This window comes from Ochotona curzoniae, unplaced genomic scaffold (genome assembly GCF_017591425.1).
Source record: "Ochotona curzoniae isolate NIBS_2020 unplaced genomic scaffold, NIBS_Ocur_1.0 scaffold_1037, whole genome shotgun sequence".
Lineage (NCBI taxonomy): Eukaryota > Metazoa > Chordata > Mammalia > Lagomorpha > Ochotonidae > Ochotona > Ochotona curzoniae.
Window position 1 is genome coordinate 22,167,567 of NW_024467083.1, and position 288,358 is coordinate 22,455,924.

Here is a 288,358-nt window from a genome sequence, read left to right on the forward strand (position 1 = left end):
CCCCCCAACAAGTCCACCAACAGGCACCTTCACAGACAAAACAGTTCTGTGCGGAGGAATTCTCCACAGAGCATACACTTACTCCATTGAGAATGAAGTTTTCAAAGCTCTGCTAGAAATGTTAAAGAGTCGTTTTTTGCTTTTATACACAGCTTTAATCCACCAAAATAGAACTTATGATATCTGAAAATGCAAGCTGTAAAGCTGTGGTCTTTCTCTCACCATGGCAGAACTTTGAAAGTGGTCTGTGGTCTTTTAAGCAGATTTTTTGAATAGTCAGTTCAAAGAGTCACTTCTGATTTAGTAAATGGACTGACTAAATTAGATACTTGTCAAAACTCTTTCTTCCACAGAAACTTGACTCCTCTCCCTTTGCTTGGTGAGATGCTGTCCGTTGCGGGCAGCTGTCTCTCTCATAGCCCATATGGAAGGAAATGAATAATACTAGGTAAGAGTGAGCGATGACAACATCTTATTCTCTCCAGACCCCATCAGCCAAACCCCAGGAGCTCACTGTGGGTTAAACCTTCTACACACACACACAACACACACACGGTGTCTGCCCCTTTCCTTCCACACTGCAGCCGAGCCCACACTATCACTGGCAGGTGTCAAAGTCCACATAGAAACTCTACGCCCAGCTTCACCTCTGGGTTCACCGTCATTGCACTGTGGCAGTTTTCCTCAGTAAACCAGAGGTACAATCCTTTTTGGTTTTAAATCTCCTCTGGGGAGGATTCAACTCTAACTTCTTCACAACCCCTACTGCTTTCAACCTATTATATAAGTAATGATGATGGAAACTCTGAGAGCCACCGTGATCAGGCCCGGACACCATGCAAAGCACCTGGGGGTGGGTTATCTTGATTGCACGAGACAGGAGCTTTCTGCATTCTTGCATGTTGTGGCCACAGCTAGAAACAGTAACTCTAGATTCTGCCTGGTTCCATTTCTTGCCCCAAAATCTTTGTTTCATTATGAGGCCTCACTAAGCCTTTCTCTCCTCAGCTGTGAATGGGGGTGGGCATAGCCTCTGTCCTTGAATATTAAATGAGATGGTGCTTAGGATGCAGGTGGCAGGGTCCCCGCCCCATAGTGGGTGGTCATCCAAGGTGGAAACTCACTCTGGGGACCCCCACACATTCTCCAGGCTCATCACTGTGTTCTTCAGTTTTTCCCTCCTCCATACTAGTCCACGTCCACATTCCAGGATTGTGTTAGGTTCCTTTCATTTGGGATAACTTTCCTTCCTACATTGGAGATGCAAGGGCAAACCCTGGGCCTCTGCTGAGCTTGATTTGTGATTCCCTGACTCATGATGATCCTAGCAAAACTGAAGCTTTGGGCCAAGCTCACAAAAATAGGACCCTTAGGACTGGCATAGCAAATCAAGCTGCCACCTGTGATACCAGCAATCCTATACAAGTTTCAGTCGTGTCCTGGCTACTCCACTTCCGCTAATGTTCTGAGAAAAGAAGTGGGAGATGACCCAAGTGTTTGGGCCCCTGCCAACCACATGGAAAACTCTTAGAAGCTCCTGGCTTTGTTGTGGCCATTTGGAGAGTGAACTGGTAGATGAAGTCCTTCTCTCTCTCCCTCTCTCTCTCTCTCTCTCTCTCTCTCTCTCTCTCTCTCTCTCTCTCTCCCTTTCCCCTGTAACTCTGACTTTCAAATAAATAAATAGATCTTTAAAAACAAATAGGAATCTTTTCTGTAGTCTACTACTCCAAAACTCTATGGAAGTCTTCCCAAACTAAGGCACAGCTTTCATTTGATACCTTCTTTGTCATTTTCATTCTTTTTTATTTTTTAGATTTATTTATTTTTATTGGAAAGGCAAACATACAGAGTGAAGGAGATACAGAAAGAAAGATCTTCCATCCACTGGTTCACTCCCCAAGTGGCCGTCACAGAAGCCAGCAACCAGGAGCTTCCTCTGGGTCCCCAATGCAGGTGCGGGGTCCCAAAGTTTTGGGCCATTCTCCTCTACTTTCCTAGATCATAAACAGGGAGCTGGATGGGAAGTGGAGCAGCTGGGACATGAACTGGCTCCCATGTGGAAGGTGAGGCTTTAACCTCCAGGCTACCATGCCAGGCCCTGTCCTTTTCATTCTTCCAGGAGCCAGTTCCCCCTGGTGTTCCCCACCCAGAAGGTGCTAGCTAATGGGCTGTCAGAGTACTAGGCTGTGGTCTCCTGTCACTCCTGGATGCACTGTGCATTTACACAGGTGCCATTGTGACACAAGGTTAGACATAGGGCCTGACAAGTGTTTCTGAATTCCATGATAGCTTCTGATCATTACCCAGCACCATCTCTGTAATTGATGGGCCCTAAAGGCATAGCTTTCATCATGCAAGGAGGCTCAATGTATTTGACTTTGAAACTGGACTCTCCTTTTAAAAAGCTGGAAACTCCTGATGCCATCGAAAGAGAAGCCAGGCACCCTGCACAGCTTGCATACCTCCCTGGACCTCAGTGTCCTTGTCTGTAAATGATGGTGGTTGGGAGAGCTGACCTGTAAACCCAGCACTAAAATTTTATGAAGCTAAAAATCACCCTCTCCCAGCCACGTGACAATGAATATTTATAAGAATGGTTGACATTTTTTAAAGGATTAAAACTACAAGATGTTCTCTAACTCACATAAAACAAACGATAGATCAGTGTCTTAGTCAAATGTGATTTTTGTTGTTCCCATCTTCGCTCTCACAACTTCGAATTCCACATCTCAGTTACTGGCTGGCCTGGGCGTGTTCCCTTCATCTCCAGTATCCTCTATGTGTCTTTTCATGATTGACTAAGGTTGGTATTTTCTCAGCAAGGAGAAAGTGGCTGGTATGGCCTTTCTCCATTATTCATCCATTTCACCTGCTTCGTTTTCTTTTGCTTTTGCTTCTGTACCCTCCAAGACCTCACCTTGAGCAAATCTGCTTCTATTCCCACAGTCTTCGTACTCTGAGCTGGCTTGGACTGTGCCATGCTTTTACCATCTTCAATATATCAGTGGATGTGGTAATTACAAACATTCCAGCTGTTGACTCAAAGTGTTTGCCCCGCACCTGTAACAGCTTATTTAAAGAAAATGAACATCTCCCAGTTGAGTAACAAGTTTGTGTGCTCACCATGGGTTGTGCCTTTATGCTCTTGAACAGACTGGGTGTCCAGGTCTTGTCATCCTTACCCCCAACCATCTGGCCACTCTGCCTGACCAATCAGAATGCCTCCCTCTGTGTCCACAGCCAATCAGAAAGACTCCTCATTAAGCACTTAGGAGAGAGAGAAGCTTCTGCACACAGAACTTTCAACTTCTCATTGGTGAAGGTCTCGGAAGGAAATCTTAAGCCTTCTAAAGCCCTTGACCTCCTTCTCTGGGAAAGATTCTCACTGTCATCACTCTTGAATCCTATTTTCCATGGATAATTCTAAGACAGCTAAGGCAGGCCCAGATTTTCCATTAGAATTTCTTAAATACTGAAGGATAATAAAAAGACACACACAAAAAAGTGCCTCTTGGCCCAGCGCGATAGCATAGTGGTTAAAGTCTTCGCCTTGCACACCCGGGGTTCCCATATGGACATTGGTTCTAATCCCAGCAACCCTGCTTCCCATCCAGCTCCCTGCTTGTGGCCTGGGAAAGCAGTTGAGGATGGCCCAAAGCCTTGGGACACTGCACCCGCATGGGAGACTCATAGGAGCTCCTGGCTCATGGCTTCAGATTGGCTCAGCTCTGGCCATTGCAGCCGCCTAGAGGGTGAATCATCGGATGGAAGATCTTTCCTCTCTGTCTTTCCTCCTCTCTGTGTATCTGACTTTCCAATAAAAATAAAATAAAAAAGAGTGTCTCAGAAACATTGTTCAATCCAAAAAAAGGGCAGTATGCTTCTTCCCCGCACTGGGATATATATATTGATTTAAAGGCAGAGTTACAGAGAGAGAGAGAGATCTGCCATCCCTTGGTTCATGCTCCAGAAGACCACACTGGACAGGGTTAGGTCAAGTTGAATCCAGAAGCTTGTTCAGGCCTTCCACAGGAGCGCAGGGGCCCAAGCACATGGACCATTTTCACTGTTTTTCCAGGTGCATTGTCAGGGAGCTGGATTAGAAAAGCAGAGCAAGTGGGACACAAACCAGGACACATACGAGATGCTGGCATCTTAGGCAGTGGTTTCACCCTCTGTGCTGCAATGCCAGCCTGTCTCCCCACTGCTTTATTGAGCCTATTCCTTTCCCTACACTAACTGCACAAGAAGTCCAACTCAAAATGTCGCTGGTGTGAGTGTCTCACTTTCCAGTTTCCAGCTTGCCTTCCTTCTTTTATACAAGGAAGCTACAGGACCCTAGAGGAGTTTGAACCATATAGTTCTCACTAATTCAGCAAATGCTTCTGGCCATTGCAGGCTAGACTTGGAGGCCCAAAGTGCCGTGTGGCATCACCCCTACCCTCCTTGTTGGTTCTCATTTGTAGGGGAAGCCAACCAGGGGACAATGGCACCGCAGGGCAGGGACGGGGACAGGAATGGGGACAGACCCAGGAGCATGCTCTCTGAATCAGCCTGAGAGGACAAGGAAAAAGCTCTGAAGTCTGTCGCACTTGAGAGAAATGTGATAGATGATGATGATCTGCAGGATTTTAAAAGTGGGGAGAGGAGCAAAAATGTCACTGCAGGCTGCCGACCTGCGTGTGGGAACTTCTGCTGGCTTGGATTGGTCAGAGCAAAGGCGTCGGGGAGAATTTTGGGAGAAGAGGCCAGAAAGGGGCCAGAGGACAAGCCCAGGACAGATCTGTGTATCGAGAGAAAGGCCGTCAATCTTTTTCCGACAGATCTGAGGAGCCAAAGGAGAATTCCATGCACCAGAGTGGATTAGATTTGTGACTTCTAAACTCTGACAACAATAAGCTGAAAAAAAAAAAAAAACAGACAGAAGGCAGTTTGGAATCTGTTACAAACTGTATATAATAGGCCAAGCACAGCGGTGTATCAAGCTAATCCTCCTGGAGTGTCAGCATCCCATATGAGCACTGATTCAAACCCTGGGTGCTCTACTTCTGATCTCTGTTGATGCACCCTGGAAATCAGTGGAGAATTCTGAAGTGCTTGGGACCCCTCACCCACCTGGGAGACCTAGAAGAAGCTCTGGCTACTAGTGTCAGACCCGCTCAGTTCTGACCATTGCAACCATGAGGGGAGTGAACCAGCAGGTAGAGTATTTCTCTGTGTGTGTCTCTTTCAGTCTCTCTCTCAGTCTCTTGGCAATTCTAGTTTTCAAGTAAAATAAATAAATCTTTTTAAAAGAGCACATATGGAAAGTGGCAAGGGGGATCAACTAAGAATGATGCGACCCAGTTGTGCAATGAGAATGGAAAAAAGTAAAATAGACTTGAATCTGCTTCCACCTTCACAGCCTGGTCATCTGACAGAATTGTGTTCTTGCTGCAAAACTAAGCTTAATTCAATGACACAGTACAAGCCATCACAACACCCAGGGACTAAGTCCTGAGCATCCTTACATCTGGCAATCTGGAAACTGAGGAGGCAAAAGCAAAATGACTGTAAAAGCAGGATGCCAGAAACACAAGAGGGAAATTTTGGTTGCAGAAAAGCATCTAACAAAAGGGAGAACCATCTGGAGTGTCAAATGCTGCTGATAGGTCAAGAACAATAAGAAGTGATTGTTTAACACAGAAACATGAAAATAATCGCTGGCCTTTGAGAAAGCAATCATAACGGGATGAGGGGGCAAAGTCCACAGTGGCTTTGAGAGAAAATAGGAGAGAGCTGGAAGAAAGCACTTATAGCCAATGAATTTAACTGAGGAACAGAGAGAGAAAAGGATGGTGGCTATAAGAGAAAACAGAATGCTGTGAGGCTTTGCTTTGAACACAAAGAGCATACATAATTTTGCATGCTGGGGAGGGTCCAGGAGATTTATATATCCAAAGACAGCACAGCTTGGTGGTAGCTACAAAGCAGTGTGCTCAACAGTGCTGGGCGTGGGGTGAAGGCTTGTCAAGCACCCTGGGCAGGGATTCTGATTCCAGGACATAGAATCCACCACTGAGGAGGGGAGACAGAAGAAATGAACAAAACTGCAGGATGTTGGGGAAGACGTGGTAGGACGAGCTTGTGGAAGTTTTCTTCTGAATTGTACTATATTCTCTTTCTAGATTCTTAGTTGTTATTTTTATTGGATAGATATACAGAGAGAAAGAGAGACAGATAGAAAAATCTTCCATCCACTGGTTCACTCCTCAAATGACCGCAAGAGAGCCAATCCAAAGCTAGGAGCCAAGAGCTTCTTCTGGGTCTCCCACATGGGTACAGAGGCCCAAGGACTTGGCCCGTCCTCCTCTGCTTTTCCATTATAACTCAGGATTTAAAGCAGAGTTGGATAGGAAGTAGATCAGCCAGGACACAAACCAGCACTCATATGGGATGTCAGCACTTGCAAGTGGATGATTAGCCAATTGAGCCATCACATCAGCCCAATTGATGCTATTTTCTTAATGAGATTTTAAAAAACAGGGTGGGGCCCGGCGCGGTGGCGCAAGTGGTTAAAGGTCCTCGCCTTGCACGCCCGGGATCCCATATGGGTGCTGGTTCTAATCCCGGCAGCCCCACTTCCCTTCTAGCTTCCTGCCTGTGGCCTGGGAAAGCAGTCGAGGATGGCCCAAAGCTTTGGGAACCTGCACCCGCGTGGGAGACCCTGAAGAGGCTCCTGGCTTCGGATCGGCATAGTATCGGCCCGTTGCGCTCACTTGGGGAGTGAATCATCGGACGGAAGATCTTCCTCTCTGTCTCTCCTCTCTGTATATCCGCCTTTCCAATGAAAAAATAATAAAAATAAATCTTTAAAAAAAAAAAACAGGGTAATGACTCAAGAGCAAAATGCAAAGTTGGGATTATTTGAAGATTGAAGGAAAAGAAGAGTTTGAAACAGTCATGGAGATGATATTTTTCAGATGTCCAAACTATATATCCCATCCCACTAACTTTTCTGAAAATCTGATGAAGATAATATCTCTATATCAACAGGTCTCTGTTCCTATTCGTTGAACTTGCATGGTGCTTTGTAATAGCTGCCAACAACAGGATGCAGCAGAAATAAGGTGCGTGATTTCCAAGGCTCAGACATGAGAGGTAATAGAGCTTCCACTCAGCTAGCCGTGGCTGTCTCTCAGAACACATAGCTCCGAGGCGCTGAGAATCCATGTGAAAAGCCTGCTTTCACTGAAGCTGCTATGCTGGGAAGACCACCTGACTCACACACAGCCACAGAGAGACGCATAAGGAACCCCAGGGTTCCAGTGTCCAGCTTTCGACGTCTTCCAGCCAAACATGAGAAGGAGTGGCCCTCCAATGGTTCCAAGCTGCCTAGTTGATGCAAAGTAGACCAAAAAGAAGATATTCCCTCTGAGTTATCCTCAAGACTCATAAGCAAAATAAATCTTGATGTTATCTTAAGTCCCTGAATCTTGGGACAGTTTGCTATGTGCCTAACATAATTGGATCAATAGCTACCTGGGATGCCTTCCATTGAACCTATGAGTTTGGATTAACTGAACCAAGGAGTGATGTTTATATCAGAGTGACCTGTGTAACTTAAAAAAAAAAAAAAAACATGCATGTTAACTGTGTGCCTATCCCAGGGCCTTTCACTATTGGGGTAGGGGAAGCTACAGGAAAGGAGAAGCAGTCTTCAGAAATTACATTTTGAAATGGTTCCAGAGGCAACCGATGTACACCCCAAGTTGAGATTCATTGTTGAGAATCATTGCCCAAAGTTAGAGCCACACAAGGCTAGCGATCAGGTCCCATGGAGCCTGGCATTTACGAAGTGAGCAGAGAGTGTGTTTTGGAAACAATGCGTAGAACATCTTTAAAATAGCTTTAGTGAAGTATAACTTGCATGTCCCGAAACCTACATGCTGTAAGTATACAAGCCAATGAATTTTAGTAAATGTGTAGAGTTGTTCAACTATCACCCAACTCAAGTTTGAAACATTTTGTTCCTTGTGCCTCATGGCAGTGAATCTCTGCTCCTTTCCGCAGACTCTAGGCAACAGTGAATCCACCTTCCGCCTCTGAGAAAGACATACATAGGCATGGTCAGTGTGTGGGCGTCTTACATCTGACTTTTTTCACATAGCATAATGTTTCTGAGGCTTTACCATGTTTGTAGCAATCCATTCTACAATCCCACCAGTACCCACGGTTTGTATTGGGTGCAGTTTTGATTGTAGCTATTCTAGAGGGTATATAGTAGTATCTCATTGTGTTTGGTTTGCATTTCTCCAATGACTAGTTACATTGAGCATATTTTCATTTGCTTTAGTCATTCAGGCATCTTAAATGAAATGTATATTCAAATATTTGCCCATGTTTATATTGCATAGCTTGTCATTCTATCATTGAGTTTACAGATTTGAGAGTTTATGTTCCAGATACACGCCCTTCATCTGATTTATTTACAAATGTTATCTCCCAACTCCTGCATTATCTCTTGAGTCTTGATGTACAAGTTTTTAATATTGATGAAGTCCAATCTTGTCCATGTTTTTTGCCTTGCTTTGCTTTTGTCATATCTTCTTAGAAGAGTTTCCTCCTTTATTTTCACCTAGAGTTTGATAGCCTTAGGTTTTCACATTTATGTCTACAATCTATTTCTAGTTAACTTTAGTGTGCTTCTCTAACTTGAAAGTACAAATTACCTAGGGATCTTGTTAAATCCATATCCTTAAAAAATGTGTATTCTGTTTCAGTAAATCTACAGTGAGATGTAAGATTCACATTTCTAAAATGCTCTGGGGTGATGTTGATACTGCTGGTCCACTGATCACACTGAGTGGCAGGCTTTTAGAGAATGCTAGGTTAAAAAGGCCAGCAATGTAAAAGTGAAACAACAGAGGAAATGAGGGGCAGGTGCTTGGTGAATGATTACAGCACCATCGGGATGTCTGCATTCCATATTAGGGTTCTGGGACTGGACTTGGCTCCACTTCCAATCTGGCTTCTTGCTAATGCGCACTCCAGGAAGCATCAGACAATGGCTCGAGTCTCTGGGTCCATGCCATCCACGTGGAAGACCCAGATTGAGTTTTGGACTCCTGGTTTCAGGCTGGCTATTGCAGGCATTTGCTGAATTAACCAGTGCATCAGAGGTCTTCCTCTGTTTGCCTTTGTCTCTTTCTCTCTGTCTCTTTGCCTTTCAAACAAAATGAAAATAAATAATAAGGAACATCTAGGAATTGGTCAACTGATCAAATATTAAGGACAGATTAGGTTGAAAATGGAGGCTAGAAAGGAGCACAGAACATAGTGAAAGTTCTTTCCAGAAAGTGATGTGAGAGTGATATTACAGAGGGACAAAAGCTCAGCTGTGTTGAATTGGGGAATAAATTAAATTCAGGCTAAATGAAAGATTCCCGGTATAGATTTCAAGTAACTTCTTCTTTTGAAAAAAAAGAGAGAGAGAGATAAGTACAACCCAAAGTCACCTGTTATTCAGCCCCATATAAAGTTGGATTCAAACACAGATTACATAAAGACTTTTTGAAAACACAGTTCTTTATCTGTCTCATTGAAATAACCTTTCAAAGTGACCAATGCTCCCAAAACTGCGTTCTTCTTCCAACTACTCTAACGTACTGGTAAGAACCCAGGCCAGCCATCTCAATGAGCTGCCCTCTCATTTTTGGTGCAGTTACTCATCATGCGGCTCCACGCAGTCACCTGACCTCTTGCTGTTTTCCCCTTTACCTGTGAGCAGCACAAGCTAAGGAGAAGAGCAAAAACCCTCCTCCTGCAAAAGGAGTGGGGAGGAAAGGCTGAGGCACATTGACAGAAGTCTCATCACTCGGTGGATATTCACTTGCTCATATTTTTTTCCTGTCTCATAAAACAGCAACTAGAGATAACTATAGGTCACACGGTGCCAGGAATTTTTTGAGGAGAGAAATCTGAACATATTTACACCTTGTAAGAAAATAGCCAACAGAAAAAGACAATTAAGTAAAGAAGTTGGGGTGGGAGATATAGCAATGTTTTTGTCCTGGCTGCTCCACTTCTGATCCAGCTCCCTTCTAATGTGCCTGGCATGGCATTGGGGAACTGCCCCAGTGCTGGGGCCCTTACGCCTATGTGGGAGACCTGGATGGGATTCCTGGCACCTGGCTCTGACCTGGCCCAGCTGTGGCTGTTGCAATCATTTAGTGAGTAAACCAGCAAATGAAAGATATCTCTTTCTGCTTCTCCCTCTCTGTAACTCTGACTTTCAAATAAATAAATAAATCTCTGGGAAAAAAAAGGAGAGAGAGAAGTCTGGGATGTCTTATGGAGTGAGGTCACTGAAGTAATTCTGGGGTGAGGTACCTTATGCAGGTGAGGATGAAGTCTATGAAAGACTTCGGTGCAGAGGGATACCCATTACACAGAAAAGAAGAAATTTTAGAAGCAATGATAAATGGTGTGTTCCACAGAAGGAGTCAGAGAGGGGAAAGGGATGACGCAGAGTGAAGCTTCCAAGTAGTGCAGGGAGACACGAGCAAGATGCTCTGCTTCATCCCAGAGAACCCAGAGAAAGATAGAAGGGTATGTTCGAGGAAAGGAGTAAATGCATGGGACAGCTGGCAAGCATGTGGGGAAAGAGGAGGACTTCTGGGCAGCACACCTGCCTGTGAGGCTGAAGAGAATGATCGCAGGATGATGCAGCAACACTCACCCACCTAAACACAGTGGTCATCTGGCTGAACTGGCCAAGAGCTGGAATGCTTTAGGGTAGATGGAGAGAGAGGCCACAGGGTAAGAAGACAGAAAGAACCAGAAGAAACAGCCAAAGTGGTAAGCCACGCTAAGAAAGGATGCTGAGACACAAAGTAAGAAGTCAGGAGCCAAATGACTAATCGAATCAGAGTTTAACCTGAAGCCACAACTGCACATCTCGGGAGTGCATGAGGTACAAGAATGGGACACTGTGATCAGAAGAAATCTGAATGGTAAAGTTCTCAGTTGGATCAGTTCTGGGCATTAGATCCAGGCCATGGGACTGAAGAAAAGCAAAGGTAAGTACATAAAACAATGTGGGGAGGGCAAAAAAATAAGAGTGTCCAAATGGTTGCAATAGCCAACACTAGACAGGCCCAAACCAGGAGCCTAGAATTCCACCTTTGCCTCCTACGTGGGTAGCAGGTTCCCAAGCACTTGGGCTATCTTTGGTTATTTTCCTGAATATATTAGCAAGCAGCTGGATCAAAGGCAGAGCTGCCAGGCCTTGAACCAGCACTCTGATATGGCAATGCCAGAGTTAATGACAGTGGCTTAACCCACTGCATAGGATGCTGCCCCCCCCCAAGAGGGGCTTCTATGCTAAAACACCTCTCTGACTTCAGTGCAAGAGACTACCCATGAAGTGAGAAAGCTGTGGCCACTTCCTAAAGGTGCAATCACAAACTCAAGCAAAAGACAAAGGGAGGATAGGTCTCTGGATGGAGTCCAGTAGGGAAAATCATGAGACTTTCCCTCGGCACAGGGTTGATCCAGCAGGAATGAGTTGTCTGCCCACGGACCCCTGCCACCATGACAAACAAAACAAGGCAGGAAACCAGCATTTCCTGAGGGCCTCTGGGTGCCCAGCACCATGTTCAGGTCTCATCACACAGTCCATTTCCTGGGTGAGGACTTGAGAACTTGGAGAATAAGAACAAAGACAACTAGAAAGTCACCCAGGTGCTGAAGCCAGTTCATCTTTCCTTTTCACCTGATGAGCAAAAGCAAAGCTCCGAGTTAGTGGAAGAGAGCTTGACTCCAGATATAAACACGATCCTTGCGAGGTGCTTTCTCTCCTGTGTCTACTCATTGGCCCAAAGAAACACAGACCAGCAACCTAAAAGTTAATTTCCAAAAATACCCAAACTCTTGGTCTGTGGTTCTCAAACTCTACAAAGCAGGGGTGCAACTCTGAAAAACACTGCCCAAAATCCTTCCTTCTCTCATCTCCTTTCTTTAACTCCTCCATCCATCCTATCTTTCCAACTCTGAAGAAAACATTTTCCCAAACTCCTACCCTGGGAGATGTTGGCCAAACCCAGCCTGTTCATAGACAGGGCACAGGCAGAGCTTAGAGGCAGGCCATGTCAATAGGTGATGTCATCTCTTAAGACGTGTTTTCCTTGTTTCTTAGGTTAACAAGAAACTGAGGCCCAGAGTGGTATAACCTGCCTACCGTTGTGCAGCTGGTCCCAGGAAAATTGTTACCAACCTCCACCTTGAACTTGTAGAGCACTACCTTAAACTGTGTGGCTGACACCGTGTAATTTACTGGTTCATTTTGGTCTGTGCTGTGTTATTCTTGTTTTGTTCTCTAGCTGCTTTGTGTTCAATTGGAGTAGCTTTCCTTAGCCTTGGGTGTCTAGTATAATTATTCTACTGCTGTTTCCCTTAATTACATGGCCAGTGTCCTTCAACACTTATTTTCATATGTCGATATCATTTATTCTAAGCACCCGCTAATCCTTTTTTGAGAGGAACTGGAGCATAAAAGTATAGGTGAAGAAAATAGCACTTTTGTATGCGAAATGGATATATTTCTGTCTGGATTGGGAGCACCTTGAAGATAGGAATTTTGTCTTATATTTCATTAATTTACAGTTCTTGACACCTAGAAGGTTCCAGAAACCCTTGCTCCAAACATACTTTTGTTTGTTCTGTTTTTATTTTTTTTTAATTATTTATTTTCATTGGAAAGGCAGATCTGCAAAGACAAGGAGAGACAAAAGATCTTCCACTTGCTGTTTCACTCCCCATATGGTAGTAACAACCAGAGCTAAGCCAGGAGCTAGGAGCCTCTTCCAGGCTTCCCACATGGGTACAGGATCCCAAGGCTTTGGGCCACCCTCCACTGTTTTCCCAGGCCATAAGCAGGGAGCTGGATGGGAAGTTTCAAACATACTTTGAATTAAGTAAGGAAGGTGGCAGGTGACTCCTACTGACTGATTCCTTCTCTTGAAATTTTCTGTCAACAACATTTCAGTTCATTCCCATAAGAAGTAGGGTGTTGGCACTCTTGTATCAACAGGGTGACCAATTCACTCCAGTTTGCACAGGACTCTGCTCATTTTTGCACTAACAGTCCTGTGCCCTGAGGCAAACATGATCATTCTATATATGATCATTGTATGTATTTCAGAGATGTTACTGCTTAATCTCAGAGATTAGTAACCTACAGCACACTGGAGAATGGGAGTAAAAGATAAAGAGGGTTGTCCATGGCACCCTGATACAAGGCTCCAGCCAGCAGCTTTTGGGTACAGTTGTAGTGTGATGGGAAATAGCTGTGAATTCCTACCCAAGAGTACGGAGTGGTTTCAGGAGCTGCAGGTGGCATGCCAATAGAGCTGTTTGGAGGAAACTGCAATGCTACCGGGTAAGAGGTCAAGCTCAGGTGGAGGATTTCTCTAACCCCAGAGGGACTACCAGGAGCCTGTTGTGACAGCCACGGATGGATGGATGGATGGATGGATGGATGGATGGATGGATGGATGGCTTTCCTGCCTACTAATTGTATCTCAGATGTGACTCAAGCTGTGTCAGTTGACGCTAAATTTTCTACTTACTGAGTAACAAATAAGTAATTTAGACCTGATCATTATTCCAAGCTTACTAGTCACACGCCAAATATTTATAGAAACTAATGGTGCAGCATTAGGTGTAGAGCTGATAATGGGGTGCCCATTAGCTCCCCTAGTTGTCCTTGCCTCCAGCAGGGATGCACTCAACCTTGAAGGAGACCAGCTGAATTCCCTGAACCACAAAGGATAAGGGCCACTTTTAAGGCTCTTTAGAACGTTTTCTTGTGCCCTGTCTTCTTGCCTAGTCAGTTTTTCTGCCTCTGATCTGCATCTCAAGTCACAGACAGTGAAGCTTAGTGGTGCCAAAGACACAAAACAAGCAAGTCCCAAAGGCAACCCCAACATTTGTGTTTCCGACACTTCCCTGACAATGGGATGACTCGATCGATTGCTACCCTCAAGCTCAGGGTCAACCAGGGGCTGAAGGTGTCAGGTCTGATGATTCAGCTGAGGTCACACGCAGGCAGACCCCTCCACCTTGTACTGAGCCTGGGGCTTGGTACCCTCAGCTCAACAGCCATGGTCCCAATGCTCAAAGTGTAGTCAGGACTCAGTCTGGAGGCACTTGTGAAGAAAAAAATGTATCATTATGCTTTATGTTGCCAATGTAATTAAAGAACAATTTTATGTTCTTCCAAAGGACCCAGAAGGAGAATAAACTGGAGTGACAAAAGGCCACGCTAACCAGCTAGCAGCTCAGAAACATGTTCTCAGAATAATAAAATGATAGGGACAAAATTTTATTATGTCGTGAGGATAAGAATGATGACCCAGTGTTTTTCCAGATTTCTTCTGAAAAATGTTATCTAAGTACAATGGATTTTTAACTTAGGTCATATACCCTCCAAGATTTAACTAGACATCCCATCATTGTCCATCTCAAGCTATACAAGCACCTGCCACTGATTCTAGGGTCTATAGCTTCCTTGACAGACTGTCATAAATCAAATTTATACAGTTAAATGATGCAGATTAATCTATATGCTTATTGTACATAACATCAATACCAAATGGAATTTTTCAATTTTAAAAGTGTTGGCAAGTATTGGCTGGGCTCACCTGAGTGCAGAAAAATGAACTCTCCCCTCAAATTGTTCCCATTTACACCTCTTTCAGCCATCAGAACTATAAAAACCAATTTATTGGTCTGCATTTGAAAGCCAGCTACTTTTAACTAGGTGTATAAATCCCCTTACCTCATTTTCCATTACAGCTGTGTGTGGGCTCCACCTTGTTCTGTTGAAGTGCAGAGTATGTCACATATTTAACAAGTAGTAAATCCATCCTTGGGCAGGTATCAGAGGTGCTCAGAAGATCAATGTTCAAATTCACCCTAATATGGATGAAACTTAGCAAACCATTGTTTTTAAGTTAGCATAGAATTTCTTTAAGAAAGCATGGTAGTACAGTGAACTTCCCAAAAAATGTTTTTGAATTTTTTTAAACGTCCAGGGGAAGAAAATAAGTTTAAGAAAAGATATCAAGGATAATGTAAAAGGTGAGAAGAGGTGATAGAAGTTTATCAGCTTTTTTCCCATCAGCTTTAACTTCTATCACTGACTTTCAACCAACATAATGCTTTCATGTTGTTTCATTAAGGCTAGAAGATGATTTTTTTTAATGTTTCTGTGTTTGAGGACAACATCTCCAGCAAGTTGTGTGTCACTGGAGCCACCTAGAACTTCCATGAAGTAAACATCTGACCTGCCACCCGGATTAACAACAGACCCGCACTGAAAGGCAATGTGCATTAGAGGCAAAAGTGCTTCTTAGAAAGTGGGTAGTTTCTATGATTACAGCAAAGAAACAATGGGACGTGTGAACTGGATTCCTAGGGATTTGGGGTAGGGAGGAGAGATGACCAATCACCTGAGGCTCACCCTCCACTGTCCCATCTCATTAGCCACCTTTCTGTCCTTTCATGATTGGTTCAAGCACTCTCCAGCTGTGAGAGGTTCCCAGAGCAACACGTGGTTCTCTAAGACAGGACACAAGTGACTCTGAAGTTCAGCATGACAAAAAATGACATAAAGGCCAGGGATACACTGAATAATTCCAAAAGGCTTATTAAAGTTTAAAAGAGAACGTTTTACATTTCACAAAGCACCCATGTTTACATGCCAACAATAAACTCTAGTAGTCGACTCTTCAAATCCAGCCATTATGGATATTTTGAGTCTGGAGTTAACCAAGGCCAAGATTATAGGTTCACAGAGAATCCTGGCCAACAGCTGTTCAGTGCGTGTTGATCTCAGGGAGGCGAGGTGAGGGAGGAATTGTGAGTCAACACAGCCATCAAATAAACGAAAATTCTATTCATGGGTGGGCATTTGGTTCAGTGGCCAAGATACTGCCTTGGGATACCCACATCCCATATCAAACAGGTGCCTGGATTCAGGACCCATCTCCACTTTGATTCTGGTTTTCTGTTAAAGGGATGTGTCCTGGGAAACAGCAGGTGTCAGCCCAGGTCTTGTATCCCTTCTACCCTTGTGGGTGACCTGGATTGAGTTCCTGGCTTCCACCTGGGCCAATCTTATCCTTTGAGAACATTTAAAGAGTAAATCAGTGGATGGAAGATCTCTCTTTGCCTCTTTGCCTTTCAAAAAACTTGAAAAATAAATAATAAATTAAAATGACAGGGGAAATTCTCCACTGTTTCAAAAAGACTGGAAGGTAGGGGGTAATTGCTGTTAATGAAGTGCCTGCTGTGCCAGGCGCTTTCCACATGTAATTCCTTTGAAATGTCAACACTCATGGAGTTTGTGCCAAACAAAATGGACCAAAAAAATGGTCTGCACAGGCTATTAGAAATTTTTACAAATGATATAGGAAAGTCTTAGTGTAGCTGGCCACCACAAGGGTCATATTTCAAAATACCTGGTGAATGCAAGAAACCAGAGAAAGTACTAAGCCCTATGCAGTATATTCTCCTTGTTCTAGAAGCCCTGTAGTGCCTTCCTGCAGAGTAAATTTGCCCCTCCATGTTTTATGGCCTTGTGCCTCTTTGGCATCATGACTCTTGTGCTTTGGGGTCATTATTAAGTCGGGATTACTTGAACATAAGCACTGTGATAGTCCATAGTGGATCTGATACCCCATACTGCTACTAAAGAACTAATGGGCAGGTAGCATACACATCACAGACACACTGGACAATGGGGTGATTTCAGGTGCTGGGCAGAATCAAGTTGCATATAATGAGATTTTGTTATGCTATTCAGAATGATATATACTTTAAAGTTTAAGAAAATTTCTGGAAATTTCCAGTTAATATTTTAGACCATGGCTGACCTTGAATAACTGAAACCATGGGAAATGATTTCAAATTGCTACTGTAGGTCAGGGTTAACCTGTCTTCCTAATAGCTGAAAATCCAGGGTTTTTCACAGGGCCTCACTTGTATTAGGTACTCAATATGTTTGTTGAAAGAATGCTTATTTTTTGCCAACCCTCCTTCAGAAAAACAAAACCCTATATTTTATTGTCTAATTTTGAAGAGTTAATCATCACAATGGAAATTGAACTTTTTAAAATGGAGATTTTTGAATAAAGTTGCCCAAACTGCACGTTCCACACCTTTTACCATGTCTTTGGAATGGCCTTCTCATTTCCTTTGAATGGTTATATCTCACTATTTATCAATAATGACCTTCAGTGGGTCCAAGTCTGGGGTCTAAAAGTGGTAGGAAGAGTTCAATAGCCACAGATGTACACAAGAACTGTGTGCAGAGTACAGTTACTCACACGGTCAAAAAGCAGAGATCACAATAAATTATGTGATGCAATCATACAATAGAATATCCTACATTCACTAAACAAGAGACATTTAAGACTACGTAAAGATATGGTAAAAATGCGATATAGTATGAAGTGAAAAAAGTGACGCAAAACTGTGTGTGTTTTCCTACTGCTGAAATTTGCACACATTAGTATACAGGCCTGAGGAGGTGCAATGAGAAATAGACCAAAGTGTCGGTCATGATTGCTTCTGGGTGGTGTAATCGGTTGTGGTGTTTAGCTTTGCTTCATATTTGTCAGCCATGTTCTATATTATTTTTGTAATATATATGCATTATTTATAGCATCCAAAAATTTGGTGGGGATAGTCCGCAGCATTCATGAGTAAAGCTGCGCCTGCCATGCCAGTATCCCATGTGCCTGCTCGTGGCCCAGCTGCTCCACTGCCAATCCAGCTCCTGCTATTGGCTGGGAGAAGCAGAAGCTGCCCCAAGTGCTTGGGCCCTACATCCACATGGGAGACCCAGAGAAATCTCCTGGCTTCAGCCTGGCTCAGTTCCAACAATACAGATATCTGGGGAATAAACCAGTGCATGAAAGACCTCTCTCTCTCTGTGTCTCTCTGTCTCTCTCTGTCTCAACATTGACTCCCCCTGCCCCCCAAAAAAGAATAGTTTAATGACAAAACAGCAGACACAAAGTACAGAGTTTACTTCCTGCCAGTTGTAGGGAAACATTGAGAGGTATTTTTACGCCAGAGATCATTCTTCTTGTTAAATATTTTGTCAAAGAGTTTCCCATGGTTAGGTTTATAGCCAACACACTTGGCCACTTTTCTCATCTGACTCAATATTTTGCCCTCATCATTTTCCATAATAGTCCAGGCTGTGGTTGTCCCAGAACTTCTCCCCACATTCTCCGGGAAAGGTTTCAAAATTAAAACGCTCCTGTGAATAATGCCATTTATTCACTCAAAAAAGTCTCTGCGCTGACGGGGTCCAGGAACTGTGACGGCCGCTGGAAAAAGGCTCGCTTCGCTCTGACATTTTGTATGTGTCTGCAGGTGGGGGCCTGAAATGCAGACTCTTCACTTCTCCGCAGAGGCTCCCACTTGCAAATGTGCCAGCGGAACTTCAGTCAAAAAGAAAGGCTCAGCTCAAATGACAGTTAATTGAGTCAAAAAACAGCCCTGTCCTGTGGGCAGCTGGTGGCAACCCTCCCTGTGCCAAGTCCTGCTGGGAAGACTGTCGGCCAGAGAAACTACTGGAGAGAGTCCACAGACCCTTATTACAAACTTGCAAGTCTGGAAGGGCAGACTGCTAGCCAGCTAAGGGGTGCAGGGGGAGAGGGGAAGGGCTGAGTTTTAAACTGGAAGGAAATAAGATTTTACACTACACTACAGGGCCTGAAATGCCAGAGTGAGCACCAGTTCAAATCCAGTGGCTTTCAGTGGTGAAATCCTTACCTTGCACAGGCTGCAATCCCATATGGGCTGGTTCGTGTCCTGGCTGCTCCACTTCTCATCAAACTCCCTGCTTATGGACTGGGAAAGCAGTGGAGGATGATCCAAGTCCTTGGGCCGTTACATAGCAAATACACAGAGGAGGCTCCTGGCTCCTGGCTTCAGATCGGCTCAGCTCTGGCTGTGGCTGCTATTTGGCGAGTGAACCAGTAGACAGATTATCTTTTTCTATCTCTCCTTCTCTCCGTAACTCTGTCATTCAAATAAAAATAAAATAAATCTTTAATAAAAATAAATTGTTGCTCTACTCAAATAAGTAAAAACTTTCAATTAATAAATTCAGTTTAAAAAAAATTGATGCCCAATAGAGTTTATGGGAAAAAATGTTGTCCCTCCTCCCACACAGAGATAGACAGGTAGGTTCAGGGAATGAGACTGAAACAGAGCAGAAACACACAAGTGCAGGCCCGGTGCAATAGCCTAGTGGCTAAATCCTAGCCTTGCATGCACCGGGATCCCATATGGGCACTTGTTCGTGTCCCAGTTGCTTCACTTCCCTCCAGCTCCCTGCTTGTGGCCTGGGAAAGCAGCTGAAGATGGTCCAAAGCCTTGGGACCCTGCACCCATGTGAGAGACCTGAAGGAAGTTCCTGACTCCTGGCTTTAGATCGGCTCAGCTCTGGCCATTCCATCAGCAGATAGAAGCTCTTTCTGACTCTCCTTCTCTCTGCATATCTGCTTTTCTAATAAAAAATAAATAAAATAAAATAAATCAAGGAAGGAAGGAAGGAAGACACATGAGCACAAACCTTCACAGAAGCCACTGCTGCAGGAGGAAGGCCTCAGCCAGAGCTGACGAGCTGCCACAGCCAACCCGGGTCAGGCTGAGCGCTCAGAGCCCGGGGGAACCAAGTCACAGGGAAGTCCTAGTGCTTAGCCTGCTTTCCCTGCAGAAGCCCAATCAGGACCTCCTGCAACATCTCAGAAAAATCTCCATGTGCTTCTGGTAGGCAGAGAAGGCACAGAACTTGCTCGACACGTGCCTGAGCATTCTCTTCTTCACAAACTTTGCCTTCCAGAGACAATAGTAAGCCAGAACCCATCCTCACTGCCAAGGAACGTAGAAGCAGGGACATACTCCACTCCAGCCCTCTCTGCTCAGCCCGGTGCCCTGAGGGATGGCAAAGGCCAGCCTCCGAAACACGGGAGAAGAGGAGCTCACGGCCCAGAGGGACAGACTCACTACAAGACCAAGACTTAACCCTGCCTTGCACCATGCTTCCCCCAGCGACAAAGAGTCTACCTAGAGCAATACCTTTTACTCACTCCGTCTACTGTGTCCAAACCAGCCTCAAAAGGTTGGTGGGGGGCGGGGGCGGGAGGAGAAGAGTTACAAGCAAAACAAAACAAAGCCACACAGAAGCAATACTGAATGTAAAATGATCCGAGAATTTTTAAAAATTCTAAAGATATTGAGGACTCTAATGGATAAAATAAACAGTAGGTAGGAACAGATGGGTAATATTAGCAGTGAAACAAAGATCCCAAGAAAGAACCAAGAAAAAATGCTTGCGCTCCAGATCATGGTACCAGAAATGAAGACTGCCTGTGATTGGCTTCATGGTCCTGGACCTGGCCGGGGCAAGGATCTCTGAGCTTGGGTGATCTCAATAGAAAACTCCAAAACTTAAACATACCAAGAGCAAGACTGAAGGAAAAAAAAGGGTATCAAGACCCATGAGCCAAATGCAAAAGATGCATTGCATGGAGAAAGGAATAGAATATTTAAAACAGTAATGGCTGAGAGCGCTCCAACACAATGTTCTATCAATCACATATCCAGGGAACTTGGCCAACACCAAGAGAAAGAGCCCTAACCTTGGGCATGCTATTTTCAAACTATAGAAATTAAAATATAAGGGAAAACATCTAGAAGAACATAGGTATGAGAAATACTTCATCTGTAGGGAGTCTCAAAGCAGGAAGAAAGTATAAAGAGCAAAAAACAAAGCAAGGGCTGGTGCTGTGGTACAGCAGGGTTAAGCCACTGCCTGGGAAGCCACCAATCCTACAAGGGTGCAAGTTCAAGTCCCAGCTCCTGATTCAGCTCATGAGCCTTGGAAAGCAGTGTGAGATGGCCCAAACACTGGGGCTGAGCCAATAACATGGGAGACCCGGATGAAGCTAATGGCTCCTGGCTTCAACCAAACCCACCCTGAACTGATGCAGACGTTTGTGGAGTAAACCAACTGTTGAAATTTCTCTTCCTTTCTCCAACTTCTTTTTTCTCTCCCTCCCTCTGTAACTCTGTCTGTCAAATAAAATAAATAAATCTTTAAAAAGAAAAAAAAAGTAAAATAAACCTAGAATTCCATAGCCTGCAAAATTATCTTTCAATAGTGAAGAAGAAACACTTTCTTATACAGAAATTAAAACAATATGTTGCCAGCAAATCTGCATTGTAACAAATTTTAAAAGGAAATTTCTGGGAAAAAGGAATATAAGAGGAGTCAGAAATTCAGATTTACATAAGAAAGGGAAAGCATAGGAGAAGGAATAAATGAAGGCAAAATTAAAACTTTGATTATTCTTAGTCTTAATTGGCCTAATACATAACAGATTATTAAAAATGTTAATAGCAATAATGTTTCCAGTTGCAGATGATTATGCATAAATTTTACATATGCATATATGCTAATTTATGAAAATTTTATATGTGCTTATGTATGCTAATTTATGAAAACAATGCAAGAAGGGGTAGTATGAAAGTTATGATTATGTTGTGATTATGAATTATTCACACTTACCTGTGAAGCAGTGTAGAGTATCTGTAAGCAGGTTCAGATTATTTGTAAGTACAGATCACAGACTCCATGACAACCACTCAAAAGATTTAAAAAGAAAGAAAGAAAAAAAAGCTGCAACTGCCGTACTAGGAAAGGAGCATCATATAAAAATCTCAGTTAAAATCCTAAGTGTCTGCAAGGGCCAGGGCTGGGCCAAGCCGAAGCTGGGAGCCAGGAACTCCATGCACGTCTTCCCCATTAGTGGCAGGGACCCACGTCCTCACCCTGTCTTCCCCTGCCTTCTCAGGCATGGTAACACAGAGGCTGGGCTGGAAGCAGAACAGCCAGGACTTGAAGTGGTACTTCAACATAGCATACTGGTGTCACAAGTGGCAACTCTAATCACTGCAGTACAAGGCTGGCTCCTACTCCATCTTCTTAAAAATACTTCCTCTGTTATACAAGGTTTGTATTTAGCTCCGATAACTTCCCTTGCTCTGTAGCTTGCTCTGTCTGAACTTAAGGTAGATATTCCTGCTTTCTTTGGATTTGTGTTAGCACAGCGTAAGATATAGTGGCCGTTTCCTTTTATTCTATCCTTGTCTTCTTATTTAAAGTGGGTTTCTTGGAGAAACGTATGGAGTAGCCTTGCTTTTCATTTACTTTTACAATCTCTGTTTTTGTAGTTAGTACATTCAGATATTAATGTTCAGAATTATTAATACAATTGGGATGAATATCTGTGATGTTTATTACTATTTTCTATTGGTCTCGCTTGTTCTTTATTTCTGTTTTTGTCTTATACTCTTTCTAACATATAAAATTTTTTTTAAATTATTTTTTAAATTTTTGTTGGAAAGACAGATTTACAGCGAGGAGAGACAGAGATCAAAATCTTCTGCCCACTGATTCACTCCCCAAGTAGCCACAATAGCGAGAACTGAGCTGATCCAAAGTCAGGAGCTTCTTCTGGGTCTCCCACATGGATGTAGGGTCCCAAGCTTTGGGCCATCCTCTTCTGCTTTCCCAGGCCACAAGCAGGGAGTTGGATGGGATGTGGAGCAGCAGGACACGAACCCATGCCCATACGGGATCCTGGCGGATGCAAAGCAAGGATTTAGCCACTAGACTCTCACACCAGGCCTTCGAGTTGGGTATTTTAACACCTCTCCATCAGCAGTACACAGGTCTGGGAGGCTCAAAATCTAGTAGGCAGGACAGACTTGAACTCAGCAATGCAAGCCAACATTCTTCTCAAACTCACATGGAACATTACCAAACTAGAATATTTTTAGATTATAAAGTACATCAGATCAAATTCAAAATGATAGAAACATTACATTGTGGTCAATAAATATATAAATTATTTTAAACCCAGGTTCTTGTCTCCTACAGAGAAGGAAACACTAAGAGGAGACTGGCACTGTGTGAAATAGGAACAGACTCCTCTGTTAAGTTTGAGTGTGGGCTACCCCACACTGAGAAAAACCCAACACGAATGGCCAAAGAATTGTCCATAAACTAGAAGAAAAGAAAACTAAAAAAAATGGTGCCAAGATTGGGAAGGTTCCATCACATATGTGGAAGCTGGTAGTTAATCCACATGTAGAATAGTGATTTACAGAAGTTGGAATAATGAGTACCAAAATAGTTACATAAGAGGAATATGTTCTGATGTCCCACAGCATCATGGGGGTGACTACAACTCAGGGGAACCTATTTTATGTTTTATAAAGAACTAGGAAAGAGTTTGAAGGGTCCTCACATGAAGAAATGATAAGGAGATAAAAATGCCAATTACTATAACTTGATTAATACATACTATATGAATGTCTTAAAATCTCACACAGTACCCCAAAATGTATGGGACATTCATTACACATTAAAAAACCTATAGGGATAGGTGTCTAGCCTGATGGTTAAAACGTCAGTTGTATTGCCAGAGTCCCAAGGGAGTCTCTGGATTGACACCCATCTCTGGCTCCTGACTCCTGATTCTTGCCAATGTGGACCCTGGGAGGGCAACACTGGTAGCTCAGGTAATTGGGCTTCTGCCTTCTACATGGGAGCTCTGCATTAAGTTCCCAACTCTCAGCTGGTCCAGCTGTCTCTTTTTATTTTTTACTTCTTTTTATTATTATTACTATTATAATTTCATGATAGAGTTCCCATAGGCCCTGGGATTTCCCATATCTCCTCCCCAACCTCCTCCCCCTCACTGAGGTTCCCTATATCATTACTATAGTATAATTCTTCATACGTAGGTTTTTTGTCCATCATTGTGGACATGGACAATGGCAGAGAGTCCAGCATTCTATTGTCAAGATATAGTTAACAGTTTCATTGGGAGTCTTCATCTTTGTCTGGAAGCAGAGATGCATACTGCATTGTATCCTCACATCTTGTTATGATAGTCTCCATTACACAGACACTATACATCCCCTTAAATGAAAAGCCACAAAACAAAATCAACATCAGGGAGAAAAATAGAAATTTACAATGGCATGGAGTTAAATAACATGCTGCTAGATATGATATGTCAGTTGATTTTTTTCATGTGCACATTTAAGGATTTTTTCCTTATGTTCGATTGAAAAGAACTTGATTATCATGTATCTTGGTGAAGATCGCTTTTGGTCAAGCCTGTTGGGAATTCTGTGCCCCTTCTGCATGTTGTTTCCCAATTCTTTCTCTAGATTAGGGAAAGGTTCCCTTATTATTTCATTGAATACACCTTTAAACCCAGCTTCTCTTTCTGTACCTTCTGGGACTCCTGTAGCTCTTATATTTGGCCTTTTAATAGTGTCTTTCAATTCTTGAATAACTTTTTTTTTTTCACCTGATCCAGCTCTGCTTCCAGGTTTTTGTTTGTCTCCCCCTGGTGACAGGAAATACCTTCTAATTTTGAGATTCTTTCTTCTGCCTCCTTCATTCTCTTTTGGTGATTCTCCACTGTACTTTTCATTTGCTCCACTGTATTCTTCAATTCTGATACATCAGTTTCATATGATTCATTTCCAGTATGACAAATTCCTTTAATTCCTTGAATACCTGCTTTATGTGCTTTTCGCTGTTGATAAGAAGCTGTTGATAACAAGTGTTTTGAATTCTGTATCCTCCATTTTCTTGATGTCTTCCTCAGTGAACTCTGAGGTTGGCAAAGGGTTTTGCTCTTTTGCAGGGAAGTCTTCCATAATATTCATTGTGCCTTTGTCTCTTCTTTTGCTCTTGGTCATTGTACTTCTCATTACCAGAATTTTCTCCCTGGGGCTGATTTCTAAGCTTTGTCACCCACAGGTCTACAGTTTGATTTTACTTATTGAAGTTGGTACAAAGCTCTTTGTTTGCAGTCAGCCACTTGTGCTACTTTCTCCAGTGAGTTCCAGGTCTGGGTTCTTATGTTAGATTTCTACCATGGTCTCTGTAGCCCAGCTCCTGGCTTACAAGTCTCTACATGTGATCCTGTGATCCCATGCTGAGGCTGCACCATTGTCTGTACAACCTTTCTCCCACTTCCAGTTGGAATAGGTCCCAGGGTTAGGGAGAAATCAGGTGTCCTCTATAGCTAGGTTGTGGTTGGTGCTGATCTTGCAGGTACCTGTTGGCCGTTAGGTCTGTGGGCCACATGGAACTATTTTGACCCATACAATCCCATAATTGGCATTATTTTCCTGTTGGACCAACACAATGCAATGAGCTCAATGAGTTCTTGCCAAGTTCAGCACATGTGCAGCTCAGCACTGTCCCCACAGTCTCAAAGCCCTTGCCAAACTGTACAAAATGGCACCTGATGTTCCACTACTAGAGTTCTTGATCCGCTGGCCATCAGGTCTGAGGGCTACCCAGACCTATCTTGGATGGAACCTGTAGGTTTCCACGTTGTTGCAGTTCACTGAGCTAGAAATGAGTTCACTCTCAGCTCAGTGCATGCACAGTATTGTCCACAGCCTTCGCCTCCTTAAACAAAATGGTGCCCAATTTGACTTTAGGGGGCTGACTGGTCTGGGTTGTGAAATCCACCCTGTTCCCGCACTGCCAGTCTGGAGTCTGCCACTCTGTCTCTGCTCCTGGTCAAATCAAACAGACCACCAGGACGAGCAATTCTCTGTCAGGGTTCACCTCCTGAACTCCCTTCCCACTTTGTTGCTGGTGGAGTTCCAGCTGCCAGCGTAGTTCAGATAACCATTTGCTGAATTCTGCTCGGGTATCAGTTACTGTAACACCACACCATTGTGTCTGCTGCTTTCCTGTGTCAGTTTTCAGGTACCCCTCTGCTGTTGTTCTGTCTTCTCCTGTTTCCTGGAATGTGCATACCCTAGTCTGCCATCTGGATTCTCCTCCCAGCTGGTCCAGCTGTTACTGGCACCTAGATGGCGAGTCAACAGATGGATGAGCAGTTCTCTGTCAGTGTTCATCTCCTGAACTCCCAGCGAAAGCCCCTTTCCACCTTGTTGCTGGTGGAGTTTTCTCTCTATTCTCTGCCTCTCAAATAAATAAAAATAAATTTTGAAACTAATAATGTAGTTCCAGGATATAAAACATAAATTAAAACTATGTATGAATAATTGAGTCAATCAGTAATAATATGATAAAGCAGCAAGCATCAGATCAAATGGATTCACTGATAAGTCCTACCTAATTGATTTTAAAAGATTTATTTATTTACATTATAAAGTCAGATATATAGAGAGGAGGAGAGACAGAGAGAAAGATATTCCGACTGTTGATTTACTTCCCAAGTAGCCACAACAGCTGGAGTTGTGCCAATGCAAAGCCAGGAGCCAGGAGCTTCTTCCTGATCTCCCACATGGGTGCAGGGTCCCAAGGGTTTGGCATATACTAGACTGCTTTCTCAGGCCACAAGCAGGGAGCTGGATGGGAAAGAGGGCCACTGAGACACAAACCGGTAACTATATGAAACCCTAACACAAGCAAGGCAGGGGCTTTAGCTGCTAGCCTACCGTGTCAAGCCCTCTACCAAATATTTTAAGGAAAAATTATGATAACTCTTTATAATCTTCAGGAAAGAGAGGTAGAGATATTATGTCCTAACTCATGCCAGAGGCCAATATCACCCTAAGACCAAAATCAGACAAACATGCTATAAAAACCAAACTACCGACCAGTGTCTCTCAAGAACATAGATGCAAAAGTCCACAACAAAATATTAGAAATTCAATTCCAATGATGCATAAAAATTATGTACCACAAGCAAATGATATTTCTCTCAGGTGTGTAAGACTGATTCAATGTGGGGCTGATACAATGGTGTAACAGGCTAATCTTCTGCCTGCTGGGGCCAGGATCCCATATGGGTGCCAGTTTGTGTCCCGGCTGCTCTACTTCCAATCCGGTTCCCTACCTATGACCTGGAGTGTGGCTTAAGTCCTGCGGCCCTGGCTCCCACATGGGAGACCTGGAAGAAGTTCCTGGCTCCCATCTTAGGATTTAGTTCCAGCATTGTATCCATTTGGGGGAAGTGAATCAGTGTCTCTCCCTTATTTGTAACTCTGACTTTCCAAGTAAAACAGATAAATCTTAAAAAAAAAAAAAAGACTGATTTAATGTTCAAATATTGGCTAATGTAATTCATCACATTGATAGATAAGAGAATGAAAACCATGTCTTATCAATAGATATTTTAAAAATGCACTTTTCTAAATCCAATACACTTTTATAAGAAAAAAAATCTCTGTACACTAAGATTTGAGTAAACTTCCTTAAATTTGATTTTTGAAAATTATAACAACCCTGATGAAAAAAGAATTTAAGCAAATGAAGAAATATTTCTTATTCATGAATAGGAAAATTCGATGGTCTCAAAATGTCAGTTGTTTGTAATGTAGTCTATAGATTTAATGTAATCCCAATCAAAACCTCAACAAATTGTTTGGCAGATATTAACAAACTGACTCTAAAATTCATGGAAGCGAGAGATTCAGAATAACCAACACACTAGTGGAGGCAAAGAACTAAGTCAGAAAAATCAGTACCACTAACTTTACGACCTTTTATCAAGCTGTAGTGATCAAGACAACGTGGCATTGCCAAAAGTCTGGACAAACATCCTCAGAGTCCAGAAATGACCAAACACAATACAATCACCTGATCTTTGACCAAAGAGGACGCAAAGGTAACACAATCATGAAAACTCATCTTTTCAGCAAATGGCACTGGAACAACTGGACAGGCAAAAAAAAATCTAGACACAGAAGATTTTACAGAGTTGGCAAAATATTAATTCAAATGGAGACCAGCTCTCGGTGTCAAATGTAGAACTGTAAGACTCCTGGGAGGCAGCCGGAGGAGATGTAGATATCTTCAGGTCTGCTGGCAGCATTTCATTTGCAGCACCAAAGGCACACTCCCCAGAAGAAAGAAGTTATGTACTGAACTACATTAACGTTGAAAATACCTGCAATGTGAAATAAAGCACCGAGAGAAGGAAAAGATAAGCCACAGACTGGGAACTGTGAAAGATCTGACAAAATCCCACAAGGAACTCTTAACATTCAAAACTACCTGAACCAAAAATAGGCCAGCAAACTAGCCAATACTTCCCCCAAAGAAGGTACAGGTGGCAAATAAGCATAAGAAAAGATTCCTTATTGTGTGTCATCAGGCAAATGCAAACTAAAACAACCCTGAGATACCACCGTGTGGTTTGTAGAATGGTCCGACTGCAGAACACCAACAGTACCAAGTCCTGGTGAGGATGTGGAGCCGAAGGAACCTTCATTCATTTCTGGGAGGAATGCAAAATGGGGCGGTCCCTTCGGAAAACAATTTCTCACCAGATAAATCTGAACATAAGCCTATCATAAATCCTTGAACTTACCCAATGGACTTGAAAACTTAGCTTTTCTCTAGAGCCTTCACACAGAAATTTACAGCAACTTTATTCATAATCCTGAAAACCTGGATGCATCCAAGGTGTCCTTAAGGAGATGAATGGGTAAATAAACTGCAATACATCCCGACAATGGGAAATGCTTCAGGGTCAAGAAGAAAGAAGCTATTAGTCCGGGAAAACACATGAAAGAACTTTAAATGCGTAGTATTAGATGAAAGAGCTCTTCCAAAAAGGCCACACATTTGATGGCTCCAGTATATACATTCCAACATTTTGGAAAAGGCAAAACAATGGCAAATTAGTGGTTGCCAGGGAGCAACCACTAATGAAGAGGAGACCAGAGAATGCTTAGGGCAGTGAAACTAGCCTGTATAACACCATAATAAACATCCTTATGTGTGTGACACGTGCATATGATAGCTAATACAAGGACCGTTAGACATCTCTCCAAACCCATAGAAGGGACAGCAACAAGAGGGAAACCTAATACAGACTGTGGAATCTGGACCCAGGATGGTGGCACAGCACATTCTGATGCTGGCATCCCATGCAGGCACCAGTTTGAGTCCTGACTTCTCTGTTTCTGATTCAGCTCGCTGCTAATACACCTGGGAATAAACACCAGAAGACGGGCCCTGCCACCCACCTGGCCCACCCTGCTGCAGCTCCTGGTTCCTGGGTTTAGTCCGGCCCAGCCCTGGCCCTGGTCATTGCACCCATCAGGGAAGTGAATCAGCAGATGAAAGACCGCTGTTTCGGTCTTCCCTCCATCCCACACTCTTTAACTCTGCCTCTTCAATAAATGGATGAATTGACTTAAATTTTAAAAAGGAAAGAAGGAAACCACTGACTCCAGGTGATAATGTTGGGGCAACATAGGTTCCTGGACTGCAACAACCGTGCCACTCAGGTACTGGATGTCAATAATGAGGGAGGCTGTGGGCGTAGCAGCAGGAACTTATGGTCTACCCATGCACTTCACTTTGAGTTTTTCTGTGAACCTAAAACGTCTCTTTATGGAGGTAGGTAGTGTTTAAAAAAAAAAAAAAACTGAACTGCTTCTGCCTGAATAACATCAACTATGGCAGCAGTGTGATGAAAGCAATAATAGTAGGTAAATACACAAATAGTAATCAGACAGGTAAATAAAAACAGCTGCGAGAACAGTGTGCAAGGTGGACAGCTAAGGGCTGTGGTTTATCAGCCTTACCCCCGCTGCTTGCCCTGGGACCGTGCGCGAAGTATTCAACCTCTCTTGAGTCCACTTTGTTCCACTGCAAAGTGAAGAGAAGAGGAACTATCACGCAAGTTGGTTTTCAGAATTCAGAAAAGTATATCTAACACGGAGGATATAGCCCTTGACCAATATTAGGTGTTTAATCATGCTAGCTATCTATAGTCTTACCTTGCCCAACTTAATATTCTTAGAAATACCCATATCTGTATATCAACGATATTTTAATGACCAATGAAAGAGTCGTGAGCTAAGATGGAAAGGAGTGAAATGCACATGAGTGCTAGAGCTCCCTCTTCTGGCGACGTTTGGTATGTGTGAGCATTTAATACAAACGGAGCCGGAGGAAAACGCTGTGGTTTTCTCTGCTTGGTTTGTCTTTCTGTAAGAAATAGGATCGCTTACCCAACCAGTCTGTAGACTATTCGCTAAGATTCCTATATTTAATATTACCATATTTATGTTACTATATTTAATTAGATGGCACATGATAGAATACATTTTTTTCAATATCAATACCTGATCTACATATATAGCTTTTTAAAAATTAATCTTGGATATGAATCATTGATTTTCTTTTCACCCAAAGCTTAAATAGAACTGACTCATCCTATATATTTCCTGGCTTGTCAGAATTCAGTTTTCCATCTGTCAAAATCACCTGCAATGCTTCTTTTCTTGCAAGAATGGAACAAGCATTTATGAAACAGGAACTGTGTACAAAACACTATGCTGAAAGCTCAGGGGAAAACACGGAAGTGGCGAGGCTGGATCCTGTCAACTAGAAGTTTCCAATCTAGTTGTGAAATCCAGTGAGCCTGGTGCTATAGCCTAGCAGCTAAAGTCTTCTAGAACGCACCAGGATCCCATATGGGTGCCAGTTCGTATCTCTGCTGCTCTGCTTCCCATCCAGCTCCCTGCTTGTGGCCTGGGTAGGCAATCGAGGTTGGCCCAAGGCCTTGGGACCCTGCACCCGTGTGCAGAGCCAGGGGCAGCACATTCCGCTCAGAAGCAAGACCTGCCTTCGGGAATCCAGAGTTCTACTAATGGTACCACTGGAACCAGCGTTCCTATTTGTGCCTGTGACAAAAGTTTGTAGTCTCCTAGAGGTAAATTGCTCAGAAAATTATTGCCCAATAATTGCATTGGCTCGATAAAGGACCAAATTATACACACACGAAATGGCTAAGTCACAAACAAGAAAATGATTCTGTACGAGCTTGCGTTCACACTCCGCTCTCCACGTCCCTCATTCCCAACCTCTGGTGAGGTTTACAACACGTGTTTGGAGATCTCAGCTGAGTAGCACAAGGACTGCAGAAAACAGGGAACGAATACTTAAGGGCTAGAAGGACGAATGCTCAGATTTTTATGTTCATTTTACTAATCTCAAAGGTCTCCCCAAAGACCGACAGTGGCCGGGGCTGAGGCCAGCTGAGCCAGGAACGCCTCCAGGTCTCCCGTGGCGGGGGAGGGGAGGCGGGGAGCCAGCGACTCGCGGCTTCCCAGGCTGCACAGCAGCAGGAAGCTGGACTAGGCACGGAGCCGGCACTCGCAGGTTCCACAGAGCATGCCAGCATCCCGCCCACCTGGCACTTTAACCACTGTGGTCACCGATCAGGAACAGCTTTGGAAAACTCCTTTCCTGCCTTGTTTTTCTAGTTGCTTGCCACCTTCTAACACTCCATCTTCTGTTCATCGCTTAACTCTCCCCTTTAAAAGCAAGCATTGAAAGTAACCAAGAATTTGCACATTCTATTCACTGCATAGCCATAGAGCAAAGACTTGTGTCTGGACCAACATGGAGACCAAATCAAGCAGATTTTTTTAAAGATTTCTTTCTTATGTATTTATTTGAAAAGCAGAGTTGCAGAGAGAGAGATCTTCCATGCACTGATTCACTCCCCAAATAGTTTCAATGGCCAGGGCTTCGCAAGGCTGAAGCCAGGGTCCCTCACATGGGAGGGACCCAAGCACTTGAACCATCTTCCTTTGCTTTCCCAGGCACATTGGCAGGGAAGTAGAGCACCTGGGACACAACCTGCTACACACAGCAACTTGCCTCGCGATGCCACAGTACTGGCTTCCAAATAAATATTTTTGAGTAACTAAGTGAATGAACAAATGAATGTTTCCACAGTAGTCCATTAGGCAGGTGTACCTTGGGGGAGATGGAGATTCCTGGATTCCTGCAGAATCGCAGAGTGAGACAAAATACCAAAAATTTACCAGCATAGGAAGTGTGATTTTTGGTTATACTTGTGGCAAATTGGGAACAATTTAAAGGAAATAACTGCCTACTTTATATTCCATCTCTATAATGGAGCCTCCATGGGGGTTGCTATATCTTTGCAATGGAATACCATAAATCCATCAAAAATAGCAACATCAGTCTCTGTTTTGTGACAGATTTATGGTGAAGTAGAAGTGATTAAACAAAGCCACAAAATGCAGTCCTGCTTCCAAGACAGCTGAGGCGGGGTGAGAGGTCTGTAATCACAGCCAAGTCTGGAAGGCTCTCCCCTGAGTGCTAGCACCAAGTGACAGCATGAAGGTGGAACTTGCACTTTTTCCTTTAAACCATCTCATGGAGTCTGATTTTGTAAATAATAATAATAATATGCGCCCATTACTTCAAACCAAAAGGAGAAGGCATTTTGCTTATTGAAAAGTCAGGGCCAGTGCTGTGACATAGTACGTTAAGCCTCTGCTTGTAGTGCTGGCATCCCATATAGGTTCCAGTTACTGTTCTGATCCAACTCCCTGCTAATGCACGTGAGAAAGCAATGGGGGATAGCCCAAGTGCTTGGGCCCCTGCACACATATGGGAAACCTGGAGAAAGAGCTTGGCTCCTGGCTTTGGGCCAGCCCAGGTCACCAAGACCATCTGGGCAATGAACGAATAGATGGAAGATTCTCTCTCTCTAACTCTGCTATTCAAATAAAAACAAATAAATCTTTTTTAAATCCTTTTTAAAAAATGATTATCTAGGGATTTAGCCTAAGGAATGAGCTGCCTTGGTCCTAAGGTGCCCCGCGCTCTCCCCTCCCCACACCTGCCTCATGGCACCCTCCATGGCACTCCATGTAACATAAAGTTCAGTGGACCATAAGTGATCCAATGAGGATGGCCTTATCGATTTCAGGTAAAAGTCAAATTTCACAGCCAGTGATCATGACAGAGCTGCCTCTCCATCGCTCTCCTGATACAACCGCCCCCGCTCCCAGACTGCCAAGTAAGCCTGCTTTAGTGACACCCCACACTTGTGCCTGCAGTCCCGGCAGCAGATCCTGTGCTCCCACGTGGTTCCCCTGGAAGGAGCCACTGGACAAGGCCATCACGGGGTGGGTAAGAGCATGCCAAGGAAGCCACAGCAATTGGGGGTGAAAAGGAATTAAAGCCCCTTGCTTGGGCCTGTGTTGGCAGCACTCAGCGTCCTCCAGGCTTCAACTGAGAGTCCAAAGTCTGAACAGCCACCTCCTCCTCACTCTGGTCCTGCCTTAATTATGAACTCTAGAATGAGTTCATAATTTTCTCCTTAAGTGACACAACTTTTACCAATCCAGAGATTCTGCAGTATAAAGTCAGGATAGCACTGATTCTTGTGATCAGGTTCCTACCTTGGTCTAGAAGTCATAAATACTCCTGGCAAGTCGTGTTATTGATTCAAACTTTACATCGTAAAGAACATAGGAGATTGTAGGACCCTGGGAAATGCCTGGTCAATACAGAGCATACATCAAAGAGATTGATGTTGTTCTTCTCTCAGTGTCTACTGTGGCTGCTAGAGGAGAGGTGAGGATCCCCACAGAGACCCTGCTACATGCCAGGCCCCTCCCAGATGCAATGTTTACATTCTCCTAACTCAAAACACCACTACGCCAACGTCGATCACACAATGACGTTTGCAGAGGTGGCACAGCTGGCTCAAGGTCACAGCCACATGTGAGCACTGGGTGTGTGAACCCATGCATGAGTGCCTGCCTGATTCCTGAGCCTGGGATTTGCTCAGAGAAAGATGTCAACCTTCTACAAAACTACATCCAAAGCCTGATTGCGTATTCCAGGCATGAGGTTCCCTGCAATTAGCCCTCCGAGGACTCTGGGATGTGCCATACATGAGAATAATAGCATTCTGCATGCAGTAGGCTTAATGCACTATATGCATTAAGTTGATTCTCAATTTCCTTGCAAAAATGTAAGCGTGGGAATTACTGGTAATCCCTATTTTTGTGAATGAGAAGTCTGAAGCCCAAAGAGGCTAGGTGACATCCTCCAAAGCCGAGCTTGGGCTTTGGTGTCACGAAGCAAGGAGACTGGCCAAGTGGTGTGTGTGGCTCCCATGAAAGTTGCCAAAACTAAGCAGCACCTGTCCACAAGGCTCGGGGGTGCCAGGCCTCAGCGCTGGTTCTCAGTTCTCACCCTGCGGAGCTGGAGCAGGGAAGAAAGGCCCTGACCAGTGAGGAGGAGCCCAGCCTTGGTCTTGGTTTTAAAGAGAGACAAAAGGGGTCTGGAAAGTGGGTGGTCGGAGCTTAGCATCCGAGCAGGCTGCAGCTCAGACAGAGGCAAAGGGACCTGCCAGGGAAAGGATGTTTGAGACAGCAGCAGCAAAAAATAATCGAATGGAGACAGAGACTTATTCACACACATTAAAGAACATTCCTGAAACTCTTCGTGACCATGACTCACCAAGCAACACGGAGTTACATATGGAGCAGTTATGCAAATGTCCTGCCACAAAAAGAAAAGGCGTTGTTAGACTACAAAAATAGTAAGGGAAGTTTTCAAAAAGTTCGTGGAAAAAGTAGATATGCAGTAAGGACGCGTGGGTTTCAAAATTCTTTTGCACCAAAATAAACCTGTCTTTTTAATTCCATTTCCCTGTAAACATTTGGAAATTTTGTATACCTGTGGAAGAAACTTTAAGAATATAAAGTTCACCAGGTGAGAGGAAAAATTATAAAACTACGTTTCAGTATCTGTTGTTATTATGTAGCATAAAGTGTTAATTTGTTATAAAATATGGAGTTGTTTTTAGAAAGGCTTCAGGTGCACAGAGAGTTTTTTACAAGCACTAGCACCTGGGCAGTGTAGCTTTAAAAATTAGCTTCTAAGACTGGACTGTTGGGGTGCAGTGGGTCAGGCCATTACTTGCACTGCTGGTATCCCATACAAGTGCTAGTTCTGGCTACTCTGCTTATGATCAGCTCCCTGTCAATGTACCTGGGAAAGCTGCATAAGATCCACGTGCTTGGGCCCCTGCTGCCCACATAGGAAACTTGGAAGGAGCGCCAGTCTCCTGGCTGCAGTGTCGCCCAGCCCTGGCCATGGCAGTCATTTGGAGAATGAGTAAGCAAATGGAAGATCTCTTCCTCTCTCTCTCTCTCTCTCTCTCTCTCTCTCTCTCTCTCTCTCTCCCTCCTTCTCTCTCTCTCTCTCTCTCTCTCTCTCTCTCTCTCTCTCTCTCTCTCGGATGCTCTGCCTTTCAAATAAATAAACAAGATGTGAAGATGATTTGGCTATGACATCTGTCACCTCCTTTGATCGCCAGGGTTGATTTGGCTGATCTGGCTGGCTAGCCGGGTGGCCCCTTCTTCCCTCGCCGCTCCAGGTGCCTCCGGAAGCTGCACACTTGGCAAAGAGGACAACCACCCCCACTACAGGAGGACTGGTCTTTGGGCAGGGGTATACAAGCAGTTGTATTTCCAAAGAAGAAACAGTTTGTTGATGAATCAGAAACAAATATAACCAGGAAATAAAATCAACCTGAGTGTGCAACTAATTAATGAATGCATCAAGAAAATGAGGTTTAAATTCATAATAAAATCTTATTTAGTCATTTAAAAGGACAAATTGTTTACATTTCTAGTAAAACAGATATAAACTAGACACAGAAAGATAAACACAACATATGCTGTTATATGTGCAGGTTAAAAGTCTGTCAATATGCAATCGAGCTGACTAGAAGTTGGGAAGCACTGGGAGGATGGAGGTGGAATGGATAACAGGCACCAAACACAGACGGAAGTAACAAGTTCTGATTCTCGCAGCACGTTGTGACAGCTTCCATTCATTGTAGTGCATCTTGTGCTCCCTACAGAATCGGAAGAGAGGAGCTGTTAAGTTCCAAACAGAAAGGCAAGATGGGAAAAATGGAAAAGCTAGTTGCCTGGTGGGGTGAATCCATGCTGTATGTATGTGTCGAACTAATAAGCTGTGCCTGACAACAGTTCCCAACTATTACATGTTAAGAAAAAAAAGCAACCACAATAATCAAAGAGAAAGAACCACGTCCTTACTCTCTATGCACATCAGCCATTTGATTCTCTGCCCAAATGACAATGTTCTCTCTTTTTTTAAGATTTTTCTTTTATTTTTTTATTGGAAAGGCAGATATACAGAGAGGAGAGACAGAGAGGAAGATCTTCCGTCCGATGATTCACTCCCCAAGTGAGCGCCCAAGTGAGTGCCAACAGCCGATGCTATGCCGATCCGAAGCCAGGAGCCTCTTCCTGGTCTCCCACGCGGGTGCAGGGTCCCAAAGCTTTGGGCCGTCCTCGACTGCTTTCCCAGGCCACAGGCAGGAAGCTGGAAGGGAAGCGGGGCTGCTGGGATAGAACCGGCGCCCATATGGGATCCCAGGCGTGCAAGGCGAGGACCTTAACCACTGCGCCATCGCACCGGGCCCTGACAATGTTCTCTTAAAGGACCAGGACATGGTAAAGGTAACTCAGCTCTCTAAATTGGGTGGTCTTCTGCTGTTGTCCGTCATACAGTTCTAGCAGTAAAACTTTGGGGACCTGAGCCTTACTATGCCATATTGATTTGCCTATAAATCACAGGCATGTACTTCTATCATTAGCTAATAGTTCAAGGCTTCAACTATCCCTAAGGTAAGATGTGTCGCCAGTGCCAGCGCAGGCTAAAAACACTGTCTGCAAGACAGCCCCACATGTGTGACAATGAGCTGGCGCTGAATTCTCATTGGTGCCACTCTCCTGTTGCTGACTTGCACATGCGCCGCTGTTAGCACTACATCCCTCCTCTCTTCCTTTGCAAGGGTCACAAGCCTTTCTTCTTCTTAGTGGGGGTTTATTCATATAAAACTCAACTCTGTGATCTGTATCTGCTTTGAAATAATACAGATAGGCCCCAAAACTGTGAAAGTGTGTGTGTGTGTGTGTGTGTGTGTGTGTGTGTGTGTGTGTGTGTGTGTGTGATTTTTTTAAAGCCTTGAGTTCTGGGTGTTGGCATTGTGGCATATGAGGTAAAGCCAGCACCTGTGACACCTGCATCCCACTTGGGCACTTCTGCATCCCAGCTGTCCCACTTCCAAATCCAGCTGTCTGCTCATGTGCTGTATGCCTGGGAAAGCAGCTGAAGATGACCTCACAGCTCGGGCCCCTGTACGAGGAAACAAGGAAGAAGCTCCAGGCTCCTGACTTCAGCCTGGTGCTTCCTCCACCATTGCAGCCACAAGGGGGAGAGAACTGGCAGATGGAAGATCTCCCGTTCTGTCTCCTCCATACTCTATTGTAACTCTGCCTTCAAATAAATAAATAGATAAAAGATTTTTTAAAAGATTTATTTATTTTTATTGGAAGAACAGATTTACAGAGAGAAGGAAAGACAGAGAGAGAAAGATTTTCTGTCTGCTGGTTCACTCCCCAAATGGCTACAATGGCCAGAGCTGTGCTGATCTGAAGCCAGGAGCCAGGATCCTCCTCCAGGTCTCCCAAGTGGGTACAGGGTCCCAAAGCTTTGGACCATCCTCTACTGCTTTCCCAGGCCATAGGGAATTAGATGGGAAGTGGAGCAGCTAGGATACAAACCAAGCACCAACATGGGATCCTGGGGGATTGCAAGGCAAGGATTTAGCCAGTAGGCTACTGCACTGGACCCAATAATAAAGTCTTTTTTTAAAAGAAGCCATGAGTTCATTTTCTTGTGAATTCCTTGATACAGTTGTGCCTCCACCTGCTCCTACTCCATACCACCTGTTGCCCTGGTCTAGTCTGGTACAACAACTGTGTTTGTTTGTTTGTTTTGCTTTTGTTTTTTGCATTTTTCCCCTTCACTGGATTATAGGTACCTTGAGGCAGTTTTGTAGCCTTGGCACCTAGCACAGCGCATGACAAATGGAAGGCATTCAGTAACTGTTACTGAGTGAATACACTCTTGGGAATGATATTAACAACCAGTGAACATCAGCAGAGATGCTGTAAGTAAAGCACTTAGCACAGGGTAATAGCTCAATAAACGCACACATACACATTTAGTATCGCATAAGGAAACAACAGCTCGGCAAGCAACTGCAGTCTTACACTGTACAACAGTACTGTGCAAACGACAAGAACACACCTTAATCTACAGTACTGAACACCCCATTTCCACTGCCTATACTAAACCTCCGAAACACGCCCAGAACCTGGAGCCTGCACAGGTCCCCTCTTCTCGGCATCAGGAGAAGGCCACGGGGTCAGCGGCTCAGAGCTGAATTTAGGAAGCTGTTTCCCACCAGAGTGCGTGTTACCCAGCTGAGACGTAAGACAAACAGTTTTAGCCTCTCTCCCCTTTCACTCTGATTCTGGGGTCAAGCTCACAACACTTGGTGTCATTTGTTTGACGCTGCCACTTGCTGCTATCCTGTAGAAATGTTTTAACCAGTGGCTCACTGAGACTCCAGAGACCTCTGCAGCCTCCCTGGAATCCCTTTTAAAAGCCTGGCTTCTCTTGGAAGCCCCACCCCTCATACACCAATGATGAAAACTCCTTTGGATCCATGCATCCTCCCAGCCATTCATTCAATAAATACCTACATTCTCTGCTGTGCACCTGGCATAATTGTAGGTGTGGGGGAGACAGCCATAGGCTAAACAGATAAATCTCTCGTGGAGCCTCCATTCCAAATAAAACAAATCAGTAAAATATACAGTGTTGGGTGTATTCAAAAACAAAAGCAAAGTCAAGGGATTTGGCCTGGATAGGAAGCCAGATGTTCAAAGGATGGCCAGCCAAAGTTGGGCTGAGAAAGTGCTGTGCACACAAAGGCTGAAGGAGGAGGACTTGGGGCCAGGAAGGTTCTGGAGAAATAATATACCAGGGAGAGGGACTTACAATGCATGGGAAGGCCCTGGGCAAGGGGTTCCTGTCGCGTGAGGAATGCCCTGGCTTGCAGGTTGAGGAGAGTGAGAAACAGTGGGCACAGAGGAAAGAAGTGGTGTCACTTAGGTTCTAGCAGGGCCATGCTGGACTCCACAGGAAAGGGGAGGTGATGGGCAGCAGAGAGGCCAGCTGGGGGATAGCTGAGAAACCTAGAGGCCACCTAGGTGGTGAGGACGAGCCTTGCGTGACTTGTGACACAGGAGGTGGGGGTAAGGAGCTGTGGTCTGGAAATACTTTTTAAGCTAGAGAAGGCAGGATTTGCTGACCCATCAACTGTGGGGTGAGAGAAAGACGCGTGCAGAAGGCCTGGGCTGGGTTACTAGCCCTTTCGCCTCTTGCAGAGAGCAGTGAAACAGCTGCTTTTGCTCTGAACCAAGACCATCTTTCTAAATTTAGCCGTTCTTTTTCACTCCATTGCTTAAAGCAAGCATTTCTCAATGACTAAGGGCACATGAAATTCCCACGTAGTTTCACAGTACATAAAATACCTGATGGGTGCTGATTCTCTGCAATGAATAGCAACCTCCAACACACCTTGCTATCCAGAGAAATTCTATCAGTAAAATTAGGGCTGCAATTTTATTCCTCCTCGGTTGCCTGATGAAGGTTTCATTTAAGCCTTAAGCTTCTTCCTGAAAGCCCTATAAACATTTTACACATCTACTCATATCTTACCAAAGCCAGTCTCTGAATGCAGCCTACAGTAAAATTAATTACCATGTCACGGGCCTGCCACATTTCAAGAGGAATCATAAATATTTGCTCAGACCTGATTCAATGTCACTTTGAAATGAGACAATATTGGCAGCACATTGCTCTGGATTACAGTGACTTCTTTACTTGGAAGATTTCCATGTAAATATATCCATAAAGTTTGGAGATCATTTTCAATGCGGAGAAGATAAATAAATCAACACTCTTATCACTTCCAAAATCCAGAGCCCCATAAAAACCATCTGCCGTCCCGGTTCCTTTGAGGGACATCCACAGGGCTGGCAGCCTCAGACGCAGCCCAGGAGAGAGCAAAAAGCTGAACACTCCGAGAGGAGTGGGAGGGCAGCTGCGACAACAGCAGGATGCCTGACGGCCTCACGGGCCAAAGTAGCACATGTGTCCAAGGCTCGAGGGACAGCGGGATCACAGGGTGGTCTGTATCAGGTGGGCTCGGCAGCAGGCATGCCTGTGTCAGCACAGCACACTAGGTGATGCGGGTTCAAATCCCAGCTCTACCACTTGGACACCATGTGACATTAGGCAAGGAGCTCTCTCCATGCCTCAGTTTCTTCATCTATGAAAGACATTCGTCTTGAGTCTGGTGAGCACACATTGTAAGGACCCCAATACACCACAGACACAAAACACACATAAATATGAATATATACACATACACATCTGTGCACTCACAAGTATACACATGTATACACATGCACACCTGTGTATGTGTGTGCACATACATGTGCTCGGATATATATGCACATGTGTACGTTAGCACATACGTGTGCAGTGCATATTGCAGCATTTATTTATTCTATGTACTGGTTGGCATACATGTACTATTAATGCCACATATGTTCTCAGTGTATATGCACCCATTCTTTTTTATTTTATTTTTGATGATTTTTACATATTTGATTAGGGTGTGAAGGGTCAAGGGCTAAAGAAAAGTAGATGAAACCATTATTTTCACATTCTTTTTTCCTTGCTGTGTCTGGGGAGTGATAAGGAAAAAAGCCACACCAGCCTGCTAACAATCCTAGGGTCCCCAATGTGGGATACACTCTGAGGGTCCTGTTCAAGTGGTTTTGATAGTTCAACAGTTCCATATTGCTGCCAATCTCACCACTCCAATTACGATGAAATTTCTCCAGACCCCACTAACTGACATAGTCCACCTTAGAGTCTCCAGTTGCCCAGGTATTCACTGCCAACTCTTGGCTGGGTGGGTTGATCAATTTGTTCTGTCCTCCATCCTCTGTTATAGTACCAGGTGTCCTCCACAGGCCCCATTGTATTGCCATATCCTTCATGTGGTTCTGGATATGCTGTCCACTGCTCCGTCTAAGCCACTGAGGAGGTTCACCTCTGACACAAGCACTCCTCGGTCAGACCATGGAACCTGCAATTCTCTCCATGGTTGGAGTTCTGAATCCAGTGGTTCAGTTGGGGGAATTCCCAAAGAAATTTCATCTGAGTTGATCCTTGCCAATACAGGGTTCAGCACAGCCCGTTGCCCAAATCAATCTATAAACATACTGTTAGTTGCAATTGGTGGGTCAGTTTTTTCTAGCCCTGTCTTCTACACAAAATAACAGGCATTGCAGTCCATACCAATCCTGCCCACTGCACACTTGGCCCTCACATACATTAGCAGGAACTGCAGCCTAGTCGGAATGACCCCCACTAATCCCCACTAGGCCTGCCTCCTGCCCTGGTTTCTGTGCTCGCCAGCATGAACAGGAGACTGGTCCAGTCTGTCCTTCATCTCATTTTGCTCTCATACATGTCAATGGGCATTGAAGCCTAGTTCCACCCTACCAGCCTCACTTTCCAGTCCACACTGGTGCCAGCAGGTGCCACTTTATGACCGGCCATGCTTGACCCTTGTCCTGGTTTCCAGGCTCACCAATGAGAGTTGCAGTCCATCAGAGAGGTGCCCAACGTTTCCCCCATGGGTTCACTCCCATTCCTGGATCTTGCACTCTCCAGGTGGTTCTGCAGCTTAGCTTGACAGAGTTTGCCCCCTGAGCCACCGTCTGCTAGCTGATGCTGCAGCAAAGCCCAGTCAATTCACACCCACTCTGACTTATGCATGTACCAGTAGGTACAGTCAGTCCAGCCTGGCTTGCCCCCAGTCCAGCTGACATGCAGGTTGTAGCCTGCCCGGCTTTGTCTGCCCCCAATCCCAGCTCTCACATTCACTAGTAGGAACAGTTACCCAGCAAGGGAGCCCCCTATAGCTCCCATACTAGAAACACTGGCTCTCTCCCCGGGTCTCACATGTGCTCGCTGGGGACTATGGCCCAGTCTGGCATGGCCCACCTCACCTCGGCATTTGCCAGTGGGTGTTGTAGCCTGGCCAGGCCCGGCTCACCCCAGTTCCAGTTTACACTGGTGGGAACTACAGCCTAGCCAGCCCAGTCAGTCCCCAGTCCTGGCCCTTATGTGAACTGGTTGATATTGCAACCTGACCTGGCATGAACCACACACCACTCTGGCTCTCAGGTTTACTAACGGGTGATACTGACTGGCCCAGCATGGTTTCCCCAAGACCTGAACCAAAGGTAAGCCTGTGTGTACTATAACCTGGCCTGTTCTGGAATGTTCCCTGTCTTGGTTATTGCGCTACCTGCAGCAACTATGTCCCAACAGATGAGTTGCCAAGCTCCTCCATCAGAACCTCTCCTAAGGCCAAATCTCATGCTCACCAGTGGGCCCATGGGCCAACACTACTTAGTCCATCTTCAGCCCTAGCAGGAGCAGTGGCCTATCCTGACTGGCCCTCACCCATTCCGATTCTTACTGTTGGGTGCTACAGTATGAACCTGGTCTATGCCCAGAAACAGCTCACACATGGCTCAGCAGAGGCAGAGACCTAGCTTAGCCCATCTACACCCACCCTGATTCTCACAAGCACCAGTGGGTGTTGAAGTCTAACCCAGTCTGGCACACCCCAGACCCTGTCCCACACCCATGCAAAGGGACACTGCAGCCATGTCAAGACCAGACAGCAGCCCCCATCTGGGACTCAAACTCACCAGTGGGAATCACAACCCAGCCAGGGTGACCTCTTAGCTCCCCAACCAGGCCTGTTCACAGCCACAGATCTCGTACGTGCCTGTGGTTGCTCTGACCAGCTTGGCATAGCCCCTCACCTGTCTTGGTCTTTGCCTTGGGATACTGTAGCTTGGCATGGTCTGGCTAGTCCCCAGTCCCAGCTCTTGCTGGCAGGTGCTGCAACCTGGCCCTGCTCAGTCTGCTTCCATCCCTGGCTCATGTAAACTGGTAGGTGTGACAGCCTAGCCCAGCATTATCCATCCTAATTTCTGCACTTGCCAGTGGGCTATGGTTAGCTCAGCCCTGCCCAGTCCATGCCCTTCCAAAACCAATTCACACACTTGCCAATAAATGAAGTTACCGTGTCCAGCCTGCCCAACATCCAGGCCTAGACTACGTGCTCACCAGAGGGAGCTATAACCCACATGGAGAGTTTCCCAAGTTCCCCTACCCAGCCCACTCCCAGTCCCAGCTCTCACAGATACCAGTGGGTACTAGGCCCTTACCTGGCATCATGGCCTGCTCCATCCATCCAGGCCTTTTTATGAGCTGGTGGATATTGTGGCCCGGCCTGCCCCACACTCTGTTTTGGGGTGCTCATACAGGTGGTACAGCCTGGGCTTGCCCCGCTTGCTCCCAGCCCCAGTATTCATGAGTGTCGGTGAGTTCCACAATCATGCCTAGCTCAGCTCATTACCATCCCAACTCTTAACTTAACCAGTGGGACTTGTAGTTCCATAGGGTTGGGCCCACATATCCCCCACAGATTCCACCCTGGACCTGTTTCTCTTGCCTGCTGCTTGGTGTCATGGTCCAGTCTAATGTGACCAGTCCCCTAATCTGACATTCACTGTCAGGTACTGGAATCAGGTACTGGAACCATAGCTTGCATGTGGGCTGTCGTGTGGTGGTCAGCAATGTTCCAGGCTAACAAGCCCAGCTCAGGTCTCAAATGTGGGCTGGGGCATCAGTCTGACCCACAAAGTTCTTCTGGTCTCTCCCCTCCAAACCACTAGGTCTCAGTCCTCTCACTTACCTGCAAGTACAGAGGTCTTGTTATTGGATGTCCCTCAGAAGTCTTTCCTCACCTGCAAGAAACTCCCAGGACAGCCCTCCCTACTCTGTATCCCCTTGTTCCTTTTCCTAATCAATCCACAATCCTTGTGCTTAACCTAGCCTTCGGAAGCCCAGTGGGTAGTATACTGGTCTCGTTCTCTGCTGCCTACCAAGGTCCCAAGCTCCTGGCATATGTGCTGGCCTGGTGCCTTTCCCCTGTAAACACCAAAGATCCAGGCCCATTGAAGTCTCCAGGCCTGGTCCACCAACACACCAGGGCAGTGTGCTGACCAGGGGCTCTCCCCTCTGCTTTCCTCACCTTACCCAGGACCAGGCACATAAGGAAATCCCCAGGTTCACACCACCTGTCTAGAAGTGAGCTCCCAGGTCCCCACATGCCCACTGGTGTTATGCCCCTAGCATTCCCCGCACCCAAGCTTGCATTCTCAGCCCCCTCCCCGCCTTCCCCCAGCATAAAAGGAGTGTGGTGGTGGGTCACCACCCTGCCCTGGTGTGCCAGGTTTCTATGCACCCTTTTTTATTTACATCATAGCCTGCATGGTTCATTTGAGTCAAGAGGACTGGCTGAGGCTCCATCTCTGTCACTGCTCTGATTTCATCTCTCTTGTCTCCACTTTCTCTAAATCGTTTTTTAAAATTTTTAACTAGAACCTGCATTCATGAATGTTTGCATGTCCCAATCCGTAAGTGCTGACCTCAAGAAGGACCAGAACAAAAATAGTCAAGCAACCTGGAGCCATGACGTCATCCCAGCTTCAGGGGAGCCACACACTCCAAAGGTGGGAGGATCCAAAGGTAAGAACCAAGAATAAAGACTCTGGGCTCCTGTCCTTCCTCTAGGGAAGCAACCCAATGCAGAGGTTGACTGATGGTGCCTTGTCGTTCTAGTATGTTCTTCTCTTGACAGGAACTTGAGGGGAGACAGCATTGTGGTATAAGCCTTGGGCTGTCACTAGAGCTTAAAGGATGGAGCCAACAATGTAGCTTGTTAAAAACCTGTCACCATTCCTGGTGCAGGTGCTCTGATGACAAAGGGTCCTCTACGCATTTAGTCAATTGACAGATGTACATTGGCTGTCACCATGCACATGTCAGACCCCCTATAAGGCACCAGGGTGGAGGGAGGATGGATCTACTGGCCTCGCAGAGCTCACTGTGCAGTGAGATAGGTAGAGCACCTGACATATGATGGCAACCCTATACAAAACATTCTCCCACAGCCAGGCTGGGTTAACTGATTGTATCCACTGATGCATGCATGAGCCAGAGTAAGGGCAGGCTGGTTGGACTTTGCCACAGCATCAGTTGGCAAGTGCTGGGACTGGGACCAAGTTCTGTCAAGCTAGTCTACAGAATCACCTGGAAAGTACAAGATCTGGAACTGGGAATGAGCCCAGTAGGGAAACTGTGGGCACTTTTTTGATGGGCTGCTACTTCCACTGAAGAACATGAGAAACAAGGCTGGAGAAGGCAGGGCCTGGCTAGATAGGTGGTGGTACCTGCTGGCATGAGTGTTTTGGATATTAGAATCAGTTGGATTGGATTAGGCTGCAGTGCCCATTGATGTGTATGAGAGCTGAATGAGATGTGAAACAAATTGGACCAGTCTGCTACACACACTGGCAGCACAAGAACCAGGGTTGTGGGCAGGCCTAATGAGGGCTAGTGGGGGGTGGTTCCAACTAGGCTACACTTCCTGCTGGTATATGTGAGTGCCAAGTGTGTAGTGGACTGATTTGGTCTGGGCCACAGAACACATTAGTTTGCAAAAGAGGTGGGGCTGGAGACAGAACTGACCCAGCAACTATAATTAATATGTGCTTAGGCTGATGTGGGTGATAGACTGAGCAAGACCCGGTATTGGCAAGCACACACAAGATTCAAGTCTGGGATCACCTCAGACAAGTCCCTGTGGGAAACGTCTCCACAGCCCTCTCAGTTGAACTGCTAGAATCAGAACTCCAACCATGGGGAGAACTGCAGGATTGGTGGAATGAACTCAAGGTGTCAGAACTTGCCTCCCACCTCAGTGGAAAAGACAGAGCAGTGGTTGGCATGTCCATAGCAGAGGAAGGAGAACAGAGCAGATTGGACAACTACACCAGCCAAGCAATGACAGCAAATATCTGGGAGAATGGAAACTCTAGGGTGGGTTATGTTAGCCAATAGATCTTGGAAGAATGTCCTTATCACTAAATCAGTGAGATGGACAGCATTTTAGAACCATCAAAACCACTTAAGCAGACCCTCACAGCACGCTGCACACCGGGGCCCTGGATTGACATCAGGTGGCCTTTCCACATCCCTGGGTACTGGGATGGTTTGGAGGTTGAATGAGGATTCTCCACTTGACTCCCCTCTTCCCCCAGATACAGAAGGAAGAAAAAGAAACTTTGGAAACAATGGTCTCACTCTCCCTTGACCCTCAATCCTTCCCACCCTGATCTACTATGTAAATACCATCAATAATAATAATAATAATAATAAACTCTTCCAGAACCCCCACAACAAACCCCCTGAAAACATGGGGTGAAGACTAGGGGAGAATTTCAAGAGAGCTGGCAACTCCAAAGATGAGAGGGGAATGGAGAGGGAAGTACTTAGCTGGGCTTTTCAAGTTGATGAGACACTCCGGGATAAAGTCGCATTCACTAAGTAACCCCAGAGCTCCCTGCTACCGACAACCCTGGTAGTTCTAATACTTCCACAAAACTCTAGAAAGCTTACTGTGGGCTGCTCACGGTGTGCTGGTCTGTCACGGTGTATGAGCCAGGTGCACCACACAGTTGGCAGCAGTACAACCAAGAGAGGGATTTACTTTACAGCCAACTTAGCTAAGTGGTTCCTCTTTGGCTGAGGTTACCCTACTTGGGTTATTGGAGCTTTCCCAGAAGATAGCCATAAAAAGCAGCCCAAGAGGTTCATCACTGCAGCACACCTCATGTGCACCCTCGCCCGTGAGGTCCAGTTCCCCTCCTGAGGCTCTGACAAACGCAGGCGGTCCAGGAAGCTGCTCTGAGAAGCTCCAGGTTCACCCTGGTGACTGAAATCCACACACTCATCTGCTTCCCCACTGTAAGTCCACCAAGAAGATAGTGCAGGATTCTAAAATTGGAACCTCATGGACCAGGAGAACAGGGGAGAAATTCAGCAGCAGATAACCAAGTGTATAAAATGACGGAATATGAGAAGCAGATGTATCCAAGGTAACCGGGAATGCAGCGAGAGAGGAAGCCAAGAAGGAGCAAGCATGTCTGCCCTAAAGATCTCTAGGAAGATTCAGGAATCAGAGACTCCAATCAGTTGTCCGGGAGAGACAGCTAACATCTATATTTTCTTCTTTTCTGCTTCTTTAACAATACAGATATTTATTTTTAATTGGAAAAGCAGATCAGATTTACAGAGAGAAGGAGAAACAGAAAGATCTTCACCTGCTGGTTCACTTCCCAATGGCTGCAATGGTTGAAGCTGATCTGAAGCCAGGAGCCTCTTCTGGATCTCCCACACGGGTGCAGGGCCCCAAGGCTTTGGGCCGTCCTCGACTGCTTTCCCAGGCCACAAGCAGGGAGCTGGATGGGAAGTGGAGCAGTCAGGACATGAACTGGTACCCATATGGGATCCCAGTGATTGCAAAGCTAAGATTTAGCCACTAAGCCATTGCACCAGGCCTAGGATGATTTTTAAACTCCAGAAAAGTTCAAAAAGATGAATAAGAAGAAAATTTGATTGGAGTACACTACTGAGTTCAGTTGTTACAGAGAGTCAAAATTATGTGCACTCTGAATGTCAATTTTATTTATCTTTTAAAAGATTCAGTTATGTATTTATTTATTTAAAACACAGAGTGACAGAGAGAGAGAGATCTTCTGTCTGCTGGTTGATTCTCCGAGTGGCCATAATAGCCAGAGCTAGATGAGACCAAAGCCAGAACTCAGGAAATCTCTGCGGTTTTCCTTCTGGGTAGCAGGGGACAAGCATTTAAGCCATCCTCCACTGCCTTCCTGGAACAGCTGGGACTTGAACTGGCACTGTGATGTGGCATGCCAGCACTGCAAGTCGCTGCGTAGCATGCGGTACCACCGTACAGGTCCTGTATGCTGATTTTAGAGGATGATTAAGTGATGTTGAGAGAATGACACACTTACAGGAAGCGATGTGAGACCGTTAAATCCACAGACACCATGATACAACGCAAAAGGAAAAAGTGTAGAGCAGAAGGGACAGAAGGAATGATGAAGCTATGTTTTTAAAGGGATGGGCAAGTACTAAATGAAAAATCTAATAGGGTTGCAGGTAGATGTGATGCTGAGTTTCACGCAGCGTTGTGAGGAGTCCTGGCCTGGTGATCAAACACCGCGCTGGCTGCTCCCGGGAGCGTATTTTCAGATGAGTTTAGGATTCAGACTTGCAGACTTTGAAAGCAGATCTCTCTCCATGGTGGTAGCCTCCTCCAATCTGCTAGAAGCCTGGGCAACAGGAACCAACCTTCCCAGGCATCAGGGAATTCTGCTTGCAGACCTCGCTGGGGCATGGGCTGCAGCCTCAGCTCTTCCTGAGCCTCCAGGCCACTGACTGAGGCCTCCCCAGGCTCCGGAATCATCCTCACGAACTTCTTAGAGCACACACACTCCCACACACTCCTCTGGTGCCTCGCTAATACAGTGGATGCCGTGCAGAGCAGCCCTGGGTTTGGCCCACTGGTTAAAAGATGGCCAGGCTTGTTAGGAACCTGGTTGTAGTTTGATTTTTCAGGCTATGAGCATCTGTTACTCTATGGGGAAAGAACAGCTATATCACCAGGTGGCCCTGGTGTGATTGCCACCTCTGCCACTTAGTGACTTTGGGTGGATCTCTCTGAGTCTGGGTCTCTCACAGGTGAGCTGGGACCCAGGAGCAGAGCGTGCGGAAGGAGGCTGGTGTAACCCAGGCAGTCGCTTTTTGGAAGTGTGCTCTCACTGTCTTCCATTCTCTCTGGCATGGCTCTGGGTGCCTATGATTATGTCAGGATTATTCATTCTGGTAAAGCACACTGGCAGGCAAACTCATTCTCTTGGAGAAGAGTATGTGGCCCTGGCATGTGTTGTCTCTGACGTGCTTTATTAGACAAGCGCACTTCAATGTTATGATGATAACGCATTTCAGTGCAGCCTCCTGCGGACTAGCAAGGCTATTTAAAAAAAAAAAGTTTATTTATGTGAGAGGCTGAGTAACAGAGAGAGGGATAGGAGAAAGAAGAGATCTTCCACCTACTGCTTCACTCTTCTGAAGCCAAGAGCCAGGAGCTCCATCTGGGTCTCCCACTAGATGGCGGTAGCCTATGCTTGGCCCATCTTCCGCTGCCTTCCCAGGCACATTAGCAGGAAGCAGAATCAGAAGCAGAGCAGCCAGGATTCAAATCAGTGCACTGATACAGGATGTCGGCATCATAGTTGCAGTTACACCAGTCGCATCCTTTGGGATAACTTGAGTATGTAAGTGTTGCAAGCTGAAATGTTAGGGCTTGGAGCAGCCACATATTCTGGTCAACCCATAAACTCAGAGGGCCTTAAGTAGAAAGTGCCATACAGTGTCCTTGCTGATCCTGGGACTTGCCTTACCTGTCCTCACCATGTGTGCTGGCTGTGTCGACCACCACATTGTTTCCTTACCGCAGCAGGTGTCCTTGGGCCTTGAAGTGTTTGTGCCTCCTGTTCCCACTGCTAATGTTCCCTCCTGTCTATTGATGATTGAATCAGTTCAGGCTTCCCCACATGAGGACCCTCCCTGACCCCCACCCCCTGCCCCGCCTCATTTAGCTCTGGGTGCTTCTGCCTAATTTAACTCTTCTTTTCTTCTTAGCTCCCATGGCACCATGCACCTGCTTCTATCAAAATGCGGAGTACACAGTGTATTTTCTTTTTCTTCCTTTTGCTTTAAATGTACAACCTCTGAGAAAAGATGTTTGTGTCTTTTTCAGCTCTGAAAATGACAAGAAATCCTATACATCCCTTCCTCCAGCTACTCACATCCAGTTCTGTTGCCTGCGTGCAGTAAGTTCCCAGTGCCTCCTCACTGTTTTCGATGCCATTGACCTGACCTGAGTAAAATAGCTGGCACATAGTACGTGGTCAGCTAAAGCGTCTGCAACGCTGGATGTTCAAACAATGAATTGTTTCCTGAACTGTCCAGAATCCTTCCTCGTCACACTTCCTCATCATGCATCTCAAAATGTTCTGAATGCAGTACCACTCTTTGAAAGCTAGCATAGCCACTCTTGAGCTAATCTCCATTGTTGAAGGAAGGGGGCAGGAAGAGATGGAGGTTATCAGACACAAAGCTCCACTAGCTCGCTCTCTGTTGCAGCAGCAGAAAAAGAAAGAATGAAAACAGAATGAACCTCTCTAGGGGAAAGTCCCTTCTGCCAAATCAGACCAGGCAGATTCCTGGACATTTTTCTTCCTTGATGCAATTGGACAAAGCAGCAGGCTTCTGTCCAACACTGCACTCACCACACGAGGTCTCTATTTATTGCTTGCTTCATGGTCATGTCTCTCTCTCGTCGACAAAGAGATTTGCTGCAGGCTGGCTCCTTTCCCATTAAGGTCACCAGAGAGCAGCTGGATGCTGGAAAACAGGAACCTCAGCAAAATGTCAGAGGAGATTTAGTGAGAGTCCAGACCTCACACGGGGAGCCCAGGACAGCTGATTGCAAAGGCAGGGGCAGGCTGCCCCAACCCTGGGGGGCCACATTCTCTGCCAGGGACAAGCCTCCCCCAGGAGCCCCAGCAAAACAGGAACAGGCCTTGGTACAGGAGCCCACCCTGTAATTATCCTGTACATGGCTCCTCAACTACCACAGTGCCCCAGTCTTTTTTTTTTTTTTTTTTTTTTTTTTTTGCTCACTGGGAGCTACTGACGAAACCCAATGAGTGATTCATTCAATAAGGGTACAGAAACTGCAGCAATTTTCAACATTAAGGCATCTGAAATGGACCCTGCTCCATGCAGTAAAGTCCCTGATGTACACAAGGTCCCTTTGCCTGGATGACTGAAGGGATCACCTCCCTGGACAGGCCACACTTTAGGGGGACCCACAGGAGACGAAGATGAATTTACATGGACAGGGTGAGGAGAAAGCTGTCTGAATGTCTGCCAAGGCGCTCAGAGGTCAAGCCTGTAACTCAGTCCTTCTGCTCTGATCTCAAGCACATCGGTGAACACACCATGCATCACATCCAAATGCGTAGCTTGGTACGGTCACACCGTGAAGCTAGTGCAGCTTTGCAAACCACAAAGCAAACACCACAATAAAGCAAGTCATGTGGGTTATTTGGTTTTCCAGGGACACATACAAATCATGCCAGTTTTATCCATGTCAGTTTTTGTGAGACTTGATTATTGTTTGCAACCCTAGTGTATGCTCTGTGGTTTTTCTACTTGCTACTTGCTGAATGCTTTATTTAGTAGAGGGCTAAGCTTGTTATTATAAAGTAAATCAAAACTATTTCATTGTGGGGCTTGCACAATGGCATATCAAGCCGATCCTCCACCTATGACACCAACAACCCTTATGGGCACCAGTTCAACTCCCGGCTGCTCCATTCCTGATCCAGCTCTCTGCTAAGGCCTGGAAACACAGGGAAGGATGGCCCAAGTCCTGAAGACCCTGCATCCACACAGCAGATTTGGAGGAGGCTCCTGGCTCCTGACCTCAAACAAGCCCAGCTCCAATCATTGTGGCCATTTGGCGAGTGAACCAGCCAGTGTCAGAGTTCTCTCTCAGTCTCTACCACTCTGTAATCCTGACTTTAAAGTCAGGGGAAAAAAAGAATTAAAGTCATTATTAAAAAGAAATATAAGAAAAGAAGACACAGGGAGAGGGGGAGGGAGGCATGGTGGAAAGTATCATTTGCCCTTAAAACTGTGCATATGAAATACATAAAATGTGTTTCCTAAATGCAAATAAAAAGTAAGATTTTAATTGAAAACTCTTTAAATAAATGGTTAACTGGACACATGGGCCAAAGTCATGTTTACACCATGCTGCAGATTCTATAATAGCATTATATCTTTAAAAACAATGTGCATGTCAAAATTTCTAAATATTTTATTGCTAAAAAGTGCTAGCGACCAGCTGACTTGCTTGGAACATGGCAGTGATAGACTCACTTGACACAGGGTTGCCAAAAACCTCCCGTTTGTAAAAAATGCAGTATCAGCAAAGCCACAATGAAGTGCAGAGCGACAAAGGGAGCAGGCCAGCTCTGGGTAAACCAATTCCGTGGGTGCCTCTCGTTTTGGAAAGCTAGGACCCTCCAATGTCTCTCCCCAGTCTCCCACGCAAGCTTCCCTCACAGGTCTTGGGGTCTTTCAGCTCCTGCACAGCTGAAAGACCAGGACATGGGAGCCTGCATGCATCCTGCTCCAGACCACACTTGCTCTCGCCACACAACAAAGCAGCGCTCTGTGGAAGCACTGCAGCCCATCAGGGGCTAGGGGAAACTTCACTTTCCACCAACTTGCTACAGCACATCAGGATAAGCTGCCACCTGAGACACTGGCTCCCCCAACCAAAACAGTGAGTGAAGGGCTTGGGCCATCCTTCATTGTGTTTCCAGGCCTTAGCAGAGAGCTGGATCAGAAATGGAGCAGCCGGGAGTTGAACTGGTGCCCATAAGGGATGTCGGTGTCATCGGTGGAGGATTGGCTTGATACGCCATTGTGCAAGCCCCACAATGACATCGTTTCAATTTACTTTATAACAACGAGCTTAGCCTTCTACTAAATAAAGCTTTCAAGTGTCCTGCCTCCGATCCAGCTCCCTTGCTCATGTGCCTAGGAAAGCAGCAGCAGATGACCCACGTGTTTGGGTCCCTGCACCCATGTGGGAGGCTCAGCTCCTCATTCCTGGCTGAGGCCTGGCCCAGGCCCAGCTGTTGTGGCCATTTGGGGAGTAAACCAGCAAATGGAATCTCTTTCTGTGTCCCCCTGCCTTTCAAATAAATACAACAAACCTTTTAAAAATGAATAAATGTTCTTCTAGGCTATTCCTTATGCATATATTCAGATAGGAAGATGCAAGATGGTGGGAACTAATTTTACAAAACTTGGATTGTATTTGGTATGTTATATTTGATAAAAATATCACCGTTAATGTTATTTTTGAATCTAACATATAAAAGATTGAAGTTGAAACTGAAAATGTTCTGTTATCAAGCAACATGCAGTGACAGATGTGATGGCAAAATGGTCCCAAATTCTTCACCACTTCTCCAGCAGAGATGGGGGCCAATTTCTGTATGCTCTTACATGTGAGCTGGGCCTGTGATCACTCTGAACAATAGAATATAGCAAAGTGACGTTGCTCCACTTCGGAGCCTTGCCTCTAAGAAGCCTGGCAGCTTCTCCTGGCAGCCACACTTCCTTCAGAAATTTCCTTAATAATCCCTTTGGTATTTTTATCTCATTTAAAAAAAAAAGATCTAAGCCATTATGATTTTTTTTTAGCTCTTTTTATTTTAAATAAAGATTTATTGCATTTGAAAGCAGTTACACATACAGACAAAGAGGAAGAAAGAAAGAGACTTTTCATCTGGTGGTTCCTTGTGCACAGAGCCAGAGAGATGGGGGGCTAAGCCAAGGGGAAGCTGTGGGAGCCTGGAATTTCATCTGGGGCTCCCCGGTGAGTGCAGGGTCTCAAGCACTTGGGTGCTCTCCTAGTTCTTCTGCTGCTCTCCCAGGTCATTTGCAGGGAGTCGGGCTGGAAGTGAAACAACCAGGAATTGAACTGATTCTGTAGGTATTGCCTTCACCCACTGCCCAGCGACGCCAGCTCCACGATTTTCTTCTTTCTCACAAAATGATTCTTCCTTTTTATTTTTAAGGTCATATTTGTTTTCCTTTATCTTTGAACTCAGCAAGGCAGTCAGGAAGAATCTGGAAACACAGCTGCCCTCCCGTCTACAGTTGTACTTATTGCTTTCTCTCCGGAAGTTTCCTTCCATCGGTGTCTTCAGACACCTTTGGTTTCTCTCTGAATGTCGGAGAGCCTTTGGCTGCATCCCTTCACTTTGTCCTCCACATCTAATACTGTTTCTCTAACAGCTCCACTTTCATTATGCCTCTTCTCTTCTTCTGCATTCACTGCTATCTCGAGCCTTCCCTTCCTGTGGGCTTCTCCTTCGTGGTCCATGAGGAAAGAATTAAATAGTACTGGAGAGTGTGATGAGGAGGCCATCTCACATTCCTGCTCTGCTTCAACCAAGAACATTTCAATACCTTTGATATCTTTCAAAATGTGCCTCCTCGTAATTCTCCTCTTAAAGGGAGAATGCGACTTAAAGGTACAATTTAAGATTAATTTTTTACTTGCAGAGGAGAAGAGACAGAGAGAAAAGGAGAGAGATGGAGCAATCTTCCATCCAGTGGGTTATTCCTCAAATGGCCATGGTGGCCTGACTGGGGCAAGCTGAATCCAGGATCCAGAGCTTCTTCCCAGTCTCCCACTTAGGTACAAGAGCCCAAGCATCTGGGCCGTCTTCTGCTGCTTTCCCAGGTGGAGGACAAGTAGAGCATCCAGGATTCAAGCCAGCATTCATATGGGATGCCGCCATCACAAATGGAGGTTTAGTGTACTATGCTACGATGGATAGAGCCTTTAACAGGAAACAGCCATGCAACTAGAATGTAATAGTATTAGCTTATTTTATTGTATTACTTTTTGTTCTATTTTAATATAAGTTATATTGGTTTTCTACTAGCTGATGGTGCAGACCGTAGGGAGCAGAGAGGAGATGGCCCCACCAGTTGGGTATGCCATCCCCATGGGAGATCTGGACGGAGTTCCTGGCTCCTGGCTTCAATCTGGCTCAAGCCCAGTTATTGTGGTTGTTTAGGGAGTGAACCAGCAAATAGGAGAGCTCTCTCCCCCTCTCCGTGCCTTTCTCATATACTCATACACACATTTATAGAAGCAGGCACACTTTCTTATACATATTCACACCGTCACATGTACTCACACACATACATAAATATAGTCTCATTGCCACACATGTGCACCATCACACACGCTCATCCATGGTCACATATATTCACATAATGCTCTTTGGCATGAAGGAACGGTACCTCTGGAGCCAGAGAAGCCCTCGGGATGTGGTTATACCAGTAACTGAACTCTACTGCAGGTGCAGCAGCTCCCTGGGCCAGAAGCAATCCATCTGGGCGAAGGCAGGAGCTGGCCTTTCTGACCCAACAGTGGCATTTGCTAGCTCCTAAAAATATTTGAGTCATAACAGAGCCAACCCTCTATTTTTCCATGTGAGCTTTAAAAATCTCAACTATGACCCAAAAGAATTAAAATCAACATGCTAAAGAAGAGATTATTGCACTCCCATGTTGATTGCAGCATTATTACAAAATCTATGATATGAAAATTCCCTGAGTGTCTTCTGATAGATGAATGGATAAAGAAACTTTCAGTAAATAAAGAAGGAATTCTGCCATTTCTAATAACATGGGCTCAGCAGAATCATAATGCTAAGTGAAAAAGCCAAAGACAGAATGACAAATATTGTATGATCTCACTTTTAATTTTAACCTAAAATTGATGAATTCACAACAGAAAGTGGGCAAATAGTTACTAGCAAAGGTGAAGTTCACGTTGGGAGGAAATTGCACAGATGTTTTTGGCAAAGAGTACACATTTGCAGTAATAGAAATAAGATGTGTAGCTCTAATATACAGAATGGATGACAGCGGAAGTGCTAGTCTGATGATTATTGAACAATAAACATGTATATCAAATTATCATGCTGTATGTCATGAATATATCACATCTTTGTTGATTAAGTCGTTAGACAATAACGTAAACCTAAATTAAATCAAAAATAAGATAATTTTGACCTTCATTCAGATCACTATAGATTTAAAAGCTTGATCAATTCATATGATCTAGTGTTTAATTTTTATCATATTGATTAGAGAAAGTATTGCCGAAACATTTTGTGAAGCCTATTGGGCAAAAGCTAATAAATTTTGAAAAAAAAAAAAGTAAAAATCTCAAATATGATTTTTTTATTTTCCACCTTATACTTCTTTTTTTTTTAAAACTTTTTTATTATTATCATTTTATGATACAGTTCCATAGGCCCTAGGATTTCTCTTATCCCCTCCCCAAGTCCCTCTCTCTCCACTGAGTTCCCCTATATCATTACTATAGTACAGTTCTTCATACACAGTCATAAGTCCATCATTGTGGACATGGACAATGGCAAAGAATCCAGCATCCTATTGTCAAGATATAGTTAGCAGGTTCATTGGGAGTCCATCTTTGTCTGGAAGCAGAGATGCATACTGCATTGTATCCTCACATCTGGATATGATAGTCTCTATTACACAGCTACTATACAACCCCTTAAATGAAAAGACACAATACAAAATCAACAACAGGAAGAAAAAAAAGAAATTAACGCCACCATGAAGTCAAATAACATGTTACTGAATGACTAATGTGTCACTGAAGAAATGAAAAAGAAATTCAGGAACGTTTTTGAAGAAAATGATACTTCTGTGTGATCTATGAGTCAATGAAGAATTTAATGAGAATTCTGAAGAAATGGAAATAAATTTTTTAAAAACCAAAATGCATAAGATAGAGTTTCTACTGACCTTTGTTGATGGAATGTGTCTCCTGTAGGCAACAAATAGATGGGATTTTTGTTTTTTAATCCAGTCTACTAATATGTGACATTTGATTGATGAGTTTAAGCCATTACATTCAATGTAACTCTAGATAGGTGGTAATTTGGTTCTGTCATTTAAGCAATGGGCTGTTCATTGATTTACTCTTCTGTTGTTATTTTACTGGGATGTTCTTCACATTTGCCTTTGGTTTTGGTGGGTGCTATTCTTTGTCAAGACAATATTTCTAAGTATCGTTTGTAAAGCAGGTTTGGAAAAGGCATATTCTTTTAACTTTCCTTTACTGTGGAAGAATTTTATTTCATTTCCAAAAACAAAGGAACACTTTGCTGGGTACATTATCCTGGGCCGACAATTTTTTGCTTTCAGAATCTGAAATATATCGCTCCATTCTCTTCTGGTCTAGAGTTTCCTATGAGAGGTCTCCTGTGAGTTTAATTGAAATTCCTTTATATGTTAGTTGATTTTTTTCACGTGCACATTTAAGGATCTTTTCCTTATGTTCAATTAAAGAGAGCTTGATAATCATGTGTCGTGGTAAAGACCGCTTTTGGTCAAGCCTGTTAGGAGTTTTGTGTCTCTCCTGGATGTTGTTTCCCAATTCTTTCTCTAGATTAGGGAATGTTTCCCTTATTATTTCATTGAATATACCTTTAATCTCAGCTTCTCTTTCTGTACCTTCTGGGGCTCCTATAACTCATATTTGGCCTTTTAATACTGTCCTTCAATTCTTGAATACTTTTTTTTAGCTTGATCCAACTCTGCTTCCAGCTTTTCATTTGTTTGTGCCAAAATAGAATGAATGAAGCAGAAAAGTCTCAAAATTCAAATATAATCTTTACTTCAATAGGTAGAGGTTGAGTTCACTAAAGAGACCTGTTGGGGCCGGCTCTGTAGGCTGAACCTCTGCCTGTGGTGCTGGCATCCTTAGGGGTGCCGATTCAAGTCCTGGTTACTCCACTGCGGATCCAGCTCACTGCTAACGACCTGGGCAAACAGTGGCAGATGCCCCAAGTACTTGGGTCCCTTCACCCTTTTGGGAGATCCAGAGGACACTCCTGATTCCTGGTTTCCGACCAGTCCAGCTGCAGCCATTGCAGCCATTTGGGAAGCAAAGCAGCAGATGGAAGATCTTTCTCTCTCTCTCTCTCTCTAACTCTTTCAAATAAAAAATTAATAAATATGTAAAACATACACACTTGTTAGTCTAATTAGGTGAGCAAGTGTATAGTCTGGAGAATGGGCGAGTGGGTGGTCACCAGGGTGAATGGTTTAATGTTCCTGAGACATGCTGCTTGGCAATCTACTTTGGAGAAATCACATATTTAACTAAGCATGATTTATGTCTAATCTAACCTTGGTGTCACCGTGCCACAAGAGCCCTGCTGGAGTCCCTGGAAATCAAGTCAGCATCAGCCAGGTCTCTGGACAGCTCACAAGGCAAGTACCTTGGGAAGCTGTGATGACCTGCAGCAAGGCCTCCCCCTCCGGCCTCCACTGCCATGTGACACAGCGCCCTGCAGAAAGGGGGCGCGGGCCAGGGGTGGGACAAGAAAGGAGGAGTTCTGGGCAGAAAAAAAGGGACATTTCTGGCTCCGCCACCATCTCCCCACATTGGCCAGCTCCTGCTAACTGCGCAGGCTCCTCGGTTCGAAATGGCCTCCCCAAAAGGAGAGAGGGCTTAGGCTAGAGCGCCAAAGGGGCAGCTCTGAAATGAAAGTTGGGGTGCAGGGGGAGGGCGAGATGCTGGGCAGAGCTGTGAGTGAAGCCAACAGGCAAAGCTACCAGGAGAGCCTGCCTCTTTCCACACCGCTGCGTGGCAGTAGGCTTTGGAAAGGCTTGAGAGCTGGCTGCAAGGCTCTTGAGTGACAACAGCCACCAGCAGGGGCAGGTGGCCTCCCGGTAGGGTTTCCAGCAGAGGACCCAGCCAAACAACCCCCAGGACTCATCCTTGAGGCATCCCCGGGGGGAGGGACTTGGAGCCACTGCCCGTTTGGAGTCCTGCGCTGTCCCAGAGAGGCTTTCGGGGAGGGACGTGACTACGTGACCTCCGGTTCTGCCAGAAGAAGGAAATCTGAGACACTCAGATCCCCACCCTCCTAGGCAGTGTGGACATGACCCGTTCCCCTCCCGAACCCTGTGTGCTGATTCAGCTGGCCGGCTCCTGGAAACTCAGCCATACTTCGTGTCCCGGGCTCCCTTGCAGTCAAGGGGGCGGACACTGGGGTGTGGCCTTTTGTAAGCGAGGGGGAAAAGCACGGGCCTGCCTCAGGGCGGCCTCCCACTGGCTGCCACCTAGCTCTTTTTCATCCCTCAGTGGCACAGGGGGACTGCTGGACCTAGAGCAGGACAGAGCCTCGGGGCGCAAGCAGCTGGCCTCTGCACGTGGAGTGCAAAGCCACCGGGACGCCCATGTCCACCAGGCGGCAGCACAGAGCACAGACACGTTGATGTTAAGCCCGAGCGTTGGGGATTGTTTGTGGTAAAAGCAAGGTGCGGGTCACCTTCCCAGGGGTTTGGTCAGTGGTCCTCAACTAGGAGTGACTTTGCACCTCCAGGATACAGTCTTGGTGGTCCTGTGTGGCAGGAGAGAGGGTCGCTATGAGAATCTACAGTGTGAAGGAGGGCTGTGCTGCTCCACGTCCTACAGTGCACTGGGTGGCCCCAGGCACACAGATCCATCAGAACACGAGGTTGGAGGGTAGGAGATGGGTGTGGACCCTGGAAAACAGTAGGGAGCTCATAGCTCTGGGTCTTCTTAAGTCAGACTGTCTATTTATTTGTGCATGAGTTGTCATGTCACACACACACACACCATTTAATTGGTTGTTGAATGGAAGAATAACCCTGATGTTGCCAGCTGACCCAGGAAGCCCCAGACTGTTTCTTGAAAATATATAAGTAACGCCCCTGGTAGGCTGCAGCTCCACCGGTGAGCATGAGAACCAGGGCTGGGGGCGGATCACGCGGAACAAGAAAGCAGCACCTGTAGGCACTTGTGTGGGCCGGGTTTGCAGGTGCGGCAGAATTAAACCGCAACACTCCTGGATATGTAAGAGCCTGGTGCGACACGGGGCAGACTGGGCTAAACTATAGCATATGCCGGGGCACACAAAAACTCTGGCCGGGGCAGGCATAGTGGGGCTACGGACGAGACCGTGGCATCCACTGGTGTGAGTGAACACCAGGCCTGTGGCAGGCTGAGCTGGGCTAGGCGGCAGCACGCATCAATTTGTATGAGAGATGGGGCTGGGGACCGATCTGACCAGGCTGTTGCAGCCTCCTGCTTGGTACAGGTGACAGACCGCACCGGACCCTGCCCTGGTTGACGCACACCAGAGTCAAGTCTGAGTTCATTCCAGGCAAGGTTTCTAGTTGGAGACTCCCTGACTAAACCCCTGGACTCTGGTCACAGGCAAAGCCACAGGATGTGTGGTCCGACCTTGACGTTCGCATATCAGGTCTGGCCCGCCTCGGTTGCTGATATAGACAGAGCGTCCAGACGCACCCGGGGGACACAACAGCCAGCTCATCTAGGCCAACGGTGGATATGGAGTGCACTCTTAGAGGATGGAAAACAGACCAAGTCGGACGGCTCTCCTGGCCAAGCTTTGCAGCGACTGTCTGGGTCTGTGGCAGCACTAAGCGGTGCTTTCAATCAGTAGACCTTGAAAAGATCCTCTCAACCCTGGAGCAACCAAAACAACGTCTCAGAACTTATCAGATCCACTCAAGTACCACCCCCAGAACATGTGTCCCACGTAGGGGTCTTTAAAGCATCATCAAACATCCACCACCACCCCCCACACCAGATGCTGATGTAGTTTGACAACAAGGAGTGGCTCTCTCTCCTTCTCCCCTTCCTCTGCAGGAACAGGAGAAAGAGAAAAACTTGAAATATTTATCACACCCATCTTCCTTGCTACTTCAACCCTTCCCACCTTAATCTGAGGCCTGTATCCCTCTCAGCTATGTAAAGAGCAGAAAAAATAACACAGGGCCCAGTGCGGTAGCCTAGCGGCTAAAGTCCTCACCTTGCAAGTGCCAGAATCCCATATGGGCACCAGTTCTAATCCTGGCAGCACCATTTCCCATCCAGCTCCCTGCCTGTGGCCTGAGAAAGCAGTTGAGGATGACCGAAAGCCTTAGGACCCTGCACCCACCTGGGAGATCCGGAAGAAGCTCCTGGCTCCTGCCTTCGGATGAGCTCAGCTCTGGCCATTGAGGCCACTTGGGGAGTGAATCATCGGACGGAAGATCTTCCTCTCTGTCTCTCCTCCTCTCTGTATATCTGACTTTCCAATAAAAATAAATCTTTAAAAAATAAAATAAACAAAACAAAAAAAGATCTTTTTAATGTAAAAAAAAAAATGTAAGTGTGTCTGCTGGCCTGGTCAGACAATAAACCCTAAAAACATCATTCAGGGAGAAATTTCATTTTCTCCTCACTAGCAGCTTTCCACACGAGCACAACAAAAAGCCATCCTTTTCTCTTTTCTGCCTCCAAAAGTAATACAGATTTATTAGCTTTTTAAAATGAAGCAAATATATAACACAAAGCTAAAATCCACCATCTTCCCCAGGAAGTCATGACATGTCATTTCACTCACCGTCTTCCATGTTTGTTTCCATGTATGTGCCAATATTCAGATTTTTCTATTTATTTATTCCTATTTTACTTATTTGTAAAATTTATTTTATTTAGATTTTACAGAGGAAGAAGGAGAGACAGAGGGAGAAATCTTCCATTCTTTGGTTCACTCCCCAGAAGGTTGCAACAGCTGGAGCTGAGCTGATCCGAAGCCAGGAGCCAGGAGCTTCCTCTAGGTCTCCCACATGGGTCAGGGCCTTAGGTCAGTCTTCACTGTTTTCCCAGGCCATCAGCGGAGAGCTGGATAGAAAGTGGAGCAACAGGGACACAAATTGGTGCCCATATAGGATGCCGGTGCTACAGGGCAGAGGATTGGCCTGTGTGCCACCACACCAACAAGTCTATGAGATATATGTGTGGATGTGTGTGCTTCAGACATTCATGGGAAATGGAATTAAAAGATGAGCTTATTTGGTGCAGAAATCCGTAAGTTAGTTTGGCCATGGTGCAGGTTTTTCATGAACTCACTTTGAAACCCTTCATATGCTTGAATTTCAAAAAATTTTTGGTACCACAACAAGCTTACCATCTCATGCCGTTTTCCACAAGCTTTTTGAAGTCCCCGCGCATGTCAGAGACTGCCAGGGTAATAGCTATGCTTTCCTCTTCCCGAGAGCACACCTACCGTGCTTCACGCAGGCACCTGCTGCGGTCACGTGACTAACAATACCCGGCAGCACAGAACGAAAGGCATGTCCTCTCAGCTTGGCTATGCAGACCTCCCTCTGCTGCGGCTCCGGGCCCTTCTCCTTCCAGCCTGCAGAGGGCTGTGCCTCTTCCCATCTGAGCTCCACGGGACTGCACGGGAGTCACACCAGGAAGCTGTTCACCTGCTCTGGGTTGTTATCAAAACCAGAAGTAAGCCTCAGCTGGGTACATGCAGGGCCTAGTGGAAGACAAGATAAACTGCTTTCACTTAAAAATATGTCTGGAACATTCTTCCGTGTCAGGACATACAATGGATTGCTTAGGACGCACTCTGCCTCCCACAGTTTAAATCTTTTCTGAAATTGGTAGATAACTCAGATTTGAGAGACGCAGTTGCCAAAAGTTAACCCATTCATGATCTCAGAATCAAGGAGGTACCACCTCTTTTTTAGAGGCTCTAAAAACAATAGGAATTTATTGCCACTCTTAGATACCAGAATAGTGGCCCCAGATTTGAAAGGAAAAGTCTCTGGCATAGCAGAAACGTTCAGACAGAACAGCGCCGGGTTCCAGACGAAATGGGCTTTGCTAATAAAGGAGCAGACTGCTGACTACAGAAGGCGTTGGGACTGAAGAAGTCTCTGAGAGGTTCCAACAGGATAAGCAAGGAATGCATCGGGACATCTAGGCCAACCGTGCTCAGGCTCAATTTTGTGAGCTATTCAGAATCTATTCAATAAATCCTGTGAATCTGTCAGAATCTATTCAAGCATTCTTATGGATGTTAGAGATGTTTCTATTAGGAGAATTGTACAAATTTAACTGAAAGAAAATATTAGAAAGCATTTCCAAGAAAGATTTCAATAGCAAAACATGAGACAAAAGATACAAAATGAGCCAAGCAAGCTTCCCACCGCCCAGAATGATCAAACACCCTACTGTTAAGATGTTCTTCCAGGGCTCCGCTCGGCGGCCTAGCAGTTAAATGCACCTTGAATGCACCGGGATCCCATATGGGAGCCAGTTCCAATCCCGGCAGCTCCACTTCCCATCCAGCTCCCTGCTTGTGGCCTGGGAAAGCAGTGGAGGACAGCCCAAAGCCTTGAAACCCACCACATGTGTGGGAGACCCGGAAGAGCTCCTGGCTCCTGTCTTTGGATGAGCGCAGCTCCAGCCATTGCAGTCACTTAGGGAGTGAATCATCAGGTGAGAAAATTTCCTCTCTGTCTCTCCTCCTCTCTGTATATCTGACTTTGCAACAAAAATAAGATAAATATTTTTTAAAAAAAAGAAGATCTTTTTCCAGCCATGTTTAAGAAGAGCTATCATCTTTACTTTCTGAAAAATCCTGTCAAACTTTTTACATTCAGTGAACTTTCTAAACTGGTGAGCCCATTTTTACCATGTGAGAAGTGGAATGTTGGACCTTGATTTGGGGGTTGGAAATGACTGAGCTTTGTCATTAAAAGTTTTGGAAATATTGGGACCTGAAGAAAGGCTTTTTGTTTGATAGGTCAGTTTTAATTTTTTGTTTTGTTTTGTTGCCAGGTGAGTTCCATAAAACATTAAGCATGAAAAATAAGGAAGAGATACCGTGGTAAATTTGACGTATGAGAGTTAATCCCCTTTATCCAAATGCATTTGCTGGTTTCTCTCCAAAGCGCAGGGGCCCTTGGTCAGCCTGCAACTCGACTTTGCCCCTTTGGGTGGTGTCTGAGACCTCTGGAGTGCCTACATTATTCTCTCTGAAACATGTTCTCTCTGGCAGAACAGAATCGGTGCCTAAAACATGATATCTTTTTGGGCACAGGATAAAATACTCATATTGATAACATATTCATCAAATCCCAACATCTATTTATAAGAACTTGTCACCAAGAGCCTTCGGGTGACAAGTGATAGCAACTGATAGCAAACGTGATTTATTTACATGATTACCTGTGTGTGCCTGGTCTAGCCTGCAAACATTCCACACATCATTACGTTTGTGTAGAAAATGGCCTCTGGAATTCTCTTCCTTGTTTGAATGACTCGTTATGGCATTAACCTCCTACAGTTAAAAATGGTAAGTCTCGGAGAAGTGGCTGTTGAGGGGACAGCTAGAGTAAATTCCAGAAGCTCTCCACCCAGTGTCATTTCTGACAAATCAAGAAAATATAGGTCCTTCAAAGAAAAATCTATAATTTGTAAGGCTGGCTGAGATAACAGCTCCAAAATCAGAAAGCCACGAGCGCCTCACTATTAATAGGTGTATTTTAAACCACAAGTCGTGTGGTCTCTCTGCTGGTGAGTAATGCAATCCACTTGGTTTTTCTAAGTAACAACCCTTATTCAGAAGGACTAGTTTTATTTAAAGCTTTGAGATTGTGGGTTTTTTTTTTTCCTCCTTGGTTAAGAGAAAATTTAAAAACACAGTCAGAAAGACTGACTTCTTTCTTTACCCTAAAAAAGGAAATGTGCTTATTTTCTGAGTCCTCTAAGAAACCTGTATTCATGTGGGAAGGAATCCGCGTCATTGCATCACTAACTTGCTTCTGAAAGTGTGTATTCCATGTACTTGGCACACGTCCTCCAGGGCGCCCCCTCGGCACCAAGCACTCTTCCAGGCTCTAGGCTTGTTAACGTAGGACCCCAAGTGACCCTCGGGATACCGGGATCTTCCTGATCCTGCCTTCTTTTCTGTCCAAGTTAAGTTCACAATGGCTTGTGGCTGGGGAGCTATCTGTTCCTCTAAGTCTTTGTGCCCTTTAGGAATACCTCAAGCAGATAAAAATATATATCTAATATCTATATTCTAAAAAAGACTTTAGAATATAATTTTGAATTGACATCAATAGAGAGATAACAGATGAGAAAATGTCCCAAAAAGTAAATATTTAAGCAGCCAGCACACTGGCAGGCTAATCCTCTGCCTGTGGGGCTGACTGCCCATAAGGGTGCTGGTTCATGTCTCAGCTGCTCCACTTCCAATCTGGCTCCCGCTTATGGTCTGGGAAAGCAGTGGAGGAAGGCCATGGAGCCTTGGGCCTTGACAACCATGTGGGAGACCTGGAAAAAATTCCTGGGTTCCAAGTTGGACCAAACCAGCTCTGGCCATACCGTCCACTTGAGGAGTGAATCAACAGATAGAAGACCTTCTCTATCTCCCGCTCTCTTTAAAACCTGCCTTTCAAATAAAAATAAATAGTATTTAAAAGGTGAGTATTTAAGTTGATAGAGCTTATGGTTTGAGAAATGTATATGAAAACAGGCTAAGTTTCTGACAGTATAAGCTAATCCACCTGCATTTACTGTAATAAAACTCAGAAACTTTGGTCACATGTCGGTAGTACCATAACTGCCATGGCACAGGTTATATACTAGCAATAATAGAGCGTCCATAGTTCCATCTTCAGAATCCTGGCTCAAGGATTTAGAGAAAATCCCTCTGTTTAGTCGAATGTTGTCTTACATAATAAGGAAACGAAGTCCAAGTATGTCTTTCAGGTCTGACATGTGAGTGTCATTGTGTCACGCAAATAACCAGAGATGATGACTTCTCTCCCCCACAGTTGGAGGTCAGCCAGATGAGATGGGTCCAACACCTTACCACTCATCCCGAGCACCCACTGTCCCTCCTGTGCAGTGTTCCCCACACTCTGACTCACCAAATGCTGGCTTTGCATAAAACAAAACCTCCCAAGACACAGCGTGTCCCAGAAATGCTTCAGAGGCTGTGGCCCCCGAGATGCGTCCCGCAGCACACGCACGGCAGGAAGTGTTCAAGGAGCCTCGGATGTGGCTGGAGCTGCTGTGTGATGCAATGCGCTCCGGACAGTCAGCTGCAGTGCACAAGGACGAGCACACGTGGCAGATGACACAGCTGGAAGCTGACTCTGGGGACAGGTGGGGAGCCTGCGTTTGACTCCCAGTTCCTGCTAATGCGCATCTCAGGAACTGGCGGCTGTTGGCTCAGCTAATTGAGTCCCTGCCATTTGTGTGAGAGACTTGAATCGAGTTCTGGGCTCCCGGTTTCAGCTGTTCTCAGCTATGGCAGATGTTTGCAGAGTGAACCAACGATGGAAGATCTCTCTCTTTGTATCTCATCTTTCATTGTTATTTGCCTTTCACTTAAATAAAATATAAGAAAACATTTAAAAAAAAAACTTCTGTCTCCATGACAATCATTTCCGTAGCTCCTATTTTTTCACATTTTATTTTAAAAATTCATGTTAAATATGACTGAGTTAAGGAAGAGCAGAGAAGGATCATGCTTTGACCACAGTGAAATGAATCATGAATCGAGAAGTAGGAATCCAATCCTTGCACCTCACAACCAAAATAGAACTTTCCAAGACACCAGCCCCCACCAGTGCTGCACCGACCTGAAGCCAGGAGCCCAGATCCTCTTCTCGGTCTCCCACACAGGTGCAGGGTCCCAAGGCTTTGGGTCATCCTCGGGCAGGGAGCTGGATGGGAAGTGGAGCTGCTGGGATTAGAACCAATGCCCATATGGGACCCCGGCACGTTCAAGGTGAGGACTTTGGCTGCTAGGCCATGGTGGCAGGCCCTGTTCTAGTTTTTCTCTCTCTCAAATTGTGCTTTAGGGCCTGGTGCAGTAGCCTAGCTGCTTCTCTTGCCAGGATCCCGTATGGGCACCAGCTTGTATCCCAGCAGTCCCGCTTCCCATCTCAACAGCCCTGCTTCCCTTTCAGCTCCCTGCTTGTGGCCTTGGGAAGCAGTCAAAAACAGCCCAAAGCCTTGGGACCCTTCACACACGTGGGAGACCTGAAAGAGGCTCCTGGTTCCTGGCTTCAGATCAGCAGAGCTCAAGCTGTTGCAGCTGGTTGGGGAGTGAATCAATGAATGGAAGATCTTCCTCTCTGTCTCTCCTCCTCTCTGTATATCTGACTTTGCAATAAAAATAAAATAAATCTTTTTTTTTTAATTGTGCTTCAAAGACACCTTTTCCACCATTTTAACAGGTCTTTCTTGAAAACCCCCATCCTGATGTTACTCAGGTATCTTGCACATCTGTAATAAATCTTGCTGTGTACACTGGAACTGTCCTCTTCAGACTGCTTTTGTGTGAGACAATAACTTCGTCTTTTCACATGGAATTTCCCACAACATCGAGACACCCGAGTTCCTGGGTCTGGGCCTCAGCTGTGGCTCCCAACCCCCAACCCCTGCTGATTTGTGCAGTCTGGGGCAGTTGCCAAGTGGTTGGGTCCTTCCTGCCCCACGGGAGACACAGACTAGCTCTCAGTCCCAGCCTCAGCCCAGCCTTGTCCAGGCACTGTAGGCATTTGAGAAATCAGTCAGCAGATGGGGTCTCTCTCTCTTTCAAATAAATACAAGTTTCTTTTTTCTTTTTCTTTTCTTTTTTTTTTTTTTAAGGAAACTACTGGAGTTTGAAAAACACAACTCGGCCACTCCTTACTAGCCACTAAGGTGCTGGGCCCTTCTAAAGGAGCTGAGTAGGGCCCAACATGCTAGCCTAGCAGCTAAAGTCATTGCCTTGTATGCACTTGTATTAGGTATCTAATATGGGCACCTGGTTTGTATCCCAACTGCTCCACTTCCCATCCAGCTCCCTGCTTGTGGCCTGGGAAAGTAGTCGAGGACCTTGGGACCTGTACCTGCAATAGAGACCTTGAAAAAGCTCCTGGCTCCTGGCCTAGGATCTGCTCAGCTTCGGCCATTGTGACCACTTGGGGAGTGAACCAGTGGATGGAAGATCTTTCTCTGTAAACCTGACTAATAAAAATCTTAAAAAGGGCCCGGCGTGGTGGCGCAGTGGTTAAGGTCCTCGCCTTGCATGCCCGGGATCCCATATGGGTACTGGTTCTAACCCCGGCAGCCCCGCTTCCCATCCAGCTTCCTGCCTGTGGCCTGGGAAAGCAGTCGAGGACGGCCCAAAGCCTTGGGACCCTGCACCCATGTGGGAGACCCAGAAGAGGCTCCTGGCTTCGGATCAGCATAGCATTGGCCATTGCGGTCACTTGGGGAGTGAATCATCGGACGGAAGATCTTCCTCTCTGTCTCTCCTCTCTGTATATCCGCCTTTCCCAATCAAAATAAAATAAATCTTTTTTAAAAAATCTTTTTAAAAAAAAAGGCAAATTTTAAAAAAAAAAGAAGAAGAAGCTATAGCTGAGTGAGGGTGTGAAGGTGAGAGCTTCACTTCAGGGGATGAGCACCAAGCCTGGCAGTGCCAGCCTGGTAGTTAGCCACACTGTGGCCTCTACCTTCAAGCTCACCTGCATCTATTCGTCCCTCAACCTATGACAGGGGTCTAGGTCAACGCCTTCTTCAGATCAGCTGGTGTAAATGCTGCATCTTTTTGACCCAGCTTGTGTGCAAAGGCCCTGGCCAGTGTCAGCATCAGGAGCCTCACCAACCTAGAAGGGCACAAGGCCTTGGGACATTCTCTGTTGCTTTCCCAGGCCATAGGCAAGGAGCTAGATCGGAGGTGGAGCAGCCAAGACTCAAACAAGCATCCATGTGGGATGCTGGTACCCCAGGATGAGAATAACAAAGCCACCCATGCCAGCCCCACTGTTGCACTTCTGATCCAGCTCCCCGCTGATGTCTCTGGAAAAGCAGTAGAAGACAGTTCAAGTGCTTGGGTGCCTGCTTCTCATGTGGAAGACCCAGAAGAAGCTCCTGGCCTCTGGCTTCAGATTGGCCCAGCTCTGGCTGTTGTGGCCACTTGGAGAGTGAGCCAGCAGATGAAAGATTTCTTTCTGTGTCTCTCGCTGTGCAACTCTGCTTTTCAAATACAAAAATAAATTATTTTCTTTAAAAAAAAAAAGAAATCATATGGAAAGACAATGAAGTAGAACAGAAAACAAGAAAATTAAAGATCAGTTAATTAATCTATTGAAAGAGACTAATTTCTTCCGAAAGGAAGTTGAGAACTCAGAAGATGAGCTGGGCTGATTTATATAGAGGATAATAGAAAGTGGGAAGATGCTTTGCCTGTTACTAAATCGGAAAGAGTACAACTCAGTGAAATGCAACAACAACAACAAATACAGGGCAAGATTGGAGAAAGAAGGCTGGAAGGACTTCCCCAGAAGTAGCTGTGACCCAGGAATCCCCTAAAACATGTCCTCTTTTAGCCCACAGATGAAAAGTAAGAGGAACTGGGGGACCACCCTCACAGACTAGGACTGCTGCAGCAATGAGCTAAGAAATCCAGAATAGTATGCAGGAGGAAGGCCATGAACTAGGGACAGAACTGAGTCACCAGATGACCTGGTTGTTACTGGGAGATGCTGTGGGGCTTGTGTCCTGACAGAGTACATAGGGCACATACAGCTCCAGTGGCAGGTGCAGCAAGCACGAAACCAACTACAGGTGAGTGGACAGGTCAGTAGGATACCAAGATCTGCACTGGGTCCTGCTCTCATGGAGGGGCTTCTCCTGGCCCGGAAAACTGGGGCATATTCGGAACTTGTTTATCACCTACCTTTCTCTCTGGAAGACCTCTAGGCAAAACCAGGTGGAATAAATATCCCTGTGACAGAAAGTAAATGAAAAGAATAAAAAGCAGAAGAGGGAAGACTGGTGCAGCTGCTATGGAAGTCAGTATGGAGAGAGCTCAGATAACTGAAAATTGTGACCCAGCTATTCCACTCCTGAAAATATACCCAAATAAAGTGAAATCGGGCTATGAGAAAGCAGCCTGCAAACCTATATGTACAACAACAATCCACCATCGTAAAGACATGGAAACAGCCCAGATGTCTATCACATCGGAGACCCTCCATACATGCTGTGGCTGACACCTTAGGGGTCCTGCCGGGTGGCCCAGGAATAGGACCACCAGAGCACCACCGTGGAAGTGAGTCCTGCAGAATATGCACTTGCTGTAGGTGTGCCCCCCTTCGATTTCTTGGACCCCAAATTAACTGATTGCTCTCTGAACCTCACACAGGGGTGTGAACTTTAACACTTAAAATCTCACATGATAAGATATTATTAGTGCTTGGAGTGGCAAGATTGGCAGCGATTCATAACTGTTGAAATATCAAAACCACTTGAGCAAGAACCTCAGAGCATACCCTACATCCGGGACCTGGGGAGGGTGGAAAATTGGGTGGGCCTTCTCCCTTAATACCCCCCTTTAAACATGAAGGAAACTATATGGAAAATAATAATAATAAAGTCTATTGCATCAAAAAAAAGAATTTATTTTATTTTTTAGTGGAAAGTCAGACATGCAAAGAGATACAGAGAGCAAAAGATCTATCCATTGGTTCACTCCCCAAGAGGATGCAACAGCCAGAATTAAGCCAATCCAAAGCCAGGAGCCAGGAGCTTCTGAGTCTCCCACATAGCTGCAGGGTCCCAAGGCTTTGGACCATCTTCTACTGCTATCCCAGGCCACAAGCAGGGAGCTGGAAGAGAAGTGGAGCAGCTGGGATATAAAATGGCACCCACATGGGATCCCAGCAGAGGCATGGCGAGAATTTAGCCACTAGGCTATCATGCCAGGCCCGCTGCTTATTCTAATATGACCGTGAGGAGAGGAATGAGCATCCCAGCCAGAGCAGGAACTGGGTGCAGTGCAGTCATCCCAGACTGTCTCTGTTACATATTTATTAACTTGTTATTTCAGATTATATTTTGTCCAGGAATAGCAACTAAGACCCCCATCCCCAGTTCTACAGTTAATAAGGCCTGTAACCTCCATGAGGATTAAGATGTCAAATGGCTGTATTTGAAGTGCAGCTCCAAGTTGTGATGTTTTCATCCCAGGGTGCTGTGCAATTTTGCATTCACACCTTGTGTGGATGATGCTGTACGCTAATAGTGCAGGAACTCTCGGTGCCAACAATTTGTGTGTACAACCCAGGCCTCCCCTCTCTCCTTTACATGATGCATGGAAGGGCTGCAGCTTGTAGGGAACCAGCCTTTTCTGCAGGTCCCCAAAGAGACTGGTGACCCTCAAGACAGGGACGTGGAAGAAGCTACCACTCATACACGAGAAAGTCCACATTTACATACAATGTCTGCAAGAGATAAATCGAGGGGTGAGCGTTTGGCTTGGCTGTTAAACTGCAGCTTGGGATTTTGGCATTCTGTATCCAAGTGCCAGGGCTGGAGGCCCAGCTCTGATTCCAGTTTCAGTTTCCTCCTGATGAGAATCCTGGGAGGAGAAGGAGAGGAAGTAGATGATGTTGCCACTGGTTGGGATCCTGCCGCCCAGATGGGAGACCCAGATGGAGCTGCTGGCCATTGCTGGAAACAAGGGAGGGAGTCGGTGGGTGAGAATCCCCTCTCTCCCTCTCCTGCTCCCCAAAATAAAAATAATTTAAATGACTGGTTTTTTGACCAAATAAATTGACATCATCTTTCATACTTTAACAAACAAAAAAAAGATTGCTTACTAGAGAATTCTTCAAAATTACATTAGCAAATTTTTTAAATCAAAGCATTACACTGTGCCCTATGCATATATACAATTATTGTGTGAGTGAATCAAGCCAAAAATGAAAATTGGTTTAAAACATCAAAAACTGCATTAATTTTGTATCAAAGTAACAGATTCAATTTACATGTAATATCTTAAGGCTACATCCCAAACAGACAGATACACTTGTAGAATCTGACACCTATGCACAGCAGCTAAGCTTTCACCTTCACAGCAGTGAGGAGTCCACTCAGAGGACCACCTGCGCCCCCAGCTCCTTTCCAGGATTGGATGAGTCTGCACGTTGGCTGATTCGCTTCCAGGTCTCAGATCCAATTTCACATTTGGTCGGTGGCAGTTGTAGGGGAAATGTGGTGCAGCAGATTGGGAATTTGCAAACCTCCCGGAAAAGCTATTTGCTAAGTTTGTGGTGAAGGCCCACAGAGGCTGCGGCAGGTGCACAATGGAGCCCCCTGGGTGCAGATGGTGCTCAAGTGCCGCGGCCAGCACTTGGCTGCCTCCCGCGGATCACAAAGCCCGCCAGCCAACAGGCACCTGCACCAGCCCCCTGAGACAATGCCACAGCTACCCTCGGCTGCCGTGCCAGGACAGGCATGGTAGCAGGGAAAGGGTGCAGGGGTGGTGCTTGCTCTGTCTCTCCATTTACTGTGACACTGGCAGGGGCTTGGATGGAACATATTGTCCCCAGCATAAACACACCTCCAGCAATGCCAAAGCCTCCCCATAAAAGTGCACTAACCGTCTCTTCTGGCACCTCTGGCCCCTGCCAAACTGGGTCTGTCTGCTGTGCAGAAGGCTCCTCTCCCCCCTCCATGCCGATCAGATGATTCCCCTGTTGCATGGTTTGCCAGTACTACGGGCCTGTAATGGAGTCAATAAGTCATTGATTCACACATTTACTTCATACAGACGTATTGACCATCTGCGACATGCCGGGTGCTGGGATGCAGTCAGGGGGAAAGCCAGATTCTGAGAAATGAAACAAACAAGCCCCTGCACGTGAGGCTCCATCTAGTCAGGACAAGCACTAAGCAGGTACAAAGGCTGGGACAGGGCACTCGGGAGGGTTTGGTTTTTGGGTTTTTTTTTTTTAAGATTTATTTATCTTTATTGGAAAGACAGATTTACGAAGAGAAAGAGAGAAAGGTCCTCCACCCACTAGTTCACTTCCCAAATGGCTGCGATGGCCAAAGCTGAGCTGAGTCAATCTGAAGCCAGGAGCCAGAAGCCTCTCCTGATCTCCCATGCAGGTGCAGGGTCCCAAGGCTTTTCCTTAGCCACAGCAGGGGGCGGTATAAAGAGATAATATATTTATTTGATCCTCTGTTGCTTTTGTTTTGTGTCTTTTTAAATTTATGTCAGTGTTCTATCTCCTTTATTACCATAACCCTCATGCAAAACCCAGATTCTGGTTTAAAAAGATTTTTTTTTATCTTTACTTAAAAGGCAGATTTACAGACAGAAGGAGAGACAGAGAGAAAGAAAGGTCTTCATCCCTTGGTTCACTCCACAAATGGCTGCAATGGCCGGAGCTGTGCCGATCCAAAGCTGGGAACCAGAAGCTCCTTTCAGGTCTCTCATCTGGGTGCAAGGGCCCAAGCACCTGGGTCATTCTCTGATGTCCCAGGCTCACTAGCAGGGAGCTGGATTGAAAGTGGAGCAGCTGAGATTCAAATTAATGCCCATTTAGAATGCCAGCATATCAAACAGCAGCCTAAGCTACTGCATCTCCACACTGGCCTCATGTGACTTTTTAAATTCCTTTATTCTCTCTATTTGCAAATCTATCAACGCAAAGAAATCCTTCTGTAACTTTCCATGTGTTGTCTGTCAGGGTACCTAGCATCAAGGACTCAGCCTGGGCACCCGTCTGGGGAAGGGACTGTTAAGAGCTCAGAGGGCACAGTTCAGAGGGCTCCCCATCCTCTCTGGAACGAGTCTCACAAACTCATTCCTTTTCCAGTGCCATAGAGAGAGGGAGGAAAGGAACAGATTTAGGGACATTGGGTAACTCATTGGTGGACATTAGCTTCCAGCTTGGTGGGCCTCGGTGGGAGGCAGTGGCAAAACAGCTATGTCCATTCCCAAAGCACGCTGTCCTCCTGGCTGCCAAACACTGCCCTCCACACCATACTCCTCTGCCAGCCTTCGCTGCAGTTCCACCTGCTTCCAATCAGCTCCAAATGCTGGCTGGTGTCAAGCTTCTTCCTGTCGCCATCTCATCCCATTCCACGCTCTCTTCCTTGGAAAATGTCCCCTACTCCATCTCTGACCCAAGCTTGCTTAATTGCCACCTAACTCACTGCTTCCGCAGTTGTCGTATTTTGGCTGCTTAGCATCCACTTTTTTTCCCCAGGTACAGAATCCGCTGGTTGGAATCTTGGCAAGAAGCAGAGCTGCGTTTCCTGATACAAGCTGGAGATGTCAGAGTCCCCGCTGCCCTCATTTACTGAACAGCCAGGACGTAGGCTAACGACGCATGCGCAGCCAAGAGCAGGTGCATTCCATCTGAATCTTTCCAAAGGACCAAGGTTAGGAGAGAGGCAAGGCCGTAGCTTCTGGAGACCAGGTTTGGGGTACAGCTGGACCCAATGCACAGCAAATCCCTCCACTGTTGAAACACCCCAGAATCAGCTTCCATTTTGCTGATGGTGATCCTGTTGAGACAGAACTCTCCAAGGTAGAACTTTCCACTCTTCTGGTCAGGGTCTGGTTAAGGTCCCAGACTCTCCCTTCACTCTCAGATTACCCTAAATCAGCAGTTTTCACATTGTGGTCCCTGGGTCAACAAGGGATAATGGCCGTGCTTTCAACAGGCACCATGGTCTGCACAAAATGACCAAGATATTGTTTGTCTTTTCACTGTGTTGACATTTTTGTGGAGGACACACAGGTGAGCAAACAGCTCACTGAGAATGCAAACAGTGGCATACGGGGGCTGGTGCCCGTACAGCAAAGCAAGCAGAGGCATGGAGCCGCCAGTCGGGGGTGGCTGGCTGTGGCATCACTGTGATCTGGAACGGGAAAAACACAGCCAGATGCATCTAAGAACATTCTCTTTGAAACCATAAGAGTGTCAGTTTTGTGACATCTTGACCCTTAAATACACTTTGTGTTTTAAAAAGTCCTATGTGTTGAAATAAGAACAAGGCAAAAGCCGGCTGTGCTGTGTGCTAAAGTCAAGCCACTTCCAGGTGAGGTCTGTGTGTTTGCTGGGCCTGAAGGAGCCACTTCTTTCATGAGTACTGTTTTCCCTGGTAAGAAGGATTGATGAACAGGTCACAGTTCCTCCCACACGGCCATTTGAAAGATGAATTTTTTTAACCTAAGCAGATGAACCTGTCATCTCAACGAAAACAACTTTTGTAATCCTTCACCGTATTTGAGCTTTCAAGTGAAAACTTCAGCCTGGGAACGCTTATATCTTCCACTTGCAGTTTGACAGCTGACAGTTAAGACTTTTTGGATGAGATGTGTGACCATAATAACAAGGTTTTTTTTTTTTTTTCAGTGCTATGAAGTGACAATGAACAACAGAAAATCAAAACCATTCAGTGAATCTGTTTTCCAAATGACCAAGGCATGCTGTCAGAAATTGTGCACGAACAGCAAATTCATTCAAAGTATGGAACAGATCAACATATTTCAACATAATGGAACTCAAAAAGTTCATGGGTATGACCCGAGGTTTCACCTTGCAGCTGGTCTTTAGCAAGCTTGCAGTTGGCCAATTCTGATATTGCATCAAATCCCCACAATTATGTCCTCCTTTTCGCCCTGCAAGGTGGTTTCTTCACGTACTTCAACCAAAGCAGGACCCGCGATAGACTGAGTGCTGCCATCCGACAGCCTTCTACCAAGCAGGACACAAAGGAGATTTGCAAAAAGTTAAAACCATGATGACTTTCTCAATAACTGTGGAAGACACACGAGTTTTTAAGTGAAATGCATTCACTATCGTCACTTTTTAAATGAATGCATAATGTTTAAAAATTTCTGTTTCAGTACCTGTCAGCATGTATGTGTGCCAGGTCTGGTGGCAAGCTGAGCTGGGTTGCAGCACCCATTGGCATATATAGGATCTGGGGCCAGGGACGGGCCTGATCGGGGAACCTTGGGAACTCCTCTGCTAGGCTGCAGCACCCGCTGGTGCATGTGAGAGCTGGGATAGGGAGCAGGCTAGTGCCAGACTAGGCCATGGCACCTGCTGGCACACTTAATAGCAGGTCTGGGGGCAGGCCTGGTGAAAGTTATTTGGGTCTCAACTAGATCACAGCACCCACTGGTGGGCACAAGAGCCAGATCTGTGGGTGGGCTGGGCTAAGCTAGGCAACAAAACCCACTAGTTTGCATGAGAGTCTGAGAGCTGAGTGGTGAAACTGGCCAGTCAGCAGCACACACTAATAACTGCATTGCTAGTGCACGGGACAGATCAAGCCTGATCCTACACCAGCTAATTCGCATGAGAGCCAGGTCTGAGGACCTCCCAAGTGAGATTTTTCTTAGGGGGCTCTCCAGCTGGACTGCTGTGCTCAATCCCTGATCTCAGGGAAATCGCAGACATGTGGTCCAACCCTGGGGCACATGCTGCAGGACTAAGCTTACTCGGTTGCTGATTCCAGTGCAATAGAGAACAAACCCAGAGGCACATGAAAAGCAAGACAACCAGCTTATCTAAGCCAACACAGGACCTTGAACACCTCTTCAAAGGATGCAGAGAAGGACAGGTTGAACAACACTCCAGGCCAAGTGTTATGGCATGCACCTAGGTCTGCGGACAAACTAATGTAGACATGGACAGCTAGGGGGCCTTCGAAACAACTTTTCACCTCTGGTGCAAGGCAGCTGACAACTTCTCAGAATAATCAGGATTACTCAACTAATACCCTTGGAACATTCTTCCCCTAACTGGGGTCTCCAAGACAACATCAAACGACCGTCTCCATCCCTGTGAGCTAGTATAGACCGACAGCAAGGAGTGGTAGAACATCCTTTCCTCCCCTCGTGAACACAGGAGGGAAAACTGAAACATTTATCTCATCCACCTTCCCCTCAACCCCTACCCTCTCCATTGTAATTGGAGCCTCATGTGGGTCTACGGCCCCTCCCCTATGTAGTAAAAAAACAAAATTTAAGATTTATTTATTTTTATTGCGAAGTCAGATATACAGAGAGGAGGAGAGACAGAGAGGAGGCTCTTCCATCCAATGAATCATTCCTCAAGTGACCGCAACGGCTAGAGCTGAGCCGATCTGAAGCCAGGAGCCAGGAACTTCCTCCAGGTCTCCCATGCAGGTGCTGGGTGCCAAGGCTTTGGGCCGTCCTCGACCGCTTTCCCAGGCCACAAACAGGGAGCTGGATGGGAAGTGGATTGGAACCACTTCCCATATGAGATCCCAGTGCATGTAAGGCGAGGAATTTAGCTGCTAGGCCACCTTACTAGGCCCAAAATTTTTTTAAATTTCTGTTTTAGGGACTGGCAGGGTGGTATATCAGGCTGAGCCTCCATCTGCAGTACCAGCATCACATATAGGCACTGATTTAAGTCCTGGCTGCTCTCCTTCTGATCCAGCTCCCTGATGATGCACCTTGGAAAGCAGCAGAAGATGGCCCAAGTCCTTGTGCCCTACACCCACATGCGACCGCTGGAAGAAGCTTATGACTTCAGACTAGTCTAGCTCCAGCCATTGTGACCATCGAGAGAGTGAACCAGCAAATGGAAGATCTCTGTTTCTCCATCTCTCTCTGTAACTTTACCTTTCAACTAAAAGTAAATAACTTTAAAAAGTCAGTTATAGTAGTGGGGCTTCTATCTAGCAATTTAGACACTAGTTAGGATTCTCACAGTCCCTACCGAAGGGCCTATTGCAAATCCCAGCTCTACTCCCAAATACGACTTCCTGTTAAGGTGGGCCCTGAAAGGTAGCATTGATGGCTCAAGCACCTGGGCTCCTGCCACCCGTGTGGGAGATCTGGACTGAGTTTCTAGCTCCTAGCACTGCCCTCTTCCAGCCCTGGCCTAGGCAGTGACCCAGCAGACTGTGTGTGTGTGTGTGTGTGTGTGTGTGTGTGTGTGTGTGTGTGTGTGTGTGTTGGGGGGGCTGCCTCACAAATAGTTTTCTTTAAATACAAATACTGGACATATTTACACTAAAAAAAATTTTGTCCTGCTTATCTGAAATTCAAATTAAATTAGGCATCCTCTATTTTTGCTACTTTAGATGAGATCCTAAGCCAAAGCTCTATGGGTTTCTCCCTGCTTTTTACGAATGTAAACTGAGCCCAGAGAGCAGACGCGCCAGGACTGCCACCTCCTGTTCTGTTCCCACCCCCCAGTGCCTGTGCACAGAGTTCAGCGGCCTGGGAACTGCAGGATTGACCCTGGATGGGCAGCACAGCGTTTCCAATGCCTGGTCCTTGCAAGGCCAGGTTACGCCTTCTCCCTCCACTAGAGGTCCCTGTTCTCTGCGCTCCTCACACTGCCATTCAAGCTGCCTTCCCTGTTCCCTGCGAAGCAGAAAAGCCGGCTCTCTATGCCAGCATCCTTCAGACACGCGTGGCTGACTCTGAGGGTGAGCTGGAGGAAGAGAAGTCATCCCTGGGAGCCCAGAAGCAAAGGGGCGGGAACCTGCACGGAAAGCTCAGACTGATACTTCACAAATACGAGACGATCGTCACAGGCCAGAGCCCACGCCGTTCAGCCAGCCTCTGGGCTTCCTATACACAGCGGGCGATTTCCTTGTGCCCCCTTATGTAACTGTTTAAAGTCATAAAGCTCACTCTATGCCTGTTTCAGGCACATCCCACAAATTTTTGGTAATTGTATTCTCACTATCATTATTTAAAACATATGTGGGGATTACAGGGAGCCCTGTGTTCCGTCATGCGCTGTCACGCAGCAGAAGGTTGCAAACACCGGGCTGGGACATGTCACCCCAGCTCCCAGACACAAGCACTGTGCAGGCTGGACAAGGTGGCAGGACCCGTTGGTATGCGTGTGGGCTGGGTCTGGGGATGCAGCAGAATAAACTAAGTAGCAGCACCCAGAGGTGTGAACAAGAGCCAGATGGGATGTGGGCTGGGCTGGGCCACAGTACATGCCAGCACGTGCAAAAACCAGGACTGAGGGCAAGCCCAGTAGGGAGTTATTGGGGTCACCCTGACTAGGCTGCGACACTCACTTGTGTGTGTGAGGACTTGTGGGTGGGCCGGGCTGGGCTAGGCTGCAGCACCTGTCAGTTCATGTGGGAGCTGATGGAGGCATCATGGGGCTGGGGGCAGAACTGACCAGGCAGATGCATCCGTTAGTATGTGCATTGGCTGGTGCAGGTGACAGACTGAACCTGACCCTGCCCTGGCAGATGCATGCAAGAGTCAAGTTTGAACTCATTCCAAGCAAAGTTTCTAGTTGGGAACTCCCCGACTAGAACACTGGACTCAAACCCTGACCTCAGGGAAAATCGCAGGATATGTGGTCCAACCTTGGACTGCATGTATTGCAACCAGGCCTCCTCAGTTGCTTATGTCCGTGCTATAGACCGTATGTCCAGATGTGCACCTGGGATGTGGCCAACAGCTCGTCTAGGCTAGAGAGGATGGAAAGCAGAACAGGTTGAACAACTCCCTGACCAAGCTCTGCAGCAAATGTCTGGGTCTATGGATGCACTAAGGTGGACTTTGTCAAGTAAACCTTGGAAAGATTTTCTGAATCCTGGTGCATCTCTGAATTATGAAAAACCCACATGCTACACTTTTGGAACATTCTTCCCCACACTGGGATATCCGAGGCATGATCAGGTGACTGCCCCCATTCTCAGATACTGATAGAGCTTGCCAGAAAGACGAGACTCTCTCCCCTTCACTCCAGCAGACACAGAAGAATTAAAAAAAAAAAAAAAGAACTGAAACACTTCTCCCACCCCCTGCCTCCATACCCTAAGCACCCCCTATCTAATCAAAAGCGTCCATGGGTGTGCACCGCTGTCCACTATGCAAACAACATTAAAAAAAATTAAGAATTTTATGTTTGTGTGGAAGACAGGTCTGGGAAAAGAACTGACCCAGCAATTGCAACAACCAGCATGTGCATAAACTGATTGGGGCGACGGACTGTGCCTAGCCCCGTACTGGCAAGCACACACAAGAATCAGGTCCGGGATCACCTCAGACGAAGTTTCTTTGGGGATCCCTCCAACTGAACTGCTGATCTCAGAACCCCAACCACAAAGAGAATTGCAGATTCCATGGTCTGACCATGAAGTGCATGTGTCAAAGCTGAGCTTCCTTAGAGTCTCAGATGGAACAGTGAACAAAAAATAAATAACTCCTAACTTCACTCTCAATTTCCTTAATGATGCATAGGTTGTATAGACTTACATGGTTTAATTTCAATATCTTGAGTTTTCCTAGATTTTTTATTACTATTGATTTCTAACGCTTGTGTGACTCATGGTATTCAGAGAACCTACTATCTGATTTCAGTCCCTTGACATTTAATGAGATTCATTTTATGGTCCACGAAATATTGTGAACTTTGTAGTTTTAACACATAGTGTTTCCAGAATAATATTAATCAGGTGACGTCTGTCGATTCTGCTATTCAGGTCAGTTTTGATTTTTTGTTCAAGTTTCCTTCCAGCTAATGAGAGGGTGGTTTATGGTCACCTGTTTGAGGCCCTGTTCTTGGGTGCATAGATGCTTACATTCATTCTACATTCCTGATTACCTGATCTTGTCATTGTGAAAAGTCTCTGCTTTACCTCTGGAGTTACTTTCGTCTTAAAATCTGTATATATATATTCTTCTTTCTTTATACTGAGATAAAGCAGAATCATTTAAACTCCAAGTCTGACACACTTTTTCTTCATATTTTTTAACCTGTTTTTTGCCAATGTCAGTGGTCAGGTGAGGCAAATCTGAAAAGTTGCGTTAAGCACAGAAAAACTTCCTCCAGGATACTCAAGGGAGGCGTGACCATGCGGCTGGCCCAAGCCCCGCGTTCATCTCTGACCCAGCACTCTCCCACCAAACAGATGAGCTGCAGTCTCCCAGTTCCCCAGGCTTGGCTCCAGAAGGTTCTTCCCTGGCTTACAAAAAGCAGCAATACCCATTTCTAACATTTTTATGTCCTTGACTTTATTAAACTTGGGACCTTCAATAATGCATGAAAAGAAAATACTCCATGGCTAATAAAGCAGGATTGGAAGACAAACTTTTGACCAGAGATCTAACTAGGAACACAATCGATGCAACTTTAACAAGCATTTCAATCTAGTCCTGAGCCAGCGGAGAATTTCAGGACACTCCGAGGAGATCAGGTGCGAGGTTAACTGCAATTTTTTCTTCCATTCGAACTTTGCAGAGCATCTTCAGCTCTTGTAATGAAAAACAGCTGGCAATATAGATTTTGGACGCTCACAGAAATTCACGAGGGCTCCCCAGAATGCTCATGCTAATAAAAAGTTGATCATCTCCCACTAAAATGCCATAGTTTGATTGCTAGAAAGAACCCATTGCTAGTCTTGGGTTATTTCCAGGCTTCTTGGAAATCACCAGTGTCCAAGATTATGAATAATAAATCAGAACCAGTTTCCATGTAGCGTGGGCTTTAATCATCACACATTACTCTGAGTACATTCCAGGGGTATTTACGGCGACAACGGTGTGATGGGATTTCAGGGGGCCAAGAGCAATTAACAGCAGCAAATTGTCCCCAGTGGTTACTCCATCAAATGAGACGTTTCCTTTAGCACGTTTGTGTCACAGCTCCCCGGCCACATCTACACACATATGAAAATTCACTTCCACGTGGGAATACTGTGGTGGCGAATTTTGTATGTCAACTGGACACACTTCAGAGCTTCCCAGACTTTTCCTAAAACACTAAGGTCCTGGTGTGTCTGTGAGACTGTTTCCGGAAGATATAAGCATTTGAATCAATTAACTAAGTAAAGATGTTTGCTCCCACCAACAGGGGCAGTCATCATCCAATCCATTGAGGGCTAGAGTAGAACAGAACAAAAAGAGCAGGAGGAATGAATCCTTTGGTTAAGCTGAAATCGTTGGTTAAGTTTCTCTAGAAAACCCCAACAACTTTCTGAGTCAAAATTCATTAATCCACCTCCAACCAGCTAGCCTAATTTTGTTCTGTGACTTACTATTCTTTGGTCATCTTGGGAAAAAGAAGAAAATGCTCTTATTGCGGGCCCGGTGAGGACGGCCCAAAGCTTTGGGACCCTGCACCCGTGTGGGAGACCCGGAAGAGGCTCCTGGCTTTGGATCGGCATAGCATCGGCCGTTGCGCTCACAAGGATCTTCCTCTCTGTCTCTCCACTCTGTATATCCACTTTCCAATAAAAAAAAAAATAAATAAATCTTTAAAAAAAAAAAAAAAGAAAGAAACTACTCTCATTGAAGAATTCACAAAACTCTTCTATCATTGAACAAGTCACAAACCGAGGTCAGCACTGTAGTGTTGTGGATAAGACTGCTGCCCGAGATGCCAGCACCCCACAGTCCTGGCAGCTCCACTAGCTGATCCAGATCCTGGCTAAGGAGTCTGGGAATGCAACAGAAGCTAGTCCACATGGCCCCTGCGCCCACGTGGGAGACCCAGATCCCGGCTCCTGACTCTTTACTTCAGATCAGCCCAGTTCTAGCCATTGTACCTGTTTAAGGACTGAATCAGCAGACGGGAGAGCTATTCGCTCTTTTTCTAACTTTGCCTTTCAAATAAATAAAGAAACCTTCAAACATAAAAGAACATGAAAACCTCCACTCCTTTTTGTCCAGGTCTGCTCAAGTACGGGGAAGAAGAGAAAGAACACGCGAGTTCTGGGGAGAGGTTAGAAGTACATAAGAAGTCAGTGTGTGAGAGAGCTTAGTTCGGATCAGCATTTACTAATCTAGTTTATGAGCCTGACACCATATCAGTGCAAAAACCCAAAAGGATCGTAGCACCATGAAAGAGGGGTGTCAGCAAGCAACCCACACACCCAGGTGGTCACTGTGGGGTCCAACCACTGGGGTACGACGAAAGCTTCCTAAGAAGGGATACTTCCGTTACGGCTTGCAGGCAGGTGAGTCGAGGCGAAGAGGCGTTCCCAGCAAAAGCAGCACCTTCCAAAAGGCATAAGGCAAAATAATGGAGGCTTGGTGTTTGTGGATCTGAAGTTCAAGTTGTGGAGTGGAGAGTAATGTGGAGGTGGCAAGAGATGAAACTGACAAAGCTTCCAGGGATCAAATATGAGGAACCTATTCCTTATAGAACTCAGAGATTTATGGTACTTTTTCAAGATTTATTTATTTCAAAGTCAGAATTACTGAGAGGGAGAGGCAGAGGCAAAGCCATCCATTGGTTCACTCCGCCAGTGCCACAACAGCCAAGACTGTGCCAGGCCAAAGCAAGGAGCCAGGAGCTTCGCCACTGTCTCCCACATGCATGCAGATGCCCATACACTTGGGCCATCCTCCGCTACTTTCCTAGGAACCTTAACAGGAAGCTGGATTAAAAGTGAAGCATGGGCCTGGTATGGTAGCCTAGTAGCTAAAGTCCTCGCCTTGCATCCACCAGGAAACCATATGGGCACCAGTTCTAATCCCAGCGCTCCACTTCCCATCCAGCTCCCTGCTTGTGGCCTGGGGAAGCAGTCAAAAACAGCCCAAAGCCTTGGGCTCCTGCACCCACGTGGGAGACCCTAAAGAGCTCCAGGCTCCTGGCTTCGGATTGGCTCAGTTACAACTGTTGTGGCCACTTGGGGAGTGAACCAGCAGACAGAAGATCTTCCTCTCTATCTCTCCTCCTCTCTGTATATCTGCCTTCCCAATAAAAAATAAGTAAATAAATGAATGTTGCTTCTTCGGTAGCTGCTATGTATACCAGTCAAGGAAGTCCCAAAGTGACAAGAGCAAGATATCAAAATGAGGTAGTGCCAATAAAGATAAGGCCACACGACCGAGGGCAACCCATCAACTAATCCTGTGCAGTACTTTGTTTCATTAGAAAAATAAAAGGGAAAACCAGGAGGGAGTTGGACTTTTCTCCAGGTGGCTCCAGGGGTACCATCCAGCGTCCTGTGTGGCCATTGTAAGAGTCAGCCGTGCCATCCCCTGCTTCCCCCTCACTTCCTAAGCCTGCTTGGCCGCGCCCTTTCAGACTCTGTGAGCAAACTATTATCCTCCCTCAATCACTTCCTCTGCTTATTAAGTCAACCCAAGCTAGTTTCTATTGTTCTCACTCAAGAATTGCAGATGATGAAGAAATCAGTAACAACACAAAGGCGCCAGGAAACTGGCAGGTTGACAAGGGCATGGCTGTGTGTCAGATAACGGGGCCGGAAGCCCTGCTGAGTGAGGCAGCTGGCTCCCTCCCGCCCTCCGCCCAAATGAAACAATCTCTCAGAGTCTGCCCTCAAAGCAGAACACGGGGCACCGTACTGCGCTTGCCTGAGACAGGATGAAGAACACGAATCACAGGACTCCCAAGAGGACTGGGCAGGTTTTTTATAAAGAAATGACGAGCTTAAATCTAAATTTCTAACGCCAAAGACTTTCTAATAATGTGCTGAAACACCATCTTTTTGTGTAGTTCCTCAAAGGCTAAGACAACTAAAAATCAAGCATGAAGAAGTGGCACCGCCAAACCTGAACTGACAAATTCCCCTGTTGTATTATAGGATGCTAAGTGCATTGTTCAGGAAAAATTATGTATGATCCCCAAAACTGTAAAAAAAAAAAAAATTGGGGGGGCCCTGAGCGATAGCGTGGCAGCTAAAGTCCTCGCCTTGAGCATGCCCGGATCCCATATGAGTGCTGGTTCTAATCCCGACAGCTCCACTTCCCATCCAGCTCCCTGCTTGTGGCCTGGGAAAGCAGTCGAGGATGGCCCAAAGCCTTGGGCCCCTGCACCCACGTGGGAGACCTAGAGGAAGTTCCTGGCTCCTGGTTTCAGATTGACTCAGCCCCAGCCGTTGCGGTCACTTGAGGAGGAAATCATCGGACAGAAGATGTTCCTCTTTGTCTCTCCCCTTCTCTGAATATCTGTCTTTCAAATAAATAAATCTCTAAAAAAAAAAAAAAGAAAAAAGAATGTTGAGGGGACGCAGATCTAGAGAACTCAAAGAACTTTGAGCACCGATCCCCCACTGACTCTTCCTTGCCAGGGAATGCACAGCTGGGGGGTTGCATCGGCCTGGCCTGGACAGGCTGTAACTCCCTGCAGGTGTTTGCTTGCAGGAGGAAGCCAGGTAATCTCGTGCCTTCTTTTGTCCATTCATCACTCATTGCTTAGTGTATGTTTCAGCACAGTCAGACCCCGGTAGGACCGGGAAGCGGGGAGTAGAGGTTGTGATTGCTAGGTCAGCTGTTGCTTTAAAATGTGGGCTCAACATGACCCCCATGGAAAAACAATCTGAAATGCTGAAGGAAGGAATCCAAAGCCACAGAGAGTGACGCTGCACCGGCTTGCTCACGTGGGCCCACACGTCTCCTCGCTCTGGCCACAAGCAGGTGCAGGCGGGTGACAGGAGCACCACCGCCTCGGATTTCCACAAATATGCTGCAGTCAGAAGCTATGGAAATGGTATCCTGGCTTTAACGGACACAGACGTCAGATTAAGACAACTTGGAGCACTTAACTGCCAAAGACAAACAGACCACGGTTGTTCTGCTAGACAGGAGGGCTGGAGTGATGGCCAGGATGGCAGGTAGTGAGCTGACTTTGTAGGAGGTGGCTGCTAATGAAAGCTGGAGTGGAGACTGTCATGTGCATCCATCCTCTGGTCCTCGCTGACGAAGCTGGCCTCCCAGCCACCTGCGCTTGTGTGCCCCACTTCCCGGACACCAAGGCACAGGGCACACTGAGTCCAGCCGTGCTGCTCAAACAGGTCCTCTGTGGCTGGGCAAGTTATGAAAAACAGAGGCTTCCTTCTCCCAGCGCTGCAGGCTGAGCTGTCCACCACCACACTGGGGGCAGGTATGGTGCCACAAGATGGCACCTGCCATTACATCTTCCCAAAGGGACAGATGTCATGTCCTCACAGAGCAAGGCACACAGGAGTGCAAACAGGGCCAAATTCCATGCCGTGGATTCCATAGTTTTGCATCTGCTGCTTCATTTTAATCATATTTGAAAGAGAGCTATATAAAATATGCATATATAAGCCTGGTGCTATGGCTCAACTGGCTAATCATTCTCTTGCAAGCACCAGGATCCCATGTGGATGCTGGTTCATGTCCCGGCAGCCCCACTTCCCATCCAGCTCCCTGCTTGTGGCCTGAGAAACAGTCGAGGACGGGCTGAAGCCTTGGGACCCTGCACATGGAGACCTGGAAGAAGCTCCTGGCATCAGATTAGGAATGAATCAACAAATGGAAAATCTCTTCCTTTCTGTCTCTTTTTTTCTCTCTAATAAAAATTCAAATAAAAATTTTCAGATAAAAGAATTCCATGTTCAATAGCTATCAGAAAGGAAATAAATAAAATGCCCAGAGCAAAATTTAACCAAAGAAGTGAAAGAGCTCTATAATTAAAAACACAGGGCCCGGTGGCATGGCCTAGTGGCTAACATCCTCACCTTGAATGTGCTGGGATCCCATATGGGCGCCAGTTCTAATCCCGGCAGCCCCACTTCCCATTCAGCTCCCTGCTTGTGGCCTGGAAAAACAGTCGAGGACGGCCCAAAGCCTTGGGACCTTGAACTCATGTGGGAGGCCTGGAAGAAGCTCCTGGCTCCTGGCTTCAGATTGGCACAGTTCCAGCCATTGTGCTCACTTGGGGAGTGAATCATCAGACAGAAGCTCTTCCTTTTTCTCTCTCCTCTCTCTATATCTCTGACTTTCCAATAAAAATAAATACATCTTTTAAAATTTTTTTCTGTTTAGGAAAGAAAGTACACAAAACTGGTTCTCGTACTTCGAATCAACCAGAAGCCAAGGAAGGCAAAGTGTGCAGCCGTTCAAGCTCCCGTCCAAGAGGACAAGGGTGGCTTTCACATAAAGGACCCGCTGGTTATTACTCCAGGCCTTGCAAGTTCCCTGCCTCTGATGTTACTTCTTAAAACTGCAGGGTCTGCCACTGTGTCATGCCAAGAACCAAGCCCAGGCGTGTCTCCCGGCTTCTCCCCAGCCAGAGAATGAGCAAAGGGCCCAGGAATGACCCAGCTTGGGGTAAGGGACACAGAGCTGTTAGAATTTCTTCAGGCAATGACAGCCAGGCGCAGCTCGAGGGCAGTGGGGGTAACACGGACAGGTCAGAGCCTGCCCAGATGGCCCTGTGACGGTCCTCGTGGGGCTTCTAGCCACAGCTCCCCCAGGGCCTGGTCTCTAACTCTTCCATGGAGCGGGATCCGCTGGGCAAGGCTGAGGTGTTGGGACTTGGAGAGTCCCCTCTGCAGTGGACACTGACACGCCGAGCAACCCTTCTTTGATAACCTTCTGGCTTTAGGTACTTGGCTTTTTTGTTAGTGGTTGACACAGACAAGCACACTTTGATTCCCAAAGTTTTCATGTTCCTTTCACGGGTTTCACAGTTTTGTATGTTTTTTCCATTTCTATTGAAAATGGAAATTATTTTCATTGGTCATGATTCTTTTCCACTTAGATTCTATTTTGGCTCATCTACTTTGCCGATGATACCATCTATCATTAGAAATTTAAAAATGTTTATATTCATTTTTTTTGAAAGGTGGGAGTGTGGGGTGGGAGAGATCTTGTCCGTGTGCTGATTCACCCCCTCCAATACCCGCAGCAGCCAGGGCTGGGCTGGACTCAAGCTGGGAGCAAGGAGTCCCACCTGAGTCTCCCTCTGGCAGGGACACAAGTCCTCGGGCCATCATCTTGCCGACAGCCTCAGGTAGCTGCTCAGAAGCCGAGACAGTGCTCACCTAGGGAGCATAAGAGATGAGAATGTCCCGGGCCCCAGTTTAACCCACTGCACCACCACGCCTACTCCAGAAACTTTGCTATTTGGAAGCAGAGTGACTGAGAAAGGAGAGCTGGACGAAGAGAAAGACAGGGTTTTCTTTCTTCTAGTTTACTCCCCAAATGGCCACGACAGCCAGGACTAGGGCAGGTCAAAGCCAGCACCCCCACAACTCTGTTCTGTTCTCCAGCGTGGGTGCCAGGGACCCAAGCACCTGAACGACCACCCCCTGCCTGCCAGGGCACAGCTTAGCGGAGGACCATAGTGCAGAGCAGAGCCGGGACTCGAGGCCAGATCTTTCAGGATATGTCTCAAACAAAATGAGCAAATAATTTTTCAGCTTAGTATCGGTTCCAACCTGTTTGAACTTGGCAGTCGGGCCACCCAGCCTCAGGACTCAGCCACAGTGAACAAGAAGGCAACCCCCCCACACACACTTCTGAGTCACTGGAAGCCTCCCCTCTCCATTCCCACCCCACGCCCCCAAATAAAAGGGAACAGACTCCGGGAAGCCGTGGAGTTTTTGTTTGTTTTTATTGGAAAAGCAGATTTACGGAGAGAAGGACAGAGTGCTCCTTTTCTTGCCCACTTCCCCAGGCCTATGGTGGAAGAAGTGGGAGATGCAAGCTCTCCCTGGTGGAAGGTTCTAGAAAAATGACAAGCTAGGATGCTGAGGAATGGCAGCAGGCCTTCGTGCAGGTTCAGCCTCCCGAATCCTCAAAGGTGTCCCAGAAGGAAGCTTCCTCCCAGGCAAGGACCCCACGGCACCCCAGGAGCTCGCACACCCTGGCCCCTGGGCACTCCAGGAGCCCACACACCCTGGTCCCTGGGCATCCCAGGAGCCCGCACAGCCTGGCCCTGGGCACCCCCGGAGTTCACACAGCCTGGTCCCTGGGCACCCCAGGAGCCCACACAGCCTGGTCCCTGGGCACCCCCGGAGCCCACACACCCTGGTCCCTGGGCACCCCAGGAGCCCGCACACCCTGGCTCTGGGCACCCCAGGAGCCCACACACCCTGGTCCCTGAGCACCCCAGGAGCCCACACACCCTGGCCCTGAGTACCCCCGGAGCCCGCACAGCCTGGCCCCTGAGCACCCCCAGAGCCCGCACAGCCTGGCCCCTGGGCACCCCAGGAGCCCACACACCCTGGCTCTGGGCACCCCAGGAGCCCACACAGCCTGGCCCTGAGCACCCCAGGAGCCCGCACAGCCTGGCCCCTGGGCACCCCAGGAGCCCGCACACCCTGGCCCCTGGGCACCCCAGGAGCCCACACAGCCTGGCCCCTGGGCACCCCAGGAGCCCACACAGCCTGGCCCCTGGGCACCACAGGAGCTCACACAGCCTGGCCCCTGGGCACCACAGGAGCTCACACAGCCTGGCCCCTGGGCACGCTGGCTGCCCAGGCCTGTCCCCCCATTCCCCTCAGAGCTCCCCGCAGGCCGCTGGCCCTCGGAGGGCCATGAGCCGGGATGGGGACGCCCTGGTCAGTCCTCCCTGCCCTCCCCTCTGCCTCCTCCGCATCTCCTCCCAGGCCCTGACCGACTTTCAAGCCCAGCGACCCTTGGGGAATGAAGAGAGAGACGAGTCCCTTCGTCACGAGCCAAGGGGCCTGGGCCATGAAGTCCTTCCCGATGGTGACAGCTCTGGGATCCGCAGCCTCAACACCGAGCGGGCAGGACGGGCTCCCTCAGCTCGGCGCCCTCCCCAGGCTGCAGGCCCAGCGCCCCCTGCGGCCTCGGCGCCCGCTGGCCCTCTCCGCAGTGTCCACCAGAGGGCGCCCGCTAGCCCTCTCGGCAGTGTTCACCATCTGGCGCCCGCTGGCCCTCTCGGCAGTGTCCACCAGAGGGCGCCCGCGCTCCTCCGTGCGCCTCCAGCCGACCTCGCGCCAGCCGTGGCAGGTGCAGGCGGCCGAGATGCAAGGCAGGCCCCTCGGCCTGCGGGCCACGCAGAGCCCGGGAAGCTGCTTCTGGCTGAAAACCACTGTCAACCTCTCCTGAGGACAAAATGAACAACGACCACAATCGTGAATTTGCAATGGCCCCTTTGCCTGCAGGTTTTCTAGCTCAAAAGCCATCGTGGTGACTTCTGACAGGTGGTGGCTTCTGGGGGCTTTCAGGGGAGAAGCGAGCGTCGTCTGCCCGGAACTGCGACCGCCCCTGATCAGGAGCCTCTTGAGAGCTAGGATGTGGGGAATACAGGCCCCACACTAGGGGAACCCTGTGCAGCACGCGGGGCCGGCAGGGAGGAAGGCTGCAGGGAGCCATGTACACCTGGAACTCAGGAACTCTGCCCCTGCGGCACCTCCCAGGCCTCTGCTGCCCACACAGAGTCCACTCGCCTTTGGCAACGGATTTACTGAGAGGCCAGCAGACAGACCCGCCGGGATAGACATCCTTTACCAGAGTGCCGTCGTACATATTTCATCTCTTAGATCACGAATTCCAGCAGGTGGACCACCTGTGGTGACAACATTTCATTGTTCTGGCTGTCATCTCTCACAATTACCTAGGTCATGTCCTTGCCCCAGATGTCCCCCCAGCAAGAGCAAGCATATTTACAGAAGCAGAAATCAGCTGTTAGCATTGGCTGTAATAATTTTTTTAGTATGAATTTCTGTCCTTACATGTGGAGCGCTGCCTTGTGCTATCCCAGGCTCTGTATTTACCTAAGCTTCCATCCACCCACCCCTTGTGCAGTGTTTTCTCCCCGAGTGCTCTTGCTCAAGGTTGCTAAGCCTCTGGAGGTAGATCTTGGGGCTGCACCTGTTACGTGTCCCTCTTGAAATCCCAGGTGGATGTGGAGAAGGAAGCACAGGGCCTGGAGGGCAGGTGGCAGGCAGCAATGGAGTGGGAGTGTGCGTTGGCCAAGCAGGTTGCTGCCAGTGCCCAGGCCTTGGGCTCTGAGGCCCCAGGCATTGCCAAGGGGACAGTGCTGGCCCCACAAGCTGAGCACCCTGGGAGAGCAGACACTGGCATGGGCTGAGCACTGGGTGTCCCCACCACGCTGGCCACAGCAGGCTGAGCACAGGTGCCTGGCCAAGCAGATATTTATGTGTGTGCCATGGGGATGTTGTGTCCGCACAGGAGCTGACCCTGCTGCCAGCCCCACCTGGAAGCTGCCGAGTGCCAAGTGGCTGCCCACAGCCTCCACTCTCCACCTCTGTCTTACAGCTGCCATGCAGGCCACCCAGCTGTCAGGCCTGTCCCCCATCCTCCAGGATATGAGCAGAGCATGGCCAAAGCCCTTGTGGCCTTCAGCACTGGATGGCCTGGGGGCTCCTGCAGCACCATGTCCCCCATGCCAGCAGGACTCACAGCCCCAGTACCACTTCCTGACCAACCCCCCCCCCGGCTGTCCCAGCAGCCTGGGAAGCCATCAGGAAGGACAGACCATCAGCAGGAAGGTCACAGCTGCTTCTTTCTGTAAGATTTATTTGTCTGAAAGGTGAAATTACAGAGAGATCTTCCACCCACTGGCTCCCTGCACAAATGTCCACAAAGCCAGGACAGGCTTCACGATAGTTAGACCAGGCCAAAGCCAGGAGCCAGGAGCTTCTTCCAGCTCTCCTATGCAGGTGGCAGGGGCCCAAGCACTCAGGCCATTATCGTCTGCTTTTCCAGTTGCATTAGCAGGGAGCTGGATGGAAAATGGAGCTGCCAGGGCTGGAACTGGCATCAATATAGGATGTAGATACTGCACCCAGCTCTGCTATCCTTCAGTGCCGAACCCGCAGCTGCTTTTTAAATCTGGTATCCCTACGAACTTTCACACGGTTTATTCCTTTCTTTCCTCGGGACCTTCCTAGGAAGTAGGTGAGACCCTGCAGGAATCCAGGATTAGTAGCCAGGAGCCTTCAGACCTTGCTACGTGCCTGCTTCCCGGGTGGAAGTTGCCAATTTCAGGAAGGGAAAAGCTGCCCAGGGAAGATACCCAGCTCCACCCCACAGCCCCAAGACCTGCCCCGGCCACTGGGATGCTGAGCAGGTCAGGCTGGTCCAGCTGGCTTCATGACAGGCCGTGAGGGAGGAAGGTACAGCCTCCAGGGAGAAGGGAGAGGGCACAGCAGCACAGGTGTGTCCAGACACAAAACCAGCCATGCATCTGCTGTCACAGGTGCTTTATCTGGAAAGAAGGCGTGCTGAGGAGCAGGCCCCTGACGTGTGGCTTATCTAACCAGGGGACGGAGCATGGCGTTAAGGCATCCCCAGGTGCCGCCCCTGCTTTGTCTGAATCACACACCAGGATCCTGGGAGCGGGTCCCTTTCTGCCGATGAGCAGAGTGAAGCAGAGACCGGGAGGGGACCCAGCTCTTCCCTACACGATGACACTGTTGAAGATGTAGCCCACCACCCCCAATCCTGCAGTGGGTCTCCATGCCCCTTGCTATAAACATAAAAGTTCTGATGGTTGCATTTGGGCCAAACAAACTTTGTGAGCTCCATAGACACCACCCCATCTGATAGGCTGTGGGCAGCCTGTCCCACAGAGCGCCTGGGTCTTGATCTGGAGAGAAACACTTCTGCTGGGAAAGTTAGGGACCCACTGCTGACTGTTCACCTCCTTGCTGGGAGGGGGTCCCTGGCTTGTAATGATCTCCCCAGCACCAAGTTAAATTCATTCCAACACGTGTGTCTTCCAGGGCCTAGCAAGAATCATCCAGAGCAAATGTTTTGCCCCATCCCACGGTCCCCTTCATTCCCTTTCAAAACCTGATCCTCTCGGGCCTGCCAGTGCACTGGCTTGGTGGGTTTAGGCCTCGGTTGACTGCACCTGCAAACCTGTTTTCTGTTCTAGCTCCAAGCCAGCTGGCTGGGCCGGCTGTGTGGGAGGAGCAGCCCGCCCCTGCTCAGAGCCCAAGCAGGTGTCTCAGGGCGGTCCCTCTTCCCCAGTCGGCAGCTTCTACCTCCCTGGCTGCCTCACCTCCTTCCTCCCATCCCTCCCCTTTCCCTGAGAATCTGAACATCTGGATCTAGGCGCAACAAGGACTGATAAAGTTGGCTGCTCATGTAGTTTTTTTTTCCTCTGGTGCCATGAGGACTTTAAAGTGTTATAAGAAAATTTGTGGTTACGCAACAAGGTGGAGGAATCCACCATGGGGAGGAGGGTTAGGGGAGGGGTGGGGGGAATCCCAGCACCTATAAAACTGTGTCATATAACACAATGTAATTAATATTAAAAAAATTTTTTTTAAAGAATTAATACAAAAAAAAAAAAGAAAGTTTGTGGAGCCCATACCCAATTGCAGAATGCCAGTATCCCACATCTGTGCAAGTGCAGGCCTAGGAGCCAGGACCCAGCTCACAGCTTTCAAGCAAGGGAAACAGGCCCCTCACAGAGTGGCCGTGGGCCCTGAGGGACAGCTTGTCCACGTGCTCCCAGTCACTGCTTGGAGGCACAGCTCCTCAGGCTGGGCCAACCTCTTCTACCCACAGATGAACATGGCCTTTCCCTCTGCGCCCCTAAAGCAGGAGTGGGAGCCCTTTTTCCTGCCTGTGGGCATGTGGGTAATAAGGACAGCAATTCTGGTTTATGCAAAATAGTCAACTTCAAATTAGCCTGCTGTAGATTGAATCTGGAGTCCCACCTGTGGTTGCTTTAGCAGGGCCAGGACCCGCCCCTGCCTAAGGGAACTGGAGATTGCAATATAGGAACCAAAACAAGCAGGAAGGGGCTGTAGACCCTCTCCCTGCGCTTGGCCAGGAAGGACTACCCACTTGATTTGGCCTCAACAGAGCATACCGCTCCCCTCCAACGGCCCCCTTCTACCCCCTCACGTGTCATTTGGCACCTGATGTCAGACACCTGTTCATGCCCTAGGGCATTGGTGGAGCAGACGCTGTCCCAGCAGCCCTAGCTATGCTGAGACCAGTCGGTGCCTCTGGGATTTGTTCCAGCTGCTTGTCTACTGCCCCTCGCCCAGGGCCAGGTGGGGCCCGGGCACTGAGCCACTGAGCCTGTGCTGCCCTTTGTGCCTAGCCCCGCCCCGTCTGCCATCTGTGCTGCACTCCTGGCTCAGGGTCTGGCCAGCGGGGAGGGGGTGTGTTTTAGGATCCAGAGCAAAGCAGCAGAAGACTGATTCAAGATGCCAAGTGCAGGCCTACGCAGCCAGTCAGCCAGCCACGGGACCTGGTCCAGTACACACCTGCCTTGAGGCTGTACACACACCACCCCTAGGCCCTGCCCTACCCATTCTACAGGCACCAGGCCCAGGCAGCTGCAAGAGACAGTTTCTCGACTCATGTCAAACCCAGAGGAAGGGACACTAATGGCCAAGGCTAACACATACACACACAGATAGTACCGACACCGATACTGTTGCTGAACAACACCCCAAACTGGTCGGAGGCTTTGTTACAGAGCCCCCAGACTGGCTCTGCTCGCCTGCTGGCAGAAGGTTAATCACTGGTGTCAGAGTGGTGGAAGAAAGTAGGTCTTCACTGCAATGCATAGAGCGAGGAACCAGACAGATACTGCTTAATTCCTGGGTCCCCAGTAGTCGGGGATGAAGATCAACTTCTGGATTTGGTAATAGAACTTTCCTAGGTGCTTTAGACCTCTAGTGTCCATGTGTGTAAGACCACAGAAACAATTTTTGCTAGGCGTGTAGCCTTGAAGCCACTGTCAACTGGAGCCTGGCTTTCCATGGCCTTTGCTCTCCACCTGCTCAGCTCAGAAGGGCCAGAACAATCACCCAGCAGGTGGAGTCACTAACCAAAGCAGAGAGCCGGGACCAGCACCCTCTCCCCAGGCACTAGCTCAGGACATCTTTCCCCAGGCTGGTTGTTGAGATCAGGCTGGTTGTTGGCCTTAGAATAAAGTAACTTTTTTTCAGAGGCAGAGGGAAGTCATACTGGGTCCCTGACTAGTATGTTCTCTGGAACAAAACCAGCTGTGCTGTGCAGGCCGTAGTGCCAGATCCAGCATGTCATGGGTAATGGGCATTAGTCACTCCCGGCACATGCTGATCTAAACAATATTTCACATCTCCAGCAGAGGACCAGCCCATAGGCCCAAAACTAGCATGTCTCAGGTAAGAGGAACTGACTATTTACAGCACATGATATTTCTAATTTGTATGTTCTCAGACACTCAAGTCATCTTTTCAAAGGACTTTTGATAATATCAGAGGGAAGATCTCCTTTCTATATCTCCTCCTATCTGTATATGTGCCTTTCCAATATAAATAAATAAATAAATCTTTAAAAATAGAGAGGAGGGGAGACAGAGAGGATCATCTGTCTGATGATTCACTCCCCAAGTGACCGCAATGGCTGGAGCTGCGATGATCCGAAGCCAGGAGCCAAGAAACTCCTCCAGGTCTCCCATGTGGGTGCAGGGTCCCAAGGCTTTGGGCCTTCCTTGACTGCTTTCCCAGGCCACAAGCAGGGAGCTGGATGAGAAGCAGGACTGCCTGGATTAGAACCAATGCTCATATGGGATCCCTGTGCATTCAAGATGAGAACTTTAGCCATTGGGCCACCTCGCCACACCCCATTAGCCAGGGTTTTTCTGCAGGGATAGGAGCCTCCCATTCCTCCTCCACCAGGTTGTGACCACCGCTGAGAACACTGCACCCAAACCCAGCTCAAAAAAACATAAAGGAGAATCAATATGGCAGAACAGAGTAAGGACACATTTAAACAGAGAAATATTAGCCAGTGTGAAACAAGGGCACATTCCTGAAAATAGGAGAGGACAGAACAACAGCAGAGGGGCACCTGGAGACTGACGAACACAGGAAAGCAGCAGAACAACGGTGTGGTGTCGCAGTGACAAATACCCCAGCGGCATTCAGCTAACGGTGATCTGAACTCCACCAGCAGCCAAAACTCCACCACCAACAAAGTGGAAAGAGACCCGGGAGCTCCAGAGGTGAACCCAAAGAACTACTCGCCTTGCTGGTCTGTTTCATTTGATCAGGAACAGAGACAGAGCGGCAGGTCCCAGACAGGCAGTGCAGGAACAGGGTAGATTTCACAGCCCCGTCTGTCTCCTAGAGCCTAACTAGGTGCCATTTTGTTTTAGGAGGCAAGGTCTCGGGGCAGTACTGCCTTTACATGGAGCTGGAGATGAACACATTTCTGCCTGAGTGAACTGCAACAACGTGCCATCCTACAGGTTCCATCCAAGACAGGTCTGGGGAGCCCTCAGACCTGATGGCCAGCAGATCAAAAACTCTAGTAGTGGCACATCAAGCACCATTTCTTACAGTGTGGCAAAGAATTTAACACTGCAGGGGACAACAGTGAGCTGCACATGTGCTGAGCTCGGCGAGAACTCACGGAGCTCTTTGTATTGCGCTGCTCCCACAGGAAAATAATATCGACTGTGGCATTGTACGGGTCAACAAAGGCCGTGTGGTCCCTAATGGTGAACAGGTTCCAGCAAGATCAGCATCACCAACAATCTAGCTATATAGGACAGCTGGTGTCTCGCTGATACAGGGGGCTGCTCCATCTGCAAGTGGAAGAAAGGTTGACAGACAATGGTGCAGCCTCAGCATGATATCACAGGAGCTGGAGACTTGTGAGCCAGGAGCTGGGGCAATGGAGACCATGGTGGAAATCCAACATAAGAAACCAGACCTGAAACTTGCTAGAGGGAGTGGCACAAGTGACGGCAAACAAAGAGCCGTATATCAACTATAATAAGTAAAACTGAACTGTAGACCTGTAGTTGACAGAGCTTAGAAACCTGCCCCAAGGGCCCAGCGCAATAGCATAGCAGTTAGACCTCACCTTGAATGCGCCAGGATCCTATATGTATGCCAGTTCTAATCCCGGCAGCCCCTCTTCCCTCCCAGCTCCCTGCTTGTGGCCTGGGAAAGCAGGAGAGGACAGCCCAAAGCCTTGGTACCCTGCACCTGCATGGGAGACCAGGAAGAAGCTCCTGACTCCTGGCTTTGGATTGGTTCACCTCCAGCCATTGCGGTCTCTTGGGGAGTGAACCCTTGGATGGAAGATCTTCCTCTCTGTCTCTCCTCCTCTCAGTAAATCAATGAACAACCCATTGCTTAAATGACAGAACCAAATTACCACCTACCCAGAGTTACATTGAATGTAATGGCTTAAACTCATCAATCAAATGTCACATATTAGTAGACTGGATTAAAAAACAAAACCCATCTATTTGTTGCCTACAGGAAACACATTCCATCAACAAAGGTCAGGAGAAACTCTATCTCATGCAGTTTTGTTGTTGTTAGTTTTATCTCTTCAAAACACTTTGTACTGATTAAATTCTTCATTGACTCATAGATCATACAGTAGCATCATTTTCTTCAAGAAGATTCTTAATTTTCTTTTCCATTTCTTCAGTGACACATTAGTCATTCAGTAACATGTTATTTGACTTCATGGTGGCGTTAATTTCTTTTTTTTCTTCCTGTTGTTGATTTTGTATCGTGTCTTTTCATTTAAGGGATGTATAGTAACTGTGTAATGGAGACTATCATATCCAGATGTGAGGATACAATGCAGTATGCATCTCTACTTCCAGACAAAGATGGACTCCCAATGAAACTGTTAACTATATCTTGACAATAGGATGCTGGAGTCTCTGCCATTGTCCATGCCCACAATGATGGACATATGACTGTGTATGAAGAACTATACTATAGTGCTAATATAGGGGAACTCAGTGAGTGGGGAAGGGAATTGGGAAGCAGATAAAGAAAATCCCAGGGCCTATGGAACTGTATCATAAAATGATAATAATAAATAAGAAGCAAAAGTAAAAAAAAAGAAAGAAAGAAACCATGGAGGAGAACAATGCCCTTTTTCTTTTATATATAACAAAAGGGAGGAATGTGAGGAGTAATTCAAAAGTTCCAACTTAGGCCTTGTGGCGTGGCCTAGTGGCTAAAGCCCTCAACTTGAATATGCTGGGATCCCATATGGACTCTGGTTCTAATCCTGACAGCTCCACTTCCCATCCAGCTCCCTGATTGTGGCCTGGGAAAGCAGGAGAGGATGGCCCAAAGCCTTGGGACCCTGCACCCACATGGGAGACCTAGAAGAAGTTCCTGGCTCCTGGCTTTGGATTGTAGCAGTCACTTGGGGTGTGAATCATCGGACGGAAGATCTTCCTCTCTGCCTCTTCTCTCTGTATATCTGACTTTGCAATAAAAATAAATAAATCTTAAAAAAAAAAAGTTCCATCTTGGAACTGTGATGCCACTTCCTGTTTCTCCTTTTCTATAGCTTTGAAATTCATACCATTCTAGTTATCCACTAATGAGATGGCCTCTTGGTCTCTTACCTGAGAATCCCACCCCCCAATCTCTCATGGCCCCTTGCCCTCGTCCCCACACACCTACCTGTGGCTCAGATAATCTCAGTCCACAGTCCCTGGGGCCCATCCATAGCCCCTTTTTCCAACCAATTCCCCGCAGCCCCCAACCCTTTCCACCCACATGATTTTTAAGTAAGCCTTCACGTGCAGCCCTTGCCCTTTCCCATCGCCCCCTCTCTCTTTCCCTCATCCCGCTTCTCCTTGTGTCTCCATTCTCCTTCCTCTTGCCCTTTTCCCCTGCCCTGGAAGTCCACATAGCCACCATGCAGGAGATGTTTCCTATCCTGTTCCCCTCGCCTCCCAGCTTCCATTCCTACTCTGTTGGAATAAAAAGACCTCATAATATCTCATCACGCTGTTATTTCAGCTCAGGGTAAACTAATATCGTGAGAAGAGGACTTGGCTGCAGGAAATTAGCTGCACACAAGAAGTCTAACAACTTTAATTGCATTTAAAACCTAACACTTGTACCAGAAAATCGGAGAGCATCCATGCAAGGTTCCCGATTGGTCAGAGATGCTGTGACCTTTAGGGAATTAACTACAGTCTGATGGGCTCCAGCCTACCTTAGGGGTTTGCAGTTATTTGAATGTAGTTTTATTTGCTCCAAGATTTCCCAAAAGGAGAACACTGGTCATTACGGTTTATCTGCAGACAGGAGGCTCCCTGGGTTTGGAAATGTAGGATGTTCAGCGTAAAAACACGCAGCGACCTCGTTCCTTGTTTCACACAAAAGAATTTCCATGTGGACAATCCCTGGTTTTAAAGCAAGGTTTATTTGAAGGCAGGCCCGGCATGGTGGCCTAGCGGCTAAAGTTCTTGCCTTGAACGTGTCTGGAGTTTCCATATGGGCACAGGTTCTAATCCAGGCTGCTCCACTTCCCATCCAGCTTCCTGCCTGTGGCCTGAGAAAGCAGGAGAAGACAGCCCAAAGCCTTGGGACCCTGTAACCGCGTGGGAGACCTGGAAGAGGGTCTAAGCTCCTGGCTTCAGATCAGTGCAGTACCTGCCATTGTGGTCACTTGGGGAGTGAATAATTGGATGGAAGATCTTCCTCTCTGTCTCTCTTCCAATAAAAATAAAATAAACCTTTAAAAAAAAAAGATTTATTTGAAGGGAAGAGGGAAAGTGGCTCCTGCCCTAGCGACAGGAAGGGGCTCCAAGGGAAGAAAAGACCCAAGGAAATGGTGTCTTTTAAACTCAGTCTCATATGAATTTCTCCAAGAACAAAGAATTTGTGCTCAATAGCACCTGGCTGTGAAACAAACAGCCTCAGAAGGTGGGATGGGTTAACTTCCTCATTCCCTTCTAATGATTAGTTGGTCATTCAGACACTATCTCTTTGACAGTGACCCAGAGATGACTGGTAGGTGGGTCACTTCTAGACCTGGCAGATCATGTCTTCCTGCGACGCCCTACATCCCACCGCAGACTGCCCATTCCAGTCGCAGCTGCTCCACTTCCAATCCAGCTCCCTGCCAGTGCACAAGGTCTTGGCTCCCAGCTGGCCTGGTCCAGCCCTGGACATTGCAGACATTTGGGGGAGTAAACCAGCAGATGGAGATTTTTCTCATCTTTATCTTTTCCTCTCTCTGTCACCATTTTAAATAAAATAGACCTTTTTAAAACATGCTTTAAGGGGCAGGTATTCAGACAGCAGCGAGGATACCAGGATACCTAGCGGGATGCCTGAGACCATCCAGGCCTGCTGAGGTCTTGGCCACACCTTCAAGTGGGCGGCACCAGAATTGCCCACCCATTTCCTAACTGATTAAGAGACCACCAATGGGGAACATCCTACCTGTAGGTTGCCCACCCAACAAGGAGGGGTCAAGGAAGGCTTAAAGTCCCAAGACCCTTCCTCAAACCTTTGCTATCTCTCTCTCCCTCCCCTCTCCAGAGGCACCCCACCTCCTGGCTTTCTCTCGGCAGGTGCTTCCCCTTCCCTGCTCACCTGGTCCCTTCGAAAATAAACATTTCTGTCTGCTACAGATTCCCGGCTTTTTATTTCTATGCTACGCTGAGGAATGAACCCACTGGGCTTCTCCGGTAACAATGCCCACATGTCACATCACAGTGCCAGGTGTGGGTCCTGATCCAGCCTGTGGGACCCCTGCCATCCACAAGAGAGGCTTAAGGATTAAGTTACAGCTTTGGCTTGGGCCTCTACTGGCTTTTGTGTGCACTTGGGACACGGGCCAATGAATAAAAGATGTCTCTCCCTAATTCTGCCTTTCAAATAAAGGCATATTTTAAAAATTAAACGCTGGCTACCACCATCCTTCTAGAGGTTTATATATTTTAATAAAGGACCATGAAAAATTGTGTAAAGACAAGAAGTCTGGAACCCTAAGATAAGCCAGGCAAGGACCTCAGGAAACTCCCATGCAGAAGGGGCTCCTGGGAGGGAAGAGGCAGAGAGACCAGGCCAGCGTCAGACTCACCCACTTGCTCTGTGTGTGCCTGGACAGGCAGGCGACAGAGGTGCAGACGTGGCCTGCTGCTGTCCACTGCGTGCAACCCAGACTACCTCACCAGCACTCCTTAAGCAACAGAGAGGTTGTGTGTCTGGCTGTTGTATATCTGCAGTTGCGAAGAATGTGGCAGATGTGTTGGATTTAAGAACATTTGAGAACATTCAAAGCCCCTGTGATGGCGGTCAGGAAAAGCGGTTCCACTTCTGTGTATAGTAACGACCCTAAGACAGTCCCAGGCTGGCAGCAGCAACTGGCTAGGGACCTGGAGGCTTGGAGGGAGGTGTCGTGCTGCGGGACCACCTGGCATCGCATTGGCGGGGCTGGGTAAGCGGGTAGGGGGTGCGGTCGGTCCCTGCTCCGTATGTCACGCTGCTCAACTCGCTTCTCCTCCAGGGCTCTGAGCTTACTGACCCCCAAGGTGCAGGTCAGCAAGAAGATTCTGTTCTTCCCAACCCAAGAGCCTGGCTGGATGAGAAATCCCCGGGCCTGGCCCCTCCAGTCTGCTCCTCCGGAAGATTGTTTCCCGAATTGGGGAGTGGGGCATGCATGATGGAAAGGCCTGGTCCCCACTAGAGTTCTTTCCTTTTGACTGCTTCACAGTGGGAGGATGGGGAGGGCGTCTGACTGAGGCGGGAGGGAGGAGACTGCAGGGCGAAGGAAGGGAGCCAGAACTGGCAGTGCGGGGAGGGAGGGGAGACGCAAAGGCGGTCGGGGCCGCCAGTTCCCCGGGGAGGGGATGGGCCAGAGACGGCGGGAGCGACAGCAGCCAGCAGCGGCGCGGCCGGGCCAGAGCAGATGGGCCGGCAGATGGGAGGCGCAGGGCTGGCAGGCAGCTCCGTGCGCTCCGGAGGCAGCTCTCCTGAGCAGCCCAGGGGAGAGGGGGAGGTGAGTCCCCAACCGCCTGCTCTCCTCTCCACCCCTCACCCCTCTGGCCCGTTTCTGGGAGACTGAGAAGGGAGGGCGTCGGTGATCACGTCTCCATCAGTCACTCAACTGAAAGACCATTGGGATATATTCGCCAACACCTGCTGAGCTGGGTGTGAAAGGGGCACCCCACTTTCTGCCCTAAGGGATGGCTCAGGCCAGAACAGTCTCCTACCCCGTAAAGGCAGGGTGGAGGGGGAGGTACACCCCGAATGGGAGGCGAAGGAAGACAGGTGCTGGCGTAACAATGGGGGCAGCGTTCCAACTGAGCTTCATGCAGTCTAGAGGTGGGTTAGTTTTCCAGCGACACAAAAGCCAGTTTGAATTTGAGACCCACATCGGAGTCAGGAGGAAGGGGTAGGCATTTGGCGCAGCATTTAACTCGCCAATTGTGAAACCCATAGCCCTTTTAAAGAACCTGGTTCGAGTCCCAGAGCCTGATCCAGCTCCCTGCTGGGAGGCAGCGGTGATGACCCAAGTACTTGGGCCTCTGCCACCCACGTGGGACAGCCAGATGGGCTCCTGGCTCCTGCCTTCAGCCTGGCTCAGCCCCAGCTGTTGCTGGCATTTGGGGAGGGATCCAGCAGATGGGAGATGTCTCTGTCTCTTTGCCCTTCAAAGAAATTCAAGTTTTAAAAAAAAAGAAAGAAAAAGAAAAGAAATATTGAGAGGCAGATGGTGGTCCTAGTTTTCCTTTAATCCAGTTTGCTTAAGGGAAGATTTCCACATCCAAAATAGGAACTGGAAGGAGATGCCATACCCACGGACCCCAGCCAGCTTAGGACAGGACAGAGGTAGCTTTGGTAAATTCATCACGCCCCAAGGAGAGCCTAGGATCCTCTTCACTGGCAGCTTAACTTGGCTCCTGCATCTCACAGAGTTCCACAGCCTGGGGACCTCTCCTGTGCCACCCCCACCAGAGATCTGGCCATTCCGTCGCCCCAGCAGCAAGTCACCCTCTCATGTACCCTGCCCTTCACCGCCAAGGACCCCCCCCCCCATTCACCTGAAACACGGCTGTAAGGAGGAAATATGTTGCTTGGGCCATCATGAAAGTCTCTCAGGAAGATGGTGTGCAGACTGAATACACAGGTTACTGAGACTTGGGAGAGCCAAAGTGACAAAGCCCTGGTGCCCAGGAGAATGGGAGATGCCAAAGGGGAGAAATTCATCTCCAAGTGGCATGCCTGCTGTCTTTGTGAAATGTAGACAGCCATGTAGTGGATATATGTATATACACACACAAATGTCATATACATACACACATATGTATAAATGTCTTTTTTTAAAGACTTCTTTTTATTTGAAAGGCAGATTCACAGAGAGAAACAAAGACACACAAAAACAGAAAGATCTTCCATCTACTGGTTCACTGGTTCACTTCCCAGATGGGCTCAAAAGCTGGAGCTAATCTTACCCAAAACCAGAAGCCAGGAGTTTCTTCCAGGTCTCCCACTTAGGTGCAGGGTCCCAAGGCGTTGTGCCATCCTCCAATGCTTTCCCAGGCCATAAGCAGGGAGCTGGATGGGAAATGGAGCAGCTAGGACACAAACAAGGCACCTGACAGATACAAGGCAAGGATTTAGCCACTAGGCTATCGCACTGGGCCCCGTGAGTAAAGAAAAAAAGGAAGCGGGGCCACCAGGATTAGAACCAGAGTCCATATGGGATCCCGGCATATGTAAGGTGAAGACTTTAGCCCCTAGGCTACTGTGCAGGGTCCTATTTTTTTTTTTTAAGATATATGGGGGTGGTATTTCCCAGTGGTGTACCTGAGGGCTGAATGTGTGGTAGACAGGGTTGGGCTGGGCAACAACATCTATTGGTTTGCATGAGATGGGACTGGAGATAGATTTGACCTAGCAATTACAACTAGCATTGTGTATACAGGCTAATGTGGATGACAGAATGAGCCAGATCCCATGTAAGCGGGCACACAAGAGTCAGGTCTGAGATGAACTCAGATGTTTTTTCATTGAATGTCCCCCCAAGTAAATGGCTGGACTCAGAATTCCAACCAAGAGCAGCAGGACCTATGGTGGAGAGTGGAGTGCATATGTCAGAACCGGGCCTCCTCGGGGACTTAGATGGTGCAGCGGATGGCATGCCCAGATGCACACGCAGGATACAGCAGTCCATTGGAGCCTGCAGAGGACATCTGGCACCATAGCAGAGGAAGGAGGGCAGAACAGATTGGTCAATTACCCCAGTGAAGCATGGCAGCAAATTTCTGGGCAAATGGAGTCTCTGAGGTGGACTGTGTCAGTCAATGAACCTTGGAAAGATTTCCTCATCTTTAGATCTGTGAGATCAAATTTCAGAACTATCAAAACCACTTGAGCAGAACCTCAGAACATGCTCCACACCAGGGACCTTGGGATGACATTACGTGACCATTCTCCATCCCTGGTACGAAGGCAGTTGGGAGGCTGTGTGTGGCTTCTTCCCTTATCTCCCCCTTTCCTCCAGATATAGGAAGGAAAAGAATGTGGAAACAATAGTCCCATCTACTTTCTCCTGATCCTCAACTCTTCCCACCCTAATCAACTATGTAAATATAATGAAGAAGAACAAGGAGGAGGAGGAAGACAAGGAGAAGAAAGAGGAGATGATGGTGGGGAGCAGAAGCTGGCATGCCAGCAGACAGGGTCTGGGGATCCACATGCAAATGTGTGTAAGCTCAGGGTAAGCAGCCAGGACGGCAGGCTGGTGTGATACACCTCTGAGGACCGGACTTGGGGATTTGCACACTTGTAGGCATGGTGGGCTGTAGGTTGCTCAGGGATGTGAGTCTGGAGATGTTTGGGAGAGAGGACTGCTGAGGGAGAATATGACAGGTAAGAAGTGACTTCTCAGGCTCGGCGCAATAGCATAGCAGCTCAAGTCCTCACCTTGAATGTGCCTGGATCCCATATGGGCACCAGTTTTAATCCGGGCAGCCCTGCTTCCCATCCAGCTCCTTGCTTGTGGCCTGGGAAAGCAGTCAAGAATGGTCCAAATCTTTGGGACCCTGCACCCATGTGGGAGACCTGGAGGAAGCGCCTGGCTTCATATCGGCTCCACTCTGGCTGTTGTGGCCGCTTGGGGAGTGAATCATAAGACGGAAAAGCTTCCTCTCTATCTCTCCTCTCTGTACAACTGCCTTTCCAATAGAAATAAATACATCTCAAAAAAAGAAATGACTTCTCAGCAACTTCCACCAACCAGGCTAGTGCACTTGGGGCAGTACCAGATGGTGCTACAAGAGGACTGAGACCAGATGGTTTAGAGGAGAGAAAATGAAGGGCCTTTTGAGGCCAAACTAATGCACCTGTCCTTGTGGGAGACCTGAGCTGGGTTTGTTATCAATCACCACCTATTGAAATACACAAAAGCCATGGCTGGGGGGCCTTCCTGACAGGGCTTGACCATGCACTTGTCAGTGAGGGTTGGAGTGGGGGTGGGGTTGACCACATAAGGAGGGGCCATGACATTAACCAGCTCAAGAGATAACCGGATCTGAGAACAGATTCTGTGGGAGATTTGTGCACTCACTCTTATGGGACTGCCATACCAGCTTGTTTGCTTGAGACCTGGGGGTGGTAAAGAGCTGAGTTAGCCATGACCATGGAATTCACCAATACTCATCGGTACTGGGGTTGGGAACAGACCAGGCTGATTCAGGCTGTAACACCCACAATCGCACCTAAGAATTAGGTTGTGGGTTGACTCGGCCACAACATGCACTAGCACATACAAAGGCTGAGACTTGGGTGCAGACTACACTGGGTAAGAACCTACCATCCATTGGCACACATGACGTCTGGATCTGGGAATGGGACCTGGTGGGGGAACTTGGGGAACTACCCAGTTGGGCTATACCTCCTACTGGTGAGCATATGAGTCAGGGCTGGGTGTTGGTAAGGACAGGTAGGGCTGTTTCACTTGTAAGCAGGTGTGTGGATGGGCTCTGGTGGGGTAGACCAGGAAGGATCAGGCCAAACCATAACACACTGGCATATGTGGGAGCCGGGATGGGGTGCAAGCCATGCTGGGCTAGGCTAGGCTATCACACCTGCCAGTTTACATGAAAGCCAGTGATGGGGGCAGGCTGGGAGTTGCTAGGCTGCAGCAAGAGTAGGGACTAGGGGTAGGCCAGCCCATGCCAGGCCAGGCTGCAGCATCTGATGGGCAAACGCCAAGTCGGTGATGGGTAATGCTGGACTGGGTCAAAGCAACCACTGACATGTGTAAGATGTATCTTAGAATGAGCCTAGTCAGCTAGCTAGGGGAACATGACTGCGGTATACCTTGACATGGGTATGGCTTGGATCTGGGATGTTGCCAGACTGGGCTAGTCTCTAGCACGCACTGGTGCTCACAAGAGTCATTGTGGGGATAGGATAAGTTGGGTTATGTCTCTGCACCTGCTGAACCATGTGAGAACTTGGTCTGGGGGTGTACCAGGCAGGGCTGTAGCACCCAGTGATGAGAGCTAGAATAGGTATCGTCTGGTTGAGCAAGGCTGCTGTACCTGCCAGGACAGGAGATGGACCAAGTTAGACTGGGCCAAGAACTCACCAGTGTGCATATGATCTGCATTGGGAAGTGACCTGATAGAGGAGCTTATAGAACCCTTCTGCTAGGACATAGTCACTGCAGGTAAGCACAAGGAAGCAGCCCAAACCAAGCCAGGTTAGAGTACCACCAGCATACAGGTGGCATTAGGTCTGGGGGCGGGTCTGGCTCAGTCAGTTCATAATACCCACTGGCAGATGTGAGAACCAGGATGAGGTGCAGGACAGGCCAAGATGGGCCACAATACTAACCAATTTTACATTAGAGGCAGGATTGGGAGCTAGCTGGGCTGGGTTAGGTTTTAGCACTTGCCAGTGAATACGAAAGTAGGGCAAGCCATACCAGTCTGGGCCACAGCTCCCACCAGCACATGTAAGACCTGACCAGGACTGGGGATGGGGGCAAGCCAGTAGGGGAGCAGTAGGGGTTCCCCTGCAGGGCTACTGTTCCTGCTGGTGAACATTAGAGCTTGGATTAAGGGCAGACCAGGCTGGGCACGGCTACAAAATCCATTGACCTACTAGTGAGCTGGGTAGGGGGAGAGGTAGGCTAGGCTATGCAACCATATCTACTTGTGCATGCATGAACCAGTGTAAGTACAGGCTGGGTGGACTTTACTGTAGCCTCAGCCAGCAGGCACCAGGATGGGGGGCAAGTCCTGTCAGGCCAGACTGTAGAACCACTTGGAAAGTGCAAGATCCGGGGCTGGGAGTGGGCCTAGTAGGGAAAATGTGGGCACTCCTCTAATGGGCTGCAGCTCCCACTGGTGAGCATGAGAAACAGGGCTGGGGGCAGGTCTGGCTGGACAGGCAGTGGCACCCGCCGGCATGAGTATGAGTTGGATAGTGGGGTGGTTCAGGTTGAATTAGGCTGCAGCACCCATTGATACGTAGACGAGCGGAGGGGATGTGGCATTGACTGGATCAGTCTGTTGCACATACAGGCATGCACAAGAACCAGGGCTGGAGGCATACCTGTTGGGGGTTATTGAGGGTTGCTCTGACTAAGCTGCAGTTCCTGCTGGCATTCATGAGGGCCGAGAGTGTTGTTGGCAGGGTTAAGCTGGGCCACAGCATCTGTTGGTTTGCATATGAGATGGTGCTATGGAATAGCTACAACCATTAGTGTGTGTAGGCTGATGTGGGTGATGGACTGAGCCAGATCCTGCACTGCTGGCACACACAGGAGTCAAGTAGGGGCTACCTCTGGTGAGGTTTCCTTGAGGAACCCCCACCTGGATCACTGGACTCAGAACTCCAACCACAGTGAAAATCACAGGATTGTGGAGTGCATGTGTCAGAACTGGGTCTCCATGGTTGCTGAGGTCTGTGTGGTGGACAGTATGCCCCAGATGCTCATGGGGGACATGACAGATCATTGAGCCCTGCAGAAGGTATCTAATATTGTGGAGGGCAGAACAAATTGGACAATTTTCCAAGCCAAGCTTTGACAGTGAGTATCTGGGTGAATCAAGACTCTAGGGAGAACTGTCAGCAAATGGACCCTGAAAGGATTTCCTCAACTTTGGAGCAACTAAATCAGCAATCTGTCAGAACTATCGAACCCACTCAAGCAGTACCTTGGAACATGCTCTACATTGAGGACTCCAGGATGACATTGGGTGGCCATCCCCCATTCCCTGGTACTGATGCGGTTGGGCTGCTGGGAGTGGCCCTCTCACCCTCTCTCCCCACTTCCCCTAGATACAGGAAGGAAAAAGGAGATTGGAGGCAGTTGTCTCATCCATTTCCCCTGTTCTTCAACCCTCTCCACCCTAATTGGTGGTGTACATGGGTGCACTCCTCTCAACTATGTAAACATCACCAAAAATAAAATTAATTTATTATTTAAGAGATAATACAAAAAGAACTACAAAAGCCAATGATGCTAACTGCCAAGAAACTTCTATTTTATGGGAACAGATACACACAGACTGTTAGAGCTCTGTTATAGAAAGCAACCATTAGCTCTTAAGGAAGAGAAGGATTCTAATATAATAATAGTTGAGGAATTCAATGGATGGATAACCCAAATAAAAATATCAACAAAGAATTGTCAGAGTTAAACTACATTATAGACCAAATGGATCTAATAGACATTTACAGAATATTTCTTCCAATGGCTGCAGAATATTCTTTATCAGCTCATGAAACATTATCCAAGATAGGCCATATGTCAAGCTGTAGATTCAAAAATCTTGAAATTGGAGCAGACAAGGTGGCACTGCAGGTTATATTGCTGCTGGGAATAACCACATTAGCTATCCAAGTGGCAGTTCCAGTCCTGCTGCACCTGCAAAGGACTGGATGATGGCTCAAGTACTCCAGCTCCTGCTTCCCATGTAGGAAACCTTATCCTGATAGAACGGGTACTTGAAAGACAAACTAGTACATGGAAGCTCTCTCTCCCTCCTTCCCTCTCCCCACCCCCCTGCCTTTCAAACAAATAAGTAATCAGATATTTTTAAAAACCTTGAATCCATACCACATATCTTCTTTGCCAACAATGATATAAAGCTATAATAAGCTCAAGAGGAATTTTCCAAATTATACAAATCCTTATAGAGTGAAATTCCAAAACATTCTCTTATTTTCATTTTTAAAAATTTTAAAGTCAGAAAGATGGGCAGACAGTCAGAGATCTTCCATCTGCAGGTTTACTCTCCAAACACCCACAACAGCAAGGGCCAGGCCAAAGCCAGGAGCCTGGAACTCAGTTCAAATCTGACACAGGGGTGGAAGGAAACCAAGTGCTTGAAGCAGGATGGGCTCCCTCCCAGGATGTGATTTGTGGAAGCTGAATTAGAAGTGCAATAGTGGGCCTGGCATGGTGGCTAAAGTCCTCGCCTTGAATGCACCCAGATCCCATATGGGTGCCGATTCTAATTCCAGCAGCCCCACTTCCCATCCAGCTCTCTACTTCTGGTCTGAGAAAGCAGTTGAGAATGGCCCAAAGCCTTGGGACCCTGCACCCGCGTGGGAGACCTGGAAGAAAGTTCCTGACTGCTGTCTTCGGATCAGCACAGCACTGGTCATTGTGGTCACTTGGGGAGTGAATCATCAGATGGAAGATCTTCCTCTCTGCCTCTTCTCTCTGTATATCTGACTTTGCAATAAGAATAAACAAATCTTAAAAAAAAAAAAAGAAAAAAATGCAATAGCAAGGACTTGAACTGGCTACAGGTACTCTGAAAGAGGATGCAGGCATTGCAAGTGGTAATTTAACCACGGTACAAAATGCTGACTCCAAAGGTGTTCTTGAACAATGACCGAGTCAGTCAGGAATGAAAAGAGAACTTTGAAAGTTTCTGGAGAAAATGCAAATGAACCACAACATACCAAACCCTATGGGACACAGCAAAAGTAATACTCAAAAGAGAGTTTATAGCAATAAATGTCTACAGAACAGAATAGAAAGACTCAAGAATGTAATTCAGGGAATTACAAAAGCAAAAACAATTCAAACTCAAAATCGTAAACAGAAATAATACTTGTCATGATACAAATAAACTAAACAAAACCTAAAATAAAAAAAAAATATAAAAGACCTGTGAAAAAGTGATTTTTGGAAAAATAAATAAAAATCAACTTATATTTACAAAGGAAAACAAGAAGAGCCAAAAAAAAAAATCAGACATTACCACCAATATTTACAAAAACAAGAGGGACCATCAGAAAATGATGAATTAACCACATGCCAACAAACTGAAAAACCTAAAAAATGGGTAAGTTTCTAGATGCGTATCACCTGCCAAAACTGTGGAAAGAGAAAACAGAGCCCAGTTATAGGTAACAAGGTTGAATCAGTAATAAAAAGTGTCCAAACCCCCAAACCTCAGGGCAAAATAGTTTCACTGCTGAAATTTACCAAATTTCTAAAGAAGTAACACCAATTTTTAATGCAAGTATTAAAAAAGAAACTTTTAAATTTACTTTTTTAAAAAATATATTTATTTATTTATTTAATTGGAAAGTTAGATATACAGACAGGAGGCGAGACAGAGAGGAAGCTCTTCCATCTGATGATTCACTCCCCAAATGGCCACCACAGCCGGAGCTGAGCTGATCCAAAGCCAGGAGCCAAGAACCTCTTCTGAGTCTCCCATGCAGGTGCAGGATCCCAAGGCTTTGGGCCGTTCTTGACTGCTTTTCCAGGCCACAAACAGGGAGCTGGATGGGAAGTGGGGCTGCTGGGATTAGAACTTGAGGTCATATAGGATCCCGGCATGTACAAGGCAAGGACTTTAGCCTCTAGGCTACCATGCCGGGCACAAATTTACTTTTTTTTTAAACAATCTTTTTATCCTTCAAGCAATGGAGTTCTGGCTCACGTACTGAGTATCTGCAATGTCCCCAGTCCTGGGGGGCAACACTGTGAAATGGCTTGGTCCATTTTTTAGACAGGGAGCCCCAGGTTCAAGGACCGATGACTTGCCCAGATTCTAAAGACCTAAGGTCCTCTCCTCTACACTCCTAGGAGGCATTTAGTTAAAAAATACCTACTGCCTCAGGCCAGAGAGAAATGTCCAACCTTTGCTGAATTTCTAAACAAAGGCATAGCTTGCGTTGCTTGTGGACAGTTGCTTTTGGGGGGCTGGCAAAAGCAAGGGCACAATGAAAGTGTACACTCTGACGCCCGTTAGGAGACCCCAGCATTTTGCTAAGACGAATCTAAGAGCAGGGACACAATGTGTTAAGCTGCTGCCAGTGCTGCCAGCGCCTGCTATTAGTGGCTATTGTTTCCGACAGGTTTATTGACGTATTCGCAATCATCTCCACTGGTTTTAGAGCACTTTCATCACATCCCCGTATGTTTTAGCTCTCCACCAATCAGCCCCAGTCGCTACTCTACTGCTTTTCTCTAGGATTTCTCTTTTTTCCGGACATGACAGGTGGATTCAATCATATTGTACATTGCTGGGGTCCGTGTGATGGGTGTGGAAGACAGGAAGGTGTGAAGAGTATTCCATTGCAGGCAGGGCCGCAAGGAACTTCCCGCTGTTTGGCAGGGCCCTGCGGATGTCTCTACGACCACCTGAATGCAGCTCTGCCTCCCTTTGCATGGACACCGGACAACCCTGCTATTTCTGTAATCTATTTAGGCATTGTCTGCCTCTGCAGAGCTAATGTTTAGTATCAATGTGAGTTTGGAAGCTGATGTTGCTGATACCGTTTTTTAGCCAAAAAGCCTTTCATTATTGCTGTCACGGCTGCATCCTGTGACAATACGCTGATCAAGGGTGCTACCTCCCCCTTTAATCCTATGCTAATCAAGGGTATAGCAGAAACCTATGCTTAGGATTTTCCTCCCCCATTGACCATATGCTAATCAAGGATGTTCTGTCTCCAGGTGTAGTGGGAATTTGTTCTTTCCCTCCTTTGATCTTTAGGTCCTGTCTTCTGTGATACATTTCCTCCCTTAGCTGATTCAAGACGAAACTGTAGAATGAGAATTGTAGTAGGAATGTGTTACTGACTGATACGTGCCTTCTATTGAACTTCCTAACCACTGCGCCAGGATGGATAACATCCTGCCTTAGGTGAAGCAAACTGCAGAATTATCCTTAAACACCCACTTGACCATGACATAAAAAGTCTGAGCCAGAGTTTGACTGGTTGGGTAGAAATAAAGCGGACAGCTTTCTTGCACTGTCCACAATGAGCATGGAATCCTAGTGGTCCGTCTCTCTCTTTACACCTCATCCACACACCCTTCTCGAGGTCCCAACGCAGCTGGAGCTGGACCCCGGCGGTACATGTTCTGGAGGGGACCTTGTGACTAGTTTCTTTCACTCAGAACAATGTTTTCAAGGTTCATCTATAATGTAGTACGCATCTGTGCCACATTGCTTTTTGTGTCTAAGTAACACTCCATTGTAAGGAAATACTACATTCTATTTTACATTAGTTATAGATGGAGACTTATTTCCACATTTGGCCTATTACAAGTGATACTACACTGGGAATGCTTATACTAGCCATTGCTGGGATATTTGCTTTCATTTCTCTTGGATACATACTAGGAGAAGGCAGTTGTTGGATCACGTTAGTTCAAGGTATAACTGCTTGAGCAACTGCCAGTCTGTTTATTTCAAAGTAGCAGCAACATTTTACATTCCCACCAGCCATGCTTACACTGACAATACCTTATTTTCTTTTCCAGCCGTTCTCAAGGGTGTGAAGTGGATCTCTCTGTGATTTTGGTTTGTATTTCCCAAATAACTGAAGATGTGAAGCATCTCTTGTGTGCTTGTTGGTCATTTGGATACTTTTCTTGGATCAATGTAGATTACGATTCTGTGATTATTTTTAACGGGATTTTTTTGCTTTTAATCACTGGGTAATAAGAGTTATTTATATATATGGTATACAAGTTTTATTATCAAATATGATTTGTCAACATTTCTCAGCTTTAGCAGCTAGTTGTTAAGTAGGTACTTATCAAATCTATTTAACTGATCTTTTTTTGTGTGTGCCAGTACTGTTACTTGAAAGGCAGACTTACAGAGAGGAGAGGCAGGGAGAAGTCTTCCATTCACTGGTTCATTCTCCAAATGGAATATTGAAGCAGTAAGAACAGAAATTGTTCTTTTTCCTGATGCCTAATCAAAAGCATTCAGGCTGTCATGACAGAGTATGATGTTAGCTACATGTTACTCCTTAGTTGCCTTTTTATGTTATTCTTTGTTTGCTGAATGTTTCCATCATGAGAGGGTGTTCAATCGTTTCATATCCCTTTCCTGCATTTATTGTAGTATAATGTGATTATTTTTCCATTAATCTGATGTGTTACATTGAATCTCAGACCTTGAACCAATCTTGCATCCTGCTGAATCATGATGTACAGTTCTTACATTGGTAGGTTACATTTCTGAGCATTTCATAAGGTCCTGCTCATTCACATTTATGAGATTGGTGTGTGGTCATTTACATTCCTTATGTCTTTGTGCTGTTTTGATATCAGGCTTCATATTTCCCCCTATTTTTGTAAATTTTTGAAACTTGTCATTAATTCTTTGTGTTTGGAACAATTCACCAAGAGTCAAGTGGGCCTCAACTATTGTTGGCAAATTTTTCCTTCTTTTCCCTTTTTGTAATTATTTATTTTTTATCTATTTTAATTACATCTGAAATAAATATATATGTATGTACAGATAGTGGATGATGGTGAGAGCTGCTATGTGGGTGGTAGGCAGGTAGGGACAGGATAAAGGTTTTCCATCTGCTATCTTATTGTAATCGTATTTGAAAGGCAGAGCTACATGTATAGTTGACAAATGATGGATATAGAAAGATGATGCTAGTTGATAGACAGTGAACAGAGGGTACAGACTGCCCTTGTGCTGGTTCACTCCCCAAGTGCCCACAGCAGCTGGGGTTGGTCCAGGTCCCATGGGCAGCAGGGACTGAAATCCTGCTTCCTAGGACGCAAATCGGCAGGAAGGTAGAATTGGCAAGAGTCGGGATTCATACCCAGGCACTCAGACACAGGTATCTCAACTGGCATCTGAATTACTGTGACAGACGCCTATCCTTTTTAGAAATTACCTCATCTTCACTTGTTGTAAGTATATTTGTAATGTTTCTAGTTACTACAGTCTTAGTAGAAAACCTGAATTCTCCAAATGTTGTTTTGAATTTTCTATTTCTCCATTTTTTTTCAAGTATTTTAGAGCTCTGTTATCAAGTTAGTATGTGTCTTTCACCGCTCTACCTCCCCAAGGACTGACTCTTTTATCATGAAAAAGTCCCCATCTGCTTTAAAATCTGTTTCCTCAGGTCTGGTGCAGTAGCTCAGTGGCTAAAGTCCTCACCTTACATTCGCCGGGATCCCATATGGGCACAGATTCTAATCCCAGCAGCCCCACTTCCCATCCAGCTCCCTGCTTGTGGCCATCCTCAACTGCCCAAAGCCTTGGGACCCTGCACCTGCATGGGAGACCCACAAGTTCCTGGCTCCAGGCTTCAGATCTTCGCAGCTCCGGCTGTTGTGGTCACTTAAGGAGTGAACCATCGGACGGAAGAGCTTCCTCTCTGTCTCTCCTCCTTTCTGTATATCTTTCATTGTTTTTGAAAGGTAGAAGGAGATAAAGATCTTCAGGCTCTTTCCCCAAATGTCCACAACAGCTGGAGCTGGGCCAGAGTGAAGTTAGAGCCTTCAGCTCAATGGGGCTCTCCCAGTGGGTGGCAAAGATCCAAGTTCTTGAGCCATCGCTGTCTCCTGTGTGTATTAGTAGCAAGCTGGGCTTGAATGTGGTAACCCAATTCAAGCACCCCAATTTGGGGTGTAGGTTGCAGGTGTCCCAAGAAATGTCATCCATAGCAGCAAATATCTATCCCAAGTTATTTTTTTTCCCTTTTTTTTTTTAAAGTGGTTGTTTTTTTCCATAATGTGCCTGGTTTTCAGATTTTGAGATAATAGGGCTCATGCAAGTTTTTGTCCTATAATTTTGCAACAAAGTTGAGGAACTTCAGCCATCACTTTGAATGGTTTCATCTCCTTTCTCCTGTTCTTCGGGTGATACTTTTCTCGAAGACTACGTTCATTTTCCATTTTCATTTCTAATATTTATCAACCTAATGTGATTTTCCCTGACAGCTCATTTATCCATGAGCCTCTAATTTCTATTGTATTTTGCAACACTGGCATTTGAATTTAGTTTTTGGGCATTCTGATATGACATTATCAAAACTCTTGAGTCTTGGTTTTGTTTGGTTCTGACTTTATTATCTCTATTCATCTTTTTGAAAGGTAAACAGGTATTTCCCATATGCTGGTTCACCGTCCCAAATGTTCACAATGGCCTGAACAGTCAGGTCAAGGCCAACAACTCCATCAGGGTCTCCCACATGGGTGGCTACACTCACTGACACCTCCCAGGGTGCGCATTAGCAGAAGGCTAGAATCAGCACATCTGGGACATTCCAATATGAGAGGCAAGTGTCCCAAGCTGTGTCTTCACCCTTACACCAAATGCTTGTCCACAACTGTTTTTAATGGTAACGCTGAAGTCTTTTTTCTTGTAGCTCAGTGTCTTCATTCTTAATTTCTGTTACCTGCTTTACTTCCACTTTATGGGTTGCACTTTCTTGCTTGCATGCCATAATATTTTAGGGACTAGCTATTTTAGACAGTGTATTATAGCAACTCTTGGCACTCCTCCTTCCCTCACTGTACACATGGAGTTTGTTAGTAAGTGGCTAATTTATTTCCACCAACTTGTTTCTTTGCCCCATGATGGATCTTCTGTTGCTCCTCAGACAACAGATGCCCAGTCTCCTTCGAGTGACAGTGGTTTAAGGAAAGGCTGAGTCACGGTGGCCTACTGGATAAATATAATAAAAATGTTTCATCCCAATAAAAAAATTTACATTGTTCCTTTTTTCATAGCAATGGGAGAAAATTTTTGAAAGTGGAAACTACATGGGTCTGGTGCGATAGTCTAGTGGCTAAACGCTCACCTTCCATCTGCCAGAATCCCATATGGGTGCCAGTTCATATCTAGGCTGCTCCACTTCCCATCCAGCTCCCCGCTCCCACGTGGGAGAACCAGAAGGAAGAAGGAAGGCTCCAGCCTTGCAGCCACTTGTGGGGTGAGTCAGCGGACAGAACATCTTTCTTTTCGTCTCTCCTCCTCTAAGTCTGCTTTTCCAATATAAATAAATAAATCTTAAAAAAAAAAAAGAAAGAAAGAAAGAAAGAAAATAGAAACCACAGGTTGGATAGGACTATCCTCATTTCACTCATGAAACAGAGCTTATACTGAGGTCAGCTGCTAAAACTAGGCTTCAAGTCAAAGTCTACACAATGCTTGCCACAAAACCAGAAGCATCTTTAAGGACAATAATCAGAAATTTTCATTCCGATGTTTTTCTTGGTTACACTCAGGGCCTTAAGTTTTCTATAACCTAGTGAAAAAACAAAGTCAAACTACTTGAAAAATATCATAGTCTATGTTTGAGTTGTTACTTCAATGTCTCATTCATCTCGCCCATGGTACGCCTTGGGCTCTCAATCTAGAACTGGCACTTGTTAAGTTAGTACTTCAATGTGAGATGTTTTATTAAATGTTAAGTGGAAGGCATATTCAGTGATGAGTAAAACAGACTGGATTCCTCATGGATCTTACTACAGGCTCCTTCTGTGACCCAGGATATCCTGTGAGCCTCAGAACCAGATATCTGTATTTAATTTTCCAAAGTTCCTCAAACTCAGCAAGACCCAAACTGAACTCTCTTCTCTCTACATATAATTATAGCCTATTCATTTTTCTTTCTTAAAAAGTACTAGCAATCTCATGGCATCAATTATTGGATCTGTTATAATGTCCAAATCGCTCTAAAAATGGACTATGATCCATGGTCAGACAACTAGTTTAGGGCTCATTTGGATTACTTATAACCTACAATTTAATCTCCACCTCCAACGTCCTCCATACCCCACTTTTCAACGGCAAAATAACCTTTCAAAAGGGTCGATATTATCATATCACCCCATCCATCTCCTGACACTGATGAAAATTAAAGGTTTTTCCTTGGCTTCTGTGTAAGTTTCAAACCTTTTTATATAGACATACCAAGATTCTCTGCTTGTTGAGGACACCAATCAGATTCAGCTGGGTATTTTACCACTCCGACTTAACACTGCTAGAGCCAAACTCAAGTTTTCACTTTCTGGAATATACGGATACTCCCTTCTATGTTCGGGATCCTAGTTTTTCTCTCTTTACATTCTCCCTGGTTCACTGCCTTATCTTTTAGGAGTTAAAGAGATCGCTTCTCTGGCAATGAAGTTTCCTTACTATGTATTTTAACTATAATTCTGTATTAATTCCTATCATAGCATGCTTTATTCTAACATAGAATCCCAGCAACATAAAGGTACTATGCATTTCAATTGTAATTCTGCATTAATCTCTATCATAGCATTCTTTATTCTAACACAGAATCCCAGCATAATAAAGGCAAGAACTACACTGTATCTTGTTCAAGACTGGTTTTCTGGCACCTGACAGGTAGCATCAGGTTTTAATGAATTAAGATTATTAAGTATCAATTCACAGAAGAGTGAGGGGAAATAAAAAAAGAAATTCATTTGTAAACTTTTCCAATTTTCTAATTTAATAGAAATAACCAAAACAATGTGGTTTTCAAACAAGGCTTTAAACTAATCTAATACAACTTCTACAACACATTCCAGAGCATTATAACAAGAATTATTTACAGGCAGCTAATGTATTAAATAACCATAAAAGAAAAAACTTGCTTTCATTACACACCAGCAAAAAACACAGGAACAGAACAATTAGAAACTGCAACCTTGCTTAAAAAATTAAATATGATTATTTAGAGAATACAATACCACAGAAACAGCACTTTTTCTTTAAGAATCATGTTGAAGGGTACTTAACTATGTGCAAAAGTAATAGTAGTGGTAGTAACAATAACAACGAGGGGGGAGGAAACCAGCTGAGATACTGGAAGCAAGGGATTAGTAAGGCTGTGAATTTAACCCTTTCTTCTGTAGATACCTCTACATGAAAAAATCAACAAGCTCTCAAATTTCACAATCTTTTTTATAGGCTAATATACATGTTTCACTGTTTCAAAACATAGTAAAAGCCCACATTTTTCAGACCAGGAGCAGACATGCAATTCATTTTTAAGATTTAAATTTAGGCCACACTCAAAAGAGAATATTGCAGTGGCACTTAAAAAATCATTTTGGTGCCTTCCCACATATAAATTTGGTCATTTAAAAGAAGAGCATTTCCAATTTCAAATATCACCTGCTAGAAAAGGGCTAAACTTAATTTTTACATTCTGTATTTGACATGGCAAAAAATATTTAAATTAACTTATTTTTGAAGATAATTTCGTTCTACAGATACCATAAAAATATATATATATATAAAGGACCACATAGGCAAACATAAGAAACTAAGATGGAAGAAATGCATTTTGACCACGACACACATTTTGACCATAGAAGAAATCATTATATCCAAGTGTACATGTTGAAATCTGAAATGTTTACATAAACTGTGGCATATAAATTTTTTTTGTTAAAAAAGTACCTTCAATTTTTTTTTACTCAAACACCTACTTTTAAAAAAATATTCAACTTTCCCCAATTTTTAAAATAAAATGCCACATATATTGTCATTACCTCAGCATACATTTAAATTTCTTAATTTTTAAAAGAGACTAGGTGATATGCATACAAACTTTCCTATAAAATCACCATCCAGGAGAGGATTATGACATGCTATTAGGCAACAGACTTAAAGCAGTGTTATTGCTTTATCAAGGAGGAGATAACCATGAGAAAAAAAAATTAAAGGAAACATCCAGTCTGGTATAAGATCAAACTTTAATATGCCTTTAAAAGTTATGAATCATCTTCAGCAGATAATGTAGTATATTAATTTAAAATTCATGGGATGAATTAAGAACCTGATTGTTGTAATTAAGAGAGTGAGGTGGGCAGATTTTTATAAAACTACTCACAGATCCAGTGCAGAGTATGCAAATAAATAGTGCTCACAAGAAATTAAGATTTTTACACCTCATGTTCTGTATGCAATAGGGATGGGTACAGGATGCAAAGGCCACTGAAGAGGGACTACAAACTTCTTCCTTTCAGAAAGAGGCCCCTTAACAACATATGACAGGGCCACAATCCAAGGGCAGAGCTGCAAGTCCCCAATCTTTTCATTAACACTGATCACTAATAATTGCATGATAGAATGCCTGCTGAGGTTATTAATAAATCTGTAATTTGCACACTTTGCATTATTTCTTTGGATTAACAAAAAAGAGGGGGGTGCAACAAGAATGATAAACAACTGACTTTTAAAATTATCTAAGTTTCCCTTTTGTGAGAAGTCTTAAGTACCATCTTGCTTATAAAAAGAAGAATGTCCACACTGGATTCCACACCTTCTCATTTCTGCAATAAAGGTGTGGTGTCTCCATATCTAGCATGAACTTTTACTCTGCAAAGCAGTTCCTTCACATAGTGAACAACAACACGTCCAGGAAAATGAGAGAGAATTTTAAAACAAACTGTCTTCAGAGATTGACAGACATTCAACATTTGTTTTCTTAAAACATCAATGAATAGGAAAACACATATTTAAGTATCAATTTAATTTTTTTATACTTTTAATCAGTTATGTTACAGCCAAATAAATAGCTTAAAAAACACAATGATCAGTGTGCAAGAAAAAAAGTCTTTAACAAAAATAAATCCCTTCACTTAAAATTCCTCAGCAGTGTGAAATACCTTGTTTCAGAAATGGAGCCAAGTAAATGCTGACAATAAAATAACTTTTAAATTAATTTAACCAGCATAACTTAAAAGAAACAAAACCCAAGAACTCCACCTAACAAAGTTGTTAAGGGAACACATTATCTGGTAAGGCCTCAAATATTTACTTGACGGTGTTTCTCCTCCAAGTTGGAAGAGTCTACTTAAGACTTATAAAGAGTTTTAAAAAGGGATTCATTTGAAGAGTAACACAATACTAGAGCTCAAAGCCATGACAGAAAGTACTCAATGCTTTCAAAAATGTGGCCTTACATATGTGTCTGCTTACAAATTAAAATTCTGGACATTGTGGAAAGTAGGCATTAATAAAATAATCTTTAAGTGATGCCTTCCATCTTATAAAAAACTCTTCTTGAAGATTTGATATTTGAGTAAAGTAATAAAAACAGTTTGGTATATTGATTTTAGGCTTAACTTATAAAATAAACAGAAGCTAAGGTAGTGGATATAGAGTAAGTGGAGAGCAGTAACAGAATTGATGCTGTTTAAATACACCATTAGAAGGCCTAGAGTCATATTCCTGCTTACTCACACCATTTACTAACAAAAGAAAAACTATCCAAAGAATTTGTGTAATAATTGTTTAGAGTACTTTATTTGATCCAATATGCACTAAAAATATTTACCTTTTAGACAAATAGGTCACATAATTTTCTGAGTAGTCTACTGTCTGAATTGCCCAAGCTGACTTTTTTTAAAAAAGGCAAATTAATTTGCCACAAATCTGCTGACATCTGAAAAATAATGGCAAATTCTATTTTGGTCACTTTATATCCTAATATGTCCATACAAAAGTAGGACTAACATTATCTTTCCAGCAACAACAAAAATGCCTGTACACAATCTAGAGCACACATTTTTAATTTGAGTATATAAATGAAGAGAAGAAAATGAACCGGAGCCAAGTTGGTTTATCTGCCTCAGGTGCTGTAGCCAGGGTAGTAAAGGTGGGTTTACTCCAGTAACCATTCAAGTGGGGATTGGCTCATTTTCAGAATTCACTTGCAGGCCTCTTCTAAGTCCTTTAAGCCCCAGTCCATGCAAATGTCCCACTTGGTGGACAGATGAGTAATCTAACCCCACCGGGTTTATCTTAATATTCTGATATTTCAATAATAAGCTGCTTCTGAAGATTTTTTGAGAAGTCTGTTCTCTATTAAAATAAGATAGAACCTCAAAATATGAATGTGAACATTAGAAATAGACAGCATATATTACAAATCCATTTTTGATAGGAACATTAGTAAGAATACACATTAGCTTAAAAAACAGGCTCAGCAAATGTTGCTGATCTGCCAGAAGTTTTAGTTCACTATTTACAAATAAGACAAAGTGAGATACAGAAAATTTTACACATTTGGTAGTTGACAGATTACTGTTTGCCAATAGTGGTCTATCAGAAAACTGATATGAAGGAAGACAAGACAACCGGTAAGAGTCAGTTGTCACCTTCTCAATCAAATTTAAATGTACAGAAAACCAGATTATTTTTGAAACAAACATTCTGCCTTGGGAATAACTGTATGATCAGGTGAACTGATTAAGAAGTGCAATTGTGTGAAATTGTTGTCTGAAAACGATTATAATTCTATATGAACCACTACAGAAAATTATCATTTTAATTTTACTAGACCACTGGATTTGATTAAATGATGCTCAATGGTCATGTTTCTTATACACAAAGTACTGTTGAGTTTTCAAAGCCAATTTAAAAAACTAAGGCCAAACAGTACCAAAGTGAGGAAAAAATATATAATGGCATGATTTAGTGCACATCTGCACTGAGATTAAGGTGGAATCTGAACTACTTTGACTTTTACTTAGAAAACAACCCAGTATTCATGTGTGTGAAGGGCGGGGGCAGGGCATAAAAGCTGTTTTAGTTAAGTGTGCACTCTAGTCCCAAGACACAATTTATCAAACAACAGAAGTCTCAAGTACTTACTTTTACATCCAGTATCCTGCACCAATCAATATCACATAATTAACATCTGTCACTTCTCACACCAGAGAATCATCTTTATTAGTAACAGAAATCCTTGTATCGTTTCATTTTTGCTTTTATTTTAAAGTTGCAAATAAAGTTCTCTCCCCATTTCTTGACAAGAAATGTTTTCTGTCCATCATTTCAATCTAATACTGTGTGAAAGCTATCAGCTTCTTCAAGGTGGAGCCCACTACAGGCAGGATATTCCAGCAACATGTAAAGTTTTCTGGTTCCTTTCTTTTTTTTAAGCAATTGATTCAAGTCCACGTCATTTTACTTTATGTGTACTGGCCTTTCATCTGACTTTAGGCGTTTTCTGCGGGGCTGTATAAAGTCTTCATCAGAGTCCTCAGTTACCTCACCATCATCCTCTTCCTGCTCAAACTCTGGCAAAGGTGCGAAGGTCCTGTCTGAGTAGATCTCTGTCAGTTTATCTTCAAAGTACAATGCAACTGCTTTACCTGCCTGAGCTACTTCTGAATCAGCCTGCAAGCAAAACACAGGAATATTCACCTATTGGTAATGCATATTCCTTCACCAAGTTTGCATGGTCTGAAAAGCTTACCTTCAAATTAATCTCTTGTGTGTCTGCATAAACTTGAACAACTTTCATCATCTAAAAAGGATACCAGAGTCAAAAACAAAAAAGGGAAATTATAATCCTTTCTAAAATTATGAGACTGCATAGGATTGGTGACGAAAGTCAGCCATACTAGGGAAAACAAATTGCTATGACCAGATTAAGTGATTTTAAAGTTCTTCTGTAGAACATGGAAGTACTCTCTTTACAAAACTGCTATTAAAGATACTGTCAAAACCTGAGTAACTCTCATTTCAAACAGGTAAGGTCATCCTGAACAGGAACTGGTCTGAAAACTCAATCTATCCAAGAGGAAAGTATCTGTGAAACCAACAATAAAAAGAAATGTGGCTTTACAAAGCTGTTACACTTTCAGTAAGCAACTTAATCAGAATTTAATCTTTATTGTAATATGTTAATCATAAATTATTGGACCATTACCATGGCAGGTAGAGTAGATTCTTTTGTCAACTTACTAAAGCATACTTATTTGAAAACATCTAACTACGTTAAAAAAACAAGGGAAAACTGGGAATTGTGTTTTATAATTTAACATCAAATCAGCAAAATTTTACCAATTTACATTACAATATATTATATTACTGCCATATAGGTGATCAGAATTTTTACGTTACAAAGATTACTTTGCTTTTAACTTTTAAAAGCCATCTAATGCTTCCAGAGTCACTATCGGTAAACACAAGAGGATTCAAAGCAATTTATTTTGGCAAGAGACATAAAGCACCAAAATTTCATCAGCTAAAAAGAGTTTGTTTGTAAGTAATCACTCAAAAATCTTTATGGATTCTCATACCCAACTCCAAAGACTTAACTTTATCCACAATAAAGCACAAAGTAATTTCCTTGAAAGAAGTGTATATCATGTTTCTTTCAAGGTGTGGACAGCTCATCAATTATTCTCAAAAAATTATATGATCAAAGTAAATGAAAGCCACATTGCTTCAAACTGAAAACTCAGCATTATATATTCTGGGCTCTATCCTAATGAGCAACCCAAGATTAGTTTGTAATTTTAAGATTCTACATTTATGGAGTCAATAATAAAATCCAGACATTGGTACAGATGTCATTCCTCAATGCACTCAAAATGTGGGTTCTTGATCATCATAGCTTACAAAAAGCTACTGACTATTTACCATACTTAACCCAAATCTCAAATTACTAAGAAGGGATATTCAATAATATTCTTAATTTATAATACTTTAAAGTATATATTACAATTACACATAATAAATTATCTTTTCTGGAGCTGTGAATACAAATTCCATTTTTAATAGAACTAAAGCAAGAACATTTTTTAAACCAAATTAGAAAACTTTTAGCAGGAAGATAAAAATCAAACAAAAATTAATAAAGCAAGACTCTATAGGTTGGAAGTTAACATACTTCATTAAACCTTTCACAGTTCTTGAAGATCAATCGGACATCAGCCACAAAGTCATCTGGGATTTGGTAGTGTTGGGAATGTTTTTTCTGAAGCTTCTTTTTCACTGTGGATAAGTCCATTGGTTTCTTTATAATTTTATAGTAATTGGGTATCTAAAATAAACAAACAAAAAGAATTAGGAGTTTTCCTTAAAATGCTGAGTTATCTAGTTTGAAAATGCATAGCATACTAAAAGAAACACTGATTACTGAGTCAGTTATTTGCAAATCCAAGGTATATTGTGTGTATTATCTTTTGCCTCAATCATAAACTGATGACCAAATCTCACATGGAATAAATGCTAGTCTCCATGATTGATGCAAGTTCTTCAAAATCCTATCTTTAATAATACTTGTAAATAAAGTAATCAGCAAGAATAACTATCAGTATTTAATTTCTATCTTTCAGATATAATTGAACACAGAAAAGTTATTTAAATAGTTGTCAAACAGAACAGCTGAAAGTCATTTTCTATGGTGAAATCTGTGATTCTGGGGATAAAGTACCTCTATAGGGACCAGCACTGTGGCACGGTAAGTTAAGACTTGGCCTGCAGTACTAGCATCTACCCCATATGGGCATTGCTTCAAGTCCTGTAAAGTGCCTGGGAAAGCACCCAAGAATGGTCCAGGCACCTGAACCCCTGAATCAACATGGGAGACCTGCCTGGCTTCAGCCTGGCCAGGTCCAGCCTCGTCATTTGGGAAGTGATTGAAGATTCATTTTTTCTCCCTCTCTCTCATTATGCCTTTCAATTAATACAGAAAAGAATCTTTATAGAATACCATGAGTATTACTTATATATAATATCTTCCTCCTTCTTCTACGTATAGCTATTGTGATTTAAAATTAATTTCTCGGGCCCGGCGCGGTGGCGCAAGTGGTTAAAGGTCCTCGCCTTGCACGCCCGGGATCCCACATGGGCGCCGGTTCTAATCCCGGCAGCCCCGCTTCCCTTCCAGCTCCCTGCCTGTGGCCTGGGAAAGCAGTCGAGGACAGCCCAAAGCTTTGGGAACCTGCACCCGCGTGGGAGACCCGGAAGAGGCTCCTGGCTTCGGACCGGCATAGTATCGGCCCGTTGCGCTCACTTGGGGAGTGAATCATCGGACGGAAGATCTTCCTCTCTGTCTCTCCTCTCTGTATATCCGCCTTTCCAATGAAAAAATAATAAAAATAAATCTTTAAAATTAATTTCTCAGCCTACCCAAACCTATCAACTACCATTTAAAATTGCTTGATACATAACAATATCTTACACAATGGCTCAAGGCTAGCAAATAAAACATGAGTATCATATTGGTAATTCAACTTTTAGACACTGTGATCTCTGCTTTTTAAAAATTAATTAATTTCTGATACAGTTCCATAGGCTGATTTCCCCCTCCCCTTCTCAAATTGCTCCCCGCCACCAATTTACCCTATATTATTAAAACAGTATAGTTTCTTTTCATATTACAATATTTTAGAGTCTTGATCTGCAAATGTCCTAACTGCCTGCTCTCAATATTAATTCTTCTTAAGAGGATTATGATGACAGACCCAACAGGAAAGATTCAATTGTATGTTTTGATTCTTATAAAGAAATTGATACTTACAAAGAAATTATTTTTCCCCAATATACAGGTCCTGGAGGCACACACTACAACTTTAGAGATAATCTAATCGAATATTCTTACTGTGTAGATAAACAGTTAAGGCAAAAAAGTATATGGTACCTTCAGTTGTATGTTGGATAACGGCAGAATTTCTGACTTCGGTTTCCATTACTAACTACTTTAACAGTAAATTAGGTCAGAGAAACTAAATTGTGTTCTTATCAGAACAAAATCACTTAAAATAGGTGATAATCTATTTTAATGGATATTTTAAAAGTGCTTAGTATGTTATCAAGTACTATACTATGTATAACAAAACTAGGATCTTAGAGAGTTTAAGAGCTTACACAGTGTTCAGCTGTAGGCAATGGCCTAGGATGCACTGGACCCAGGTAAGTGTTATACTGCTCGGAGAAAAGCAACTAATGGCTGGCGGTCATCCTGGGCCTGGTCAATGCCAAATCCGTGTTAATCATACTAGTGTACCAACACAGTTGCCTATTCTACTTTAAAAAGGCATGTTGGGGGCAAATCCTGGCACTCTGGCAAATGGGGTATGGAGACACACATATAAGTATGCGTGGGCTCCAGGCAGAGCCCTAGGCTGGAACATCTTATTGCCAGAAGACCAGGCTTGGGCACCGGCACGCTCGCAGGCATGAGGGGCTGTGGATTGCCCAGGAAAGTGGGTCTGGAGATGTGTGGGAGAGAGAACTGCTGAGGAAGAATGTTACAGGTGAGGAATGACTTTTGGGGAACTATCACCGATGAGACTACTACACTTGCAGGTAAATGACGGAGCTGAGACTGGGTGGTTTGGAGGGGAGAGTGCACAACACTTCTGGGTCAGACCAATGCACCCGTCCATATGGGAGACCTGAGGTGGGCTAGCTAGCATTGAACACTACCTGTAGTACACAGGAAAGCTAGTGCTGGGGAGCACGCCTAGCAGGGCTTAAGCACAGTAACCCCCAGTGAGTGTTAGCGCTCAGGGTGGATCACATTAGGTGAGGCCATGACACCAGCTCACAAGAGAATTGGGTCTGGGAGCAGATTCTGTGGGGATTTGTGAGCTTACCTCTGTGGGACTGTCATACCAGCTGGTTTGCTCATGGCTAGGGGAGGTGATGAGCTGAGCTAGGCATGATCACAGAACTCATCAATATACTTACGGGAACTGGGGTTGGGACCTGGCTGGGCTGGTCCATGTTGCAGTACCCACGGGTACACCCAAGAATTCGGTGTCGAGCAGACCATGACATCCACTAGCATATACGTATATGTGGAGGTGGACTACGCCAGGTACGGGCATAGCACCGCTGGCATTCATTAGACCCTGGTCTGGGATGGGTCTGGTGGGGGAACTTGAGGAACTCCCCTACTGGGCTGTCATTTCCACCGGTAAGTACAAGAGTCAGGGCTGGGTGTAGGCCAGACCAGGTAATGTTTCTCCAAATGTTAGCAGATGTGTGGGCTAGCTTGGGGGGTTTACTGGGCAAGGCTGGGCCAATCTGTAGTGCACTGGCATGCACACGAACGGGCTGTGGGCTCATATCAGACTAGGTTATCACATTCACCACTTATGTGAAAGCCAGGGATGGGAGCAGGCTAGGCAAGGCTAGGCTGTAGTACCCACCAGTCAGAGTTGAGACTGGGGATGAGCTGGGCTGGGCCCAGCCAGACCCAACTGCAGCACCCAATGACAAGGGCTAAGATGGGGGTAGGCCATGCCAGGCTGGGTTGGAGCAACCACTGGCATATGCAGTATCCGTGGCTGGGAGTGGGCCTGGTAGGGAGCTAAGAGGACACTTCTACTGGACTACAGTTCCCACTGGTAAGCATGAGAGCTGTGAGCCGGGGGGTGGGGGGTCGCGCTGACTGGGCTGAATATAGCTGCAATATCTCTCAGCATGTTTGTGGGCTAAGTCAGGGATATGTGTTAAATGGGGCTAGGCTCCAGCAACTGCAGGGGCTTACAATAGCCAGAGTGGGTATGGGGTAAACTAGCTGGTTTGCATAGTTCACAGCACGTCATGATCCACATTAGCCAGATCTGGGTAGGGACCAGGCAGGGCTGGGTTGTAGCACCCACCAGTGAGAATCAGAACAGGTGTAGGCTGGTCTGGCAAGGTCACAGTACTCGTGCTGGTAAAGTTGGGACTGGAGGTGGGCCACGTCAGGTTGAGCCAACATCCACCAGTGTGAGATCTGTGACTGAGTTGGTCTGATAGGGGAGGTTGGGGAACTCCTGTTAAGATGCGGCCCCAGCTGGTAAGCTCCTGTTAAAATGCAGTCTCTACCAAGGTTGGGGGTAGTACAGGCCAGGCCAGACCAGGATACAATACTTGTGCATACATATGGGTCAGGTGTGGCGGTCTGGGTTGGGCCAGTCTGCAACACCCACTGGCAGGTACTAGTCAGGAAGGGGTGCAGGCCAGGCTGCAGGCCAGGCTGGGTTGGGATGGAACATGGGTCAGTTCATATTAGTGCTGGGATTGGGGGCTGGCTGGGAGGTGCCAGGCTGCTCTACTGCTGGTGAATTCCAAGGCAAGACAGGGTATGCCAGACTGGGTCACAGCACCCACTTGGACATGCAAGATCCCAATCTGGGATTAAGCCTGGGGGACGGGCTGCCAAGTAGTATTCCCTTGCTGGATCACTGCTCCCACTGATGAGTGTGAGAGTTGGGATTGGGGACAGAACAGGATAGGCAGGGTTGAAATAACCGTCAGCCTACATGTGAGCTGGGTTTGGGAGAAGACTGGGTTACGCAGACCACTGCATCCACTGGTACATACAAAGGTCAGGATAAGTGTCAACTGGCTGGGCTTTGCTGCAGCATTTGCCAGCAAGGAATGGCGCAGGGTGCAAGTCATGTCAGGCTGGATCACAGTACTCCCCGGAAAGGGGAAGACCCAGGACGGGGACTGGACCTAGGAGGGTTAGGGTGAGTGTGGGTACTCTTCTGCTGTGTTGTAGCTCCCACTGGTGAGCATGAGAGCCAGGGGCTGGGAACTGGCCAAGATGGACAAGGCAGCAGCACCCACTGGCATTCGTGTGGGCTGAGAGCTAAGCTGCAACACCATAGGTGTATATGAGAGTCTGACTTGGGATGCAGCACTGTTCAGACTAGTCTGCTGCACATACTGGCATGTGCAGGAACCAGGCTTGAGAGTTGGCCTGGTGGGTCCTTATTATGCTGCAGTCCCTGCAAGTGTGTGCAAACACCAGGTTGATGGAACACTGGGCTGGGGCACCTTTTGATTTGCATACGATGTGGGGCTGGGGATGGACCTCTTAGGCAACACAATCACCAGTGTGTATGTAGGCTGATACGGGTGATGGATTGAACCAGATCCTGTACCTGCAATGGTGCCACATGCAAGAGTCAAGTCTGGGATCACCATAGGTAAAGTTTTCCTGGGGGACTCATGAACGGGAACATTGGACTCAAAACTCCAGCCACAGGGAGGATCATTAAATTTGTGGTCCAGCCTTGGCATGTATGTCTTGTGTTGGGCCACCTTAACTGCTAATGGTCATGTAGCAAACAAGATTTCAAGATGCATAAAGGGTACATGATGGCCAGCTCATTTGAGCCTGCAGAGGACATCAACTGCCATGTCAGAAGATGGAGCTCAGAATGGGTTGGATAACTCTCCTGGATGAGATTTGGCAGCAAGTGTCTTGATGCATGGATGTAGTGGGGTGGACTCTGTCAACCAATGGACCTTGAAAAGATTTTCTCAACCCTGGAGCAGCAAAACCAACCTCATGTCGGCATTGTCAAAACCATTCAACTCTTGGAATATTCTTCTCCACATTAGGGTTTCTAGGATGATATCAAGTGGACATTCCCATCCCTGGGTAATGATGTAGTTTGTCAGCTGGGAGTGGGTCCCTCCTCTGCTTTAGGCCCTTCCCCCTTATAGGAGAAAAGGGAAGAAAAGGCAAAGTGGAAGCATTTGTCCTACTCAGCCTCCCCCATACCTTGACCCTTCCAATCCTATTCAGTGGTCCTCCTGGGTATGCATTCTTGCCAACTATGTAAACAACATCAAATATTAAGGGAAAAAAAGGAGTTTACACAAATACTCTAAGGCTAGAGCCCACACTCTTAAGTATCATAGGAGACTGGTTCACCAATGAGGGAGTATGAACATAGACAACTCACCGAAACAGGAACAGGCTCCTGAAATTCAATACTTAATTCATGGCAGTAGAGGTAAAGCAGAAGACGTTCACATTTCTGGCCCCAAATAAAACAGAAAAGAAAAACATGAAATATCTTCTCCCCAATAAGATATTATTGAGAATGAGAACCTTATTACTTACTATAGAATATTAAAGCAAATTGGACATAAGCCTCCTACTTATTAGCTATTCAAATTAACACACAGAGAAAAATCACTTTCAAGGTAATTTATCTATCTATTATTATGTCTTGAACAAAAATAGAAGAAAGTTCACAAAGCAGCATACAATACTTTGTGAAAAAACAGATTCCCTGGCAATAAATAATCATTGGGGGCTGGCGTGGTTCATCAGGTTAAGCTGCTGCAATTGCGACCAGCATTTCATATCTGAGCACTCATCAGATGACAAGTCCACGGGCCCCAGTCACCCCTGTGGATGACTCAGATGCAGCCCAGGCTCCTGGCTTCAACCTGGCCCACCCCTGGCCACTGCACCGATGTGGTGGATGAACCAGAGAATGGAAGATCTCTCTCAATTTTTTCCCCTTCTCCATCACTCTTTCAAATGAAAGCATCTTTAATAACTGTAATTCTCCCCCAAAAAGACAAACATTATTGATCCTTTCTTCAAATGACTACACTCACGTTCAAAATCATTAAAAACTATCGTCTGAATCCAATTCCAGATTTTTAACATTACAGTTTTCTATTTATTAGAGTTTGTTCCAGTTTAAGTTTACATAACCTATATACACATTCTCACTTCACAGATACTGGAAGACTCCTTTAAACACATACATCAGATCTGAGCTAAATCTAACTAATGATCACAAAACTACGTGGAAGAAAATTTTGTCTTTGGAAATCAGACTATGGAACCAGCGGCATGGCCTAGCGCCTAAAGTCCTCGCCTTAAACGTGCTGGGATCCCATATGGGCGCTGGTTCTAATCCAGGCAGCTCCACTTCCCATCCAGCTCCCTGCCTGTGGCCTGGGAAAGCAGTTGAGGATGGCCCAAGGCTTTGGGATCCTGCACCCGTGTGAGAGACCAGGAAGAAGTTCCTGATCCTGGCTTTAGATCAGCATAGCATCAGCCGTTGTGGTCACTTGGGGAGTGGATCATCAGATGGAAGACATTCCTCTCTGTCTCTCCTCTTCTCTGTATATCTGACTTTCCAATAAATAAATAAATCTTTAAAAAAAAAAAACTAAAAAGAAAAAAAAACCAGACTAAGGATCAGATTAGAAGAAATCTAAGTAAAATGAGGAGAGGATTTTAGAGTTCAGTCTAAAAAAGGCTTTATGTATTATTTATTTAAAAAGTACAAGGAGGAGAGATCAATTAGTTTTCCATTTCCCAATTTATTCCTCATTTGGCTATTAGTCAGAAGCTTAGAACACTACGCAGCACCGGCAGCAAGGGGCACAGACCCATGAGCAACATTCCACTGCTTTTCCAGGTGATTAGTTCTCAGCAGGGAAGTAGACTGGAAGCAGAGCAGCTGGCACTTTAGTGGCACTCCAGTATGGAATGTCAGAGTGATGGCTTAACCCCTTGCACCTCAATGCTGGGCTCTGATTTCATTATAAATTATGATGTGATGGGAATCTATTTGAAGAAGTTAAGCAAGCAAGTGACAGATTACTTTAAAATAAAAAGGAAATGAGGGAAGAGATTATAATAATCCAGTTCAGAAATTATGATGGCAATCTAGGGCAGCTATGAGGGGGAGCGGGGAGTAAGACAGAATACTATAGTCATACTTGATTTTATTTTTTTAAATGTTGCAGTAAGGTAGCTGAAGCAGTAAAAAGAAATGGTAGTGTTCTAAAGCAATAATACACCTCCATCCTGAATCCAAGAAACTGTGTTGAGTTAGCACCTAGCTCCAGGCTGCAACTTCCTGCTAATGCAGACCATGGGAGACAGCAGTAATGGCTCCAGCTATCCAGTTTCTGTTTCTTAGATGGGAGATCCTAAACCAGCTTCCTGGGTTCTGCTTTTGGAAGACCAGCCCCAGCAGTTGTGGTTATCTGTGTGAATCAATAGATGGAAGCTAGCTATCTCTGCTTCTCAAACATTTTGTTAGATCTTTCTGTCTCTCCTCTTCTCTGTAGATCTGACTTTGCAATGAAATAAAAATAAAAAAAAAAGAAAAGAAAAAACCCCATTGAATAATGAGGTTAAATACATTTTATCACATATATGCTACACAGTGGATGGGGAGGAAACAACTACAGAACTCCTAATAAACCAACCATCTGATACTTACCCTTTGGTCCACAGGGCTTAAACCCTGGGCAGTTTTCCCCTTCTTACTATGCTGCAAATTATCACAATCATACTCGACTTCTGGCTTCCCAATATCTCTGCAAAATGTACATATCCAGTCCCCACTAAACAGGGAGATAAATATACAATTAGTTCACATAATTAATTAAAACAAAGCCTGCTTTAGAGAAGCTAGTTCATTATATGAAAGTCTCTACTCTGTTTTCTTTAGTTGCTATTTTCTTTTTTTGGGGGAGTGGGGGAAGGAAGACTTAAACATTTGGTTAATATTCACAAGGTGAAGTTGTGTGATAAAATTTCCTATATTTTTTCTCAGCCCATCTATGAACAGATCATTTTCTACAGCACAACATAAAATTTGTACCTTCACATTAAAAAGGTATCTTACTATAGGACAAAGTTGATGATCAGTACTTGTACATGGGGTTTGAGGTCAATTCCCTGAGGCCCTGATAATGCTACCTCATGGACAATATTAATAATGATAGAAAGAGCATAAGCTACAGAGTTCTCCAGTGTTTTGTACTTTCTTCAGGTATGTGTTAAATATTCCAGAAATGAATGAATCATTGTTTCATGGCTGGTCAAACTAGAACATACAAAAACACAGCTGTACACATGCGCATATGCATATTCTTTATCTTTTAAATTTGTTTACACTATTCTTATCAAACTTTAATGCTAAAATGATTTTTCTACTTATTCTATATATACTAATTAGATATTCATAAGCATACAGAAATCCAACATCTAGGGGTTGTATTCTAGTCTATAACAGTTAACAATTTCTTCCAAAGACTCTGCCTTTGAAAGAAAGCACTCAGTGGCATAACCCTGACATTAAAAAAATATATATATTTTAATTTTAAGAACAAAGTGTTGATTCTGCAATAGGAAAGAAAAAGGCCATTGATTACAACTGTGGAAAATAACTACTTCCTAAGATTTAGGTAACAATCATGCCTCTTATCTGCAATTCTTGATTTTCCTAATCCAAGAGGTCAAATCTTTCAAAAAGGTAACATCGATGAAAATCACTGCTTCTCAGGAATGACAGGAAATGGGAACAGTTTTAATCACTAGTTACAAATGAAGAAGCTTCCATTCATGTAAGAATACTGGATAAAAAAGAATACCGGTTCATTTTTACCAAAAAAATTGTGGATTAAAGTAGAAAAGGGGAGAAACAAATATGCCTCTATTATGTCATGGTCTTGGTCTTCTTTGAAACCAATCAGCCACGAGAATGTGTGAACATGAACATGAAATGAGGGGAAGGGAGAAAGGGAAATTTGATGAACAGATATTAAGTAAGTAGTAAGCTCTGGGGTTCTATTACACTGTAGGGTAACCACAATCTTAAATATATAGCATTTACTCTATTTCAAAAACTTCTTACAAATTTATACTTGTTAACCAGAAGAACTAGAACTCTTTACTCAAGTTCTTATTTAAATTATGAGTTCAGCAACTGTTCGAAGTTATGATTGAAAGACATTCCTACTAGTTGATCCAAGAAAAGCCTGAGCAATGTGCAGAGTGCTTCAGGCAGGTGTTCTCGATGCTTCCTGAGGCCTCGGGGATTCCCACCCACCCCCCAAACCTGGAAACATATCGAAGGTGCTGTTACAAAGGACTTTTTTTCTTTAGGATGTCTTCTATAAGTCTTCAAAATGTTAAAAAAAAAAAAAAAAGGTTCTGGTTATTACTCCATAGAGCTGCCTCAAACTGAATGGAATCACAATTACAAGACATAAAGATGGTTGATAACAACTGAAAAATTCATCTTGATTTGGAAATAAACTTTTTCTATATTCTGATCTCCTTGCCCCCATTAAAATGTTATCTAATTCGCTTACATTGAATGTAAACTAAAAGGCAGGTGAAGATATCTAACCTTATCACTAATGTTACACTTAAGATTCAGACACTTTATGGTTCTGTTCATAGTTGATAATATCATAGCATTCAGTGGTTCTTTGTTTTAGAGACATACACATTTATTAAGGACATGTGCCTGGAACAACAATTTTCTGCTGTTTCTATTTAGATGACAACAACAAAGTTCGATGCATAAATACAGAAAATGTGATATAAAAATGAATAAAATCATCAGTTATTATTCTGGTACCTTGGGAAGCTCAGAAGTGTTGGAACATGACAAGTCAGATGAAAGACCTTTGGACATTTTTCACAGCATAAAAGATCCCCTCCATTTTGGCAGACAGCACACCAATCTTCATTTGGGTCATCGTCTTTGCTATTGCCATCTCCTCCAATCCTTGCCGACCTGTGCATAAGGCTTCTGACAGGGGACTTCCCATTAACAAGGCTGCTGAGCCCTGACTGTTTGCAGCTTTCATTCATATCTGTGGGTTCAGTTTTCACATGATTTTCCAGGCTTGTTAATGCATCCAACTCACTCTCTAGATGAAGGTTGGTTGAAAGAGGTGGTGTCAAACTACTCTCAGGGCTGCTCAGCTGAAACAAAATATGTACAAATTCTTGAAGAATTTTGTTCATTTGAAATTTCTGTCAATATGCACTTAGATACCCTGACATAGCTATTTTGTCAAAGACATGAATGACATAAAGTAATAAAAACTAATTCTAATATTATTTTAAGTATGTTCATTTATGATTTTAAGGGATTGTCCTTCTATACTGGTTCACTTAGGCACAAGAAAATTAAATTGTAAAGCACACCGATTAAGAAATAGGTTCAATTTATACATGTTCTACAGAGAGCTCATTAAAGGATACAATTTGTCACAGAATTTTCTCATGGCATTTGAACAACATTCTATAATAATCTTTTGCCTTCCTTTCATTGCTATTGATGTAGAAAAATTGTGACAATGTAATAAGAATCTCCCATAACACCATGCACACACTTTTAAGGCAGTGGTTTCCAAATCAGTTCTACATCAAGAGTGACAGTTTCAAATGCAAGGGTCAACCTGGTGCATGCAATCTTGTTCTTAAATGTACAGCTTCCAATCCAGCTCCCTGTTCAAGTGCTTGGGAAGACAGCGGAGGACTGCTCAAGTGCTTGGGCCCAACATCCATGTGGGAGACCTGGAAGAAACTCCAGGCTTCTGCCGTTGGACTGAGCCCAGACTGCCAGACATTTGCAGAGCAAACCAACAGATGGGAGATCCCCCCATTCTCTTTAACTGTGCATTCCAAATAAATAAATAAATAAATAAAATCTTAAAAAAAAAATAAAACCCATAAAAATATATAATACACAAACACATTGTATTGAATTTGCTAATATACTGAGATGAAATTCTCATATGTAGATAGAGCCTCAGGAATAAAAAACACAAATCTAAATTGCTTAAACAAGAAAGGCAAAGACCTTCCTTTATTATGTAGTATGAATTTTATAAAATCTTCCATCTGACGAGCTCTAGAATGGTTAATAATCTATAAGCAAAAACACAGTCTTCATCACAATAAACTGATCGATAAATTTATGTCAGTAACCTTAACAGATTAACAGCCAAAAATGTTCTGTGGCCTGAGATTCAATGAGAATGTTGAGAATGATTAATAAATTAAGAACAAGACAAATTATTATCACCAAGACAAAAACAAAAACCTTGACAGAAACCTGAAATTTCAATATAATTTCAAATGAGCATATAATATTATTAAGCCTTTTCTGATTATAGCTGCCTCTTAGACAAAAAAAGTTGAGATGGATACTGCCAAGGGGCCCTAGGACCACTATTCAGTCTGACATACCACCTCTGAAGGTGGAGCAGCCTGTGAAGTGACTCGTAAATCCTTTTGAGAATACAATGGTGCTCACCATGCAGGCACTCCTCCTGCCATCCTCTGTCTTCTCTTGTTTTACAGTTCCCGAAAAGCTACATATTTCATCTTCAGTCCCAGGTTCTTGTTTGACCTTAACTTGATCAGATTTGAAACTAAGACTTGTCTTCTCAGCAGTTCTTCCGGATGAACCACAGCTAAAACAACACAACAGAGGCCACGAGTGTTTGACTGTACAGAAACTGTGTGAAATAATTAAAGTGAAGAAAATACATAAACTTAAAGAAATCAGAACAGAGTTTCACTCTCTACCAGCCTCTCAGATCATATCATCTGGAGCTTCTCTTTTTCTTACTTTAAATAAAACTTCATTTCTACTCTCTGAAAAAGGAAACCTCATAATGTAGCCAACAGATTTGTGGTGTTAAGAACACATTTTATAACTGTCCAGAGACAAGATCAAACTTTTAAAAGACTAAAAATACATTTTATGATCTGAGATGCTTAAGTTAACCACTGTAGGAAGCCACCAGTGCTAGATTAAAATGATTGGCATGAGACGTTTTCAAGACTTTTTGAATTTCTGAATTATTAGCATACACATACTAAAATACCTTAGGGGTAGGTGATAAGTATGTGGGCACTCATTTATTAGATATATTTGAGGTTTATCTCAATAAAAAGAGAAACATAAGCATTACTAACAATACTTACCTGCCTCTACTGCCAGTACTAGAGGTACTAGGAGGTCTCACAGGTGTGTGAGAATTGGATAAACCTAAAAAATAATGAGTCAAAATGAAAATCAAGCCATATAGGACTGTTCATAATTCTACTTAGTACAGGTTATAACTCAACTTACAAATTTTTGGAAATCAAAGATAGCTACAGAGCTACGGATGGCATGTATAACCATTAACTAGTTTTCTTTCAGCTGAGCCCATATTCATCCTTCAAGACCTATCAGTTAAAAGGCCTACAGACCACATCAGAGTACTTGGGTTAAATATTTGGCTCCAGGTCCTCCAGCCAGCTTCCTAACAGGGATCCTGGAAGACATCAATAATGGGTCAAGTACCTGGGTTCCTGACATACATACAGCTGAGAGAGCTGGATTAAGTTCCTAATTTTTAGCTGCAGCCCTGACTCAGCCTGAATGAGGTGGAAATCAGCAAATGGGAGTGATCTCTTGCCATCTCTCTAATTTATTACTTAAAAAAGAATCCCCTACAGGGGCTGGCATGCTTTCGAATGGGCTAATCCTCTGTGGCCTCCATAACGACACCATTTTGTGTCCAGGATGCTCCACCTCTGATCTAGCTCCCTACATATGGCCAGTGAAAGCAGTGTAAGATGACCAAAGTCCTTCGGCCCCAATATCCGTGGGGGAGACCTAGAAGAATCTCCTGTCTCTCATCTTTGGACCAACCCAGTTCTAGCCATGGCAGCCACTTAGAAGGTGAACCAATGGATGGAAGATCTCTCTTCCCTTTTCTCTAATTCTGACTTTCAAGTAAAATCTTAACAACAAAAAAATAACCTCTACATCCTCTACAATGCAATACTTTTCAATCAACCCAAATCAAGTGAAAGCTATCTGTCACCATTCCCCATGTAGGTTGCAATGTTTGGAGTTGCTTTAATCATACATTCATTACAAATCTCACGTCAATGACATAGGAGAGTCAATAAAACAAATGCGATTTTTGGTGACCTCATGCAAATTTTGGTAGTAAAATTTTCATTTAAAAATTACAATTTGAAAAATTCCTCATCATTATTCAAATTTTAGGAATGTGCTAATTTTCATTATTTTACAAAATGTTATAATTGGGTTAAAACCAAAAAATTCTACAATTGACTATCTGCATTGTGAAGTATAGGATAAGGAAAATTCATCTAAAAACACACAAAAAAGTGAATACAACAGGAGATAGGTACTTCAGAGTTCTGAACAGTATAGAGAATATATGTATTTTACATATGTATGTATATATGTAAGTTAGCTTCAGACTAACAACAGTACTTGAACAAAAATAATGAAAAGAATCAGTAAAAACATGTTATTGTGATGGTTAATTTTAATGTGATTTCTTGGCTAGCATATGGTACTCCACTGTTCAGCCAAAGTATCAGTCTAGATGTTGAGATGAAAACATTTTTTAGGTATTATTAACATCGAAATCAGTAAACTTTTATTTGTTTTTTTTGAAGAACTCCAATTAATATAGATATTGAGAAACACTTTTTTCATAGGGCATTAAAGAAATGAGGCAATACTCATCTGCTTTACCTGATGATCCTGGAGATAGAGCAGAGGGTCCTGGGGAGGGATTCATGGTGCTTGTAGGCTGTGGGGGTAGGTGGCTGCCTGAGATGTATCTACTTAGTAGATTATCTAAACTACTTGAGCCAGCATCTTCCAACTGGAGAAAAAGACAAATTAATTTTATTAAAGTACTTAATCTTATTAGTGTCACCACTTAGAATTTACCAATAAGCCAGCAAATCACTTAAACTCAGTTTATCTGTTGTTTCTTTAGGCTTTCTGAAGCCAGCATAATATAAAATTTATGAGAGTTAAACCATACCAATTGGTCAAGGCAGTTTCTTATAAACCACTAAATCTTGTTGAATTCTACTACGAAAATAGCTTTGACATACTAGGACACTTATGCCTCTTCTCAACTCTGCTACCACACCCTATTTTCAGTAGTACTCTCTTTTAACCCCCTCCTTATATTTTAACACCCACAATCCTGCCAGAATTGCTAATGTAGACAGAAACAGCATCATGCCAAAACCCAACTTTAAAGCGCTAAGAACAAGAAGTTATTTTTAAATATTTGTTGATTACTAATTTTCATCTACCTAAAGTAAAGAGAGAAGGGAAAGATCCATTGAATCATTCCCCAAACGTCCCAACAGTCAGTACTGGCCAGGCAAAAGCTAGGAGCCAGGAACTCCACCTAGGTCTCTCAGAGGGGTGGCAAGTGGTCCTACGCTCAGGAAGTATTAGCAGGAAGCTGGACCAGAAGCAAAGTTGCGAACTAGAACCATCACTCTGATATGGGATAGAGGCATCTCCAGCAGTGGCTTAACTCACCGTGCCACATTTGTTCCTCCAGGAAGTCCTTAAAGCCCAAAGAAAGTTCTTAACCTGACATGTAACCCCCCTTATTATATATTAAAAAGGGTAGGGATGGAATTTGAAACCTTCTCATTCCAGTTAGAGAATCTGGCACTGTAATTTTGTACAGATTATAAAATTAAGTATCAGTCTATATATAATATCCCACCTGTATATTAGAACTGTGATGAATAGCAAAATATTTAATATACATATATATATATAGTTTAAATATGAAAATTACCTTAAATTTTACATTATTCTATTCGCAATGACTGCAATGAATAGGGCTGGGCCAGGCCTCAGCCAGGAACGTGGAAGTCTATCTGTCTCTCACATGGGTGATAGAGGCCAAGCACTTGGAGTGATCTGCTGCTGCTTTCCCAGATAAATTAGCAGGGAGCTGGTAAACCGGAACAGCCAGGACTCTATAAACAAAACCCACATGGGATGCCAGTGTTACAGGTGGCAGCTTAACTCTCAGTGATGCCCTAATCCTTCTTGCTTATTGGTCTACTTGTACCCATATTTGCTTCATTTCAATCGTCTCCCCAGAATACTTCTTTTGCAAACCTATTTCTGGATCAAGACAGAAAACTGAACAAAGGCATTTATTACATTGTCCATTTTCCTAAGATTTTCATAGCTATAAAACAAAAAGGAGGATCTGTCTCTCCATCATTCTTATCTTACAAATACATAAAATCATCAATAAAATAAAAACAGGGGTTAGCAATGTGGCATAGCACATTAAACTGCTGCCTGTGACACCAGCATCCCATATCAGTGTTTCAGTTCTAAGTCCTGTACCTGTTACTGTACTTGATCCAGTACCTGTTAATACATCTGGAAAGCAACACAACATGGCCCAAGTACGTGGACCCTTGCCACCTATGTGAGGGACTCAGTTCCAGGCTCCTAGCTTCAGTCTAACACAGCCCTAACTACTATAGTTATCTTGGGAGTAAACCTGCAACGGATGATTTTTCTTTTTAATTGTATTTTGACAATCTTTACATAGTTAATTAGGGTAAAAAGGTTCAAGGGCTACAGGAAAGTGGGTAAGACTATTATTTTTTCCATATTGTTACCTTCATGTTTAAAGTGGGGTATTAAGGGAGAAGGCCCACCCAATTTCCCACCCTCCCCAGGTCCCGGATGTAGAGCATGCTCTGAGGTTCTTGCTCAAGTGGTTTGATATTTCAACAGTTATGAATCGCTGCCAATCTTGCCACTCCAAGCACGATGAGGTAGTTGAAGAATCCACTGGTTGACATAGTCCATCATACAGTCTCTGCTTGCCCTGTATTTCGCTGCCAACATATAGCTGAGATGGTTGATTGACCTGTTCTGTCTTCTCTCGTTTCTTGGTTAGGGTTCTGAGTCCAATAGTTTGATTGGGGAGATCTCCAAAGAAACTTTGTCTGAGGTGTTCTCAAACCAGATTCTTGTATGTACTCAGCTGGTGGTTGCAATTACTGGGTTGGTTCTGTTTTCACTCCCGACTTCCACTGGAACCAATGGGTGTTGCAGTCCAGCCTAGTTCTGCCCAGCACATGCTCGGCCCTTGCATAAACCAGTGGGAGCTGCAGCCAAGTTGGAGCGACCTGCAATAACCCCCACCAGGCCCACCCCCTACCCTGGTTTGCCAGTATGTGTAGCAGTAATCCAGTCTGTCCCACACCCCATTCCACCCCAGCCGCTGTCCTAGTTTTATGCCCTCCCGTGGAAGTGGTAACCTAAGAGGGAGAAGCCCACTATTTCCCTCCCAGATTATGCACTCTCCAGATAGTTCAGTGGTTTGACTTGGCAGAACTAGCCCCCAGTGCCAGCTTCTGCCAGCTGATGCTGTGGCTAAGGCCAAACAACCCTCACCCACTCTAATTTTGTTTGCACCAGTAGGAAAAATCAGCCCAGCCTGGCTTTTCCCTGATCTAGTCCACATAAGGTGTATAGGTGTTGTAGCCCTGTGTAGTCTTGTCTGCCCCATCCCAGCCCACACTCTCCAGCGGGAGTAGCTGTCCAGCAAAGGAACCACCCCTTATTCCCCTGCTGGCTCTGCCCCCTTGTTCTCACGCATGCTGGTTGGGCACTGCGGTCACTTCCGGTACAGTCAACCTCACCTTGGCATTCAGTATTGTGCACTAGTCTTTGTTGCGACCGAACCTGGCTCATAGCACACTGTTCTGGTGCTTGGATTTGCCAGTGGATGACATGGACAGATTCAACCTGGTCTTCCCCCAACCCCTGCCAATTGTATGCCAGTGGGTAACTTTCCATGGCCTGTTCTGGGCTGTTTCCTATCATGTTTCTTGCACTTACCTGCCGGGTCTGTGTCCTGCCAGAGGAGTTGCCCAGGCTCCTCCATCACAACCTCTCCCAATGCCAGCAATCATGCTTACCAGTGTGTCCACAAGCCAGCCCTACTCAGTCCACCTCCTGTCATAGCAGGAACAGTGGCTTTTCCTGACTGGCCTTCAATCCAAACTGGTTCTTGCTGTTGGATGTTTCAGCCCAGCCATGGTGTGTTCATACCCACATATGGCTCACACATGGCTCAGTAGAGTTTGAGACCTCCTGCAACGGATGATATTCTCATTCTCTCTCTCTACTGACACTCTTTCAAATAAATATATAAGTATTAAAAAAAATCCCAAAGCTGAAGAGATGAAAACCTAAAGGTGAGATAACTTACAGGTTTGTTGGGAGAAAAAAAAAATCAGTAAGATTGTGCTTTTCTACCCTCAGGTGACAGTTGATAGCCAAGGGTTCACTTTTAGGAGCACGCCTCATTGCCACTGTAGGGAGTGAAAATGGAGGCTCCTAAGAAGCCCATAGGTAGAAGTGTGACTGCATTTCACCTAAACATATTGGAGTGGGAAATGACTCAAAACAGACACAAAATAACACCCACACTTTTTACACACTATCTGTATTTTATCTTTTTTCTATTTTTAAAAAAAGATGTTTCATTTTATTTGAAAGAGTTGCACAAAAAAAGACACACACAGAGATAAAGAGAATCGTCCATCTGCTAATTCACTCCTCCAATGGCTGCAACAACAGGAATTGAGCTAGTCTAGAAACAGGATCCAGGAGCTTCCTCTGAGTCTCCCACATGGGTACAAGAGCCCAGGACTGTGGCAATTTTCCACTGCTTTCCCAGGCCTGAAACAGGAGCTAGACTGGAAGTAGAACAGCCAGGAAACGAACTGGATACCTTATGGGATGCTGACTTACAGGTAGAGGATTAATCTATCTTACCACAGTGCTGGCTCCAAAGACAGGCTGCAATTTTAATAGCTAGACAGAGAAACTTAAGGCTAGAACAGTAGGAAAGTCAGGAAGCAGCAAACAAAATCTGTGAATAAAAGAGCTTCCTTGACACCATGATAGCTTTCACTAGACACAGAGAAAGAATCATCACAGATAAAGTTAAAAATCTAAGTGGAAAAAAATAATTCATTTGGGGCCAGCACAACACCTCAACTGACTAATCCATCACCTGCAAAGACTTGGGACCCTGCATCCATGTGGCAGACCTAAAGGAGGCTCTTGGCTCCTGGCTTCAAACTGGCTTAGCTCTGACCACTGTGGACACTTGGGGAATGAACCAGTAGATGGAAGAACTTTCTCTGTCTCTTCCTCTGTGTAAATTTGCCTTTTTAATAAAAAATAAATCTTTTTAAAAATCTACTGATAAATTCATTAAGTCAGAAGTTTTTGAGTAACACCCCCTCTCCCCCAAAACCCAGATTAAGTCCTACTTAAAGAATTTCTATGACATAAGAGGAAAAATATCTCATAGAAAAATGTGCAAAGTTGGGGAGAACATTTGGCCCAAGAGTTAAGATCTGGACGGAGATGCCTCCAGCTGCTATAAAAAGTCCCGGCTCTGCTTCCATTCCAGCTTTCTGCTAGTGTGTACCCAGAAAAGCAGCATGATATTGCTCAAGAGCCTGAATTACTGTTACCCATGGGGAAGGCTAAGTTCTGGGCTCTCAACTTTGGCCTTGCCCAGCTCTTCTGTTGTGAAAATTTGGGAAGTGAACCAAAAGATGGAAAATTTCTGAGTATCTCAATGACTAATGGATATAAGAAACAACCATATAAACCATCAAAATGAAATCAGCAATAATGTCACTTTTACCTATCACCCTGGAAAAAGGAAGAAAAAAGAATAACTAATTTAATGCTGGTTACACAGTGCAGAAATGGGCACCTTCAAATACAAAAGCTGCTACATAAATTTTACACCAATTCTATAACCATCTAAAATATAAAAGTATGATCACTTATGAACCAGTAATCATACATCTGCCAAGTTAAGAAATATGAGGAGACTTCAAAATCTCCACAAAAAATGTGCCTTTGGGGGCCATCACTGTGGCACACTGGAGAAAGCCACCATCATATGGGTGCTGGTTTGAGACCCAGCTGCTTCACTTCCTATCTGGCTTTCTGCTAATGTACCTGGGAAGGTAGCGGAGGATAATCTAAGTGTCTGGGTCCCTGTCACCCTCAGGAGACCTGGGAGGGGCTTCTGAGTTCCTGACGTTGGACATTTGGGAAGCACACCGGTAGATGGAAGGTATCTCCCTCTGTTTCTCCTTCTCTACCTCTGCTTTCCAAAGTGAATGAATGAGTCAATTGATGAAATGATCAACTATCTTAGACAATCAGCATTATCATTAATCCCACTTTCCTACAAACTTTCTAAAGTATTCTTGTATTTCTAAAAATATTTAGAATTTTATGCTATGTCTCAATGTAGCTTTTAAAATAAGGTGTGATATATAATAAACTACACATACCCAAAACAAACACACCGTCCTGTACGTTTTTAAGACAGCAAAAAACTCAGAAGCCAAAACCGAAAATAGTAAACAGGTGCTAGTTTGGCAAAGTAGTTAAGCAGTCTCTTAGAATATCCACATCCCATATCAAAGTACCTGGGAGTTTCCACTTAGCTCTCAATTCCAGCTTCCTGCTAACAGGCACCCTGTGAGACAGTGAGTGATGTCTCATGAGCAAGAACCCTTCACCCACACTGGGAGATTTTGATCTGAATTTTAGGTTTCTGGTTTCTGCTTATTGCAGCTCTGGCTATCAAAGGCATGTTAATCAGCAGATAGAAGATAATCATTCTCTCTGCCTTTCAACTTAGTAAGACACATGTAATCCATTAAAAAATGCAAAACAGATCACATCTACCATCCTCAGGGTTACTTATGACCCTTCCTACAACTTGTCTGAAAATAATAGTTACCTGCTTTCCATCATTTTAGCTTTTCTCTTGAGTTTTACATAAATGGGATTATATATTGTGTATTTTTTTCATCCACTTTTTACCTTAATTTTATTTTTATGGGAAAGTCAGATATCTATAGAGGAGGAGGAGAGAAAAACTAGATCTTCTGTCTGCTGATTCACTCTCAAAGTGACTGCAACAGCTAGAGCTGAGCCAATCCAAAGCCAGGAGCCCAGAGCTTCATCCAGGTCCCCCATACAGGTGCAGGGTCCCAAGGCTTTGGTCTGTCCTTGACTGCTTTCCCAGGCCATAAGCATGGAGCTGGATGGGAAGTGAGGCAGCCAGGATTAGAACCAGTGCCCATGTGGGATCCTGGTGTGTGCAGGGTGAGGACTTTAGCTGCTAGGTTATCGTGCTGGGACCCAACCATTTTCTTTAAGTTGACATAATTATTTGGAGGTTTATGCTGGCTATTGAATCAGGTTCACTCTTTTATTGATTTAATTACTATACATTGGATATACAAAAAAGTTCAAAATGCTCATGGAAAAACAGAATTAAAGAGTACTGCTTACTTATTCTCAACTTTATGAATATCCCTTGTATGACCTGTCCTTTTACCCATAGGTGGAAAACTGGGTTGATTTCTAGTTTTTAACTTATTACAAATAAAGGGGCTATGAACATCCATGTGTAAAGATTTATTTCCTATTATATTTGGAAAATAGAGAAATAGAATGGCTAACATTATGACAGACATACTGCTTTTTAAAAAACATATTTATTTTTATTGGAAAGGTGATCAGATAAACAGAGAAGAAGAGGCCTAGAGAATGATCCACCCATTGGGTCACTCCTCATGTGGTTGCAATGCCTGGAGCTGAGCCAAACTGAAGCCAGGAGCTTCTTTCGGGTTTCCCAAGTGGAGGCAGGGAACCAAGAGCTTGGGCCATCCTTTACAGCTTTCCCAGGCCACCAGCAGGGAGCTGGATGGGAAGTGGAGCAGATGAGAGAACAGGTGCCCATACAGGATCCCAGAGCTTGTGAGTGAGGATTTAGCCACTGTGCCATCGCGCTGGGTCCCAGCAAAATCTTCAATGTATTACTATTTCATTCCTATCAGCAGTTTGAAATGCCCCCAACCTATATGGGAGCTTGGCTATTCTACCTGCACTCCTGTATAGGTTGGGGGCATCCCAAAATGCATTCATAGAAAATGACAGCTATAGTGCTTGGGTCCCTGCCACTATGTGGAAGACCCAGCTGATGTTCTGGGCTTGTTTCTGCTTGGCCCAGCTGTGGATGCTGCAGGCATTCTGGGAGTAAACTGGTGCACAGATCTCTTTTCCCCTTTCCTCTTCTCTTTCAAGTAAGAATGTCAGTCAACATTTACAAAAATAGACACATCGACAAGGTCACACACCAAAGATCCCATCTCACTATACCTCACAAAACCTTTCAAAATTGGTTACTGCTGAGCTTAAGATATCACCTAAAATCCTTTTTGCAATTTAAAGAGGTCCTATGTTATCTGGTTTCCATTCTTCTTTAAAGACTTATTTCATGCCTTACTTCCTCTTCCTCTTTTTTCTTTCCTAACTGGCCATTTTGATGTTCTTCAAAAGTGCTTAGGTCCTTAGACCTTAAGGACTTTGAAATTCTGTTTTGTTAACCTAATAAAATTTACTGCAGATACTTCCCTAGTTGCTAACTACAACTCAACTTTCAGGTTCCAGGGCAGCTGTAAAAACCCAGTAGATTTGTCTTTTACTTTCCTCTCTTAATGGAACAACACACTTTGAATACACTTTGGTACAAAATTTATGACTATCTCAAATGATCCTGATAGTGAACCCTGTGATACCAGGTCCTAATATTTCTTAAGATATGAAGTCAAAATGCTCAACACATTTGTTCAAGAAATGGCCCTAATATTCTCATTCAGCTTAATTTCTTGGTCTTCCCTCCAGAAATTTACTTCATAATAATGAGTTAGTGTCAAAAGGTGAAAGAAAATAAACAACAACTAACATTTAAACAATCCTCACCTTAAAAGCACCAGGATCCCATATGGGTGCCAGTTCCGATCCCAGCATTCCCGCTTCCCATGCAGCTCCCTGCTTGTGGCCTGGGAAAGCAGCTGAGGATGGCCCAAGGCCTTGGGACCCTGTACCCACGTGAGAGAAGTTTCTGGTTCCTGGCTTTGGACTGGCTCAGCTCCAGCCATTGCGGTCACTTGGGGAGTGAACCATCAGATGGAAGATCCTCTCTGTCTCTCCTTCTGTCTATATATCTCATTTTCCAATAAAAATAAAAAAATAAATAAGTCAGCAGTTTTGAAAATGCAGAGGAAATTCCTGCACTGCATAAAAAAATCTTTAAAAAGCCACCACATACCAGAAAGATGTTACATTAAAAAGCAATATGTGCCATTCTGTCTACCACTGTAGAGTTGCTAGGTATCTACAAGCAGTAGGGCTGGTCATAGTAGAGTAAGCAGTCCCCAAAAGTGTTCAATTTCTGTTGCACACGTCAAAAAATGCAGGGTGATGCTGAACTTAAGGGTCTGGATACACAGTCTCGTCATGCAATATGTCTAGGTGAACCAAAAATCTAAGATGTTCTGCCATTACTACGAAGCTCAAAGTCTGATGAACCCACAGTGAGAGGATTATCACTGAAACGAAATTGTTCTTAAGCCAGAAAAGGAGGTGGCACACACAAAAAAATAAACTTCAGAAAAAAACTGAACAAAAATATGTAACTTGAGGATAAATTCAGCCTAATAAATGCAAATTATAAAAAAGAAGAATCACAAAATCTGACATCAAATATTATCTCCTGCAGTATACCCAACTGGTTGGGATTTTACACTACTTCCTCATGTCTTGATACTTTATAAATAAGACTCCTTTTACCTAGAGTATCTGTCTTCACTAACCCTCACTGCCTAACATTCTTCCACCTATCCTTTAACTTCCAAGTTTAGGAACATGTGTGATGCCTGTTTGGGATATCCACACCTTTTACCACAGTCCTAACACTGAATCTCACTTTGCTTCTAATCCAGCTTCTGGCTAACACACTGGGAGGCAGCCCATAGTAACTCAAGTACCCACATGGGAGACTTTAGGTGAAATTCCTAGCTCCTAGTTTCCCCTGGTCAGGTATTGGCTGTTGTGAGGATTTGGGTAATGAATCAGCAGACAGAAGTTTACTCCTTCTCTGTGTCACTCTGCTTTCCTGTGCCAGTGGCATCATCTACATGGGTGCTGGGTCAGGTCTAGATGCTCTACCTCTGATCCAACTTCTTGTTAACGGCCAGGGAAACACTGTAGAAGATGGCCCAAGTGTTTGAGTCCTGTCACTCATATGTGAGACCTGGATGAAGCTCCTGGCTTTGTCCAATGGCCACTGCAGCCAACTGAGAGTGGATGAAGATCTTTCTGTCTCTCCTTTTAATTTTTTTTTTTTCTTTTAAAGTAAAAGGGAGGAGGGTTAAGGAGAGAATTCACAATGAAAAGCAATTTTCTTTGTGTGTGTATATTTTATTTATTTTATTATTCCATGATACAGTTCCATAAGCTCTGGAATTTCCATCCCCTCCCAAATCCCCTAAAAAGTAATTTTCAAAAAGGTTTTTAGTTACAGAACAACCTTTAAGACTATTAAATATTAAGTAAATGAATGTAATGAACTTCAGCCACAGAAAGAGTCAAGAGTCCTACTGTCTCAGCAGTTGCATTGCTCTTTGTTCCAATGGCAACCTCTAACTCCCAGGTAACTCATACAATAAGTAAGTTGATTTAGTAAAGCCCTCCCAGGCTTTATTCACATTTAAAAACAAATGTTTTTATTCAAATGAATCTGCAAGACTTCAGAAGTCACCCAAGACATATTTCTTCAAGAAAATGTCACAATGAGAAAGAGACAGATGCCTAAGGCCCCTCATGTTCCATCTACTCCTCTTTATCACTATCCCTCCATTCATTACATCTCTCCATAGGACCTGATAACTATCTAGACAGCCCTACCCCACCCTTGTTCACTCCATCTATTTGACCATCTATCTGACCATACTTTGGTCCTGGATCTCCTCCAACTGCAAATTCATTCCAGCAGTAGATCCTCTCATATCCTGTCAGGTGGCAGGGAGTATGGGGTATAGAGGGAAGAACTACTCTATTAGGAAGGCTGACATTAACTCATTATCAGACTTAAAAACTTATAATTTGCTTTACATAAAACATTTACTATTCATATTTGCTATAAATATACAACATAAATTTCGTATAATTCAAAAATATTAATGAATGCTACTTTTAGCGTAGTAACTCAAACATTTGTACTTTATTCTTCTGAAATTTCAAAGAAATGCTTGTCCTAGATAAAATAAAAAACAAAACAAACAAAAAGCCCCTGAAAATAGAATAAATTTCCTAATTAACATAAGGCTTTAAATGCCTCATATAATATAAACACAAACCTGTATGGGTGGAATATCTGGCAGCGATGGAAGGTTTTCTGGATTGGTAACTGAGGGGATTAACTCTATTGCTGTAACAGATGGACTGGTAGGACCTCGGTTTGCATTGGCCATAGTTGCTGTAGTAGGGCTTGTAGGGTTGATTGTGGTATTGTGTACCGATACGACAGGAAAGGGTCCAGCATGTCCTGGGTTTGAATGCTGTTAAAAGAAAAGGTAAACATCATTTGTTTTAATGGACAGGATACCTAAATACGAACAATACTTTTACAACGGCTTTTAGAATACTTACGAGGTTTTGATACCTGTGGCTCAAGAACAAAGAAATGATCCCTCTCATAATCATGCAGAAGAATACATCAAACTTGGCTACTTTATCTCTTTAGTCAGTAGTAGCTATGGAAAACCAGACTTGCCAATCAGCCTGATGATATACTATTTCATAACAAGGAGATTTAGAAGCCTCCAAGATTTTAAAGTGGAAGCCAAGAAATCGCTGTTACATTTATATTCTTCCTGCAAGGAGTTTTTCCTAGCAAAAATAACTGTATCATGTGCTTGACATCGTTTTTAAAAATTACAATTTAGAGAAAGGAAATACACCAGTTCCCAACTCTAAAACATATATGCCTAACTGAGTAATTCAGAAACTGAGATAATTCATTGTGAGGGCTGTTAGAAGGATCATTTAAGGTAACACAGGTGAAAATCCGTGAAAAATAAATCATGCAAATATAATCAGTTGAAATATTCAAAAACTAGAAGCACTAACAGTGATCTCTTTAGCAGCAACCCTAAAGTCTAAGAAAAATGCCGTGAGACTGTCTGATTCTGTAGCTCTGACATACTTCAAGATGGTGTACCTGGCCGTCATAATGTTTGAACACAGGTATGTGTGAGTATGTAAACTATTTAATGAAATTAATATATAAATATATAACATGAGTGAGAAAACAAAGAGGCTCCATCTGTCAAAAAATGTATAACTAAAAATAACTTTGCTTTCAAACACTCATTATTTTTAAAACATTGATAAATCTTATCATTGCTGCAAATTTAAGAAATTTTTTATTAAAATATATTTTATTTTTCAGCATTACAACAGGCTGATCTATACCGATATAACTCTACAGAGGAAGTAGGAATAAAACCCTAGGAGAAAAAATTATAAAATATCACATTTTGAAAGAGCTTACAGTGATATTTGAGATTCTAGATTCTACAGGTGAGCAATCTTTTCTCTGCCAAGGATCATTTGGATCTTTATAACATTGTTCATAGATCACACAAAATAATTACCTTAAAATTTAGCTGCCACAGACTTAAGGAATTTCAAGCTCTGCCTGTCATGGTTGCCCTGGCAGGACCAGACCAAATTATTTTTATTGACTTAATACAACCCATGGACCTATGTTTGCATTCCTGGTAAAAGTATGATGTAAAATTTTCTACTTCATAATGCAAATATTTACAATGTGCTTTTTAAGGTATGACTTTTGTGGGTCCAGCACAGTAGACTAGCGTGGCAGCTAAAGTCCTCACCTTGAATGTGCTGGGATTGCATATGGGCACCTGCGCTAATCCTGGCGACCCCACTTTCTATCCAGCTTTCTGCTTGTGGTCTGGGAAAGCAACGGAGGACAGTCCAAGGCCTTGTGACTCTACACCTGCATGGGAGACTTGGAAGAGGTTCCTGGCTACTTATTGGCTTAGCTCTAGCCATTACGGCCGCTGGGGAATGAATCAACAGATGGAAGATCTTTATCCCTGTCTCTCCTCCTCTCTGTATATCTGACTTTCCAATAAAAATCTTATTAAAAAAGAATTACTACTGGAATTTTCCAGTTAATATTTTCAGAATGTGGTTGAGCACAGGCAATTAAAACTATGGCAAGTGAAGATATGAATTTTGTGACTATTTCCACTAATAATAGAAAATTTAAATGGAAATCTTCAAATGTGGAGAAGTCCATATGTTTCAGATTTCTAGAAGTACTTGGGTCAAATACTGAAAGACCAGTACTCTAGGACAGTGTTTGTCCAGCTGCAATGATACAGACTAACTTCAGAAATGCAGTAAAAACTAATGTGTTAGATTCCAACATGGCTGAATAGAGAAAATATATGCAAATTTTGATCAAGGAGAGAAAACAGAAAAAAAGCAGAGGAAGTGGAGACCCAGGAGAGAGTCAGAAGTTTGCAAATGCAAAGAGGAGGAAGCCTTGGAGCAGCATGAAGAGCACAAAGCTGCAGTGGCGAGCAGGGAAACACTAGTGACACCCAAGCTGAAGGCTGCAGGAGATGCCAGCTGCTAAGAGCAAGGTGAGAGCCAATCGCAGCAGTCCATACTGCTGCTGACAGGGTCTGAAGACAGAGTCGGGCCTGGAGCCTTAATGGGAGGCAGAATACCAATGAAAGAAAAAACATTTTTTTCCTCCCATTGCCTACAATGGCACTGGGGTATCAGCAGTGAGAAAGTGCCATTTTAATGTCAATAGAGACTGCGGAGGCTCTCACTTAAGTGAATAAGGGGATTGCATTAGTGGGATAGATCCATGGTTCCCACTAACTTTGAGTCTAGCCTGGAGGGCTGGCAAAAGGCTGGAAACCCATTTACGATTATAAGATGCTCCAATCTCCAACCCCACCACAGGTTTCAGGACTCAAAAGCCCATCACTCCCACTAGAGAGCATGAATTGGGACGGGGGCAGACCAGGCTGGGTGGGGTTTCAATACTTGTTGGCCTCATGTGGGCTGGATCAGGGGAAAGCCAGGCTGGGCTGACTGTTCCTACTGATGCATGCATAAATCAGAGTGGGTGTGGGTTGGCTGGGCTTTGCCGCAGCATCAGCTGGCAGATGCTGGCACTGGGGGCTAATTCTGTCAAGTTAAACTATAGAACCACTTGGAGAATTCAAGGTCCAGGAGAAGGAGTGGGCCCAGTAGGAAAAGAGTGGGTACCTTCCCCCTGGGTTGCCAATCTGACTGGTGAGCATGAGAACCAGGACTGTGGCAGGCATGATTAGACAGCAGGTGGCACCTGCTGGCAGATGTGTGGGCTAGATAGTGGGGCTGGTCGGGTTAAACTAGCCTTCAATGCCCACTGACATGTATGAGAGCTTCATAGGATGTGGGACAGACTGGACCAGCCTGCTGTACATACTGGCAAGCATGGGAACCAGCGAGGGGATGGCCCTGATGGGGGTTAATGTGGGTTGCTCTGACTAGGCTGTAGCTCCCACTGGTGTATGCAAAGGCTGAGTGAGCAGGATCGGGCTGGTCTGCAATACCCATTGGTTTGTGTAAAAGATAGGGCCAGGGACGGAGCTAACCCAAAAAACTGTAACCACCAGCATGTGCTTAAGCTCTGGGGTGACAGAATGTGATGGACCCTGTATTGGCAAGCACACACAAGAATGAGGTCTGGGATCACCTCAGATGAAGTTTCTACGGGAATCCCCCGAACTGAATCACTGGACTCAGACACCCAAACCATGGAGAGAATAATAGCAGGTTTCATGGTCTGACCATGGAGTGCATGGGTCAGAGCTGGGCCTCCTCAGTGGCTTAGACAGATCAGTGGACAGCATATCCAAGTGCACATGGAAGATATGGCAGTACACTGGAGTCTGTGGAGGACACCTGGTACCATAATAGAGGACGGAGGATAGAACAAATCGATCGACTCTCCTGGCCAAGTGTTGGCAGTGAATAACTGGGCAAACGGAGGCTCTCAGGTAGACTACGTTAATCAGTGAATTCTGAAGGGATTTCATCGTGCTTGAAGTGGCAATAATTCAGAACTGTTGAATTATTGAAACCTCATGAAGTGTCCTGGAGCATGCCCCACATCGGGGACCCTGGAGTGGTGTCGAGTGGCTGTCTTCCATCCCAGCATGCAGAGCTGTTTGGGATGCTGAGTGTGGCATTGCTCCTTGTCTTCCCCTCCCCCCAGATATAGGAAAGTAAAAAAGAGAATGTGGAAATGGTGATCTCACTCACCTTCCTGTAGCCCTTGACTCTAATCATCCTATTCAACTATGTAAAAATCATCAAAAATAAAACTAATCAATAATTAATAATAATAATAAAAAAGATATTCTATGCTCTCATGCTTATGGAAAGGAAAAACGAGCAGGTATAGCCATCCTGTATCAGACAAAACAGATGTTAACACACACACAACACACACACAGTTCGACAAGAAAAAAGAGTATTATATTATGATTAAGAGAACAATTAAAAATGTGACTACAGCAAATGTGTATGATCTGATGCCAGGGAACTTGGCTATTTATAACAGATGTTAATGGATCTAAAAATAGACACAGACTTCAGTACAATAAAATTGGACACTTCAACAACCCCCTTTATCCAATACTCAGAACAACCAGACAGAAAATCAAAAAAGAAGCAACAGAATTAAACTATTCTATAGACCAAATTGCTGTCTACATAACATTTCATCCTACATCTAGCTATAGAATGAACAAGTCTTTTCATTAGAGCAAACAGCCACCAAAACAAAACAAAACAAAACAAAAAAAAACCTTAAGCTTGGGCTGGTGTTGTGGGTACAGGATGTTATATCTCTGCTTGCAATGCCAATATCCCATATGCATACCAGTTTAAGTCCCAATTGCTCCACTTCTGATTGAGCTCCCTGGTAATGACCTGGGAAAAGCATCAGCAAATGGTCTGTGTTTGGGTCCTGCACCCACGTGGAAGACCCAAAAAAAGCTCTTGGCCACTGCTTCAGCCTAGCCCAGACTCAGCTGCTATGCCCATTAGGGGAGTGAACCAGTGGATGGAGGATTCTCTCAGTCTCTCCCACTAACTCTATGTTTCAAAAACAATAATAATAATAGTTATTATTGGGGCCTGATGGCGTGGCCTAGCAGCTAAAGTCCTCGCCTTGAACGCGCCAGGATCCCATATGGGCATCAGTCCTAATCCCAGCAGCTCCACTTCACATCCAGCTCCCTGCCTGTGGCCTGGGAAAGCAGGTGAGGATGGCCCAAAGCTTTGAGACACTGCACCCGTGTAGGATACTAGGGATACCTGGCTTCAGATCAGCATAGTACCGGCTGTTGTACTCACTTGGGGAGTGAATCATCGGATGGAAGATCTTCCTCTCTGTCTCTCCTCCTCTCTGTATATCTGACTTTCCAATAAATCAATCTTTAGAAAAAAAAATAATTATTATTATTACTAATGGACAGGGGACTGTGCTTGCTGATTCTATATGTTAGGAGATATATAATGGAAATATAGTAGAGACTGATATGTTCAGATACGAAGACAAAGTGCTACATCTCTATGCATACAGACCAGAGACAGACTCCCAGTGAAAGAACTGAAACTATCCTAACAGTAAGATGATGGACTCCCTTCTACATTGTTGAGAAACACTTTAACAACAATGCAATGGACCTGTGACTGTTCATGAAGGACATCCATTGTAAAACTAGAGGGGAAATCAATGTGGAGAAGGGGGACCTTGGGGAAGGGGAAGGGCAACCCCAGAGCCTATGGGACTATATCATAAAACAAATATGTTTAAAAATTTAAAATAATAATAATAATAAAAACCTTAAGCAAATTGGGTACAGAAGGAACAATTCAACACAATCAGGGCAATATGCGACACCACAACTAGTATAATACATGGGGAAAAGTTTGGAGCATTTTTACTAAGATCTGTAACTAGACAAGGATGCCTACTTTCACCAGTGCTATCAATACAGGTCAGGAAGTTTAAACCAGAGCCATTAGATACGAGAAATAAATCAAAGGTATACAAATTTGGAGAGGAAGGAAATAAAATTATCCCTGTGTGCAGATGACACTTATATTGCGGAACCAAAATTCTCTACTAAAGAGGTTACTGGAATTTATAAGAGTCTGGTAAAGTTGCAGAATACAGATTCAATACACAAAAATCAATATCTTTTGTATACACAGATAATTCCATGACTGAGAAAGAACTCATCAGATCATCCCATCCAGTTTCTACCCAAAAAGCTAAACACCTTGGAATAAATTTAATAAAGGTGAAAGATCTCTAGTGAGAATTACAAACCATAAAAGAAACACATATAAGAAGACACTGAAAAAAAGAACAAGAAATTTCCCATGTTTGAGGATTAGAAGAATTTATACCATCAAAGTGTCCATACTACTAGGTCTCAGACCTAGAAAAAGAAAAAAAAATCCTAAAATGTATACAGAAATAAGAGACCATAAATAGCTAAAGCAATCTTAAACGACAAAAAAAAAAAAAAAAGCTGGAGGTATCACAGTACCAGACTTTAAAACATTCTACAGGGCAACTGTAATTAAAATACTTTGTACTTGCACAAAAACATACATTTTATTAAATAAATGGAACTGACCCAAACCACAGAAATTAATCCAGGAATCTACAACCAAGTAGTCTTTGCCAAACAAGCTGAAATCAATCCCTGGTAAAAAGGGCAGTCTCTTCAGTAAATGGCAATGCTAAATTGGATATGTATTTGCAGAGGTATGAAACAAAATCCTTAGCTTATCGGCTTATAGAAAAATCAATCCAAAATGGATCAACAATCTAAACCTACAACCTAATGCTATCAAATTAGTAGAGGAAAACATTGAGGAACTTCTGTAAGACACTGTTGTTCAGAACCCAGATGCACAGGCAATCAAAGCAAACATAGATAGATGGTATTACATCAAGCTTAGAAAGTTCTACTCTGCAAAGGAAGCAGTCAACAAAGGGAAGTAACAGAGTTAGAGAAAATGCATATAAACTATGCCAACTAATAAAGGATTAATATCCAGGATCTATAAAGAACTTAAAAGACTCAACAACAACAAAACAATCTGGTAAAGAAAGAAAATAAACAGGCTATGTTTTTAAAGAAATATAAACAGTCAACAGATACATGAAAAAATGTTCAGGGCCATTAGCCACCAGGGAATTGCAAATAGAAACCACAATCAGGCGTTACCTCACCCAGATACAAAAGGTACCCTAAAACAACTGCTGGTGGAAATGTAAACTAGTTTAACCAATATGAAAGAAAGCATGGAGACTCCTCAGAAATCTTAAAATACATTTACCATGTGATCTAGCCACACGATTCCTGGAAACTTACCTAGACAAAATAAAATCAGCATATGAGAGTCATTTGTAGCCCCAGGTTTATTGCAGCTCAATTCACAATAGCTAAAACATGGAATCAATCCAGATGTCAGTGAACTGATCACTGAATAAAGAAAATGTATGGAGTACTACTTGGCCATAAAAAGAATGAAATTCTTTTACAACAAAATGGATGTAACTAGAAAGCATTATGCTCAGTGAAATATGTCATTTTCAAAGTCAGAGAACATGCTTCCCCTCCATACGTTGCAGCTAATACACAATGTAATAACTTTTACAGGAATGAAATTATCTCCTTGGGAGATGACTTTTAGCTTTTAGCCCTTGCTTTGCTCCAGTAGAAATGTGGTCTTCCTAATTTATAGTTGTTGAATGTTTACGACTGGTGGTAAATTGAACCTGTGAATATAGGGTGAATTAAAACTGTGTCTTTGCCAAAATCGATATAAAGAGAGAGTTTGGGGGATAGGCTGGGGAGGGTAGAAATATTCTTGCAACTGTTATCTATGGAACATATAAATCTATTCACTTTATGTCAATAAAAATAAGTTTTAAAAACAAAGGAAAAACTTATGTATTATTTAGCATTTCCCTACTGGGAATTGTGATTCAGTCATTATGGCCAGAGTTCCCCATTTCACCCAAACAGAATAGGAATTTAAATTGCTTTTAAAGCCTATTTTCAGAAACACCACTGTAAAAGCCAAAAAATGAACTCCCTTATTTTATAACCAGAAAAGCTATGTTAAAACTGCCTTATTATATAATCACATCTACCTTACAAATATAAACTACTGTTCCGGCAAAGAGTATCAAACATGTCTACCAAAAAAGTTTATTTTTCAAGATTAAGTCTATCTACACCCTAAAAAAAGAAAAACCCAATATACTTGGAGAGAGAAAAAACAACAACAACAAAAAAACATTAGCCAGCTCCACTACCTGCAACTTTTTGTCAATTAATTAGGATCAAAAGCCCATATTAAAAGAAAAGTATTGAGAAACCAATATTCAGATCTTGATTTTTATCATTATCTCTTGTGACTACAGCTAAATCATAAGCACTTTGAATTATTCACTTCAACAAACTGAACGATTTGAACTGCATCAGGGATTTTTAATATATAAACATGAGCAGTTTAAAGAGATCAAAGAAGCTCTTAAAACCGAATACAAAACTTCACCTGTATGATTTTTCTTCAATAAAAGGATATAGAGCATTAATCAAATTCTCAAACATATCAAAGACTAACCTCCACTAACCGATTTTTTTTTAAATGGTGTCTTTTAGATTTAAAATTGTGTGATTCTTACAAATGTAACTCTAGGCATACTTGTCTTTGGAGGTGTGGCTGCATCAGGGAATACTGAGGGCTGCTGTGCCTGGGGATTCCTGGAATTCTGGCAGCATTCTGAGCCAGTCTCATCTGATGGGCCTGAAAAGCTCCACAGTTCATGTTGCTTCTTTGCATTGTTTGCACACTGATCAGTCTTGGTGGCTATAAGAAACAGAAATCGCAATTCACATAACAATTTTCCAAATAAAGCTATTACAAAATATTATGGTAAAACTTTAAGTTAGTCAAGACAGAAGGGTATAAAATGCATTAAGTAGCAAGGTGAGTCATTCTTCTCATTTCTAGCCTCAAGTCAAGACTAGCAATTTAACTAGTGTTTGTGTATCATTTCCAAATTTTCCTATTATCCTCTCTCAAGGATATTTATGGATATAGGCTTATATTTAAAGCATTATCATCATATCCCATCTTCAGCAATGTATGTCAATGTGATGGAGCAAGCTAGCCAAGGGAATTGGAATGATTTGAATAAATGCATGAAGAACCAGATCAGTTTGGGACAAAAACAAAGCGGGGTTCTTTGACCACAGCATACATGAAACAAAAAGAATGTGGTGTTGAGGGATAAGAACTTCTAGAGCAGTTAGTGAATTAATTTTGTTTCTCATAAATCATCTACTTATTAACTTTATTCAAATCTCCTTCATATCACAACAGAGCAAATATTTAAACTCTGACCTTTAAATCCTGTTCTGAAAGGTATAATTCATCTGTCTAGGACAAAGTGTAGTTCTGAGATCACCTTCACTTGCCAGTGATACAGCACCATTATACTGACCTGCTGTTGTAACATCTGAGGGGCTGCTTGTCGAGGATGCTGCTGTGTTGTTGTTGTTGTAGTAGGTACAGGTGCTGGTGGTTGCTGCATCCTCATTTGTTGCAACTGCTGATGTTTCTGTGCATATACTTGTTGTTGCATGTGCTGGAGTCGAAGCTGTGCTAAGTTAATCTGTCCAGGGGTTTTACTAATGTGGTTCGTCCCTGGAGGAACTTGCCCAACTACAACATTAGGAGTATAACCAGGAGCTGGCTTACTTTCTATTACAAGATTACCTGAAGGATTTTAAAAAGAAAATTTGCACATTACCAACTAATTCAATTACTTTGCAGAGTGATCAGACCACCAGCTTTTTGCTTCCTCTGACAACTATCAGCATCTCAAAGATTCCAGAGGCACAACATGGATAGGAATTATGCTTAAATATAGTGTCATCAGAAACCTAACATAGTCAAAAGTCAAAAAATGATTTCATTATCTAGAATAATATTTTCTCATGTTTGTGTTCAACTAATTTGTTTGAAAGGTAGAGATATAAACAGAGAACTTTAATCCAATGATTCACTTCCCAAATGGCCCTATCAGGAAAGGTTTGGCCAGGTAATAGCCAGGAACGTGGAAGTCCATCCGAGTCTCCCACGTAACTGGCAGGAGCAGAAATACTTGGGCCATTTTCTGCTGCTTTCCCAGACACATTAGCCAAATTGGAAGTGAAGCAGTTGGGAACTGAACCAATATTCGTTCAGGATGATAGTGTCACAGGCAACAGCTCAACTTGCTATACAACAAGCCCAGACCCTGCTCTCATTCTATATGTACAGAGATGTATAGAAAATTAAGAACTCAAAGAAATAGTACAGGCTACTCATCTACTTGGTCTTGCATTCTCCCAAGAAGAGTTTAAGATACTAATACTAGTCTCCCAATACTGTCTTCAACTGCCTTTGAAATATCAAAATGTACAGGGCAGAGTAACACACTGCTACAAAACTGTCTTCTGTGGAAATACTGTATATCTTTAAAAACAATTCATGTTCTTAAAAGCAACAGTTTTTCTTGCTTTTCACAGAGCCATACCTTTCTAAGTAGAGCATAAATTTCAAATTAACAGACAGCTATAAAATTTGGCAAGTATTTCCTATAATGGGCCAGACAGTTAACTATGTTATTCTTGGCAGGCCATGTGAAATTTGTCAAACAGCCTTCCTTTGGTTTTTTGCATTGGTACAATGCTTGAAAATGTAAAAGTCATTCTAAACAGCGATACCACAGAAAAACAATTTGATATTGGCCTTGACTATAGCAAAATCTGAGTGTCTATTTTCAGCAGATTATTTTTATTTTTTTCTTTAAACAAAGGACCATCCAGTTCAGTTTTTGCAGTTCTCACTGTTTAGAATTTAACATATTGCAAAAGTGACTTAATCCAGACAATTCTTGCAGGGAGGTTTTTTTTGTTGTTGTTGTTGTTATTATTATTTTACCTTAAATTGAGTTCTCTGTATCTTTTACCAATGGCTTTTGGGTCTAGATCTTGGAGTGACAAAAGCATAGCCCTCTCTTTCATGTGAAAACTACATTCATTCTAATATCCCTGGAGACATGACTATCACACATGCCAGCTTTCTGAAAATCTTCTTTCTGTATGTAACTGGTATAAACTAAGAAATTCTTCAAAGAATTAAGAAATAGTTGTTTTTATGTAAGAAATAGTCCATAAAAATGGTACTTAAAAGACAAGGTAGAGTTATAAATGATACATATTAAAAAACACCACATAAATATACGATGATGCAGTAACAAAAGCAAGTCATAGCTAAAGTGAGATTCCCAAGAACAGCACAATTTTCCAAGTATACATTTTAAATTTTTTTTAATCTAAATTTTATCTTAAATATTTTTTCCCAATTCAGTGTTTCAAGTTACACTCATTAAGACTTATTACTTCTCACCTAAATTAACTACATTCTTTGCCCAGAAGGTAGGATCACAATGGAAACGTATCGCTCCATTAGCAGCGGGGACAGGATCACATCGCGCTTTTAAAATATGACGCAACTGGAAAGTAATCTTAAAGGAAAAAAGCCACATTAGTTTAAAAAATTAAATCCCAAAAATGCAGACATTGAAAAAGGCTTATACAAATAATCTTGAAAAAAATTCCTAGAAACTGTACTTTAAAAGAACTACAACATGTTTTTCAACAAAATAAACTCATACTAATTAGTTACAACATGTTAGACTCCATCTTGAGGCACAAAAAGAACCAAGACATCAGCTTGAAAGTAGCCACTATTTGAGCAATTTGAAATCTGCTAAAATGGAACCAAGAAAAAGCATCAAACGTATACTTAAGTACCCTAAAAGTCTATGGCGACCATGTTCTAAAAGTTGGCAGTTTAGAACGGTAACTTCTTATAAGCACAGGCAAGACAATTAACCACAGAAAGAACAGCCAATACCACAGACATTTCCATTAGTTCAGCTTTCAAAACTGACTGAAAATTAAAGCAGACTCTATGGCATGGGTACCAGAACTATTATCCCCTGATCAGTTACACACAAAGGCAGGGCTTTCAAATTAATTTTTAAGTAAGGGGGATCAAGATCCTAATGCATTTCTTTTAAGATTTTTAACAAAATCTGAAACAAGGTTTTACTAGCACCTGGTCTTAAAACATCATTAAAATGGTATTCACTCTTTTTCAGTTAATAACACAAAAAAAGACTGTACTAACAGGAATAAATTCCCAGCAGCTCAGATCTTCAGGGAATGCCTGGTGTCATCACTTATTTATAAAAATGTGTCTTGAGCTTGATGGAGCTTATGCTGAAAAAGTTTGTATTCTATCATTTAATTCCACAAAGTTGATCACATACTATTGTACACAGGGTCAATCTCAGATGCAATAGATTTTTGTCAATATTTAAATTAGGAATTAAATCCATGAAATTTATGTTTGTATTTCTGCCATTTCTGGTAATAAGTTGCTTTAACAAACCAGGTATCTTCAAAATAGTACATATTAAATGGTTCCACTTATATGGAATTCTAGAAAATGAAAGAAAACAGCTCAGTGGTAGTGTGAGGCCAAGGTAAAGGACACCAAACATATTTTTGGAAGTGATGAAAAATATCCTATAACTTGATATGGTGGTGGTAAAATCTGTCAAAATTCAAATTTATACCTTAAACAGAAGTACACTGAATGTAAACATTTCAATAAAGCCAATCAAGAAAAAGTAAAGATACTAAATGTCTTACCAGTCTCTTGCTGTATAGCAGTGCTGTGCTGCTGCCACTAGCAATTGCCCAGTTTGTAAAGTTCATAACATGCTTCACCTGCCGGGATAAGCCTGTGATGTCATTCTGCTGCTGTAATAACTTCATCTGTCTTTCTTTTGTAACATTCTGAAACAGAAAAACAGCTTCACTGAAGAATTCTGTATGAAAAAAAAAATCCAAATTTCTATTGCAAATTGACATAATACCTATCGTTCCTTTAAAAATGGAAAAAGTGGAAAAGTTATAGCTATTTAATGAGCCTGTGATTGATCAGATTCACTGATCACAATGGGTCTAAAACTCAATTCTCTACATTAAAATGCAGTCCAGTTACAGAAACTAATGTTGACTAATGTGTCTTTTCTTTTAGCACCTAATATGTTTATGAGCTTTTAGAAATAATTTCAGGGATAATGACTTTTTAGAAATAATTTTATATAATATAAGCTGACTACAGATTTCAGGCCAATGAAAAATGTTGTGCTACTAGTGCCACCTACTGATGAGGCAAGAAGAGGCTGAAGCGAAAATCTCTTCCCTTACTAACTGAAAAAGATAAAATTCCAAAAATGTAAGAGGAAGAATTAAAAAAATTTTCGGTATGAGCAAAGTTCATAAAGAACAAAGTGGAAGGGAGGACTGACGAGGTTAAAAAAATCAATTACAGGAAAATGCAGCAAAGGAAAAATAAACTGCTTTATAAGAACTTTCAGAAGGAATCGGTATCTTCCATGCACTTTGATAGCATGCCAAATAATCTATCTACTGCTTTCTTAACTAAGTTGTCCCCAAAACGATACTATATGTTTTACTGCACAATGTTGTTCCTCAAGAAACAAGGTATTCACTTATAAAGTGACAAATGTATTTTAATGAGAAGTTTGGGTTGCAACTTCACTAGAAATCCAGTTTTATAAAACTTTGGAAAACCTCTCTTTAACAAAGCTGTTAACATCCATTTTTCAAATGACCATCATGTAAGTAGTTTCATATATTTCATACATAAGAATCAAAAACGTTTGATTCAAAAGCTCTTAAAACATTTTACAAATATTTTTAGATTTACAGCTAAAATATATTTACAATAAATTAAAATGTATCAAAAAAGTTACTGCTACGTGCTCTCCATTCACATGAAGGGGAAAAATAATCTGTCAGGGTTAAATGCAATAGGCTAGAGATACAGCAAGAAAGAGATCCCCAATTTCAAAGAAACAGGGAGGGTACTTTTCATCTTACAACTATGTTTCAATGGAAAAGGAATATTTAAAAGAAATTCAGAGAAACATTCTGTTCATATAAAAGCTACTGTTGACAATCTGAGGTTAACAGAAGTCAAACAGTCAAATACATAGCTTATATTTTTATATTTAGGCTTGCAGATAACATAATCCTATGCCATTTGAGCCTAGTTATTAAGAACATGAAATTTTCAAACAAAAAAAAAACCCACAAATGTTTCAAAATTTCAACAGCTTAGAAGATTTATTCTTGAAAGGTGCTGAGAACAAATCAACTGAGGGCCAACGAGACAAATCCAGTTAGAAACTAATTTGTATTTCACAAACTAACTAGATTCTCATCTAGACATGGATATCTATAATATTAACCTCAAAACAGATAAAACAAAGACCTAATACTACCAAATTATCGACTAAGTTTAAAGGGTTGTACAATTTAAAATAAGTAGCATTTTTGAAAAAAGTATATTTACAAGACTCAAGCAGATGCTCAACACGCATTTTTTATATGGAGGTGCCCTGTGGGGCAGGGGTAAGAAATGTGGGCTTGCTTTGTCTTCATTTTACATCACATTTCATTATTTCACTTCTAAGAGGATATACTATCTCCTGATGCATATCGTTAAAATCAGTGTCATTAACTGGGCTCCAAAGTAACTTTAAAAAGAAAAAAAGGGTCTCTTTCCCAGTAGCAAATGAAAAAAAACCCTTCATTTTATATTTTACTTTACTTCCATACCCCCCAACCCATCTAAAAGAGCTTTCAATAAACATTAAAAACAGCTAAAGAGCAAGAGAAGCAGTTTTTGTTTTATTTTGGCTTTGAACCATACCTCTAGCTGCTGTAAGAGAGATTTTCCTTTCTTATTAATTTCATTGATAAGGGTGAAAATGGCCACTTTAATTTCCTGTTCTACTCGTTTGTTAGTCTCATTTACTTCTTTTATCCTGAATAAGAGAAATGCATCATTAGGTTATCAACTTATCCTATGTCTCTGAGGCATCAACTGTTACAGAAATTCATCCAACTGGGCACTTAACCGAGTAATTAAAATTAAAACTTTGTCAAAATGTAAAACCTATGTTTCAGCAAACCTGACCACTCAATTTGGTCCAAACAAGCTATGTATACAGACAAAGAATGAATTCAGTATTTAGTAATATTAAATCAAGCACATAAAGGCAAGTTTATTAAGCTGGATGGTAATTTCCTTAGTCATTTATGACACTGATGTGAAAAAAAAGATCTGATACCAAGGATGGCTAATTAGTGTCAAATTGGCACATTGATTCTATTTAATCATAATGCTTTAAAAGAACAATGTGCAAAGGAATGATATCACAACTGATATTATCTTTCTGAAAGGGTAAGAGTTGAACTCAGGAGAATTTGTTTTCATTTATAACTTAACCACTTCACATGTATTCAGATATATCTTTAATGTGTTCTCAAAATGGACGTCTACTGCATAAAGCAAAATGCATAAAACATTTTCAATCCACTCAAAAGAATAAATATTAAGATAATTTTAGAAAGAGCTACAAACACTGACAGTGTTTATTAAAGTTGGATTGCAAACATGAAGTGGCTAATACGTTAATACTTATAAAATAGAAGGTGAGGAATTCCACCAATATAAATACAATAAGACATCAACAACAATCAGTAGAAGCAGCCTTCAATGGTCACACATTTTACTTCTGTACAAACTATAATCCGCACTTTCAGCCCTTAAACTACCTTTATTTGCCAAATTCAAATAACTGAAAAACACTCCAAGCAACAGTAATATTATTTATCTTTCTTTGTCTGTATAGCAATACTTATTTGGATACTTATTTGAAAATTTAATTGAATTGTGTTCTTGTCTTATTAGATTGAATGGAAGACACTGAAAAAAAAAAAGGGCACTAGTTACTAACAATATGCAGTAAAAGTCTCAAAGATAAAATGATTAAGCCAAAGGTTAAAAACAGTAAGCATGCTAAATGCAGAAAATTCTTAGCTGTAGCTATTTTTACTAAGCCTAAACAAGTTGAGCAAGTATTCAACTACTAAGAAAAAATGTGTACTACAAAAAATAATGGAGAGGTCAATGAATATTATGATTTACAAGGGAAATTTTCACAAGAGACTTTAATACTTCTTTTTAAGCTCTTTGGAGATGAAGTCACTAATTCTTCCAACCCTTTGCAATTTATTAACAGGTAAATGATTTGTTATACTTCTATATATAAGTTCAGAAACATCTGCAAAGATTTTTACATTTCAAAAATTTACATATAAAAATATGGGATCACTATATGAAATCAACTTCCTCTGAAAGGGGACATTTATCTATCAATTGTGAGAAGGTAAAGTTATCCAACACAACCGTAGCATATTAGTAATTTAACCTAAAACATTCTGATGGAGAAAACCATCAAATAACAATGTCTTTATAATTATTTTATCTACTAGAAGCCCTGGAAGAGCCTTTTCTTTCCTTTTTGTATCACTTAAGATGAAAATTTCTGCCATATGTTAAAGTACTATTTCATGGATGTATTCAACTACTTAGTATTTTTGGCATATGAGGATAACTTCAAGTGGCTTATGAAAAACATAAAGTATAAAGGTTTTGATGAACAAAAGTTTGAAATTTATGCAAACTTCATCATAACACACGTGTCTCTGAATTTCAGTCTATTTTTTGTGTTTATAAAATATGGTTTTAAATCAACAAACTAAACACATACCTATTCATACCTCTAGGAATTGACAAGTTGTAATTATGTCAGCTCCAAGTGCTTATCTTTACAGTGCAAAAGTTCTAACTTCTTTAATTTGCTCTCTCATGTAACTTACTCTCACTTTTACTATAAATTATTTATTCACAAATATATCAAAATAAATAACTTTTAAATAATAATGGCAAATATAAAAACAAAAGAAGCTAAAATCTGACAATTTGCTATGTGCCCATAATTTTACTCTATATTCATCTTATATGCACCTATTAAGATAAGTTCTATTTTTAATGCCTATTTCACAGATGGGAATATCTGTTAATTTTGATATTCTCTCCTGAACATTTTATATTTACACACAGTCTCTCATTTGTGTACTTCAATGGTCTTAATATTAATTTGTTTTCCTGTGTTAAAGGCTAATGGAGTAGGGTTTTGCTTATTATAAAATAAAGATGTAATTTAAAAGAGTATAACAGTTTTGGCTGGTTGAAATTTGCTTAACCAACAAAAATAATACCAAATTCAAACTATACCATTTCCCTCCAAGAAGAAAGCTTTTTATCTATGCTTAAAATATTATAGTAGAAAAACAAATTTAAAGTGGACCCACTTTAACAATCTTTGTAGAAAAATTACGGATTTAAGGCAACACATTTACCTATTCTGCACTTGAGTAGCTGCAAAATTAACATAATTCTTCTTCTCAAGAAGCTTAGCCAGTAGATTCTCAATTGCACCTTTCTGATTTTGAAAAGCTTCTTCCAAAAATTGATACCTTCAAAACAAAACAAAATTACATTTGAAGCAAAAAATCTATTATTAAAATCTTGGAACAAGCATATGTATTGATCTTGAAATTTCAACATAAATTATCAATTCCATATACCAAGCACTCCTACTGCACACCTCAGTAACAATTTTCTATAAATTTATGTAAACAAAACAGATTTCATGTATTTCATATAGATAATTTTAAACTCATAATTACACTTTTCCTCCTTCTCCCTTCATCAGCAGCTTCTAACTGGCAATTCCTTCCCTTAAGAACCAGGGAAACTATCATAAAAAGAAAAATTTACTCAAAAAGAAAGTCAACTACCACCGATTAAGAGTTTTAATTCAGGACTTCATTTTTTTAAAAATCAAAATAATAGAAACAAATTAAGTACCTTTTAAAAGACATTAGGTACAGCCACATTATAGAAAATACTATCAAAAGAGGGAACCAACCATGAACACTTCCAGCCTCAAAAAGATCACCACCAATGCTACCATAATACACATTCCTTACTCTTTTAATTATGCTTTATAAGTATAATAATTACATGCAATTTTGCATGCCTTTTATATATAGATATATATAGAGATAGAGATATATGTATCTCTATAATCACATCTGAAATAATTTCTCCAAACAAAAATTTCCTGAAAGCATATATCAATTTAAAATATTACCAACAAGTGTTATTGTAACTTTATAAACACAGCTGGTATATACTAAAATTTTTTTTATACTGAAAACTTAAGAGTTAATATTAAGCTTAGGTTTCTTTTTGGTTACTAAGCTATATCAACAACATTCTTTGGTAATTTTATTTCCTTTTTCTAAATTATTATGCCAAAAAATATTAGGTCTGGCATTGTGATGCAGCAGGTAAGCCACTTCCTGTAATGCCAGCATCGCACACTGAAGTGCCAGTTTGAGGTCTGGCTGTTCCGCTCACAATCCAACTCCCTGCTAACATGAATAGGAAGGCAACAGAAGATGGCCCAGGTGCTTGGGGTCCTGCACTTAGCTGTTGAAGCCATTTAGGAAGTGAACCAGATGATCAAAGATATCTCTCACTCTGCCTTTCGAATCAATTTTTAAAAAAAACTTGACTTGGACTGGTGGTACAAGCTTATCCTCTGGCACTGCATACGGACATCAGTTTTGGTCCCAGTTGCTCCACTTTTGATCCTGCTCCCTGCTAATAGCCCGGGAAAGCAGAGGAGGATAGTTTAGTCCTTGGGTCCCTGCAACCATGTGGGAGCGTTGAAGTTCTAGGCCCTTGACTTTGGACCAGCTCTGACCAGTAAAGCTTTTTGGGGAATGAACCAGTGGCTGGAAGATGTCTGTCTCCTCTCTCTGCAAAATCTGCCTTCCAAGTAAGAATAGATCTTAAAAAAAAAAAAAGTTAAAGTTTTGTTCTTTTTTTTTTCATGGATAAAATAGTCCATTGTGTTTCATACTCTAGTAACAAATAAACACAAATATGAAAACAGACCTCACTATTTAAAAATACATAGATATGTGATTATTGCAACAAAACCTAGTATCCAAGTCAGCCTCAACACTGAGGAAAGCTTCATAGAGAAGTCAGAACAGCATTCTAAGGTAAAAATACTTCAATACCACCAAGGAAAAAAATTCAATGGTCAGAATTTGACAATAACTGATAAAACCCTGAAGCCGACTAAGAAAGGGAGAAGGGTAGGGTACATTGTGCTATTTAGACATTATTCTCTATCTAGTGGGAAGTCCCTGAGAAAATCTAACAAGAATGTTAACAACCACCAGGTTCACATTCTGGGAAGCTCATTATATAGAAAGATAAAAAGACATGAAGAAAGTGCAAGGGAAAACCTAGTAACTATTACAGGAGTTCAGATGAGATAAAGATATAGCATTAGTAGGAAGGTCAAACAAACATGCTGGAAAAACTGACTTCACTGTTGGTGATTTCAGAGGTTATATAACAATTACGGCAATGACCCCAGCCTGAAAATGGAATGCTTAAAGTGGAATCAAGACAAAGCCACTGGAAATGAAATGTTCCAAGTTCTGACACTGAAATCATTAAAGTAACAGGCAAGAACTGAGAAGAAAAACTGCATAAATCACGTGTGTGTGTCTTCAAGTGAGAGTCCCCTCTACATTAGGGGAAATGCCATAAAATCGCTAACATTAAAAGTTCTTTTTAAAATAAATAAAACTTGCTTAGTGGTAGGATTCAAGCAATAAAATGAGAAGGGAGATCAGCCGGGGCACAGTGGGCAGCAAGTGAAGGAAATGCATTCTAGGAAAACATTTGTTAAGTAAGGTTTTGCTCTGTGCCCCAAGGAAATGTTTTATCGTGGCAAAATGTACATAAAAAATTTACCAGTTTAACTATTTCTACACAGCATTTAAAAAACTTAATCCATAAAGTCAAACACATTATATGTCGTAGAAGATACGAAGCAGCACCAAAAGCATGTAGGTACTACAATTTAAAAAAAAAAAAATTAAAGAGGTTCTACTGCAACAAAAGGGACCTAACCAACCACTATTTCTTCACTGAAGAGCAACATTTGATTTGTTTCACACACTAAAACTGTACTGTGTTAAAAGTGCACAAAATTGAAATTAAAATTCCACGTTAACCTTTTGGACGTCAGGAGTTTTACTTATATTTTCAAGGTTTCCCTGAGGCTTAATGATGTCAGCAAATAAGAAAGTATTTGGTTAAAAAGGTCAACTATTATAAGAATTCAAATTTCTGATTTAAAGATTTATTTTCATATAAACCTCACTTCTCATCACAAAATAAATGTTTTACATCTCTGGAAATATCCAGATCCATTTAAGAGAAAAACAAAAATAATTATTCTTTTTTTCCCCCTAGATTTGTTTATTATTTTTGTTTGAAAGGCAGATTTTTACAGAGAAAAGGTCTTACATCTGCTGCTTTACTCCCCAAATGGCAACAATGACCAGAATTGAGGTCAAAGCTGACAGGGAACCACCTTGGAATTACCCACATGGGTACTGATCCCAAGGACTTGAGCCATGCCATATTGCTTTGCCAAGCTGTAAGCACAGAGCTGGATCAGAAGTGCAGCAAAAAGATACAAACTGCCATCCATATGTAATGCTGGAACCACAGGCAGAGGATTAGCTTGCTGTGCTATTGTGCCACCTCAAACACATATTTTTTTTCAGAAAAACATGATATATCTATAAGAAAATATGCATACTTTCTTTCCCACACTAAGGTTTGACAACTTGAGTTGGATGTTGAAAGAATTTTTTTGAAAGACAATTTTGGCAAGAAGGTAACTACCTATGCAAAAGGGTAGATACAATCTGAATATACAAAACGACCACCTTATTTTCAGGGAATATAGAATGGAAAGCTAGAAGAGTTAAGGGAGATTCAGATGCAAAAGAGTCCTGTATATATTGTTGGTCTAAAGGAAAAAAGTAATGGGGCCCAGTGCAGCAGCCTAGTGGCTGGGGTACTCGCCTTGCATGCGCCGGGATCCCACATGGGCACTGGTTCTAATCCCAGCAGCCCCGCTTCTCATCCAGCCCCCTGCTTGTGGCCTGGAAAAGTAGTCAAGGACAGCCCAGGGTCTTGGGAACCTGCAGCCGTGTGGGATACCAGAAACAGGCTCCTGGCTCCGGGCTCCGGGTCAGCTCAGCTCCGGCCGTTGCAGCCACTTGGGGAATAAATCAATGGATGGAAAATCTTTCTGTCTCTCCTCCTCTCTGTATATTTGCTTTTCCAATAAAAAATAATACATCTTTAAATAAATAAATGGTGAAAATCAAAAGAATATCAGATCTGTCTCTGAAGTCCAGAATGGACTCCATTTGTGTTACTAGATTAACAACATTAGCAAAGGCTTGAAAATTTGTAAAATGGAAGATTTCAATGCAAGCCAACTCTGATAACTTTCAAACTGAAATAAACTTTCAAACTTGTAGTTACAGTATTTCAGAAATAAGGAGAAAGAATAACCAATAAACAATTAATATGTCAATACTTTAAAAAATTTTAGATTTTTATTTTTCACTAAAAAGTAAAGTGATTTTTAATGTGGGATTCATCATACTGAAATAATTACAGTAACATTTCAAAAACCCCAACTAAAGCTTTTTGTACTTAGGTTAGAACTACAAAAATTGTGGGTGGTTGTGGCAGTAGTAGTTGGAAATTGAGTTTTGCCATGTTAGAGAAACTTAGGAACAACCTCTGGCTTTCCATAAAGATCTTCCTGAATAAAACATAAAATCAAACCATGACAAGATGAAAGCAAAATGAACAGCCAATAATTTAATTGTCTATTAGAATAACCAACAAGCTTTAAAGGGAACTAAAAGAATTTACAATCTCTACAATATACTGCCCATATGGGTCAAACCATCGCATTAGTATTAAGAAACAGATCTGACTTTCTAATTAAAAAAAAAAATCTTTTTAAAAAAAGTGATCATTGCTACATAAAAAGTGTGACAAGGCAGATTAGGAGTTACCAGACTAGTTCTCATTGAACAAGTTACATGTAACCTAAACAAAAGTTTGATGGACATGAGAAAGGTAGAAATGTATACAAGTGTAGGGAAAAATTGTAGGCACAGTTTGAGAACCAGCAAGGAAGCCAATGTAGCTGACTATTCTGAACCATGAGGGGAGGAATAGTCAGAGTTTTGATAAAAGTGCAGGTGCAGGGCCTCAGGCCTTGATGACCAAAGACACTGCAGTTTTAAGCAAGGAAACGACAGTCAAGCTATACAGTAGCAAGTGTATGGAGACAACTGAAGAGACTTGCAGTTATATAAGAAATGGTGATGGCTAAAACTGGGCTAGTAGTAACAGAAGGAGTATGAAGTTAGGAAATTTCACACTGATATTCCAAATATAAAGTGAAAGATTTTCTGATAAGTTCTGATTTGAGTATGAGAAACAGAATAGTAAAAGACTCTCCCAAGATTATTGGCCTTCAAAACTGGGAAAAAAAAAAATGCAAATGCCACAAATTTGTGTGAGGGGTTACAGATGGCAGATGGCAAGGGTACTGGTGAGAAAGCTTTGTGGGAAGCAATCAGGAATTCAGTTTCAGATTGTGTATTTGAGGAAGCAAATGTTGAAGCAGAGATGCCAGGGTCTTCAGGGTGGAAAGAGGCTTCAGGAGTGATGACTTAGAAACATTATCTGTATGTGGATGGCATGTAAAGTCACAAAACTACAGGTGTACATAATGGTACAAGTTCTGGCATATCTAAAATTAGGAGAACTAGGAAAAACAAATAAATGAGACTAACAGGAAGTGATCAATGTCACTGGAAGAAAACTGAACATGGTCTTCCAGTAGAGCTAAGTAAAGAAAATGTATTAAGGGAATGGTCAAACATATCAAATGCTAATACATAAAGTATTGAGGATGAAAACTAAATAAATGACCTGTAGACTTAGCAGCACACTGGCAGCTCATACTCTTTCAAATAACACTGTTGACAATATGCTAACAATCAAAAGTGTGTATCCTTGAATATGGAGCAGGAGAAATTGGGAGTTCATGATTTGATTATAAGCATTTCTTTTAAAAAGGCTTATCATACGTAGTAACAGAAAAGTGGGCTAAGGAGAGAGATCTTCTCACTTTAAAGATGCACTGTGAATACTGTGGAATGGGCAAGTGAAATCATTAGAATGCCATCCCATATTAGAGTCCTCACTACTTCACTCTGGATGCAGTTTCCTCCTAATGCTCACTGTTGTGGGGTAGCACAGGAGGCTCAAATATGTAAGCGCTGCTACCCATACAGGAGACCCAAATGGGTTTCAGGCTCTGAACTTCAGGCTGGCTCAACTTGAGCTGTACAGGCCACTGGGGAATGAAACAAAGAAAGGAAGAGCTCTCTTCTCTGCTTTCTTTGCAGATGGGGAGGGGGGAAATCAGCACATTTAAATACTAACACAAATAATCTCAAGAGACTGAAAAACTGACAATTTAGCAAATGATAAGCTGTTGAAGCAATGTCCTCAGCTACCTGAGAGGAATGAAATGCAGTGTGTAAGTAGAGAAATTAGTTTTCTATAGAAAGAATGTTCACAGAAGATAATAAATACAAATATACAAATGTAGAAATGTGGGTGCAGGTGTTTGAGAAACAGGTATCACAGCAGGGATCTATAAAAGTTCTCTTTTGATGAAAACAATTTTTTTCATGAATTGGTTGAGATGTAAGGGCAGTATCTAGGAGTAAGGTAGATAATGCAGTATGAGATACTTAAGAGAGGAAAAGAGGGGAGTGTAGTTCATGACTTCTAGACAACATTAAGAATTAACTTGGGCCCAGCGGTGCGGCCTCGTGGTTAAAGTCCTCGCCTTGAATGCGCCAGGATCCCATATGGGTGCCAGTTCTAATCCCGGCAGCCCCACTTCCCATCCAGCTCCCTGCTTGTGGCCTGGGAAAGCAGTCGAGGATGGCCCAAAACCTTGGGACCCTGCACCTGTGTGGCAGACTCGGAAAGAAGCTCCTCATTCTGGCTTTGGATTGGAGCAGCACAAGCTGTTGCGCTCACTTGGGGAGTGAATCATCGGACAGAATTCTTCCTTTCTGTCTCTCCTCCTCTCTGTATATCTGACTTTGTAATAAAAATAAATAAATCTTTAAAACAAAACAAAACAAAAAAGACTTGACAATTGACAATGAGTAGTTGGTATCATTACAGCGTATGCTTTTCCCAGCATAATTAGAATGAAATCAGGATTCATTTTGCCAAGTGAGTACAAAATGTGGGAAATGGGAATGAAAGTAAATGCAAAAGAGTGATTAAAATGATCATGCATGAAATTAAGCCAGGGAGCACTGGCGGGGTAGCGTAGCAGCTAAAATCCTGGCATTGCACGTTAGGATCCCATATGTGCACCGATTCATTCCCTGGTGGCCACGCTTCTCATCCAGCTCCCTGCTTGTGGCCTGGGAATACAGTCAAGGATGGTCCAAGCCTTGGGATCCTGCACCTGTGTGGGAGACCGAGTGCAAGCTCCTGGCTCCTGGCTTCAGACTGGCTCAGCTCCAGCGATTGCGGCCACTTGGGGAGTGAACCAGAGGACGGAAGATCTTTCTCCTCATCTCTCCTCCTCTCTGTATATCTGCCTTCCCAATAAACAGAAATTGGCTCAACAGTTCAATATACAATCAAGAACCTCTGAAATTCTCTTTGCCTTACTTCGACATGTACAAAACAGTGGCATACTTCCAGACATCACATCCAAATTCAAGGAATGAAGAAGTCAGAAAAAAGATTAACACTAGCAACATTTGTCGCTTTTATTATTTTATTCTCAAAAGCTTCAGTAAGCAAAATTCTCCTTATATTTAAATGAAGCCTAATAAGAAAAGTCAGAAGTTCTTTATCTATTCCACAATATATGCTACATTGGTCCTTCTCCACTGTCATATACATTCTCCATTGTCAAAAAAAAAGTACTGTTGAACATCTATGAACCAAGACAGGAGAAGCTGCAAACTGGAAGGATTCTTTTTAACACAATCTGGGGGTAACAGTTTTATTACAAATGAACCTCAAATGCTAATGTTCAGGAGCTGGCACTGTGGCATTAGTAGGTTAATGGTCTCCGCCTGCAATGCCAGCAACCCATGCACTGGTTTGAGTCCTGGTAGCTCTACTTCAATCCAGATCTCTGCTAATACCCTGGAAAGTATAGGAGGATAACCAGAGTCCTTGGGTCCCTGTACCCATGTGGGAGACCTGGGAGAAATTCTAGGCTCCTGGCTTTGGACCAGACAAGCTCCAATCACTACAGCTATTTGGGGAATTAACCTGGAAGTGCACGGAGGATCTCTGTCTCTCCTCTCTGTAAATCTATCTTTCAAATAAAAATTAATTTAAAGTCAATGTCTGTGTACTTATCCTATCACCTCCTCTAGAAGATGAAAAGATTTGTAAAACTTCAAAGAAGGAGGTAGAGAGAGTATAAAATGGGCAAAAAAAAGATCACTCTTGGCCATGCCAAAGCAAGTCAGGAAAAGTAAGGGTCACAGAGGTGAGTGGACAGACTCACACTCAACTTTCCTGATCTTAACTGCAATAGCACCTCATCTTCACTTTCCATTTGGACCTGATGTCCCCAAGCAAAGAAGTTTATTTCTTAAGAGAATGAGCCCAGTGGTTAAGATACAGATAACGATTAGGGTGAGTTGTTACAAGTTTCTGAAGAGTAAACTGATTTGTTTCCTCTAAGTCTTCATCTACACTAAGTCAATTTTAAGACTCACCAAATCATTCTCCCATTTCCAACCCACGAATTTCTCAAGCCAGGGCCAGTATGTGGACAAGCACCTCCTATGAGCATTGCTTCAAGTTCTGACTGTTCTGCTTCAGCTCCTTACTAATGCACCTGGGATAGCAGTTGAGGACGGCTCAAAGTTTGGGAATCTGCACCCACGTAGGAGATCCAGAAGAGGATCCTGGCTTTCAGATCAGCTCATTTCTGGCCGTTCCGGCCACTTGAGGAGTGAATCAATGGTTGGAAGATCTCTCTGTCTCTAGAGCTTCTTCCTCTCTATATATCCAACTTTCCAATAAAAATAAAATAAATCTTAAAAAAAAAAAAGTATGACACTAGGTTTGTGTTACATGGCTGGTTACTTACATTATTCATAAAACTACTACAATGCCTCTTTCTTGCTGTGCATTGATTTTAATAGGTATTATTAAAGGTTTTATTTTGCACAGCCTTGTGGCCTTAGGAATTAGCCCCACAAACTAACCTAAAGATGATTCCTATTGGTTCCACCTTCAAGACATAGCTTTAACTCTTACCGTTTACTAATGTCACTATTAACCCACTAACCCAATTACCATCACTTTTTACTTTCTTTTCTTCAATTTCCGCACAATTTATATCCTCCCTGTCTATTGTACCTAAAATAAAGCTCAGAGGGGATGGAATCTGACAGATTAAGATGCTTGCATCCTATACCAGAGTATCTGGCCCTGGTTCTAGCGAGGTTCTACTGCTGATTCAAGTCATCAGATGTCTACCACCTATAAAAGGACATTCTGAATCTTTTGCCATGCAAAGCCAGAGCAACATTTCCTTCCACCAGAAGGCGCCAGGAGTAGTTCATATGGAAATGAATGAACAGGAAACCTCCTGGTTTACAGGATTAGGTATAAACAAGTTGTGTTTTGGGAATCCTGTCTTGCGTTGAGATGTAAATGGCTTAAACTCCCTTCCCTGGATGCCTACCTGACAACTTTCTTTAAAAAGCCTGATGCTGTAAATAAATTTTGGCTATCTCACCAAGAAGGTAGTCCAAGTGTATCATTAATCAGTCTCCACGCACCAAGTCCATCGCTGAAGGACAGCGACACTCACCCATGCAGAAAAACACGGATCTAGTGCCTGGCTCTTGTTGTAACCACCTGGAGAGTGAATTAGTCAATGAGAGCTCTATGTGTATTCTAATAAATAAATCATTTATTAAAAAGAAACCTGAGCCCGGCACCATAGCCTAATGCTAAAGTTCTCACCTTGTATCTACCAGGATCCCATCTGGGCACCTTCTCATATCCCAGCTGCTCCACTTCCCACCCAATTCCCTGCTTGTGGCCTGGAAAAGCATCTAAGGATGGCCCAAAGCCTTGGGACCCTGCATACACGTGGGAGACCCAGAAGAAGATTCTGGCTCCTGGCTTCAGATACTCAGTTCCAGCTGTTGTGGCCACTTGGGGAGTAAAACAGCGCATGGAAGATCTTCCTCTCTGTCTCTCCTCCTCTCTACATATCTGATTTTCTAATAAAAACAAATTTTCAAACCTTAAAAAGACAGAAACCTGAAGTCTCCATCAACACTTCCTAAGTCTATGCATCTACATTTTTTTTGGTCTTCATTTCTTTCCTAAGAATCAAAAATAATTAGAGTGTGAGTATTTCCTCCCATCTGCTAATTCACTCCTAGAATGCCCCTTATGGCCAGGGATGAAGCTGGGAGCCAGGAAAGCAACTGAGGTGTCTTGCATAAGCAGTAGGAACTCAACAATCACTTGAGACGTCATTATTGCCTCTCCATGTCTGAAGTATCAAGTGGCTACCTGCAGACCTGGTTAATTAAATTCAGGCTGTCTAATATGGGATTGCCAGTATCCTGACCACCAGAATAAATGCTCAGATTCTAATTGGTACCTTTTTTATTCATTTACTACGAAAAGTTTTGAGAGGAAAAAAGAAATAACCACATAGCTTACTTGTAAATCATGTAATACATCAAATTTTCATCAACAGCTTCCAAGGTCATAAAGTAAACCAAGGTCTTCAATAAAGTGTGATGAAAGAGATAGAGGGGAAAAAATGCATACATTATAATGCTACTAATAGCTAAACTGTTAAGTACCCATGGTGCTAAGCACTGAAAAGGTACAATTCTTGGTCAATCCTTACAACCTTGTAAAGTAGGTAGTACATTTTCCCCATTTAAAACTATACGAAGGAGCAGGTGCTTGACACAGTTAAGACACTACACAAATACTTGCATCCTATATCAGAGTGTCCAGGGCTAGGATTTTCTCCTGGTCTTTCATGTGGGTGCAGAGGCCCAAACCCTTAAGCTGTCTGCTGCGTACCCAGGCACATTAGCAAAGAGCTGGATCATAAGTAGAACAGCTGAAACTCAAGCACACATGTGGGATGCCACTGCTGCAGACATTGGCTTTCCCCCCTTTCATAGCACTAGCACCCAAAGCTAATGTTTTTAAATTCCTACTAATTGTTTATATAAGACGGGAAATACAAATTTCTCATGATTATATAACTGACTGAAATAAGAAACATGACTTAGTCAACAGCATGGAAGGAATGGGAAACTCTTGAAGACTAGCTCTAAAAGGCTTTACGTCCAGACATGGGAAATAGGAGAAATGGGGGAAATGATGGAGCAGATTAACAGAAAAGTAAACCAGCTTTTTAAAGATTGAACATCTCTTAAGAGATAAGGACATTGTTCTAAAGTTTAAGAAATTCCAGGTATAAAGACAGAAAACTTTGAAACTGAAGAGTTCCTGATGCCAGAGTGCAAATGGGAGACAACAGACTAAACAGTAAAGATTTTAACCTTGCTCAAGCAGAAGTCTAGACTTTGCCTTCAGTTTCCAGTAGGTGACCTGTAAACTTCTAAAATATCCTACCTAACAAAAGTATGTTTGTTGGGGCTGGCATTGTAGCATAATAGGCTAGACTGCTACCTGCAATGCTGACATCCCATATGGGTGCCAGTTTAAGTCCCAGTTGTTCCATTTCCAATCAGTTTCCTGCTAATATGCCTGTGAAAGCAATGGAAGAGGGTCCAAATCCTCATGCCCGTGCAACCACATGGGAGATCCTGATGCATCTCCTAGCTTCAGCCTGACCCATCTCTGTGCACTGTAGCTATTTGCAGAGTCAATCAGCAGATTAAAGATCCTTCCCTCCCTCTCTAACTCTGCCTTTTGCTTACTTGGGGCCCTTGAGTCAAAACAGACATTCTGTGCTAATAACATAATCTACACTAGAATCTTGGTTATATACTGTCAGACTGACTCCAAGAGGGGTTATTCGAGAGACTAAGTAGTCAACCACATGAGCAGTAAATAAAAATCTCAACATTACAGCTTGAATAAGCTTCCCTGGTCAGCAATATTTATTGAAAATTATCATATTTCATTGCCACAAGCAATCAACATTATTCATAATCCCTCTGTGAAAAACTGGAGATTTCACACTGAAAGCGTTCCTGGACTCTTCAGCCTTTCCTTTTAATGACTCTGCTCTTTAAACCTAATAATGAGTAAAACCATTTTTAGTGACTTCTAAAAGATTATCAAACGTAAGTATTGGCTCAAAGAATTTTAATTTTACAATGGTTAGCAGCAATGAAGGAATGAATTTATGAGTGACATCAGACATGTGATTAAGGTTAGCCCTCACACAGAGAAACAAACATTTGGGAAAGGGGGTGAGTACTGGTGAACCTCTGATTCCTGTAAGACTATCTAGTCACTTACAGTATGAAGCTGCAGCTACAGTTGCTGGAGGTAAAAGTTAGCAATGAAATTGATGAGTCAATTCCTGTAGGGTTGACTCACTAGATAAGCAAGAAAATGCAAACTAATATTTTTGTTACCTGTGATAGTTAAAATGCAAATAAGAGACTGTTGAGATGGATCCCAATATTGGGCCAAGTTCATAAAGCTCATAACTGGTCTGAGTCATGGTCACTATTCTCAAGGTAACTGCAACACTTAAAATTACACTGGGACATCAAGACAGTATTTCTGGAACAGGAAGGTAGCCTATGGGTGGTTGTTGTGATGCAGTATACTAAGCTGACACCGGAGACACCCAAAGCCCATATACAATGTGTTTCAGTTCCAGTATCTGTTTCTGATCCAGTTCTGCTAAAAATATCCTGCAAGGCATCAAACAATGGCTCAAGTACGTGGATCCCTACTACCCACGTGCTAGACATGGATGGAGGTTTGGGCTCCTGCTTTTAATGTAATGCAGCCCAAGCTATTGCAGACATTTAGAGAGTGTACCATGGGAAAAAAATATGCATGTACTTTCTCTTGCTCTGTTTCTTTTTCCTAGCTGTTCCATTTCTGATGCAGCTCCCTGCTTATGGCGTGGGAAAACAGTAGAGGATGACCCAATGCGTTGGGTCCCTGCATTCACATGAGAGACCTAGAAGAATCTACTGATGTTGGATCGGCTCAGCTCTACCCATTGAGGCCATTTGGGGAATTTGGGAAATGAACCAGGAGAAGAGCTCTGTTTCTCCTTTTTTCCCTGTAGCACTGCCTTTCCTAGAAAAATAAATCTCAAAAAAAAAAAAAACCCGGTAAGAGGAAAAATTTCATCCTTGAGAGAAAGATGAAACCAAGAAAATTTCTGAAATCAGGACAAATACTATCTCATTTTACATATCAACACTGTCAGCTTTCTGAAGAAAAATCTTATAATGAATCATACTGTGGACATGATTAACTTAGAGGGAGGATTCTTGTTTTTGAATGTGCAGAATGAAAGAGCACATTTGGATTGTTGCAGGACTCAGATGTCACAACGGAACAACCAGATGGCTATACATGATCCAGAAATACATCAAGTTATTTCTTAGGAAACAACTAGCCCGGTGGACTGTATCAAAGCCACTGTAAAGATTATTCTGAAGAGGGCAACTGCACTGTGAATGCCTAATGGAATGCCCCAGAATAAAAAACTGATATGCTTCTTAATGCAAGTCATGCTAAATGAGTATTATGGTAACTTGCGTAACACCTACTGTGTATATCTCATGCCAAGAGGTAAATACTGTGATTAAGAGTCCCCTTTTCAAGGTTATACCATGTAACCTTACCAGTATAACATCCCGCAAAGACAGTAGGAGCCTTATTTAATTTATTGCCTCAGCTTCCCTTGATAGTTCTTACAGATATTGAGAAAATAAAACTGATTCTGGGGGTTGGTACTGAAGGTAGCAGGTAGAGTTGCCCCTTGCAATGCAAGTAATGCAAGCATCCCATATGGATGCTGGTTTAAGTCTCAACTGCTCCATTTCTAAGCCAACTACCTACCAAAGTGCCTGGGAGAGCAGCAGAGTAAGGAAAAGTACTTGAAGCCCTGCAGCCATGTGGGAGACTGGAAAGAAGTCCCTGGTTCAGGGCTTCTGATCAGCTCAGCTCTATTTGGAGAGCACCAACTGGAGAGTGTATCAGTGATGAAAGATCTCTCTCTACTTGCCCCTGCACTCCCAGCCTCATAACTCTTTTCAAATAAATTATTCTTTAAAAAAGAAAATTAAACTAATTCATAGGAACAGGAAAAACAATAAACAGGAAGGATATTTGGCCCAGTGGTCTTGGTGTGTCCACATCCCATATCAGCCCCCATGTTCCAGTACTGGCTCTGATTCTGATTCAGCTTCATGCTAATGTGCTCCACTGGAACATGGAAGATCACAATTGTTTCCAGCTTCTACTTCAGCAAGGTCTAATTCCAGCTGCCATGGGCCTATATACAGAGATTAAACCAACTGATGGGAACACTCTGACTCTCAAGCAACTTAGTTCAAAAATGGAGAAACAAGGTGTGTGGTTGCAGAGGGCACAGAAGAGAATGAGAAACCTAACCTCAAATTTTTTGGAAGAGGCAGAATTTCCTAACCCAACCCACCAGTTTGGGAACACAGGCAGTATGCCCATGTGTATGTAAAAAGGCCAGGGAGGGGCCCAGCGGCATGGCCTAGCGCCTAAAGTCCTCGCCTTGAATGTGCCAGGATCCCTTATGGGCACTGGTTCTAATCCCAGCAGCTCCACTTCCCATCCAGCTCCCTGCTTGTGGCCTGGGAAAGCAGTCAAGGACGGCCCAAAGCCTTGGGACTCTGCACCCATGTGGGATACCCGGAAGAAGTTCCTGGATCCTGGCTTCAGATCGGCATAGCATGGGCTGTTGCGCTCACTTGGGGAGTGAATCATCGAACAGAAGATCTTCCTCTCTCTCTCCTTCTCCTCTCTGTATATCTGACTTTCCAATTAAAAAAAAAAAGGCCAGGGAGTAGATAAGAAATACTTTTGAAACTTATGACAGGGCAGCATGATAATGCCAAAACCTGCAGAAGGCTAATCTCAGAGAAGAGTGACTGATAAGGCTAAATGTGAGCATTTATTTATTTATTTATTTATTACAGTTTTTTCTTTCTCTTTTAACATTTATTTTTTTTTTTAATTGGAAAATCAGATATACAGAGAGGAGGAGAGACAGAGAGGAAGATCCTCCATCTGATGATCCACTCCCCAAGTGAGCGCAATGGTCAATGCTATGCTGATCTGAAGCCAGGAGCCAGGAACTTCTTCCGGGTCTCCCACATGGGTGCAGGGGCCCAAGGCTTTGGGCCATCCTTGACGGCTTTCCCAGGCCACAAGCAGGGAGCTGGATGGGAAATGGAGCTGCTGGGATTAGAACCAGCGCCCATATGGGATCCTGGCACGTTCAAGGCAAGGACTTTAGCCACCAGGCCACCATGCCGGGCCCAAATGTGAGCATTTATGCTGACTTCTAAATGCCTTAACAGACTTTACAAGAAGTGATTATATCTCCCTTACCTGAATATGCTACTAGGATGGATGCTGTATCTAAATGGTCAATACTTCATTTGCTTAGTATTATAAAATAGAAAGCATGGAAGTCCACTTTAAGGCCAGTCTTGATTGGACATGCTAAATGGGAACTACCACAATCACAAGCCCAAAGAGGTTGTTATTTGAGATAGTCCAATACTAGCACTTAAATCTTACAGGAAATTGGTATGCATGAAATAAACATTCACATTAAGAAAAGTGTCAATCAAAAGTAAGGATGCAACAACTGCTAAAAGATTAACATACATCCTCTTTAAGAAAATTCTACTGAATTCCAACGATTCTAATGAATTATAGACTTTAACACAGTTAAGAAGCACATTTAGGTGTAGTTAACCTAACTATCCCTACACTTTATTGGCAATATATTCACGAAACTGATTTACATTCAATCACAAAAACACTTAAGAAAATTCTTGATTACAGAGTCTAAATAATCTTTAAACTTGGAATAAATATATGCCATGGAAACAGGGAATTCAGTGAAGAATTCTGTCATAAACCTAAGCCGAAGTTTCACTATAGCTCCAAAACAGTTCAGATCAAACAGCCTTTCAATAAACGAATATTATTGAATATGGGAAAAACAATGTTAAAACACAAAGTTAAATGTTAATAAGTACATTTACTTGTTTATAAATTTCTAGTGTTTCTGCAAATGATACATCCAACATTAAATTGATATGCTTGTGCACTGAAGCAAACAGTTATCAGTTAGCCATTTCATAGGAATACATATTTTCAGATGACAGCCTATAACTCAAATACTATATTACAACAGGAAAAAGTTTATTTGAGCCACCAGAATAACACACAAAGTAAAAATCCAATTCCATTCTTATAAACCCAAACCCACATGCTGACACTTTTAACAAATACTATACACAGATGATTAGATATGAATGTGGAAGCCATTAAATATTGTTTCAAGACAAAATCATGAAATCAATATTTGCTTTAAGCATAATTTTACAAGTATTTTTAAATTTTGTTAATAAATAATGACGACTTCGGTACCTATGTTCTTTGTGCTCCAATAGCTGACAGTCTCTACAAGTCAATCTGTCACATGTTTCACAGAAAAGTTTTAACTGCTCTTGCTTGTGTACAGGGCAGAAAACAGGGCGCTGACCAGATGTTCCAACAGATTCTGTAGCAAAACAAAACAAAGATTGTTTTTTAAACTAAACATAAAATTTGTATGTGTTCTTCTCAATCGTTAGTGATGCTGCTTTCAAAGCTTATATGAGGCTAAGTAGGAAATGTTATAGATGAAGGTTGATTACAATTCTGAAAACTGCATCTACAGGGCCCAGTGTGGTAGCCTATTGGCTATATCCTCACCTTGCACACAGCAGGATCCCATATGGGCTCCGGATTGTATCCCAGCTGCTCCACTTCCCACTCAGGTCCCTGCTTGTGGCCTGGGAAAGCTGTAAAGGACAGCCCAAAACCTTAGGACCCTGCACTCACATTGGAGACCCAGAAGAGGCTCCTGACTCCTGGCTTCAGATTGGTTCAACTCTGGCCAATGCAGTCAATTGAGGAGTGAAACAGAAGATGGAAGATCTTTCTTTCTGTCTCTCCTTTTCTCTATAAATCTAACTTTCCAATAAAAATAAATAAATCTTAAAAAAAAAAACCTGTGTCTTACCTGAGACATCTTCTTTCTTCCTGATCAAGTGATCTTTAGTGAACTTTACTCTTTGATGTGCTTCAATACAAGTCTTACAGAGCCACTCTCCACATTCTACACAAAAGCCAACAGCACTTGCATTGTCTTCACAACTAGTACATACCTAAAAACACAAAATGGCACTTAAATTTACAAACACTGGTCCACAAAATAAAGGTACAAATATACTAACTTGCTCTTAAACATACTGGCCAGTTTTCTGTAAACACAGCAACACTGTGTTATCCATTTATTTTCAACAAAATTATTTTCCTTTAAGATTAAACACTCAGGTAGGTCCAAATCTGTGGCTCAGAACCCAAAGACTGGGCAAAATGCATTCTCTTTCTATGGAAACATTTTTCTCATTTAACCAAGCTCAACGGTATAAGAAAAGTTATTGTTTAAATTGAAAACATAACTATAGCAAAATTATTCTAAATCATCCGACTATGCAAACATGTTTTTCATTAACTACATTTTAATATCAAGACAGGAAACTAACGAAAAATTAAAAAGCATACCTGTTCTGATTTCTCATCAGAACTGCTAGGAGCTTCAGATGTGTCTTTCACAAAGTAATTATCCACAAGGTCTATCTGTCTGCATTCTTGGCGGCATACTGGGCACCGTATCACACCAACTACAAAAAAATAACAATATTTTAAAAATACCCTTCAGGAAAAACTAAGAAAATGATGCATAACATTCATATGAAACTATTATCACAGATAAGACTGAAGAGCATCAAGACACGAAAAGAATAACCCTTTACCACATTTTGGTTAATTGGTAACATGTTACCAAACAGAAAACAAAAGGAATATTCCCCACCAAGTGATTACTGTAATATGTGGTTGGCTGAATAATGATCCCAGAAGAAATCCAGGTCCAGGTCCTAACCTTTAGAACCCATGAATGTTACTTTATATGATAAAAGAGGCCTTTAATCAGGTGACATTCTAAGAGGGGCATTGGTGTAGCAAGTTAAGTCACTACCTGCAACACAGGCATCACATATGGATGCTGGTTTCCTGTCTGGGCTGCTCCCCTTCTGATCCTAATCCATCAGGAAAAAGCAGCAGAAAAATGGTCCATGTGTTTGGGCCCCTGCTACCCAGGCAGGAGACCTACCTGAAGTTCCTGGCTCCTGGCTATTGCGGTCACTTGGGGAGTGAAAGAAAGGTTGGAAGAGGTTTTTGTCTCTCCTCTCTACAACTCTTTCAAATAAATAAATAAACAAATACATCTTTCAAACATTAAAAGGAAGGGAATACAGACTACAGTAGAGCAGAAGTCAATCAACAATGGAAGCAGAGACTGAAGTGGGCTCCTGGCTCCTGGTTTTAGAATAGCCTAGCAGTGCCTCTTGTGGCTATTAGGAGAGCAACCAGAGAACAAAGTCTCTCTCCTCCCACTGACTTTCAAAGAAATTCTTAGGGAAAAAAAAATATAAAGAAAAAGTTGTTACATTTAAATATATATGGAACAAAGGTAAATAAAAACACACCTAAGTTTGGGACATATTTTAAAATGTCAGACTATAATAATTTGCTGTATAAACTTCAGTTTAATAAAATCATTTACACAAGTTTGACACTGGTCAATTTACATGTCCCCACAGTTTCAATATCCCTATTCCCATACCTCCCCTTTTCCTACCCTCCTCTATTGGGCTGCTGTTTGAAAAGTTTGCCATTCCTCAAATTTAGATTTTTATTACATATCTAAAAGTCTGGGCCTGGCGCAATAGCCTTGCGTGCACCGGAATCCAGTATGGATGCCGGTTCATATCCCAGCTACTCCACTTTTCATCTAGCTAAATAATACTTTTGAGAAGTGTTATTTGTGAACATGTAAATGTGAAAAGAAAGGGAAACACACCTCCCAGAAGGGATCCGGATAATGTGGTGTCTCTTGAAAAGAGAGAAGGAGAGACACTGTCCTATTTTCTTTTAATTGATTTATTTTTACTTGAAAGGCAGACTTAAAGAGACAGAGAGATGTTCTATCCGCTGGTTTACTCCCCAAACAGCTGCAATGACGGAACTGAGCCAATCCAAAATCAGGAGCCAGGAGCGTCTTCTAGGTCTCCAAAGTGGGTACATAGACTCAAGATTGTAAGCCATTCTACACTGCTTTCCCAAGCCATAAACAAGGAGCTGGATTGGTAATGGAGCAGCTGGAACATAAATTGACATCCCCATGGGATGCTGGCACTACAACTAAAAGATTAGCTCATTAAGCCACCATACTAGAATCTTAGCCCCTCACTAAAGGATCTTACACTGACAGTTGAGAATGAGTTATGCTGAGGATAAGAGCCAATAATGATGACATAGCATCTCAATTAGTACTAAATAAAAGGTTTCAAATCAGTAAGCACTTATTAAGAATTCAGATGTGTTTGGGCCTGGCGCAGTAGCCTAGTGGTTAAAGTCCTCGCCTTGCATGTGCCAGGATCCTATCTGGGCGCCCAATCTAATCCCAGCATCCCCACTTCCCATCCAGCTTTCTGCTTGTGGCCTGGGAAAGCAGTCTGAGGATGGCCCAAAGCCTTGGGATCCTGCACCCACAAGGGAGACCAAGAAGAAACTTCTGGTTCCTGGCTTTTGATTGGCTCAGCTCTGGCCATTGCAGCCACTTGGGGAATGAATGAGTGGATGGAAGATCTTCCTCTCTGTCTCTCCTCCTCTCTTTGTGTATCTAACTTTCCAATAAAAATAAATAAATCTTTCTTTAAAAAATTCCTACATATTTGTTTGATTTAATCAAGAATCAGGTCTGGGCCCGGTGGCGTGGCCTAGCAGCCAAAGTCCTCACCTTGAATACGCCAGGATCCCATATGGGCACTGGTTCTAATCCCAGCAGCTCCACTTCCCATCCAGCTCCCTGCCTGTGGCCTGGGAAAGCCATCGAGGATAGCCCAAAGCCTTGGGACCCTGCACCCATGTGGGAGACCTGGAAGAAGTTCCTGGATCCTGGCTTCGGATAGGTATAGCACTGGCCGTTGCGCTCACTTGGGGAGTGAATCATCGGACGGAAGATCTTTGTATCTTTCCTCCTCTCTGTATATCTGACTTTGTAATAAAAATGAATAAATCTTAAAAAAAATAAAAAAAGAATCAGGTCTGCATTCACCTCAGATGAAGTTTATTTGGAAATCCCTCCAACTGAACTGCTGATCTCAGAACCACAACCATGAAAAGACTATATTGGCCAGTGAGTTCTGAAGAGATTTCATCATGATTGGAACGGTGAGACTGGCAGCATTCAGAACTGCTGAATTATTAAAACTGCTTGAGCAGGACCTTCAGAGAATGCCCCACATCGGGGACCTGGGATGCGTGGAAGACTAGATGGGGCTTCTCCCTTTGTTTCTCCCCTGACTCCAGATACAGGGGAAAAAAACGTTGATATTAGTGTGGAAACAATGGTCTGACCCACGTTCTTGTAGCTCTTGACCCTTTGTACCCTGATCAACTATTTAAGAATATTTTAAATAAAAGTTTAAAAATAAAAAAAGAATTCATACGTATTTGATTTAATCTTCATAAAGTTTAGCTACTCTCCCCACTTATTTTTCATTCATTTTTATTTGGAAAATCAGATTTACAGAGACAAGGAAAAAGAGAAAGATCCTCCATTAACTGGTTCACTCCTCAAATGACTACAGTGGCTTGTTCTCCGCTGCTATCCAGGCCACAAGCAGGGAGCTGCACGGGAAGTGGAGCAACTGGGACATGATCCAGTGCCCATATGTGATGCCAGCACTTGTAGGTGGAGTTAAGTCATCACAATGGTCCCTCCCCTCCTGACTTTTAAGGTTAAAAAACTTGTGGTTCAGGGAAACCAAGAAATCTGAAAGTCATATAGCTATATAAATATGCAGGATAAGCTCTGAAACCAACATGTCTGTTCACACTCCATGCTCTTAAAAAAAAGTGCATGTGTGCATGTATGCATATGTAAAATGTATATGTATATATGTATGTATATATGAATGTGTGCCTCTATATGTACACACTATACACACACATACACTAAAGTACCTGTTCCCTAACTGAAGGCCTAGCCTATTAGTAACAAAGGCTAAACCAAGGCAGTCATAGAAGATACATTTTAGGTGAGGCAGAATCAGGGCCAGCACTTGATGTAGCAATTTCAGCTGCTGTCTGCAGTGCAGCATCCCACACAGGCACCAGTTCAAGTCCCAGCTGCTCCACTTCCCATTCAGTTCTCTGTTAATGTACCAGGGAAAGTAGCTGAAGACAGTCCAAATGCTTGAGCCCCTATACCAACATGGCTGACCCAGGTAACTCTAGGCTTTTGGTTCTGGCCTGGCACAGCCCCAGCCATTACGCTCATTTTGGGGTGGACTCTCTCTCTCTCTGATTTTTCAAAAAAATCTTTTTTCAAGGGGGTGGTAGAGAGAGAGATGAGGTAGAATCTACTGCACCTAATAAGTGGCTGCTTAATAACAGAATAGTAAAGCAATGGAATGTAGAAATTCTAGATGATTCTCAAGTTTCTAGCATGGACATTTACACATGTCCTACATGACCTGTAGGGTATGGAGAGAATGACCAACATGTACATAATTAAAGTCTGGAATGCAGTTATGTTTGCTAAGGAAGACTTAGATACACGAACATTTACAAGAAGAAAACAAGCTTTCAGATTTAAGAAATGTTTTTAAGTATTTTCAATTAAAAATCACAATACATGTCACATCAAAAGCTAGAACAAAAATCTGAAACAAAACAAAAATCAGAGGTCAACCACTATTCCATTAAGCACTCATGATTACCTTGTGATCCCTGTATAAATTTACTTTTAGGATTACATGCTATGTTTAGATGTCAGTTGACTCTGAACAACCTCATAAACTTTTTATTCAGCTTGAGTCTGTGATATCCTCAAGCAGTCATGCAATCCCTCCACTAAGAACAACAACTCTTCCCTTTCCCCAAGACAATAATTAAACATGAAAAAGTACAGACATGCTTTCAGATGGACAGGAAGCCAAAGGGATTCACATGTATGGCCTTAAATTGCATAAACGAGAAGTCAGTTCAAGTGACAAAGTCCTGTGCAATCAGTGTTGAAATTCTTGCTGGGGACTGGCTTTGTAATAATATGTTGGGTCATGCTGCCACCTTATGATTCCAGCATGCCCTGAGAGTGCCAGATTGAGTATCAGAAGCTCCACTTATAATCCAGGTCTCTGATAATGCACTTGGAAAGCAGTGGACAATGGCACCAGAGCGTGGGCCCCTACCACTGCCGCAGGAGACACAGATGGAATTACAGGCACCTGGCTTCAACCTGGACCAGTCACAGCAGTTGCAGCCATTTGGGGTGTGAATTAGCAGATGAAATCTCTCTCCCACTTTCATTCTGTAACTCTGCCTTTCAAATAAATTTTAAGAAAGCAAAATTGGCTGGAATAATCCAAGAAACTGAGGTTTAAAAAAAAAAAGCTACCAACCAAACTAAAAAACTGTCACCATTTCTAACTCCAATTCATCTCTATACCACATATCCCTACACCACACAGCTCCATTCCCAGCTTACGTGCACAGCACAATAAACATGTAGGAAACAGGGCCCAGCACGGTAGCCTAGTGACCAAAGTCCTCGCCTTGCATGCCTAGGATCCCATATAGGCATGGGATCCGGTTGGTGTTCCAGTGGCCCTGCTTCCCATCCAGCTCCCCGTTTGTGGCCTGGGAAAGCAGCTGAGGACAGCCTAAAGCCTCGGGACCCTGTACCTAGATGGGAAACCTAGAAGAGGCTCCTGACTCCTGGCTTCAGACTGGCTTAGCTCCAGCCATTGCGGCCACTTGGAGAGTGAATCATCAGATGGAGGATCTCCCTCTCTGTGTATCTGGCTTTCCAATAAAAATAAATAAATATTTTTTAAAAACACATAGGAAAGAAACAAAAAGCAAAAATACTAACTAGAGTCAGACATCGGGCATGTAGTTCAGACATCCATATCCCATAGCAGAATTCTTGAGATCTAATCCCAGTTTATCCTCCAGTTCCAGCTTTCTGCCAATGGTCCAAATTCTCAGGTCCCTGTTACCAGATGGAAGATTTGATCAAGTCCCTAGCTCCTAGTTTCAGCCTGGCCCAGTGCCAGCTGCTGCCAACATGTGGGAATGAACCAGCAGATGGAATATGTCTTTGTATTTCAAAAAAGGGAAATTAATTTTATTTTTTAAAAATAGCAATTAGGCTCTGATGCAACAGAATACTAATCTTCTCACAAAAATTTTAAAACAATGAGACTAGCAGCAGACAGGAGTATGGATGGCTAAGGATGTGCAGATACTGAATGTGCTGCCAACCTACAAGGGTTGGGAATATTAAGATATAGAATGAGGCCTGGTGTGGTGGCCTAGCAGCTGAAGTTCTCGCCTTGAATGCGCTGGGATCCCATATGAGCACTGGTTCTTAGCCCAGCAGCCCGGTTTCCTATCCAGTTCCCTGCTTGTGGTCTGGGAAAGCAGTCAAGGACGGCCCAAAGCCTTGGGACCCTGCACCCACATGGGAGACCTGGAATAGCTCCTGGCTCCTGGCTTTGGTTTAACACAGCACTGGCTGCTGCAATCACTTGAGGAGTGAATCATCAGATGGAAGGTATTTCTCTTTGTCTCTCCTCCTCTCTCTCTAAGAGAAAATAATTTATACAAACAGACTGCTTTCATTACTATAAAATATCATGGAGTTACCTGTAAGAGACTTTGCTAGCAACTTCAGCAAATTTCTTCCAATTTCATAAGTACCAAATGAGTTAAGGTGAAGTCACAGCTGCATATAGTTAAACATGTGCACAAATATGACACTGATATCAAAAGATGAACAAAAATTCAGAAACACATTTAGCATGATATTACAATAAAGTTTCTTGGCATTCTTAAAGTTTCTTATATTCTGGAACATATATCAGTCTTTAAATAAAAATTGAAAAAGTTCTATCAGGAAATTATAAGTTCACTGCCAAATATAGCAATATTTTTCACCTAAAATAAAGTTTTGTGAATTCATAGAAACCTGTGGTCAAGTAACATTTTAAAATAGTTATATGAGTAAGTCATTATCTACTAGCTATTTTATTTTTAAGATTCATTTAACTGTTACCAAGAGGGAGAGATAGACAGAGGTGTTCCATCCACTGGGGTTCAGTCTCCAGATAACTGCAATCACCAGTGCTGGGTCAGAACAGACCCAAGATCCAGAAAGTTTCATCTGGGTCTTCCGCATGGTGGCAGGGGCCCATCAGCAGGAAACTGGGCAGGAAATGGAGCAAGTACAATATGATCTGAAGCCCAAAAGGAATGTCAGTATTGCAGACAGAAGCTACCCACTATGCCACAATGCCAATCAACTTAATAGTTACTTTGAAAACGTAATTTCAGGGGCAGGGATTTGGTACAGCAGTTAGCAAATCACCTGATGGTCCCATCAGATATCGGAATGCTTGGGCTGAAGCACAGCTCCACTTTTTCAATTATTACTTTAAAAGATGTATTCATTTATTTATTGGGAAGGCAGATTTAAAGAGAGAAGGAGATACAGAAATAAAAAACCTTCCATTTGCTGTTTCACTCCCCAAGTGGCCTCATTGGCTGGAGTTGAAATAATCTGAAGCCAGGAGTCAGGAGCTTCTTCCAGGTTTCCCACATGGGTGCAAGGTGCCAAAGCTTTGGGTCATTCTCTACTGTTTTCCCAGCCACGAGCAAGGACCAGCTCCACTTGTAATTCCAGCTTCCTGTTGGTGTGCACCCTAAGAGGCAATGGTGATGGCTCAAGTATTTGGGTCCCTGCCTCCCTTTTGGAAGATCTAAATGGAGCTCCTGGCTTCAGCCTGACAAACTCCTGATTGTTCCTGGCAGTTTGGAGCACACATCAGTGAATGGAAAATCTCTGTGTACAGTAGTCTTTCAAATAAAATGAAAGTTAATAAAAATACCGTTTTAAACATTAAAATAGTACAGCCAACAATTTAGTGATATTGGCTTTTATATTTTTTATGTATAAGAAACTAGTTATACAAATTGTATGTGAACCAGAATGCCTAGAATAATTACCCTACAAAGTTTTTCAGCAAATTTGCTTACATTTTAGTACATACGAAAGATTTTTCACAAAACCAGATAGAAGCTATCTGATTCAACCAGAAATTATGAGTTTTTTAATTAAAGCACTTTCAAATCCAAGCAGTGGCTGAGTTTTCTTAGTGGATAGAGTTCACAGGACACTGGGTTTCTGTCTGTATGTGTACGTGTGTGCTGTATGTACAAACTTGCATGCAAGTTTCTCTTTCTTTTTATAGGGGAAGGAGGTACAAACCATTTGAATTCTATAGAACCTGGAACTGAGACTGGGAAGACCCACACTGCCCAAGTCCAGTGCATCTTCCTATTCACTGCCTCTTTTAAGAGAGCATCTGAATGTCACACAGACAGGCTAACTCAATTAGTCACAAAGAGATCATGAGATATGCCTGGCTAGCTGAACAAAAAAGCAGTGAGGTTAAGGCATTTAACTAGAAAATGCATTCAGTATACAGCAGCCGAAACAAAGTCAACCACGTCTTTTATGATCTGCTGGTTCATCACTAATAATCATACCACCACTCTCAAACTCCATACCGAAACACTGAAAAGGAAGCCATACTTGTAAGAAAAAAGGAAACAATCCATGAGGAGCGTCACTAGCTTTAACCAATCTGAACAACAAACAAGTTGGCTGAGTCCTACCGAGGAAGAATTCATGGAACAAGCAAGAGAAATTGAGTTTCTAGGAAAAAACAAATAAAATGCAGCAATGAAGATTCTGCAGGGGATGGAAAAGCAATTAGAATAAATACTACAAATACAAAGAAACGAACCCTACTAGAATAAAAACATGATATCCACATTTGAAAACTTAACAGACTAGAATATATCAGGTACACAGAAAACAAACCAAAAACCAACATAAATTTCATGTTAATAAGAGTAAGTGGGACTGTCAATGAAAAGAGAGATAGGCAGATCAGATCAACTATGCACTGTGTACAAGACACACTTTAGATCAAAGACTGGCAGGGTAAAATAAAAACAATAAAAACAGATCACAGAATACTAATCATAAAGAGCTCAAGTAGCTATACTACTACCAGGTAAAACAGATTTTTACACAAATAATTATTAAAATTAAAACAACACAAGTATGTAACAGAAGTGCTTCAAAATTTAGAAAAACCTGACACACCTGGAGTCAGAGAAATACAAAATGAACAACAAAACTTTAAAAAAAAAAAAAAAAAGGCTACTTGTCCCCAAAAGTAACTAATGCTCACAAACTACAGGACAATTATTAAGTGGTCTAATAAACGGGTAACCACAGCCCTAAATGATGGCAAACTTAAAAAAAGAAGAAAGAAAGAAAAAAATCTGAGAATAAATAAAAAATTTTCAAATCTAATCTTCCAAAAGAATACCATATTCAGGTCAATCACATGGCACAATGCATCCGTATCAAGGTGTCTAACTCAAGTTCACAGTGATTTGTTTCCAACCCAGCTTCCTGCTAATGTATACCCTGGAAGGAAACAGAGGATGGCTTGAATATGTTTCCCTGTCACCCACCACAGGAGACCAGATAGAGACCACTTAAAGCTAACACAGCTGTTTAAAGAATGAACCAACAGATGAAAGATCTCTATATCTCTGCCTTTTAAATAAAAGGAACACTATTAAATAAACTGTTACAGTATATCATATTCAGATTGGAAAAAACTAATAATAGTTTTAAAAGCAGAGGACAAAAAATTAAACATTTTATACACTTGGAAACAAAGAAAACAATGGCAGATCTCTCATTTAAAAATATGCAAGCCTTGGGTTAGTACCGTGACACTATTAAGGTATTCAAAGTAAGGAACACAGAAATAAACTAACCAGCTAAAACTCAATAGGCTGGGGGGTGGGAGGGCTGGGGTGAGGGTAGCATTACTGCACACTGGGTTCCAATCAACACAACAAGGGAAACCCATATTTCAGTTTTAGCTACATTAGTGCCCTCTTCCCCACCCATTTCAGCTAACTGCAGTCAACCATAGCCTGGAAATATTAAAAATTTCAGAAATAATCCAAGGTTTTATTTTAATCTTTATTTCACAGGACAGAGAGTAAGCCAAAAAGACCTTCTATGTGCTATGCCACTCCCCAAATGTCAAGGCTGGGTCAGACCAAAGCCAGGAGCGCAGAACCTAATCCCAGCTTATCATGAGGATGGCATGGATCCCAGAACTCTGAGCTATCATCTGCTACCATCCAGGGTGTGTACTAGCACGAAGTGGAATTAGAAGCAGAACCAGGACTCAACCCAGGCACTGTAGTACGGGATGTTGGTGTCTCAAGTGACATTTTAACCGCTGTGCCAAATGCCCACACCTATTAATAAGGCCTAAACTGCACACTATTCTGAGTTCAACATTCATCTCACTTTCTCTCATCACACAGGCACTGTATTACTTCCTATCACAATCAGAAGGGTGCATACAACACAGTAAGATATTTTGGCAGAGAGCATATTCAGATAATATTTACTACACTATAGTCACCCTATCATCCTTGTGGGTGCCACATCCAAAAATATAACCAACCTTAGATGTGAAATATTCAAAGAAACCAAATACATCTGTACTAAACATTGTACACAGATTTTTTTTCCTTGTTAATATTCTCTAAACAATATACTGTAACAACCACTAACATGGAATTCACATTGTATTAGACATTATACGTAACATAAAGATGGTTTAAATTATACAGGAAGGTTACATGCAAAACACCACACTGTTTCATATAAGGGAGGAGTATTAAAGATTGCAAGATGTGAAAGAGCCCTGGAACCCCTCCTTCACAAACACCAAAGAATTGTATATTGTTATATTTGTTTTATTTTTATTATTAGCTATGGTTAATCTTAGTTTGCCTTCTTCACAAGTTAAATGTGAGCACAGGTGGGCGTAGAAAAAAAAAATCATAGTACACCAGGTATTACATGTGGTTTGAGGAAGTTCTCTGGGATTTCATAAAGAATCACTTCAGTTTCTTAAGTGGGAATTTGGTGTTTTTTTTTTAAGATTGCAAATAAAGTAAATATACAGAAATAAACATTGCAAGCTTCCAACAAGGACACAATAAAAAGCAAATCTCCTCCTCAAAGTCACAAGATAAAACCATACAGAAACTGTCAGGAGAAATAGACTAATTCAAGCCAGTAAGCACAAGACATTATAAGACAAAATGAGAAGCAATTGTGTTATAAGGCCTACTAAAGTTTCAGGTTTAAACAGTGGACTACCATCCAATAGGTGAATAATATCAATAGTGTTACTAGAGTGGGGCTGATGATCAAAACAGCAGCTTAGCTGCCGTAAGTGGCAGAACCCATGCACAACGGGAATAAATGCAAAACCAGAAGTTTAGTCAGCTCAACGTTTGGAAAGAACAAGCATTTTTGGGCCCAGCGCGATGGTGCAGTGGTTAAGGTCCTCCACTTGCACACGCAGGATCCCTTATGTGCGCCGGTTCTAATCCCAGCGGCCCCACTTCCCATCCAGCTCCCTGCTTGTGGTCTGGGAAAGCCGTCGAGGACGGCCCAAAGCTTTGGGACCCTGCACCCGTGTGGGAGACCCAGAAGAGGCTCCTGGTTTCTGGCTTCGGATCGGCATAGCACCAGCCGTTGTGCTCACTTAGGGAGTGAATAATTGGACGGAAGATCTTCCTCTCTGTCTCTCCTCTATGTATATCTGCCTTTCCAATAAAAATAAAATAAATCTTTAAAAAAAAAAACAAGCATCCTTATACACAGGTTTGATCATACTTAAATAAAATAGCAGTCCAATCATAAAATTAACATAAGAAACCGTAAAATAAGAGAATTTTGGGCCCGGCGCGGTGGTGCAGTGGTTAAGGTCCTTGCCTTGCACGCCCGGGATCCCATATGGGTGCCGGTTCTATCCCTGCAGCCCCGCTTCCCATCCAGCTCCCTGCCTGTGGCCCAGGAAAGCAGTCGAGGACGGCCCAAAGCTTTGGGATCCTCCACCCGCGTGGGAGACCCAGAAGAGGCTCCTGGCTTCGGATCGGCATAGCATCAGCCATTGCGCTCACTTGGGGAGTGAATCATCGGACGGAAGATCTTCCTCTCTGTCTCTCCTCTCTGTATATCTGCCTTTCCAATAAAAAAATAATAAAAATAAATCTTAAAAAAAAAATAAGAGAATTTCCACATATATCTGACTCATCAAGAAATAGCAAACAAAAAATAGCTAAGAAAGTCCTGAAAAAATGAACAGAAATTTCAAAGTAGGTATCATATTTTTCAAAGAATGAAAGAAATCTATGCTCACAGAATAAATCAAATGTAGTGCCTCAAAAAAAAACTTTCAAGAAGGAATGAGAAACTACAAAGAATCCATGCAGATAAAAACTACAGTGCCCAAAACAAAAATTTTACCACATATTTTTGATTCAGTTAACAGCTTTGAGCGAACTTGTAGATACATAAATTAAAAGGATACAATCTAGAAGCTAACAGTTTAATTCTTAAAATAAATAGGTCTTCCTCAGAGACTGGCAAACAGTGTCACTCATGTAAAAACAATAAAACAAGAAATAAGAGGAAAGGCATCTAGGAAATGTTTAGGAAATAACAGCAGAAAACAAAACAAAACAAAAAAATGGACTGAAATCCATTAACTTACAGGTTAAAAATACTTTTACAAAAACCCAAACAGGATAGCACAAAGTGAAATGAACCTGAATACATCACAAATTGATGAAAGTCAAGAGAAAAATAATTCATCAGGGAAACATCATTGGATTTCTCATCAAAAACCATGGAAAGAAGAAAGCAATGGCATGAGAAGCGCAAATAGTGGAAGACTGTAATCAAGAATTGGACACAAATGAAAGTATTCCTCAAGACAGAAGGCAAAATAAGAACACCCACTGATGAAAATCTAGAACACAACTAGTATATCTGCAACACACAAACACACACGTAAGCTTGTCAGGCTGAAAACAATCAGACTGCAACTAGACTCCACAGAAGCGAAATGAGCAATAGCAAGCATAAGGCAAATATATAAAAACCTGGTTTGTTTCTTAATTTCTTTGAAAAAAAAAGTTGTTGGGGCCAGCCTTGCAACACAGCACGTTAAACTGCTGTTTGTGATACTGGTCCCCCATACAAGAGTGCCAGTTGGAGTCCCTGCTGCTCTGCCTCTGATCCAGTTTCTTGCTAATGTTCCTACGAAGGCAACAGCGGACTGCCCAAGTGCCTGGGTCCCTGCCACTAATGTTGGAGACCCAGATGGAGTTCGTATCCTGGCTGCTCTACTTCCCACCCAGCTCCCTGCCTGTAGCCTGGCAAAGCACTAGATGGCCCAAAGCTTTGGGACCCTGCACCCATGTGGAACACTCAGAAGAACTTTCTGGTTTCAGATCAGCTCAGCTCCATTGCAGCTGCGTGGGGAGTGAACCAGCATACTGAAATCCTTCTATCTCTTCTCCTAATCTGTGAATCTTTCCAATAAAAATAAATAAATCTTAAAAAAAAAAAAAAAGGCAAGAGATGTGAATGATTCTCAAGTTCCTGGCTTGGGAAGTTGGAGTGATTATTTGAAGAGAGTTTAGAAACTTTTGAGATAGGTTCGATTTTAGACATGGTAAATCTGAGATGCATCTGGGTCATTCAAAAAGAGATGCTAAACAGGCAGATGTGCTAAATAAAAATATATTTATCTGAGTCTGCGTAATGATAAATCTTATTTGAAAATAACGGTCTATCAGAGATTTCATACAGCCTATTTAGAACTTCCTGATGATTGTGCTATTTTAAATCTTCTAATAAAGATTGACATACTCAGTTTATCATGATTTATGTGTTTAAATGTCATCACTGTATGTTGTCTGGAATCCTAACCATGTCTCACATTACACTCTTTCAAATGAACTTTAGAAATTTAACTGACAGAAAATACCTTAGCTAAATAATCTTTATTAAGACTCTGATGCAAACGATTAACTAAATGATAATTTTTCCCATTTAAAAATGTCTTCAGGGGTCTGGCATCGTGGCCCAGCGACTAAAGTCCTTGCCTTGAACGCGCCGGGATCCCATATGGGCACCGGTTCTAATCCCAGCAGCTCCACTTCCCATCCAGCTCCCTGCTTGTGGCCTGGGAAAGCAGTCGAGGATGGCCCAAAGCCTTGGGACGCTACACCTGTGTGGGAGACCCAGAAGAAGTTCCTGGCTTCTGGCTTCGGATCGGCATAGCATTGGCCGTTGCACTCACTTGGGGAGTGAATCATCGGACGGAAGATCATCCTCTCTGTCTCTCCTCCTCTCTGTATATCTGACTTTCCAATAAATAAATAAATCTTCATAATAAAAAAAAAAGTCTTCAAAACTCCCAACATGATATTCCTGGTAGCAAAAATAATTTACCACTGCTTTGCAGAACAGGAATTCAAATGAGTTCAGTAAATCATAACCTTATATGTTCATGCTTACAAATTACAAAATATTAGGACATAAAAGAATATCACTATCAGGCCTTGCATCATGGTGGCGTAATAGACTAATCCTCTCCCTACAGTGCAGGAATCCCATACTGATATGGGTTTGTGTTCCAGCTGCTCCACTTCCAATCCAGCTTCCCAGCTTATGACCTGGGAAGGCAGTGAAGGCTGTACCAAGTCCTTGGGACCCTGCATATGTGTGGAGACCCAGAAAGAACTCCTGGCTCCTGGCTTTGCGTGGGGTCAGCTCTGGCCATGGTGGTCATTTGGAGAATGAACCAGCAAGTTGAAGAGCTTCTCTATATTTCTCCTCCTCTCTGTAAAATCTGCCTTTCAAATAAAAATAAACAGATCTTTAAGAAAATGTCAATACATCTACTGCTAAGTCTAAAATAAAGAAAGGCTGTATTTTTTTTTTGCCTGCAACTAAAGACTACCAGTAATTATTGACATAAACTACTAAAATAACTTCCTGTTCCTTAGTATCAACAGCAAGTAGTAGATGGCTAACATTCTGCTCCTACCTGTCAATAAGAGAAATAAGCAAGTAGGAGACCTGGCAAATTATCATTCCACTTCCGATCCTCCCTGCTGGTATGAGAGTGTCCAAGCCGGAAGCTGAGACTGTCTATAGGCACAAGGCTGTGTGAGTCAGCCCCAGGATCTGTCCTCCCTGCCAATAGGCTCATGGAATACAACTGAAACCTTAAGTGAGAGGCAACTGAGTTGTATGGACTTGCATCTTTGCCTTCTCTCAGTCCACCTCTGCCTTCATCAACAAGGATCAAAGGGGAAACTAAATTTCCATCTCACCAAGATATCACATCTCAATTCTTTTGCAAGGGTGATGCGAACAGAGTTCAGAGGAAAACTAACCATATCTATCCATCTGGCCATGGTGCTATACCTCAAAAGGAAAACTGCTAACAAGAAGACCAAATAGGAATGCGAGTATCAAGAATTAAATAAAAAATATCCACAACAAACTCAAGAATCATTTGTCATACCAAAAACCAGGAACATAACAATAAAACAAAAAATATCAACAGAAAAATTAATCAGATATTAGAAATAGCTAGTAGGGGCCCAGTGCTGTAATATCAACATCCAATATGGGCGCCAGTTCTTCCATTTCCAATCTAGCTCCCTGCTAATGTGCCTGGGAAAGTGGCAGAGGATGGTCCAAGTGCTTGGATTCCTGCACCCACACAAGGGACCTGAAAGAAGCTTCTGTCTTGTGGCTTCAGCCTGACCCAGTCCCAGACAACACAGTCAGTCCCAGACTGACTGACTGTAATTCTGCCTTTCAAATAAAATGAATATATATATCATACATACATACATACATACATACATACATACATACATAGCAGGGGCAAACATTGTGGCTCAAGTTAAGAAGCGTCTCACTATACCCAATCTGGATTCAGAGTGCTGTTTGAGTTCCAGCTGCTCTGCCTCTGATCCAACTTCCTGCCCTTGCACCCTGAAAGGCAGCAGACGAGTCCACAAATGCATAGGGCACTGCCACCCACATGGGATACCCAACTGGAGTTCTGGCTCCTGACTTTCGCCTGGTCAACCAGGAGATAAAGAATCGCTCCTTTGCTCTTTCCCTTTGCTGCACTATCCCCATGACCTGTATACTAATCCCTTCTCTGTCACTTTGCCTTTCAAGTAAATGAAAATAAGAATGCTACAAAGCCCTTAAAAGAACTGTTACAGGGTCTGGCATTTGGTATGGCCCATATTGAAGACCTGGATTTAATATTGGCTCCAATAGTTGGGTTCCACCATTCACATGGAGATTTGCACCGAGTTCCCAGTTAGCAGCTTCAGCTCAGTCCACACCTAGCAATTTCAAGCATTTGGGGAAATAAACCAACAGATGAGATTTCCTTGTCTGTCTCTGACACTCATAAATAAAAAAATAAAAGAAAAACTATAAAACAGTTCAAAGTCATTACAAACGTTTTTGAAACAAATGAAAAATGTATGGCAAACTATACCCTGCCTTGCAGGATCCAAGGTCATCAGAACGACAACCAGGAGCACTGAGCAGTCCACAGAAACAAAACAGTAAACTTCCTTCAGGACTAGGGAGAGGAGCTTTCTCTGGTTCTTGCCTGGTGCCAACTTTGGGTCCCCACCCTCTCTCGTAATGACCATTAGGATCGCTCCAGAAACCCCCCCAAACAAACTAACAAATAAACAACAACAACAAAAAAGCCTAGAATAGATAGAGAACAGCAAGGAAAGCTTAGAAACAAGGAACGGCCAGTGAGGATGCACTTATAACTCACTGGGTGGGACACAAAGATTAGTTACTCCTCACTAGGGTATTGAAGATTTCTCTGCACTCCCCTCCTAAAACTGTTCACCTAAACTGTTGACATATGTCTTGATAATTATAGAGTTAGAATTCCCGAAATCAGCAAGGTTCTGCAAAATCATGCTTTAATGCTATAAACTGCTAAATACTAAAATTAAAATAGACATGAGACAGCTGGATAGTAATCTATAGCTATTTTAAGGTGTATAGAATCGAATTGTATATAAACTAATAATTGTAATGTCAATGTAGAAGTCACAGGATGTGGTTTAGAACTTGCACTCTTTTTTTTCTCTTTCTCTCCCTCTTTTAACATGCTGGTTACACAATGCCATGTCAACTAATTCCATTACGTTACAAATTGTTACTGATGTAATGTCAGGCTTTTAATTGATTGGGATGATACTCTGTCTGCTCTACCTTCAGACCAGAGACGATCTCTCCAAGAAACTGTTGAACTTATCTGGACAATAAGATGCAGGACTCTATGCTTTGTAGATGCTTGCAATGAAAGAATCTAAAGTGAATTTGAACTGTGGTAATGCAACAAGAATCCACCATGGGGGTGGGGGGGAAGCAGGTTATGGGGAGTGGAGGGGGGAATCCCAGTGCCTATAAAACTGTGTCACATAAAGCAATGTGATCAATAAAAATAAATAAATAAATAAAAATAAAAAATGTATGGCATGGCAAACTGAAGTTACGGAAGTATGATACACAGTTTTTAAAATTTTTTAAATTTGTTACATGGGTTCAATAATCAAAGAAAATTGACAACAAACTTCAGCGCATATTAACAGACTAAGAAAAAATACACAAATGGAATGAACAGAAAAAAAATAGTCTGCAGGACTGAGGGCCAACAAGAAACTCAAGAAACTGGCTAAACTCATATCACTGAGGTTGTACGAGGAGAAAATGAGTATTTAAACAAATAATAGCTGAAATGTGCTAAATTTGCAAAGGATATAAATCTACTGAATCAAAAACTGGATTATCACCAAATTAAGCAAACTCAAAAAGAACCATGATAAGATGTATGCTAAAGTTCTGAAAGGTAAAAACAAAGTAAGTTGAAAGTACCCAGTGTTTGCTTTACTTAAACATCAATTAAAATGACAACTGAATTCTTTTTTTTTTCCTTTAAAGATTTATTTTAGGGTCCTGCGCAATAGTGTAGTGGTTAAAGTTCTCGTGCTGCACGCCTGGGATCACATATCGTTGCCGGTTCTAATCCTGGTGGCCCTGCTTCCCATCCAGCTCCCTGCTTCTGGCCGGGGAAAGCAACTGAGGATGGCCCAAATCCTTGGGATCGTGTACCTGCTTGGGAGACCTGAAGAGCTCCTGGCTTCTGGCTTTGGATCAGTGTAGCTGCAGCCGTTGCGCTCACTTGGGGAATGAACCATCAGACAGAAGATCTTCCTTTCTGTCTCTCCTCCTCTCTGTATATCCACTTTTCCAATAGAAATAAAAACAAATCTTTAAAAAAGAGAGACTCCAGACTACAAATCGTATATTCAATAAATACTGACAGAATGAAAAAGAACTAAACACCTTTTCAGATGAAGGAAAATACAAACATTTGCTACTTAGAAACATGCCCTTAAACTACTACTGAAAGAAACATACTCTAACAGAATTTCTTTTAAAGATTTATTTATTTGGGGGCTGGTGCAGTGTTGTAGCATGTCAACCCTCTGCCCTATGGTGTCAACATCCCACATAGATGCCAGTTCATGCCCCTGGCTGCTCTCTTCTTATGGCCTGGGAAAGCAGTGAATTACTGTACCCATGTGGGACACCTGGAAGAAGCTCCTGGCTCCCAGGTTTGGATGAGTTCAGCTTTGACCTTTGCAGCCATTCTGGAGAAAGCCAGCAGATGGAATTGGTGGCGTAATCTCTCGCTCTCTCTCTCTCTGTAAAATCTGCCTTTCTACTAGAAATAAATCTTATTTTTTAAAAAAAAGACTATTTGTTTAAAAAAAAACTTTTTTCTTTTTAAAAATTATTTACTTGTATAAAAGGCAGAGGGAAATGAGAAGGAGAAGAAGGGGGGAAGGGACAGGGAAAAACAGAGAGAAGAGGGAAGAACAGGGAAAAAGGAGGAAAGAAAGGAAGATATCTTCAACAGATCTTTGACTTTCTGATTCATTCTCCCCAAATGGCTGAGAGGACTCAGGCTAGCTCAGGCCAAAGCCAGAAGCCTGTAACTCCATCCACTTCTCCATGTGGGTGTCAGAGCCCTAAGCCCTTGGGTCATCTGGTCTGCTTTCCCCAGGTACAGCAGCAGAGAGCTGGATAGGAAATAGAATCGCCAGGACTCATACTGCTGCTCTTAAATGGGATGCCAGTATCATGGGAGGCAGCTTAACTGCTGTGCCACAACAGTAGCCCCTCTAACAGGAAATTTAGCAGAAGGAGACTTCAATCTTTGAGAAGGAAAGAACACCACAACCATTTACAATGAGGATAAACATACTAAGACTTCTTACGAGTTAACTGATAGCAAAAAACGATTAATACTACCTAATATAGTAGCTATAGAACAAACTTCAAAAACTACTCAAAGTACAATACAAAACCAAATAAACTAAAAACGCACCATAAATACAGTCTTAAAACCTTTTTGTTAACTCACATGAAAACAAGAAAACAACAGGACACAACACATCAATTAATACCTTAACTATACCTCAATACACATATTAAAAGACAAATTAACAGGATAGATAAATAAGCACATGACTCAACAACATGCTGTCTGCAAAAAACTCAGCTACCTAAGACCACTGAAAGTGGAAGAGGAGGAGCAAGCATTGCGCAAGGCAGGGAGTACCACTCCTGACACACCCACTGGCTTATCGAGTGCCTCAGGTCTTCATCCCGCCTTTACTCCAGCTTCCAGCTTCCTGCTAGTGCAGACCTCGGGAAGCTACAGGTTATGACTACAATAGCTGATGCCCTGACACCCAGGCCAATGCCACTGGTCACACACATTTGAGAAATAAACCAACAGATGGAAGTTCTCTGTCTCTTTGCCTTGAAATCAGCCAACCAACAACTAAATAATCACAGTAATCTGACCACAATCAGATGTTAACAGTGGCTGAGTTTAAAAGAAAATCAAGGGAGTAGTCAAAAAAAGAACCATGATACAACCATCATGTCCCAGGATAACTACACATATCCAAAGACAAACACTCTAAGAGACATCAGAGTCTTGACACTGCCGTAGACAATCATTTCAGTAAAATGATACAGCCAAGTCACAAATGTAAAAATTAACAACTGGCAGCCATGGGGGTGGGAGACATCAGCATCATAAAAGGCAGCAGGAATGAAAAACAAAACAGAGGAACATATGCTATGTGAAGCGTAAGAAAAAAAAAACAAGATGGGAGGTATAAGTCCAAACGTATCAATAGTAACATGAAATGCAAATGGACAAATTCAGTCGAAAAGCAGAAACTGCCAAGCTGGATTTGTTTTTTAAATTAGCTATATGCTATCTACATGAGACACAATTTAGACTACAACATGCAAGTAAGTTTAAAGTCACAGAGAGCCTCTCCCAGGCACAAGAAGCAAAAAAAAAAAAAAAAAAAAGAAAGAAAATGTGTAAACAATGGTCTCACCCACTTTCCCCAAAAACAAAAGCCAAAAAGGGGGGGGGGGGACGGGTAGGGAAAAGTAATGGATGGAAAATAGACAATATGCAACATTAAGAAACTAGAATTGTAACAGTAACTATAGTACAAATAATGGCCCTACAAAGACATCCCAGAATTTGTTAAGAGTCAAAAAACCTAACAAAATTCAATTGCTAAACAATTTTAAGATTTATATATATAATGTACATATATATGCACCCCAAAAACAGTATAATTCATTCACAGTTTTATTCCTGACAAAAAGGAGAAACTAACTCAAAATCCTTCAACAGAATAAAACAAAGCATGATATGATCACAGAGTATTATTTAGACTTTAGGAGGATAAAATACAGGCATAGCTTAGAGGTCTAACATGCTCGATTCTAGATTATTACAATAAAGTAAGTATTCTGAAAAAGTGAGCCTCTTTAGGGTAGGCATTGTGTCTGGCAGGTCAGATGCTCTGGGACTGTATCAGAACCCCTGGGTTTGATGCTTGCTTTGGCTCCGGCTCCCAAGTCCAGCTTTCTGGGAATGCCAACTCTGGGAGGCAAGATCCATTTGTTCCAGCAACTGAGTTCCTGCCAGCCACCAAGCAGACCAGGACTGAGTTTCCCATTCCCAGCTTCCATCCTCAAATCATTGAGGGCATCTGGGAAGGGAACCAGTAAACACGAACTCTGAGTCTCAAATGCAAAGAAAATAAGTTCACACTATTAAGTGTACAACAGCAGTATGTCTTTAAGAAGAATCGATGTAGGTTAATTTAAAAATACATTATTGCTTTAAAAAATGGCAACAGTTATCTGAGCCTTCAGCAGGTCACGATTTTGCTGGTAAAAGATCTTGCCACAACACTGATGCTGAACGGTAGTTGCTGAATGCTGGGGTGGCTGTGACCAATTTATTAAAATAAGACAATACTCATGGAACATAGTGGTCTCAACAATGAGCTTCCCAATATTCTATAAGCCATACTGTGAAAAGATGTCCTGTCCTCACAACTTTGTTGCTCTACTTATAGAGCACATGCACGGTAGAACATAACTGTCCTTAAAAATACTTGAAAGGCAGGAAGTTGGAGAAGGAGATAGAGATAGAGGCACGGAGACAGAGATCTTCCATCTGCTGGCTCCCTCAGCAAATTACTGTAAAAAAGGGGACCGGACCAGGCCAAAGAGGAGAGCCAGAAACTCCAACTGGGTCTCTCAAATGGGTGGCAGGGGACCAAGTACTTATGCCATCTTGCACATCTTTCCCAAGCACTTCGGAAGTGGGAAGCTAGGACTTGAAAACCAATGCTCATTTGGGATATTGGTGTTTAACTTACAGCACCACAAGGCCAGATCACAATTTAGCACAATTCTTAACAGCTGTAGGATTTTCAGGTTGGCAAATGAGTACTGACTTCAACTTAAAGCCATCAACTCCAACAGCCTTTAATAGTCAGTCTTCTTTTCAGTTATGAAATCCCAGAAGTCATCTTTCTTCAATCAGTCTGTTTTTGCATCACTCCAAAAATCCATTAAGTCACTTTCATCAATTATCTTAACTAAATTCTTCAGATAACCTGATGCAGCACTTGCTGTGTTATCTTGCATGTTCATGTTACACAAATGGCTTTCTTAAACTTCATGAATGGGCTTCTCTGCTAGTTTTAAACTTCTCAGCTTCCTCTCTCAACTTCCACAGAACTTAGAGTTAGGGACTTACTTTAGATTAGGCTTCAGTTTTAAGGGAATACTGTGGTCAATGTTATCTTCTATCTAGATCAATAAATCCTCTTCCTATCAGCAAGCGGCTGTTTGGCTTTCTTATCATTAATGTGTGGCACAACATAGTTAACTTCCTTCACAATCTGGCTGCTTAGTACAAGAGACCTAGCTTTTGGAGACTGCTGACATGACTTCTCTAAACTTCATCATTTCCACATTCTGATTTAAAGAAAGAGACCTGTGACATTTTCCTTTCACTTGAATGACCGCTTATTAACTAGCCTACTTTTAACCCAAACGTGTCTTGGGAAATTGGCAAGAGAAAACGGAGAAGATGGGGCAACAGCCAGTGCATGGAGGAATCAGAAAACAAACATTTATCTATTAAGTTCACCATTTGATACAGATGAAGCTTCCAGTGTCTCAAAACAATTACAATAGTAACATCAAATATCACTGATTATCACAATAGACAAAAATCTGAAATACTTTAAATTTTCTTAGAAATATCACAAAGTGACCACATGTTGGAAAAACTGTCCTGATAAGACTTGTTTGACACAGGTTTAGTACAAACCTTCGATCTGTTTTTTTAAAAACAAAACAAAACAAAAAAACCAGGCCTGGTGTGATGGCGCAAGTGGTTAAGGTCCTCGCCTTGAACGCCCGGGATCCCATATGGGCGCCAGTTCTATCCCGGCAGCCCCGCTTCCCTTCCAGCTCCCTGCCTGTGGCCTGGGAAAGCAGTCGAGGACGGCCCAAAGCTTTGGGACCCTGCACCCGCGTGGGAGACCCGGAAGAGGCTCCTGGCTTCGGATCGGCATAGTATCGGCCATTGCGCTCACTTGGGGAGTGAATCATCGGACGGAAGATCTTCCTCTCTGTCTCTCCTCTCTGTATATCCACCTTTCCAATAAAAATAAAACAAATCTTAAAAAAAAAACCTACACCATCTGCAAAGTACAATAAGATGAAGAATGCGTGTGTACTGACAATACATGCTACAGCATGCATGAACATTAAAAGCATCATGCTAAAAGAAGCCATCAGCAAATGATCACATATATGAACTCCATTTCTTAGAATTGCCCAACACACCTAAATCCATACAGATCTAAAGCAGATGAGTGCTTGCCTAGGTTTAGGGGAGCGTGCTGGCAACTAAATGGGGAACGAACTTTCTTTTGGTAATGACAATGTTCTAAAATTGAGTGTGATAATGATTGTACAGCCTGATAAATAAGCTAAAAACTATGAACCATATTCTTCAAATGTATGAATCATACGATGTGAATTATGTCAATAAAGCTGTTATTCTTTTAAGAGTAACTGTTAATCTCAGAATTTGCCATTTTCATATGAGAAATAACGGTATTTGCATTCATAAATGCTCAATTTTGATTATTCAGGTTAGCTGTGATTAAATACAAACTTGCCCTGAGCTGTAGGCAACTACCTGGGCCACCTTATACATAGGCAAGTGTCAAAATGCTGGGAGAAAAGCAGCCAATAGCTGCCGCACATTCTGGCCTGGTTAATGCCAAATTAGCATTAATTATATGAGTGTGTTAGCATAGTGGCCTGTTTGTTTTTTTTTTTTTTAATTGCATCAACCTAGCCCCTGTACTTGCAGGTAAGCAAGGGGGCTGAGGTCAAGCAGTTTTGAGGAAGGATACTGGAGGACCTTTCTGAGTTAAACCAATGCACCCACCCACATGGGAGAGCTGAACTGGGGTAGTTAGCATCAACCATTACAGACCACTGCCGACCAGCACACAAGAAAGTTAGGGCTCAACCACAGTACCTTCTAGCAAGTGTTGGAACAGAGGATGGATCATGTTAAATGTGCCATGACATTAACCAGCACATGAGAGAACCAGATCTGGGGACAAATTCCATGGGGGAAATGTGGGCTCACCCCGTGGGACTGCAATAGTCATTGGTTTGCTCAAGAGCTGGGGTAGTGACAGGCCAAACTAGGCATGACCATGGAATCTGCCGACACCCATGGATACTGGGGTTGGGAACAGACTGGGCTGGTCCAGGCTTCAGTACTGCATGCACACCACAAAATTAGGTTGTCAAGTAGGCCAGGCCACAGCACACACAAAGGCCAACACTAGGTGGCAAACTATGCCAGGTAAGGGCCTAGCATCTGCTGGCACACATGAGATCCAGGCCTGGGAGTGGGCCTTGCAGAGGAGCCAGGCTCAGGTGTGGGCCTTGTTGGATGGTCAGACTATCACAACTACTAGTTCATATGAAAACCAGGGATGGGGGCAGGCTGGGCAGAACTAAGCTGCAGCATCCTGCAGGTTAGGGACTTAGGCCCGGTGCTGGTGGCCTTGGGAAAGCATTAAAGGATTGCCCAAAACCAGGGACCCTGCAGTGTGAAAGACCTAGAGGAAGCTCCAGGCTCCTGGGATTAGATCAGCTCAGCTCTGGCCATTACGGTCACCTGGGGAGTGAACCAGTGGAATGAAGGATCTTTGTCTTTCCTTCTCTGTAAATCTGCCTTTCCAATAAAAAAATAAATAAATCTTTAAAAAAAAGTCAGGACTGGGGGCAGGCCAGGCTAGACCAGGCTGCAGCATCCAAAGGCAAAGGCAAAGCCAAGGGATGGGCTAATCTGGGCTAGGATAAGCCTGGCTGGGTCAGAGCAATCACCAGCACATACAAGATGGCTGAAAGTAGGTCTAACACGAGAGCTAAGGGGATGCCCTGACTGGGCTGCAGTTCCCAGTGGTAATGCAATTGTTGGAATGGGAGCAGCAAACTGAGCTGGACATGACTACAGCAGCCCTTGGCATAGGTGTGGACTGGGTCTAGTGTGTGCCAGACTGGGCTAGGTCCCAGCACCAGCTGGTGCTTGCGAGAGCCAGAGAAAACAATAGGACGGGCTTAGGCTAGGTCTCTGTACCAAATAAGCCATGTGATAGCTGAGTCTGGGGGTAGGCCAGGCAAAGCTAGGCTATAGCACCCAAAAGTAAGAACCGGAATGGATGTGGGCTGGTCGGCCAAGGCTGCTATACCTGCCAGGAGAAGAAAGAAACAGGCCAAGTTAGGTGAGATCAAGAACTCACTGGCATGCGCAAGACCAGCCACAGGCAGATGACCTGATAGAGACCCTTGAGGAACACCTCTATCAGAACACAGTCCCTGCAGGTGAGCACAAGAACTAGAACTGAACTGGGCAAACGGAGACTTTAAGGTGGACTATGTCAATCAGTGGATTGTGCAACAACCTCATCGTGTTTGGAATGGTGAGATTGGCAGCAATTCAGAACTGTTGAACCATCAAAACCACTTGAGCAAGACCCTCGAGCATGCCCCACATCAGGGACCTAGGATGGGTGGGAGACTGGGTGGGGCTTCTCCCTTTATTTCCCTCTTTACCCCAGATACAGGGGGGAAAATGTGGAAATAATGGTCTTACCCACTTCCCTGTAGCCCCTGAAGCTTTGTGTCCTAATTAACTATGTAAAGATTGTCACAAAAAAAAAAAAAAAAGGACTAGGAGCAGCCTAGACCAGGCCAGCTTACAGTACCTGCCAACATACATGTGGGTCAGCTCTGGAGGCAGGCCTTACTAGGCCAATTCATAGCACCTATTGCACATGTCTGAACTAGTCCAGGATGTGGGACAGACCAGGTTGAACCACAACACCAGCCAGTTCACATTAGTGCCAGGACTGGAGACAGTCAAGGCTAGGCTAGGGTGAAGCACCCACTGCCAGCACAAGCTGGGACTGGGGGCAGGCCATGCCAGACCAGGCTGTAGCACCTGCTGGTGAATGCTGAGGTGACGTGGGCCATGCTAGACTGGGTCACAGCACCCACTAATATATGCAAGATGGTGGGGGGAGAGAGTGATCCCAGTAGTAGAGCTGTAGGGACTCCCCTACTGGGCCACTATCCCACTGATGAGTATGACAGCTGGGACTGGGGACATACCAGGCTGGGCAAAGCTACAAACCCTGTTGGTCTGCATGCAAACTAGGTTAGGGGTAGAGCTGGGCTGGGCTAAATGACTGTTTCCACTGGTGCATGCATGACCCAAGTAAGTGTAGGATGACGGGGCCTTGTCACAGCATCAGCTGGTAATTGCCAGAACTAGAGCAAGTCCTGTCAAGCTAGATCATAGTGCCTCTGGTGCAAGATCTGGGGCTGAGAGAGGTTCTATCAAAGAAAGCTTTGGATACCCCTCTGATGGACTACAGTTCCCACAAATGAGCATGAGAACCAGGGCTGGAGGTGGGCCTGGCTGGATAGAGAGTGGCAACCACAGGCATAAGTATGGACTTGATAGCAGGATCAGTTGGGCTGAGCCAAGCTACAGCATCCACTGATGTGTACGAGAGCAGAACAAGATGTGGGAACAACCACTACAAATACTGGCATGTGCAGAAACTGAGGCTAAGAGTAGGCCTGGTGGGGATTATCAGGTGGCAGTTCCTGCTAGTGTGCATGAGGGCTGAGTGTGTTGTCAGGAATGGGCTGGGCCACAGCATCCATTAGTTTGCGTATGAGATGGGGATGAGGACAGCAATTGCAACCACCAGTGTGTGTGTGTACGGTGATGTGGGTGACAGACTGAGCAGGACCCTGCACTGGCTGACACACACACAGGAGTCAGGTCTAGGGTCATTTCTGGAGAGGTTTCTTTGGGGACTCCCCCAGCTAGACTGCTGGACTCAAAACTCCAACCACATTGAAAATCACATGATCTGTGGTCTGACCGTGGAATGCATCTGGGCCTCTGGTTGCTGAAGCCTGGGCAGTGGATGACATGCCCAGATGCACACTGCGGACATGATAGATCACTGAGATCTGCAGAGGATGTCTAGTACCATGGATGGCAGAAGAAACTGGAAAACTCTCCCCGCCAAGCTATGATGCCAAGTATCTGGAGAAGTAGAGATTGCAGAGTGTATTATATCAACCAATGGACCTTGAAAGGATTTCCTCAACCTTGAAGCAATGAAACCAATAGCATCTCAGAACTATAGAACTACTTAAGCAGTACCCTGAGAGCATGCTCCACATCAGAGACCTTAAGATGATACAATGTGGCCAGCTCCCTTCCCCAGGTACTGATCTGGTCAGGCTGCCCACACTCCTTCTCTCCCCACTACTCCCAGATCCAAGAAGAAAAAAAAAAATTGGAAGCAATTGTGTCATCCACTTTCCCCCAATTCCTTGACCCTTCCCTCCCTATTCAGTGGTCCACATAGGCATACATCCTTCCCAACTATGTAAACACCATCAAAAATCAAATAAATTTATTTTTTTAAAAAAAGATATGGGGTGGGGGGAACAGGCTGGCACACACAGCCCCAACTCACACACATACCACTCCAGGATAGGGGTTTGCAACAGACTACCTGGGAAAGTGGGTGTAAGGACATGACGGAATTGGGGCTGCTAAGAGCATGTTAGAGGAGGAATGACTTCTGGGCTTCACGGATCGGGCCACTGCACTGGCAGGTAGGTAAAGGAGCAGAGATGTGATGATTTGGCCGTGGGGAGGGGGAATCAGAGGGCATATGTGGGTCAGCCAAGTAGCATACCCTAGAACACAAAAGCTGGGGAAGGTAGCATACCTGGCTGGGTTGGAACTCAGTACCCACTCAGTATCCACTGGCCAGGCTGCAACACCCAGAGGTTAGTGTGAGAGATAGGGCAGGAAATGGAACAGACAACTGCACCATCCAGTATGTGCATTACAGGTGACAGACTGAACCTGACTCTGCATTGGTTGACACACACAAAAGTCAAGTCTGAGGTCACCACTGGTGAAGTTTCTTGGGGGATTCTTCAACTAGACCACTGGATTCAAATCCAGCCACTGGGAAAAACACAAGATAACTGGGAACATTTCTATCAGGACTGGGCCTCCTCAGTTATTGATGTCTGTGCACTGGTCAGCATGCCCAGATGCGCACAGGCGACATGATAGCCAGCTCATCTAGGCTATCTGAGGACACTGAGTGCCTTGTCAGAGGATGGAAAGCAGAACAGGTTGGACAACTCTCTTGGCCAAGCTTTGTAGCAAATGTCTAGGTCTGTGAATGCATTCCGAGGTGGACTTGTCTGCCAACAGACCTTGGAAAAATTTTCTCAATCCTGGTACAACAAAACCAACAACTTCTCAGAACTATCAAAACCACTTAGGTAATACCCGTGGAACATTCTTCCCAGGGTCTCTAAGGTGTCATCAGATAACTGTCTGGTACTGATACAGTTTGACAGTTAATGATACAGTCTGACTGTGAAGAATGGCTGCCTCCCATTCCCCTCTGTGGACACAAGAAGGAAAAAAAAAGAACCCGAAACATTTGTCCCATGCATCTGCTTCCATTCCTCCATATCTCAACCTTCCCAACCCTAATCAGAAGCTCACATGAATATGTACTGCTTTCAACAATGTGAACAATATTAAAAATAAGTAAATACATAAAGATAAATTTGCCACAAATTAAATGAAATCTGAACCACTGCTCCAAGGGAAAATATAGGATTAGGTTCTTGTGAGCACTAGGTTTCGAGACTTTCAACAATCAATGAATATATAAGTTGTTCCATGTGTATTTAAACATTTTCATGCTTAATGTAGGTTAATCAACAGTCTACAATGAAAGCACAATAGTTCTAGCCTGATGAAGTACTAATCTTGTTTTTTTCACAAAGCATAATCAACTTTGGTGGATTTAAAACACAAGAGGGCACTTCAGCTTTACACGTGGAGACATTTTTAAACATAAAATCACCCCCCAAAAAAGCATAAAAAACAGAACATAACATTAAGTAGACATGTGTACATAGTAAGAGAGCTGAAAGAAGGCAGAGTACTGCCTTGTTCAACCTAAGCACAAAATCAAGTAAATTTCTGACTATGCAAGCCTATGAATCACATGCATGTCTATAAAAGCACTGGAATTATCAATATTGGGGTTACAAATACATTTCACAAACAGATAAACTGTAAAACACAGAATGTATAAATAAAGACCATCAACTAATTTTTAAATATATGACAAAGTACATCATTCTTATTTTGGTATAATCTCACAAAGTATCTGCCAATTTATCTATTCTGTGCAATCCTGTGTGACATAATTACATTCACAGCTGTAGAATCTTCTTTCTCCTCTATTTCAAAACTTTTAATCTTCCCTCCATTCCTCAACTCATCCCACCCTAATAGGTGATCCATATGGGCATACATTCCTCTCAACCATATAAAAATCATCAAAATTTATTACTAAAGAAAACCCTTCAACCTTCCAAAGAGAACTGTGTATAAACAAATCTTCCTCCACTCCTACCCTCCAAGTCCTTGATAAAACTATTTTGTCTCTGTGAATATGCCTCTCCTGAATAATTAATTTACATGTAATCATAAAAAATATGCTCATGTCTGGTTTGTGTTTTCAAGATTTAACCATTTTACAGCATGTATCAGAAATCATTTTTATGCACAGTATTTCATTAAGTATACATTTATATCTATCCAGTTTTATGTCAATGGACAGGCTGTTTCTACCTTCTGGCTACTTGAATAATGCTTCATGGATATTGAAAACTATCTATTTGGATCTCTGCTTTCAGTTATTTTGTATATATCAGTACATATAAAACAAATGGCTCAGTCACATGTCATTTGTTTAATTTTTTGAAGAACCACCAAACCATTTTCCATGGTAGCAGCACAAATTTACATTACCATCAACAATATAAAGGATTTCAATTTCTCCAGTTCCTGCCAGAATCCTCCAGTTTTTTATCAGAAAAGCTTCAACAAGTGTGAAGCAGTATCTCACTGTGGTTTTCTTTAAATGTTTCTCAATGATAAATGATCCTGAGCATTTTTTAAGACACTAATTGGCCTTGTATGTATTTTTAAGAACCATCTGTTCACATATTTCTCCGATTTTTAACTGGATTATGTTTTTAGCAGGTTGTACAAATTGTTCATATGACATCAGCGCTGCAAGACAGCAAGTGAAACTGGCCTGCGATACAACAATCCTATGTTAGTGCTGGTTCAAGTCCCAAGTGCTCCACTTCCAACCCAATTCCCTGGGAAAAGCAACAGAAAATGACCCAAGTACTTGGGCCCCATCCACCCATATAGACCAGAAAAGTCTGCCTTTAAAGTAAACAAATCTAAAAACAAACAACAAAAAAGAATTCTTTAGATTCTGGACACTATTGCCTTACAAATATTTCTACCATTTTATAGCTATCTTTTCACATTCTTCATTAAGTGCTTTGCTATAAGGAAGCTTTTATTTATTTATTTTTAAAGATTTATTTTTATTTTTATTGGAAAGGTGGGTCCACAGAGAGGAAGATCTTCCATCTGATAATTCACTCCCCAGGTTGCCGCAACGGCTGCAGCTGAGCCAATCTGAACCCAGGAGCCTCTTCCGGGTCTCCCACGCGGGTGCAGGGTCCCAAAGCTTTGGGCCGTCCTCGACTGCTTTCCCGGGCCACAGGCAGGGAGCTGGATGGGAAGCGGGTCTGCCAGGATTAGAACCGGCGCCCATATGGGATCCCAGGCGTTCAAGGCGAGGACCTTAACCACTGCGCCACCGCGCCAGGCCCCAGAAAGCTTTTATTTTTGATAAAGTTGAATTTATCTTTTTTCTTTTGCTGCCCATGGATTTAGTGTCCTAGCAAAGAATCCAGTGCCAAATCCAGGTTCATGAAGATTTACCATGGTATTTTCTTCTAAGATTTCTATGGTTATAGCTTTTACATTTAGGTTGTGAATCCATTTTGAGGTGTTGTTTTTACTTTTATTTATTTGAAAGGCAGAGACTGAAACAACAGAGAGGTGAAATTTATCACCCAGTGGTTTACTCCCCTAATGCCCACAACAGCCAAGGGTAGGCCAGGCAGAAGCCAGGAGCCAAGAACTTCATCTGAGTCTTTCAAGTGAGTGGTAGGAACCCAATCACTTAAGCTATCACCTATTGCTTTCTAGGGCAGGAAGCTGGAATTGAGAGTGGAGCCATGACTTCAGTGTAAGCAATCCAACAAGGAATGCAGGCAGCTAAAGGACCACACCAAAGGCCTAACCTGGAGTTAACTTTTTCAATATGCATGGGGTAAGGATCCAACTTCACTCTTGCCAGGCAGAAATCCAGCTGCCCCAACACCTTCCCTGAATGGACTCGGGATCCGTGTTAACAATGATTTGAATGTAGTCAAAGAACTATTAATACACATTATGTGTTAAGTGAAACAACAACGGATGAGGATGACAGGACACTTCCTACTATTTAGCTTCATATATTTATTTAAATTATTAATTAACAAACTAGCATAAACTCTTAAGTGATTAATTAATTTTTGCTTAATCAAGGGCAAAAAGATGTAAGGGTTGGTTTTTTGTTTCTTATTTTTACATTTTTTCAAACTTTATATATACTTGAGAGGTGGAGTTACAGGGAGAGACAGAGGAAGGGAAAGATATCTGATAACCTGATCATCTATTCATACCCGAAATGGCCACAATGGCTCAAACTGGGTCAGGCTAAAAGGCAGGAGGCAGGAACTGAATATGGATTTCCCATGTAGGTCCAGGGGCTCAAGGATTTGAGTCATCCTCTGCTGCTTGCATCCCAGGCGCAATAGCAGACAGCTGGTTTAGATGTGGAGCAGCTGAGGGCCAGCATAGTGGCAGAGCAAGCTAATCTTTCACCTGCCAGCACCAATATCCTATATGAATGCTAGCTCCACTTCCCAATCCAGCTCCTTGATTATGGTCTGGGAAAGCAGCCCAGGATGGCTCAATGCCTTGGGCCCCTGCACCCACCTGGGAGACCTGAAAGAAGCTCCTGGTTCCCAGTTTCAGTTGAGTCTAGCTCTGGCCATTGCAGCCATTGAGAAAATGAACCAGGATTAAAGATCTCTTTCTCCCACTACCACTCCCACTTTCTCACTGTAACTGTTACATCGGCTTAAACTGCTGCAAAATACTGGATTCCAAATTTAGCATTTTAATATCATAGGCAAGCCACAGTGTAGAACATATACCACATTTCAAAAATTATACAAAAGCACTGAAAAAGGGGTAGACAATATGTAAGGGGGAAAATGGTGACACAACTTAAACATGCACACAGAAAAAAAAAAAGGTACATAAAAGCCAATAAACACAGAAAAAGATGTTCAATTTTACAGAATAGGAAAATGCAAAAATGGTATACCACCACAAAACCACCAAAATGCCTACATTAGTGAAATTCTTTTTTTTTTTTTTTTAGATTTATTTCTTTTAACTGGAATGGCAGATTCAGAAAGAGACAAAAAGATCTGTTGGTTCACTCCCCCAGTGGCCACCATGGCTGGAACTGAGCCAATCCGAAGCCAGAAACCAAGAGCTTCTTCTGGATCTCCCATTCGGGTGCAGAATCCCAAAGCTTCGAACCATGTTCAACAACTTCTCCAGGCCACAAGCAGGGAGCTGGATGGGAAGCAGGGCCACCGGGACACAAACCAGGATCCACAAGGGATTCTGGTGTGTGCAAGACAAGGACATAACCACTAGGTCATCATACCAGACCCTACACAAACACTTTAAAAGGCAAAGTTTACTTATATACCTCTACAAAATTTTTAAATCACACAATCACTAAACATAATTATAGATAGCTAATTCAAATAAATATAATTAATCTAACTCTATTGAATTAGGACAAACACAAAAAACTTGCAAGCTAACTGGTAATTATTTGGCCAGAAATTTTTCAAATTCAAACTTCAATATCTGCAGGCTATGCAATCTTCTATACTCTTTTTGCTTATCCTAGACCCCCAATTACCTGTCTAGTCCCTGAAGGCATCCAAGTATGTGCTACTATACTCTACCAGGAAGAGTCACATCTAGGTACAGAAGGATACCTCAGAAAGTTCACAAGAAATCATATTTAAAGAGAAGTTTACTTTGGGGCCAGCATGGTGACTTAATGGGAAAATCTTCCATCTTGTGGCACCAATATCCCATTTGGGCCTAGGAAACACAGAAAAATTTCCTAGCTCCCAGCTTCAGAGCAGCCTAGCTCTGGCTACTGTGGCCATCTGGGGAGTGAACTAGTGGGTGGAAGACCTCTCATCTCTGTAGAATCCTCCTTTAAAATAAAAATAAATAAACCTAAAAAAAAAAGGCAAGTCTACTTTGGTGTAAAAATATTTTCATAATATATTTCCAAAATCTTTTTGAAGATTTCTGGGAGGAGGAACTATATACTTCCTAATTTTACACTCCACCTAAAAGGATTCATTTGTTTTTTAAAACTAGAAAGTAGGTACGTACCAGCACAGGTACGTACAGCTGAGCATACCAGCTCCCTGGGAAGAGGGGAGCTTGGTGGGCCTCCAGGACCACCCCATCCTGGCAGTTAGATTTTTGGAGCCACACAGGTGCCTGTAGCCAGGCCGTATGGCTCCCCCACAACCCTTCCAGAAGGGCCCAGGGCCAGGGTGCCAAAAGTACTGGGCAAAGCCCTTAAGGCCACCCGGTGGTGCAACTTGAAGATTAGAGGGTCTTGATTTACAGGGGGATGATGGGATCGCACAGGTGGTAGTGAAAGATGATCTGTGGTTTTTATGCTCAGATTAGGAATTACAGCTGAGGGACTTCCATTGATAAGTCCATGACATATTATGTAAATAGGGGACTCACACCAAATTGGTTTGGAGGTAGAACAAAAGTGAGAGAAGTGGGTGTGACAGCAGAATCTGTGGGGGGCAAAGTGGGCTCACCCTTGTGGAACTGTAATCTCTGCTGGCTTGCTCAAAAATAGTGGATGGGATTAGGCCTTGCTGGGGAGCTAACGGGACACCCCAGCTGGGCTGGGGTTCCCACTGGTGAGAATGAGAGTACGATTGAGAGCAGCAAATGTGGCTCTAAATGACTACACATTGCACCAGTATGGGTGTGCACTGAAACTGTGGAGTGACAGATTGGGCTTGACTCCAGCCACCACTGGCACTCGTGTGAGCCAGGCTAGGTGTAAAACAGGCCAGACTAGATCTTGACTCCAGCTGAACTATGTGAAAGTAGTGTCTGGGCACGGACCAGGTATCAGCAGGCTGCAACACCCAACAAGAGGACCCAGAATGGAGCCCTGGCGCGGTAGCCTAATGGCTAAAGTCCTCACCCTGAACGCACCAGGATCCCATATTGGTGCCGCTTCTAGTCCAGGTGGTCCGGGTTCCCATCCAACTTCCTGCTTGTGGCCTGAGAAAGCAGTCGAGGATGGCCCAAAGCTTTGGGAACCTGCACCCATGCGGGAGATCAGGAAGAGACTCTGGGGTCCTGGCTTCAAATCAGCTCAGCTCCAGCCACTGTGGTTGCTTGGGGAGTGAACCATCGGAGGGAAGATCTTCTCTCTGTCCCTCCTCCTCTCTGTATATCTGACTTTCCAATAAAAACAAAATACATCTTAAAAGAAAAAAAAAGAAAAAGAACAAACAAACTGGAATGGGTGTGGCCAGTTGAACAAGGCCACTACTCTTGTCAGGACAGGAGGTAACAAAGTCAACCTGGGCCAATGACCTACTGGAGTGTGCAAGAAATACCACTGGGAGGAGCCTCGATAGAGAAGTCTAGGAAACTCCTTCATTGGGATGCAGTCCCTTCAGGTGAGCACAAGAAGCAAGGCAAGGAGCAGCTCAGACCATGCCAAGTTATAGGACCCACCAGCATACATGTGGGTCAGGTCTGGGGAGACTAATCTGGGCCAGCATATAACACCCACTGGCAGATCTGAGAACCAAGACAGGGGGCAGGAGGAGGCAGATCCGGCTGCAACATCAGCCAGTTCACATTAGGACCAGGACAGCAATCAGGCTGGGCTTGGACAGGTCACAGCAACCATCAGCAGGAGCTGAAACAGGGGGCAGACTAGATTAGGCCAGGCTACACAATAAGACTGCCGACGCTGAGGTGAGGCAAGTTCTCAGCCTGCGTCTAGCGGGGGCCAGGTATGTTGAGTCTCAGTGTCAGGGGATCTAACAGGGCTCAGGTAGCTTGGCTCAAGTCCTAGGCCCCACCTATGTGGCGGTAGCTGTATTCCTGAGCCCCAGGGATGGAAGAACTGGTGGGGTTTGGGTCGCTTGGCCCAGATCCTGGGGCCTGCCATCTGGGTTGGTGTTGGTTTTGTGAACCCTGGGGGTGGGGGATATGAGTCGCCTGGCCTGGGTCCCAAGGCCCACGTTTTAGGTGGGTATAGGGGGATTCAGCAGGGCTCAAGTAGCCTGGCCTGGGTCCTGGGTCCTACCTGTGAGGTGAGTGCCAGTTTGATGAGCCCCAGGGGTGAGGGATCTGGCAGGGATTGGGTTGCCTGGCCCAGGTTCTGGGCCCACCTAATAGGTGGGTGCTGGGTTTGTGAGCTCCAGGGGAGAGGGATCCATTGATGCTTGGGACACCTGGCCTGAGCACTTGAACTTTTGTGCAAGAACATGTCCTATTTAATGAAAAATGTGGAGCAGTAGAAAAGGCCCTGTTGTAAAAGGAAAATATGGCAGCACATTTAGTGCTGTAACAGGAGAATAGAACTAACTGGACAACTAACCCAAACAAACGATGACAGCAAAAAAATCTTGGTGAATGGAGCCAATGGACATTGGGAGGGTGACATCATCCTTGGATCGGTGAAAACAGCAGCATTTCAGAATTATCCAAACCACCTGGACAGAATCCTTGAAATATGTACACATCGAGACTCTGGGTTGATATGAGGTAGCGGTTCCTCATCTCTGGGTACTGAGACGTGTGGAAAATCATGAGTGGCTTCCCCCTTATCTCTCCCCTTCCCCCAGGAACAACAAGAAGAAATACCAAATTTGGAAGCAATGAGTTCACCCAAATTTCCCTAAACCTCGATCCTTCCCACTCTGATCAATCATGTAATAATTATTAAAAAATAAAATTTAAAAAAAATAGAAAGTAAAAAAATCAAAGAGTTTAATTGTAAGCTTGGAAACATTTGCTCTCCTTTTACAACAAAAAGAAACAATGGGATCCCATCCACTGGCTCACTCCCTCCCCAAAGACCCATCACTGCAGGTGGGTCCAAGAAGGACCCACGAGGCAGGAACGCAAATCTGGTGTCCCACAGGGTGGCAGAAATCCAATCACGTGAGCTATCACCACTGCCTCCCAGGGTCAGTATTAGCAAGAATGATGGTCTTAACAAAGAGCCCAAGACAGGAGATCAAACCCAGGTACTCCAATGTGAGACACTGGTACACACATGTCTCTCAAAATACAAAACAAAATACTTATTTTTATTTGAAAGGCAGATTTACAGAGAGGAGAGATGGAGGTTTTCCATTCACTAATACTCTTCCCAAATGACTACAATAACCAGAGTTGAGCCAATCGAAGCTAGAAGCTTCTTCCAGATCTTCTACACAGGTGCAGGGGCCCAAGGACTTTGACCAGCATCTGCTGCTTTTCTAGGTCATAAGCGGGGAGCTGGATGGAAAATGGAGCATCCAAGACATGAACGTGGATGCCAGTGCTACAGGCAGAAACTTAACCTACTATATCATGGCACCCACCCGGACAAACACGTCTCAACCAGCCCTGCAATCACTTAGGCTAAACACTCTCTTCAAGAGAATTTTATAAGCAAATAGAATAAATGAAAAGTTAAAACACAGAGCTGATACTATTTTATAGACAAAAAAACCCCGCCAAGTTAGACAAATTCAAATAACTAGATTACAACCAAGTTTTTTCTTCTCATTAATTCAAATAACCTACATGAAGGTATACTTACACATTTTGAGGGAGAAAAAAGTTAAGAAAAGCCTGAATCATAGTCAAAAGCACAAAAACAAAATTAATTATAAGCACTTGAGAAGGTAGGGTTGCCACCTCCAAACCAACGTTAAGGTCAAAAGCAGTGACTGTCAGCCACAACTATTCTGTATGCCAAATTGTATAGGCATTTATCATGAAAAGTTTAGTTTTTAAGCCAATCCTCAGTAACAGCAAAGAAAATATGATGTATAACTTGAATATTCATATTCTATTAAACCACAATTGGATTCAAGGCCAGAGTTGGTCCAAAACTCCTATTCTGGTGATCATTTGCAATGGTAGAGTAGGAATATAGACATTCTCATTCTTCCAAATCTACTATGGATACAGGTCAGGCTGTACACAAAATATATTGCATTTCTTTGAACTCAACTTGTAGAACAATTCCTGCCAAATTTAGATATGTAACATGGATTCAGATGACACAGTAAATATGTTAAAGGTCAAGATATAAAGGAAAAACCCACATACCCCAAAAAATAAAATGGACAATAATGGCAAATGAAAAACACTAGAGAAGAACTAGCTGGGATCTCCACAGAAAGATATTAAATCCAAAGAAAAAGAACTGTGGAATGCTATAAAAATCCAATCTAAGCAAAGAAAATATACTGTGTAATTTATGAAATTAATTCAAGAAAAGGATTAAAGTCAAAGAGATCTTTCAGAATGTCAGTTAAATAAGAAAACAAAAAGAAGGGTAACATTAAAGATGGAAAAACCATAAATCCAAGAGAGTCAACATCCAAAAAATATCAGTTCGAAAAAGGGTTGGAAAGCAAGAAAAAAACCTTATGAAGTATTCTTACTATAAAAGATCGAAAGACTAAATGAAAAAAGCACAATAAGCTTTTAAAACAATGAAGTAAAAAAATAAGCACAAAGGCATTCAGTGTATCTTAAAAACAGCATAAGGAAATAAAAGGATATTAAAATGTTCCAGAAACAAAACAAAAAAAACACCCAACTGTGGTTGCACAAAGAAGCAAAATCACCCTAGACACCAACACTGAATTCTTAAACTAGGAAGAGACAGAACATACCAACATGGAGATCCATGTAAATGTGAAACTCAAGTCCTTTAAAATTTAAGCCAGTCATTAATACTCAACAAAGTAACTGCACAGCTAACAGAATGGAAAAGCATGCACATCTTACACATAAAAAATTATGACTTTGACAGATAAGCCTATAAAGGTACAGAAACAGTATTATTTGTCAAATTGGCTGTCCGAAAAAAAAGGGGAAAAAAAGAAAGAACATGAAAAAATTATACCTACACTAGTAGGTACCTACCTCAGTAAATTGCACAAGATATCTAGGCAGGAGATGCCAAGCATTTTTAAGATTTGCTTTACTTGTAAACGAGTTACAGAGCAGGATGGAGAGAGAGAAATCTTCTTCCCTCCATCTGCTGGCTCATTTCACAAATGGCTCCAAAAGCCTTGGGGTGGGGCCGATGCCAGGGGCCTGGAACTCCACCTGGCCGTCTAAACCCACACTGACTGTCAGGGTCCCAAGCACTCAGGCCACGTCTCACTGCTTTCCCACTCATCTTACAGTAGGGAACGGGATGGGGAATGGAGCAACAGTATCTGGACCAGTGCTTACACAGGATGACACCCTTCACAGGCTGCTGACCCTAGAGGCACACACTAGGATCCTCTAGGACAGGCATGGGAAAATCAGGCCCACAGGCCCACAGGCCTGGGATATCATTTGGTATTTAGCTCTGCCAAGACAAAAGCAGGCAGGACTCAAAATTCAATAAATCTGTAGCACTCTAATTTTTAAGTTGAAAAACTTGCATGGCCCAAGACTGATGCTATAAATATACAAATGGCCACTGACAGAAAAAGGCTCAACTCTGCTAGAGGATTCTTTCTCCCGACCTCTTCCTCACAATGGTCACTGACACCTTTGGAGGTAAGGATATGTTCCTCTCAGCTTGATGGACATTTTATTTGACCGGCCTAGCAAACTCATACTTTCTGCATCACACAGATGATTCCAATCCTATTTTTTTTAAAGTGAGAACTATTGTCAGCCATCAATTCTTCTGTTTTCAAGTTCACTGGATTTTATTTATTTAAAAAGCTGGTGACATGATAGACGTATATTTCATCTACTGGTTTACTCCCCAAGTGACTCCAACAGGTAGGCCAAAGTCAGGAGTCTGGAAAAGTCAGTAGGATCTTCCACGAGGGAGACAGGGATCCAAGCACTTCAGTCATCTTCCTCTGCTTCCCCAGGCACATTAGTAGGGAACTGGATCGGCAGTAGCGTTATGGGCCCCATGCAATGGCACATTAATTAATTAGTTAATCTTCCACCTGCAGTATCAGCATCCCATCTGGGCAACAGTTCAAGGAGTCCCAGCTGCTCCACTTCCAATTCAGTTCCCTGTTTATGACCTGCAAAGGCAATGGAGGTTGGCCCAAGTTCTTGGACTCCTGCATTCACACAGGAGCTCCAGAGATAAGTTCCTGACCCCTGGCTTCAGACTGGCTCAGCTCTAGCGATTACGGACATTTGTGGAACAAACCACCAAATGGAAAACCTCTCTTTTTCTGCTTTTAAATAAAAACAAACAATTCTTTTAAAAAAAGAAGAAGAGGGCCCGGCACTGTGGCCTAGCGGCTTAAATCCTCGCCTTTAACGCACCCGGAATCCCATATGGGTGCCAATTCTAATCCTGGCAGCTCCACTTCCCATCCAGCTTCCTGGAAAAGCAGTTGAGGACTGCTCAAACCCTTGGGACCCTACATCCATGTGAGAAACCCGGAAGAGGTTCCTGGTTCCCAGCTTCAAATCAGCGCAGCACTGGCCGTTGCGGTCACTTGGAGAGTGAATCATCGGACGGAAGATCTTCCTCTCTGTCTCTTCTCTCTGTATATCTGACTTTGTAATAGAAATAAATAAATCAGAAGAAGAAAAAAAAAAGAAGAGGAGGAGGAGGAACAGGAAAAGTGGAGTGACCTGGGCTTGAACCTGTTCTCATATGGGTATACTGGTGTCACAATGACAGTCCCTTCCTCCTATACTCTTTTTTTTTTTTCTTTTTTTTTTTTTTAAAGATTTATTTTTATTATTTTCTCATTGGAAAGGCGGATATACAGAGAGGAGAGACAGAGAGGAAGATCTTCCATCCGATGATTCACTCCCCAAGTGAGCGCAACGGGCCGATACTATGCCGATCCGAAGCCAGGAGCCTCTTCCGGGTCTCCCACGCAGGTGCAGGGTCCCAAAGCCTTGGGCCGTCCTCGACTGCTTTCCCGGGCCACAGGCAGGGAGCTGGAAGGGAAGCGGGGCTGCCGGGATTAGAACCGGCGCCCATATGGGATCCCGGGCGTGCTAGGCGAGGACCTTAACCACTTGCGCCACCGCGCCGGGCCCTCCTATACTCTTTCAAAAGAGTTCTGGGCCTGACACAATAGCCTAATGGCTAACGTCCTCGCCTTGAACGCGCCAGGATCCCATATGGACACCTGTTCTAACCCCAGCAGCTGCACTTCCCATCCAGTTCCCTGCTGTGGCCTGGGAAAGCAGTCGAGGACGGCCCAAAGCTTTGGGATCCTCCCCACATGGGAGACCTGGAGGAAATTCCTAACTCCTGGCTTTGGATCAGCACAGCACTGGCCATTGTGCTCACTTGGGGAGTGAATTATCAGACAGAAGATCTTCTTTTCTGTCTCTCCTCCTCTCTGTATATCTGCCTTTCCAATAAAAATAAATAAATCTTGAAAAATAAGGCTCTTGCTTAAATCTGCTATTTAACTCAATGTGTTCAGTAAAAGAAATTTTAAAAGATAATTACAAATAATTTGAAAATAACATGCCCATTTCAGGTTTAAATGTTTTTATCATTAATAACTTTTTGTTTTGAAGAAAACAATCAAGAGTAGCACCGCTCCACGTTTTCTAAATATATCAATGTCTAATTTTAATAGAAAATGGCCAAATATACGCTACTCTAATTTCCAAATATCATTTGTAATATGGAATCTCAAACCTCATCAATGAAATTTTACTATTCTCACATTAAAATTAATTTATTATTCTATTTCGTGCTTGAATCTTTTTCCATGCATATTTTAAAAAAGATTTATATATTCATTTTTTATTGGAAAGTCAGATTTACATAGAGAAAGAGATACAGAGAAAAAAGGTTCCAATTGCTGGTTCATTACCCAAGTGGCACCAGCAGCCAAACTGAGCCAATCCAAAGCCAGGAGCCAGGAGAGCTTCTCCAGGTCTCCAACATAGGTACAGGGTTCCAAGACTTTGGGTCATCTTCCACTGCTTTCCTAGGTCACAAGCAGGTAACTAGAAGGGAAGTGGAGCCGCCAGGATATGAATCAACACCCACATGGGATCTCAGTTTATGCAAGGCAAGGACTTTAGCCAGGCCCGCTGGGCATGACTGTAACTCAGGCATTGTGTGTTTGAATAATATTAGTCATACAGATCTTCTAATGCTGACATTTCATTAGACAATATAAAAAAACACATGTTCATTAGTATGGCTGCCTATTTCAACAAAAAGGCCATTAAATATTGAGAAACTGTCAAGTTCCTGGCAGTAGGTTCAAGTTTTCCAAAACTATAATCTTCATTTTTAAGCTCAATTTTTATCACTGGCAATATATAATAACAATTGTTTTCCTTGAAGTGACAAGCCCAATTCATTCATTTTAAAGAAAATATCTGCCAAATATCCATGTCTAAAAATCAAAGTTCATCAATCATTCCTTCAAATAAAAATTATCTGCCATGAAAAGTCAGTCAATTCTGCCTGGAACTCAGATAATTGCACAAACACTTTTCTTCTTGCACTTCAATCTACATAAGATACATTTATTGTACATTTCCCGTTTTATCACATAGAACATTAAGGAACAATAAAAGGTTTTACTCTTTCCTCAAGGATATTAAGTGAAACTGGCATTTTAAAAATTTTATGTTTCACTTACATTTTTTTTTAAAGATCTATTTATTTTCACTGCAAAGTCGGACATACTGAGAGGTGGAGAGACAGAGAGGAAGATCTTCCGTCCAATGATTCACTCCCTAAGTGACTGCAACAGCCAGTGCTGTGCCAGTCCGAAGCCGGGAACCAGGAACCTCTTCCAGGTTCCCAAACGGGTGCAGGGTCCCAAAGCATTGGGACGTCCTCAACTGCTTTCCCAGGCCACAGGCAGGGGAGCTGGATGGGAAGTGGAGCTGCCGGGATTAGAACCGGCGCCCATATGGGATCCTGGGCACGTTCAAGGCAAGGACTTTAGGCGCTAGGCCATGCCACCGAGCCCTATATTTTATTTTTGTATTACTGCTACGGGTCAGTAAGATTTCCTTTCTATCTGGAAAGCACAGTTACAGAGATGGAGAGGAAAGCAAGAGTGACCGAGCAAGTAAGCAAAGAGCCGGGACTCAAACTGGCACTCATGTGAGATTGCCAGTATTGCATGTGGCAGTGACATCTCACAACACTGTTAGCTGAGATGTTTTAAGAAAGTGGCAGTAAAAAGTCAACAACTTATAAAGGTTATTTGCTACTTTTCATCTACTGGAAAAACAGAAAAATAGCCAAGAGGCTGATGATATTGTGCTTGCAGAGCATCTCATGCAAGAGCGCCAATTCCAGTTCTAGCTACCCCATCGCCATCCATCTCCCTACTAATGTTCCTGGGAAGGCAGTATACCACAGCCCAAATGGCTGGGCCCCTACCATCCACATGGGAGACCTGGGCTGAGCTCTGAGCTTCTGGTTTCAGCCTGTCCCAGATCTGGCTTACTACAGCCATTTGTGGAATGAACCAGCAAACTGGAAAATTTCTGCCCGCCTTTCTCTCTCTCTGGCCTATTGCTTTTTATACTAACAATATCTTTAATAACACAGATATTTTCCACCCACTGGACTGGAAACAAAATAGCTTAAATTCCAACCAGCATTCTGATATGGGATGCAAGAATCCCAAGTGGCAGGATAACCCCTAGCACCCCACAACACCCACCCCAGTCAATATTCAATTATATTTACTATGATTTGCAGCCACCGTCTTAACTCAGGCTAAGGTGCCAATAGTTGAACCCATCACTGCCTCTGCACTATTAATATAAATAAAAGAACAGCGAACAAGAGACACAAGAATTAATGGAATCACCAAGCAGCTTTAACCATGTGGACCCTGGAATGGTCTCAGGACACCTACACACTCACATTCTCTGGACCACATATCACATGGAGGCCATTGAATAGAGTATAAATGAGAAAATACAGAAAAATTTGATTCCTCCAGAATTTCTGATACGATTATAGACATTATAACTTAGAATTTAGTTTATAAATTTTTTTGACTTTTTTTAAAGTTTGTTTGAAAGACACAGAGTCAAAGATCTCTCATGTGCTGGTTCAATGCCTAAAGGTCCACAACATACAGGCTTGGCCAGGTTGTAGCCAGGTACCCAGAACTTGACCCAGGCTTCCCTTATTGATGTCAGGGACCTAACTACTTCAGCCAGCACCTACTGTCCCCCTGGGTGCAAGAAGCTGAAATCAAAGCAGAGCTATGACAATGACAAAAGGAAGTATTCCCAATGAGATATTTGGGCTCACCAAGCAACACCTGAACTGTGAACTGCTACACAAACACCTGCCCCAGTTTATATGCTTTCACATCATAAGCAGTAGGTAGCTGCGGTGGGTTTGGAATTTAAATGACTTTATCAGGTGTGCTGTACATCAGACAGAAAAGCCTAGAAAAAAAATGAACATTATACACTTCCGCCTTCTCTGCTTATTATCAGTGATGGTCACAAAGCCAATGGGGGACAACTAGAAGATGATTATGATCATACTTTGGGGGCTCAGTGCAGTAGCCGAGCAGCTAAAATCCTTGCCTTGCACGTGCCAGGATCCCATATGGGCACTGGATCCCATCCAACTCTGTTTGTGGCCTGGGAAGGCAGTCGAGCACAGGCCAAGGCCTTAGGACCCAACACCAACGTGGCAGATCTGGAAGAGGCTCCTTGTTCCTGGCTCCTGGCTTCAGACCGGACCAGTTCCGGCCATTATGGCCGCTTGGGGAGTGAATCAATGGATGGAAAATCATCTTCTCTGTCTCTCTCCCTCCCTGTATATCTGACTTTCAAATAAATTTTTAAAATTAACTTTTTAAAAAGATTATAATTTGGGCCTGGCTCAAAAGATAATTTGCGCAATGGCTCAGTGGCTAAATCCTTGCCTTGCAAGCACCAAGATCCCATATGGCGCCAGTTAGTGTCCTAGTTGCTCTAGTTCCCATTCAGATCCCTGCTTGTGGCCTAGGAAAGCAGTAGAGGATGGTCCAGAGCCTTGGGACCCTACACCTGCATGGGAAATTCAGAATAAGCTCCTGGATCCTGACTTTGTATATGCTCAGCTCTGGTTATTGTAACTACTTGAGGTGTGAACCAGCAGATATAAGATCTTTGTCTCTCCTTCTGTTCATAAATCTACTTTTATAATAATAATAATAATAATAATAATTTGTTTTAAAAAGACTACAATTTATAATTTGTAATGTATTACATCATTTAACCCTCACAAAAACACAATGAGGTACATATAATTATTACTCTGAATTTACAGATGTTAAATAATTTATCTATGGTCATTCATTCAAGTAAGAAAATGACAGAGCTCAAAAACAAATTCAGGAAGCCAGAGCTGTAGGGCAGTGTTTTAAGCCATTGCTTACAATACCAGCACACCATATCAGACTACTGGCTAGAGTCCCAATTGCTCTACTTCCAATTCAGCTTCCTGCTAATGCACTCAGCAAAACAGCAAAAGAAGGCCCAAGGCCTTGGGCCCCTGTCACCCATGTGGGTGATCAGGATGGATTGCCTGGCTTCTGGCTTCAACATGGCTGTTGCAACACTTCTGAGGAGCGACCCAGAGAATGCTTGTTTTTGCTCTCCTTCCTTCTTACTCAACTCCCTTCAAATTAAAACAAAGCAAAACAAAAAATGCTTTCAAACAAGCGGAGGGGGTCGGCAGCAGCAGCCACTTGGGATACCCACATTCCAAGTGGGAGTGCCAGGTTTCAGGCCCAGCTCCTTGGCTCCTGACTCAAGTTCTCTGCTAATGCATACCATGGGAATTAACAGATGATGGTTCAAGTACTTGGGTCTTTGCCACTACACTGATTGCATCTGGGTATTAGATCAGGGAATAGGAGATGTTTGTCTCTTTGCCTTTAAAATAACATGAAAATACATAAAACAAACAAAAAAAATCTAAATGTGTTTTTGTAGAATATATTAAGAAAGGATGTTCGCAGGTCCAGTGCAATAGCCTATTGGTTAAAGTCCTCACCTTGAATGTGCTAGGATCCCATATGGGCACCAATTCATATCCCAGCTACTCCACTTCCCATTCAGAGCCCTGCTTGTGGCCTGGGAAAGCAGTAGAGGACGGCCCAAAGCATTGGAACTCTGCACACGCATGAGAGACCAAAAGTTGTTCCTGGCTCCTGGCCACTTGAGGAATGAAGCAGTAGATGGAAGAAAATTTATCTCTCCTCTCTATAAATCTGACTTTCCAATAAAAATAAATGCTAAAAAAAAAAAAGAAAAAGAAAGAAAGGAAGGAAGGATATTCCCACATAAGTCACACACAGGCTGGAAAAGCCACGCCTTCAAAACACAAAGATAGTTCAAAAAGTTGACTGAGGGCATGGATGCTAGAATACCACATCTCATACTAGGGTGCCAGTCTGAATCCTGACAGCTCCACTTTCAATCCAGTTTCTTCCAAAAATTCACCTTGGAAGGCAGCAGATGACTCAAGTGCTTGGCTCCCTGCCACCCATGTGCAAAACCCAGATGGTGTTCCCAGCTTCTGGCTCTGCCCTGGCTCAGCCCTGCCTAATGCAGGAATTAAGAGGGAGGGGAAGTGGTACACCCAGCAGATGGAAGATGGCTCACATTCTGTCCCTCTCTTGCTCTATCTTTCAAACAAATGAATATTTATTATGTTGGTTAAAAAGTGAAAGCTTTGAACAAAAATATTTCAAAATCTATGCAATATTTTTCTTTTTTTTTTCTTTTTTTTTTTTTAAAGATTTATTTTTATTATTTTTTCATTGGAAAGGCGGATATACAGAGAGGAGAGACAGAGAGGAAGATCTTCCATCCGATGATTCACTCCCCAAGTGAGCGCAACGGGCCGATCCGAAGCCAGGAGCCTCTTCCGGGTCTCCCACGCGGGTGCAGGTTCCCAAAGCTTTGGGCCGTCCTCGACTGCTTTCCCAGGCCACAGGCAGGGAGCTGGAAGGGAAGCGGGGCTGCCGGGATTAGAACCGGCGCCCATATGGGATCCCGGGCGTGCAAGGCGAGGACCTTTAACCACTTGCGCCACCGCGCCGGGCCCTATGCAATATTTTTCATAATGCACATTTTCCATTACCTTTTAGAAAACTCCTTGGATACATAACTTAAAATTTTTCTGCACAGGGCCAGTGCAATGCTATAGCACACTAATGTTCCACCTGCTGTTTCAGCATCCCATATGGGCACTGGTTCATGTCCCAACTGTTTCACTTCCAATCAAGCTCCCTGCTTATGGCCTGGAAAAGCAGCAGAAAATGACTGAAGTACTTGAGCTCCTGTATGCATGTGGGAGACCAGGAAGAACCTCCTGGCTCCTGGCTTTGGATCAGCTCAGCTTCAGTTGTTGCAGCCATTGGGGGACTTAATTCAACAGAGGGAAGCTCTTTGTCTCTCCTCTCTGTGTAATGCTGCCTTTCAAATAAAGTCTTTTAACAAAATTTCTTTTCTGCACGAATTTCAATGTATCCTTTAAATCTATTTTCCATGAACTTTCAAAAGTACCTTCAGAATATTCTGAGTAAGAACTTTCAAGGGCTGAAAAAAAGAAAACTCTCCAGAGTGGCTCACGGCAGGCTGTGACAGACAGAAACATTAAGAGTAGGTACTCTTCAAGTCATTGCCACTGCCCTTTAAACTTTCCACAGTAACCTGGAGGATTTGGAAATAGAATCATCTTTCCATGCTGATCTTTCCATCACTCCCTACAGGCTGTAAGAATATTAAACAGAAGCAGATGTGAAAACTTAGCTTCTGTCAAAGACAAGAGAATCCCAGAATTTTATGGAAGAAAACTCAGCCTCCTCATATTGCAGATTCATGGAGGTAGCACCCTAGGGGCCTTGTCCAGTGGTTACATGGCTAATTAATGAAAAAACCCAAAACAACTTACTCCCACATCATAACTGAAGATGTATCATTACAAAAGTCTCATCTCCTTCAAAAGTTCTAGAGTTTCCTCAAATATACAGACATAAATTCATATTTACTGCTATACTGCAGACTTAAACATAGCCACTACTAATCTGAAAAGGCATCATTTTTTTGTAATAGCTTGAAATGTACAGTGACAGAGACACACCCACAGAGGGGGAGATCTTCCATTCACCAGTTCGTCCCAACTGCCTGCACTGGCTGGCGCTGGACCAGACTGAAGCCAGAAGCCAGTAACTACATCCAGGCCTCCAATATGGGTGAGAGAGGTCCAGGCCATTCTGTGCTGTGTTCCAAGAAGCCTTAGCAGCAAAAGCTGAATTGGATGCAGAGAAGCCAGGGTCCTAAGACATCTTGATATGGGCTACAGGCCCCACAGGCAGCAGCTTAACCCACCACACCACAATGCCAGAGGCCAATTTTTTTTTTTAAGTCACAAGAATGCTTTTAAGAACTCATTACTAATATTTACCAAATATTAGCTAGCTATTTTTTTATTTTCTCAACAAATCAAATAGAACAGAGGTCAGACTTTTTAAAATATTTAAATTCACCTTTAAGTGAGATAGATACCATCTCCGGCAGAATTACATCAGGTTCTTGTCAAAAATGCAGATACAACTGAATCAGTCTCAGAAGAAACTCCCAAATTAGAATGCTAATCAGCTCTCCAGGTGATTCTTACTCATTCAAAAGCTATTTATTGAACAATCATTCCATATTCTAGTGGGAAATGAGAGAGAAGTAACCACAAACATTCTGATTTTAGTTGAGCTATGAAGGCAAAAAAATGTCAGAGAGTGACCTAGCGATCCACTTTTAGAAAAAGTAGTCAAAATAAAGCTTCTATGAGGAGACACTATTTGAAGCAAGAATCCCTTGACTATCGAACAGTGGTTCTTCATCTGGACTGTACATCAGAATCACGTGGAGGGGCCTGGCAGCGTGGCCTAGTGGCTAAAGTCCTTGCCTTGAACGTGCCGGGATCCCATATGGGTGCCGATTCTAATCCCGGCAGCTCCACTTCCCATGCAGCTCCCTGCTTGTGGCCTGAGAAAGCAGTCAAGGACGGCCCAATGCTTTGGGACCCTGCACCTGCGTGGGAGACCCGGAAGAGGCTCCTGGCTTCGGACCGGCGCAGCATCGGCCGTTGCGCTCACTTGGGGAGTGAATCATCGGACAGAAGATCTTCCTCTCTGTCTCTCCTCCTCTCTGTATATGACTTTGTAATAAAAATAAATAAATCTTTAAAAAAAAAAAAAGAATTACGTGGAGGACTTGCTGAAAGGATCACTGGTCCAAAGACCTGCAGTGGGGTACAAGAATCTGTACTGTGAACAAGGCTACAGATGCTACTGATGCTGCTGGTCCATCACCACAGGGAAAGGAAACAGAAAAAGGCCAGTGAGAAGGAAGGGTGCTGTATGCATCACTAACTCAGAATCACCAGCAAAATACAGCGAGATAAACTACCAGCTACGGCAATTCAGACCACAGATCAGCAATACCCTCAATAATGCATTTTTGAAGCATTTCACAGTTACAAACCACTGTCACATTCACGTTTAATTTAACTTAGTAAGCTATAAGTGAATAACAATTAGCTACATCAAAGACAAAGTTAGTAACAGAAAGTTACAAGCCCCTGTTAGGTAATTAAGTGGCAAACCTAAGACCACTAAATCCAGCTGACCCAGAGTTCTTTCTCCAGAGAAAGCAAATCAAAGGATATATGAGTTTATACCTAAAAAATTATTTTCTGGACTCTACCTAAAAACATGGTCGATGCCAGGTTGCTAAAGACAGTGGAAAGAAATCAGCACCACTGAAAGAACCACATTAGTCTTTTCCATGTATTTCTGCCAGTTCAAAAACAAAGGTGTTGACGATTATTCTGTCTTGCAAGAATTTCAAAGAGCTAATTTCACTGTCTCAGCCCGTCACCCACATCAGCCAAACACAATCTGCACCTTGAGTTCCCTCTGAATGTCCCACCTAATCCAGGTTCCCACAGGAACAGTCCCACAGGTCTTACCAAGCTCCTGGGGCCACAAGCAGCTATCCTCTACACACCTATTAGCACCTGGTGTCTTCTCTACCCAAGAAAATCTTTAACATCGTATCTGCATGCCCCCATAAAGTGAAACCCAAAAGCGAAATCCTAGCCCTCCCTACACTACAGATAACGGCTTCTTTGGCTAAATTCTTCACTTGCTTTAATAATCCAGACGCCAAACAAACCTGGAATTCAGTCTACACACCAATTTCAACTGGCTCCAAAACTCCCTAACAAACTAGCAGTCACTTCATCACCCTGTGCTACTGGTCCCTTTATAAATTTTCACTTCATTTTCTCAGTAACTCTATGAGAAATGCATTTTTCATCCCTGTTCACAAATGAGAAAGCTGAAGTCAAGAAAAGTTAGTTTGTTCAAGTCCTAAGTAGAAAGTGGCCAAAGACACATCTCAACTTAGCATGTCACAAAGCCCCTAAACCACTCATACGAAAAGCCCTCCTTCTCTAACTCCTGACATGGAAGGGCGCCTACATGGGTGCCACCGTTCCCCTAATTGCTCTCCCGGCCTCCAGCCTCCCTTCATCTCTCCAGTACTCCGAGTGGCACTTTCAGATCACAAATCTGACTTTATCCTTTGAAGAGCCATGCCCTTGGTTCACTCCACCACTGTACAGAAGACAATGCACTGGCCATATCCCAACCCTCTAGCACCGAGTCACCATTCCGTACCTGCTTTGAAACATTTTTGTTGCCGTATGATTACAATAAAGCCCACCACATCCAATATCTGTGTTTCAATGCAGAAACTTCCCAGTGTTTGATAATGAGCTGTTATTCCAGAATCCGACCCCTGCTGGAGTACTAAATAAGAGATCTTACCCCCCAAAAAAACACAGGATTCTGAAGTCCAAACCCCAAGAGTTGTGGAGCGGGGACGTGGAACTCCTTGTCTGTGTAGCTGATCATGCAATGTAATGTCCGCCAAAAGTCTCAGGCCAGCTCCAGCTCCAGGGATGTACCCTCCCACCCGGTGAGGAACTCACCCCGCGCTTCCCTCCATTTCACCGCAACCACTACAGTAAGCGCCCACGCCCCTGCAGCACGCTACCTGTTTCCCCTATGCGTCTGCAAAGGAGTCCTCCGGGAGCAGTACATTCAGTCACAGCCAAGTGCCCTTAATGCACAACGAACTGAAACGAATTCAAGCCCAGCTCTACCTAACCCTCACTCCTCTTCCAAGTTCACTTCTCGCCCATCCGCAAACCGTAAGACTGCCCCTAACCGCGCAGGCCCTTCGCAGCTACTCTCACCTCCTGAGGTACTCCCCTCAACGTCATCTCAAAATTCTCTGCCTTCAGGTGCCTTGGAGCTCCAAGTTTCCCCTAATGTCTTCCGCCCAGTTGCATTTGCTCCGCAGTCGTCTCTGCTCCAAACAGGCCCCATTCTCTCCCTCCAGTGCAATCCACCACCCTCACAAACCCTTCCACACCACTTCTCTCCGCTGGGCCGCGCAGACCCGCTTCTGCTCTCCGGCCGCGCCAGAACCAGCTTGCACATCGCCAACCTCCTTCGCAGTGCCCCCCTCCCCCCGTCGCACAGCCGGCACCCCTCCCTTCACCCTCCTGCTTATCTCGCGCGGTCCAGCTTCTCTGGAAACTGTCCCAGGGGCAGTGTCTTTTCACCTCGTCCACCCCTGGGGATCGCGCAGGTCCGAGCAGCCAGGGCCCCCCCCCGCCCAGGGTCCCCAGATCCTCCCGGGCCCCGCGAATCCCCGGCGGCCCAGACGTCGGGTCGGGCCTCCACGGCTCACCTTGCTGGATGTCGCCGTTGCTGCCCCCCGGGATGGGCACGCTGAGCTGGCGCTCCGGCTCCGGCAGGCAGCGCAGGCAGAAGGAGTGAAGACAGGGCAGCAGCTTGGGCTCCGCCTCACGCCGGCTCTGCAGGCTCTGCTGACACACGGCGCAGGTGTCCAGAAGCGAGGCTGGCGGTCCGAGAGGCGGCCCCGCCGAGGGACCCGGAGCAGGGGCTGAGGCTGGAGCCGGGGCCGGCGTCGACACGGTCCCCCCGGGAGCTCCGGAGCCCACGGCCGAGGCTGCAGGAGCCGAGGCAGCCGGAGCCGAGCCAGAGGAGGCCGCGGCCACCCCCCCGTCGTCGGGCCCAGCCGCGCCGCCCTCCGCGCCAGCCCTGCCGCTGCCTTCCTCCTCCTCCTCCTCCACCAGCACCGCGGCGAGAGGCGGCTCCGCCTCCTGCGCCGCGGGCCCGGCGGCTCCGGCAGTTACCGGCGCGCTGCCGCTGCCCCCGCCGCCGCTCTCAGCCTCGCCGCCGCCTTTGTTTTCCGCCATGTTTTCCTCTTTGAACCCGCCGGACCGCCCCGCGCCGCCCGCCGCCCGCGTCGCCGCCGCCGCCGCCGCCCCCAGCCCCAGCCGCAGCGAGAACGACCGCCGAGAGCGAGCGAGCGAGCGAGCGAACCCACGAGAGCGCGCGCGCACGCGGCGCCCCCGCCCTCGCGTCGCGCGGCTCCAGAGGGCGGGCGCGGCGCGCGCACGCACGCACGGACTTCCCTCTGAGGGAGGCGGGAACTCGGGGCGCGGGCGCCGGGGCGTTCGCGAAGCTCGGCCAGACGTCTGGGGCCAGGACGTTGCGTCACGGCCGTGGGGCCGTAGCTCCACAGGCGCTAGCTTTTAAAGCCAGAGGCCGTGGAACCATGTCGGCCTTTGGTGAAGCGTGCCTGGGAGTTCGGGCACCGCCGTGTTGCGGGGAGAAGGGAGGAATAAAATGGAAGGGTAGGAGGCTGAGGCGGTGCCTGCCTGAGGGAGCGTCACCGCGGAAGCTTTCTGTGAGGCGTGATCGGAGCTCTCAGGCCTCCCAATTCTCGGTGCTGTGTGAGGCTGTGGCTCAGGGGAGGCGTGAACCGAGTATTTGGCTTTTTTTTTTTTTTTAGCTGGAGTTTTACCAGACACTGGCTGCAAAGACCTGATGAGGAAGAAACTCTCTTTATAACTCTTTCCTGCTCCTTCAGGCGATTCTGAGACCCGAGAAGCAGCTCCCTCAGGAGGGTTTTTCAAAGCAATGATTGCCCGGGGAGACGCCTCAAGTCCTACACCCAGCAGTGCGGGGAGGAGGGGAAGGCCTGTTAAGATGTGTGTCCGTTTACAGAGAGCCCGGGATCTCGCCCTAAATATTGTGGTCCTTCCGAGAGTCCCACTTAGTGTCCTGGGCGAACCGGGTCACAAGCGCCCTCACCACCACTGCTCGGAGAAAGAATTGTCTCTCTGTTTGGGAAACAGGTGTTTTGTAGTGCGGTGGCTGGTTGGGCGTGAGAAACATCACCTTCTGTAGTCTTCTCTGAACCGGCCTAAGGCGCTAAACCACTGGAAGACGCTGTTTATTTACACGTACATTCAAGAACACTTGCCGTGCTAGGGGTCAGCATCCTGGATACCCTGGGGTTACAGCGGAGAGCCCAAGAGAGGCTGCCGCAGGGGGTTCATAGCCTGTTGCAGGAAGATTTGAGATGAGTGGGGCTCTTGCAAAGGCTCATGCAAAAATGCGTACTATAGGAAAATCGGGTGAATTTGATTTTTTTTTTTTACACAGAAGAAAACTCTCCATTTGATTTTTCATCAACTTTGAAGTGTTGGGTACCATGGTAATGTGCTAAGTAAATGCTGTGAAGGAGAACCAAGTGGGGTAGAAGGCTTTAGAGGAGATTGAAGGAGACCTGATGATTGGAACAGTCTGGTTATTTACTCCCTCCCATCTGCACCTATCCTGTTCCATCAATACATACTTAATATGGATGTAGATAAAAATGAGTCTATGGGAGATATGGGAAGTAACATATTAATAACCTCAATTATATCCTTAGTATTACTATACTTTTATCCGAAATTGATGACCCAGAAATAGCTGTAATAATAGACCTTCTATGTAAATTATGCTGTGACTTAATAATGGATGTAGTATGTATATTGGAGTTTTTGAGCAGAAGTGTCTCCATCTTCCTAGACAACTGGTGAAATGGGGCTCCTCTCCTATCACTCCTGTCAAGAAACTCCAGTGTACGTAAGCCCTCCCCTATCACTCTTGTCAGGAAGCTGCAATGTATGTAAGCCCTCTGCTATCACTCCTGTTAAGAAGCTCTAATGTACGTAAGCATGTCATGAAAAACAAGTTATGATAACATAAGAAAATGTGTCTTGATAAATATGTTAAAAAAATGTTTTTCAGAACTAAGAGAAAACAAGTGTTATTGATAGATAACATGTAATAACCAATCAAAACGTTGTAACAGCTGCTTGCTTGACCCACTGAATCGTATAAAAACCCAGGCCTTGGTCCCAGTCACTGAAGCCCTCAGGCTCCCACTAGACTGGAGCCAAAGCCAGCAGACTTCCACAAGACCGAAGTCAAGGGCGTTCTCAGTAGCTTCCCCCATCCTGTTTGGTGTGTGTTTGCTTGAATAAACGCTTGATTGCAAGCATCCATTTCTTTCCTGGCATTTGTTCGAGTGACCGAGTGACCGGGCTAGGTGTTCGCGACACCTGATGATAAGATGAAGCAGTCTGTCTTGCTAAACAGTGTTCAAGTAGAACAAACACTAAGTTCAGAGGGCTTGAGGCAAACCAGAGAGCCTTAGTTTATCAGAGCAACAGGGCATTACAATTACAGGGGCAAGGACATGTACAGAAATGGCCTTCCTCATATAAATATACATATAATGCTATTAGCTTTTATATATAATATATATATATTAGCTTTTATTCTTCTTAATGTGATTTTGAAAAACTTTTCCCCATCCAGCAAGTTGATTTTTTTTTCTATAGTCATACTATTGATATTTCTTTTATTGTGTTAAACATAGTGACAATTTTGTATTATGCATCTGATCATTTTGCTATCCCTTAGTGGTTTGGTTTTTTTTTTTTGTTTTTGTTTTTTTTTTTTTTAGTTTTTGACAATCTTTACATAGTTAATTAGGGTAAAAAAGTTCAAGGACTATAGGAAAGTGGATAAGACTATTATTTCCATATTGTTTCCTTCATGCTTAAAGGGGGGTATTAAGGGAGAAGGCCCACCAATTTCCCACCCATCCCAGCTCCTAGATGTAGGGCATGCTCCAAGGTTCTTGCTCAAGTGGTTTGATAGTTCACCAGTTAGGAATTGCTGCCAATCTCACCACTCCAAGCACGATGAGGTAGTTGAAGAATCCACTGATTGACATAGTCCATCACAGAGTCTCCGTTTGCCCAGTATTTCGCTGCCAACATATAGCTGAGATGTTTGATTGACCTGTTCTATCTTGTCTTTTCTTGGTTAGGGTTCTAAGTCCAATAGTTTGATTGGGGAGATCTCCAAAGAAACTTTGTCTGAGGTGTTCCCAGACCACATTCTTGTATGTACTTGCAAGTACATGGCCTGGCACAGTCCATCGCCCCGATCAGCTGGTGGTTGCAGTCGCTGGGTTGGTTCTGTTTTCAACCCCGGCTTCCACTGGAACCATGGGTGTTGCAGTCCAGCCTGGTTCTGCCCAGCACATGCTCGGCCCTCACATAAACCAGTGGAAGCTGCAGCCTAGTGGGAGCAACCCACAATAACCCCCACCAGGCCCACCCCCTACCCTGGTTTGCCAGTATGTGTAGGAGTAGTCCAGTCTGTCCCACACCCCATTCGGCTCTCATACATGTCAATGAGTATTAAAGCTTTGTTCCATCTAACCAGCTCCACTATCCAGCCCACACAGATGCTGGTGGGTGTCTGTCTAGCCACCCCAGCCCCTGTCCTAGTTTTCGTGTCCTTCCGTGGGGGGTGGTAACCCAAGATGGAGGAACCCACTATTTCCCTCCCAGGCCTCTCCCACTCCGGATTACAGCAAGTTGATTTTTTAAGAAAAAATTTTTTTTAATTTATTTATTTTTTATTGGAGAGTCAGATTTACAGAATAAAGAAGAGACAGAAAGATCTTCCATCCACTGGTTCACTCCCCAGGTAGCCACAAAGGCCAGAGTAGAGCCAATCCTAAGTCAGGAGCCAGGAGCTTCTTCCAGGTCTCCCACACAGGTGCAGGGTCCCAAGGCTTTGGGCCGTCCTCAACTGCTTTCCCAGCCCGCAAGCAGGGAGCTGGATGGGAAGCAGGGATGCCAGGGTTAAAACCGCGCCCATATGGGATCCTGGGCGTTCAAGGTGAAGACTTTAGCCACTAGGCTATGACGCAAGGCCCAGTTTTTTTTAAGAAGTTTAAGTAATTGCAAAGCAAGACAGGTTTTGCCTGGACATTAGGACGCTGATTAGGCTATTCAAGTCCTATGTCAGAGTACCTGGGATTGAGACCGTCCTTTGTCTCCTTAATTCCAGCTTTCCACTAATGTCTATGCTGCTGGAAGGCAGCAGTGATAACTCAAGTAATTGGGTTCCAGCTCCCTGGCTTTGACCTGGGACTATCGTGGGTACTGGAGGATACTGTAGGCACTCAGAAAATGAATCTCCAGGTTATCTCGCTTTCCTTACCTCCCTCCCAAAATAAATAATTGAAAAGTGTCATTTCTGATTACTTTAATATTTTTTTAGTTGTCAGTTAATAGTCTAACGGCAAAGGAAACTGCTGGCTGAAGACTGTCATCCCTCCTCAACATACAGTTTTCAAAAGTTTTTTTCAGTGCTAAACATGAAAAAGTATTGAAAATATCTTTTTTTTTTTTTAATAATCTTAGTTTATTAGGGTACAAAGGGTCACGGGCTACAGGGTGAAAGTGGGTAATATCATTGTTTCCACACTAATATAATCATTTTGCCCTGTATGTAGGGTTAGGGGAGTAACAAAGGGGAAAGCCCCACCCTACCTCCCACCCATCCCCCATCCCCAACATGAGGCGCGCTCCAAGGGTCCTGCTCATACAGTTTTGATAGTTCATCAGTTCTGGATTGCTGCCAATCTCTCCGTCCCAACCGTAATGAAACCTATTCAGAGTCCACTGGCTGACAGTCTCTTGATGGTTGGGGTTCCAAGATCAGCAGTTCAGTTGGAGAAATATCCAAAGAAACTTCATCTGAGTTGATCCCAGATCTGATTCTTGAGTGAGTTTGCTAGTACAGACTCCAACACTGTTCGTCACACCAATCAGCTTATGCATATGCTGGTCGTTGCGATTACTGGGTCCGTTCGGCTTCCAGCCCTGTCTTCCTTGTGAACCAATGGGTGTTGTAGTCCAGCTCGATTCTACCCACTTCATACTCGGTCTTCATGCAAACCAGTTGGAGCTGCAGCCTAGTTGAGGCGACTCCCCAAAACCCCTACCAGTTCTGCCCCCTACCCTGGTTCCCATGCTTGCCAGTATGCAGTGCAGGCTTGTCCAGTCTGTCCCACATCCCAAGTAGCTCTCGCACACGTCAATGGACATTGAAGCCTGGTTCAACCCAACCAACCTATTATCCAGCCCATACACCCACTGGCAGGTGCCTTTCTGTCAAGCCACCCCTGCTCCTAGCCTGGGTTTCCTGCTGTCCAGTGAGGGTGGTAACCCTGAGGGAGGTGCCCACTATTTCCCTACTAGGCCACACCCACTCCTAGAGTATGCAGTCTCCAGGTAGTTTTGGCATTTGACTTGTCAGAATTGGCTCCTAGTACCAGCCTCTGCCAGCTAATGCTGTGGCTAAGCCCAAACACCCCTCAACCCACTCTAATTTTAACTTGCACCAGTCAGAACAGTCAGCTCACCGTGAGGCCCACAGGTGCTATAGCCCTGCCTAGTCTGAACTGCCCCATCCGTATTCACACTTTCCAATGGAAGTAGTTATCCAGCAGGGGTGCCCACGTTCCCCTGTTGGCTTTGCCTCCTCCCTGATTGTCACATGTGCTGGTTGTGTGCTGCAGCCACATCTGGTACGGCTCATCTCACCTTGGCATTACTTGTTGTGTACTGGTATGTGTTGCAACCGAACCTGGCTCGACCCACACTCTGTTCTGGTGCTCGGATTCACCAGAAGGTAATGTGAACAGATTCAGGCTGGTCTGCCCCCAACCCATGCCATGTGTATGCCAGTGGGATAATTTTCACTGCCTGTTTTGGGTTGTTCCCTATTGTGCTTGTTGCGCTTACCTGCATGGGACTGTGTCCTGCCAGAGGAGTTGCCCGGGCTCCTCCACCAGAACCTGTCCCAATGCCAGTTTTCGCGCATACCAGTGGGTCCATGAGCCAGCACTACTCAGTTCGCCTGCTATCCTAGGAGGAACAGTGGCTTTTCCTGCCTGGCCTCCGACCCAAGCTGGTTCTTGTTGTTGGATATTTCAACCCAGCCATGGCTCTTCCATACCCCTACCAAGCTCACACATGGTTCAGTAAGGGCTGAGACCTAACCTAGTCTGTCACACAACCCTCGCCGGTCCTCCAGAGCACCAGATGGTGTTGGAATTTGGCCTGGCTTGGTGCTTCCCATCCCAGTCCACAATTGTGCCAAGTGAGATTACGATCGTATCCTGATCAGAATGTAGCCTCAGTTCCAGCCCATGCGCTCCTTGGTGGGAAACTCAACCCAGCTAGGGTGTCCTGTTATTTCCCCAACCGGGCCTCTGCCCTGCCATAGAGCAGGTGTAGGCCGGTGGTTGTTCTGTCTCTGTTTGGCAGAGCCCCTCACTTGTCGTGGCCCCTTGGATGCTGTGGCTTAGTGCCTCTGCCTCACACAGATCAGTATGTGCAAGGACCTACCTGGCATGAGCTGTGCTCCAACCTGATTTCTGTTGTTACTTGTGAGTTAAGGTTTGTTCAGCCTTGCCCCTTCTGTCCCCTTCCAGTGGCAGCCCGGCCCACCCCACATCCTGTTTAAAGATGCACATTTGGGTGCTGCTGCCTTGACCTACCCTGACTGTTGTGGATTCCTTTACCCATGAGTGATGGCAGATGTCGTGGTCACACCTAGCTTAGACCATTGCAACCCCAGCTTGGGAACTAACCCGGGGGATTTGTATTCCAAAGGGTTGGGCCCACACAACCCCACAGAACCTACCCCCAGCCCAAGTTCTCTTGTGTGCTGGAGAGTGTCTTGATTTGCCAAATGTGACCACTCCACAACTCCAACACTCAGTCGGGCAATGGTACCCAACACTGCCAAAGAGGCCCCCATCCATAGCTTCGGTGTGGGCTAGTATATGGTGATCAGTGATGTTCTATACGAATATCCCATTTCTGTATTCATAATTGAGCTGTTGCATCTGTCTTACTAAAATTATCTTCTGGACACTACCCCCAAACCACTAGGTCTTGGTCCCCTTGCCTGCATGTATCTTTCATGACACTGTCACTGAGAATACCCGAAAATTCACTTTGCACCTACACTCAACCTAGTCTTAGTCATGAGTGACCCAGGCAGCAATTATATATCTTGAAAACCCCAGAGTTTGCCCTTCCGGGCGGCCAGCAGGCAATGCCTGGCACCACTTGGTGCACTGGCCGCCCTGGGGGAGGCCGAGGACTCGTTCACTGCCTTGTGGCAGTGTCTTTGGCGTGAGTCCCCCGCATTGGGTCCGACCCGGCAGGGGCACCCCCCACAGTCGCCACACTGCAGGGAGCGTCAGTTGCCCCCAAGCCCAAGGACCGAACTCCTCCCAAACTCCCCCAGCCGCATGGTCTTAGCAGCTGGGCGGAGCTAGGAATTTCCACCCAGTTCCCAAGTTCCCTCATGGCGGACTTACCCTGAGGGAAGAGCTCTCTTGGGTCCTGGGGGAGGCCGAGGACTCGTTCACTGCCTTGTGGCAGTGTCTTTGGCGTGAGTCCCCCGCATTGGGTCCGACCCGGCAGGGGCACCCCCCACAGTCGCCACACTGCAGGGAGCGTCAGTTGCCCCCAAGCCCAAGGACCGAACTCCTCCCAAACTCCCCCAGCCGCATGGTCTTAGCAGCTGGGCGGAGCTAGGAATTTCCACCCAGTTCCCAAGTTCCCTCATGGCGGACTTACCCTGAGGGAAGAGCTCTCTTGGGTCCTGGGGGAGGCCGAGGACTCGTTCACTGCCTTGTGGCAGTGTCTTTGGCGTGAGTCCCCCGCATTGGGTCCGACCCGGCAGGGGCACCCCCCACAGTCGCCACACTGCAGGGAGCGTCAGTTGCCCCCAAGCCCAAGGACCGAACTCCTCCCAAACTCCCCCAGCCGCATGGTCTTAGCAGCTGGGCGGAGCTAGGAATTTCCACCCAGTTCCCAAGTTCCCTCATGGCGGACTTACCCTGAGGGAAGAGCTCTCTTGGGTCCTGGGGGAGGCCGAGGACTCGTTCACTGCCTTGTGGCAGTGTCTTTGGCGTGAGTCCCCCGCATTGGGTCCGACCCGGCAGGGGCACCCCCCACAGTCGCCACACTGCAGGGAGCGTCAGTTGCCCCCAAGCCCAAGGACCGAACTCCTCCCAAACTCCCCCAGCCGCATGGTCTTAGCAGCTGGGCGGAGCTAGGAATTTCCACCCAGTTCCCAAGTTCCCTCATGGCGGACTTACCCTGAGGGAAGAGCTCTCTTGGGTCCTGGGGGAGGCCGAGGACTCGTTCACTGCCTTGTGGCAGTGTCTTTGGCGTGAGTCCCCCGCATTGGGTCCGACCCGGCAGGGGCACCCCCCACAGTCGCCACACTGCAGGGAGCGTCAGTTGCCCCCAAGCCCAAGGACCGAACTCCTCCCAAACTCCCCCAGCCGCATGGTCTTAGCAGCTGGGCGGAGCTAGGAATTTCCACCCAGTTCCCAAGTTCCCTCATGGCAGACTTACCCTGAGGGAAGAGCTCTCTTGGGTCCTGGGGGAGGCCGAGGACTCGTTCACTGCCTTGTGGCAGTGTCTTTGGCGTGAGTCCCCCGCATTGGGTCCGACCCGGCAGGGGCACCCCCCACAGTCGCCACACTGCAGGGAGCGTCAGTTGCCCCCAAGCCCAAGGACCGAACTCCTCCCAAACTCCCCCAGCCGCATGGTCTTAGCAGCTGGGCGGAGCTAGGAATTTCCACCCAGTTCCCAAGTTCCCTCATGGCGGACTTACCCTGAGGGAAGAGCTCTCTTGGGTCCTGGGGGAGGCCGAGGACTCGTTCACTGCCTTGTGGCAGTGTCTTTGGCGTGAGTCCCCCGCATTGGGTCCGACCCGGCAGGGGCACCCCCCACAGTCGCCACACTGCAGGGAGCGTCAGTTGCCCCCAAGCCCAAGGACCGAACTCCTCCCAAACTCCCCCAGCCGCATGGTCTTAGCAGCTGGGCGGAGCTAGGAATTTCCACCCAGTTCCCAAGTTCCCTCATGGCGGACTTACCCTGAGGGAAGAGCTCTCTTGGGTCCTGGGGGAGGCCGAGGACTCGTTCACTGCCTTGTGGCAGTGTCTTTGGCGTGAGTCCCCCGCATTGGGTCCGACCCGGCAGGGGCACCCCCCACAGTCGCCACACTGCAGGGAGCGTCAGTTGCCCCCAAGCCCAAGGACCGAACTCCTCCCAAACTCCCCCAGCCGCATGGTCTTAGCAGCTGGGCGGAGCTAGGAATTTCCACCCAGTTCCCAAGTTCCCTCATGGCGGACTTACCCTGAGGGAAGAGCTCTCTTGGGTCCTGGGGGAGGCCGAGGACTCGTTCACTGCCTTGTGGCAGTGTCTTTGGCGTGAGTCCCCCGCATTGGGTCCGACCCGGCAGGGGCACCCCCCACAGTCGCCACACTGCAGGGAGCGTCAGTTGCCCCCAAGCCCAAGGACCGAACTCCTCCCAAACTCCCCCAGCCGCATGGTCTTAGCAGCTGGGCGGAGCTAGGAATTTCCACCCAGTTCCCAAGTTCCCTCATGGCGGACTTACCCTGAGGGAAGAGCTCTCTTGGGTCCTGGGGGAGGCCGAGGACTCGTTCACTGCCTTGTGGCAGTGTCTTTGGCGTGAGTCCCCCGCATTGGGTCCGACCCGGCAGGGGCACCCCCCACAGTCGCCACACTGCAGGGAGCGTCAGTTGCCCCCAAGCCCAAGGACCGAACTCCTCCCAAACTCCCCCAGCCGCATGGTCTTAGCAGCTGGGCGGAGCTAGGAATTTCCACCCAGTTCCCAAGTTCCCTCATGGCGGACTTACCCTGAGGGAAGAGCTCTCTTGGGTCCTGGGGGAGGCCGAGGACTCGTTCACTGCCTTGTGGCAGTGTCTTTGGCGTGAGTCCCCCGCATTGGGTCCGACCCGGCAGGGGCACCCCCCACAGTCGCCACACTGCAGGGAGCGTCAGTTGCCCCCAAGCCCAAGGACCGAACTCCTCCCACTGAAAATATCTTAAAAGAGGTGGCTGGGAATCTTCTCTCCATCCCCCCAAATTATGAAACCTGGAATTGCTAGAATGAAATAGGGTCTTGTATCAGTTCCATTTTAAAATTTTTTTTGCAGTTAATATTACATTAAAGCTATATATTTATTTTTTAAGATTTATTTATTTTTATTAAAAGGCAGATATACAGAGAAGAGGAGAGACACAAAGGAAGATCTTCCATCTGACGATTCACGCCCCAAGTGACCACAACAGCCGGTGCTGAGCCAATCCAAAACCAGGAGCCAGGAACTTCATTCGAGGTCTCCCACACGGGTGCAAAATCCCAAAGCTTTGGGCCATCCTCAACTGCTTTCCCAGGCCACAAGCAGGGAGCTGGATGAGAAGTGGAGCTGCTGGGGTTAGAACCAGTGCCCATATGCGATCCTGGTGCGTTCAAGGCGAGGACTTTGGCCACAAGGCCACAGGGCCGGGAGCAAAAGCTATATATTTATATATTATGAACTTTACACATGTAAATAGAATGTATTTAAGGTAAACTAGTACTTGCCCCCACCAAAAAGTACACATACCCCTGTTTTAAGAGCACTAAGATGACCCAGCATGGTAGCCTTGTGGCTAAGTTCTATCTTTCAAGTGCCAGAATCCCATATGAGTTCCAGTTTGTTTCCCAGCTTCTCCATTTCCCATCCAGCTCTCTGCTCATGGCCTGGAAAAGCAGTAAAGGATGGCTGAAAGCCTTGGAACCCTGTACCCATGTGGGAGACTTGAAGGAGGCTCCTAGCTGCTGGCTGCAAATCAGCTCAGCTCTGGCCATTATGGCAGCTTGACAAGTAGATCTGTAAATCTGGCTTTCCAATAAAAAAAGACCAGGGAAAGGGCCTGGCATGATGGCCTCGTGGCTAAGTCCTCACTTTGCATCATGTCCCAGCTGCTCCATTTCCTGTCCAACTCCCTTCTTGTAGCCTGGGGAGGCAGTAGAGGACGCTGCACCCACGTGGGAGACCTGGAAGAAGCTCCTGACCCCTGGTTTTGGATCAACTCTGCTCTGGCCATTGTACCCACTTGGGGAGTGAACTAGCAGACAGAAGATCTTTCTCTTCTTTGTGAGTCTGCCTTTTCAATAAAAATAAATCTTTCAAAACAAAAAAACACTGAGACATGGGAAGCCTACAGCAAGGTATGAGCAAAGATTCAAAACACAGTCATGAATACATTCCCTGTGTCAGCTGAATCAGCTATAGAGGGTCAGAATGGAAAAAATGCTAGTCATTAATAAGGCAGATAAGGAATAATGATTGATTAGACCAGGCTGATATCTGTGCAGGTGGTGAAAAATACAGAGTAAATTGTAAATACAGTTCACTGGGGCAAAGGTTATGATACAGTGGATTAAGACACCTTTTAGAATGCATCCACGTTCTAGCAGTGTTAGTAACAAATCCTGCCCCCAATTCCCCTCCAACCTACTGTTGTTCACTCTGGAAAGCAGTAGATAATGGCTCCCTGCCACTCACATGGGAGACTCCACTGGGGTCCTAGGTATCCTAATTCCACCTGTCCCATTCCCGTTGCTGGAGGCGTTTGGGAAATGAACCATTGGATCAAAGAGCCTCTCTCAGAGGCCAGCATGATGGCTGAACTGACTAACCCTCCAACTTCAAGTGACAGCATCCCATATGGGCACTGATTTGTGTCCCAGCTGCTCCAGTTTGCAGCTATGGCTTGGGAAAGCAGTAGAGGATGGCCCGAAGCCTTGGAACCCTGCACCCACATGGAAGACTGGAAGAGGCTGCTGACTCATTGCTCATGTCTTCAGATTGGCTCAGCTCTAGGTGTTGCAGCCATCTAGAGAGTAAACCAATGGATGGAGGATCTCTCTTTAAAAAAAAAAATACTTTTCTTTAGATTCACTAAGAAATTAAATGTACTCAATTAAAAATTGCTTCTGTGATTTTTTTTTTTTGCCTTTTGATGTCTCCACTGCTTGCCTTTATTACAATCTTCTTTGGAAATTAGTTTTATAGGAAGGAAAACTCCCATGAATAAAATTGGCTCAGAAAAGACACTATCAGGTATTGGACTGTGATAAAATATTTTGGGACGTTAAAATAGAAAGCCAGTTACATACTTGATTTGTAATGGGGGCTCAGACATCTTGCAGAAGAATCTGAAGTAATTCTAAAGTTGAGATATGAAATGCACAAATGTGTCTAATGCATGGAGATTGCATACTCATACTGTGGGGTTGAATCTGTTCTGGAGCTCAACGGCTTGGTTTGAAGCCTCGTCCCACCACCAACACCTAACTGTCATTTGGGGCAACTTACTCAACTTGCCTACATTGCCTGAAGTTCTAAAAGAATGTCACTAATAGAACCCATCTCAATGTTATTTGACAAATTATATTTGCAAAATGTTAATAACAGTGCCTGGCACATAGTCTACTGAATGTCAGAGTAGCCCAGAAGTTCCCCGGAAAAGAAAACAAAGATGCTGCTGGGAGAAGATCTTCAAAAGAGAATTATGTTAGCGGTGCAACTGGGCAGCAGGTGTAGACAAGCAGCTGTGTGCAGCCAGTCCCTTGACCTGGCATATGAGCTTCTGACCTTGTTTCCTGAACATGCTGTGAGCAAAACCTCATATAGAAGAGACAGCTGTCGGCTTGTTTGCGTCATTCTGTTATGAAAGAAATAGAAAAAAAAAAAAAACCAGACTGATGGTCATAAGAAATGTAAGTTTTCTAGTTGCCTAGGAAGGGAACCTTGGAGGTGAGTGTCGCAGGTGAATGAGTGATAGTGAGAACAGTTTGTTCATCCATTAGGCACAATAGTTTGGCAGGCAGTAATGCAGTAGCCAAGGGCAGCATGAAGATTTACAAAGACAGTCTGCACCTCGGGGCAGAGCAAACAACAGAAGCAGAAGTGTACATAAGAGTCAGCAGAGGGATGCTGAGCTACAGTTAAACTGGGGACATTCTTCTAAATACTTGCATTCATCAGTGAATGAGGCCAGGAAATGTAAGTGCAACTTTTATTTTTTACATTTATTTTTATTGGAAAGGCAGATTTACAGAGAGAAACCAAGTTCTTCCATTTGCTGAATCAAATGGCAGCAATGGCCAGAGCTGAGCTCGTCAAGGGCTTTTTGTTTCTTCCTCCGGGTCTCCCGCATGGGAGCAGGGTCTCAAGGCTTTGGGCCATCTTCCACTGCTCCCCAGGTCATAATCAGAGAGCTTGATGGGTGTTTATATGGGATATTAATGCTTGCAAGAAGATGATTAGCCAATTGAGCCATCACGAAGGTCCCTAAACATAACTTTTTTCTTTAAAATTCACTTAGCATTTCATTTCACTTTGACTTTCGAGTACATTATGATCTGAGCAAGACTGGGAACCACTAATACTGACAAAAGTAGGAAGTACAGGGTCCGGTGCGGTGGCGCAAGTGCTTAAGGTCCTCACCTTGCACGCCCGGGATCCCATATGGGCGCCGGTTCTAATCCCGGCAGCCCCGCTTCCCTTCCAGCTCCCTGCCTGTGGCCCGGGAAAGCAGCAGAGGACGGCCCAAAGCTTTGGGACCCTGCACCGGCGTGGGAGACCCAGAAGAGGCTCCTGGCTTCGGATCGGCACAGCATTGGCCATTGCGCTCACTTGGGGAGTGAATCATCGGATGGAAGATCTTCCTCTCTGTCTCTCCTCTCTGTATATCCGCCTTTCCAATAAAAAAAAAAATAATAAAAAATAAATCTTAAAAAAAAAAGTAGGAAGTACAGGTATCAGAGTTCTAAGTGTTATTAAAATCTATTGACTTATTTGTGTTTCAAAGGCCCTTCATGTATGCACAGTAATTCTAACAACCAACACTACTCTTGAACTGTAGTTTACAATTTATAAAGTACTTCCACACATTAGCTCCTCAGACCTGCAGCAAGACACAGCTCAATTTAGACAACAGACTTTATTAGATAACACATTCACTATTAGACAATAAGGTTTCCAGTTTTTAAAAATAGATTCATTTATTTTATTTGAAAAAGAGCATGACAGAGAAGAGAAAGAAACAGATCCATCACACACTGGTTCATTACCCAAATGGCCACAGCAGCCAGGACTAGGCCAAGTTGAAGCCAAGAGCCAAGAACTCCATCCAGGTCTCTCAGGGGTGGTAGGGGCCAAGCAATTGAGCCATATTCTGCTGCCTTTCCAGACACAATAGCAGTGAGCTGCATTGGACAGGATGCTGGTGTCATAAACCACTACAAAGCCACCCTTCCAATTTTTTGTTATTACAATATTGTAATAAACATTGTAATGAATCATTCTTTATATGTCTATTTCTTCCAAATAGCACTTGGAGTTGCTGATTCAAAATGTGGCCATTGTAACTTTTTAATAGTTCGGCAGGCACTTAAATCCAAAGGATTGTCTATTGGGTTATTATACAACTTAATTGTTTTAATGTATTTTGCTCTTATTGATAAAGGCAAAATGAATATGAAGGTTTTTTTTTTCTTTCAAATCTCTTTTTTTCCTAAAGATCTTTATATGTGCCATCTCATTCCTCAGTCCACTCTGGCCTGGCTTTTACTCCCATTAGCCAACCAAAACAAAGCATGTTCAGTCCTCAATTATTTCCACATTTACATCAAGTAGACATATTTGTTTACCAAACTGCTGCAGCTGGACATGTGGTACAAACATGTTGCCCCCAAGGGTCTCTGTGTTGGAGTCTTAGTCCCAAGAGCTAAGAGAGGTGAGACCTGGGAAAGGCCATTTAGTCATAGGAGGTGCTGCCTTGGAATAGAGTACTGTTGCCCTGGAGCGAGCACTCTTTGAAAACACATTACTGTCCAAGCCTGATCCCTGAATCTCTCTGACTCTGTCCTAAGATGCAATTCTTCCCCCTACATGTGCTCTGCCATCCGCCATGAGCCTTCCACAGAGCCTATGCAGTGCTGTTCGGACTTCAAGAATCCAAAACTGCGAGGTTTTAAACCTCTTTTCCTTATAAAATTAGCCTGCATCAAGTATTTCACCATGGCAACACAAAACAAACTAATAAGTTATCTTCTAAGGGAAACAGAACACCGTTGACCATTCACCTTTCTGGAATTATCTACTTCTTCAGTTTCACAATAATCAGACCTGGTATTTCCTCAACCCTTTGGACTACTATTTCTCTGTCATAGGCAGGGTCAGAGGGTACGCAGGACCAGACTCAAGCGCAAAGACTTGGTAGAGGAACTTACACAACTTATGGCTGTTTGTGTGGCTTATTAAAATGAATAGAGATGGGGCCCGGCGGCATGGCCTAGCGGCTAAAGTCCTCGCCTTGAACGCACTGGGATCCCATATGGGCATTGGTTCTAATCCCAGCAGCTCCACTTCTCATCCAGCTTCCTGCTTGTGGCCTGAGTGGTATAGCAAGTTAAACCTCTGCCTGCAGCACCAGCATCTCTTTGGGGCACTGGTTCAAATCCCAGAGCCTCTGCTTCTGATCCAGCTTCTTGTTTGGTCTGGGAAAGCAATGGAGGCTGGTCCAAGTCCTGCACTCACATAGAAGGCGCAGAGGAAGCTCCTGGTCCCTGGCTTTAGATCAGCTCAAGTATGGCCATTGCAGTCATTTGGGGAGTGAACCAGTGGAGGGAAAATCTTTCTGTCTGTCTCTTTCTTTTTCTGTGACTCTTCCTTTCCAATGAAAATAAATAAACATTGTAAAAATGAAGGCTTCAACTGAGGGGAAATCACATGGATCAAAGTCCAGAAGATGAGAGGTGCAGGCATCCTCTCGCACTGCAGCTGAATGAGTACTAATTCCTCCAGCAATAATCTGAGAAGACACATGTGGGAGCCAGCATTGTTGGTATTGATGGTTGTCTTATGGCCTGTGATTCTGGAATCCCATAACATGCACCTGTTCCTGTCCTGACTGCCCCATTTTGAATCCAGCTCCCTGATAATGTACCTGGGAAATGAGCAGAAGAAGGTCCCCAACTGCTTGGGCCTCTGCCACGTACATGACTGACCTGACTGATGCCTGGTTCCTGGCTTTGGTCTGACCTAGTCCTGTGGTAGCCACTTAGCGAGTGAAACACTGGATAAAAATCTCTCTCTCTGTCCTCTCACTCTCCCTTTTTAACACTACTTTTCTTCTTTATTTTTTTAATATTTGTTTTTTATTAGAAAAGCAGATCAGATTTATGGAGAGAAGGAGAAACAGAGAAAGATCTTCTATCAATGGTTCACACCCCAATGGGCTATAACAGCCAGAGCTGAGCCGATCTGAAGCCAGGAGTCAGGAGCTTCTTCCAATTATCCCACGCAGGTGCAGGGTGCTAAGGTTGCAGGCCATCCTCGACTCTTTTCCAGGCCACAAGTAGGACGCTGGATTGGAAGTAGAAAAGGTCGGACACAAACAAGCACCCAAATGGCATTTCAGCACTTGCAGGGTAAGGATTTAGTCATTGAATCAAATAGCACCAGACCCTATAAATCTACTTTTCAAAAACATAAATAGATAAATTTAAAATATACACTACATGTGAAATATTGCTAACCAGGGAAGCTCACCCAAGCTCTAATATCCAGTTTTTTGGGGGATCAGTCAGATAGGCATGCAACAGGAATGACCTCAACCACTCAGAGTTCATGCAACCTAGAGGTCAAATCAGTACAGTGTGGCCCAACAGCTCAGAAACACAGAAAAAACAGTTAGACAGAATAGTCCAAGGATCCAAAAACTTTTCCAGGAGTTAGCCAAGGGCCAATCCTAAAGGCAAGCCTTTCTTTAGAAAATGGACACAGATTCGTTAAACATTCAATTTTGTCAAATCCCAGCTTTAGATTCCTTTATCTTTCCTATCAGTTTTCTTCCTCAAACTTCTCTGTGATATTAACTCATTTACAATCACTTACAACTTCCAAGTTTATGTCTTCAGTCCAGTTCCATTCATAGAGATCTAGACTGATTTTGCCAACTGTTTAGTATCTCCACTCTCCACATGGATGCCACAACAGCTTTCAAATCAACATGTTCAGGATGCAATAATATTCTCCTACACCTCTTCATCTTCCACATTCTGCATCTCAATGTAGCAAGCAATTATGTTACCCTTCACTTAGTTCTACCAATAAGAAAGATAGAAAATAAACTAGTTTTACAGACAGACTGAATATAGTAATGTCATCTCCAAAACCTACAATTTCTGACCTCAGATGTCCAGTATATTAGAAAAACAAAGTATTTAATTAAAGAATTTGTGCATATAAACATTTTCTGATACTCGTCATCCAAGTGCTCTGAGGAGGATTTCCCTTGCTTATAATACAGGAGGATCTTGACTATGTTTCTGCATAAAGAAAAAGCTTAAGATTATCCAGAGTCTGAAAATAAAGGAAAGCCCAACACAAAGGCTCCACTGGCTAATTCTCCCAGTTCATGTCCCAGCTGCTCCACTTTTCATCCAGCTACCTGTTTGTGACCTGGGAAAGAATTAGAGGATGACCCAAAGCCTTGGAACCCTGAAGCTATGTGGAAGACCAGGAAGAAGTTCCTTGCTCCTGGCTTTAGATTGACTCAGCTATTCAAATTGGTTGCAGCCATTTGGGAAGTGAATCAATACATGGAAGATCTTTCTCTTTGTCTCTCCTTCTAATATTAAATCTGCCTTTACAATAAAAATAATGAATATTTTAAAAAGAAAGAAATTAGAGGAAAGAAATTGGCATTGTGACCTAGCAACTAAAGCTACTGCCCACAATGACAGCATCCCATTTGATCACCAGTTCAAGTCCCTGCTACTCTGTCTCTGATTCAACTTCCTGCTAATAACCTAGGACAGCACTAGAAGATGACCTAATTGTACTGCTATCCATGTGGGAGACCTTGATGAAGCTCCTGACTACTGGTTTCTGCCTGGCTTAGCTCTGGCCACTGATGCATCTGAGAAGTGAACCAGTAGAAAAAAGATTCTTTCTGTCTCCCTCCCTCACTCATTCCCACACCCTAACTGACTCAACCTCTGATTTTCAAATAAAATAAATTTATCTTACAAAAAAGTGATAGTGGCACTAGACAGTATTTGTGTAATAACCATAAGAACTCACAAGAAAGGGCATAAGGAAAATTTTTAAAAAGAAAATAGAGGAAAGAAAAAATTTTAAAATATTTATTTATTTATATTGCAAGATCAGATATACAGAAAGGAGGAGAGACAGAGAGGAAGAACTTCTGCCCACTGATTCACTCCCCAAGTGGCCACAATAACTGGAGCTGAGCTGATCCAAAGCCAGGAGCCAGGAACTCCAGGTCTCCCACATGGGTGCAAAATCCCAACGCTTTGGGCTGTCCTCAACTGTTCCCTCAGGTCACAAGCAGGGAGCTGGATGGGAAACAGGGCTGCTGGGATTAGAACCAATGCCCATATGGGATCCCGGTGTGTTCAAGGTGAGAATCTTAGCCACTAGGCCTTAGCCCAAGGTCCAGAAGGAAAGAAAATTTAACAAGCAGACTCTGTAAGAATATCTGGAAAAAATCAAAGTGTAGAACATCAATGAGTGAATTAGTCTTAAGTAAGAGGGAAATTATCACTGTGTTGAAATGAAGGAAAGAGGTAAGATAGTGCTGTGACGATGCATAGAATTTTGTGGCTTGATAGATGGAGGTGCTCAGAGTAGCAAAAGGGCACATTGCCTCTGGGACAGAAGCAAGGCTGTGTGTTGACTAAAGGGACAATCATAGGGTTAGTTAACCAGCTAGGATTCTTCCAGCTACAAATAACAGATGTATCTGTGGAGGCAATCAACAATACTACAACAGATAAATAACTAAAATAGCCTTGAGCATCAAGAGGTGGTTCACTGTGGGGTTGGTGCTCTGAGAGTCTAAGGCCCCAGGGCCTCTACACAAAGTGTTATGACCCAGCCCAGGCAATCAAAGCTGGGGAAGAATGAGCTGGGCATCAGCATGGAGTGGGGGAGGGGAACTTGAGCATGGGGCAGCTGTGCCATCCCAAGGTAAGGAGTCTTGACCTGGCCCAGGGGTATGGCCCCAGATATCAGAGCTCCAAAGAGGATAGGAAGCTCTGTGTCTACACGGTGTCAGACATGGAGCAGGGGTAAGAAACATGTCTAAAAGAACTGCCCAGCATGGAAAGCCCAAGGAGAGTGAAGAAGGGCATCAGTGTGGGGCATGACCATGTCAAAGCAGGCCAGAGCTCCAGTGCGTTGAGAAGGGCATCCCCAAGAGAAATGTAACAGCAGCAGGAAGAGATTGTTTACTTACTCGCACACTGATCAAAGAAACAAGCAATTAAAAAACCAAACACTCTCCACAGTCAAAAGCATTTCAAGAGAAACCCAGGGGAAGGTGCTCAAGCCCAGTGTGAGAGATGATGGCCATTACGACACCTGCAGCCCACAATGGAGTCCTACTCTAATTTGTCTCCAGCTTCTTGCTCATGCACATCCTGGAAAGCAGAGTGATGGTCCAAATGATGAGGTTCCTGCCACCCCCTAAAGAGACCTGGTTTGAGTTCCCAGCTCTTGGGCTTCACCCAGCCCACTCCTGGGTATTGCAGGGACACAGCGTCCAAGCAGCTTCTTGACCACTGCACCAGTGCTCACCCTCAGTTACCTTACAGACTCCTTTGCTGGGTAGGTGTGAGGCACTGTGGTGATGCTACTCAAGATACCTGCATCTCTCACTGTAGTTGAGTCTCAGCTCTGCTTCTGTCTTGATCTTCCTGCTAATGCACATCCAGGGAGACAGCAGTGACAGATGGCTTAAATACCTGAATCTGAGCCCTGCATGGTAGCCTAGAGGTTAAAGTCCTCGCCTTGAACACACTGGGATCCCATATGGGCACTGGTTCATATCCTGGCTGCCCCACTTCTCTTCCAGCTTCCTGCTTGTGGCCTGGGAAAGCAGTGGAGGATGGCCCAATGCCTTGGGACCCTGCACCTATGTGGGAGACCTGGAAGATACGCCTGGCTCCTGACTTTGGATTGGCTCAGCTCAGGCCATTGCGGCCACTTGGGGAGTGAATTAGTGGATGGAAACTTTTGTTTTGCTTCTGCCCTGTGTATCTTACTTTCCAATAAAAATAAAAACAAATCTTAAAAAAAAATAGCTGAGTCTTTGGCACTCAAAAGGGAAACACATTTGCGTTCCAAGCAAATGTAAACATCATCCAAAATAAAATGAATTTATTATTTTAAAAAAAAACATGATTTGAAGACTGGGTCAGGGAAAATGCACCATGAACCTGGAGTATTTTGTCGATATAAAAAGTAAGAAGTCCTTATGTACTGATGGTGACAAGCTGAAAGTCAGAAGAGCTGCCACTACTCAAATTTAGAATAATTTTAATATAAAGATCAATAGTGACCAGGCCAGGCAGGGCTACAACACCTGTGGGCCTCATGCGAACTAAATCAGGGAAAAGCCAGGTTGGGCTGACTGTTCCAACTGGTGCAAACAAAAATTAGAGTGGGTGAGGGTTGGTTGGGCTTTGCCTCAGCATCAGCTGGCAGAGGCTGGCACTGGAGGCTAAATCTGTCAAGTTAAATTCCAGAACCACCTGGAGAGTGCATAATCAGGGATTGGGAGTGGCCTAGAAGGGAAATAGTGGGCTCTTCCCTCTTGGGTTACCACTCTCACTGGAGGGCACGAAAACCAGAGCAGGGGCTGTGGTGGATAGACAGAGAGTGGCACCCAACAGCATGTGTGTTGGCTGGATAGTGGCGCTGGTTAGGTTGAACTAGGCTTCAATGTCCATCCACATATATTAGAGCTGAATGGGATATAGGACAGACTGAACCAGTACGCTATTCATACTGGCAAGCATGGGAACCAAGGCAGGGGGCGGACCTGTTGGGGGTTGTTGTGGGTCGCTCTGACTAGGCTGCAGCTCCCACTGGTTTATGTGAGGGCTGAGTGTGGGGTGGGCAGAATCAGGCTAGACTGCAACACCCATTGGTTCTAGTGGAAGCAGGGGCTGGAAACAGATCTGACCCAGCAATTGCAACCACCAGCTGATTGGGGGCGATGGACTGTGCCGAGCCCTGTACTTGCAAGTACACACAAGAATCTGGTCTGGGATCACCTCAGACAGTTTCTTTGGAGATCTTCCCAATCGAACTACTGGACTCAAAACCCTAACCATGAAGAGAAGTGCAGGTTCCATGGTCTGCCATGGAGTGCAAGTGCCAGAGCAGAGCCTCCTAAGAGGCTAAGATAGAGCAGTGGACAGCATAACCAGGTGCACATGGAGAATATGGTAGTCTATCAGAACCTGCAGAGGATACCTGGCACCACAACAGAGGACAGAACTACCCCAGCATATGTTGTCAGTGAAAAACTGGGCAAACAGAGACTCAAAGGTGGACTACGTCAATCAGTGGATTCTGCAGCAACCTTATAATGCTTGGCATGGTGAGATTGGCAGTAATTCATAACTGTTGAACTATCAAAACCACTTGAGCAAGACCCTCAGAGCATGCCCCACATTGGAGACCTGGGATGGGTGGGAGATTGGGTGGGGCTTCTCCCTTTATTTCCCCCTTTCCCCAGATACAGGGAAAAAATGTAGAAATAATGGTCTTACCCACTTTCCTGTAGCCCTTGAACCTTTTTACCTTAATTAACTATGTAAAGATTGTCAAAAATAGAGAAAAAAAAGATCAATAGTGGTAGTACCGCATTATAATACAATGTGTCCACTGTGGCACACACAGTGTAGTACAGTGTGCCCAGCACTACAGGGAGAGTATTGGCCTACTGACCATTGCACTGGTCAATTCAAAGATAATGTGTAGTTTGAAAAAAATAACACAAATATTTTTTAAAATTTTGTATTGGGCCTGGTACAACGGCCTAGCAGCTAAAGTCCTCGCCTTGAATGTGCCAGATCTCATAACAGCACCAGCTCTAATCCCAGCAGCCTCAACCCCACTTCTCATCCAGCTTCCTGCTTGTGGTGTGGGAAAGCAGTGGAGGATGGCCCAAAGCCTTGGGACTCTGCACCCATGCGGGAGACCTGAAAGAGGCTCCTGGCTCCTGGCTTCGGATTGGCATAGCACTGGCCATTGAGGCCATGTGGGGAGTGAATCTCTGTATATCTAACTTTCTAATAATAAAAACAAATCTTAAAAAAGATTTATACTAACACAACTTTATCTTTTTGAAATTTATCTTTTAATTACTAGAGATAGCAAGCCAGGTTTATTTGACACTGCCAATTTACTTCTCATAATCCTGCAACAGGCAAGACCGGGCCAAGCCAAAGTCAGAATCTCAGATTCAAATTAGGGCTCATACATCAGCAACAGCCACCCAACTATCTGAGCCACCACCTGCTGCCCCCAAGAGCTGGAACATGAACCAGGCACTCTGATGTGGTGTGCCCACATCCTAAGCAACATAAACTACTGCACCAAATACTCGTGTTTAAACTGATCTTATAATTCCATATTTTGTGAACTTTTTACAGTACATTCACAGCATAAAAATGTTTTTCACAAAATATTTATTCATTACAAATGGGGAAAGAGGTAAGCTTAAGTGAAAGCATACAAATACAGCCTTAACCAAGAAATTAAATGTAAGTTACCAAATGATGAGACAAATTACAATTGTATTAGGATTACATGAGAACGTTCAATCATTACTTTCACACTCTTACTAAAATGGTACAACTTGCATGTAAAATTGAGGAAACATTGGACAAACCTAAGCTGAGGGATTTTCTACGAAACAGTTTGCCAGTCATCTGAAATTTTCACGTCATTTGGAAACCACATAAGATGATGTAAAGAGGAACTTGCGTTGTGGTATACCCATCATCTGCTGCACCAATATCCCAGGGTCCCAGCTGCGCTGCTTCCAACAGCTCCGTGCTAATGCACTGGGAAAGCAGTAAAGGATGGCCCAAGTACGTGGTGAACTGACACGGGAGACCAGGAAGAAGCTTCTTGCTCCTGGATTGGTCTAGCCCATCTCCAGCCATTGTGGCCATCTGAGGAGTGAACTAGCAGATAGAAGATCTTTTTCTTTCGGATTTTTTTTTTAAGATTTATTTTATTTGAAAGGCGGATATACAGAGAGGAGAGACAGAGAGGAAGATCTTCCATCTGAAGATTCACTCCCCAGGCGGCCGCAACTGCTGGAGCTGAGCCAATCCGAAGCCAGGAGCCTCTTCTGGGTCTCCCACGCGGGTGCAGGGTCCCAAAGCCTTGGGCCGTTCTCAACTGCTTTCCCAGGATGGGAAGCGGGGCTGCCGGGACTAGAACCTATATGGGATCCCGGGCGTGCAAGGTGAGGACCTTAACCACTGCGCCACTGCGCCGGACCCGCTTTCGGATTTTTAAATAAACAAAGAATTTTTTCCCCTAAGATTTATTTATTGGGCCAACAAAGTGGCAAAGCTGGTAGTTCCTCTGTGGCATCGGCATTCCATATGTGCACAAATTCAAGTTCTGGCTGCCCTACTTTCAATCCAGCTCCCTGCTGATGTCCCTGGGAAAGCACCAGAAGATGGCACAGGGCTCAACTCTGGCCAGTGCAGCCATTTAGGGAATGAACTGGTGAGTGGAAGATTGTCTCTCCCTCTCTTTCTCTGTAACTCTGACTTCAAATGAGGTAAGTCATTATCTATCTCTCTATATATTTATTATAAAGGCAGATTTACAGAAAAAGAAGGAAAGACAGAAATAAAAGAGAGAAATCTTCCATCTACTGGTTCATTCACCAAATGGCCAGAATGGGCAGAGCTGAGCTGATCCAAACCTGGAAGTCTGGAGCTTTTTCTGGGTCTTCCATGTGGGTACAGGGAACTAAGGAATTGGGTCACTGTTCACTGCTTTCCCAGGCACTTTTACAGGAAGCTAGATAGCAGCGCTGGTCCCAATAAATAAATATTAAAAAGAAAAAGCAGGAGAGAGCCTGAGTCTGAGTCTTTGCATGTTCACCTACAATATAGGAACATTAGTTTTAGAATTTATGGACATGAGGATTAAACTTCTACCTGAGTTGCCATTCATTTGTGGGAACAACAACAACAAAAACAACAAAAACAACAAAAAATCAAGCTCATGAACCTCAAGGAGGGCCTGAGAAACTACTCCAGACTGAAAAATACTAAGACAACAAGACAAAATGCAGCTCAAAACACAATGAGATATCCCTTCAGAGCTAATAGAATAGCTATTTATAAAAAAAGAAAAGCAAGTGTATAAATCAGTGCAGCTGCTGTGGAAGACGGTACTGTTGTTACCCATTCTGGGGTTCTCTGGCTCCCTTGCAAAGAAAAGGCCAATGTGCCAGGCAGACAGGAGTGCTTGGGTGCTTGACTGGAACCCAGGGAGGCAGTGTAGGAGACAGAAGTTCCACCATCTGGCTCTCCTAAAAGGAGCTGTACAGACACTTTTATGGGACTTGGGACACATTTCTATCGCAAGCACTTCCCATAAGACCTGCAGCTCTGGCTCTTCTCCCTAGGCTCAGTGTTCTGTGCAGGCACCACTGGGTGTTTTTGCACACAACATGCTCAGAATGGCAGTGTTGCTTGCCACCACCACTCCAGAAAGGTCACAGTTCAGTCACATTTAGGATATGCTGGGTGTGCCTGCAGGTTGAGGAAGTCCCTTTGGTCTGACCTTGGAATGCATGTGTCATGACTGGGCCTCTTCGGTGGCTGATGCCCATACAGTGGTCAGCATGCCCATAAATCACATGAGAGACATGACAGGCAACTCATCTAGGCCAGCAAAGGATGGCAAGTGCCCTGTCAGAGACTGGAAAGCAGAACAGGTTGAACTGCTTTTTTGGCCAAGCTTAGCAGCTAGTGTCTGGGTCTGTGAATGCACATTGAGGTGGAATTGGTCAGCCAATAAACCTTGGGAAAATTTTCTCAGTCTTGGTACAATAAGACCAACAACTTCTCAGAACTATTAAAGCCACTCAAGTGACAACTTCCAAATATTCTTCTGCACATCAGAGTCTCTAAGGTGTCATTGAATCACAGTCCCCTGTCCCTACTTGCTAATATAGTTTGACAGCAAAGAGTGACCCTCTTCCCTCCCTGCAGACATAGGAAGAAAAGAAAATTGAAACATTTTTCCCACCCATCTTCCTCCATACTTTGACACTCCTTAATTTGATCAGAGACCCATTTGGGCACGCATTCATCTCAACTGTGAAAGCAATATTAAAAATAATATTTAAAAATTTGAGGGCCCAGCATGATAACCCAGTGGCTAAAATCCTCACCTTGTATGTGCCAGGAGCCCAGGGTGCTGGTTTGTATCCCAGCTGCTCCACTTTCCATCCAGCTCCCTGCCTGTGGCCTGGGAAAGCAGTGTGGCGCATGGCCCAAAGCCCTGGAACTCTGCACCCACATGAGAGACCTGAAAGAAGCTCTTGGCTCTTGGCCTCAGATTGATCAGTTCTGGCCATTGCAGCAACTTGGGGAGTAAACCAGCAGATGAAAGATTTTTCCATCTCTCCTTCTCTCTGTAAATCTGCCTTTCAATACAATATATAAATAAAAGATTTTTTTAAAAAAGAATTAAATATAAATATTTAAATTAATTCAGGAGATGAGTATATGTCAGATTGGGAGGGACTGAATTTTTTTATATTCAGATTTATGTTATTTATTTGAAAGGCAACATGACAGAAAAAGAAGGAGAAAGAGATTTTTGGTTCACTCTCCAAGTGTCTCCCAGAGCTGCGACTAGACGAGGCCAAAGACAGGAGATCAGAACTTCATCTGGGTGTCCCACACTGTGGCAGTGGTCCAAGTGTTTCGGGCCATCTTGCAGTGCTTTCCCAGTTGCATCAGCAGAGAACTGAATCCAAAGCAGAGTACCTGGGACTTGAATTTTCATCAGATCCAACACACTAGCTTATGGTCCATGTTTCCACCTGTTATACCACAAAACTGCTCTTAGAGACTCAGTTTACTGAGTCCTACTGCCACTCTGTCTCCTTACTACTTGGAGCACCTTGCTATACAATAGAATTTACCACAAAAAAAAAAATTTACACATAATTATTTGTCAATAAGTGGTGAAATTCTGATTTACCTCTTGTTATACAGACTCCTACATAGTACCTTTGGCTCTGGCATTTGGCCAAGAAAGTTTAAAATATCCAAGTGGGTATTTGGCTTATTGGTTAAGATGTCACAGAATATCTGGATTCACAACTCTGCTCCAATTCTTGATTCCAGTTTTCTGCTGAGGCCAACCCAGAGAGGCAGCTGGGATTGCTCAGGAACTTGCTGTCACCCAAGCAGGAAACCTGGATTGGATTCCTCGCTCCCAGCATAGCCCGACCTGGTGTTGCAGGCATTTGAGCAGTGAAGCAATGGAAGGGCTATCAGTCTCTCAAATAAGTAAGCTTTCAAAAAATATTGAAATATATCCAAAATAAGATGTGGGTAAATATGTTTTTTTTTTAATTTTTATTTTTATTTTTTTTTAAAGATTTATTTTTATTATTTTTTATTGGAAAGGCGGATATACAGAGAGGAGAGACAGAGAGGAAGATCTTCCGTCCGATGATTCACTCCCCAAGTGAGCGCAACGGGCCGATACTATGCCGATACTATGCCGATCCGAAGCCAGGAGCCTCTTCCGGGTCTCCCACGCGGGTGCAGATTCCCAAAGCTTTGGGCTGTCCTCAACTGCTTTCCCAGGCCACAGGCAGGGAGCTGGAAGGGAAGCGGGGCTGCCGGGATTAGAACCAGCGCCCATATGGGATCCCGGGGGTGCAAGGCGAGGACCTTTAACCACTTGCGCCACCGCGCCGGGCCCGGTAAATATGTTTTAATAACTTCAGTATGGGGCCCAACGCAATAGAGTAATGGTTAAGGTCCTTGCCTTGAATACATTGGGATCCCATATGGATGCTGGGTTCTAACCCTGGTGGCTCCACTTCCCATCCAGCTTCCTGCTTGTGGCCTGGGAAAGCAATCAGGGACAGCCCAAAGCCTTGGGACCCTGCACCTGTGTGGGAGACCCGGAAGGAAGTTCTTGGCTCCTGGCTTTGGATCAGCACACCACCAGCTTGTTGCGACCACTTGGGGAGTGAATCATTGGCTGGAAGAACTTCCTCTCTGTCTCTACTCCTCTCTGTAATCTGCCTTTCCAAAAAAATAAATAAATCTAAAAAAAAAAAAACTTCGGGATGGAAAATGCTTTACTTTTTTTTTTAAGATTTATTTTATTTATTTGGAAGGAAGGCAAAGATCCAGAGAGAGATGGAATGAAAAAGATCTCCCATCTGCTAGTTTACTCCCCATATGGCCTCAGTAGCAAGGGATAGGCCAAACCAAAGCCAAGAGCTTCATGTGAGCTACTGATATGCATGTAGCTGTCCAAACACTTGCTTTTCCAGGTGCATTCTCAGGGAGTTTGATCAGGGATGTAACAACTGGTACTGAAACTGACATCAATATGGTATTGCAGGCAGTGACTTAACATACCATGCTACAACACAACCTCCTGGGAAACATCTTTCTCAATTTGATGAAAAACTAAAACACAAAAGTTGAGACTATAGGGGGCCAGCATCATGGTGCAGCGGGTTAAACCAAAACTTGCAACACTGGCATCCATATCAGAGTCCTGGTGGGAGGGCCGGTTGCTCCATTTCCAAACCTGCCTCCTGCTAATGAATCTGGGAAAGCAGCAGAAAATTGCTCAAGTATTTGGGCCCCTGCCAGCCATGCGTAACACCAGGATGGAGTTCTCAGCTCCTGTTTTTAGCCTGGCTCAACCCTGACTATTGCAGCCATTTGGAGATTGAGACAGTGGGTGGAAGATTCTTTTTCTCTCTTGCGTGTTCTGGCACTCAGCCTTCCCAACAAATAAGTGAATAAATCTTTAAAACAAAACAAAACAAAACAAAAACTAGGGACTGGAGATTTGATTGTCTAAAAATGTTCAATCAGGTGTAACCCTCAACTTCAAACGCGTACTACTTACAACACAGAAGAAGCTAGGAAAGGAACAGTGTAACATTTAAGTTAAAGGATCACGATTATGTTGCTAAATTTTTTAAACTTATTTTCAGAATCTTCATCTGATGAAGCTTATCATCTTTACTCCAGAAAGAATCATAATATTGGGCTCAGTGCAATGGCTTGACGGGCTAATCCTCCTGCTTCAAAAAACCAGGATCCTATGTGGATGCTGGTTCATGTCCCAGCTACTCCACTTTTCATCCAGTTCCCTGCAGGTGGCTGGGAAAGCAGTTAAGGATGGCCCAGGGTATTGGGTTCCTGCACCCATGTGGGAAACCTGAAAGAAGCTCCTGGCTCCTGGTTTCGAATCAACTCAGCTCTGGCTCTTGCAGCCACTTAGGGAGTGGACCAGCAGATGGAGGATGTTTCTCTCTGTCTCTCCTTCTCTCTAGATCTGCCTTTCCAATAAAAATAAATAAACTTGGACCCAAGATGATGACTCAGTGGCTAAATCCTCACTTTGCATCTGCCTGGATCCCTTATGGGCAACAGTTCGTATCCTTGCTGCTTTCTGCTTTCTGCTTGTGGCCTAGGAAATTAGTAGAGGATGGCTCAAAGCCTTGACACCTTGTACCCATGTAGGAGACCCAAAAGAAGCTCCTGACTTCGAATCGGCTCCTGCCGTTGTGGCTACTTGGGGCATGAACCAACAGACAGATCTTTCTCTCTGTCTCTCCTATCTGAAAATCTGTCTTCCAATAAAAATAAATTTTTTTTTCTTAAAAAATGTATAAATCTTGGCCTGGCGAGATAGCATAGTGGTTAAGGTCCTCACCTTGCACGTGCAGGGATCCCATATGGGTGCTAGTTCTAATCCCAGCAGCTCCACTTCCCATCAAGTTCCCTGCTTGTGGCCTGGGAAAGCAGTCGAGGATGGCCCAACACCTTGGAACCCTATACCGCCGTGGGAGACCCAGAAGAGCTCCTGGCTTCAGATTGACTCAGCCCCAGCCATTGTGGCTGCTTGGGGAGTGAACCATTGGATGGAAGGTCTTGTCTGTCTCTCTTCCTCTCTATATATCCGCCTTTCCAATAAAAATAAATATAAATCTTTAAAAATGTATAAATCTTAAAAGAAAACAATGTTTAGGTTACACAAGTATGTTTTTTGAAGGTACCCATTGTTTTACAAGAAGATTCTGAGTAAACTTTTTAAAACTTTTTTAAAAATACATTTATTTTTGTTTTAGTTTTGAAAGGCAGGAAGAGGAAATAGAAAAAGAGATCTTGTATCTGCCAGTTAGCTCCAAAAAAAATTTGCAAGAGCCAAGGATGGACGAGGTCAAAGCCAGGATCCTGAAATCTGATTCAGGTCTCCCACAAAGGCATGGGATACAAGTACCTGAGCTGTCAGTCCTCCCCCTCCCCCCCCCCCATGGATGTGCATTAACAAGGAGCTGGAATTGTGAGTGGAGCTGAGCTCAGGTAAGGTGTGAGAGTACCTCACAAAGTGTCCTCTGCTGCACCAAAAACCCACTTTTAAAAACTTCTATAGGGTGTGTGTGTGTGTGTGTGTGTGTGTGTGTTCCTCCCTCTCTCACTGTTTCACCCCAGTTGGTCATCAATCTCCAGGGGATCAGTTTGCCTTAGGAGCCTCACGCCATTTAGGAACACGGGGGGCCAGGACTCCAGTTTCTGCTCAATCAGATTTTCAGTCAAGATGAGTTGACCTGCTAGTCAGTGAGCAGATCCTGTAGGCGTCTGCACAAGTTGTTCCCTTATGTCAAGCTTTGTTGATGAATGTCACCTTCATTTAGCTGGGAGTAACAGGGCTGCACTGCTCACACGGTGACCTCGGGCACTCCCTGCTTCGCTGAGCTTTGAGTTGAATCTGGGAACAGGAATCATGAATGCACATGAGAGACTGGCATGCTCCTTGGTTTCTGATTACTTATCGTAAACTGCTTCATTCGTGGTGCTCTCCCATTTTTATTATGCAATGTGGGAGATAGTTCTTGGAGATTGCTCCAAGTCAGCCACCCTCCAAGACAGCTCCATAGTCATTATTGACCAATGCCTGTGGTGCCGGAGATGCAAAGTGTCCCGCCAGACATCCCACACTTGACATTGTGGGTCTGGCTCTGGAGTGTGTTTCTGCTGGTAGTCTGCTGCTGGGATGGCTTGTGTGGTGGTGGGCAGCACCTTTGCTGGAAGATTTGCAGCCTTGCTCACCTCAGACTTCTGTGTCTCTCTAAATGGAGTCAGTATTACTCTCCAGAGAATGTACAAAAGGACTGAGAAGGCACAGACTTTAGGTTTCTGTCTTTGGCCTTTAGAAGAGGACCCAGTGGCTCTTCAGACTGAGTCAGCCCTGTTCGGGGTTTCTGGACAATCAGTGGAAGAGGGAAAACCACAAAGAGGGAAAAGACTTCCAGTAGGACATGTGGGAGACTGAAACTATAGTGGAGAAGCTTAATGCAGGGAGAACTGACCACGTGTGTTCCTTAGCTTTATGGAGGAGATTATACTAGTCTCAGTAGTAAGTGATATAAAAAGAATTCGATTTAGAAAGAAGGGGAGGGCCCAACATGATAGCCTAGTAGCTAAAGCCTTGCCTTGCATGCATCAGGATCCCATGTGGGCTCTGGTTTGTGTCCTGGTTGCTCTACTTTCTGCTTGTGGCCTGGGAGGGTGGTGGAGGACTGCCCAAGGTCTTGAGATCCTGCACCCATGTGGGAGACCTGGAGGAGGCTCCTGGATCCTGGCTTTAGATTGACTCAACCCCAGCCATTGTGGCCATTTGGGGAGAGGACCAGCAGCTGGAAGATCTTTCTCTCTGTCTCTGCTTCTCTCCATAGATCTTATTTCAATGGAAATAAATACATCTTTAAGAAGAAGGGGAAAGTTGGTACTATGTGGTAGCTAGCTAAACCTATATCTGCAGTGCTGGCATCCCATATGCATGCCAGCTTGAGTCCCAGCTGCTTTACTTCTAAACAGAGAGCTGTGCTGCTGATAGCCTGGGGAAGTGTTTGGGCCCTTGAACTCATGTGACAGACCTGGAAGAAAACCCTAGATTCACACTGGTCCAGCTTTGGCCATTGAAGTCATTTGGAGCATGAACCAGCAGATGGAAATCTGTCTCTTGTTCCCTTTCTGCTACTCTGTCTTTTAAGTAAATAGCTCTTAAAAAAAAAAAAAGAGGGAAATTCAATACAAAATTTAAAAATGACAATAATTACAAAAGATTAAAAATAAACAATTATGGGCCCGGTGCAGTGGCCCAGCAGCTAAAGGCCTTGCCTTGAATGTGCTGGGATTCAATATGGACGCTGGTTCTAATCCCGGGGCCCTGCTTCCCATCCAGCTCCCCATTTGTGGCCTGGGAAGGCAATCAAAGACAGCCCGGAAGTCTGGGGACCGTGTGCCCTGGAAGAGCTCCTTCCTCCTGGCTTTGGATCAGTTAGCTCTGGCCATTGCAGTCACTTGGGAATGAATCATCAGACAGAAGGTATTCCTCTGTCTCTCCTCCTCTCTCTATATATCTGACTTAGCAATAAAAATAAGTAAATCTTAAAAAAGATAAACAATCATTAAATATATCAAAGTATTTAAGGGATACTGGTAATTTAAAAACTGCACAAATAAACTGTGATCTTGGTTGTCAAAGATCAGATGGCCAAAGAAGATAACATTATTTGTTGTTATTTTTCACTCTCTCCAACTCTTTCTTTTAAACAAACAAATCTTTTCTTTAAAGATAAACAAGGATACCTTTTGGTCAGCTATAATACCACAAGGGAAATCCTAGTGGGTTTTCCAGGAAAGGCAAGTGTAGTTTATTCCTCTTGGGGAAGCAGATGTATGTTTTGTTATTGTTGTTTGTTTGGTTTGCTTTTACAATTTTAAATTTAATTTGAAAGACAGAGAGAAAGAGATGTTTTATCTGATGATTCACTCTCCAAATATCTGCAATAGTCAGGGATGTGCCTGGCCAAAGCTGAGAGCCCTAAGCTCTATCCAGGTCCCCTGTGTGCATGACAGGGACCCAAGTACTTGAGCGAAACTTGTTGCCTCCAGGGAGCACATTAGAATGGATAACAGAGCTGGGACTTAGCCCCAAGCACTCAGATATGGGATGAGAACATCTGAAGCAGTGCTTACCTGCCCGGTTAAACTCCCACCTGCCCTTGTTTCTTAAATATCCAACTAGCTGAGAGCAGCAGGGAACTGTAGTCTGGCCGTCTGTGCCAGAGGAAAATGAGCTGGCTTAGTAAATATGTTGAATTGTCTTTGCCAGGTAGAACTTCTTAGAGAATCAAGAAAAAGAAAGAAACAACAACAACAAAAAAAACCCCTGAGATCCAAAGTTCCAAAAATAATAGACTGAAAATTAAGATGCTTTTTTAAAAAATTCATTTATTTATTTGACAGGCAGTGACAGAGAGAATGAGAGAGTTTCCATCTGCTGGTTTACTTCCCCAGATGACTCCAAATATCAGGACTGGGCCAGGCTCAAGGGAGGAGTCAGGGGCTTTTTCTAGGTCTCATTTGTGACTAAGCACTTGGGCCATCTTCTGCTGGTTTTCCCAGACACATTTGCAGGAATCTGGATCAGAAATGGAGCAGCTGGGACTCAAACTGGCACTCTTATGGGATGCCTATGTTACGGGAAGTATCTTAACCCATTATGTGCCAATGCCCTCTCCCACATGCATGCATGCAACAGCAGTGGACAAACAAGACTGAAGCTGGGAGACCTGGACTCAATTCTGGTCTCCCATGAGGATGGCTGATATCCAAGCACTGGGACTATTACCTGCTGTCCCATGGGGTGTGTCCATTAGCAGGAAGTGGGAATTAGGAGCCACACTGGAGCTTGAACCTAGGCATTCCAACTTGACATGTTGGAATTCCAACTTAGATCATTTATTATTATTATTATTATTATTATTATTATTATTATTTGAAAGGGATAGGGGAAGAGAAACAGAAAGGGCTTCTGTCTACTGGTTCCCTCAGCAAAATGGTTACAATGGTCAGAATCGGGCCAGGCTCAAACCAAGAACCTGGAACTCTACTCAGGTCTCCCTTGGGAATGCAGGGGCACCAGTACCCTCTTCTGCTGCTTTTCAAGGTGCATTAGCTGGGAGCTGGATCAAAAGTGGAGCGACCAGGACTTCAGCCAGCATTCACTTAGCATGCAAATGCCACAGGCAGCAGCTTGACCCACTATGCCAAAACACCAGCTCCATGTTCTATTTTTTGTTTGTTTAATTTAAGAGACAGACAAAAGTCCTATCTGCTAGTTCACTTTCTAAATGCTGCAAAATCTGGGCTGAGTGGAACTAGGCCCAGGTCAGGGACCAGGGATTCAGTCCATCTCCTACGCAGGTGATAAACTCAATTACTGCTACTTCCCACAGTCTGCACTTGCTGGAAGCAGGAATCAGGAACGAGAGACAAGCACTGACGCAAGCCGGGTTCAACCAGGCATTCCTATATAAGATGCGACCATCTTAACTGTCAGAGCAAACACTCACCCAAAAACGCATATCTTTTCACTGTGTCATAACATTTGCTGCTGTTGTAGTCTGGGTTTGGGCCAAATATTTACTTTCTAAGTTCTTGCCTCTTACTTTTTAAAAAAAAAAAAAAGATTTATTTATTTTTATTGCAAAGTCAAATTCATATAGAGAAAGGAGGAGCGACAAAGAGGAAGATCTTCTGCCCAATGATTCACTCCCCAAGTGACTGCAATGGCTGGAGCTGAGCCAATCCAAACCCAGGAGCCAGGAACTTCCTCCAGTTCTCCCACGTGGGTGAGGGTCCAAGGCTTTGGGCTGTCTTCCACTGTCTTCCCAGACCACAAGCAGGGAGCTGGATGGGAAGTGGAGCTGCTGGGATTCAAACCGGCGTCCATATGGGATCCCAGTGCATTCAAGGCGAGGACTTTAGCCACTAAGCCACCGTGCCTCTTATTTTAAAAAGCATTTTAAGCACAGAGACTAACATGGCTTAAGCCAGTGGTAAAGTTTATTCAGCGGGTGAGGAATATAAACATAGGTGGGTCATGTTCAGGGAGAATGAGCCAAAAAGGGTAAAGGAAAGATTGCTACCTTCTGTCCTTGGTGGCCATCAGCCAGAAGCAAGAGAGTGAGCAAGTATGAGGCACATGACCAAGAGACCAAACTCCTCCCCATCATGGGCCTTTATGGGGGCTTGAGAGGGCAGTGGTTACACAACAACACAACATCGTCCCCAACTTCAGGTTTCAAATGATGATAGGTTAGTCATTTGACTCATAGGTGAGCAGAAATGATTGCATTGGCAGGAAGACGTGGCTTCTAAACTCATGACTCTGAGCTAGCTGTCCTAGCACTACAGGTTGGATGTGTTGGTTCTCTGTGGGTTTAAGTGCTAGAAACTTGGCTGTCAGTACAGTAATGTTGAAGTAATGAAAACTTCCAAAAGTAAGGCTTGGTCACACCGACTCCATCCTCACAGATAGGTTAGTTATTCAAATCTCGTGGGAATGACTTAGTTCCCAAGCGAATGGATAATAAGCATAAAGCGAGCCATCCCACATGCATGCCCCTTTACTCCAGGGTTAGTTTCCCCCCAGCTGCTCTGTGAAGATGTGACACAGTCCTTGGGCCCTCCCCTGGATGCCATGATATTCTAACCACCAGAATCATCAGCCAAATAAACCAAAAGTAGCTTTTATAAGTTGTTTAGTCTCAGGTATCACGTTATGGAAACATAGCACAGATGACAGTCTCTATTGTCTTTACTTAAGATAAATACCTTGACAAGTCAATCAGTATGATTCAATAATTTTTATTTAAAAATCATCTTTTAAATAAACAAAATATTTACATGATTAAAATTCAAAACAATATAGAAAAATGTATATGTCTTGCTCTTGACCAGCACAGTGATGTAACAGCACAATCCTCTGACTGCCAGTGCTAGCATCCTGTGTATGTGCCAGTTTGTGTCCAACTGCTCCACTTCCCATCCAGCTCCCTTTTTGCAGCCTGGGAAGGCAGCAAAGGCTGGCCCAAAGCCTGAGAGCCTGCATCCATGGGAAAGACCTGGAAGAAGTTTCTGGTTCCTGGTTCCTGGCTTCTGATTGGCTCAGCTCTTGCAATTGTGGCCATCAGCTAGTGGATAAACTCTCTCTCTCCTTCTCAATTAATCTGCCTTTCAAGTAAAAATAAATAAATCTTTAAAAACATTCTCATCCTTATCCACTGTCGCTGTCCCACAGCGATAGACTTGGTGCACAGAGCCGATAATAACATGCGTGGACCTTGACTGATGGTCAAAGCCGAAGTTTATTAGCGGCCTCAAACTTTATACACTGAGGGTTATATTGGTTAAGAGAGGAGGTATTGAGCTTAGCAACAAAACCCACCAACTGTTTCCTACTCTTGTTTGGAACTCCTTTGGTTTTGTGTATTCCACCAAGTGTTCTCATTCACATGTGATCCACTCAACTGTTCTCATACAGATGATATCCAGTCAGTTATACAAAAGGTAGCCATTCGGTTGTTCTCATGCAAATATTATCCAACCAACTGTAATCCTGTGCTCGCTGACCCTCTAGGGTCACAACATCCTCCTACAATCCACTAAATCTCATTTTCACCTGAAAAGGGTTAAGTGTTTGCCTAGTGAGTGGTTGGAAGGCCTCTCCAGGTCAGGCACCGTTTTGCTAAGGAGGAGTAGGTGTGTTTCCTCTGAATGATTTTTCTTTTGGTAGGCCTACTTTGTTAACTGTGTGTCTGTCTTGTCTTGAAACTGTTGTATGTTTTTGTGTTTGCTGGTTGTAAGTTAAATGCATGCTAGGATAGTTAAGTTGGCTGCAAAATCTTGAACTGTGGGAACTTTATAAGAAGGCCTCTTACCTAAATTAAATTGAACCTACGAATGGCGCGCCTAAATTCTAAGTTTCTCTAGATTAATTTTCTGAGCAAGCAGAATGGCCGAAAGTCTCTGGAGGATTTGGGAGTTGACAGCTGACATTACAGAGTCCGGGCAGACGCGTAATTCGGCTCTATCGGCTGGGATCTCTTGGTGATGACTGAGGTCCCTGAAGTTGACATCCCTGGGTCCAAGTGCCTAACCTGAGGGGTCAGGGACTGTGTCCACTCCCAGTTCCAAGCTGGATGGACCTGCTTGCCTGTGTTCCGATTCCGATCAGTTTGGGGATGACCTTCTAACTGGGCACCGGATTCAATGGGCTTCTGCCTGGGTTCCGATTCTGATGAACTTAGAGGTACCCTTCTAACTGAGTTTTGGGTTTGAGGGGGCTGTATGTGGGTAATTCTAAGCTCGAGGTGTGAGGGCCAGTCTTCTCTCCTAAGTTCCAGGTTAGAGGGACCACCTTTTTTGCCCAAGTTCTGAATCCCGAGTGGTTGAAAGGTGCCCTTTCCACTTGAGTTCCGGGTTCAAGGGGGCTGTGACGTCTTTGTCTTGAATCGGACGTGTGTTAGGTGTCTTTGTCCTGTAGCCCTGCTCTCATTTTGGGCTGGAAGTCTGTGAAAGCTGCCGCTGCTTCCAGGTGTTGGGTCAGCCTCAGCTTGGCCTCCAGGCATTCATATGCATATGTAGCTGGACTTAGAGGGTGCTGACTTCACTACCCCCCTGCTGAGGAGAGGTTTGACTTGCTTTAACTCCTTCTAGCCTGAGAGATTTTCTTGCCTTTGCCATCAAATCTGGCCTACTTGTTAGCATGCTCAGTTAAATGTACATTTAGCCAACTTATTTGAATCTGTAAATTGCTCAAAAGTCTGCGCCAAGTCTCCTGGATTTTGGGAGTTCCATAGGATCCATGGAACTCTCAAAGATAGAGGCAATTTGGATAATTTCACTGTTATTTAAAATAACCTGGGTTATAATCGCACAATATTATGAAACTACGCCAAGTTGGTTGCTACATGTGTTCTATTAAAGTGATGGATGAGAATATACATTGATGTTTATGTTATTGGTCAAAATATCTTTTTAATCACAAAATTGATTCAGGTTATAAGCTGAGTTATTTGTGTTCTTATTTACAAAGTATTGTTTCTGAAACTTTACCTTACAGGAAGACAACGAATTCTTAAAGGATGTGTGGTAAAATTGTTTATATTGTGTGCATTTTCTAAGTATTTAAACTTTAAGGGAATAGAATTGAAATTGAAGTTTGATTCCTTGTCAGAAAACAGTGTCATAACATCTCCTTTTAAGTTATTTTCATCTTATGATGTAGTACCTGCTAACTAAGTTCGGTAAATTCTTGGGCAGTCTCCTAAGACAACAGCCAAACTGAAGTTCTTCCATACCCATGACTTCAATAAAACAGGCCTTTGAAGAGTTTGGGACTTTCACTTTGTCCCTGCCATGGCGATTCTTATCTGGCTTCATTTAAGGAGGGGGAAGGTCCCAAATTAGCTGCAAGGAGGTAACTGCTTCTGGTTCCAAAGTGGGTTTGCATTTTAAAATGTATTCATGGATTGGCTATATATAAAAAATAATTGAAGATTGCCTGAAGCGATTGTGTTTAAAATTTAACCTGCTTTTATTTTAAAAATGTCTTGGTTTAGGGTTTTCAAAGTTTGTTTCAGAATGTAGATCCAGAGAATTGGCAGATAAAGGATGGTTGCAAGCTTATGACTGTGTTCTTGGTGAGAAGGTTATGGAAGGACAATTATTGAAAAGAACATTGCTGTTAAAATATTTTGTCCTACAGGAGTATGGAGATCATAAAATGCAAAGGGAAAGGTAAAGCAAAATACTTAAAGGTTTAAGCATGTTAAGAAAGAGGCAAAGGTCATGAAATTTCAGAAATGAATCTGGCTATAATTTTTAAGATATTGTTACAACATTGTTTAAGTATTTGACACTAACATCTAATGTATGATGACATTTGAATTGATATCTGTTTGCAAAATGCCTTTGAAGTGTGCATCTATGGAAGTGCTCCTGAATATCTGACAATGGAAGTTTCAAGTTTTGAGGACTGTTAATGGAAACAAACTGGTAACTTTGCCAATTGTCTATCCAGCCTCGTTTCAATAAGCTCTATTATTCCAACCTTTGATTTTGTTAAATTCTTAAAAGTTATGTTATGACTTTATGCACTAATTCCTGTGTTTAAGGCTATTTCTTCCTTTTGGTGACTGACCAAAGAAATATACATTTTTGCATCTCAGTAAGGTAACTTAACTGTCCTTGTTAAAATTCTCATGGTTTAAAAGAGCTGCATTTTTCAATAAATATTTGTGTGATCATTTTATAAGTGATAAAAAATCTGATCTGTTACTGTTTGAATCAACCTGACTCTTCTGATTTTTAGAATTCCTAGATGGGCCCCTAGGAATCTCAAAATCATAAAAAATTTGTCAAAGATTACATCTTTTGGTTGGTAAAGATAATTGTACAGAAAAATTTTGGTTACAGAAACAACTTTGGAAAGCCTTGCCAGTGAGGAGCCAGGATTAGTTGTAATCCTGCCACCAGGAAGGCTCCAGGTGGTTGATGTGAAAATTTACACATCAGTGAGAGGAACTCCCTGGTCCTCAGTTTAGATAACTGAGCAACAAGAAGTGCTTTTCCCCCCAGGTAGGGGAACAGGATCTTACAGACTAAGAAAAGGCATCTGCCAGAGGAACAAATTGTCTATTAGTATACTCCCTCTTGTTGTTGTTGTTATATAAATTCCTCAAACCTTCCTTCCTGATGTCTAATTGACATCTGGTTGTGGTGTTATCAGTCATGGTTAGGCCCCTAGGTCTAAAAAAGTGCAAGAGTGCAAACTCCTACAGGTGATTTTGCAGTGCTATCTGAATGTGGCAAGCTATGTAGTCTATTTTAAGTGGCTTATGGATGAAAATGCTCATGAATGAGAATTGTTAAGCTAAATCCATTTGAAAATAATGTCTAGATGGACAATTAAGCTCTTAGAGAGCCATGTCTGTTTCTGTTTTCTCAGGACCTACAAAGTCTGTTCAGATGAATAGTTCTGAATGTATTCAAATGGACTTACTGCTAAGGGCACAGTTTCAAAACGCCATAGGACACCAAATCCCCATGAACTAGGTGGTAAAATGTATGGCTATATGTATGAAAGTGTTCAATGATAATTCAAACATCAGGTAATGTTAAAATGCTCCCACATGGGAAATGGTTCTTACAGCAGACTCAGACTGACAAACTTGAGTAGCATTCAGTGGCCTCAGAATCAGCCCAAAGGCATTCTGGTCTGACAAGAGAGCCAGCATGAGAGCAAGCATATCAGGTGTGAAAGCCAGGACACTGCTGCAAAGAGTTTCCCCCTCCATGAAGGACCTCAGTGGTCCACACCCCAGTGCAAAGAAGTAGCCATTAAAGATGGTTGTGCTCTTTGCTCAATGGAGGAGAGAACTTCCACTTTGTGTATGGCCTTGTCTAATGACTCATGGGGGTGTTGTGGATTCAAGAGGCTTCCAGAGCCTAAGCATCATGTGTCAAGAGCCGCAGGTGATCACTGATGTCACACATAAGAGTGCTAATTTGTTAAATTCACTAGTCACTGTGTACTGACTTCCCACGCAGGACCTGTATCTTCAGAGTTATACTAGAAAGATATTATTAATATTCATAGATTTTTTTTAAAGATTTATCCTATTTTTTATTGGAAAGGCAGATACACAAAGAGGAGAGACAGAGAGGAAGACCTTCCCTCCCATGATTCACTCCCCAGGTGGCCACAACGGCTGGAGCTAAGCCAATCCAAAGCCAGGAGCCTCTTCCGGGTCTCCCACGTGGGTGCAGGGTCCCAAAGCTTTGAGCTGTCCTCGACTGCTTTCCCAGGCCACAGGCAGGGAGCTGGATGGGAAGCAGGGCTGCCAGGATTAGAACCGGCACCCACATGGGATCCCAGGTGTGCAAGGCGAGGACCTCAACCACTTGCGCCATAGCGCCGGGCCCAATATTCATAGATTTTTCCAAGTAGTGTCTTGTGGATCTAAAAAGCCTTATTAGTAAAAAGAGCATGGAATACAGTGGCTACCAGTGGCCTGTAAGTTAGTTGGACTATGACTGCTCAACCAGTGCCACAACTAAGCTTTACTCGGGTAGAACACCCTGCATGCTCTAAGGCAGAGGTCATGCGTTCCTCGTTTGCCAAATTGTTTGGGATCCCTTTGCTCACCTACTTAAGATCCTTGTGTTCTTCAATTGCAAGTACATGGCTTGTTAGGCTATAATTAATAGACTGCTTGCCTCTGTCTTAACTACAAACTACTGGGTTATTGTAAATGAGAACCAATTTAAATATTTTTGCCATCTACAGTGTGCCTAGTAGGTCTTGCAACAGATGTTTTCAGTGCTGTGCTTTGTGTTCTAGGCTATGTGTGTCATCCTGAAACTCTTAGGGCTTACAACGATTGGTAAAGTATAATTGTTTCGAAAAATCTAACACTCGCTAGTTCCCTACTGTCAGATTCACCAATTTCCAGGGAAAGAATAAATGCAAAATGGATGTAAAAAGAATTTAGATGGGCCTCCAGTCCCCATGCAGCAGACAGACCTGGAGTTGAAGGCTGCAGAGAAAGAAAGGCATGGAGGAGATGGGGAAAGGACCTTTTTGGACTCTGCTTTACATGGAGGCTGAAATGAGGGTTGCCTCGACCCTTATTTGGTGGAATAATATGAGTTGTCTTCCTCATTGGTACAAGGGTGGTTTCACAACCTGAGGGGTCCCACCAGAGTTCTGCCATCCATTCCAGGTTTGGTTGGAGGCAAACTCCGCCCTCCTCTGATTACTGTGGCAGATATCACCTACCTAGATGTGAAACTACTGTAGTATTTTCAAATGTCAAATGCAATAATTGGCAAAGAGTCAGCTTGCATCTACCTATCCTGTAACATATCCTGATACTACATGCTAATCCTTGCATTGTTACTGTGCCTTCTAATTGATCTAGGTCAGCAATTTATGCAGCTCAAAAGGAGTTTCGTGTGTTCCATTGAGTTCATTGAGTATGTTGAGCTCAAGTATTCAAACTGAAGTTTCTAACTGAACTCATGACCTACTAGGTTGGGAAGGATAATAACTGTTATGTTTTGTTATCTAGACTTCAACAAAGAGGAGCCTTTCAAGTGCCAGGCTGTACATCGAACACCAGATGACTTCTACCTTCTATCAGGAACCGTTAGATGGACCCCCCCTACTGTTGCTGTTACTCAACTGTGCCCCCCTCTCAGCTAGAAGCAGCCAAGAGCAGACAACTTTGTCCCCTTTCCTTAAAAGCAGCTGGATCCAGTCCTCTGTTTGGAAATGTAGGAGCCAGATGGGATGATAGGCAGTTAGGGTCTCCGGTTCCTGGTGAAACTCTTGTATACATGTAACATCTTAGCACTAAGAGATTCTTGAATGTTAATATTTCCAACAATGCTTGTACATTGTTACTTGTATTACTAAGTATGTTACTAAATCAAAGATTTGATTAGTTACTAGAAAGAGGGGGGAATGAATAACCTAGATGTTTTCTGCCTTTTGTGATTCTGTCTTAATGGCTTGGCTGGAGGCTGTGTTGAACTCCAGGCCCGATAGTCTACGTGACATCTGGCAGGACACCTGGCAGGTCACTAGGCAGACCACTCCTCAGGAAGGAGGTTCCTGGTGTTTGATAAGCTCCACCGCCCTATAGCTCATTGATTTGTACCTTTTGAAAGTTGCTTGTTTCGGCCTGGTGCGATGGCGCAGTGGTTAAGGTCCTCGCCTTGAACATACCCAGATCCCATATGGGCACTGGTTCTAATCCCGCACCCACGTGGGAGACCCGGAAGAGGCTCCTGGCTTTGGAATGGCATAGCATTGGCCGTTGTGCTCACTTGGGGAGTGAATCATGGGATGGAAGATCTTCCTCTCTGTCTCTCCTCTCTGTGTATCTGCCTTTCCAATAAAAATAAAAATAAATCTTAAAAATAAAAAGTTGCTTGTTTCAAATCTACCAATAGAAGCCTGCTAAATCATGGCTGTATAATTAATAGCCTGAAATGTATAAGAACTGGGGGGCCTTGGGCTCTCTCTCTCTGGCTCCCACTTTTTTTTTTTTTTTTTTTTTTACCTTCCCTGCTGGTCCTGCAGCAGCCTTGACTATGGCTGCCCCTCCCCCAGCCCAGCCATGCAGGGCTGTGGGAGGTGGCTGAGAGACCTAGGCTAACCTGAATAAACCACGTTTATGCCTTAGCACTGACTTCAGGCTTGATGATTATCTGGGGATTTCAAAATCCAGCACAACAGGTGCAGAGTCCCAAGGCTTTGGGCCACCCTTGACTGCTTTCCCAGGTCACAAGCAGGGAGCTGGATGGGAAGTGGAGCCACTGAGGTTAGAACCAGCACCCATATGGGATCCTGGGACATTCAAGGTGAGGACTTTAGAAACTAAACTATCGTGCCCGGCCTAATATTCTTTTTTTATTAGTTTCTGCTTTATTCATATCTGGCTTTTTTTGGTGGCTAGTGTACATATTTATATTTTTCTTTCTTATGTGAAAAAGAAAGCACATTACCTTGCAGTTTATTTTTGTAGTTCCTTATCAGTATGTAGAAATGTTCCTCCATGTATGTGTGTATTTTAAAGGCTGTTTTATTTCTTTGAAAGGCAGAGTTAGGAGAAAAAAGGAAGAAGAGAGGCTCTCTGAGCGTGCCTCACATCGGGAACCTGAGATGGGTGGGAGGCTGAGTGGGGCTTCTCCCTTTATTTCTCCCCTCACCCCAGATACAGGGGGAAAAAGCGATGATATTAGTGTGGAAACAATGGTATTTCCCCTTGACCCCTTTGTATGCTCATCAACTAAGTAAGATTATTTAAAAAAAAGAAGAATGAATAAGAGCAAAATCTTCCATCCATTGTTTTCACCCATCAATTGGCTTCAATGGCCAGAGTTGAATTAATCCAAAGCCTGAAGAGGCCTTGCCCTGGTCTCCCACATGGGTACAGACCCAAGAACTTGGGCTATTTTTGTTACTATCCAAGATTCAATAGCAGTGGAATTGGAGCGACTGGATGAATATATGGGATGCCACTAACCCACTACACCACAGTGCTACTGCCCCCTTGTTTATTCTGGTCACATAGTATTGTGTTTTGTAAGGTTGTTTTTGTTTGTTTGTTGTTGTTTTTTTATTGGAAAGTCAGCTTTACAGAGAGGAAGAGAAACGGAGAAGAAGATCTTCCATCTGATGATTCATTCCCCATGTGACTGCAATGGCTGGAGCTGCACTGATCTAAAGCCAGGAGCCAGGAACTTCCTCCAGGTCTCCCATGTGGGTGCAGGGTCCAAAGGCTTTGGACTGTCCTCCACTGCTTTCCCAGGCCACAAGCAGGGAGTTGGATGGGAAGTGGGCCTCTGGCATTAGAATTGACCTACATATGGGATCCCAGTGTGTTCAAGACGAGAACTTTTAGCCACTAGGCCATCGTGCCGGGCCTTTGTTTCCTAAGTTCTTAAAACCAATCATCAATTAGATGCAGAAAAAGCTTTCGACAAAATCCAGCACCACTTCATGCTAAAAACCCTAGCCAGGGTAGGCATAGAAGGAACAATCCACAAGATAATCAAAGCAATTTACGAAAAACCCAATGCCAGCATTATACTGAATGGAGAAAAACAGGAACTCTTCCCACTGAGTTCTGGAACAAGACAAGGATGTCCGTTATCACCACTACTATTCAACATAGTCCTAGAGGTACTCACAGAGGCCATAAGACAAGACAAAGAAATCAAAGGAATTCAAATGGGAAATGAAAAAGTCAGCTCTCACTATTCGCAGATGACATGATCCTTTACATAGAAGAACCAAGAGACTCAATACAGAGACTGCTCAATACAGAGACTGTTGGTAGAGTGGCAGGGTACAAAATAAGTGAACAAAAAAAAAAAAAAAACAGCCATGTTGTATGCAAACAGCCCCAAGTTGGAAAAAGATCTTACCAACACAATAGCATTCAAAATAACACAGAAGAGTATGAGATACCTCGGAATTAACCTCACCAAAAACGTAGGAGACCTCTTTGAAGGAAACTACCGTAAACTTAAGAAAGAAATTGAGGAGGAACTCAAAAGATGGAGAAACATCCCATGCTCCTGGATAGGCAAAATCAATATCATCAAGATGTCTATACTACCAAAAGCAATATATACATTCAACGCAATCCCAATCAAAGTACCCAAAACATTCTTCATAGAACTCGAAAAAATGATACAAAGATTAATCTGGAAACACAAAACACGAATAGCCAGAAACATCCTGAAGAATAGGCAGTTATCAGGGGGAATCTCAGTTCCACACCTATGGACATACTACAGAGCGGTGGTCATCAAAACAGCTTGGTATTGGCACAGAGATAGAGAGGAGGACCAATGGAGCAGAATAGAAATAACAGATGAGAACCCACACAGATACAACCAAATAATCTTTGACCAAAAAAAAACAGACAACAACCCATACACATGGGGAGGTCTCTTCAATAAATGCTGTTGGGATAACTGGCTGATAGTCTGCAGAAACCAGAAGATAGACCCGCATCTCTCACCGTACACTAAGATCAAATCTAAATGGATAAAAGACCTAAACCTACATCTGGAAACCTTCAAACTTTTGGAAGAAAATGTAGGAAACACTCTGCAAAAGCTAGGTGTAGGCCCTGACTTTCTAAATGGAACACCAAAAGCAAAAGCAAATAAGACCAAAATAAACAAATGGGACTATGTGAAACTAAAAAGCTTCTGCACAGCAAAGGAAAGTATCAACAAAGTAAAAAAACAACCCACAGAATGGGAGAAGATCTTTGCACACTACATAGGTGATAGGGGGCTAATCTCCAGAATACACAAAGACCTCCAGAGAAACCAAAACACCAAAACAAACAAACCACTCAAAAAATGGGCACGGGAAATGGGCAGACATTTCACAAAGGAACAAACCCAAATGGCAAACAAACGTGAACAAATGCTCAAGTTTCCTTGCAATAAGGGAAATTCAAATTAAGACATCAATGCGGCACCACCTAATGGCAGTAAGAATGGCTCATATACAAAAAACCGCCAACAACACTTGCTGGCGAGGTTGTGGGGAAAAGGAAACCTTCTCCATTGCTGGTGGGGCTGCAGGTTGGTGCAGCCTCTATGGAAATCGGTATGGAGAACACTCAAACAACTGAAAATCTGCATACCATATGATCCAGCAATAGCACTCCTAAGAATATATCCAAAACACCTGCTACACAAAAAAACTACATGCACCCCCATGTTCATAGCACAATCAATAATTGCAAAAACTTGGAAGCAACCAAAATGCCCATCAATAGAAGACTGGATAAGAAAGCTATGGTTTATTTACTCCATGGAATACTACTCAGCTATTAAAAAAAACAAAATGCAGTTCTTTTTGGCCAAATGGGCCCAACTGGAAACCATCATGCTAAGGGAAATGAGTCAATCCCAAAAGGTCAGATACCACATGTTTGCCTTAATTTAAGTTGAAATGCTGTCAATTTGTAAAAGGGTACCCGTGAAATGTAGTATTACATTGTTAATTAACCCCATAATGCTGGAAACTGTTGTTGATGTTATGTTATGACATTTAATTGGTTGGAATGACAATCTGCCAGCTATGTCTCCAGACCTGAGTTGGTCTCCACAAGAAACTGTTGAATACAGCTGGGCAACAAGGTACTGGACTCTATGCAAGGCACATGCTTGCATTGAAAGAAATAAGATTAGATTTGATCTGTAATACTGCAATAAGGTGGAGCAATCCACCATGGGGGGAGGGCAAGAGGAGGGGAAGGGGGAACATCAGAGCCTATGAAACATTGTTATAAAATTAAATGCAATAAAAAAAAAATAAAAATAAAACCAATCATCAAATTTCAGTGACACAAAAAATTTGTCAGGCAGGCAGCTATTTTGGGGAATCCACAAGCTTGGAAGCCACACCCCCACCATCAACTGTGACTCTCACCTATCATCACCTTGAACCTGAAAGGGGGTGGTATTGCATTGTTGCATAACCAATCCCCTCTCAAGCTCCCATAAAGGCCCATGATAAGGAGAGGTTCACGCACTTAGTCATGTGCTTCCATCTTTCTGGCACTGCAACTCTTGGTCTCCCCAGTACCTGGTTGCTCTCTGGCTTCCCAGGAACAGAGTCTGAGGACAGGTAATCTTCCCCCCGCCCCCCACCTGCCACCTCACCCCAGTATGACCCTTGTGTGACTGTATTCCTTCCCCTGCTCTGTTTACTGCTTGAGCGGGGCAGTGAAGATGTTAATGCTAAGACGCTTTGTGTTTCTAATGTTTGCACTAGTTCCAGGAGAGGTGAGGCTTAGCAGAACTGGAATGTGGGCAGAAAAGCCGGGAAAAGGTGAATGTCTGCAGCTTTGTAAGTGTACCTAGGTTGTTCACTGTATGTCTCTTATGGTAACTTATGTTGCTGGGGAAGATGGGACATAGGTCTTTAGTTTAATGAATGGACTTCAAAGTAATGACCATTTGCTTCTCTTGGGGTTCCAGTTATATGGGTTTGTCATTTGCTAATGTCTAATGGGCCCTATTATCACCAAGCTTGGTTAATATAGACTCCTTAATAAACTCTATTCTTGGCTGACATGATCTCACTTGCACCCCATAACAAAAACAGATAAACTTAGTTGTGTAACAGATCACATAACCTCAAGGAAGAAAATAATAATTCAGTAATTTTTAGCACAGTTTTCTCACAATGCAAAAGTAGTGCAATATGATTTGATTTTTAAAGGAACTACAATAAAAATTTGCTTAGGGGCCTGGCATGGTGGCCTAGCAGCTAAAATCATCGCCTTGAACGTGCCGGATTCCACATGGGCACTGGTTTTAATCTCGGCGGCCCATCTTACTTCCCATCCAGCTCCCTGCTTGTGGCCTGGGAAAGCAGTCGAGGACAGCCCAAAGCTTTGGGACCCTGCACCCGTGTGGGAGACCTGGAAGAGGATCCAGGCTCCTGGCTTCAGATTGTCCAGCACCAGCCGTTGCTCTCACTTGGGGAATGAATCATAGAATGGAAGATCTTCCTCTCTGCCTCTTCTTCTCTGTATATCTGACTTTGTAATAAAAATAAAATAAATCTAAAAAAATTTAATTCACTTAGATTTGGTTTTGGTATTACAACCTTGCAGCTATTGTGTTTGACACAGCGAAGAGCAAATAATAAGCAGTAAAAATTGGAGTTTCCACCATAGGAGAAGAAAATACAAATGTTTAATGTAGAAGGTGAGAAAGGAGCTTGTGGAGTTGGATTTGAAATGAAGGAGTCCTTGTGAAGTTATGGCTTCTGTTTTGTTTCTAAGTGAATTTACTGATTTTGTCTACTGGAATGATATGGAACATTTGAAGCCATCAAAGCTCACAAAAAAGCTGGTGTCAGGTCCAGCGGCAAGCTTTGTGAGGTCACTCTCTCTGGGCCGTGGCTCACTGCCCCATGTTTGCATGTACTGTGAGTATTGGCAACCAGAACATTGTTTAAATCCTGAGAAGTCAAACAAGAAGGCCACTGCTTGTCCTTACCAGGTGGCCAGGAAAATAACACTTTTGGAGGGATTAGCACAGGAATTGCCCAGTTGTTTCCTAGTTGGTCAGAGACCACCAACGGAGAAGATAAACTTTGTAGGTTCCCCCCCGCAGGTGGGCATCCAAGAGAACAACACAATGAGGGATAAAGAACCCTTAGAAGTCCAAGATACTTCCTGAAACCCCAGCGGCTCTTTCTCCTTTTTTTCACATTCACTAGTTCATTTTACAAATAAAACTTATCCTGTGCCTGCAACTGAAGGCCATCTTTTTCTTTCCCTTCCTTCCTTCTTTCTCTTTTTTCTTTCCTTCTTTGTTCGTCCTTCCTTTGTTTCTTCCTTCCTTCCTCTCTTTCTTCCTTCCTCCCTTTTTTCCTTTCTTCCTTCCTGTTTCTTCCTTTCTTTTCTTTCTTCCTTCCTCTCTTTCTTTTCTTTTCTCTTTCCTTCCTTCCTTCCTACTTTCTTTTTAAAGATTTATTTATTTATATTTGGAAGGTAGATTTACAGAGAGAGATGGAACAAAACAGATCCTCCATCCACTGGTTCACTCCCCAAATGATCGCCACGGCCAGAGCTGAACTTGATCTGAAGCTAAGAGTAATGCGCCTCTTCGGGTCTCTCATGTGACTACACTGTCCCAAGGGCTTGAGCCATCCTTTGCTGCTTTCCTAGGCCATTAGCAAAGAGCTGGATCAGAAGTGGGACAGCTGGGTCACAAATCAGTGCCCATATGGGATGCTGGTACCACAGCCTAAAATTAGGCTATACCCCTCCAGTTTTTTATTTCTATAGTCAGTCGAGGAAAGAACCCACCAAGCTTTGCCAGTAACACTGACAACCCATAAAAGTTTCTACATATAATTTTCCACTATGAAAAATGAGAAGTCTTTAGAGAAGTAACTGGGTTCAAATCTGAGGCAAAGTACCAGGTAGTCCTGCAATGTTTTCTGCTGCCCAAGAAAGCCTAGAATTCAGACTTCTGAGACCACATCAAAGGACAAAGGAGATAAGAAGAATCAATATTCACATCAGAAGCATAATGATGGTGAAAGATTATGATGCCCTTGCTTTTCAGTCTGTTATCTTGTAAGTTCACAATCAAAAATGTTTGTGGACAAATCACTGACATTTGGCTGGTGGAATAAAAAAAGATATTTATTGTAATACAACAAGGAGCCCAGCAGTCATTGCTTAGTTTCTGTATTCTTCAAGGCAGCCAATCTTGTGTTTCAAAGTAACAAATGAATAGGTTTTTTTTTTTTTTTTATCAGCTCTGTGTGGGCCTCTAGCAGGTCCATATCATGTACGGCCTTCCTTTTGCTGTGGTCTATGTTTCGTTGTAGGGTGGTGTTGTGGGGTGTGAGAGAGATCACACCAGACAAGCCTAAGGTTTATTAATGAGTCTTTATTAACCAAGCTTGGTGATAATGGGGCCCACTGAGAAGGTTCATTCAGAGTGTATGGAATATACACATGGGCCAGGTTTAGGGAGAGTGGACCAGTCTTCCAAGTTCATCCGTGAGGACCCAGGGAGTGCTCAAGTTCATGAGAGACCCAGAGCCCAAACTCCAAACTCCTCCTCAGCTTTGATTTTTAAGGGGCTTAAAAATGTAGTGGTTATCCAACAGCATCCCTCCCTCAGTTCCCAGGCAATGATAGGTATCACTTGACTCACAGTGGGCAGAAAGGATTACACAGCTGGGAGAAGATTTGCTTCCAAACTCGTGACCCTGAACGAAATACTTACCTAAGTCCAAATCATTAGGAGCCAGGCCATTTCCTTCTTTCTCTGCAGTCTTACCTTTCAGCTGCAGTGTCTTATTTGGAGTTCTCCAGTGCATCCACTTTCCCATCATGCATCTTTGTCTCCCCAGGACCAGGAAGAAGGTGCTGTGATGAACACAGGGAAGCTAAACTCCGTGGTGAAGAAGCCATAAAACTCCCAAAGCACCTCCTGCATGCCAACAAACTCATCTCTGATAACAGGGAAATCAGAGATGCTCTATCAGTGAGCCTCTTCTTCATAAAAGACAAACTAGCATCAAACATGCTAGCCGAGTTGAACAAATACACCTGACAGTTCAGGAAAGCACCTTAGCAAAGAACCCAGAGTCCTGTCTGCTTCCAACTGGAGTTTTTGTTGCAATGGACCCGCCCTTTCTCCTCTCCACCCCCTCATCTGGGTGGACAGTGATCTAGTTGTGGAATTCATGAACTTCCTCCCAGAAATTTAACATGACTGAAGGGAGCAAGAACACAAGCTTGCACCTTATATCCCAAGGGTAGTAAATAAGAGACCTTTCCCACCAAGGGCTCCTTTATAATGCATTGCAAAAGGCCTGTATAACCCACTCTCACCCTAGTTTCTACATTTCCTTTCCCTCGAGGAGCAAGACCAATCAAGGTTGAAATGCAGCAGAAAAACTGGTACATTCCCATCCACTCCTCTATTTTCTTAGAATTCCCCCACCCCTAGGAACACTCCCAAGACCCTGCTGCTAGACTGAGCCTCTGCCACAGGTTTAACTCCACCCACATGGGTAGTCAGTCACCCTGTGGGGATTTATTTTTCTGTTTGAGAATAAGTCTGAAAAAAAAAAAAAAAAAAGAGAATAAGTCTGATTTGGCCATGAATTCGTACCTCTTCTCTTCCTGTGCTCTGTACCTGTTTCTTAATGAGCACAGTGTTTATTCATAGAGAGAAAGAGAACAAGAGAGTGAGACCTACTGCCTGCTGATTCATTCCCCAAATGGCTGCAACCGGCAGGGCTAGGCCAGGCAGAAGCCAGGAGCCAGGAACTCCATCCAGGTCTCCCACATGGGTGGAGGGGCCAAGTACTTTGGCCGTCCTTCTCTCCCAGGTGCATCAGCAGGCAGCTGGATTAAAAGCAGAGCCACAAGAACTGTGGTGTTCTTGAGGAATGCTGGCTTCCCGTGGCTGCTGGTTAGCCTGCTGCGGTCCCAGTTTTAGTTAAGTTTTTGTAAGGTGTTATTAATATCCTACCCTGGACCGGCACCATTCCTTCTTCCTCACAACTTACGAAATTCGCGCCGGTCTAGCCATCCACCAATCAGATGTAACCTGGCATTCCACCTAAGAATCCCACCCCCAATCTTCCGGTCCCTTCCCCAACCCCGCCCACTCACCAATCATCCATAGACCCTTACCTGCAGGCACCAATCCCCTGCAGCCTGCCTTCAATCCCTCCCAATCCCCACCCCCCACACCTGGCAGACAAAAAGGCCTCCAGGTGCAGCTGGCTCTCTCTTCTCCTTCTGGCCTCCTTCCCCTTTTTCCTCCTTGCCTCTCTACCATCCCCACCCCGTTCCTGCCCCACTGGAATAAGCCTCCTAAGATACCTCATTGCGTCTGGTGTTTTCATCTCACAGTAAAGAACTAAGTTGCGGGAATTAGCTGAGCGAAATAATATTGTATGAACTAGAACTCTAACCTGTTTGTTTTTTTTTAAGATTTATTTTTATTATTTTTTCATTGGAAAGGCGGATATACAGAGAGGAGAGACAGAGAGGAAGATCTTCCGTCCGATGATTCACTCCCCAAGTGAGCGCAACGGCCAATACTATGCCGATCCGAAGCCAGGAGCCTCTTCCTGGTCTCCCACGCGGGTGCAGGGTCCCAAAGCTTTGGGCCGTCCTCGACTGCTTTCCCAGGCCACAGGCAGGGAGCTGGAAGGGAAGCAGGGCTGCCGGGATTAGAACCGGCGCCCATATGGGATCCTGGGCGTGCAAGGAGAGGACCTTTAACCACTTGCACCATAGCGCCGGGCCCTCTAACCTGTTTTAAATAACAGTTTTAACCCTGAATTGCTTATTTCCTGTAAGTTCCTTTTTTCCTTAAGACTTACTTGGCTTCTGATAGGGGCTACTTTTCTGAAAGAAATGAAAGGAAAGGAAACAAAAGGAGAAAGGAAGGAACAAAGAAAGAAAACCAGACCTCCTGAGAAGTAATGTCTAAATTCTTGGACCATATTGCTAGGCTGGTGTATCCAGGTTTACTAGGAGGCCTTGAACCAATACACATACACATGTTCTATGCTAATAATGTGATTTATAGTGGGAACTTTGACCCATATAGCATCAGTACATCCTCTGGAATTTCTAAAGACTGAGATCAGCCACACATGCAGGCAACTATATCTGCTTAATCAGATCCCAACAAAAATTCTAGACACCAAGGTTCTAGCGAGCTGCTATGACTGGCAATACCTCATTCTTGTGTGTTCCTGTGCATCAGTGCTGTGAGAAGTGAGAATTGTCTGCATCACTTCTCTGGGAGGAGAAAAATGCACACTGTGCCTCTGGAGCCTCCCCTGTGTCCTGTGTGCCCCTTGCCTTATCTCAGCACTACATTGAGCCGTAACAGCCACCATAGAGGAGTTCTGTCGGTCCTTAGCAAGCTGTCAATTCTGAAGGTGGATTCAAAGACCTCTAAACTTGCAGCTGATTCGAAGTGAGCAGTCTTGGGGATTCCCCACATTTGCAACGCCTGTGTATAAATTGTTAAGCTGGCTCGGCAGACATTAGCCTGTGTGTGTTAAGGGACTGAAGAAAAGGAGAATTTTTGAGCAGAGGGATGTGGAAAAAAAGAAGCAAGCTTCAGATGCAGCCCAGAATTTATATACCAAAAGTCTTGTTCGTGTTCAATAACTTGTTGGGTGGGTCTTTTGTGTGATGCAAGAAATGTAGATGAGAACCAGAACTTGTATATTAAAAGTCTTGGCATGGTTCAGTAACTTGATTTGGCGTAGCTTTGAGGACTCTCATCTGCCCTGCACCAAAGCATTATAAAGTTCTCAGAGGTATTCTAGAAATTTCACACCCAGAAAGCTCTCCACTCAGCTGTATCCCAGAGAGGGAACAGGGAGGAAAAATGGAAAGTCTATACTCAAATCCATAAAAGCTCTACTTTGAATGCCAACTGGACTCTCACTTCTTTCCTGAAATGCCAGCTTGATCTGTCAGGCGTACTTCACTAAACTTTGCTTCGATATTCACTTGAACTTCTTTTGTTTATTATTTTAGAAATATTTAGTTTCATTGCAAAGTCAGATATACAGAGAAGAGACAGACAAGATCTTCTGATGACTCACTGCCCAAGTGGCTGCAACAGCCTGAGCTGAGCCAATCTGAAGCCAGGAGCCCCTTCAAGGTCTCGCACAAGGGTGAAGGGCCTTAAGGCTTTGGGCCGTCCTCCACTGCTTTCCCAGGCCACAAGCAGGGAGCTGGATGGGAAGTGGGGCCACTGGGACACGAACTGGCACACATAAGGGATCCAGGTTTGTGCAAGGGGAGGACTTTAGCCGCTAGGCTACTGTACTGGGCCTCACTTGCACTTCTATGTCTGTGCCTTCATACTACATCAACCTGAGATAACATACTTGTGCTGTAAGAAGTTAGATGGGCGGGCTTAAATAGGTAGTTAGCTGTGGTCCCTGTGGAATGAGAAAAGGGGTGGAGTCCATTTGGGAGTAGGCAAGTGGTTGCTTCTTCAGAGAGGCTGTCTTTAGCAACACTCAGTTTCATCATGGAAGCAGGCTAGACAGGATGAGCAATTCCAGACCTTGGATGGGGTTTTATCCCCGCCTCTTGTTTGTTTTCACCCAAACCCTCGAATTGTTATCCTAACCTCCTGACTCGTTACTATTCTAGCCTGTTTTTTTAAAAAATATTTATTTATTTTTATTGGAAAGGCAGATATACAGAGAGGAGGAGAGGCAGAGAGGAAGATCTTCTGTCCAATGATTCACTCCCCAAGTGGCCGCAATGGCTGGAGCTGAGCCAATCCGAAGGCGGGAGCCAGGAGGTTCCTCTTCTGGGTCTCCCATGCAGGTGCAGGGTCCCAAAGCACTGGGCTTTCCTCAACTGCTTTCCCAGGCCACAAGCAGGGAGCTGGATGAGAAATGGAGCTGCTGGGATTAGAACCGGTGCCCATAAGGAATCCAGGCATGTGCAAGGCGAGGACATTAGCTGTTAGGCTATCGTTGTGGGCCCTATTCTCTCCTTTGATTAGTTGTCAGCTGTATTTCTACTTCTCCCCTGATTGGTTAAATCTAGGTACTCTCTTTTGTGCATAAAAAGGTGCTTGGAGTACATGTATCAAAACTGGGCCTCCTCAGTTTTGGTGCCCATGCAGTAGACAGCATGCCCAGACTTACATGGGGGAAATGAGGGGGCCTGACAGCCAGTTCATCTAGGCCAGCAGAGGATGTTAAGTGCCTGGTCAGAGGATGGAAAGCAGAACAGGTTGGACAACTCTCCTGGCCAAACTTTGCAGCAAGTATCTGAATCTGTGGATGCACCAGGGTAAACCTGGTGAGACAATGGGCCTTTCAAAGATTTTCTCAAACCTGGTACAACAAAGCCAATGGCTATGGCTCAGAACTATGAAAACCACTCTCAGAACATTCTTGCCAACATCAGGTTCTCTAAAGCATCTTCAAATGACTGTCCCCCATCCTTGGGTGCTGATGTAGTTTGACAGCAAAAAGTGGTCCCTTCTTCTTCCCTCCAACAGACAAGGAGAATAAAAAGAACTGAGACATTTTCTATCCCTCTTCCTCCCACCCTAACTGGAGGCCCACGCAGGTACTCATCCCTCTCAACTATGTAAAGAGCATTAAAAACAAACAAATAAATAAAAGGGGCAGGTGCTTAACCTACTAGTGAAGATGCACAGAATCCTTGCACCCACATGAAACTGTCTGCATTGGCTATCCCTCTCCTAACTCCACTTTTCCACTAATGTGCACCTTTAAGGTAGTAAGTGATGATTTAATTAGTCGAGTCACTCTCAACCATGTGACAGATCGATATTGAGTTCTTGGCTCCTAGTTTGGAGAGCATTTGAGGGGTGTTGTGGAATGACAAGTTCCCAGAGAGTTTATTCAAGTCCTTATCTCAAAGTAAAGCAGAGGTAGTCATTAATAAGTAGGAGAGCAGGATTTATTGAAAGAGATAGGACAGATTCAGCAGTGAATGTGAGCAGCCCTGCTCTGCGCAAAAAAGGCGTCTGCTTCCCACTCCATTTGGCTGTTCTCTCATCGGATAAGGGTGGTACCCTAAGACACACAACTGGGGTGGAGTTTGGGTGGTTCAGTGTGTGTAGTGATGTCTGGAAAGGTTTCATGGTATCTCCACATTAGAGGTAGAATGCCTGTGGCCATCGTGGCATCTTGCATACCGTGTGAGCAAGTGAGGCTCAGGTGAATCACGGGAAATGGGTGTGCTGAGCCTGCAGTCGTGTTGGACCAGCAAGGACGTGGGCGGGATTTTATGATGTGGGGCTAGGGCACAGAGGCTCCTTGGTTTACGCACTGGCTGGGTGCCCTACACTCCACTTGAAATGGCAGATTGCTGTCTGTGTGTCTGCATTTCTCTCTGCATCTCTGAATAAATAAATGAATAAGTAAGATAAAAAATTAAACATAGTAAGTATGAGAGAATACATACATTATGATTCTATTTATGTAAGTACAAAAATAGGCATAATTATGAATGTATATTACAAAACTAGAATCTGTTTGAAAGCATGTAATCATCATACATCATAAAG

The 288,358-nt window shown here is 43.9% G+C and overlaps 1 protein-coding gene across 4 annotated transcripts; it reads right to left on the minus strand.

The window, feature by feature from the left end:
• Positions 1-119,196: 119,196 nt before the first annotated feature.
• On the minus strand, positions 119,197-233,358 carry TRIM33 (tripartite motif containing 33). 4 transcript variants are annotated; one of them, XR_005885737.1, is made up of 21 exons: positions 232,812-233,358; positions 182,068-182,186; positions 181,523-181,667; positions 180,886-181,018; positions 164,571-164,687; positions 162,013-162,127; positions 159,918-160,064; positions 158,605-158,722; positions 156,653-156,927; positions 155,851-156,015; positions 147,369-147,569; positions 136,795-136,927; positions 135,216-135,279; positions 134,539-134,698; positions 132,850-133,199; positions 130,699-130,822; positions 128,404-128,478; positions 122,595-122,747; positions 121,173-121,223; positions 120,566-121,093; positions 119,197-119,773 (listed from the first exon to the last, which is right to left on the minus strand). XR_005885737.1 is itself a non-coding variant. In XM_040998916.1 (21 exons), the coding sequence occupies exons 1-21, from the start codon at positions 191,040-191,042 to the stop codon at positions 120,881-120,883; spliced, it is 2,901 nt and encodes a 966-aa protein (XP_040854850.1). In that variant the 5' UTR covers positions 191,043-191,310; the 3' UTR covers positions 119,197-120,880. The 4 variants fall into 4 exon arrangements, 3 of the variants coding, with proteins under 3 accessions (XP_040854850.1, XP_040854848.1, XP_040854849.1); XM_040998916.1 differs by lacking the exon at positions 232,812-233,358 and adding exons at positions 190,315-190,354; positions 191,040-191,310 and having other exon boundaries at positions 119,197-121,093; XM_040998914.1 differs by having other exon boundaries at positions 119,197-121,093.
• Between the last annotated feature and the right edge of the window lie 55,000 nt (positions 233,359-288,358).

What these genes read in the sequence shown, in the direction of transcription:
- TRIM33 (XM_040998914.1), bottom strand. Translation starts at nt 233,343, where the DNA reads ATGGCGGAAAACAAAGGCGGCGGCGAGGCTGAGAGCGGCGGCGGGGGC. An exon ending in TTGGAGCACAAAGAACATAG is followed by an intron (nt 164,688 to 180,885) that starts GTACCGAAGTCG and finishes TTTGTTTTGAAG; the next exon opens with GTATCAATTTTTGGAAGAAG. An exon ending in TGCTATACAGCAAGAGACTG is followed by an intron (nt 158,723 to 159,917) that starts GTAAGACATTTA and finishes TTTTCCTTTAAG; the next exon opens with ATTACTTTCCAGTTGCGTCA.